Below are 257,925 nucleotides of genomic sequence, written 5' to 3'. Positions count from 1 at the left end.
TCCTCAAGCAAACAAAAGCAAAAAGCAGGTGAATGAGAATCCAGTTAGTGAAGTAAACTGAAAGAAACTGCATATAGTCCCTGTAGGTTTACAGGAATGGTGAAGGTTGGTGTAGGGTAGGGAAGAGCCAGATGTGACTGGCCTGTGCTGCAGACCTGTGCTTTTCCTGATTTGTGCAGTGAAAGGCCCTTGGGCATCGGGAAGATGTGACCCATGCTTGCTAAAAAGTGTCCAACAAGTCTTGGCTGCAAAGTCCAGGGCCAAGTCTTCTGAACTCAGAGGTAAACTTTGTAGCCTGCTTCGATACATGGTTCCCCTGTTTATGGAAAAACATGTAATTATTTGGTAAGACGCTATTAAATCAGGTTGAAAGTTTGATGGGTATGTGCTTGTCCTTTGATCTGATGCCTCTGCTTGCTGTGGGAAGCTCAGCTAAATACTGGAGAGTTCCTCAGCCAAGGCTGCCAGAGTAGATGGCTCTCTTAGAGGAGCTGTGGTACAGTTACAGTTGTAGGTAGGTTTTCTGCTTCCAGCTGCCAACCAAACAGTCAACTGCCCATTAGTCACCAATACTGGAACCCTCATTATCCCTGTTCCTTTGAGATGCAACATCCTCCTAGGTTGCCACCTTCCCTCTCGTGAGCACTGGGGTTTTGACCTGGGAAAGAAGCTGCTAAATTTCATCCCATCTATGATTCCCACAGCCCCAGGACCTGCAGAAGTTTAGGGCAGGGATAGGGCTGCAAGTGCTGTTCCCATGTGGGCAGCACACCAATAGACAATGCGGTAATTAAAAGTGCTTTCTGTAAACTGAGGATTTTCTTGATTCAGGGAGTGAGCAGTTGATCCAAGTATTTATATAAATAATACTTTAAAATGAGGCAAGCAGGATGTTAGTTGAGTTTCCTATACTACGACTTGGGCTCAGTCTCTGTATGCCCCTGCTCTGTATCACATTGCCTCACGTAAGGTGTTTGTCACTTCAGCATCCACACACAAGTCTGTCACAGATACATTTCACTTGTGCCTCGGTAACCTCAGATCTCAGCACGGGTACTTCTGCTGCAGCTTTCATGACAGGTGTAAGGGCTGCTCGTTGAGTGAATTAAATCAAAGGGAGTGGAGGGGAGCCAACAAAAAAGGTCCTCTTGAAGAAAATTCCTAGTTGTGCAATCTACTCTTACTGGTACTGTATGACCCTGTATAAGAACATTTAAATATCTTTTCCTCTCTTCATGTATGTTAATACTAGGTAAAAGACACAAGAATGATGAAAACTCTAGAACCAGGAGGGAAGGTTGGAAAGACTGTTATTTTGCCTATGAGGTAGACTGAGGAAGACATGAGTCTTTAAATGTATTAAAAGTGGATGCTGTTCTCTGCTCTAGGTATGACTGGAAGAAGTGGCAGTGAGCTTGAATTCCAGCAAATAAGGCTTATATTAGAAGAAACTTGCTGAAGTGAATTGGGAAAGGTTATTATCTGGGGCATTGGTGGAACCTCTGCTGGGAGACTTCTGAAGGCATGCTAATATCCGTTGAGACTGTGCAGGAAGGACAGCTGGTCCTGCTTGGGGAGGGTGCAGATGAATGAAAGGGTAGCTGCTTTCAAGGCAGCTGGAATGGGCCTTGACAGCTGTAGAACCAGAGAAGTCCTGATCTGACCAAGTCTGTCTTGCTGCTGGTGTTCCTGACACATGTCACCTGTGTGCATCATCTGGCAGACCTGACCAGCTTACCTTTCCTTTGCTAAATAGCAGTGCTTAAAATCCCTGGGGTAACGATACAGCTCCACCTTATTTCGGGACACCTTAATGATTATTTACAATAATATTCCATTTTATTACAAAACTCATTCATTGTCCCATATTTCCCAAGAAGAGGATTATTTTTCATGATTAACAGATGCTTAATTGGTGGGAGGGAAGGAGAGGGGAAAAGAGCATAATTGATAATACTGAGTCAGCTGCTCATTGCTGGCAGGTAACTGATGGGGAACCATGGGTTTATCAGGTATTACTAATAGCTTGGCTAGAATATGCACGGAAAGCTGTTCAGCTTCACCCTAGCATATGTTGTGCTTCACAGTCGAGAATTGTTTTCTCCCCCCTCACCCTTTCTGCCTTCATTCTGGAAACATATTTCTTCTTTTACCAGGATGGGGAGAAAGCGGAACCTGAAAATAATCCATGCCACACTTTGTACAGGGCACCACCAGCACTACTGAATAAATCACCTTTTTTAGGGAGTGGCTTCCCATCATCCCGTGGGATGCGTCCTTACTCCCCAAAGTGGAAGGCCGTGCTTTGGTCTTTCTTGCTGCCTCCACCACCTGGGTGCCAGGGGCTGGTGTTGCCTGGTGCTGTGGCCTTTGTGGCTGGGCTCTAAGGAGGGTCACAGTATTCAATTTAATTAATTGAAATTAATTGAACTGAAAATAACTTATAATACACCTCATTAGTGAGCTGGTTTATGACAGTTTATGGTTTATGTTTTCATCCTATCTAGCATCTTCAGCATTCGACCAACCAACCCGAAGCTGCTTTAGTCTCCTTTCTCTTTTCCTTGCAGGTTTTTGCAGTTCTGTTCATTCCCCTCCCACTTTCTTGTTGTGGTGCATAGGGACCTTATTAGAGATCACCAAGCAAATTTTGATGAATCACTTGCTCGCATACCGCAACAGTTCACACCTTACCCCTGAATATCCCTTCCAGCCCACCCGTTAACTCCCTTGCATCTCATAGACCATGCATCAGGAAGGGAGGTAGAAATGTGTCTGGTTAAATGGTTGAATTCCTCAGGTCGCAAGCTGAAGAAGACAGTTCAGTATATGTGTGTGGTTCTGTGCACCCTGGGTCTGCTGCCTTTCCCCAAGAAGGATGAGGGACCAGGAACCTTTTGGCTTATGCCTGTAACTTCCCTCAGCAATGCCTCCTGGTTTGGTAACTGCAAGTGGAGAATGAAGACCAGAAGAATCATGGCATCAAAGCAGACCTCCAGTTAGGCAGGGCTGTATTTGTGCCTGGGAGGCTGGAGAAGAGCCCATGTATGGAGGAGCTATTGCATACAGTTTCAGTCGTGTCTGGAGAGACTGGTTTTCTCTGTCACTGAGGTTGTCAGGTGCAAGTCTTTTCTTGATGAAAAACGTGGCACTGCTTTGAAAATCATCTCTGTGGTGTTACCCTTTATTTTCATACAGGTATTTTGAGCCCCTGGGGTTCTTGTTCTCTCTCTTTTTTTTTTTTTTTACAGCTCCCACAAGCAAAGATTGTCTCAATATAAAAAGAAAAAGAGAGAACTCGCTAATCATATTGCAACTGCAAGGGACCTAGAGGGGGAAAAATAACCCCACACCACCATGTAAGACACGTGATTAAAACCACAAGGACTGGCAACGTAGTGTCAGCAAAGCTGCTTCTCTGGAAATCCCTCAACTTCCCGTCCTGGACTGCTAGGCAAACCCTTTCCTGGACTCAGATCTTCGCTGCGGATTCGTTTCACCTTGCTCAGAAGAAACAGGCCATCGATAGCAGTAATCTTAGACATTAGATCAGCAGCAGCAGTCGCCACACTAGCCCACTACACGCTGCTCTGCGGTGGGCTGCTGCCCCCACTGAATGCCTCGCTAACTCGGAATCGCACTGCAGATCCCACAGTAGATCTGGGGCAGAGGGGCACTGGGAACAGCTGAAACATCTCCTCACAAGCGAGGAGACTGGTGGTGTTGCATTGCCAGGAACAGGAACAGAAAGCAGGCAGATCTTCACCCTCTGGAGGAGAGAGGGGAACAGAGGGAGCCAGGGCAGCACCTGCCTGCTGGGAAATGCCTGAAGGAATGGCCCCCAGCGAGGTACACTGCCTTGCAAAGGGCGGTGGGATCAGATCCTGACAGGGGCCTCTGTTGATCCCACGAGGAACGGGAGGCAGCGTCCCAGTGCTGGCTGGCAGCCCGGCGGAGGGGAGCTACAGCAAGGCAAGCCTGCCCCGCCGCACCTCGGTGCTGCAGAGCAGCTTCACCCCACGCCAGAAGGGCAAGGCCATCCCTGGGGCCAGGGCTGAGCTGGAGGTGGCAGCTGGCCCAGCACCCTTGGTAGCCAGTCAGGTTGTTAGGAGGGTGGGTCTTGTCCCACTGGGCCCCTTGTTGTGGCTGCAGGGCCCTCCAGCTTTTTTGAGGGCCACTTGGCTTCTCGGGGTGTCTGTTGCTGCCTTTATTTTGGCAGCTGCAGGCAGAGTGACCTGAGCCCAGCGGGAATTAATTAGTTGCACACTCTTCACAAAGGAGCATAGCAGCAGCTTGCTTCTGTCCTTGCTTTGGCCAGGAGAGTGACTCCTGGGTAGTGTTGTTCCCAGTAAAGATGGTGGCAGGTGAGCAGAGGCTGCATGGCCCAAACTGTCCTGCTGTTATGGGGAGTTTCATGAATAGACCCAGGATGGATGGGCTCCTCAGCATAGTGAGCCTCATCTTGGTGTCTCGTCTGATTCCTCATAGGCATTTGCCATAGTTTCTTTTGCAATCTGCTCTTTCTGTGCATTTTCCTGAAGTATTTATGCTTTCTGGGAGGGACCGTCCCCTATGATCTGCGTTGCCTTTGCTTTTACTATAAACTTGGGATTTGCTCCTATATATAAGCAGTATTGGGGTACTGCCTGAAAGCCAACCACTTGTCCTTATAGCATGTGAAAAATCACAACAGGTAGACTCTAAATGGTTAAATTTTATTAAGTACTGAAATCTAGTGAAAATAACATAATCCGAATGGGAAAGGGGAATCAACTTGGGGATTAGTCATTACTGAGTAGGATTTACAGAGGAGTAAAACTAGCGTAAAAATGTAAACTAGCTTTGCATCCACCCACCATACCATGTTTGCTTGCTAAGAAACACCAAGAACCAGTAGGCACATCATCTGATTTACTGCAGCAAAGGTCTATGGGTCAAAATAACCTAGCAAAAGAACGACATCTCAGACAGCAGATGTACATGCCTGAGCTGGGAAAGACCTGCTTACAAATGCAGCACCCACTGGTCTATCGGGCACTGAGACGTCCTGCAACCTTTGCCCAGAGCTCTCTCTGCAGATCTTGGTATTGCCCATTTCACAGGGACTGTTGCAATCAAAAATATTCTCCACTTTCCACCCAAAGCTGTACTCGGTTCCTTCCTGTTGGCACAAGGCAGATCAGATACTTGCCTATGGACAGTGGCACAGCATTGATGAGGTTTACTTTCTCTCTCATACAGCCCTTTGCAGTAAGGATGCAGATTAAACCCCCTGTGTCACAACAGCATTCTAATGTCCTCTTCTAACAGCTGCCTCCCACCACGCCCCAGCCACCTCCCAACAGATGGCAGCAGCCTTGCACGTTGCCAGTGCACAAGGCTTGACGCTGTGCACAAGTATGACGCTTGCACCTGGCAATTTTGGGGATGTTTTCCATCCCTAGTCATTCAAAGGCCTTTTGTTTCCCAGGCAAATGTAGTCTGATAAAGACATTTCAGTACCTTGGCTGCTCTTGTCCTATCCTGTATCTCTTCCCATGGCCTTAATAACAGCCTCTTCCTTTCTTCTGACAGCATCAGCATTGCTAAGTCAAACCAAGCTGGCAGCTAGCTTACAGCCCCGGCTTTAGGAGCCACACGAGCATGGGAAAGTCCTCATTTACATTAACCCTCCTCCCCACCAAGTCTCATATTTCCTGAGAAAAAATTGATAGCGGAGATCCAGTGCCTACAGCCTTATATACCAAAAGAGGAACAAGAAGAAACCAACTGTTGAACTCATGTTTTGCTAAGTTTTCTATTTCTGAAGCATGCTTATGCTTTTGTAGGACTTGAATCCGATTAGCTTTTGAAGATAGGGTTTGTCAGCACTAACGCTTCTCTTCTTCCTCTCCCCTCCTACTACAGCCCTTAAGTCTGCTTCTTCTCCCTTTTGTCTTCCGTGCTTCAGAGCTGCCTTTTCCTCTCCCCCTTGCATGATTGGGAGAGTTTCTGCTTGTTTACTGCTGTCCTCCCTACCTTCATCTCTAGTGTGACACCTCTTCACAGAAGGCGATGGAAGGGTGAGGGAGGTCATTTTGCCAGAGACCTCAGCATTGGTGCTGTAAAAGTAAAAAACATAGTCTCCAGAATATGTGTGAAGTTTTAGATACATTTTCCCCCTAATTTTAAAAAAAATAATTATGCCAAGCCATCTGTTGCTAATGTAAAAAAAGATGTAAATAGATGATACATAGTGTCACATGAGTGCTCCATCTGCTGTGGGGAAAGTCACCATTCCCCAGCAACAACACTGGTTACTGAAGTGCAAGCCAAGGTTTGGAGCAGCCTTAGGCTTTCCGAAGGCTTAACCAGCTCCAAAGGCCACCCTGAAAGGAAAACAACTCAAACAGGAGTGGATAGGGTAGATCTCTGCATAGCAATCCTTTTTCTCTGTTTTTCTGACAAGTAGTAATAGTGGCTGCGTTGGGACAGGGTAAGTTGTACCTTTATGCTCTTACTTCAGATCCTTTGCAAACTCAGGGAACCTGCTCCCTTACTTATCCTGGCAGCCAGGAGTCTAGCAAGCTGTATCTCTTTACTTAATGGCTGTGCTCAGTAGGGTTAGAAAGGAAATAAAAGGTTGAGAATTATAAGGAAGGGAGTAAAGGTAGTTTATTAATTCTCTGGTGTCTCTATCATGAGCCCTCTGCCCAGTTCTGGTCAACCCATCTTAAGATGGGTGCAGTGACAGGACAGGACAGAGACTCTGAGGAGCTGGAAGTACAGAGCAGCTCTGTGCCAGGACACAGCAAAGTTACTAGGACTCTCAACCTGCAAAACAGAGAAGGTATAGTAGAGGTCTAAGAAACCAGGACTCAGATGGGAAATGTGAATAGGGGAACTACTATTCATTGCTTCTCCTGTCACCAGGTCTAGGTGACACCCCATGGAGTTAGTAGAGAATAACTCCTAAACACAGCAAAAGGACAAACTCCTTCACAAGCTGCACAGTTCTGCTGCCAAGGCTGATGATGCCAGGAATTTTTGCAGTTTCCAAAATCTTCTGAACAAAACTGTGGCACGAGTTCCACGAGAATTGTTAAAGGTAGAGGCCCCAGAGCAACCTCTCCCTCTAAAAGTTCCCAGATGCTCATTGGCAGTAGATGGACAATGATCTTTTATCCCACCTTACTCTTTTCGGAAGTGCCTGCTGCTGTCAGCCAGGGAGCTCACCCTGGTGCCACAGGCTCACCTGCTTTGGACCAGCAGCTTCCCAGAACCCAGTATCATGTTCTCAGCTTGCAACAGATTTGACACAACAAGGGAGTAGAGAGCAACACAGGTAAAAATCCTTTGCATTACTCTGTAGGAAGCAATGCTTGGTTGAGAAAACTGTCTCCTTGCCCACAGCACCAACAGCCCATCCTCCCCCAGGTGCTCGCTGGGAGGTGTGGGGTGGGTGCCTGCAAAGGGCTGGCTTTTCCCCTGGGAGCGGAGCCCCTGGCCTGCATGCAGCCCAGAGGTGGGGAGAAAGGCAACAACAACGCAGGGAGCAGAGCAGGTCACGGTGGCTGGACCTCACATGGGGCTCCGCACGCCATGGTCTCATACACCCAGCAGTTACTGCAGGAAGGAAACATCACCCATTCCAGGGAAGGAGGGTGAGCCATCCCCCAGGAACTCTAGTGAGCTTTCTCTTTCTGTTCAGGTGTTGGCATATGTCATCCAGCCCCTATTTATTTCCAGAAGGGCCAGGAGGCTTCCCAGCAGGGGTACAGCTGTACATCAACAGCTTTTCACCCCTGAGCATGAAGATGGTGTCTAAGTCAATGTGGATTTTCACAGCAAAAGGATGACTGGGAGAAAACTGAGGAGAAACTGAAATCTTTTTGAGAGAGGGGCAGTTTGAAACACAAGGAGCTCCCTGCTTGGCCTGGAGCCAGGGCTCCTTGCTCCAATGGTTCCTAGTGCTGGGGAGGACACAGTCACATCAAGACACCCACTTCTGGGGCCAAGACAGCTGTTACTGCCAATATGAGGCCTGCCCTGTGCTACCAAATCTGTCTGAGGCAGCAGGATACACACGTTTTGTAAACAGTAAAATCAGGTACAAAAGAAGAAGGTGGTCACCCCCTTCATCCCAACATGAACATTGTTGATCCAGACAGAGCCTGAGTTTTGCTATTGCTCAGAAAAAGGCACCACAAAATACTATTTTCTGCCTTTTTTAATATTATCCCTTGAACATAAAGGGGGTCTGATTCTGCCTATCCCAATGGTTTTTGGGAAGAGGGGGGCAAGCGGGGTTGCAGCAAGGGCTAGTGCAACAAGGGTTTCTGCCCTTGCACCTTATCAGGTAGCAGAAAGGTTCCCAGCTGGGTGGATCATGAAACACACAATGCCACAAACCCAGCAGGACTGAAATGCAGTTGTTTGACCATGCAGTAAGCAAACAGTGAGTCTGGAGGCTCAAGACGGGTTCAGGAGCTGGTGCCAGCTGTGCTGCTCCTGCCCCGTTCTCTCAAGCCAGAGAGAGCAATGGGCAGCTCCTGCTGTAGATGTGAAGAGAGGTGGCACAGGAAAGTCTTTTTGCTCCCTCTCCCTGCCTAGAAAAGCGCTGGTTCTCAGAGGTACAAGCCAGCACATCAGAGGCAGGTGAGCCGCCTCTTGACGTGATGCTCATACTTGCGCTTGGAGGGCATTTAGGCACGTGTAGGCTGGCTGTGACTGGCCCACTCCTGTTTTTCACCTTTTACTGCTGCTTGAGAAGCCTGAATGGCTCTAGGTTTGCATTTATGTCCTTTGCATGGCTGAGCAAACAAGCAGTGCCTTGTCTCCACTGGACTTCTCCACCCTTTGCTGGCTGCCTTTCAGTTATCTGCCAAAGTGCATTGCAGGCAAATATTTGCTCTGTGGTCTCAGACGCTACCTCACTCCTGTTTGCCCAGGTTCTCACTTCAATGGCTTGAACATTGTGCTTACTCCACCCACACCCTGGGGTGTTCAAATAGATACCAAATCACAAAGGCATGGGCTTGGTGCACATTGCTCTTCTGTGTGCTTTCCTTCCCTGGCACTGGCAAACAGGGAGGAAGAAGAAATGACACAGAGACAGAGATGTCCAGGCTGTCAAACTCACCTGGAGTCCTTGCAACAACTGTGTTCTTGCTGGGGAGCATGCCCAGCACAGCAGTAGGAGGGAAAGAGAAAGAGAGCCTGCTTTCCACGGACCTTTCTGTAAATGCTGAGACCCTGATTCTCAGTTTGCTGGGACTCTGGTCTGCTGCAAGCCTAGACGAGTGGAGGCATGGGGTTGCACCTTTTTCACCTACCTGCAGGTCCCTTGTATGCAGAGCTATTGCTTGGGAGAGCTGTATTTAATTATGTGTGTAGTTTTAGTCCATTGGACTGTGCTTCCATGAAGAGATGCAAGCTAGGTGAAATTATTAGCTGTGGACCATGAGGAGTGCTGCACCTGAAACAGTCTGGAAGGTTGTCTGGGTCTCCTCATCTTGGCAAAATTGTCTGATTAATGCAGCTACAGGTCCATCCTTCCCGGGACTGTCTCAGCAAGGTGCACAGTTTGGCTGGGTACCCCGTACTCCTCCTGGAACAGCCCTGGTGTAGTGCTCAAGGAGCAAGAGGAAATTGAAGTTCCCTGTTCTCTCTTTTTTTTTTCTTTTTTTTTTTTTTTTTTCCCCTCTCCTGACCTCAAAAGGTCAGAAGTGCAGCCAGACCCTTCCCATTACATAACATCAGGACAAAGAACCCCAGACTGCTCTCCTTATGTGCCCTGATGGTAAAGATGGCCCTGATGCACCTGGGGAAGTTTAGGCAGGACTAACACAGATGCTAATGCAGATCCTAAGGACTGTCAGAGTGAAGCAGAAGCTTTGCAGAAGACCCCACATGGTTGTGATTTGGAAGGTACCAGGGAACAACAGCACATCAAAAGGTCAGGCTACAGCTGTTGTAACAGTTTCTGGCCAGATGGACACCGTCTGCTGCTGGATGCCTGCTCTGGGGAGGCAATGTGGCTACTGCAGTGGCATGAAGCAGTAAGAAGCAGTACAAAGGGGTAAATATCATGCACTAGCCCGGCTGCCAGCACGACAGTGCTTAGCTGTAACAGCCATGGATCTGTCCGAGAAGGAGGGACTCACCCTCCCACAGCTTCTTGCAAAGCTGGTGTGTGGTTTTTATAAAGCAACGCCAGCACACAGTTTGACATGTAGCAAATGCTTCTCTTCAAGCAATTTCTTTTTCTAGCCCAGCACATTCTCTTCACCTAAAGGCAACAGAGGACCCTAGAAAGTCTCTCCTGAGTTTGGCTGTCAAAAGGAAGAAGTGATGCTAACTTTGAAAGCAGAAGGGAAAGTAGGCGAGGGCAGGAGGCACCGATCCCAGCTGTGTGGCACAAGGCGGACACTCCCCTGGGCCATGCTTTGCAAATCTGTAATTTCCCAAAAGTGACAATGAGTCACATTTGCCCTGTGTCTCATTTAAAGAAACTGAAAGGATTAACTGGTAAGGCGTTGGGAAAGGCTTGTCATGAGTCATGCTGCCAGAGCCATAGCTACGCAGGCACTGGAAAGCCCACACGGCTGTTCCCAAACAGAGGCCCCTGCCTTAAAATCTCCAGAATTGGCATCCGTAGGACTCCGGCACCTCCAGAAAGGCACGGTGTGATCCAAGGGGGATATTGGGGGTTGAAGATGTTCAGAGATTTAATGAGATGGCCAGCCATTTGCACAGCTGAGTTTTGGCTCTGGTCTGTCTTTTACCCACAGTGCGTGCTTTCAGGTGATCTGGTGACAGGCTTCAGAACAGTCCGTACGGAAGCATTTTGTCCACCACTCACTAAAAATAGCCCCACTGTGAAAGAGAAATTATAGGTGAGGACGGAGAGTTGCTAATCTCCTGAAACTGACCCAGCTGGCCAGCACCTGTAGTTAAATCTCCATCTCTCCCCAAAAGATTACAGTGAGGAGAGAAAGCGACTGGGATATATTCCCCCACAGTCAGCTCTACTTAATCTCCATCTGGAGAAGCTGGAGAGCCTTGCCCTGTGGCAAAACAGCAGAGGTAATCTGGCACCTCTGTTGTGCTTTCTTAATTACCTTCAAGCTGCTGATTTTCTAAAGTGTGTTTTGGGGAATAGTTACAAGTCTCCCCATGCTGGTGTTTTTACAAAGTATTTACATTAGTCTCAATTTTGTGTAATTTACCTCTGCCATTTTCCTTCATTTTCTCCTCCATTTAAGCATGCTGAACACAAACGCCAAAGAGAACTGAGATCCAAGAGCTCCTTGGAGCCGAGGGGCAAATCCACAAAGCCCACCCAGTTTTTAGGGCCATGTTCTTGCTGTGGCTTTGCCCGCATCCTGCCCAGCACAGGGCAGCAAGGGCGTGCTGACCCTGTGGGCACACCGCACGTGTCAGGCGCTGCCGGCCGGTTTGCGAGCTCACCGAGCTGAGATTTCCCTTTTCTGTACACCAACAAGTGAAACCGTGGAGGGGCACGCTCCTGCTGGTATGCACCCTCTCTACCCTTCTTTCTTCAGGAGGGTGTACTCAGCGAGCTGCAGAGCAGAGAATTGCCCCCACACACCTGGGCGAGGACGGCAAGGACAGAGGGAGGGGAGCCGGGGAGGCTCCCAGCTGCAGCCGGAGGGAGCAGATGGAGATGCAGCGTTAGGGTTAGGGAAAAGCAGTGAGTGGGAGGCACTGAAGGAGAGCTCAGGCATACAGAAAGGGAGGGAACGGGTTGGAGAGGAAGGCAGAGAGCTTCTCTTTGCACTGTGTATAAGCGTTAGGACTTGCAGAGCATGGGGAGGCCCAGCTGCCTGCTGAGGAAGAGGGTAATGCAGGGGCATGGCTATTCCACCATAAAGCACAGGCCACGGGTTGCTGGAAACCTCCTTCAGGGGCAAGATTTGCTTAAGGCCCCTCCCTGAGGCTGCTAAGCAGATGCAATAGTTGCAGCCAAGGACACATTTCGTATTCTTTTCCTCTGGGCCCACAGCTCAGAGCCATAGACGACGGAATTGTCCTCTGTCCTGCCTGCCAGTCACCAGCAGCAGCAAGCTCCCTAAGGAAACTGCAGAGAGACAGCTCTACCAGGTCCAAAGCAAAAAAAACTTGCTTGATTAAAGGAGAAGAAAAATAACCAACAAGCTGACCAAAGGATGGACATTTAATCCCAGACTTATTTAGCTGAGGTAGTGCAGTGTTCAGAGCTGCTGTGTTGTGGCTTATGAGACTCTGTGGATACAGGTGCACAGGAGCTGCCAGGTCCGAGCAGAACAGGAGTCCATTTAACACAACAGTATGGCTTAGAGGGCATCTGACTTGGGGTGCACCCAAAAATTAGTAAAAGCTGCAAGGGGATGGTCAGAAATTATGTGATCTGGCTGCCCTGCTGGTCTCCTCCTGCACTTCCTGGTCCGGGTTACTTTAGTCCTCAAGAATGAGCTTTGAGATACCCTCCAAAACCTAGTCATTAGGATGCACTACCCAAAGCAGTAAAATCATGGGACATGACACATAGCCAGAGAGCTGTGACTGGCCTTTGCAACTTGGCCTCTCAGAATCAGGCCTCCAGTCCTACCCAACCTGCACACCGAAGGCTGACAGTAGGGAACAGCCTCCATCCATCCAACCACCTCTCTGGACCGATGGGTTCAGTTTCAGAGCTGGCCATCGGTTACAGTCACTGGCTCCCCACCTCCCCTGCAGCAGGGTCTTTCTGGAACTGACATTTGAGAGCTGTAGCAAGAAAGACAAAGGCATGAATTTCAGATTTGACAGGATGGCTCAGATGATGAGACATCTGCCCAAATGTGCTGAAATGTTGTCCTTTACACTTCCTGACCTCATTTACAGTTGGTGGGGGGAAACCCAACGCAACTTGTGTGTCATAATCTTACACGTTGCTATGTCACACCAGAGAAAGGGAAAACTTCTAAAAATTACTTTAGTGCAGCCAGCTGCAGGTGAAACAGAAAGTAACCAGCCCACATCAGAACAAGTGAGAGAGGTTCACAGCTTTTGTATGTGATGTGCTATTTGACTTCTCGCAACTGATGCAATTGCCAGATCCACCTGAAGAGCATATGCCAGAACCTGAGTCACCCAGGCTGAAGGAAAAGAGATGGCAGGCTGCAAAAGCACCGTTGGGCCTTTGTTTCCCTTAGTCTAGAACATGGGCAGTGCCCAGGAATAAGTGATGACCCATTGAATTGTTTACCTTTGGACACCGCTTTTGGAAGCTGTGCAAGGGCCACGCCTGTTCCACTCTTGCAAGGACACCAGAGACGGAGGGGGAGGAGAAAGGGACCATCTCAGAAGCAAAAAAATGAACACAATCCTGCAGGTTATTCAAGAAATGCAAAGCACCCAGCTTTCAATCTACACCCTGTCGATAATAGAGCACAGTCAGTCTAAATTATCTCCTCACTGAGCACTTCTGAAGGCACCAGTATGAGACACTGAAGGCCAGAAGTACTGAATTGTTGAAGAGAGCAAGTACATTGGGGTTCCTACACCATACCTTCAAAGCACTATTCTATAGAACTAGGCTCTGAAGCTCAAATGGACACGCAAAATCACCAACAATACTTTCAAGCATCTGTCAAAGCATCTACCAAGGCTCTCAGCATCTTGTTGTTCTGCCTCCCATCTGTATTTAATTTGGAAAGCATCAAGATTATTGCAAGAGTGCTACAGACTGTCCCAGAAATTAAACTGTATTAGAATGGAGTGGAAATCTCCAAAGAGTGGTCTGGCTAGCATGTGTGAAACAGCCTGCAGCCATGTACAACATGGAAATTAAAAGCATTAAGTAACTCCCAGAGCGCTGAAGGAGGCATGGCTCACATTTAGAAGTCACAGTAATCCCACACCAAACTGATTATGCGGTCATAAACCCCTAAGTGCCAACGTACAACAGCTTGAACTACAGTGTGCTCACAGCTTCCTCGGTTTGCTTCCCCCCCTAGCTTCTGCATGCTTCTGAAATCTTAGTATTCATATATGAAACTAGAAGAAACCAGCCCTTCTACCATTTCTCAGTGTCAGATCTGGAACCCATGCATCTGTAGAGAACAAGCCAGGGTCCAGCCGTGTGCCGGGGTGTGAGCTGGCCCAGCCAATGCCACCGGCGCTGCCGCACTGCTCGGCTCTTTCTTGAACTTGGCATCCTCAGAGCATTCTTGGTGGGGCTTGGCACCCAGTCCTTCCCCTCATCACTTGGTTTGGAAGGATGTATCCGGAAGGCAGGGCTGCCTTCCCAGAGCAGGGGAGCTTTCAACTGGGACTTCAGAAGTGTTTTTAGCACATGGCGATGTTTACTGAGTAGCTCTCCTTTGGGAGTATGTCAAGACGTAGCAACAGGCATAAGAACGATCACGGGAAAGAAAAAGAGTTGCCTTATTTAACAGTTTTGCTCCAGATGTGGCTTCAGAACAGTTTAAATGGCAGAAAGTTTTTACCATCCCTTGTTCTGCTGAAACAGAAGAGTCAAGACATGGGCAACTGGAGTCCTGTCCCACAGTGCTGACAACTCCAGCTTTTCTTAGTAATGGCCTGAAATCTGATGTCACCAGAGCTGGACTTGCTCTTCAACTCTTTTCTTTTTAAAAGTTTACTTTTTGAGTTGCATCTGCTTTAGCACATATGGAAATTAATCTGAAGAGCAGCATTTTTACTAGAAGAAATCTTTCCTTCCTTCCACTTCAAAATTTTGATACAACTGAAAGAAGCAGCATATTAAGCGTGATTTTAAAACCTTTTTTTAAGATTCCAGATCAACAAATTTTTCTTGGATTTTCCAACAAAATGACAACTATGCCTTAAGCTGACTTTTAGATTTCTTGCTGAAATAATGAAGAACACACCCAAAAATATGAATATAAAGCAATTTTAATTTTCCTCTAGATATTTATATCAAAGAAATAATACTCATGTCCAAGTACTGTACATACGATATCTTCCTTATAAACTCTTTTGTTTAAAACACATGTACAAAATTGCACATTGCAGTTTGCAAAAAATCATAAATACCTTTTGCATATAAACAATTCCAGCACAAGGATCAATGTTATACATTCCAAAATGTCTGTCTGATCACAAACAAAAACCCCACTGTGATCTCCATAAAGGTCCTAGTGTTACAACTCAATCATTAACAGATTTCTAGCTGATGTACTACACACAGTGATACAAAAATGAGCGCAAGGCAAGTCGCCTTTTAGTTGTAAGTACTTAAGACAGAGGCTTGGAATACAATTCGGCTGCCATTTAAACCCATGGTATCCATCCCACAGTATTTAGTGGTAGCAGCATTGAGCTAATTTTTTCCAAGATTGCCAATCGCAGTATGCCTTACTTCTAACTCTTGAACAAGTTGGCTACCACTGAACAGTAGGAATTGGAAAATTATTGTAAACACAGTTATCACCATTGTATATTCAGTAAGTTACAGTATTCTCCTAAACACATCACTAAATTAAGAAAATGTTTTACAATTAATTTAAGTGCAAGATGCCAACTAGTATCATCCACTTTGTCTCAGAAATAAGTATTTTAAATATAATACTACACAGTTTGTAAAAGTAACGTAAAAAAATTACAATGGACATAATCCTCAGTTGTATATTATTAAGCCCTGTAGCTTCTGTTTACATTTAAAAAAAAATCACCGCATCAGAAAAAAAGCTGTCAGGAGTGTCCTTGATAAACCTCTCCCGACCAAATCCAGCAAATGAGTAGCTACTGAATTTTGTTTCACTATTATTACCTCCATCTGTGTGCAATGTCCTTGCCAGCACACCTGTTGGAAGAGTTCCCCAAAATTATCAGCTTTAAAAAAAAGGGGGAAGTACTTCTGTATCCATACAAATCTGTTTTGTTGTTTCTTTGGGTTTGTTTGTTTGTTTTTTAATCTATTCAAATACTGCAATTTTTTAAAATTCTTCCTGCAGCAGAGATTTTGAAAGGGTTTCTCAGAGGCTTCCTCTGTGCCAGCTAATTTAATAAGGCAGAATAAGAAGGTACACAAAAACCCAACTTACAAGAACCCAGGAAAGGATGTAGGCAGACAACCACCCACCAACTAGTTGCATGTAAACTGCTGGAACAGCAAAGCCAAATCTGAACTGCTCTGTCTCCACCTTTTGTTCTGAACAGCTCTCCTGAATGAGGAAGTTCCAGTGCTATGCCCGAAGGCCTAGGGAGAATCTGTTTGGATTCGAGAGCCGTAGGAAGCAGTAGTTTGCTCACACTTCTGCTTTTGGACAAAAAGAGAGCCTGGGGATGCTGGCAGCTACCCAGCAGGGAGGGGCTGCTTCTCCTTTTCAGGAGATCCCTTTGGTCTGTTGATCAGCACCTGGCACGACTGTAATCCCAATGAGAGCCACAGGACTTTCACGATCCTAGCAGCAACCCCAGCCCATGATAATGCAAGGTATTTCAATGATGGTACTGCAGAGCATGAAGCATTTTCTGCATCATGGAAGTTCAGCAAGAACCAGGCACCAGAAACCACCAAACACTTTCAAAGTCGGGTCCTATTGTCCAAGAGCTCTCTCCTTTTTAGCTGATGGGAGTTAGCTGCTCTACTCAACCGATGAAAAGACGCACTGCTCAAAGAACGATGGATTTAATCTTTCCCAGTCTGCACCTATCCAGAGCTGCTCCCTTCTCGGGAGTCTGTTTTGGGTGATACGACAGTAGCCATCATGAACACCACACAGCAAGGACACATGTGTGGTCTCCTAAACCTCAGAAAGATTTTCAGTCTAGGCAAAAACTGCAGGAAGAACAAGCCAGCCTTAGATGAGCCACTCCAAGAAAAAGAAACTACCCTGGAATAATGTCCTACAATTCCACAGGCTGAGAAACATGGAAAGCTGAAAGGCTACTTCACCGACGAGACCTACTCAGGAATACAGTCCCGGCTGCCCTTTCTGTCAGACCCTGCACAGGGAGTTGAGGATTACCTTCGGACATCCTAACTAGAGGCAATCTAGCAGATTGACTTGACTCTTAAGGTTCAGGAGGCTCAGGGCCTTTCACAGCAGAACAGGCCTGATACTGCCCTCTTAAGATCTCTACCCTTCTCTCCTTTTAACCTTAAGAAGCCAGTAGACGCGTTCCTAATTAGGAAGAGTGGGAGTGGTAAAGAACAGTGGCCAAATTTTGGTGGGTGAGAGGCCTATGCAGACTTGCTCATCATTTTCTATTTGCAAGCCAGGAATTGCACAACACTATATTGCAACACTTAACTCCCTTCCCTCCATCCCCTACAAAGCAGCTAAGCACAACCCAAGCAAAATCACCAGTGAAAGTAAATGTTTATATTGATGGTTCACATGTCAGAACTGTGCTAAGTGTCCCTGTAATTAACAAGTGGTGTTTTGCAACAAAGTGAAACAATTCTCCAAGATTTGCTTGTGTTGGGTCCTTTGCTCCAGGTTTGGGGTTGCGTTTGGTTTGGTTTGGGGTTTTTTTTGGGGGGTGGGGGGGGGTGGGGAGAGGGAGGAAAAAATTAACAAAGCCTGAGTATCTAATCTGTTACATACGGAGGAATGCTCAAGGGGCTCGCAAGAACTTGTTTTGCTACATGTTGAGCAACACCACCACATGGGAAAGCCTTGAAATCAGAGCAAATGCTTGAAGACAGGGCGTAGCTGCCTCTTGGAGTTCATCCTTCACGGGCTGCATTTTATTAGAGAGCAGACCTTTGCATCATCAGTCAGCAGTCGGACCTGGACTTCACTTAATGACATTTCAGTATGGTGGTTGCCATGGCTTTAAATAAATATGGGTAAGTGTGAAATTACCAGTCATCAGGCCAAACAGGGAGGAGCACAGTTTCCAAAGAAAAGAAGTTTAGTAGACACTTGGGCAATAATAAGAAAACAAAATAAGCTAAAAAGCAATCTGAAGAGCAATCTTAATTCTTTGCCAGTTCATCATACAATAAATACTACCATTAAATACTGTATCTGAGATAAATTTTATTTCTTCCTTGGTTGTTTTTCTTACTGTTGCTGATTCCTCCAACTATAATCTCTAACTATAAGCACAGAGAAAGGAATAAAGAAGTAGGCTTTATTACACACTTTTGGCCTGCTTGGAAAGTGATATCATACCACAAAGATACCACAGACATACCAGTTTGTGCTGTGATTTCAGTTCCAGTATGCCCAGAAACACTTTCAAACATCGCAAGGATGTACACACCATATTAGTAACTTTTACTAATTTAAACACAAAATGGTTTGGACTGATAATGACACTTAGGTAGCATTTTAGGAATCCCTGTTCTGAAGATGTCATCCGTCAGACTGTAAACAGAATAGGTGTCCTAGGTACTTACGGCCATAGCTTATGTGACTTATTATATATAAGACTATTTAACTTTGCAGTAGTCAGTATTTTCCCACTATTCCTGTCACTCTTCCACAAAGGATATTAAAAGAGAGAACAGTAAAAGCTGGAAAATACAAGAGCTCAACCTCTAGCTCTATTCTACCAAGAAGCACAAGTTTTATACTGGTATCTTCTACTGGTATCTTTCCCTAGCAGTCACTAGGGAAAAAGGAGGAGGGTATTCTAGATATGCTCTCTGGAGCAGTCCGTTTAGTCTATGCCACCACACTGCTTGTGTCCTGCATTACAAGAAAAAAGTGGAGATGTATGAAACAGAGGTGCAGGGAAGGTTCTCAAGCTCAGCATGTTACCTTTCAAAAGGTTCAGCATGAACCATGAGGCTATCTCCATAAGCCTTTTTTTTTTTTTTTATAAGACTGTTCATGCTTAAAGGTCAATTTTCCATATCAGGCAGGAAGGCCACACACTCCTCTGGGCAGCGGGAAGCTTTCTGGAAAGGACAAGAAAATGGTCTCAAACACTTCCACAGAGTTCCAGCTACTGGTTATGATTTTTTGAATGTTCAGTCTGTGGTCTAAGAACAGGGATGCAGTGAGAAGCCAGACTTTTAACAGCTTCAGCTTTCTCCATCTATGACAGAAGTAATACCAAAATCTCACCAACTGCGACTAAACAGTTGCAAAAGATGTTTCAAGGTAGTTAGCAGAAAGGTTTTCAGATTTAAATAAATTTCAAGGGTAGGGTAAAATAGGACTTAATCTAGAAAAGTAACAAAACTCACAAGACCAAAACCAAAACCAACAAAGACTGCAACCAAAGATATTTTTTTTTCTGGGATGGGATTCAAGTTCTGTTACTGATCTCCTGTGACACAGCTCTCCAGTCTGTGTGGACCTTATTTAGGTGGCTTACAATTCCACTCACAACTAGTTCTTAACCAATAACTAATAATAGTAGTAAATATTATCAGCAGTGTGCTAAATATCACAATCTAGCATATTAGTGCACAGTGAACTGGTCTTATCTATCATCTCCGTGTGTTAGCAAGGCTTCACAGTCAAGTCAACCATCACTCCAAAGCATTCCTTAAAGAAATCATAACTCTTCCAGAAAAGCCATTTCACCAGCACACATACTCCTTAAAGTATTGCAGTCCTAGAAATTCAGAGCAAAGCTCATTTTACAACTAGCTGCGCTATGGATACAGACCTTTTGATAGCAGAAAAAAAGCAAACAGCAGGTAGATAATTATTTAGGGTGACTCCCTTGCAAACATTACTGATAATAACCTCCCCTTCACAGCAAATCACTACATATGAACTGCATCACTTTAGATTACATTAAGGCTACATGTGATTTTAAAATAAATGGTCTTTTTGCATGAATTTAGCGTTGCAGGATTTAACAGTCCTCCAATTTGACTGGGAATCTAAAAAAAATCACCTTGCAATCACACACAGAACTGCAGCTTAGTTTTCTTCTGTGAGAACTTGACCACAACAAAGAATAAGACGATGCCCCATTGTGTACTGCGGCAGCTAAGAAAATCACAGTTCCTCCATTTGGCCATGCCCTTCTTCATGCATGCTAGTGTCTGTGCACAACACCTTGACATGTCTTTGGGGGTATCTGTGTGCTTCAGAAGGCTAGATTTGCTGGCTTTTCCTGTATCAGTGGCTGGTACGGGTTGAGAGGGTACCACCTCAAGCAGAACTCCAGCCCAAGAAGCAACTGATGTCTCAGAAACATCAGCCCAAGAACTCAGACACTCTGCAGGCACAGGACCAAGACTCGGTGATTTTACATCAGTGACATGCTTTTGTCAAGACAGAAAGTTGCATTTCTTTGCAACATGGCGTTGGTGTGAAGATACAGATCCTAGACTGGTTTCCTTCCTCTCCCCACTACTGTTTCCTCAGCAGGACCCTGTGAAGACAGCTTAAGTGTGGCATTCTGGTTGACCTACACGTACTGGACTGTTTCAACACCCAAGCAGAGATGCGGTTTGTGATTATACTCATGCAGAAAGTAAACCTTCCGGTATGCAACAGCTTAGGAAAACTGCTTCCAGACTAAAGCAAGCAGCAAGGATCAATGCCTGTAGCAAGTCAACAGGATGATGTCTCAGCTGCCCCCTATACATAGATGTACATGTTTCTAAACTTTTAGCAACACATGGACAACAGCAGGTTCTCCACTGTGCAACTCACTGTTGCAATGTCTTTCAGAAACCTACATTTAGTTTGTCACACATGACCACTTTGTGGGGAAGTTGCTTCTGTCCCGACTTTTGAGTTACTACCAGCCATTATGAAGAAAAGTTTCACAACACAAACAGCTAGCTGAAAGCCACTTTACAGGCACATTAAAAAGAGAGAGATCTTTGAAAGACAGGAGAGGAATAAGAGAATTAGCAAGACTTCTTGTCCTCCATAACATACCATAAGGGCCTAAGTCTCCATAAATTCAGATGTAATTCATCACCTTCACAGTGAAGTTTCACCATGTACAAGATTAACAAGTCTGTAAGAATCTTTAGCTTCTGCAATTTGTCACAGCAACATTTATCATAGTGCATCAAGTACAGTAAACCCTGCTGCAGTCCCACAACAAGGGACTGTGGCATTAGAAAAATCAGTCAACATTTGCAGGATTATTATGCACTGTGAAAACTTCCTGTTCAAGGCTTTTTCTGCTGATACAGGTCTTGCCAAATGTTAAAAAATGTGAATCCCTGTCAGATTTTACTGTCCACCTCTGCTGAAAGATGCACGGACACTGCACACAATACTAATCAGATGAAGAGACCAAAGAGTGTCAGAATAGCCTAGGAACTCTTCAAGACTCATTCTTAGTTATGGGAAAATAGCAAACAAAATGCTTGGAAAATGGAAGTGGTTTTGTACAAATCAAGTATGTACACAGATATGTCATACTCCAATTTGCCTACTTACTATACATAGAAACTCAGAGAATCAAGTAAGGGAAGAGCAAAATTATCCAGCAGCAGTTACAGCTGCACATAAGAATAATGAAAATGTAACTCATTGCTTTTCTTTTTTAACTTACACTCCAGAAGAGGAAGGACACATAAAATGCATTGAAGAATGACTTGCGTTACAAGTAGACAGTTGGATGGGGTTTTTTTCTTGCATGTTAATTTCAGCTATAGAGACATTTTCTCTAAGAAGCTACTGGATTCAAATGGCCAAGACTCAAGTAATGGCAGCCAAGTCACTGTTTCCAGCACAACTTGTAATTCAGACATAGCATGCATCTGTACTTCAGACACCACCAAACAACACCATATAGTTGTTCATATAGTTTATATAGATGTTTATATAGATGATGTAAGTATCATCAAGCTATGTAACTGATTAGAAATTAGTTGCCAAATAAAAATTCCACTTTAACAGCTGCAGAATGCCTCAGGACTTAACTTTGGGAGATCACTCCTTTGTCAAAGGTGAACAGACACAGTCAATCAGATACTTACATGAAAAAAAAATGGATGCCTTATGACTCTTCCTTCAGTCATGACATAAACAGGAACCAAGGTAACGAAGAACTGTAGTAGGGCCACCCTTAGATCTCGAACAGTGCGTGATAGTCCACAGTGATTTATGACATGCAGCGAAGAGTCCAAATCCTTTGAGGTATCTACCTCTTGCAAGACCATCAAAGGCTTATAACAAAATGTCACCACCACCATCAGAATCACCCCGCTCAGCAATCAGGACCTATCACCCCCAAACACCTACATTTCTCAAAGTATGCAAAGTAGTTGCATTTTGGGAATTGCTCTCTAAGCCTGCCAAATGGGCTCGACCCGGAGTCACAGTGAAAGTTCTAAGAACCACTCAGCAACCACCTGGTCCTGTCTGGACACCCTGTGATATTGACAAATTTCACTACCCGTTCTGCACTGGGGAGCAAACCAGCCAACTTTTCTAGTAACGACATCATCTGAATCAGTCCTAGCTGAGTACCTTCCCTGACTCACAGCAAGCAGGGGCAGATCTGGTGGGAGCTCCTCCCTCTGCCCAAGGAAGGAGTGAACAAGACCTCCCTCACCACAAACCCTCCTCCTTCTACTCCTTAAGACAGAAAAGATCTGATAAAAATTCAAAGAAATGAAAGTAATTTATGAATCAAACTATTTTGCTGTAGCACCTAAATAGGAAGGCACTTCACATATAGATCAAGACATCAGTTCAAGCACATTCGGAATCCAATGATAAACTGCAAGTGAGATGTGCACAGAAGCAAGCATCCCTCAGTCAAAACAGACAAAGGAAGGGACTGCACAATCTCCAGAACAGAGACTACACCTAGGGCACAGAAACAAAAAGGGATGTTTATTTGTCATGGGTTCACACCTGGAATGCAAAACCAGATCAGAAGGGCATGAGGCTAGCCTGCAAATCAAGTCATGCAGTGAGAATCTTTGTAAGAACTAGCAAACAGTGTGCACAAGTACACCTGGCAAGCATGGCACAGTTTTGAAGGGCAAAGGAAAATTCTATGAAGTGCTGAGTCCACTGAACATAAAATGGTTTTTTATTTCTTCTGAATTTTTTTTTCAATGACACACAGCCAACTTGCCTGCAGTTACTGGAAAGGAGCTACGTTGATGCAAATTACATAAAGAGTCTGGAAAAATTTTACCTAGTGTCTATCTTTTAGCATCTTACAGTAACCAAAGTTCCAATACCTAGAAGAAACAGACATGAAAAATGCTGCAACAAACCGAAGAGGGGGGGTGGGGGTGGGGTGGGGGGAAGGCAGGACAAACCAAAGAAGCCAAGATTTGGGAACACTTCAGGGGTAAAGTCAGAGTACTGATACATGTTAGAAGACAGTAACAATCAAACCTGATGGCTGCTGCAGCAGGCAAGCAGTCCTGAGTCTTGTTATATTAGTTTAAACTATTAGGTGCTTAGGCTATTCACACTTCTTTCCACTGTAGGTGCGGCAACCTCTAGCAGAATCAACAGGTAAAAAAAACCCCAACCATAGACACACACTATTCTCAGATTTGGTCATGTCGGTGTTAGATCCTGTGTCTTAGCCTAAATACCAGATAAAAGAAGGCATTTATGAAGGTAATCTGTCACTCTACAGAAGACATTTCTTTCCGACAACTCTACTACAAGAATAGTAGTGTCTGGCAGAGAGCTGGAGCCGCCAGCCTCACTAGTAACCTCTCATCAGTCATCATGGTAACTGAGCTGGCCTGTCAGCACTTCTACCACGAACAGATGTCCACTAGAACATCAAGCAGAGAGAGGCTGGACACAAGGCTGCTCTTGCAGAAAGTTCAAATGGGAGAGAGGTAACGTGTGGTGGTTTCCAGCTTTAACACCACCATGCTGAAAAGGGCAAGCTTGTTATAACCCTGCTGGGTTATAGCCCATTATAGCCCTGCCCTTAGCTGGGAAGGGGAATTGCAGTGATCTCTTGTGCCTTACAGATCCCCCCCACTTCTCCTTGGACGTTGTTAACTTATTCTAACCAGAAATGGTAAAATAAGTAAAGAACAAGTACTGCATTTATCACTGTCTTGTGTTCTACTGCAAGATCTTTACCTAGCCCTGTACTCATTTGCAAGTACAAGAACTGAAACAGCAGCATTCACGCATACGATTTTTACTAATTTTTCCAAGACACCCCCACCTCACTACACATACAGCAAAGCTAAGCATCTCACATCAACGTATCTACCAGGCAGCATTACCTCTCTCACTAGGGGAAGCAGGGCTGGGGGGGAAGTCTTTAGCAGTTCCTCCAGTCTTGCAGCATCTTTGCAGATAGGTGATGCCTGCCACATAGTAAAAGCCAGCTATTTTTCACCCAGTTATTATGTAACAGGCAGTGCTACAGATTGCATGCAGTCTGGTTCAGAATGCCTTTAAGAAGTCTTTACACCTGTGTTAAGGTCAAAATAATTTTTTATCTGTTCATTAGTATTTCCAACAGCAGAAAGTACTGTTACAGGCAATCATTTTAACCACTGAAAAAGGCTCTGGTGACATGATTAAACAGTTATACAATGATTAATATGGCTTCTACCTAATTTGCATATGCATTAAGAAAAGAAATATCCTCAGACCATCTCAGCTACAATAACATAATTACTACACGTTGTCATGACATTTCACATGTGCCAGGAATGACTATGCACGCTAAAAGAAAAAGCTCACACACTTGACTGCTGCAGCTCAACTTTCTGATTAGATAGCACTCATGTATCCCCAATAAAAGCAAGAAAAACTGTGAGTCTATCCCATTCTCCTTGAATTTCAAAGCATCAAGTGTAGCTTTCAGAAGAAGTACAGGATGTTTAACAGCTCCTGAGCAGCTTTAACAGATCTGAGCAACGGCTTGTACACATAAAGGATGTCTATGCCTCCTTGGCTCCTCGTAGAATCCCCCATTTTCACCAGCTGGCACAGACGCATATCCCCATTTAAGTTTTGCCTCTGAGTTCAAGCAGAGTTTTTAGCACAGTTTCACATAGGGGAGCGGGCCCCCCTCTGCAGCTGGATCTGCTCAGGAGAAGTCCTTCCCTCCCCCAGCGGTGGGCCGCCCGCGGCCTCGCGCCGAGGGGCTTCTGGTGGGGTGAACCTCACACTCTGACAGACCCTTCCCACGGCACCCTGCCACAGGGCTGGACAGCGCTGTGCTAGCGGCTATGCTCAAAACACACAGGTGCAGCAGAAGCAGGTAGGCAGTAGTACCGAGCAAGGGATCTAAAGCTTTCAGAAACTTATTGAGGATTATGTCTATCAGAGGAAATAGTTCCTTTGCTATTCTCTTCTACTAGTAAAAACTTGACAAAGAAATAAACCACACCAATTCTTCCCAACCAGAAAAACATTTCACATTCTAGCGCTGACTCTTTCTGTCTCTAGAGTATTGCAGAAAGCTTCTTCAGAACAAAGTAGACCAAGAAGCAAGATACACAGATTTCTACTGAAAAATAAATCTACTTCTCTGTAATATTTCTGCGATTTATTCAAACAGTATACAATGGAATTACCACTTTGATAGCTAACCCACCCCAAATCTGAGCCCTTTTCTGTATAGCACTGAACTGTTACTATACTACATAAAGAGCAAACACTACTGGAATGTACACAGTGAAGGAAAAAAAAGTAACGCCATTCTTGCCAAAGTAACCATTCCCTACTAACGTGTTATCTAGAAAAATAAGGTCTAAGCAACGTCCAAAAGTGTTCAAGTTTCAATAAATAACTATCAATGCCCCAAGTTTGCACTGGCACAAGAAATATGGAGCATACAGTTTAGAAAAGTATTTTCATATGACTGAGTCAGCAATGCATTTCATCTTGCTTAAGATTTACAACAAAAAACATTTTCCTCCAGGGTTCGATTTTAAAACCGAAACTGTGCAAGTGCAAGAGCACCCCACATAGCAGTCTTAACTCTCAAAGGCAAATTAAAGCTCTAGAGAAAGGACGGTATTTTAAAAAAAGTTCTTTATCAATACCAAGAAAATATACATAGCCATATTATGTTTTAAATATATATATACACGCACATCTTTTCAAAAGGGTACGATTCTGGCTTTTTTTTTCTTTTTTTCTTTTTTTTTTTTTTAAGTGTGAAAAGCTTATCCATTGCTATACAGTTCAGTAAGGTGTATTAGGAAACACACTTTTTATATCCCCCATGAAAATAAAGTTGAATCTTTCTGTAAACAGGAATTTCCTTAATTTCCGAAATCTCTGCAGACCTCAAGTACTTCACTGAAAAAAAAACCAAACCGACCACCTGCCCCGAAACCACCCACAGAGACCCTCACCGTTAACCGCAACGTCGACAGACCTCGGGAAACGCTTAGCAACACCCGGCTCCTGCAACCGCCTTCTCCGGGCGCGAATAAATAATAATAATAATTAATAATAATAACAACAGGCGACCGGCGGCGGGCGAGCACCGCGGCCCGCGGTGGCTCCCGGCGGCGCCGGCGGCGGGCGGGGGGCAGCGGCCGGCTGGCGGCGGGGGTCCCTCCTCAGCAGGCGCTGGTCTCCGGCGCGGCGGCCGCCTCGGGGGGCGCCTCCCGGGGCTGGGCGGCGGCGGCGTTGGGAGGCGGGTGCCCGGCGGCGTTGATGTGGCAGCCGGAGGAGAGGTGGCTGCGGACGCGGCCCTGCAGCTGAGTGACCTGGGCGCGGAGGAGGTTGGCGGTGGCGGCCAGCTCGGCGTTCTGCCCCTTGAGCGCCTTCACCTTCTCCTCCAGCCGGGCGATGCGCTCCAGCTTCCGCCGGCGGCACTTGGAGGCGGCGATGCGGTTCCGCAGCCGCTTGCGCTCCGCCTTCAGCCGCTCCTGGCTCTCTGCGTCCAGAGGCGACAGCGACGGCGGCGTCGGCGCGCTGCTGCCGCCCTCCCCGCCCGCCGACGGCGGCACCTCGGGCACCGTCTGCGGCTCCTCCAGGGACCGCGCCGGCGGCAGCCGACCGCTCCCCAGACCCGCCGCCCCGAAGGCCAGGCCCGGCGGCGGCGGCGGCGGCGGCGGCGGGGCTGAGGCGGCGGGGTAGGCGCTGCCCGAGGGGCTCAGCGGCCCCGCGGGGCTGAAGCCGCTCAAGTTGGTGTAGACGGCCGGCGGCTCGGCGGCGGCGGGGGCTCCCGGCGGCCCCGGGCGGGCGGTGCAGCAGGGTCCCGGCGTGGAGAGCGGCGGCGGCGGCGGCGCCGCCAGGAGCTGGTTTTGCTTGTGCAGGTCGGCCAGGGCCTTAACGAAACCGTCGGCGAAACCCTCCTGCTCCTGCGTCACCGGCTGCCGGTAGAGAAACGGCCCCGCCGCCGCCGCCCCGCCGCTCCCCGCCCCGGGCGCCGCCGGCCCCGGGCTGCCGGCCCCCAGCCCCGCGCCCCCCTGGATCAGCAGCTGCTCCAGATCGGCGGCCGGCGGCAGTTTCAGCAGCGGCAGCTCCGCGGCCGAGCCCAGCGCGGCCTCCGGGCCGCCGCGGGCCGCCGCCGCCGCCCCGCCGCCGCCCGCCGGCTCGGCGGAGCCAGCGGGCGGCGGCGGGGCGGCGGCGGCGGCGGGCGGCGGCGGGGGCAGCAAGCGCAGAGCCGCCGCGCTGCCGCGGGCGCCGGCGGGCGAGCGAAGGGCGAAGGGCCCCGGGAGCGGCGCGGGGGCGGCGGCCGCCAGGTCCCGCTTCTTCCCGGCGCCCAGCAGCAGCTTCTGCCCCGCCGCCGCCGCATCGGCTCCGGGTCCGCCGGCGGTACCGAAACTCGGCAGCGGCACGAAGTCGGGCAGCAGCTCCAGTCCTTCCTCGGGGTAAAACGGCGCCTCCATCTTCACGGCGGATCGCCCGCTACGCCCGCCGCTCATACTGCCGCCCTCGCCGGCCGGCGGCGGCGGCGGCGGCTCCGGCGCGGGGCGGGCCGGGCTGGGCGCCTGCTCCGCGGGGCCGGCCGCCCTCGGCTGGCAGCGGGGACTGAGTCGCCTCCCGGAGCCACCGGCCCCACGCCACGCCCCGGGCCCGCCGACTGCCCGCCCCGCCGCCACCTCCCCGCCGCCGCCGCTGGTCCCCGCGCTCCTTCCCCCGCCCGCCGGGCTTGCGCGAAAGGGCCTCCCGCCGCAGCCCCGGTGCCGCCGCGGTGCAGCGCCCGAGGTGAGCCCCCGCTGCGCTCCCCCGAACGCTCGCCCGGCGGCTGCGGCGCAGGAGAGGCGGCTGCGGCCGGGACGAGGGGTTTCCCGTGGGCATTACCCGGGGATGCTTCGGCCACGGCACGCATCCTGCGAGGGGAGAGGGAGCAGAGCGCACGCGTGGCGGGGGCTCCCGCGTCGGGTCCGTGACGGACGGGTGCAGGGTAGTGGTGCAGGTGTCGAGGGTTAACGCTTCCCGACAGCGAGGGGCTGAGGAGTCTGTCGGGGAGACGCTGGGCCGTCGGGAAGCGTGCCGACTCGTCAAAACAAAAGCCTCTCGCAAGAAGGAGATGGATCTGACGTGGCCTTTCTTCTGGGGGAGAAAAAAAAAAAGTTTAAAGAAGAGTTTGAAACGGCTTAGACGTCTTTTCAACTTTCTTGAAACGTTAAAGTATTCCTTTTCAGTTTGGATGTGTTACTTGTTATCTTTCCCTTGAGGCAATTCCCCCTGGCCCTCTCCAAGTCTCTCAAATTCTTACACAATGAGGAAATTGCTTTCCACCCAGCCTTTTAAAAATCCTTTCTGCTGGGGATACCAACGCGATCTTGACAGAGCTGCTGAAAGCTCTCTTCTAAGTGGACTTGCTGACCCAGGGCCTGGGTGGCTCATCTACACATACATCTGCTCTCCCCATACGTGGTGGGATCCACCAGCATCCCCTCAGTTAGGTGTCACCCTGCCGCAATCTGCTCATGCTTTCTCCCTGGACATTTCCTCTCTGCACACTGAGACCAAATGCCTCTTCTCCCAAGGTCTGTTGACACTGCTGTGCTCTGCTGTAGTCCCACCATGTACACAACCACGCTGAGCCTCCACTGTGCCTAGGTTTGCTCCAAAACTGGGAGCAGGGGGGGAGGCAGAGAGACCAGTGTCAAGTCAGGAAGGACTTTGCCCCAGACACACCACTTCAGATCCATAGGAGATCCGGAGTCTAAGCACACTAGCTAAGGCCTTGGTGACCTTGACTCACATACCTCGGGGCCCCCAACTACACACCCTGCCCGTGGGACAGGAGCTCTATTTCAGCTTGGCCCACAGCCTTCAGTCCCTGCCCAGCTACGTCACAGGTGCTCCTCTCTCCAGCCCCATCTCCTGGGTGGACCTCGGACCTGTGTTTGCAGTTTTGCTCCTGGCACCGTTTCCCACTGCTCCTGCCTGGACTCCCTGGGTGGACTTCGTACCTGGTTCACACCTCACTTCATTTGGGTGTGTCAGTGGGTCCAGCCAACACTGCCTGCCCTGCCCACCCGGCTCAGGTGCTGCAGGGCACGCCCAGGCTGGTGAGGGCCACCACCTTGGCTCCAGCTACCCCCAGCTCATCTTCCCCCATGGAAGATGCCCTTCCTGCTGCTCCCGGAGGCTGTGGCAGAATCGGTGCCCAGAAAACTGGTGGCAGCAAGACTCCAGTGAGAAGAAAGCCATCAGGCAAAAGCAGAAACAGAGGCATTTGCATGGATAGGGGAAGACTAAGCACATCTTTCTTGGTGAGGAAGGTGGTGCTAGAAAGAGATTATTTTTATTTCCTTGTCTTTTTGCTGACCTAGCAGCAGAGGGGCAGAGCTAGCAGTGCTCAAGCCAACACAGAGTACTGAAAGCAGCTGATGCGAGTGGCTTTGTGGAAGGGTTGCTGTGGCTGCTGGCTGTGTGGGCTTTTCGTGTCATACTCCTGGGCAAGCAAATGGCAGCGACTGGTACCTTCTCTGCAGCTGGGAAAACAGGGCTGTCAAAGCGGAGGAGCCGTAGCCTCCAAGCTAAAGTTAGTAAAGCTTCTCTTTTTTCTGTTACGAAGCAAGTACAGAGAGGAAAAGTAGACTGCAGAGAAAATGAGGTCCTGGGTGGGGACAGAGAAAAAGCTGAGGAGGTTCACTTGACTTGGGGGTCATTGTCAGTGAAATTCTAGCTATGATGTGATATATGACAGAAACAACACTAAAGCTAGGTCCCTTCATCAGTCTTCTGACAACTTGTCGGTCAGTTATATAGGACCATTTCAGTCGCTGATCTAATGCAGCGCTGGAAGGTGAGCCTACAGAACAGAAAGATGGAGAAGCTGCTTGAAATAAACTTAAATGTAGCAACACATCGATGTACTTAGATTGCTGTCATATACTTGCTGATACACCTGCAAGCCAAGTTTTGGTGGGTGAAATAGAGTTGTTTTACACATCCTTAATGCAACTGTGCGTTACGGCAACGCTGCCTTTCGGCTCTTTTCTGCTTCCCACCCACCCCTCGCTTTTTGTGAAGAGTGTCTGGAAACCCTCCAGGGCTCACAGAACCAGCTTCCTCCCCTGTGACAACGGCGTCGTGCACGCCCGCCCGTCCGCCCGCAGCGCCGCCTGCCGGGTGGGACGAGCATACTCCACCAGAGACCCGGGCACCGCCGGGGCCCAAGAGCCCCCGGACGGGCCTCCCTCCCCGCAGGCAGGGCCGCAGCGCAGGCACGGCTCCCGCCGGCCTCGGTAGGCCTCGGCCCGCGGTGGGCCCCGGCCCCCTCCGCCGCGGCCCGCGGGGGCGCGGGTCTCCGCAGGCCCGTCCGTCCCTCGCCTCAGCCCCGCGGGCGCTCCCCGGCGGACAGCGGAGGCCAGGGCAGGCGGGGGTGGGCGGCGGGGGGGTGCCGCGTCCGCCGCTGCCCAGATGTGCCAGGGACTGGGGGGGCAGGGAGGGGGGGAGAGGGCAGGGCACAGGCGGGGGGCGGAGCGGGTGGAACTTCACCTCGCGCTCGCACGCAGCGGTCTGATTGGAGGGCCTGCTGAGGAAGCTCCGCCCCCTCGCGGAGGCCCGCCAATGGGCGACCGCGGGGTTGCGCTGAAGTTGGCGCCGCCATCTTGGAATTGGGAGAGGCCGCGTAACGTTCCTGTCGCTCTCGGAGGGTCACGGGCGCGGGGGGGGGAGGAGGAGGAGGAGGACGGGCGCCCGGCGGTGAATTAACGGCGGCCGCCAACTCGCCTCCCTGCCGCCGGGCCGCGGCGGGCGCGGGGGAGGAAGGATGGTGCAGTCCTGTTCCGCCTACCGCTGCCGGAACCGATACGACAAAGAGAAGCCCATCTCCTTCCATAAGTGAGTGCGGGCGTGGCCGGGCGTGGCCGGGGCGGGGCCGGGCGGGGGCGTGGCCGGGGCCGCAGCGCGCCCGCCAGGAGCGCAGGGGGCGTGCCGGTGGGGGGCGGGGCGTAGCGGTCGCCTGCGGCCGCCGAGAGGGAGCCCCGCCGGGCCCCCGAGCGCCGCTCCTTCCCAGCCCCGGGGGTCTGCCCGAGGAGAGCCGAGCGGCGGCGCGCTGTGCTGCTCTTCCCAGGGCGATGGGGAGCGCCCCCCGCCCCGTTCTCAGGCAGCGGAGACGCCGTCCCGCCCCGCCTGCGCCGTCCGGGCCGGCAGGAGGGGTTTGGCTCCCGAATGAGCCCGTCGGAGGAAGAAGCGAGCGATCGTGCAGTCAGTTACAGCGGTGCTTGGCAGTAACCCGACCCCGTGTTAAAAAGCTTTCCAGAAAAGCTGAAAGTACTTCTTGCTTACAGGTTTCCTCTTACAAGACCTGATCTTTGCAAGAAATGGGAAGCCGCTGTTAAAAGGAAAAACTTCAAGCCAACCAAGTACAGCAGCATTTGTTCAGAACACTTTACTCCCGATTGCTTTAAAAGGGAATGCAACAACAAGCTTCTGAAAGAAAATGCTGTGCCCACAATATTTTGTTATACTGAACCCAATGAAAAGGTAAAGTCAAAGCACTCGCGGTTTGAGATGGTGGAACGTGTGTGTGTTGCTTGCGTTAGCCTGGCAGGGCTTGGTGTAGCACAGCAGTGGGGAGAAGATGCAGGCTGAAGGATACTGGCTGAGCGTGTACACCTGGAGGCATGTGGAGGGCTGTAGTGGCTGAACTGTGTTGGACAGTTGGTCTCATTTGCTTTGACAAGAGCAGAAATGTAGGCTGTCCGAGGCTCTGGAGCACGTAGAGCGTTGTGCAGATGTGCAGTAGCTCTGATCTGCTCTTGTGTGCATACGCAGAAGCTTTGTGCAGTGAGATGCAGAGGGGCAGAACAGTAGCTGCACCTGCTGCCTGTCTGGGCTGAGAACATCTCTGTCTTGCCTTCACAGTTACCCTCTGCTCATAAGCCAGACTGGTCCCTAACTGGTCTCTGAACTTATCATGGTAGACCCCTGTGAGGTGCATGGTTCCCTTCACTGTACTGCTAAAAGCAGCTTACCATGAGTTGCAAATCAGTTATGAGTTCTTCCTTCTCAGTGTAGTAACTGCAAGACAAGAATGCGAAGGATTGATTCCTAACTCCTATAAAGAATATAAAATATTAAGTCTCTTGCCACTCTGCTGTAGAGGAAGTGGCAAAGGAGAGAACGGATAGAATAGGTCTGGGGAGTGAAAGGCTCAAATGGGATGAAGTGCACAGAGGAAAACTGGGGCTTTTGTGTTTTGTTTTTTTCTTTATATACAATATTGGTTTTGATGAAGAAATAAAAGGGAAATGTATTTGAAAAATGAAAAGTGGCTAATAACAGAGAAGGGAATATAAGCAGAAGGTTTATAAGACAATTTCCAGGTAAGTACGACTGTGTTTTTTGTTTGACTATGCTTCCCTGCTATCAGTATGACATGTTTTCCTTGTCACGTGTAAAATAGTTGCAAAATTTTTCACAGTCTGATAGTTGAGTGGGTGTACAGGGTAATCTGCAAAAGTGGGATTGGTACAGCAGGATTAGTGGTAAGCCACATTCCCCATTTCATTATCATGCCTAGATCTACAAAACCACAAAATGTGCCTTTTAATTATGGAGAAGGATTTAATGCTATTCTTGTTTATCTCATGGCACATTTAGATGAACTGCCACATATGCTCAAGAAGTAACATAGTAATGAAGAATACTAGTGGTTGTTTTGGAATTGAATCCACACTGATTTTGAAATACAGGTTTTTACCTTTTGTACTATGTAATTTGAAATACTTCCTTTTCTTTACTTATGTCTTAGGAGAACCATTTATTGGCTGTAAGAACTAATTAGAATTCTCTTACGGTGTGTCAGTGATACCAATGATCTGTTCTCCATGATACGTTGTGGCGATGGAAACATATTTATAGAGGTAGCGTGTATTGGATAAGCTGCAAATGAAGTCTGCATGAATTCAGCTGTCCAGCAATGATATGGGTTTTGTGTGCTTCCAACAAGGGTGAATTTCTCTGCCAATTACATCTTTGCCTTGTAGATTTTTTTAGTAGAAAGATTGAAAGTGGTAGCTGATAGGGTCAGACTGTTAGCAGCAATTTCTTATAACTGAGAAATAAGACTGGTAGTTGGCTGGTTTTGTACAAGTGGTCAGTAATATTTGGCTGCGCATGGAACTTCCCTTCAACACCAATCACAAAACTGCCTTCTTAGTTACTGTCTGTCAAGTGTTGTAGTTTTTACAAGAGGCATATCTAGACACCCCCCCCCCCCCCCCAGTATTGAGTATTAGGCTGTTTGCATGTTAAGTCAAGGAAGTTAATGATGTGACCTTCAGATCTGATGAGCTTGATGTTCAGATGATGAGTATTGCCAGTTGCTTTTATACTGAGCATTGTCCCCGTCCTTATGCTTTTATGTGTAGTAATAATGGCAACAGGTGGATAGTTAAAAAATTGGTTCAGTACCTCTTTCACTGACAATGTCTTAAGCTTTCTTTTTCACAGGCAATAAGCAAGCTCTTTTGTTTAAACAGTCCTGGTTTTTTTTTATCATCATGTGTAGGGAAGCATTTCTGAGTTACACTGCATTCCTGTGGGACAGAAAGAATCTGATTCTCTGCTCTGGCCTGTACTCAGGTGGTGTGGGATCTGTGTTGTCCTGAACGGTACAAGTGAACCTATTGAGAGCAGTACAGTGAGGACTGCAGTTCCATGTGGAGTTGAGCCAGTTGATGTTCTGCTGCTGCCAAAAGGGAGGATCATGCTTCTCCCTTCTCCGTCCCATCTGCCAGCTGTGCAGTCTTGTTTCTTGCTCCTTCCACACACCAGTGCAGGTGTAGTTCATACCTCCTGCTTCATTGCTTTGACTTTTAATAAAGGACAGGAGTTCTCATCAGTGATGGTTGGAGAGCAAATAGCCTTCTGTCATCTTAGCAACTTGCTATGTTTGAGCAAAGAGTAAATATGAGGGCTGGGAGGGCTGCTCTGCTCTTGAGAAGCTGTTTATTTTGGCTCATCATGTCTCTTGAAACCAAGCCCTTACACTACAGCCCAAAACCAGTGACACGGTCCCTTCCAGTTGTTGAGAGGCAGGTCTTGGTGTGTCTGACTCCTCTGCCAGCTTTATCATCCCTCTCAGTAGGTGACCCTTACTCTATCTGAGCAGGTGGTTATCTGCTTCTGCTGTGTTTTTGATTTAAGTTAGCTGGTAGGTTCAAAGCAGATAATGGTAAGACGCAGCAGAAAGGAGGAGGGATAAAGAGGAATGGGGTGGCAGTGATGAGTTATCAGGTCAGCTGAACTCAGTTTTGCGGAACTGTAGCCTGTGTTCTTCCTTCTTAGCTAATTGTGGGTATGTATTTGACTTGTCTTCAGGTGAGAGTAATTACTATGTTACTAAGTTTTTTATTTATTTGAGACATCAAGAACTTGAGTTTCAAAGAGCTCTGAAAATGAAGCTGCTTAAAAATGGCTCCATTTTGAGAAGCCAGACAAAACAGACCCGGAACTGTTTGTCAGTTTTGAAAATGAAGGCTTTGAAACTTGTTTTATTAATTTCAGTCATGGTTGTTTATGTTATTCTGGGACTGTAGTAAGGAAGTTGTGTGGTAAACAATGTTAAATGTGAAAATGTACTTTTTTTTTTCTTGCTGTTTCTAGGCTGATGAATTTGCAGAACAGACAGAAGATCCACTACCACCTCCTCCACTGCCATCGCCGCCACCACCACCACCACCAGCAACTCCAGTACTGCTGCAGTCTCCATCAACTCCTTTTCATTTGTCTCAAATAGATGCCAGATTTGTAGATCCAAGTATTGGATTATTGATGCCTCCCCTCCAGACCCCTAGCAATCTTGCTGTTTTTTGTGATCACAACTATACTGTGGAGGATACAGTTCATCAGCGGAAAAGAATTCAGCAGCTGGAGGAACAAGTTGAAAAACTGCGGAAGAAGCTCAAGACAGCACAACAGCGATGCCGGCGTCAGGAAAGACAGATTGAAAAACTGAGAGAGATCGTTCAGTTTCAGAAAGAAAAAGACATATTGACAGGAAAAGGCTATGTGATTCTGCCCAATGACTATTTTGAAGTTGTAGAAGTACCTGCCTAGAAGTCATGAACATCAGTTTTCACTTTGCTAGGCCAAAAAATTTAGTTTAAAAATGAAATGCTCCTTACTTCTGTGTATAAGACTCTTCAGAATTCTAAAATAATAAATAAGTCATACAAATGAGATCACGTTTTCTTCGTTGTTGTTTGTTTCATACACTTTTAATATATTGAAAATGCCAGCATCTGAGAATTAGACTATGTGTTTAGTTTACAAAATCTGCTTTGCAGAAGAAAAGGATACAAGGTTGAATACTTTTAAAATCTATTAATTTTTTTTCTTTTTCAATGCAAAGCTTTGTCAAGACATTTAATGTCAGCTTTGGTGATCTGCAGGAAGTGTAGTTTTCACTGATTTCAGATGGAGCAGAATTAGGCCAGCTAAGAACACATGCAAGTGCTGCAGAAACATAAAGATAAGATACATGTTTCCACCTGGGAAAACTTCCAACCTCACTTTGCTATGCCTTCAAAGCCCTGCAAAATGTCTAAATTCCTGGATCTCTTTGGTGAATTATGTAAATTAACTTCTTTCAGATTAACCTTTCACCACATCTGTGTTGTGAGTGAGATGAGGAGAATTCATTAGCATAGCTGATGAGAGCTCTAGAAGAGGCATTTGTTTTGAAGGCACTTAAATGTACTGAAGAGCAGTGCTGCACTGAACAGGTATGTTATTGGACTGTTGGCAGGATCAAGAAGGCAGTGTACTGTTTAGGGTGACTACTTTTCAAAAGTACCCTAATAATATACAGTCCCCAGTATCTTGGAGTGTGACATTTGCATAACACTAACGGGTAGAAGGTTTTCCTCTTCTTTGTTGGTCTTAACTCATATCTCAACCATGTGTAGCTTCAGGAAATGAAGGTGGGTTTTTTTGGTGGGTTTTTTTTTTTTTTTTACTTACCCAGAACATCAGCATTTTGACTTTCATTGCAGTATACTGTGATTTTTTCTTTCTGCCTCTCCCCAGCTCCCCAAAAAAGCATCCACCAAAGGGCAGGTATGGAATTAGACTTTCGAAGTTGCTGGGTGCTAGACTGATATCTCAAATGCTGCTGCCTCTCCTTCAGCCTTACTAAGACTCTTCCTAAAAATTAATTTAGCGTGACAAAGTAGTGCAGCAGTTTGCACTTGCTGTCTGATAATTTGTTTAGTCAATGAGCTAATTTAAAAATCAGAGAAAATAGCATCATGCTAATGCTGTTGTAACTTTCACAGCAGAAATTCCTGGATGTATTAGACAGGAGAAAAATTACTTTTCTTAGTCCGTGTCAAACTTGTGTGTGGTATGAATTCTAGCTCTGATATTAATCGAGCCCTGTTTGTGATGGCTTTAAAAGCTTCCCTTAATATCCTGTTAGCATGACAATTTGAAATGTTTTGAACCTGTCTTGATAGTTCTGCATTTACTTCCTCTACGGTGCATTAGATTTTTACCTACTCTTTCTCCTCTTTTCCCAGGGCTTAGCCAAAACTAGCCTGACATTTTGTATCTTTTGTTCTAAAGTAGTTCCCTGGTTTAGATACTGTGTTTTTCTCACAGTGTTTTTTAGTCTTGTTGCTGTTAATGTTTCATGCTTAAACTTGAAAATGCTCAAATTCAAAAAAATGACAGGGAAAAGACGTTTAAACAACTGTTGCTATGCTGTTGGCATGTGTGACCACTTAGCAGATTGTTTTAGTTTTCTCTGCAAAATACCTTCTCCCCTTACTCTCTGGGAATTTAAAGCGTGGCTTCCCAATGCATGTTGGGTTGCTGCATTACCACGCCCCTGTGGTTGGGGTGCTCCTGCCAATCATCCTCTTTCCCCCGCCACTTGGCTGTGTACTCCCATTACCATCCTCCTTATTTCATGGGTGTTGTCTGGCTTGCAGTGGAGAGGCAGAGGAAGACCAACAATATCAGGTCTGATACAAGGGAAAGGCAAGGCCAGAAGCTGGGAATAGGGAGAAGTAAGTCCTTTCCTCTGGCTGCAATGAGCTGGTGCGTTACATGAGATGCTTCTGAAAATGTAAGGATAACTTAGTGCCCTTAATGTTCAGCACTGTTTCCTTCCACCCTGGCCGAAGATCCCTGTCTCCCCTGACCTTAAACTCTGGCTGCTGTGCTTGTTGGGCCCTTCCTGCTGGTATTTTAGCTTCATAACCCTCCAGAAAACTGCCCAACAAAAGTAAGTCAGCAAGGTAAATTTAAGGCATGCTGATAGATGGCTGTGTGTGGTGTTCTTACGTGTTTAAGATTTTCATGTTGGTGAAGTTGGTGTAATGGCTGATACAAGTAAATGTTCCTTCCATTGAGGGGGGTGGCTTGTCTTAAGGGTTTCAGTAGTACTGGGTTGAAGAGGGGACTGCTGCCCAATTGCTGACACTTCCTTTCCTATTATCAAAGGATTTTTTTTTTAAGAGATGCAGTCCGTTCTGACAACAGGCTTGAATTTCTCCTGCAGCAACTTCCCCTGGCCACCACCCCCTCTTAAAAAAAAAAAAAGCTTGCTAACCCCTGATGCAGTGATGTTAGGGCTAGGTGTGGACTCTGCTAGGTCCAGGAGGACTGTTAGTATTGTAGAGCTTTGAAGTGGCGAAAAAAGGCTGGCATGGAAACAACAGATAGTTTTTCAGCGGTTGACTTTTCCTGCACTGTGTCATACCCTGCACTGCAGTCTCTCTGATAGCCTTCATCTTCTCTTTCTATATTGTTATCTGCTACTGGTGAGTCTAGGAAAGGAATTCTAGCTTTTCATTTTAAATTAAGCACAATACATTCCCCAAGCCTTTTTTTAAATTTTTGTCTTTTCTTAAAGTGGGATCTGTTACATGCACACAATCAGTTATTAAAAAAAGGCTGCATCACTTACTGTTTGTATTGGCCGCAACTGGTACCAGCACATAGCAGCGATTTTGTAAACATCTATGAAAAGAGTGATTGGGAGTTAAAAAGCGGAGGTAGGACTGCAGAGTGGCATGTGGTTATCCAGTTGTGCATAAAGTAGCTGACATTTGTTTAAATGCATGTAACTGCACTTCACTGAAGCCTATTTTATAAAGCAAACAATTAAAGGAAGTTACAAAGCAGCAAAATTGGCAGAAATGTTCCATCCTTAAAATCTGGACGGAGAGATCTGTTTTGAAATGGGCTGATCCTTCAACAGGCAGAAATTAGAGCTGCTTCTTTAAAGAGAAGTATTCACTTACTTGTCCCTGTTGTCCCAATTTCCCTTTTGCTGTGGTAGGGTATCAGATCCGTGTTTACTTTTTTCTCCTTGCATCTCTGCAGAGTATTTGATTTGCCTTTCTGACTAGGACAGTTGAAACCCAGAGGTATGTTTCCCAGAGGGGAAAAATGAATAGCTAAATAGCTAGATTACTGATTGTCACACTAAGGGAGTACATCACTGCCCTTTTTTCTCCTCTGCTTCCAGTTGCCATCTTGTCTATATTGTTACTAGTGTGGTCTTAATAACGCAACAAATTAGTGCAACAAATTTCCAAGAGATCTCCTGTCTTGCTGAGATTTCATTTTCCTTCAGCTCTACATAGGGTTTAGGGTGTGGGTCCTCTGTGTGAATTTTGAAGGAGTTCTTGCAGCTGAAGAAAGTGCAAAGCAAATCCCAATTTGAATGTAGGAAGGAGGCAAGAAGAAATTTGCTTGGGTAAACTGGAACCACAACAGTTTCTAAGTCTGTTTCAAAAGACTTCTATTACATGCTTCTCTGGAACCAGGCAGTTATACCTAGTTGCCCTTTTGCTTTTTTTCTCTCTTGAGAACTACTTTAGGTTTTAGTCTATAGGCTTATCTGTTTCCTGTCAGCTTACACCTTCATCAGGTGGCTTTGGCAGGGTGGAAGGTGGTATTTTGAGCTATTGTGTAATTGTAACAACCAAAACACAATCTGCCAAAGTGCATTGATGCTTGTGGTCTGTCATGACTGCAAGTTGAGGTCTGTAACTCCTGCTGTTTTAGACACAGCAGGTTATCTGCCATACTTTAGCCATGATAATGATTTATTAATAAATGAGAGCAAAACAGGATACCTGATCCAAAAATATGATAATGACAGTAATTGTGATTACAGGTTTCTCTTTGTGCCTGTTCAATGATTTAAATGGAACATTTATCTTCTTACAGAGATCTTTTGATGGAACTGCAACATTTAATTGTGCAAATGGGGCAGAAGGCCTTACAGTGTTTTACAGACTGAAGGAGTTTAAAAGTATGCAAAAAAATGTGTTGCAAAGTTGTTGTGTAATCCACTATGAATAACTTGAAACAGTTCCCAAAGGAAGGTAATCTTAAATAAGTCAAAGAAAACATTTAAATCAGTTACTTGGAAGGAAATTCTTAAGAACCTCTCTTGAGAACAGATACATTACATTGTCATAATTAAATCACTGCAATAATTAAATATCTTCACCGTCCTGCCACTGTTAGTTCATGTAGCATTGAGTGTCAAGCCTTTGATTGCCTGTTGTGCAAAATGGTACAGGGATACACCTGTAGCTGCTTTCTCCCATTGTACAGGGAAAATAGATTGTAAGGCCTGAGCACACACATTCCTGGAACCCCTGAAAAAGTGATTCTCCTTTGCATCTTAATTGGGTTCTAATGGGCTATTAAAAGGTCTTTTAGTTAGGGAGGAGTATGGAGAATACTGTGAGGCTAGTAATTTGGTTTGGTTTCATTTGGTTTTAAACACAGGGAAGACATGAACAAATTAGGCAGGCTTCTCATCTCCTTTCAGGTATTGCTGGGTGTGACTGTTAAAGGTTCGGGGTCTGTGGCTATACTAGTCATCTGTTGATGAACCAACTCTTTAGTATTTGAGTCTCTGAAAGAAGTGTGATTTCTCACTGGGAGATCTTCAATTCAGTGACCTGGGACAGGTAATCCAGAAAAAGGAGGAGGTCTTGCCTTCATAATGATTTCGTCTGTTGTCTTGGGCTCATTAATCAGCCCCCAGCCAGAGATCAATACACTTTGATCAGGTTCTCGTGGATGTACCCAGGACTTTGATTTAGCAGAGCAATACAGCAATATACCGAAATTGCAGCACAAGCATGGTAGAGCGATTGCAATATACAGCAGAATCACAATACAAATGTACTGTACAAATTCCCATTACTGGTCTCTAAATGTTCACTGTCATGACACTGTGTGTCCCCAGTTGCCAGGAAGAAATACATGGTGTAAACCCACCTAGCTCACACCAGTTGCTCTCTTTCAAGCTCATTTTGTGAGTTGTTCAGTTTTTATACTTTATATTGGGCTGAGTCACATACAGACACCTCTCCCATGCTGGCCTGGCTAGCTCAGGAAAACATTACTCTCAACTAATTATTTCAGGGAAGGCTGTTTATGCAGTCCGATGACTGATACAGCTGTGAACGTAAAACAAAGGTTAGCACTCAGTCCCCCTTGTGCTAAGACAATTTCAGCTTTCTTTATGACAATTTGTCATTATTCCTTCCATTCTTCCCCCAGCTCTTCATTCTTGCCCATCTCCTCTGGGTCTTCTTCCATTGCAGGGCTTAGTCACACATCCCCATCTCTTTTTCAGGTTTGTCCTCACACGTCTCTTGCAGGAGGAAGTGAACTTTTCTGGCTTCAGGTACTTTGTAGTCTGGACCCATGGCTGAGAAAGGAAGAAATTTTCAGGAGTAGTACTTTTTTTTATGTTAAGAGGAAAAGATCTTGTTCTGGGCTTAAGAAATCCCAAGACTTCCACTTGCACTTTTAGGTTTAGGATAATAACCACATTAGCTGGCATGTAGAGAAGGAAGATTCAGGGTACCCCGCTTTCACAGCTCAGTCCAAAGTTCTTGCTCTTTTTTTATGCTGCTGTTTTGTGGGGTTTTTTGCTTTTCTTCTTCTTTTCTGGTATTGCTATGATCAAACCTTTATTCATCAGTTCACTGATGTCAACACCAGTTGGTGCTGTCAGGTCCAAAGAAGTAGTACCTGCATGCAAAGAAAATCTCAATGAAGAGAGACTTGTTCCCAAGCTGGCTGTGAGACACAAAGGTGGAGTCCTCAGCTCTTGCTAGAGCACATGCCATGTGAGCTCAGGCCACAGGGGCTGGCCTTACTGATAAGTGTTTCCATTTCTAGTATGTTAAGCTTGATCTACACTTGCAGGCTTGTCTCGTAGGTGTCCTGAGCTGATATGTTTTTTTTATCAAGTGATTTTGTGGTAGCAGTTCATGTGAGGGACTGCAGGAGTCACTGCCAGATAAATGAATATTTGTGGTGTTATGTCCAAGGACTGAAAAAATGTATTTATCAATAACCTCATATTCTATAGCCTGTATGTACGTTCATTTCTTATCTTCAGATCTCTCTGAGTCCAGGCATGAAAATATTTTTATTAGTTTTCTTTTCTTTCACTGTCAAGGGACTGAAATTGCTCAGAGTTTATGTGTCCAGTGCCGTGAGGAAGGTTTGCACTAAGGTACTACACCATGGAAATCTGGTCATGGATAATAGAAAGCACATCTGTCCCCCTAAGTGAATGTGCATGTGGCTATTTCAGCTTGAAGAACTCTAGTTATTTGGAAGTAATCTCTTTAAAATATACACACACACAAACCACAGTTATAGTATCAGTGGAGTTTTCTTTGATACTGCTATCAGCTGACGAAATCAGATTTCCTTTCGTAACTTTCCATAAAACTAATATATATATATATATATAAAAAATAACTTTTACACTTAAATATTCAAGCAAGCTTATGATGACATTATAATTAACAGTATCACTCTGTTGATAACTGTTCTTCCATCAATATTGACATTTACTTCTTGGCCTGTCTACTAAGGTTGTTATGACTTACCTTTTTTGCTTCATGGTATATCAGCTTAGTAGCTGCCAGGTAATTGACATGTCTATAACTTCAGTGATAAGATGTAATTAAATTAAACTAATATCTGCAAGTGGTGCTTTTCTGTGTTGTTCCCAATGCTGCCTGACAGACTTGATTCCTATAACAAATCAAAAATCAGCCTCCTTCAACACCTCTTACTCCTTCAGTCACAGAAGTAGTCATAAACTTACACATGCCCTTACATGTAAGTTGTCCCTGCTCGTGGGAGGAGGGTTGGAAGTAAAGGGATCTTCAACATCCCTTCCAACACAAACCATTCTATGCGATACATGACATTGGCTTGCTTGTTTTTCACAGTATGATCATCACAAAGTCTTGTGAGTATGGTGTCTACTGAACCTCTCATCTCTGTGATGAGATTTGACTGTAGAAGACTTCTGTCTACTAGAATTTTTTTCTGATCTTGAACGTTATCTCATGTTCTCCAACTTTTTCTTGTGTGCTTTGCCTTGCTTCTCTACAGCATCGCTCTTCCCTCTTACCAAAGATTAATTTGAGCTTTTCTATTAATACTTGCAGAATTTGAACATCTATGTTTCTTACCACTTTTGCCTTTTCTAATCTTCTATATGCAGGAATGAGACACTGACCTGCTCAGTTGTCAGCATTGAGCACTGCGGTATTTGGAACATGGGGCAGCAAGCTTTTATTATGGACTGGTAGCATTTTACCGTTTCATACCATAAAATGTGCCACAGAGATGAAAATGCGGAACACTGCTGGAAATAGCATTGGAATGAAAAGCATGTCTCAGCTGAAGACTGCTTCTGGTTAATGGATGAGTTCAGCCTGAGGAAAGGGGAGGCTTGCTTATTGTTTCAATGGGTTTCACTCTGTGCTTTCAAGATGAGTTTTTCCTTTTATTCTACTTGCCTCTTGATTCCTATATATAAGACAATCTATTTAAGAGGTATAAAAATGAGCTCAGCAGTTCTCAGGGGAGATGAGAGCTTTCTGAGCAGTGTCTTCACCACTGGTGTAACTTTCCTCCCACAGAAATCAGCAGTAAAAGTCCTGCCTGTGCTGAAATGCTGAAAGCCTAACTGAACATTTTGGGCAAAGCCTTGCTGAGTCCCAAGGGGCTTTATATTGCTGGAAATGTTATTGTTGTATCCTTGGGAAGTCCATCATGTTTTTTTATCATCAGCCTTGTGGAAAAGAGGGGACACTGGGGCAGTGTCCTTCTCTCAGACAAGACTAAGCAGCATTTTTCTTTGGCAACATGATGTCACAATGGGAGATGGGCTCCGCAGCAGTCTGCTGTGCTGCTGTGAGATTGTGGTAAGGTAAAATCCAGCTGCAATGATAAATGGTTATTTACCTGACTGAATAAAGGTGTCTGGTAGTATTCCTAGCCAAATGGTCATTCCCCTTTACCCATAGAGGAATTAAACTCTGAAGTGTTCCTGTGGTCTTTTATTTTCTTTTCCTTTTTTTTTTTTCTCTCTCTCCTTCTGATTATGCTTGATTATCTGATGCATCTGGAGTTAATGCGTCATGCTCTCTGGGCTTGCTGAGAGCCTCAAAACATTGCAAACCTTATGAAACCAGTCTGTTGGCTGACTGAAACATTGTTTGAGGCAGGCACATTGCACTGGAAGTGAATGTGAAGAGTTGCCCCAGTGTGAACAAATAAATCCGAAGAAGGGTGACAGTAGCCCAGTTTGTTTTACTAGGGCCTGAGGCTGCTAAAAGGTATTTTTGGGCCTTTGTGGCATTTAGCGAGGATGGCATTTGTTCTGCAAGCTCTGCAGGAGCCATGGCAAGTTGTCTCCTGGCACTCTTCCCCATCATCTGTTGACCTGCTAGGGCCTGGCCCTGTGCCTATCAGCCTTCCTACGGAGAGATGGACTTCTTCCCAGCCCCAGGTTCCCTGTGCCACAGGAGAAATTTGCAGAGTATTTTTGCTGTGCCTTTGGCTGTAAGGGCCTCCTCATACCACTACAAACTGTTGGACTGTGCTCCCAGTTCAGGGAGTTACTTCAACCCAGCCTTTTTTTGCTATTGGATGAAGTTACCTAAATAACTTTAATTAGGTTGATTCTTCTGATTAGACAGAGACAGACCATTAAAACTAGTCATAGGAAATAGGATATTCTGGCATGGCGCAAAAGGGAAATCTAGTTTTTACGTATTTTTGTAAGTAACATAAATTATGCTTTTTAGTGAGATGAAGCTGCAAACATCTGGGTTTTGTACTCAACTTCTCTGGCTTGTCAGAAGTGAGACAAATGACAGATATCAAAGATGTCATCCAGTAGAGGTAGCTTTTTGGGTGTCAAAACCTCTCAGTTTGCTGTTTTAAAACTAAATTATTCAATGAACTTACAGTTTTAAGACATATCCATTGATTACATATGCCACCAAATAATTACAGGATGTACTAAGCTAACATTACCTTCACATTCCTTCTGTTATGATCATACGTTTCCCAAAATTTGATTTTTGTTCGTTACATATAAAATATACTTCACTCAGAAACCATGAAGGCATCCAATATGTGGCGCTTTGTTTACACTCATGTTTACCATCAAGTGTTCCCATAGTCCCAGGCTAATTGGTATTACTTGGCACCATTCATGTCCAAGGCCTTTATTTCTTCTGTACTCAGTCCTCTTAGACATCTGGTGTGAAAACTGAAGAACCACAAAAACATCACCTAATATCCATAGTTTCATTTGTGCTACTTAGAAGTCCAAGTGGGTTTTGTTTGTACATATTCATGAGCACAACTGTGAAAAACTTTAATGTAACAAGCAAATACCTGGAGGTGGGTATTCAGGAGACTGAATTTTAAGCACACAGGTAGACATTTAAGGGACTGTAATGGCTTCATAAAATAAGTTATGGTTAGGAAATTCCAGAAGTTATTGCATATGAAAGCTGGTTTCTGGGTCTACATTTAAGTGTACTCTCTGTTCATAAGCCAGTGAAAATGGAAGTCCAAATTATGCCACAGACTTTCAAAAGGACGGTCCTACATATGTGCTTTAGTTCCTACCTTTGTACATTTCTATCTAATCTTAACAAACTTCCAGAAGGAATAAATCTTATTCTTTATAAATTATTTTACATTAACCCAAACAACACAGACTCAGCATGGTGAGTGGGCATCTCTGGCTAGAAGGCTCATATCCCAGCTCAAACCATCAGTAGGTAGTGTTCAGAACACCAGCGGGGCTGGCCTGAGCCCTGTGTGGTATGACTAGAGGAGGGCAGAAGCGAGTTAGTGGGAAGTATTACATGAAGAACCTCCTGCAACCCCCCCCCACATTGTTTTCCCATGGAGAAGTTGGCTTTGTGATGCTGGTTAGGGTGACCACTGTGACAGAGGTGGGCTATGATCTGCTGACTGGCTGCTGCCAGAGCAGTTTCTGCTTTTTAACCAGGGATGATCCAAAGTAAAATGCATGAACTTCATGGGAGCTGCCCTCTTCAGCTGAGTGTCCTGACTGCTGTGTTGAAATTCCCACATTGTACAATTCTTGGCTGTAATGTAGCTGAGTCAGTGGACTTTGCTTTTCACATGCCACAGGCTCTAAAATAGGAGACTAGGCTGGGTCCAGCCCAGGGCCCAAACCTTCTTCTTCCTGGTCAAGACTTGCAGTCCTTTGTCATCATGAAAAAAGATGGATGCATGTCAAACATCAGCGGTCTTGTTCACAGGAGGACTAAACAGCCTGGATCCTGGGTTGCTGAAGATGCTTGGCATTGCCAGTGGTTCCTAACTTAAGTGAACCCAGCAACCATTTGGAGAGGGACCATTTCTAAGCAGAGCAGGCTCAGTTTCCCGTTGCAGCACTTCAGCATCTTCTCATGTAAGACCTCAGCAAAGCAGTGCCTGAATGGGGTGGCCATAATCTGTCAGCCAGACAGGGAGCCTTTTAACATTTCTGGCTCTGATTTTTAGAGGGAGGGCATGTAAGGGGTGACAAGACGTCATGCTGATGAACAGTTGGCAGGGGAGTTTCTGAAGAGCTCTCAAGATGAAGAGAAATGGTCAGAACAAGTTTGAATCAGCCGGAGAGTGGCCCCCTTGGCGCCCAAACAAGGATTTAACACTTGTTTGGGGTTTTTTTCCCCCTCCTGTCCTCTTCCAATCTATATCTGAAAGCTAAAGATGAGGACACAGGCTTCTGTCCTGTAGCCCATGGTGAGGAGCTGTTTCTCATCCCCTGAGTTTTGTGAGGCTGAATGTGGCTGAGGCAATTGGTGCTGCTGCTGCATTTTCTGTAAAAATAGTAGCTTAAAAAAAAGTATGTAGAACAACTCACAAGGTACAAAAATTTGAGTACGAGGGTTATGTTCATGAAACACAACCTGGTAAGGCTATTGTGTACTTACAGATTTGTGAGTGTAATATATAGACATAATACATAACATATACAATAATATATAACATTTTCCCACAGAAACGCAACTCCTAATACACAGGCTGAATGTGCACATGATGTGGAACTTATTAACTGTGGAAATAATTGCTTTTCTATAATCCAAGCAGGTAGCAAGAGACATAGAGCAGCAGAAGAAAATGCACAAGAGCAATTGCTTTTCTTTTTATTGAAATATCGTGAAAAAAGCCACAAGCACCACATCCAGTAGCATGATGATGAAGGATACAACAGAATATGGGCCTCCAAGCATTCCTAGAAAATATATTTTCATCTTTTGGGCAGTAGAGAATAATCTGTGCCATATTTCTAAAGCTGCAAAGAAATCTCCTTGTGAATTGTGTGTGGATGATGTGGACCTACAAAACAACCACCTCTGCTAACTCAGGCAAAGATTATAAAGAGAAAATGCCCTCAGACACAGGCAGGAACAGAGCTTATAGACCTCATCCAATTTCTGAGAAAGCATTTCATTTTGCTGCGGTATCTCCAAGGCAGTCCCCCACCCTCCCATGCTAGGTACAGTGGCTCCTAAAAGGAAGTCTGTCAGCTACCACCATTCAGGCTATATGGCGGAGCTATTGCATCTGAGGAGAAGTGGATGAAATGAACAAAGCTGCCACCAGGATTCAGGCAGCTTATCGAGGCCATAGGATGGGGCAGGAATTGTCCTTTGAGTTATACGATTACCTTGAGGATAAAAAGCCTGTGTTAATGCAGAAAGAGAAAGCAGAAAATAGGACAATGGCACTCCCTCTTGTCATGGGGTGCTGTGTGTTGGGATAAAGGCTCCCAGGCACCTGGTGTTACCACTGAAATGAGAGGCTGAGAAGTTGATGCAGAGATAGAGGTGAACCAGGCATTTCTGTCACTGCCAGAGCACCTGTCTTCAAAACAGTGTTTTCTCTCACACCCTGCAAAGTCTTGACCCTCGCTAACAGTTTGCCTGCCCCTGCAGCCTGCCAAGCCTTGACATCTGAACAGCAAGTCCATGATGCTGCAGATAAAATCTGGTCTGCCAGGAGCATTTACCAAAGCAGAGATGAGCTTGACAAAATGGAAGGACAAGCTGAGAAAACAGCAGAGCCAAGCCATGTCTTTGTTTACAGTTACCAATTCAGACAAGCAGTTGTGAAAATTACCATATTTCAGAGCTAGCTAGTGTCCCCAAAATGCAGGAACTGACCACAGAGCCCCAGGACCTGGTGCCACACCCTGAACAAGACCACACTATAAAGTTAGAACTGAAGAAGGAAAACAAAAAGTCTAAAGGCAGAGGGCAATGCACTATCTGTCAGAAATGCTAATGTGCATACAGTGGTTAAGAGCCTGTGTGCCTCCAAAAGGCCCATCTCCCCATGTGCCTCCAGTCCCAATGGAGCAGTGGAAGGTTCTTACAGGGAAATGGGCAGTGGGCAACTGCATGGACTGTACGCTGCCAGAAGGCACAGGGACTCAAAGCCGTCTCAAGTCTGCATTCATGTAAATGTGGTGGAAATGGGAAGAAGGGCTGGAGTTTGTCGTGGTAGGAAGGCGCCAAGGAAACCCAGAGCTGGAACAGCTCTTGTTCTGCAAAACCTTGTCGCTGTAGTTGCACAGCCTGGTCACCACTGAAACAACTGTCCGAAAGCAGCTTGAAAGTGTGTGCAGTTCTGGCAGCCTCTTTCAAGGGTTCCTGTCAGCCCTTTCCCAGCTTGCTGTGCTAAGTGGCTGTTCATTCCCTAGCTGACGCAAAGACCTTTTTTTTCCTTGCCTACTGTGTGAAAGAGGTTAAAACTCTTGAGCCAAGCTGTAACTGCTGCCACGAACAGGTCCATGCACAAGGGCAAAATTCTTACGTATTTTTAGAGCTTGCCATCTAGCTCGAATTAACATTATGCAGAGCTCCAGCTACAAATGCATCATTCAAACCGTGAGTGTCCAAACCCGCGCACGTTACGGTGGGCTCCCAAATAAAGCTCACACAGCGTGTAATCGGCGCTGTAGCCCAAACAAGTCCGACGGACTGAAGACATCCACAGAACTTCAGCGAGCAGGGCCCTGGCTGCTCCCGCGAAAGCGCTGCCTGCCCTGCGCGGGCGCTGCCTGCCCTGCGCGGGCGCTGCCTGCCCTGCGCGGGCGCTGCCTGCACTGCGCGGGCGCTGCCTGCACTGCGCGGGCGCTGCCAGGGAGCGGTGCTGGAACAGCGCGGGAGAGGCGGCGGGGGCGCCGGCAGCAGCTGCTGGGAAGGGAAAAGGCCAGGAAAAGGGGAAAGTACCTTCTCTCGGCGGGAGGGAAGGAGATCAAGGAGGAGGAGGAAAGTGGCGGCAGTCCAGCTTTCTCCTGCTCTGGTCCCCAACCAGCTCTGCCACCTCTCACTGGAAAATGCGTTTTCCACACTCTAGCTGTGGGATGCCTTTGGGTAGCATGGCCTGGCACCCTCCAGCATAACCTCAGGTTTTCAGTTGCTCCTGGTAATAACCATGTGGGCTCATACTAATGGATATTTCCCCCTAGATGGATTTATCTTTTTTTTTTCCCCGGGAGTCTGAGCTGCCTAGAGAGGGAGGCCCAGTTTCAGCATTGCTTGTGCTCAGGCAGCTTGTACTTGGCCCTTTACAGCCTGAAATTGCAGCCTCACGTCAGTTACAAATCCCATGAAACCAGTGGAAAAGCAAAGGCAGGTTTCAAGATTCAAGTTTTACCCAGGAATTCATTTGCTATCTCAGCATGGATGATCCCCATGCTTCATGGCTCAGCTGGTAAAATGGAGTATTCATGCATACCTCTTTTCCCAAAATGCTGGAGAGCATGGCTGAATAAAGACTTGTAAACAGAAGGCATCATCATCAAGCAAGCAGAATTTACCTTTCCAGTACCCTCCTCTTGTTGCCTGATAACTCTGGAAGCCAAAGACCAGGCAAGCTAGGTCCTTACCTCTTGTCACAACCTAGGCAGTGAGCGGAGGCAACGGTAAAATGAGCATACATCGTATCTCCCTTCAAGCAAGTACCACGTAGCAAAAAACCTGCTGTTATAGGCAGCTAATAGATTAACCTCATTACCTCAAGGCAGCAGGTTAAAGCCTTATGAAAACAAGTTTCTCTCCAGTCTGTGATACAGCATTGTCTAACAGGCAATGCCTGGATGCAGCCTCAGGCAGCGGTTACAATCAGGTGTCAATGGGCAGGGGCTGGGGCTTGCAGTCATGAAGGTCTGGTTCAGCAAAAGTGATGGATGATGGCTGAAGGTGCTGAGCCCTGTCCAGGGCCAGAAACATGCTGGAAAGTGTGGGGTAGTCTGCACAGAGCATTTTTAAGGGGTAGCTTTGTTGCAGAAAAATGTGCATCAGGCAGGATAATTGTGTTTAATCCATGCTCAACTTTATGGCACGTTGTGGCGGTGCCTGTCTGTACCACTCCAGCCAAACAACCATTCTTCTCTTGATACCAACACGAAAAAAGGACCCTTACTGTGTACCTCGATGGGTCGTGTGCTTGTGCCTGGTCTGGGTCTAACAGATAAACTGAGCAGTCTGGTAGTGACAGAGCAGCTGCTCATAACAAGGCACTTCATTCAAGGCAGTCTCTTGGTAACACTGTTGGTTTTGAGTTCCTTTCTGCAGCTGGGATGAGGAAAGGTGCAGAGGAAACCAGTTACTCCTCCAGTCCCACCAGGCAAGCACTGGCAGAGCCGAGGAGCCAGCGAGGGCCCTATCCAGTTTCCCGTGTGTAGCACAGTAGTGGGAAAGGCAAACCACTGAGTCAGCGGCCTGCCCGAGAGCTGTGGATGAGGCAAGCTGCAAGCCCACAGTGGCATGAGTAAGGTGGTAGAATGCTACAAGGAGGCTACTTGTAGCAGCAACGTGACTTCAAACCATGCTGAAATTAGATCTTTTTCATTACAGGAAGCTGAATAATCTGACAAGGTTACAGCTGCCAGTTGTCAGTCCTCTGTGAGGACCTGAGATAAGGCAAATCTCAATCACATTGCTTATGACTGTACCAAAATCTGGGTCACTGCAAGAAATGCTGTTGATTAAAAAAACAGGCTTCCTATATAAAAGTCAGCATGCAATTAATTAGCCAGAAAGAATAAATCAATGCAAGAAGACTTTTAGGTCTGGGTTCAAAACTAAAAGAATTTTGCAACACTTTTCCTTGAACTTGAAAAGTTCAGGGTGAAAGCTCCTCTTTGGAGAGAGGTGGCAAAGTGACTTTCATTTGGGAAGAAAATGGAGAAGATCCTGAGATCCCTTGGCAGAGGAGTCACAGGAAGACAGGAAAAGAGGAACCTGTGTCCCTTTTGATATCAGCAATTTCTAGCAGCTTCTGAAAGGAGCCCTGTCCAAGTGTCCGAGTGACACCTACAGAGGAACTGGCTAAATAATCAAGGGCCCCATCATTCTCTTTCCTTGACACAAGGCCCCTGGAGCAACATACTCTGTTAAACAGTGTCAATAGATAGTACTGTACAAGTATTTCTGTGCTGTCGTCTGTGATGTTTTGTGTGAAACAGAGTCTTAAAAAGATTAGTCAGGATGAGTTTGGTGCAAATCTCTGGGTGATGGTCTGTGTTGAGAAAGGAATGTACTCTGAATAATAAGAAAAGGTTCCACTGAGGACATTAAAGTAAAGGAATGTACCACTGATGATGTTAAAAGAATGTACTCTGAATAATTAGAAAAGATAAAGTGGGCATCTGAAGCAGATAAGGAGACCATGAGTCAGGAAATCGTTGAACAAAGAAAGTTGAAAGTTTACTCCACCTAGATCCCACCTATTATGAATAGAATGATTAGGTGTCAAAATCAAATGAATATGTATGGAAAGATGTTGTAACCTCTTATGAAAACTGTATGAATTATCTGACTTTTCACTGAAAACTTGGGAGCTAGTTTGTCTGGTGGGAATCAGCTAGCTCCCCAGTGTTGCATGAAATAAATACCTTTGCTGCTTAAAGACAAAATTCATCTCTGAGCAGTTACTCTATGCCATTTTGGCATCATATGCATGAGTGATGAGATATAAATTTAGAAATGAGCCCTGTTTTCCCAACTATATTTTACTGGTTTTTTTCCTCCCCAAATCCATTTTATAGCTATAAAACAGCAAGTGTCGTATGAAAAATGAATAAGCTAAGTTAGGTCTGTAGGGAGGCTGCCTCTTTCATTAGACCAACTGATACAGCTGGAGCAAACAGACAACCTTTCAGGTATGTGATCTATCTTTGGGTCTGATCTGCAGCTTGTTTTTTTCCCTAGCTGTAACTGGCAGCATAATAAAATACCTTTCTCCTCATTAAAAACCTTGCTTAGCTTCTACTCCTAGACCACAGTGGATATAGCCAGCAAATACCACCGCAAACAAATCAGTCAGAGTTTAGGACCCAGAGCCCTGTTTTAGGCTTACGGGATGTGACAGCTGACTGAAAATCAATGAACTGTGATTTACAGAGTGGAGCATCATAATGAGGCAAGATAAGGCTCAAAGGTGCTGTCTTGCCTTGCAGACTCAATCGTCTGCCTTGATTTTTAAATAGATCGGTTTAGTACCCTTCTAAGATGAGACAAAAGATCAGATTTAAAGAAAAAGCAACCGTGGTGCCCATGCTTTGCCTAGTGCTTTTTGTGCTGTGTCTGAGCCACTCAGGTAAGTGCAATTTCTTTTTCTTCCATGCCGAGCTGCAGATGTTCAAGATTTCTTTTCTGCTGGCCAGTTAGCTGCTGCTTGCAGAGACAGGGGAGATACCAGCCTCCCTCAGTCCTCTTAACACCGTCTGACTAGGAAAAGAGGGTTGTATCAGCTGCTGCCTTTGTATTGCAACCACGAGCAGTTTGGCAACAAGGTTTTATTAACTGGGGTGGTGGGGTGGTCACCGGGTAGAAGTTAATGAAAACCCCTAAACTCAATCTTCACTGCTAAAGGAAGTTGTGGGAGAATCTCCATCACCAGGAGGAAAACTGAAATGCCTCAGGTGAGCTGATGAAAGGCTGAATGTCCGGTTTATTTCTCGGGGTGTTTTACACATTTGTTTAGCAGACTCCTTGCCCTGCACTCCTGCCCCTGTGCCGGGGGAGGAACTGCTGGCGGCATGGACTGCAGCGAGAAGCAGGAACCCGGGGGAGAGAGGAGATGGCAAATAGTGCTCAGTTACTGGCACACACAGTAACCTGCGAGGGAGCTCTCCAACTTTTGTCTTCTCTGTGCACCATATGGTAAATTCAGGGTTGCATCTGTCCTACAGCTGCTTCTCTATTTTGCTTAGTATTTTCTTCATGACTTTATCTAACTTAGTCATCAGATGGGGCTTGATCAAAGGAGCTGTTTAGGCTATTTTCTCCTCTTGATATGTCTTCCTTCTCACTAAAAAACTTCTGCTTTTAAACTGTCCTAAGGCTGTCTTACAAGGGCACCGATCTTGTTCCTTCTGGCTTTCTTCTTTGTGAGACTTCTCAAGTCTTTCCCACTCTTTTCTGTGGCTTCCCTGGCAGCTGAGAATCAACACATCCAGCCCCCAAACCAGCTTTACCACCTCTCTGCTATATCCTCTTGGAGTATTAGGGCCCTGGAGTTCATGTGAAGTATGGGCTGTGAAAAGGCGCCGTTTTCCTAGCAGGAGCTCCATACACAGCCACGGACACCGTGCCCATGGGGTGTGTGGCTGAGTGTGTGTGTGATGCTATACTCAAATAAACCCAGTGCAATGTATTCCAGCATTAAGACAAAGATGGGTTTGATCCTGCAAGTTTTCGGGCTGTGGATTTTTCCTATTCAATGGCTTTCCCATTAAATTTCCTGTGTTTAACAACACCACACCCCTGTGAACCTCCTAAAGGGAAATCAAAAGGGCTGGGAGCCAGGGTCTCTGCAGAGAGTCATGGGACTGGACTGCTGAGGTTGTGGGTAGTGAGTGGGGAAAATATGCTCTTTTTCTTCCTTTTGTTGCAGATGCAATGCTGGTCCAGCATGTTTGGGCAGGCAATCCATTTTCCTAGGACAGACCCCAGACTCTGTCCTCCATTTGCTGTGGTAGAGCTAGGCTATCTTTGGCATGAGAAATAAACCCTGAAGCAAGCAGAAGGGGCATTTATGGTTTCCTGGTTGGTAACAGCAGACTTCAAAGGCTTATGACAAAGCAGCAAGACAAAGGGTGGCCACAGAAGCTGCACAGCAGGTGGAAAGGAGTGCTGAAAGCTCCCTCTGACCAGCGGGCTTCCACCTCCCCAGGGTTTGGTAATGCCACCACCAGTGCACATCCACAACAGAGGATGAGCACAGCCTGTGCTATAACACCTGACAGTAAAATCATTGTTACCCTGTGAGTAGGAACTGCTAGGCTTCAGAGTTTACAGATTCTCCAAGAAAAGCGGGCATTTGCTATGGCTGGAAGTGGGGGGTGACAGTGCTGCTTGAAGCCTGTGCTTTCCTGAGAAAATCTAGACTAAGTCAGGGCAGGATTTTGTCCAACAGAAAGCTCTGGTGTGGGAGCAGGTTTTTGCTTCAGGCAGTCCTTCAGCTGTGCCGCTTCCTGCTGGGTCACTCCCTGCCCACAGCCTCACACAGACTGACGGGGGAGAGGAGGCTGCACGGGGGAGAGGAGGCTGCACCGGGGAGAGGAGGCTGCGCCGGGGAGAGGAGGCTGCACGGGGGAGAGGAGGCTGCACGGGGGAGAGGAGGCTGCACCGGGGAGAGGAGGCTGCACGGGGGAGAGGAGGCTGCACCGGGGAGAGGAGGCTGCGCCGGGGAGAGGAGGCTGCACGGGGGAGAGGAGGCTGCGCGGGGGAGAGGAGGCTGCGCGGGGGAGAGGAGGCTGCACCGCGGAGAGGAGGCTGCACGGGGGAGAGGAGGCTGCACGGGGGAGAGGAGGCTGCACGGGGGAGAGGAGGCTGCACCGGGGAGAGGAGGCTGCACGGGGGAGAGGAGGCTGCACCGGGGAGAGGAGGCTGCACCGGGGAGAGGAGGCTGCACGGGGGAGAGGAGGCTGCACCGGGGAGAGGAGGCTGCACGGGGGAGAGGAGGCTGCACGGGGGAGAGGAGGCTGCACCGGGGAGAGGAGGCTGCACGGGGGAGAGGAGGCTGGACCGGGGAGAGGAGGCTGCGCCGGGGAGAGGAGGCTGCACGGGGGAGAGGAGGCTGCGCGGGGGAGAGGAGGCTGCACGGGGGAGAGGAGGCTGGACCGGGGAGAGGAGGCTGCACGGGGGAGAGGAGGCTGGACCGGGGAGAGGAGGCTGCGCCGGGGAGAGGAGGCTGCACGGGGGAGAGGAGGCTGCGCGGGGGAGAGGAGGCTGCGCGGGGGAGAGGAGGCTGCACGGGGGAGAGGAGGCTGCGCGGGGGAGAGGAGGCTGCACGGGGGAGAGGAGGCTGCACCGCGGAGAGGAGGCTGCACGGGGGAGAGGAGGCTGGACCGGGGAGAGGAGGCTGCGCCGGGGAGAGGAGGCTGCACGGGGGAGAGGAGGCTGCGCGGGGGAGAGGAGGCTGCGCGGGGGAGAGGAGGCTGCACCGCGGAGAGGAGGCTGCACGGGGGAGAGGAGGCTGCACGGGGGAGAGGAGGCTGCACGGGGGAGGGGAGGCTGCGCGGGGGAGGGGAGGCTGCGCGGCCTCTCTCTCCCAGGAGAAGGGCAGCAGCTGCCGGGGGAAGAAGGCATGGACAGGGACCAGGGACGGTGGTCTGTGGTCATGCCCTCTCCTCCGTGCATGTGGCAGAGCGTTACCCTCTGCCTCTGGTTTTCTCTCTGGAGGGGCTGCTGGGCTCAGATGCCCTTTTGTCTCTCTCCGTGGCAGAGGGACCCTGCTGGGGGCCCCCTTGCCTCTGATGTGTGCTGCCCCTGAGCTGTGCCCCCCTGCCCAGGCTTTCCCATCACCCACCTCACACCGTCGTGTCTCTCAGCCATGACCCTCTGCCTGCAGGCACCTCCTGCACCTCATGGCTGGCAGTTTAGGCACAGGTGTCCTGCTCACACTGGGGCTGGCAGGGCACGGGGGGTGAGGGGACAAGGTGGGCCCTGGGCATCACCCTGTGGGGTCCCCTTTGACTGCTGGCACGGCAATATTGACTGTTACCCCCATGGCGCAGGGCTGATCAGCACAAGCTCCTTTTCCCTGCATGGTGCCTTTGGCAAGAGGTGAGATCCTTCTCAAGGTGGAGTCCTTCTCATCCTTGGGTGCTCTGTGTGTGTGCACAAGGGAAGAGGTGGATGTCACGTCAGGACCTCAGCATTACAGAGAGTGGGGCTGGCACTTGGGAAAGGATGGAGGGTCTGAACTGCCCTTCCCCTTTCGTGGTAGCAGGGGCAAGGGGGAATGTGGTGGCAGGGACTGGGGGAGTCCCAAGTCTTGCAGGTGTAGACCTGCATCGTCCTGTACTGAGGACCTACCAGCTGCATTATCCAGCTCCTCCTGCTGATGGATGACCTCCTTTTGCTTTTCGCTCTGCTAGAGCAACAGCCCACCAAACACAGTCTCCCCACCTGAGAGAATTCAGCTTTCTCAATGATTTCCTGCTACCCCCTGCTTAGCCCCAGAAGGAGGATTAATTTCCTCTGTTATGAGGCTCCCTCAGATCTGACTTATAGGCCCTGCAGCTTCCACCACCCTGAATCCTTGTGCAGGGCAGCCTCCTGTCTCAGAGAGGCCATAGAACCCAACCAAGTGCAAGTGAAATCCCGGGGCCCTGAAATGCCCACCGTGTGTTGCTGCTGTTCCTAGCTGCAAGCCAGCTAGCCAGGGTTTACCCCACAGGTTTGCCCCTCAGTGACCAGATCTACCCTGTGGCCCCAGCTCTCTGTGGTACACCACAGGTTTCTGAGAAAACAGAACTCTTCCTCAGGGTGGCATTTACCAGGCTGGATATTTACTACTCAAGAGTGAAAGGGAGCACCTGGTGCTCAAAGCCTGCAGATCTCCCAAAGAATAATAAACAAGAAAGACTGAAGACCAAGAGGCCACAGAAAACAGAAACCTAGTACAAAGTCAGCACTGCTGTGGTCTGACGGTCGTTTTGTGTGTGTCAGTTGGTCTTGGGGTGCCTTGCCTTCCCCTCCCCTTGCCCTGGCTCTGCTGAAAGTCTGTGCATCTGAATTCCTGCAGATTTTATTGTACCAGACAAGAGCTGCCTAGAGGTAAATTAGTCTCACATCATTGCTCTGCCTTACTTCTTCAGCTTGTGCTGCTCTCCACGTCTGCTTTCCAGCATGCCCCCACTCTCTTTCAGATGTGGCTGCCTTCAGTTCAATTGCTGAAAATGAGGACGCACTCCTCAAGCACTTATTTCAAGGCTATCAGAAATGGGTCCGCCCTGTGGAAAACTCCAATGACACCATTAAAGTCCTTTTTGGATTAAAGATATCACAACTTGTGGATGTGGTAAGTGTCGTGCTGGGCTTGGTAAAACATCCCTTCTTTTGTAGACAGTTGTGCATCCACCTGGAAGGGTTGGTGATGCTGTTGGCTTTTGTCTCCTGACATGTGAAATGCAAAGTGATGATCAGGCAACAAAACGCCGAGTGTGATGTGGTGCTGGCGATACGACCTCCTGCCTGACATGCTGTACAGGCTGTAAGACTTGTTTGTTTTGCAGCAAACCTGAAGGTCCTTTTTTCCCTGCTCTTCTCAGGGAATAAGGCCTCATTGCATCAGGTGTTAATCAAATAGTCCATACCACTGTCCCTGATGACTAAATTTGCAATTTAATGACAAGGCAGCTACAGGACAGGGGTGAAGAAGGCTAGAGATGGTTGGACATTGTTCATTCTAAGCAAGCTTGTATCCAGGCCAAAGGCAGCTTGTATCTTGACCCAGCTGGCCACTCAGAAAAGACACTAGAGGCATAACAGACAATTCCATGTTCTTGCCCACTTGGAATGTTTCTTTTCCCTTTCCTCTCCATCACTGCAACACACAGTGAAATTTGCACAGGGACCAGAGGTACCCACACAACAGTGTTCTTCCATTCCCTGGCCCCTGGCAGCATCCCTTGTGCCATGGAAGGCAGACTAATTTTGTGCTTTACATGTTCAGGACAATATTTCAGATTGTATCTTCCCAAAGTGACTCCAGGCTGAGCAGTGTGGGGAGACCAGCTATTCTGGGACCCCACAGACATGTCTGTCCTGACCCCACCTGCTGGCTAAGCCCTGCTGCCTCCCTGCTCTTTGGCATCTGGCTCCTTTGGGCTGCTGTGAAATGCCTGGCCTCGGTTTTCCAGCCTCAGGAGCTCCCAGCAAGAGCAGGGACTGGATTTAGAAAGTCAGTTCACTTCTCCCAATAGTGAAAGAGCCCAGGCCTGTGGGTAAACAGGATGATAGTGATCTCCTCTGCTCAGTGCAGGCTTAGACTTAGCAGGCACAGGGTCCATTTCTGCTGGCTGTTTTGAAATTGCAATCCTCTCTACCTTGTGTCACCCTAGGATGAGAAGAATCAGCTGATGACAACCAATGTGTGGCTGAAGCAGGTAAGTTAGACCAAATCAGACCTCCCCTGCCAGTGTGGCGTTGCTGAGCTGAGTGGCCTGCCCAGCCTGCTGCCCACCACGTCATCCATCCCCTTTCGTGATCTCGAGTGGCCAGACAAAAGCAGCACCAGGTCACCTCACCTGAAGTTTTTACTTTACTCCTCTCACTTTTGCAAATGCATAAAGGGGCAGAAAGGCAGGCAGAAAGGCCTCTTCTCCTGGCTTGCACTCCAGCAGTGTACTCAAGCCAGCTACTTCAGAGAAGAAACATCTCCTGATACTGCAAGGGCTGTCCCTGGGATGCTGTGTGTGCCCTGAGGGACTGTCCTGTCCCAGACCTGGAGTTCAAGCAAATACTGTCTCTCTTGCCCGAGCTAAGGGTGGTGTTTCAGATGGATTTCTTCTTCAGCATAACTAAAGAGAAGGATAAGACCAGCATGTTACAACCCCCGCACCCTCCCACCCACCCTCAATTAAAATCTGTGGCAATTAAAATCTGAGACCTCTCTAACATAACTGCTTCTGGAAGTGATGATAATTTATACAAATGGGGGAAAGGTGCAAGTCAGACTGTTAAGTCTCCTTTCTTGTTCACTCCTGAAGAACACTGCATTTGGTATAGATTACATTGCACCAGTTTAGTGACCTTGTGGCAATTATTTTAAGTCTCTCAGCCACGTGAGTATAAACATGTCAGCTGATCTTAGGCAGAGGACATAAAACCCAAACTGTACTTGAAATGATGCTATGGGAAATGGTTCCCAGGGGTCACTGGGCTGGTGGAGGAGAAATGCAGCTCAGTTTTTGTTCTCAGTGTGGTACCTGTAGCGCTGCAGTGAGTGTGAGCTTCTGGGTGGAGCAGGACCGTATGGACATTATATGTAAAGACAGTCTCTCCCTTGAAGAAGAAGCTCAGACTTCCCTTGGCTGCAGGGAGGACAGGAATTTCCCCTTTTGCTGGAGAAATTTGCTGCTGATCCAAATCCAGCTGCTAAGACCCTACCCTGAAAATCTGCAGCATTACATTTTTCTCACCTTCAGCTGCAATTGCAGAGCCCCTCAGGTGCACGGGGCCAGATCTTGACTTCCTTACTTTGAGTAGCCACTTGGCCAGACAGAGGTTACAAAGGTAACCCCTCACCTCCCATCTGTCCTCTCCCAATTCCCACCCTCTCTCCTTGCAGGCTGCTGCACCCACCTGCCCCTGCACACCCAAGCCCTGCCATCTGCAGGTATGAAATCCACCCACTCACCCTCCTCATCTCCCTTTTCCTGCAAGTATCCCCAGAAAGATTTTATAGCCTTTTGCAGCCTTTGACAGAATATTTCAGCCTGATCATTTCCTTCTTAGGGAAGGGTTGGCTGCTTGCTTCATCCAGGACAGCAAAGTTTCCTATGTCCTGGGGCTGCCTTCATCCCTCTGGCTGGGTGACATCTTCACTCAGGTTACAGTGACTGCAGAAGAGAAGGACCTGAAGTATTGACTCACATTAACAGACCAAATCCAAGTCCAGGCTGCCCAAGGGCATCAGGGCTGAGACACTAATGCAGACAGACACCTACCCATCCTCTCCATTGCTGCATGAACCTGTGTGGGGACGTTTCAGGTTAGCCCATCCAGGATGACCACCCTGTTTGTACTGCAGCACTGACCTCCCCAGAGGTATAGCCTGGAGCCTGTTTCACCACTCTTGCTGTGGGAAATCAGGTTCTGCTGCAGGGTACTCCAAACATGCTGCAGGAGGTAGGGATACGCCACCATCTGCTCATTGCCTCTTGGGTGTCAGGGAGGATGAAGATAAGGTGGAAACCACTTTATCTGATCCTCATGCTGTGACTACCCAGGAGTCTGCACTGTAGACATGCTGAGTTCTCTGGAGGCCTTCGGAGACTGTGCCCTACCCAGGGCAGTTCCCCAGGATAACTCAGCACTGTGATTTTCAGAATTGCTGAGCGGGGCTGTGGCTAGTTGCTGCCATTTCTAATACTCCTTCTCCGTCCGAGGGACTGGGAACATCAAGGCCCAAATGAAATGCAAAGGCAGCAGAATATAAGTGAGAGACAGGTTCTGATTGTCACACATGCAGATTCTCCTAGGAAGTCAGGATGAGCGCTACATATCTGTGGCCTCACCTAGGTGTCCTGCTTTGGGAATCATGCATTCACTTGGGCTTGGTGTGAACTGGTCTCATGTGCAATCCAGTCCTTGGGGGATTATTAGAGTGTATAAGCGCAACAGCTAGGAAAAGGTCCATAAAACTAAGTACAACTAAAATATTTTTTTTTCTTTTGGGTAGGGAAAAGTAAAAAACACTAAAGCAAACCACAACTCTCTAATGACACAGACCCTGACCTTCTGCAGGACCTGGGAAGGTCAGGGAAGTCTGATTTTCACACTGAGTGCGTGAGGTTGAGAAGGAATCACAGTCATCATCTCTCTACATGACTCTGGCTTTTCTTAGGTGAGCATAGCTTAAATCCAAGGGGTTTCTTTTTTACCTTAGACATCCAGGTGCTCAAGATGGTGGGACTTGATGATGTGCATGCAGGCAGACACACAAGTTGCAAAGGAGCTTTTAGTGGTTGCTAAGAAAGTATCTGGGTTCAGGAAAGCTATGGAGTATACTAGCAAGGGTTGAGAATCTGGGTCCAGTGTTTCTTGGTCCACTTGGTGTGGGTTAAGCACTGATGTGACATCCCAGAGATGGGAATTTGGCAGACCTGGAGGAAGGGGAGAGCAATGGGAGGGTCTGGAGCAGCTTGGAAGAAAGGGATAAGAGAGGAAAGGGCCCTTTGAATCCACTGCTATGGTTTGTGCCAGCATAGCCCATAGGGAGATTCCCATTTTAAACTGCTCTTCAAATTCCGCATACAATCTATTTTCTGCTCTAGTAAGATGGCACGCAACAATTTGCCTTGCAGACATGAAAGAGCACTTTAGCTGGGAGAGAAATCAATGCAGGGCAGGGGGGGTGGAGGAGTATTGCAGATGCCAAGGGGCTGCTCCAATTCAGGTCCAGAGGGATGATTGTATCTCTAGGTGGCTGACTGGGTATTTGCTTCTGTTGTGTTAGTGCAGGCTGTGAGGTGACTCTGTTGGCTGCTGCTGTCAGCTCTGACTATCCCCTTGCGTAACAGGTCTGTTTCCAGCCTAAGCCCCCTTGGACCTCTTGCAGGAGATGTCCAGGATACATACTTGGGAGTCTGTGCCCACCTAACAGCCCAGGCTGCTGGAAACATCTGGTAGATGCCCATTCACAGAGAACAGTTCACACTAGAAGTTGTGTGCTCTGTCGCTGAGGCTAAATCAGCAATGACCCCTCTTCTCTTTCCACATGTGAACAGCTGCCACCTCTCCTTCAGCAGCAGCAGGAGTCAGGGGTGGAGGGCTGTGCCTGGCAGCTGATGCCAGCCCTATGAACAGTTTGGAGAGTGGGTCCATGTCTCTTCTGGCACAGGTAGTGGGGCCATTAATCCTGCCATGGTGCCATCCTGGGCAGCTGCCTCCTTTGCTTGTGCTTTCGGCAAGGTTTTAGGACAGGTCTACCAGCCACCTGCCCAGGACCTTGGCCCCATCCCTTCCCTGCACCTGGGAGGAGGAAGACTCTTGTTCTCACTGTCTGTGTTTAGGACTCTATGGAGGGTCTGGGTTGCTGTCACACTGTAAAGGACTGCAATAACAAGTTTCTGTAGGTATAGCTGTGAAACACATGTGGAATTGAAGAAGAGGGGAACAATATAGTTGGAGAAGAAGCAGAGAATTTCACTTTTGGCTCATCCTTAAATCATGGAGGAAATTGCCCAGAGAAGGCTGAGGCCCCCACATCCCTGGGGACCTCTCAGTGTTGGAGCTTAATGGAAAGTCGTTCATCTTGTGCTTCTTGATATTGACCACAGTCTACAGCTCTTGCCTCCTCTCACTGCTGCTCTTGTGGGCAAGTGAAAACCCCCATCAACAATGAACGGGGATCAAAAAGCTGCTTTTCCACTGCACCTCTGTGGAAATCTCCAGGTTGTGAGAGCCACTTTGCTAGGATCTCCCCATCTGAAAAACAAAAGAGGAGAGAAAAACTATTCTGGAGTTCAGCATGATGAAAATGGCCAGGAATCCCTCTGCTTTTGCCTTGTTAGTGTTATCTCTTCAGGAATGTGTACCAAATGCTTTATCATAATGTCATATTATTTTTCCCACAATATTGTGCAGGTCTTTCTGATGAGAGAACAATGATTTGGTTTGCAAGGACAGTGTACAGGTATCAGGTGTTGTATTCCACTCACTGAAAACAGCCAGGTCTCCACTGAAAAGTAATTAAAGGCCACCTCTCTGTCACTTGGGTAGTAGGTGCCATGCCAGCTGGCTTTTCTATGGGGTCATCAAGAGCCAAAACCACCATGGGCTGGCTGTCAGAGGGAAGAAGATGTACCACACCCAAGGGAAGTGTCTCCTCCTTCTGGACTACCCTCAGGTGGGCTGGGCAGGGTGGTGAATGTCAAGTGTTCCCCAGAAGTGCCTGCCTTGAGGTTGCCTGCAAAAGGGTGAGTTACTAAGACCCACCTGTGGCTGGAGGGGCAATGCTTATAGGGATTAACATCTCCCAGCCATGCCTGCCTAGCATCCTCCCTGCAGCTGAGCAGTCTTTCACCAAGCTCTGCCCATTGTGCTGTGCGACGCAGTCCCTCTGAGGTGGGTGGTGGGAGAAGGAATGAGGTTGTTGTGTATGACTGGGCAGAGGACTCTGCTGGCTTGTTACAGGAATGGATCGACCACAAGCTTTCCTGGAATCCCGAGGAATATGGTGGGATCACCGCCATCCGTGTTCCTTCTGAGTCCCTGTGGCTTCCCGACATTGTTTTATTTGAAAAGTGAGTAGCATGGGTCCTTGCTCCCGACTTAGACCAGAGCTTGGACAAGGCATGTCAGCCACTGCGAAGCTTGCATGTGCTGTCAGAAGGCTGCTTCTTTAGGTAGTATGAATGTTGGCTTCCCTTGTCCTCCAGGTGATGGGTAGGAAGCAGAGCTGTGAGGGGGTAGGACTGGGGCAAACGTAATCCTGAACTTGGTACTGTTTCTTCCTGTCCAACTCCCAGTGCTGATGGACGTTTTGAAGGATCCCTGATGACCAAAGTCATAGTGAAGTACAATGGAGTGGTAACCTGGACACCACCAGCCAGTTATAAGAGCTCCTGCACAATGGATGTGACCTTCTTCCCCTTCGACAGGCAGAACTGCTCCATGAAGTTTGGGTCATGGACATATGATGGCAGTATGGTGGACTTAATTTTAGTGGATGAAAATGTAGACAGGAAAGATTTCTTTGATAATGGAGAGTGGGAGATCTTAAATGCCAAGGGTATGAAAGGCAACAGGAAGGATGGGCTGTACTCTTACCCATTTGTCACTTACTCCTTTGTGTTGAGACGCCTTCCACTGTTTTACACTCTTTTCTTAATAATCCCTTGCCTGGGACTGTCTTTTCTAACTGTCCTGGTGTTTTACCTACCATCAGATGAAGGAGAAAAGCTTTCACTGTCTACATCAGTTCTAGTCTCCCTCACTGTTTTCCTTTTAGTGATTGAGGAAATAATCCCTTCTTCTTCCAAAGTCATCCCTCTGATTGGTGAGTACCTGCTGTTCATCATGATTTTTGTGACCCTCTCTATCATCGTGACTGTGTTTGTTATCAACGTCCACCACCGCTCCTCAGCAACCTACCATCCCATGGCTCCCTGGGTCAAAAGACTCTTCCTCCAGAAGTTGCCTCGGCTGCTGTGCATGAAGGGCCATGTGGATCGTTACTCCTTCTCAGACACTGAAGAAAAGGAAACCACCTTGAAATCAAAGTTTCTGGGGAAGCAGAAACACAAGCAAGCAAAAGACGGAGAGAAAATTGTTATTGCCTTTCTGGAAAAGGCAGCTGACTCCATTCGATACATTTCCAGGCATGTTAAAAAGGAACATTTCATCAGACAGGTAAGGAGGGCAAGGGCGGATCACAGTTTCCTTGACTGTGATGACTTCCAAGCTCTTACCCTTTCTGCATGCCTTTCCCTCTGCCTCTTCCTCCTGCTCTCATCTCAAACATGTCCTGGGAGCTTCACCTGCTTGATAAATAATATGATTTTGGGGGAAACACATTGCTTCAAGGAGAACTGTATTGTGCTGTGAGAGTCCCTGTTCTTCACACATGCAAGAGGCCACAACAGCCTCTCCTGGAGGAATTCCTGCTTTTGGATTATTTGAATAACCTTGTCCTGCTTAAGCTGGGGATAGAATGAATCTGGAAAACCTCTGAACCGTCACACACTCTGAAAGTGTATCTTTCACAAAACTTACAGGCACGGTCCATGGCAGTTGCTAGGTCTCATTCCCTGCCTCCCAGTGACTATACACAGTGTGGCTGCCCTGTTTTGAGTGGAGGTCTTCTAGTTTTTCACCAACACCAGTTCAGATTAGCCCCTAACCACCATTTTTCTCCCCTTTCTGAAAATCCATCTATTAAAATGGCAAATTACTGTGTGCATAAACTATGCATCTCATGAGAGGGTAGGACAGCAGAGCAATGCACCTAGCAGCATACGGAAAGAGAAAAACTTCTGTTAGCACCCTCCTAGTAGCAAAACCAGGGCTTAGTTCATAATGTGTTGAGAGGACTTCAGCAGAAAGATGAACAGTAAATTTATGTTTAAAAGTAAACCCTGTAGTATGTCAACATAGAATCTCCATGAATGAAGCCCTCTGAAGCTGAAACAATTTTTAATTAAAAAAGTCCTTCGAATCACTTTTATAAGTAGCTTTTTTGTGTGTGCTGGGTTGTGCCAGTACTCACAATGCAAAATCGCCGCCCTGAAGGTGCACAATCCGAGCCAACAGAACACTTAATCAAACACGAGCCCATGGTACCACCTGCACTGGAATCAATGCCTGTGTCAAAGTGCTGCGCTAGGGCCAAGTCCTGGCACTTTAAGGGAAATGCAGTTCTGTGAAAAGAAACCCAGTTCATCATAAAGCCATCTTCAAGCTTGAGACTGTAAATTTTCACATACGCACTCATCTAAAAACTTTTGCACATGCTGAAAAAGGTCTGATTGCCATGTGCTTAAAGGAAGGAATTGTTTGGGGGTTTTGAGCAGCTCATGGTTATGAGTGCTAAAAAGTTGATCTATGTCCGTTCTAGGATAAAGCATACCACAAACTTCTAATTTTAAAAACAGATTTTTGGAGCTGAAATATATGTAGCAATATCAACAAAGTACCAGGCTCATTACAGTTTCTGTTTGCTCTCCTTTTCTCCTTCCTAGGTTGTCCAAGACTGGAAATTTGTAGCTCAAGTCCTGGATCGGATCTTCCTGTGGTTATTTCTGGTGGTGTCAGTGATGGGTTCAGTTCTTATCTTTACCCCTGCATTACAGATGTGGCTGAACAGCACTTTGTAGAAAATGCTCCCACAGTAGCATACAAGTACAATGCCAAGGGATGGTGGTGCCTTCGAGCTTGGTCTCTGGTATAAAGGATGGGAAGCAACAGCAAGTATGAGGGAAGGTGCTGGTAACGGCAGGCTTTGAATAGTGCTTTCTGTCTTCATACAACTCTACCAGTTACAGATTTGGCTGAGATCAGGGAAGGGCTTGGTGTGCAGCTGAGTCCTGAAGTGAATTGGGGCTGCACAATTAGGTTATACGTATTGTACTAGTAGCTTGGTTTCATTACAATAAAAGCCAAGATTATTAGTTGAAGTTGGAAATAGTACTTCCAGCACAATGATTATACTTAAAAGGCAGATCTGTCAGTTGAAATGCTACTTTATAAAACAAGTTATAATAGGAACACAAATCAGTACTTAATTTATTTGCATTTCCAAGTAAAAACCACAAAGTCTATACAGATCGCTTTGTGCATGTGTCAGAACTGGCAGTTGCACAGCATGTGCATCAAGAAAAGCACAAATACCTTTTAGATGGGTTGATTGAAATTTTGACTCTGTGGCCTCACCTTGCTGCAGGATTAGCTCAACAGTGGCTGAACTTACCACTCTGCCCACCTGCTGCCACCCTTTACGGCATGCACACCTCATCTTTCTTCTTGCCCATCAGGAAGCGACAAGGTGTTACCCACTTTTCAGTATTATTTGCAATTCTGCCTGCTACTCTGTAATGTACCAAAAAGGCTGAACAAGTAGGGATTTTCCCTGTGCTCTTCATTTAGAAACTATGATTCCTGCACCTGCTAGCTGACAAGTGGAAGTGGAAGATCACCTGAAGTGTATTGCATTGAAAAGGGTGGCTATGCTACTCCATAAGGCAACAGTGATCTTCCTAAACAGTTCAGTTGGAGGGAAGCTGCAGACATTGTTTTCAGCAAGTTCTGGTTGGTGCCGAAGTGGAGTTTCTCCTGGGAGCTGTGGGGTGGGCTGGCTGCTGGGAAGGTATAACTTTGGGTGTTGGCTTGTTCATGTTTCCTAGGTAATTCATAATTTCATTCCTTTTATTCATTTAAATGGAATCCTTCTGCATGATTAGAAACACAACTTAAAAGTGTAAATGAGATCTGACAGAAAATGCACAGGTGAAGCTCTCATCACTTTTGCTGGGACAGTGTTTCATTGCACGGAGTGCTAGAAAATCCCATTCAGAACTTGCAGATGTTTTCAAGGCTAGCAAGGGGCTTGGAGATCCAATTTTTAACAATCTAAATGTGAATCTGGTGTTAAAGCTTTAGCTAGCCTTGAAATTTCTCCGTAGGTATAGGAGTTAGAAGGTGGTAAAAATAGATAGAGGTATTCTTGCACTTGGATTATGAGTGCGCACCAGACCTCTGTGAGTTAATACCATCCCATCTTGTTGCGTCACTGCAGAAAGTCCTGCTCACTTGTGCAATCATTATTAATAAAGACATATTTAGTAAATGATTCCTGGGGTGCAAGTGCTCATATTCTGGTCTTTGCTGTTGTTTTGTTGTCAATAAAGTTTAGATTGTAGCCCATTTTAAAAGCCTTGTCTCAAATCTATTCACAGGGGCTGTCTCGTTCTTGGAAAGTCCTTGAAACTTTTTAGCTCTGTGTGTGCGTTTGAGGAGGGAGCGTTCAGATATTGGAGGAACTTAGAACAGACCTGTTTAGTTTAGCATATACTGATACATGTCTTAACATAAGACACTGGTACAAAACTTACACATTGACTTTACTGCTAGCTGTTCCTCTCTTACATTGTCGAAGTCGGTTTGTTTCTCTGGCCAGTACTGTGAAATATCCATAGGAAAACAGCCAGGAAGCTCTTCTTTCCAGCATTTACAGACTCTTGAAATGAATAAGAGAGAGGTTTTCCCTCGGAGCACCACTGCCAGAGGGCTGCCTGTTAGCCATGACAGATGATGGATGACAAAATCCTCTCCTGGGCAAGTGCTTCAGCTGTTCAGCTGGCAGATGGTTCTGTCCTCACCTTGTGACATTTTTGGTTGCCCACAGCAGTCAATGCATGGCTGTGTCTCATGTGGCTGTGTCTGGTATCAAGCTGCTTTTTCTGGCTTGTTCTGGTTCCTGGCTTATCCTTTGGAGTGGGAGATGTATGACCACTGCACAGGTATGGCTTTTGGCCTCTGCTTTTCTGAGCATTTCATCTGGGACTGCTACATCTGTAGTCTCACTATTCATCCTTTCCTTGTATAACTGTTTTTTGAGCTTCCCTGAATCTTTTTCCCACTGGCCCACAAATGCATTCAGCATGTCCCATGGCCTGGCCTGTCACTATAAAACACAACTAGGGAGGACATTTGGGCAGACAGTCCTCTGATGGGCTCCTTCCCTCTGCTCCACGTGCTCTGCCCATGGATGAGATCACTGCAAACTGCAAATCTCAAAAAAATCCCAGCAACCCTCTGCCTTAGTACTGCTGCAACATGTGCTACCTTGATTTCTGGGCACGGGTTTGCAAGGGCCTTGGCACTGCTTGGCAGGACCATATGCATCATCCATTCACCAAAAGACAAATATGACATAATGCTCTGGATCTTTTAGGGGGGGTAAAGTGGAAAGATGGTCTCCCTTGGGAATAGAATGTAATGAGCTGGTTGAGCTTTCAAATTGCTTCTGTGCTTTTAAAAGTAATTCATAGATGCCATCACTCTCAAGGAAAAGAGTTTTCTTGCTGCCAGTGCTCCACTTACCACCGGGACATATAATAAGGGGTATTGCTGATGTAGCTTTGGAGCTGATGGGGCAAATATAGACAGACCACTCCATGTGCCCTGCAATGAACATGGGTACTTTTCCTGTGGCTGTTGTGTGGTGTGCCACCCAACTCAGCCAACCCAGTGCCTTGAAATGCCAGATTTTCTTGCTATTTCAGTTAGAACATTTGCCAACAAGAGCTGGGGCAAGAGAAAATGTCACCGTGGTTTAAATTCTTTCTGCAGCTTTCTCTAAGGTGAGATGCTTATCGTGTCCTGTCCCCCTACACCCTATCTAATCAGCCGACTACTTTCATAATGCTGACAGGAGTATGCCAGGATCCCAGTCTTGAATGTGCTAAACACAGCTGAAAATGGCAAAACAAGGATCCAGAAGTTATTGGGTGGGAGAAAGGAAGGGGAAATACTACACTTGGAAAGAGACAGAACATGACTTTGTAAATCTTACTTTCTTAGGATACCAGGCTGATGAGCTAAACTGTCCAGACCCTATTTTTGAGGTCCAGAGGCAAGACAGAGAGATGTGTGTTGCTGTAAATGACAGCTGTACAATTGTGAATGTTTTGACAAAAAGTCAGGGATTTTGCCAAAGTCAGCTTACTGGCTGTGGGGTAGTAGCTGTCATGCCTAAACCACCAATGCAGTACATCTTCAGCTGCACTATTTTCATTGTGTGGTCACGAACTGAAAACAGCAAATGCTGGCAATCAGATGTCTTTCCTGTAGAAATGAAACTTTTGAGTTCAGAATGCAGCTCTCCTCTTCAAATTCCCCTTCTTTCCCTGCCCCTCCTTCCTGATTAAAGAGCCAGCATAGCAAATGTCATTCCGTAGCACCTCTGAACACATTTGTACAGCAGGGAGTTTTTAACAAAATACAAATCCTTTGAGGAGGTATATCCCAGAAGTGATATTTAATTGACAGGCTGACAAAACAAACCATGCTTGTTCATACATCTGTCTGTCAGTTGCTGCATAATTATGCAACATTCATGCGGACTACAGAAAATACAGTTTTTTTCTAGAAAATCATGACTTTACATATTTCAGCTACTGGATTAAGACAGTTATATTCTTGTCATTCCATCTTTATCTCTGACATACACATTTATTCAGTTCTATTTTCTTTATTATGGAGCATCAAAAAAGAGCAAAAGGCCAGTCAGGGACTTCAGAAACAGGGACTCATATTTTCCAGGGATTGGTGATGTTCAAAGCAGACACTGAAAACACTGCACTGACACTGTACAGTTAAATTTAGAGCCTCCGGTGAGAGAAAAGAAGTTTTTACTCTTGAAACCATTGGCTTTAATTGAAATGGTGCCTTTTAGGGAAGAATCCTTCACCACAAAACCAGCAGGAATCTAAACAGACAAGGGACCATAGGGTAAACTGTCCACGTCGTATAGAAACCACATCAGGTACACATCTACAGAGTGTTTCAGGATTAAGTGCACTAGGACTGGGCACTGATTATATAGCAGCAGCCTCAGCCCTGAAGGAAGTGTCCCTACAGGTACAGGTCTGCACACACAGCCCTGATCTATGAGGAGCCAGCAAACAGAAACCACTGCAGAGCTGTTCAGACCAAGGTGCCCAGCTTTGCATGGGATTCATGATAGCCAGCCTTCTTCTGCTGGTCTTGGGTTTTAAAAACATGGGAAAACTCAGATCAATCAAATGTTGTCAAGCCAATTCTGTCTGTGATGAGTACCTACTCAGGGACAAAACCTTCCCCGCTGGGCTTATGTCTCAGCCCGAGAAAGCAAGAGTTTTAACAGGGACCGCTGTTAACCTGACAAAAGACACGCAACTTGGAAATTCTACTGGAGCTCACCAAACTCTTCATACTCAGTATCAGGAAGTAAAGAGGACTTTAGTCACATGCAAAGTTAAATGGCAGATGAACTAGTTTTTAAAGGTCTTAGAAGCATGGTAGGTTTCAAATGTGGATGCCTTGCATGGTAACCAAAAATACTTCAGGTCTTTTTCATAGTGCATCCAGGTTATTCCTCTCTGGTGACTCTAGGATGCTTCAAATACTGTCAGCAAGGCTACATGCAGTGCAAAATATTGCCAGTTTGTCTTCAGCTATGATTAAGTGCTTAAGACCTGTCTGACTTCAAACATAAATGTAAATGCTTTGTTGATCTGGGACCCTCATTTGTGTACATATATTGCAGAAGATGGGGACCCCTTATTTTAGATTGTATTGAAAATGTCACAGGTCAAGGGATTGGTTTAATTGTACTTTTATTTTGATTATTGGCTGTCCTGATACAAAAACACAATGAAGAGCATTGATTCAGTCAGTAGGACTGTGGTATCTCATCTAAGCACCATACCAAACGCTAACTGTTGTACAAGGAGAGAAATAGAGGAAATGTAAATTAATTCAAAGCTGAGGAAAAGTTATGATCAGGAAAGAAAGATGAAGCCAGGTAGAGTCCTCTTTGGGCAATGCACTCAAAAGTGCCTGAACTGTCCTAGTATCTCCCTGTACTGAAACCAAGGGAAAAGCTCAATAACTTCAATCTGCTCCTATGATCCTCAGTGTGATTGTTATTGCAGATCTCACTGAGTAAAGACAGACAGGCACTCTAAAAATCCCAGGCATTCTGCTGTAGAAAGACCACACACTCATTTCCCATTTTCAGTCCTCTTCTCATTCTGTTTTGGGTCGTTTGCTTTCCCAGAGGACCTTTCCCTCTCTTTTCCCTTTCCTCTGTGGTTGGGTGCTGAGGAGGTGATGAGCAGAGAGGTTATGCAAGCAGAGGGAAACATAGGGGACAGCTCCGAACCAAAACCGAAACAACAGAAGTGGATAAAAAGCCGTGGATCAAGTTATGTATCTGCTATTAGCGGCTGGATAAAGAGCCCTGCAGTCCCAAATGCACAAAGAATTATAAATACCCATAGAAATACTCTGTCTATTACCATAGCTACGTATTTCCAATCATCTTCCACCTGCAAGAGAAAAAAAAAAGGAAAAGGATAAACTATATGTGATGTAACATGAAATTGCAAGCTGACATTATGCAGCAGAAATGTCCCTTATGCTTTTGAGTGTGAGGAGAAACATACAGTCAGGAATGCTGCTTGTCATGCTTATACTGGTTGCAGTTTTCAAGCATTTTTAAAGGGGCCTGATTTTCTACCACTTTTGGCTGAGAACATTTAACACTGTCTTAGTCTGCTGAATTTTTCTAAATATTCAAGTAAGCTACGGCTGTGATGCTGACATTAACAAATAGGACCTGATTACGACGTGGGTGCAGAGTGGGGTGGTTTAACAGGAGGTAGAATTGCCATAGCTGCACATCCCTAGACGTTGTCTAAGGATTTGGCCTGACAGCCCACACAAGAGGCAGTTTTCTGTTCTGGCCTGGCTTGTCACACTGTCACTCCAGTCAAGCCCCACTTATTCAGCAAACTGGAGAGCTGGACACATGGACTATAGCAAAGCGAGGGTCCTGACTGAGCAAACCACAGCGCTATGTGCTAAGCAGGCCAGAACGGATTTTGTACATCTGAGAGATATACCTTAGAATCACATGCAGTGAAGTTGCTGTCCTTTAAACTGTACCTACATACAGGGACCACCGCATCAGAAGAACATTCACTCATATAAAACTAGTGACTGGTTAAGAGCTCTCTATTGTGGGATCTTCTACTTGTTTTCACAGTTTATTGATGTTTCCCTGCAAGAGGCTGCTGTTGCGCTTCTTGTGGAACAAAACACAGCAAGAACTCCAGCTGTTGTAAATGTAGCCACAGTTTTTAAGGGACTTTTATTTATACAGAACTAGTACATGATATCACCCATATAGTTTTTCAAGTCTGGCTGAAGCAGAAGCAGCCTGCAGAATCAGTTTCTCAGTGCTTGCCTGAGAACAACTCCCTTTTTTTCCCCAAAGAGAGGGTTTTTCTCAAATGAAAAATCCTGCTTCCTAGTATGTTTTGAAAGGTAAGGTACAGAGCTGCTGATGCACTCACCAGACTAAGAATACAATTTCATGCGGCAGGAGAGATTTGAAAAATGCAAATCAGCAAAACTGGCAATGGAAGACTTATCATGAGCTGTATAATCAAAGTGGCATGTTATTCAGATTGCTTCACACAAAGCCTCTTCCTTTTTGGAGTACATCAGAGAAATCAGCTAATACAGTACATGGATATGTTTTATGCACCTGGTGTGGCACTAAGAGCAGGGCTAAGATGTTGGGGTCAACCAAAACATTAAAGCTATAGGTACTAAGCAAGGCTTAACTCAATTGCCATCCTACTCTCTGCTGATAGACTTCTGTCCTTTGCTTTGGGCTGGCATGTATTACCCACACAGCCTATAAATTCAATCACCAGGCCTTAACTGTAGCCTTTTATTCAGAACATTATGGACTTTGTTTTCAGACGAAATTTCTTCTGCGGGACATAAAAAAGGGGCAAAAAAGTAATTTTGGGGTTGCACAGAAGATGCATGAATTTGTGCTGATTTCAACAAAATATTCTGATATAAAGAATACCTCTCAACATTTCCCTCACAAGATACTGTGTTTTTCAATATAAACACAGCAGCAGTATTTAATTTTGAAATGGATTTTGCCATCATAAAGCATCTAAAAAACTTCAAAACCAAAAGCCAACATTTCAAAACAGATCAAAAATAAATGTTTCATTAGGTTCTAAACACTTTTTAAAAACATCTCGAGATGTCAGAGAATTCCTATTCCTTGTGAGTCCTGGGTGTGTGGGATGTCAGATAATCTTTCTTGGAGCTGCTTTTAGTTGCTTGTGTTTACATCTGAGAAAGTGGTCCCAGAACTCTCTAAATTCCAACATGCATTATTTTCTATGACAGTAATCCCAGCTAGGATGAAAGATTCATAACCTCACACAAGAAAATCCATTAATTCAAATGCCAAGTCTCATTTTTAGACCTCTCTCTTGCCTTCTTTAAAAGTCTTTATTAATATCTGTTGTCTATTTTTATTCAGCTGTCTTCCCCAAAACAACTTTTATTTCCACTTATGTTTTTTTTTATGGCTGAAAATACTGTATTGCTAAAGTCACAGTTAGTCAAATCACTGTAAAAATATCAAAAAGCCAGACTGAAACTAAGTACAGACAACAGCATTCTGAAAGGAGTATCTTTACCAGATTTATCACTGGCTGAGAATAGCTCTTTTCCAGATCAAGTAGTGTGCTGCTAGACAAGCCCTGCTCTTTAAAAAGCAGTTCCCAGATTGGCTTGTTCCATTACTAACCCAGAAAAGCACCCTGCCTGGCAAACAGCATGCTCAGTATTGAGATGTCACTGCTTACCAGGGCGGAGAATTTGGTGAGCAGTGGAAGAGGGTTCCTTCTGAGGATCTACAGAAGTTGGGTTGGAAGAGACCTTGAAAGGTCCCATCTACTCTATTCCCTGCCCTATGGCAGGATCAGCTCTGCCTGATCAAAGTTCACTCCTCATGGCTGCAACAGGCTGATACTTTTCCTTTGAAGGGTGAGCCTCATGTCTAATCCAGAACTCTCTTGCTGCTTAAATTATCCAGTGGGGATAGAGGAAGAACAGGTGAGATCACTTTTCCTGTTCCATCCCCAATGGATGATTTACCTCCTCCCTTTCTGTAGGAAACCTGGATGTATTCATAGGTCTCAAAATTCTCTTCTCTAGACCCAACAACTCGGCTTCCTCTGGGCTGCCCTCCCAGATCATGTTTTCTCTTGCTGGAAGTGTGACCCCATGCCCAGCTGGGTAGTTACCTCTCTTACCTCTTTGGTTTCGTTTTGAGACCTCATGTTTTCTGCGATGAACTGAACGCTGCTAATCACGTCCTTCACTTCTGGGGAGTACTCCATGTGCTCTGCCACCCATTTCAGTGACTGATGGCTCAGTCGTTTTCTTTTGGCAGTAGTGAGTTCAGTTGCCTTGTCACAGTGACTGCATTGCTGCTCCTTGTGTATTTTGGCATCTTTGTGTTTGCTCTGCTTTGACTTGCCTGATGTATTAGCTGATCCTTTCTTGTTTTTCCTGGAGATGTTTTTTTTCTGCTGTTCTAGTGGTCTCTGCATCAACAGGACTTTAGGAAGTAGGCTAAGAAAGATGGTTTTAACCCATTTGGGCATTGTGTGTGTGGTTGGAGTCCTGTAATGTATATTCAGGACAAACACCGTGATGACAATTGACAGAGTCACGAATATCATAGTGAAAAGTAAATATTCACCTACAAGAGGAATTACTAAGGAGGTGGATGGGATTGTTTCTGTGATCACCAGTAAAAATACAGTCAAAGAAAGGAGCACAGAGATGCAAAGGGTCACTTTCTCACCACAGTCAGATGGCAGGTAAAAAACTAACACGGTCAGGAATGAGATGAAGAGACAAGGAATGATCAGGTTTATGGTGTAAAACATGGGCAGCCTTCGAATATAAAAGGAATATGTTATGTCAGTGTAAATCTCTTCACAGCAGTTATATTTGATGTCATGTTTGTAGCCAGAAGCATCAACTATTTCCCATTCACTGTTTTCCCAAAAGTCATTCATATCTACTTTGGATCCAATGATCAGAAGGTCAATTTTGGCTTTGTCATAGGTCCATGAGCCAAATTTCAGTGAACAGTTCTGATGATCAAATGGAAAAAAGGTAATATCCATAGGACAGGAGCTTTTAAAAATAGCTGGTGGTGTCCAGGTAATCATTCCATCATAGCGAAGGTGGGCTTTGGTCTTGCCTTCAACTTGAAAATCTCCCACAGCACTAGAAAGACAAATGAGGCAAAGAAAAGAAAATTACCATGAAAGTAAAATGTCTTTCATGGACACTGCAAGAGGATGCTTTTGAGAGAAAGGGTAAAATGGAAAAGTGTTCATCATACTTATTATACAAGACAATATCTGGTTTCCAAATTTTGTCTGCTGGTACCCGAACAAATTCAATGCCATCGTATTCTCTGGGATCCCATTGCAATTTGTAGTCATTCCAGATCTGAAAGAAGAATGGACAAGGATTTTAAAACCTTGTATTATCAGCAAATACCTGCTTTTCTGATCTTCCTAGGAGTAAAATGACAGGCTATGATAAAGGCTGAAAGTGTAGCACATGCAGAAGGGTACAACGGTGCAAAAGACAACAAGGCCATGTCCTGGAGAAACACTGGACTATATGAATGTTGCTCACTTTGATTTGCTACTCCCTCCTCTGTGAGAGGATTGGATGCCAATTGTTATCCACTGCTGACATGCTGAGATGTCTCCTCTGTCTTGCTACATCAGTATAGAGCCTTACTTGTGCCAGCTTACCTCCCCACTGCAGAGAGGACATACAGGCCTTGCTGCTGCTGTCATGAGAGTGCATCCTGCAGGTTAAAGAAGGCCAGCACCACAGCAGACCAGCACCGTAATGAGAGAGCACACTAACAAGCAGTTGCTGCCAGGGGACATTATTGGTTCCACAGGGACAGCAAATTTCCAAGTCAGGGGCAGTGAGGGATGCCGAGCAGCTCTCTTGTGTTGCTGTCCAGTGTCCTATCGTGGGACCATGCTCCATGCCCTCACAGCCTACCCCAAAGCTCCTGGTCATACGTACAGTGTCTTTTACAGAAAACTTTGTGGGACAGCAATCAATGCCTGAACAAAACTGGTTTTGGTGGAAACTGGCGTGTTTTCTCATCAGCTTAGGTTCTCTAAGGATCTTTGCCTATGTATAAATGCTAAAACCTTAAGGAAAAATGGAAGCATGTTCCTTTTGCTAATAAATGTTGGCATCTTCAATATGGAGATGACCTAGGACTGCATATTTTGTCACACTTAATGGGTACATCCAGCTAGGTTTACCAGATAAACAAATGATCATGAAATTGAGGGAGAATATACCAAACAGGAAAGATGGGAGATGTAACCTCATGGAGATCAGAATAAAGAAATTACTTTTTCAAATGGGGCTTTGGTTAATGGAGCTTCTCCTTTTTCACACCTTTAAAATCCTTGTTACAAAACAAGCCTTATTGTATAGATGTAGTTTACAAGGTAAGACACATTTCATCTTATCAACGAGAAATGCATGGGAAATGCACTGCAGTCACTTACGTGTCTTAGCCACAAATTTGTTTCCATAATCTGATTGACTTCATCCTAGAAAGAAACACAGGCATGCACATCTTCACTCCATACATCAGTTACAGCATCCTAAGATGGCCACAAGCTTACTTGATAAAACTGGAAACTAGAATTCCACATTAACTGATACCAGATTTTTCCTGGCTATTTTCAGAGGGCTTACGTATTGTGCAGTGTCACATGCAGCTCAACTGAAACATTTTTAAAGCTCTACTGAAAAATTATGCCCCACAAATACCAGACATACAAAGAGCTGCACTGTTTTGCTGGGGGCCTGCCTGCGGACCTGGAGGGCACAAAACTTATAATTGCTCTGACAAGTACCAGAGGGATAAGGTTCTGCTGGTTGTTCTGTGTTTTGTTGGGTTCAGTGTTTAAAAAACTCTGTTTACACAGTACTGCAGTGGTTAAGATTCAAGGAAAAAGGCATCTGTACCACAGTGCTCCTGCATCTCTATGCAAACCTTTAGAGCAGATGCACTCAACCAGCACCAGATTAGCTCAGTGTTGTCCTTCTTTCTAGAGTCAAATTATTGCTATTGCAACTCAGCGATGAATCAGGAAGGTGCTGCAAGAGACACAAAAATAAAATATTGCATCTTGTTCTAATGAGCCTTCAGCCTAAAAGTATTCAGAATGACTCATATTACATGTATTTATGAATGCAGGCTGGCATTCACAATGAAAACATCTGCAAGATTATTGCTTTGGGTAGTTCTTAGTTTTTAAGCATGTGGACTCAAAAAATCTAAGATATTTACAAGCCAAAGGTAGAAAATGCTGATGGATCTTCAACATTGCATACTGAAGATTAAGCACAAAGATAATTTTAAAAGCCTGCAGGGTTCCTGTCTCTGGGGTAAACTAAGTTCTTGTAAAAATCATGACTATTTTATAAGAAAATCCAACTGATTTACTTACAACGTTCCTTTTTTCCTCCAGAGACAGCACTAGGAGCCAGGGGCTACAATGTGAGACAGAACTGCTGAAACCTGCCAAGCTATGTGCAACATGGAAAGAAAATATTTTGACAAAGGAACTCTTCTAACGGGTGACATCTACCTTCACCAGGAGGAAAGAAAACACTTTGTCAAAGGAAACCCAGCAGGTGACACCTGCCTTCACCTTGAGGACTTCCAATGCCTTCACTTATACTCTCAGGTAACTCAGTTCCCTGGTTGCTGTTGAATGTCGCTCTTCACTGTCTGCCGTATCTCAGAATCAAAACTCTGTCTCTGGTCTGTGGATGATTTGCTTCACAGAGCAGACTTCAGCAAGGATTAAGGTCAGGTTTTACTTCTTCCACAGTCCCTCTCCCCTGCCCTGCCTGTCTACCAGTTCAGACACGCTCACCCTTGTATACAGCGCACCCCAGAACACACAACATTCATCCCCAGCTCCATGCTTTAAAACATCACATTTTATTTTGAAACAGACTGAAAAACCATGCATCTCTCAGGACCACTGGGAAATGACACTGGCCCCACAAAAGAACTAGGCCATGTGCCACACGATGTGGGCACAGCCAGGTGTCTCTGGAATGGGCTAGCCCTATGGAGAGTGGACATTTGGTACTGCTGCTCTGGGTGCCAGAGGCTGCTGCCTGGAGCAAAGGTGTTTGGCACTGCAGAGTAAGCAAATGAATCTGTGTAGCTCGAACCACTCATTTGAGTACTTGGAGCAACTCGGCTGACAGAATGAACAGCAAAGGTATCGGCACGTACACGTATGCACACATGACAATGTCAGCGATGAGGTTTGCAGGTGCAACCATCACAATTACATCTGCTGCATTAGCAATTTGCATGTGTTTGTAGCCATCCCCAAATCTCAGCAGTATTCTGTAACGAGTCTTACCACATTTGTAAGCTGAGTAATGGCCACTTCAAAATACACTGTGACAGGATCAGACACATTTTCCACTGGCCTGATGAACTGGTTGTACTGGGAGAAGAGTTTGTGAAATAACCGTTCCTCTGATTCGCAAGCTGTGGTACCTGTGTTGGCAAAGACAAAGAACTGCTATGTCAGAGGTAAGGAAAAGGGAAAAAGGGTGCTGGATAACATACTAGTCCATGCTGTATTTCTGGATCCTGTTCTTGTGACCATGTATCAAGACACAGGAGCACAGGGAGAAGAGGGCTACCAGTAGGCTGTCTGTTGAAGGCATTTTCCTTCAACATGAACAATTCCTTCAAATGAAGGACATTGCCCACTGCTCCCTGTATCCTCAAAGTGTAAGGTGAATGGCCTGAATGGAAACGTGTCCTAGGCTGGATCCAGCCTATGGGCCTCCATTTGGCCCACCCTGATATCAGACCCAGGCAGAGTAGGTGGTGTGAAGCAGAAACCAAAGAAATGTGGTGGATTTAATCTTTGGGAGTTTTTATAGTAAAACTGAGAGCTCATGAAAAGCATAGCTACTTAGAAATTAAGAGCTTGAGGCTGCAACTACTGGATCAAAATCTGTCAGGGACTCTGATTAGGTGATTATAATGACTCCTCCTAGCCTTAAAAACTATGACTACATTTTATCCTCATGCTTTCTATTTCAGCTCTTTAGATGGCACAATTTTTGTTCTAAAGGAAGTTCATTTATTAAGTTCTATGAGAAAAAAAATGTGAAAATACTAAAATAGCTTATAAAATAGCATGCATCTTCGTAATACAGAGCCGCTCTTTGGGAAAAAGGAGATCATAGCTGTAATCCCCAGTCAGTGCAGGACAGAGTGTATGGCTTAGTGAGAATAAGGTATACAACAGGCACTGAGCTGCCTCACTGCAAAGTCAAGAAGAATGCTTTTAATCTTTTACATACAGACAAAATTTGAAATAGTTATTTTCACTGTGCTAAGGGCTACAGCCTTAGATTTCAAAACAAAAGATTAAATTGTGTAGACTGACAACATCAGCTCAGAAAAACAATTTTCTTTAATAACTTTGCTATTTCAATGCACTACTATAATTCAGCACTTAAATTTAAAATACTTCGTATAGCAGAGATTTAGAATATGCTCCTTGTATTGAGCACAGCTGCATTATCAAAGCTACATGATGACACCAAAGATATTACTGATACAAATGAGGAAAAAATAGTTTTTCAGATACATGATCAGAAGTCCCAGACTGTGCTAGAACACATCAGGAAAGCAATCATAGGAAGCATTTATGACTGCAAATGTTAAACGTAGAAGGGGTTTGTCTATGGCAGGGTGGTCTATGGCACAGCACAGGATATAAATTTGCAATTTACAATTCCTTCAGTGAAAACAAGGGTCTGTGGTTGCACAGATGTCCTACAGGGAGATGCTTAGTCTCAGCATACTGCACTGTTTTCATGCTTACGTTTTCCTTCCCCTGCATTTGAAAAAAAATGACACCTCTGTCTCTAAGATGATACAAAGCATGCTCATATTCAGAGGATTATCACAATTAAAAACTGAAATGGTTGCTGGTGACTTACATGTATGGAAAGAAAATTCCAGTAAAACTTCCATGACCTGGTGTTTTGTTTCATCCTTTTAGCACCATCCAGAGAAGACACATGAATGTCTGTAAAGTTTGGATGTTTCCATATCATGTATTTTGCCATTAAAAAAGGAAATTGTAATTTCATTTTTGGATTTTCCTCATCATTATCCATCACACTGTGACTAGAAGTACCCTACTATGGGAACATGAGTTTCTTACCAAAGTCTCATGACTGAAGCTGGTGAGTCTAAAATCATGTTTAATTTGAAAATTTCCTACTGGCTTCTTAAGAGATATATGCTTTAAAATAAAGTAACAGAAACAGACAAGTATTTAGGCCTTTCATTTTTATATCTCGGTTACAGATACTCAGCCCATTGGTGCTGATTTCAGACAATGCCTTATGCCTTACTAACACAAGCAGTATGTGTCATAAATGTCTTGGTCCTCAGCAGAAGTGAGACTAAAAAAAGATGTAGTGTCTTAAAAGCAAAAATTCTGCTGAACCTCAGTGAGACTTGTGGATGGAAATCACTTCAGCATATTTAACCATAGATCACAAACAACAGTGAACAAATATCAAGTTCTCACTTTTGAAGGTGTGAGTACGGAACATGCATATCTTCAGCCTGCATTATTTAAGCTATTGCAAAATTCAAGCACAAATGAAATTACTAGAACTCCTATGTAATTTTCATTCTTTGCTAGAAACAGTTTCTGTTATCAAACAAAAATGAAGAGTTTTATGTGTGCAAACTAGTATTGCTTTAGCTCTCTTAAAATACTGTTCAAATGTTACAGATTTCAGGTTAGAAATAGCTGGTAGAAGCTTTACATTGAATTCACTCCAGGAAAACAGAAGCAGAAACAATGACTAGAGAATATTTTAGAGACTAGTATCAAAGAAAGCCTACCTTTAATCAAGGATGTGAACACGAATACCCATACACAGAAAGCAGGGTAACACCAACATTGCCACCCCTCAGGATGCATTGCTAGCAGCAGAATAGAGCTTCCTTTTGACAAGAGAGGTTTGGGGAAAGAAACAGAAGGCAAGAAGACATACAAGCCCCCTGGATGGTAAGTAGGCGGTACAAAGGTGGATTTCAGTTTTGCATTTGCAGCAAACTCTGGAGTCTGCTGAGCAGAGCACAGCCTTGCAGATTTGATTCCACTATCACCAGGCGAGGATTGCTCATGCTGTGCGGAGAGAAGGGAGTTGGGCAGCATCCTAGTTGGGCAGCATCTTGCCTCTGGGGGAATGTATGAGTGCAGGAGAGAGAAGGGAGGCAAGACACACAGGGTGGCCAGCATGGCGTAGAGCTGGGGGAGGAATTCCCTCCGCCCTCCACCCACTGATTAAATAACACACATACAAAAGCAGCTGCATTAGCTATTGCCTGATGCTCACCTGAGTGAGTCTGTCAGAATGTGCAGAGATGAAACAACTTCAGTTTCTAGGCTAAAGACTAATTCTGCAGCAGGAGAAATGGATGCTGTATAGTTTTAACACTTCTACCAGAAACCATCCAGACCCTGAAATAAGCGCAGCATCATGTGATAGACATGCTTGACAGTATTCTGAGTGAATAAAACTAAGGCAAGTATATTTATTATTGCCATCTGACAGGAACAGCTAAGCATGCTAAGTTCTTCCCTGACAGGCAAGTCAGCCCACAACATCAATTTTTCTATCTTTTTTTTTTTTTTTTTTTTTTGGGGGTGTGTGTGTGCAGTGATTCCTGTGTCAGTATCCTGCTAGGGTGGAAATGGAGCAGTTGAATAAGGGAAAAACATCAGGTGCTGTTACAGAAGTACCTAATAGGCTGAGTTCACTGGGACAGAATGTTACTCTTAATCACAGAAGTTAAAAAAACAGAGATCATGATCCTGTAGAGACTAATGTGTGTTCACTACTCAAGCATTCAGTAAGCATGTCCTTGCAATAGGAATGCCTGAAAAGAATCTGTAGGCAAAGGGTCTGAAAAACTCAGGACTTTGTTTAACTGCAGAAGGGAGGAAGGCACCACAGGTTACGTGGTGCAGTCCAGTCTCATGGAAAGCAGCTTGGACAGGGCATCTCCTTTATGTGTGCTTAATCCAGCATGAACCAGTCTGAGTGACTGGATGAATGACTTGACCAAAACGGAAATGCTGCTGATTTCCAGGCAGTTTCATTGTTGTGTGAGTGTGGAGAAAAAAGAAAAGCCATAAACAGGAAAAGGATGCCCTTAATACTGCAGAGCACAGAGGCAATGTTGCAGCTCAGCATAAGAAAATGATTTTTTTTCTACAGAAGTTGTTAAAATACGGATAGAAGGAAAGAGGTCTGCCTGGAAGAAAGAGACTTAGGAATGGTTTGCCTGCATAGAGAAGATACCCGAAGTGGACAAAGTTGCCCATAGCAAATTTTGGTGGGTGAAAAGGCAGTCTTGGAGGATTACTAACAGCAACCCTACTCCAGAGCTCCCTGGTTTCAGGGAGCCTTGAGCAAAGAGATGAGAAACAAAAAAAATCAAACCACAAGGGTGTCTGGGGGGCTGGGAGTAATCTTGTACTTTCAAAAGCAACAGCAAACTAAACATGGTTGTAAGTAGAGACCACAAGGCATGGCTATGAGACTATGAGGCATAACTATGAGCTGAAGTTATAAATTCTCCTTTCAAATTATTTGAAGATGAAAATGTGGGTTTCAGCATAATGATTTTTCTTGTAAATTTCCATTTTCCCAACATTTTTCAAGGAAAAAAAGTAAAAACCAAAAAACATTTTGCCTTGTGTCTGGTTTTCGCAAGTCGCAATGTTTATTAGAATGATGTTAACAGTTCAGGTCCATAACCTTCCAGTTCCCTCACTTTATCCAATGAAGCTCATACTTCCTTCTTGGATTTATGCTGCTCATGGTGCACTGTGGCTAATAGAATTATGCAGCTGTGCAGTATCACAGGATGCCTGTGGCTGGCTGTAGTCATGGCATATGCACTCTTGTTAAAGTCCAGTGCTTGTAGAAAGATGACATATGGTAACATAGTCAGATGCAATTTGAAAACAAACTGACCCTAAATTAAAATGTTTTGACATTTCCAAACTCTTTGTCCTTCCAAAAGACTGACAGGCCAGGGAACTGGGTGTGAGAAGTTAACATACCTGCGAATGCATACCTGGGTTAAACTGAAGGGTCTTCAGAGGTGAGGGTAATGAGTGTATTTTCCCTCTGGAGAGAAAGATCAATGGCAGGCCAGCTGGCAAGGTGATCCCTACTGCTACACGAGGTAAAGAGCTGCTCTTTTATGGGGAGGAAGAGACTGGGGAAGCAGGCCGAGTTAGGAGGCAATACCAATCACTCAGTGAGCAGATGGCAGGAGGGATTGTGCCACACTTGCCCTGCTGTTAGGACCCTGCTGGAGTGGGTGCTGCCTTTGGGAAAGGTTGAAGAAGAAGGCAGAGTTCAAACTGGGCTATGACAAGCAGCTACTGAGGCATCCAGATGGAGAGTCCAGAGAGAAAAGCTGAGGTACTGCCTCAGCGACAAGGAAGCCAGCTGGAAGTGGAGCAAAAAGTTTGTGCATCATTGCCTAATTGAATCTAACATGAACTGGCCAAGGGAGGTGTCAACATGCCAGGCTCAAACAGCAAGCACATACTGACAGGCTTTCACTCTTACTTTGCCCTCCATGTGTAAAAGAGGCTGATTTAGTCTCTTCACATGTGCTTTTACTCTCTAAGAACATACTGACTCAGAGAAAAATCTCTGGCCTCCTTTCTTCAGGTGGGGTGCCTCAGGCACAAGAGGGAAAGCAGCTTGCAGGGATGCACAAAATCTGCCCAGTATAAAGGTTTCCAGCACATGGATGCACTTCACCACTGGAGCTTGACTTTGTAAAAGTTGCATGTTGCTAACTGTGAAAAAACATCAGGCCCTATTTGGAAGGTTGTCTGTGTGCCCTGCAGCTCTGGCTGAAGGCACACACCTCAGTGCTATTGGCAAGCCTAATAACAGATTCTGATTTTTGGAGTTAGGTCCAGGTTTGAATGGCTGATTTTTCCCTCTAGACCAAGTAGTTCACTGCTGGACAGCAATATCTGAATTGTTTGTAGGCTTTGACAATGCAATGGATTCATCTGCAGTGGGGCTGTGACACCTTTTCCATGGTGACTCACTCATGCCCTGCCCACCCGCTGACAAGTCACCGAACCCAGTGTAGAAGTTCACTTCCCAGCTCTTCCAGCTGCTAACTACCACTAGGCAAGTGAGTTTGCACCTAGGGCCACCTGTTCCCCTTTCCATTGCTGGTCTAAAAGCACTGTGGGGGGATGAGCTGCTTCTCATTGTTTTCTTGCTTAGGGCTACCTGTACATTTGCTTGTTGTGGCTGTGCTGAAATAGCTGTGAAGATGCCTGGGATCTCAGCAGCACTGCATTGTTATGTCTACTTTCCCACTTACTGCGTTTGCAAGCAGACAGCTGTTCAGGAAGCAACCAACTCGGCCGCAGCTCACTCCTACCTGAGTATTCACACACATCAATTCTCTGTGCACGGGACACCTGCTGCTAATAAAAATGATGCTAAAGGAAGGAAACTGTAATGGGATAGTGAAAGTATCAGACAAATCCAATCATCTTACTGGCAATTCTTTAGTCAGCCTTGGATAGCTTGTGCATTAGCTAAGTTAAGGTAAAGAGGGGACCTTGGTAAAGCTCACAGACAGAGGGGAAATTTCTGAGAGTGAGAGACACTTCAGTCAAGCAGGCAAATGGAGGACAAGCTCGCAGGCTGAGATCTGAAGCTGCAGCGCAGGCTATGAGTGATAAAAGAATAGTTTAGCTTGCAGAGGTTGTTGGCACCAGAGCATTTTCTGTGCCTATGGACATGGAAAATATCCTGCATGGACAGCTCAGCTGCTTGTGAACAGTAATATTTTACCTTAAAATGCTCTGCTCTGATCCATGGCAGTTGGAGACCAACACCTTCCAGGTCTTTCAAGCTAAGCTGCCATCCCTTGTCAGTCATAACTCCAGTTCACAGCAGAAATAAAGCAGGCTTTTTGACCATTGTTGTGGCTTAACCCTAGCTGGCAATCAAGCCCCACACAGCCGCTTGCTCACTCCCCCTCACCGAGAGGGGTGGGGAGGAGAATTGGAAAGAAATGTAAAACTCGAGGTCTGAGATAACAACAATTTAATAGGTAAAACAAAAGCTGCACATGCAAGCAAAGCGAAATAGGGCATTCATTCACTACTTCCCATGGGCAGGCAGGTCCTCAGCCATCCCCAGGAAAGCAGGGCTCCAGCACACGTAACTGTTACTCGGGAAGACAAATGCCATAATGCCAGATGTCTCCCCCTTCCTTCCTCTTCCCCCAGTTTATATACTCAGCATGACATTCTATGGTATGGAATATCCCTTTGGCTAGTTCAGGTCACCTGTCCTGGCTGTGTCCCCTCCCAGTCTCTTGTGCCCTCCAGCCCTCTCGCTGGCACGGCCCAAGAACCCGAGAAGTCCTTGTCTTAGTATAAACATCACCTAGCAACAACTAAAAATGTCAGTGTGCTGCCAGTGTTGTTCTCACAGCAAATCCAAAACCCAACACTGCACCAGCTACTAGAAGAAAAAACCAACTGTATCCCAGCTGAAACCAGGGCAATCAATTGAGACACGGCAGATGTTAGGCAGGGAGACAGAGGCCAGCTCTGGGACAGCCCTCTGAGAGAAGTGATCTGATCCAGTGAGCACTGGGCTGAAAGTGGAAATCACCAAGAGGCATTTTTTGCCCAAGTAGTTGGGCGAAATGGTCACAAAGATTTACACTTTCTGGAAGCAAAACTTCAGAATCTACTAATTGTGTTGTCAGAGTTACCCTTTGCTGACAGGTGATCATCTGTTACTATGGCAGAGCAAATCATTGCTCCCTACATTCTCCTTTCCGACATTATCCAGGAGGTGTTTTGTCTCAGCTGTTTTTCTTGGTTACTCCTGCTCTTTGTTTCTGACCTGCGTTCCTCCATCTGCCCATGTTGAAAACACTCCAATTACCACAAATCCTTCCACTCCCAACCTACTACTCTCCTCCAAACATGTTTCCTTACATCTTTTTTCTCTGCGCTCTACCCTCCCTGCTGCACCCCACCCCCCACCCCCCCCCCCCCCCTATTCTTCTCTATCTGCCCATCTTCCTGCCTTTTTTCCTCTTGTGGACAAAGCACCAGAGGATCAAGAGGGGATGAGAAAGACAGGGGACAGAGAGAAAAGTGGTAAATTTTCTCTTGCTTCTTCTACTCCTTTTTGTTTCTGTTACTTATTCTTTTTCCTCTCTTTATGCCTGCTACAACCTCCATCTTTCTAGTCCTTTTTTCTTTTCCTCTTTACCCCAGTATCTGAGATCACTTTGTCTCTTCTTCTCTCTGTGCTCCTATAGTGGGTTTGCATGGCAAGGTTTTGGTATCGGGGTGCTACAGGAACGGCTTCTGTGAGAAGATGCCAGAAGCTTCCCTCATGTCCAGTGGAGCCAATGCCAGCTGGCCCCAAGATGAACCCACCGCTGGCCAAGGCTGAGCCCATCAGCGGTGGAAGTAGCACCTCTGTGATAGTAATATTAAGAAGGAAAAAAGAAAAAAAATCCACGGAGCCAGCAAGAGAAAGGAGTGAGACAATGTGAGACTCTGCAGACACCCAGGTCAGTGCAGAAGGAGAGGCAGGAGGTGCTCCAGGCATCAGGGCAGAGATTCCCCTGCAGCCTGTGGTGAAGCCCACGGTGAGGCAGGCTGTGCCCCTGCAGCCCATGGAGGTCCACAGTGGAGCAGATATCAATATGCAGCCCATGGAGGAACCCACACTGTACCAGGTGGGTGCCTGAAGGAGGCTGTGACCCATGGGAAGCCTCTGCTGAAGCAGGTTTGCTGGCAGGACCTGTGGACCCATGGAGAGAGAAGCCCACGCTGACACAGGTTTGCTGGCAGGACTTGTGACCCTGTGGGAGACCCACACTGGAGCAGTCTGCTCGTGAAGGGCTGCACCCCGTGGGAGGGACCCACAATGGAGCAGTATGTGAAGAACTGGAGCCCTGGGGAAGGACTCATGTTGGAGAAGTTCATGGAGAACTGTCTTCTGTGGGAGGGACCCCGTGCTGCAGCAGGGGAAGAGTGTGAGGAGAAAGAAGTGTTAGAAACAACCTGTGATGAACTGACTGTAACCGCCACTCCCTGTTCCCCTGTGCTGCTCATGGGGAGGAAGTGGAGAAATCAGAATTATATTAAGCCCAGGAAGAAGGAGGCGGGGGGGGGGGGGGGAAGGTGTTTTTCTGATTTGAATGGTAATAAACTAATTTTCCACAAGTAGAATCTGTTTTGCCTGGACAGTAATTTCTGAGTGATCTCCCTGCCCTTATCTCAACCCATGAGCCTTTTGTTACATTTTGTCTCCTGTGTCCAGTTGGGTGGGGGAGTGATAGAGCACTTTTAGTGGGCACCTGGCATCCAGCACAACAGCACAACTCCCCTTTCTCTTCCTCCTCTGCCTGCCACAGCTTAGTGTTCCGACAACAAAATGCACAGCACAAAGCACAAACGTGTATCCGCCTCCACAGGTGCTGAAGCAGCACCTCTCACACTGAATCTTGTGCACAAACACCCTCACTCTCAGACAGCTCTGAAGATATTATGTTGTCCTCTCTCCTGTATGAACATACACCTGCAGAACCTGTGTGAAATGTGGCATATCTTCTCCAGAGACACTCAACATGGAAATCCATCTGGTCGACACCAGCCTGCCAAACCCTAAATTCTTTAGAGCCCCAGTATCATTTCCTACAGCTCCACAGAAGCAATATCAACAGTGGCATGTCTGCATTTCTTTTTTTATTCTTCTTCTGTGGAGTGAGGGCCATAGGGAAGCAGAGGAACACAGTTCTTCCAAGGGCACTGAAGAACAGAGGATTGCGTTGCTGTTTGCTCTGACTTTTCACACACTGTACCTGCCTTGTCTGTGCTGATTACAGTCTCACCAGGGCAGAAGGTTTCTATTCACTTGTGTTTGTGCTGATTGCGTTGGGATGCCTTGTTTTGTTTGACTCCTGGATATCACTACAACAAACCATGCTAATAAAGCATTTACCAGAAGAATACTAGGAATCTGGTTTTCACTGCCTCATTGGCAGACATTCAACTATCACAGAAGCACTTCTAGGTCATTACCCTTTGCTTAAGTGTTAGTACAGTCCAGCTTCTCAAGTCTCACACCCTGAGCAGTGCACTTACACAGCTGGTTCAAGTCCTGCACCCCCTGCAGCAAGGCCTGGATCTCACCCACAGTAAGCCCTGGGCTTTGGACTCTCTCCTGCTCTGGGAACCTTATGTGCCAACAGCATTTGCCCTTTGATCAGTGCACTGATCAGTGGCTGCTGGTGTGCAGGAGGTAAAAACGTATGAGTGAGCATGGAACTTCAACAGCTACTGCGTGCAAATGTGCATAGTAATGTGCTCATGCTTCAGGATTATTTATATTAAAGCATTTTTTTGTTAGTCAGATTTTAAATGATGAGTGGGAAGAGGCCTTGTACCTTGCATTGATTAGGGCATTTCCATATATTGAGGACAGAATTTCTTCAGCTCAGTAGCTTCCTCTGTGATACAGTCCTTTCTTCCTTTTTCTTTTGTTTTAAAGAGATTGAACCATAATACCTCTGTCAGACTCCCCTGCTGCCCCACCTATAAAGTCTGGTAAGTCAGGCAATCATTACCCATTGAGTAGCCAAGTAAATTAATGGGGATGCCTATTTCTGTGATGCTGTGTGCTAAGCAGCTGGAGTACCCGGAGTACAATACAAAGATCCATCTTTTATAAGCTAAAGCATTACCGATGGCAACATCCTCAAAGCACCTTCCATTGTACATATACGGTCAAATAGCATTGCTTTTGTTAGTTACAATGACCTCCAGCTTGCACCAACATGATGGAGACTTGTATAGGTTGATAAAACCTGGTTTGTTTCAAGGAACTAAACCCCAACTCAGTCATCTGTTTGGCTTTCTAACTAAAGGAAGAAGTCTTGGGAGTATGTTTTCAACACTACTTACATGTTTACACACTTCACTAATGTGAAGTGCACTTTCCTTTGGTGCATGCATATTTTTACACTGTAAGGAGGGGTCGATTGGATATTTCTGTAACTTTTTTTGACCTCTTTGCCATAGATATTGTTTGTCCTTGATCCTAAAATGAAAATCAAGACATATTTTGAAGCAACTATAAAGGGATATGACGGAGACAGACCAGCAGACAACATCTTAGTCTATGCACATAGTTGTGATAACATAAATAATTAAAGACCACGCAAGCTTGAGCAGGATCTCTTGGAAGCCACCTAATTCTACACTGACATCTGCAGTGCCTCAAGGGATACTAGTACAGCCAACATTTTACTTCTAAGAAATTTAGAACCTCGTAAGTATGGAAAAAAACAAATCAAGCAGAAGTGTAAATGGAAATGTTAAAAGGGATGCTATAACATAATATCCTGAAATGGTAGATTGTTGGATTAAGTGAGTGCAGGGGACTCTCCTAATGTCCTCTTCCTGTATTGAGGATAATGGGTGTAGTAGCAATATAGTTAAGGAAAATAAGACAGCAATGACTATGATGACTGGAAAGGGTGGCCGTCTGGGAATGAAGGGTACAGGGTCAGATTGAGCAAGAGGGTGATAGGAATGTGACTGCAGTAAGGAGTCCCAGGCTGAAGGTCTGAAATTTCCTAGCCTAAAAGGGATGTAGGAAAAAAAGAATATTAGAGGGTTTAGCACAACAGGGAATGTTGCTTGGAAATGAGGAGGAGTATGATGGCCTTTGAAAAGAATTATTAAGGGATAATTTGGCTTTATCATGTGCATAGGCATCAAGCCAGATTTCCTCTTCATCCACATTTCTTTCTTGGAAGAATGAACTGAAGTTTAGTCTGCTCAAAATGACAATGCAAATGCCCAGTTTTAGCCCTTAGGAGTCCATTAAATACTAGATCATTGCAAAGAGCAATGGTAACTCAAGCATGATGTGAACACAGCCATGCAGGTGAAGCACACCAAGCAGTGCTCTTGCTGATCTGACAATCCATGAATACACTCATATGCTGGCTGAATAACTTCTCTGAGGACATAGTCTAGTGGACTGAGATTTCAAACTTAAGTTTTTTGGCAAATTCATGGGTGTGTTCCAAAGAAACAATAAAATCCATGGGAAGCTTTGTGGCTGGGAACTGAAAAATAAATTAAAAATAAAAAAAAAGTCTAAACCATTCAGTGTGGAAAAAATACTAAAAATTGAAACCAGTAATCATAGTTATTATAAGGGAAATGGGCTCGTCAGTGAGCTGGAAGACTAATGAAACCTTTTCTTGTGCATGCATCTTTTGTCTCTAAATTTCCCCATACCTCAACAGCTTTAACCATTCCTCCTGCTCTGTTTTAGATCCCTAATGGGTACAAAGCAGCAGTGTAGAAGCTAGGCAGGAGCTATGTGTACGTTGATTAGCAGATTAATGTATATGTGCTGACTATCCATGTGTCTGCTTCCGTATGGGATATATAATCTGTCTGTTCCTCCTTCAGATAGGACAAGGTGGAAATCTCATTTGGATTCTTCCCTTTGTGCAGTTTTTGATTCACATGAAATTTACAGAAATTTAATTATCTTTAAAATTCATTATAAATTGGCCTTTGGAGGGATCAGTGAGTAGACAGAGAGAAATATGTGGCGATATAAATATTGTTCCAACAGGATGCTGGGCTGACAGTTTTTCTATTCTTGCTTTAACCATTAGCAACATACATAGGAAATAAACCCCTCAGACAGGAAATAAGTAAAATACAGTAGCTCTCACAGTTTTTATCCCAAAATTTGGAGCAGGAAGAACACTTGGACAAGCAGAAGAGAGAGATGTAGGATAAATCTTCTCAGAACAGGTGTACCTCCTGGAAGCTTCCTGCACAAGTGCAGCAGAGGTAACAAATGCTTGACTATATGGCAATAAACACTGTACCCATTCATGCCTTATCAAATGTCACATGATTCCACCTGGGATAGAAACCTCAGAAATGCATCATATCTAGACCAGGCTGCTTGACATTCCTCTGTCACTAATTTTCTGTCAGAGGACAGAAAGTGAGGATAAGCTAAGTGAGGAAAAAGTTTTCATCAGGTTAGACACCTGAGTAAACCCTTGTACCTAGCTGATGTTGGAGGAAAGCCTTAACAATGTACTGGGTACTCTGAAAGTCTAGCTGCTAGCTGGCACCCCAGCTGGTATCAAAAATAGTGCTACTTGAGAGAACATGTAAACACGTGCGGTAAAAAATCTGTGTCAGCAGGAATTCTGACATTCAGCTCTCAGATTTTTTGTGTAATAAACCTAAACTAATGCTCTTTAAAAATACCTATGGTACCTGTGCCTGAAATTTGAAACACTTTCCCAGGTGATGAAAATGTTGAAGGACACAGCTTCTCCAGGGATCATAAAGAGGACATAAACTCTATTTGAAAGTTGTTTAGACTTCAGTTGTTATTCCTTATTCTGGAATGCTGGAATGATTTACAAGTATTTATCTTTAAAAAATCTTCATTTCTAGCCCCCCAACATCTCTGAGGGCATTACAACATTTTTATGGACACTGCAAGGGTGTTTGCACCTGGCAAAGGGGAGTCTTGAAGACAGAGAGGGATAGCATTCTGGAAGCACGGTAGGTGCTGCACTGTTTTCTAAGGGCTCATTTAAGACATACCTCTAAAACTTTGTGTGGGAATTTGCCATACTCAGTGTAAATGAATGGAAAACAGCTGAGCAAAAATACAAAAAAATTATGAACTCCACTCTCCCATCTTTGTTAAAACAAGCCAGGGAACTGTGAAGGTTAAGTAATCCTGTTAATTTCAGAGTCTGTGAGATGCTCTCACCCTCAGTGTCCTGTGGCTTTTGAAGAAACTATCTTGCTTGGCATTATCTGTGCTCAGTTTTGTAAGTAGTTTTGATCCCTTCTGATTAGTGAGAATTAATGTTATTTTTTTAACCTGGCTTATTCCCTTTCTGCTCCTAAAGACCATATCCTCACTCTGGAATAACAAAACAAACAATAGAAACGTTTCGATCTGAAAGAACCCAATATTTCTCTCTCCAGCTATTTTCCCAACCCATCACTAAAGATTTCTGGAGTTTCTCAAAGCCAGTGGGCAGTGAAAGTGTGGTTCTGTAATGTGGGGGCAGCCAAATATTCCAGTGTCAAAAAGATCAACTTTGCGTGAGCTCTGCACTAACACAGAGAGACAGCTCATCTTCAAAGGAGTCAATATCTAAACTGGGATAGGGAACAAGTCATGGAGGAAAAAAACCTCAGTGGTCACATGAACACTGGAACAGCCAAAGCACTGAGCAATCATGGGAGTCAACAAAAATTGGCCAGGAAAATGTGGGCTTCAGGGCACTAGCCACAAGGGGACACTTCCTGGACAATCAGGCATACTCACAATCATAATTTCACCTGAACCTAAGCCCCTGTTTTGGTTTTTCATCAGATTTCACTGGAAATTGGTCAGCAGGAGCCCTTCTGGCAAAAAACGACACAAAATCTTGAGACATTTTGGAGCAAAATGAATAATGGAAACAGGCAAGAATTTAGTCAGTCGGACCTCAGGAGTCCTGTTAAAATTCTACGTGGAACTAAGAAATTGTGTACATGTTTTTCTTTTGACTCCATGAAAACCTATCAAACTATACAGGTTTAGAGCAGCACTGATGTCATACGCTGCTCTGTAGAGTATGTTTTATATATATATATATATATATATATATATGCATATATATGCTCTGTAGAGTATGTAGTTAGACATACACTAAAGCACAATAAGTGTGCTTGGATTTCCCATCACCCGAGAACTTTTGTCAGAATTCTTCTCAGGGCACCGGTTTCTTCTCCAGAAGGAACCGGTGCAAGTCTCTGTTTTGTCCTCTTTGAAAGACAAAATTGTTATCTCAGTGCTAAAACTGAGTCTGCACTGTGCCACAGAACATGTATTCACATCATGCCAACATGTCTTAGCATTGCTGTTTTAAATAGCCTGGAGCGATTTTTTTGAGCCATTTCTACAATTGGTCAGAAAATCATACACATTTTCACAGGACATTTTAATTTCCTTTTAGGTAAAAAATGAAAAATGAGGAAAAGAAGTACTTGACCAAACCTCAGCTCCCTGACAGAGCTCCTGGCAAGAAGAGGCACATGCTCTGACTGTAGTGACATGAGCGGCCTCAGAAGAGCAAGCAGCCAAGTGACATCTCCCATGAAATCTCTCCATGACACACCTCCTATGTGAAATATTTCAATTTTCAGTTGATTTATATGAAGGACAGGGAAAGGACTGTTTTACCCTTAAAAAATGGTGCTATCCTCCTGCAAAAAATTAGCCAAAAATTGATGTTTCAGCTGAAAATATTTTTAATCCACTTTATTCATTACTTAATTGCTGGCCCTCAAACAAAGTGTACTGAGAATGACAGCTGTGGGACTGACAGAATTTTAATCAATCACCATCTGCAAAGGCACAAAGGACAAAGACTACTGTATAAGTGACCAAAGCTCCAGTGGTCCTGAAACATGCTACTTTGGGATCTCTGAGTTTTGATTTTTTAATATTTTGGGGCTGACCTAAGTTTGCATCTGGAAGAGGAGCACTTCAAGGCTGCCAAAGGAGACTAGCTGCCCATTCCCATTTAAATGGATGGCAAATTAAGACTCAAATCTTCTGGTAATTCAGAAAGAAAGAAAGAAAGAAAGAAAAAATCTATCCTTTGCTATGTGAGGAGCAATCCTCCTAAGAAAACAGTAACTCTGTAACTGAAAGCACAAATGGGTGCATTCAGGTTAACAAGAGCCAAGTGGCAGGATCTTGCTTTTGGTAGGTTGGTGGACTTGTCCATCTCTCCTATGGACATCTTCATATTGGTGAGGGAGGCATGGAGGCCATCAGCAAAGTTGAATGACTTTCTTCTTTATGTAGCAATGCTTTATTTTTGTTAAATGACTGACAGTTACAGAGATCTGTACACTTCATTTAATGCATGGTTTTGTGAACCTTATGAGTTCAGACATTTCTAGGACAGGCTGAGCCATCAATACCTCTTGTGCCTCTGGCCAAAAAGTGTAAGGAGAAAGCCTGATGTCATTATGGTCAGAAACCATCTTTTTGCATTTGGAAGGAAGAAAGAAGAATAACAGCAACCTCAAAATGAGCATTGTGACTGAGAGAGGGAGGAAGTGGAAAAGTTAAAAACATCATTTGCTTTACCTACATAAGTGTTGCCACTGACTTAACTATGGGCAAGGCAATGTCTGAAGGGGACTGGCTCCAGGTTTTGTGCATAGGCTTGGGGTTAGGCAGAAGTGTTTGGTGATCAGTTGACATGCCACAGTCTTTGTGATGAGGTTTTAGGTTTAGGGAGAGCTGAGATATTCCTACCTTTGCTTAAGGCAAGAATAGATAATCTGCTTAATGAGGAATTAATTCCATCAAAGTCTAGCTGTCCAGAAATGAGGTGTCCATTTCAACACTTCTTCTGCTATCAGTGGAAGATTTGCTGCTGCAGAGCTTGACTTAAAACAGGGACATCTCTGAGCCTGTTCTGCAGTGATTAGCTAATCCTGCTTTCTGGGTAGCTTAGGTTAGGTCAGACAGATCCCATCCTTTTTCCTCCTCTTGTTCCATCTGGCTGTTGTGGTTTAACACCAACTGCCAACTAAGTACCACAGAGCCATTCACTCATCCCCTGCCTCTGCTCCCAGCAGAATGGGGAGGAGAATCAGGAAAAAGGTAAAACTCATGGGCTGAGATAAGAACAGTTTAATAATTGAAATTAATAATAACAACAGTTGTAACAAAGAGGTGAGACAAGGAGAGAGGAATAATAACCAAAAGGAAAAAAACAAGTGACCACAACACATCTACTCACCCACCACCTGCTGACTGATGCCCAGCCAGTCCCTGAGCAGTGACTGGCAGGCCCCAGCCCGCTCCTCCCAGACTATATACTCAGCATGACATTCTGTGGTATGGAATATCCCTTTGCCCAGTTTGGGTCAGCTGTCCTGGCTGTGCTCCCTCCTGTCTTCTTGTGTCTGGCTTCTTGTGCACCTCCTCATTGGCAGAACATGGGAAACTTGAAAAGTCCTCAATTTACAGTAAGCACTACTGAGCAACAGTTAAACATCAGTGTATTAACAACATTATTCTCATGCTAACTCCAAATCGCAGCACTGTACCAGCTACTAAGAGTCACAGAATCATACAATCATACAATGGTTTGGGTTGGAAGGGACCTTAAAGATCATCTAGTTCCACCCCCTTGTAATGGGCAGGGACACCTTCCACTGGACCAGGTTGCTCAAAGCTCCATCCAGCCTGGCCTCAAACACTTCCAGGGATGGGGCATCCATAACTTCTTTGGGCAACTTTGCCCAGTGTCTCACCACCCTCACAGTAAAGAATTTATTCCTAATATCTAATCTAAATTTACCTCTTTTAGTTTAAAACCATTACCCCTTGTCCTATTGCTACAGGCCCTACTAAAAAGTCTGTCCCCATCTTTCTTATAAGCCCCCTTTAAGTATTGAAAGGCCACGCTAAGGTCTCCCCAGAGCCTTTCCTTCTTCAGGTTGACCAACCCCAACTTTCTCAGGGTGTCTTAATATAAGAGGTGTTCCAGCCCTCTGATCATCTTTGTGGTCCTTCTCTGGACTCATTCCAACATTTCCAGGTCCTTGTTAAGTTGGGGGCTTCAGAGCTGAATGCAGTGCTCCAGGTGGGGTCTATGCATGCATACTTTTCAGAACTTGTTTCTCTCATTCTGTATCAGGCTAAACATGAACAAAAGTCTGAGGTGCAAATCCCAAGCTTTTCACATGAGCGTACTCTGTGTTTTAGCAGGCTCCTCCTGCCATTACTAAAAGCCTCTACAGACCACTGCATAAAATGTTGGAACAGCTAGCAAGAGGCTGTTGCCCTGGGACTGGTCATTGCTCTTTCAGAAGAAGGATGGGCTTCAGGATGGGCTTCCCAGGGAAGCTGTATGAAATGCTGGCATGTATAACCCACACTATCATTTGGAATGGCAATGAAATGGGAATTTTACCACAAACTGTTACCATTTATTTATGGCTTGTGTACAAACCACTGTGACCACAGGTAAATCTGTCAAGAAGCAAGTTCTGTTATGAGTCTAAGCCAGATAGTGCAGGGGAGGGGATATGCCTAAGAATTGTATGTAAGTACCTGAAGAGACCTTTGGGCAGCATAGAGGAGAGGCACAGCCATTTCACAGACAACTAGAGACTGTCCAGCCCTGGAGGGGTAAGGGCACAGACCTGCCCTTCTTTAGCAAGGCAATGTACCTGCAGAGCTGCCCAACAGCTGAAGCTGTTGACACATCTTCCCTTCTCACCTGCTGTTGCCCTACCAGATGATGCCCTAACACCTGAAGAATGCAAAAAGGCTTTTACCAGCCTTCCACAGTTCACTGTCAAGTCAACACTAAGACAGCACAGGTGTGTGTCATCCCCTACCTAGTTTCAGAGAAGTGGCAGTTAGTGCTGCTACTTGATGGAAAGAACTGTGTAAACCCATAACGCAAAAATATTGCCAACCCTGCACTGCTGAGGAGGTATCTCCAAAGCACAGTTCCTCTTCTAATGCACTAGCATTAGCCTTTGCAAAACAAAGTAAAACAAATTAATAAATCATTAGGCAAAGTATTTCCAGTGGCTTTTCTGAACTTTATTCCTTCAGTTTCTAAGCATTACTCAGTGGGCTGTTCCTCTGCTCTGTTCTGCAGTTCATAACTAAAATAGAAAGGCTGTAAAGCTACGGGGAAGATACTGATGGACAGCTCTGCAGATTGTTCCAACTGAACCATAAAACTGTCAAACAAATGATACATGTTAGTTGTGATGGCCCTATGCCTCCCAGAAATAAAGTGAATCCCTAATGGAAGACTTTGGTAAGGAATTAAACATTAATAAGGGCTTATACAAGATAGATATAAAAGGGGTTAGAGACAAACCATATGTTTGCTGTAGCAATGGTGGAATGAAAGCCAGAGTATTTATTTCTGAACTTCAGTTTCTTGACTGATTATGAGAAACACAGACCTACAGCTGAGAAGATCATGTTACAGAGGAAAACATCTTTCTTCCTTGTTTTGAATGGGGTAGTGGCCCAATGCTTCATGAGCACAGTGCTGGGAGAGTACTTATGTTCTCAATTGTTGTCATAGTTCCTAACTGGAAGAGTTTCTATGTATTGCCTCGTGAGCTCATGTGATGGCCACAGGTCTAATATGGAAATTAAGGCTATACTCAGTGCCAAAATGGCAACTAGATTTATCATGGAGATACATTTTTAATCCAGTGCAGTTGGGTTGGCTTGTTTAGACAAAATGAGCCACCAAAAGTTTTTGAAAGATTCAGAGCAGCCATTCTGATTTTTCTACAGGACTTTGTGATTTGTTATTATTTTTGCCTCCACCTTTCCACAGCCCACACAAAATGTCAGCTACAATCCATGTCCTGTGGAACAAATTAGTGGCAATGTGTAAACCCTGTGCCTTTCCATTTTTGGGGCAGGCTTCCAAAGCCTTATCAATTAACATGTTGACTGGCATCTAACCTGAACTTAGAGTTCAAACCACGAACCATCACTGATAATAACGCAACCGGCATCACAGATTTCCAAAACTTGCTGTCAGACTGAATACAGGCAATTTTAATTCTAATTCACAAAAAGAATGTGTCTGTTGGATTCTGGTTACCAAGTATTATTACAAATTACAAGTTAAATGATCCATTAAGAACAGATACATAAATAATAAATATTCCTTCCTGGATTATCAGCAAAACAGAAGCTGACACAAATCCTGTAGGAACCAGGAGCATCTGGAAACTAACCATAGCTGAAGAATTTGCTCTTGCCCAGCAAGAAGTGATTGGACTCAACCTCCACTTGTTTAGTACCATGAAGTGCAGTTCAGTGCTCTGAAAGGTCCACTGGTTAATGTTCTTTGAATGGTAGCACACAGTACTCCCACTGTTGAACTGTAGAATTTGAAAGTTTCCCTCCTGGTCTTTAGTTATTCCCACTCATGCAGAAGAAAGGTGCTGACAGAGGATAAAACAGATTCACTACCCTTTCCTGTTCAGATCCAATGCACATAAGGAATCAGAGAGTTGCAGACAGTGTAGTTTCCTCCTACAACTAGACTTAAAACTTCTGATGGGCACTTCTGCACGGCACATCTGAGGGCATGCAGCTTCTGCTGCACTGCTACCAAAATTATCCTGTTCCCTAGCCTGAGGTTTCCAGTGAAAGCTAAATCAACAGGGTTCTGCCTGCTCGTTACACAGGTATGAATCCTTTCTCTTTCATCCTGGTAGGCACATTTTCCTCCCCATATTCAGAACCAAGCTCCTGACAGTTGTGGTTTTCTGAAGCCACATGGTCCTCTATCTGCCTTTGGACATTGACACTTTTGCCTATCCAAAAGTATAGGTGATGGTTAGAGAGAGTAGTGTTTTTCCCCTGCTAACTTCAAGGTTACTCTGCATGAACATTTGTGCAAAAGTACAGAGCAAGCTTTGTTGAGCAGAGCAGAAAAGTGAAGTAAAAAGAATAAGTCAGAGCCCTGCTTTCAGCTGCATCCTTGTGGCACCCAGAAGAGACAGTTTCAAAAAAGACCACGTTGCCCAGAAAGCCTCCCAGGAAATTGTCATGTCTGACACAGGAGGAAACCATCTATACATGTTCACAAGCTGCCTGAGATGTGCTAGACCATCACAAATTCCAGCATAAGCCTTATAGCTGTTCCCAGTCAAGGAGAACATGAGTAAGGAACAGGAGCTGACATTGAATGCGCTCTTCTAAGGAAGCCCTGTAAATAGTTTGCAACAAAAGATAAATCTTCTACCTCTGCTTGAGGCTTGGCGAAGTTCACTGAACACTTCACCAATGTTTCAGCTCTTTTTGTACTCTCCTGGCAGAGCAAGCTGTGGAAATCAGCTCCCCACCCCCTGTCCACTCTGTGTGCTGATGCCAGTTCTAGGAGCAATGATAATACCAAAACCTGTCAGAGGTTTGAGGGATAACTGTTCTTTCCTCCACACTCAGCCTTCCTCCTTCAAATCAAGAGGTGGAACATACTCTGACTGTAGGTAAGTACACACAAACCCTCATTCCCCCAGAGGACCTAAAGGAGCTGAAAGATAACTATGTGGGGTGCCACACAAATAAATGGTAATTTTTGCCCTGAGGAGCTGATGAAGCCAAAGAGGAAACTGAGGAGATAAGGTGGCTTTCGAGGAGGATGCAGGGCCCAGTATCACCCTCAGATAGCCAACAGAGTGCTATCTCTCCTACACATGACCACAGTCGTAATGTATGTATACAAGGTGACTGCTATGTAACATCAAAGCCATTCTTTCTGGTACTTGTGCAACATTCTCCCTACATTATAAACCAAATTTTGCTACGGGCAAAAGGGAACACAGGTTATATGCAGAACTCAGAATTTATTAATCTAGTTAAGGTCTTCACAATCTAACTAAAATACAGGATATCACTATCGTTAGTTCAGTTTCAGTAATATAAATACACTGAAAATAAGATTAAGACTGATATATATGAAATTCCTACTATCTATACTTTTCTCTGCCCTTATGTTTAGCCCATCATTGTCCTTCTCAGTCCTAAGACTCAGGGATGGCATAAGCACTCCCTAAGCAGAAAGTGGATATCACACTGAGTCCTTGGCATGCCAATTTCTTCCCCAAGTGTAGGCTAGTGGTGGTTGTAGGGTGATTGCCTGAGCCCTGCTTGGGGCTATTTTTGTATATTTTCTTAATGAAGTCTGCTTTGATTTTATTAGTTCCCAGCTAAACTTCGACACCTGGACACAGGATAGCTCTTTGCTCAGGGACAGTGGAGTAAACCCAGAACTTTACCACCAGCAGCAGAAAAATGTTGTAAAAAACCCCTTGCTAATCCCAATGTGGTGACCATGCAACTCCAGGATGATATGCCCCAGGTACCTTCAAGCTTTTAAGTGCCTCTCAGGAGAGCACCAGCATACCTGCACCACATCCCACTTCTACCTGGGTACTGCTGCTTTGGCGAAAAGCAAGCACCAGCAAAGGGCGTCACCACCAGGGAGCAGATATTATGTCTGCCTGTGATCTGCACAGCCTGTTGGCAGAAACGTAGTGCTAGAGGTACTGCAGATCTTGAAGCAGTGTAAGACTGTCCCATTGTGGGAAAGGCCACAGGCAGCTGGAGGCCACATTCAGTTCAAGTACTCATCCCAAGGGCGGGGGATGAATCAATGAAGAGGAGGAAGAAAACCCCAGGACTCACAAAGCCCAGCAGGTCCTGGGGGAAACCTGCAATATTGTCATAAACTAAGGTTTATAAACAAGCCCTGCATAAAAAAAGCAGCACTAAGATCTATGCTGCATTGCTGGTAAGACTCCTGATGTGAAATATATATGTCTGATCAACAGATACCTTTAGCATGTTGCAGGCAATTACGAGCCGAGGACCAAGTAGGTGGTGGAGATGGGTGCATACAGCTTGCTGGACTCCTGCAAACAACAGGATCACTTCAGAGGTAACTTTTTACAAAGGCTGCCCCATGATATGGAAGCCATAGAGATGCACGAGCTGGAGTGCAGTTTCATACTGTGCCTTCTCCAGCCTAACTGCATGCAGCTGAGTCAAGGCTGGTCTCATTCTCTCACACCCCGGTCCCTGTGCTTCCTCTGTTGTGAACTATGAGGCACCAGAGCCACACTACGCCATGTCTCTGCAGTTTGGCAGTCCACAAGAAAACAAACTGATGCAAAAACGGTTGCTTCCCACCCAGTCAGTTAATTGAATTATCCTCCCTTCAGCTGCCTAGCTGTCAGACCTGACACACAGGAAACAGCAGGAGCAGGCAAGCAGTGGCAGGGAAGAAAAGCAGGACCAGCCCTTTTGGCTGGAGCCCTGTTTAGGCTGGATTAGATGTGACATGAAACTGGAGACCACTCAGCTGAGTCCATCCTTTCAAAGTCCAGCTACTACCATGTAGGAATGTGAAGTTATCCAAGAAGCAAAGACTGTCTTAAGCCCTGGAATGCCTCACCATTATTAGCGCTTAGTTATTACAAAAAGTATCCAGATATCTGTCCATCATTTCCTTCCAGGACCAAGAGCTGAACTCATGCTCTGGATGATTTTCTAAGCTTTAGGTTCCATGTGTTATAGCAAAATTCTTGTTCCTGCCATGTGGCAGGATTAGATGGCTATGTGACAACATGATCCTGGTATTTCCAGGGATGCTTTTTGAAGCCAAGTTTATAAACAAATTAAGTGCTGAAGGAGCTGGAGGCATCTGAATAGAACACACACACACACCCCTGCCCCCCCACAAAATTTGCTGTGCACTGGTTTCCTCTGTATTGTGCAGGTACCTCCTGACAGAGAAAGCAAACAGAGGAGGAAGAGCTAACTGCTCCCTGATATGCCTGAAGGAGCCTGGTACGTGTCTGTTCCCAAAATATCTGCAGGGACGCTTCAGGGAAAGCAGCTGGGGCCAAATGCTTCGCACAGCTTTTCTGCTGTGAGGAGTGACTCAGCTCAGGAGTAACAGGTTTTACATCTCTCATCTGCCCAGCTTGAGACACTGGAGGATTTTACACCGGCCAGATAGCTTGGAAGGATCAGCTTCAGCTTACTGGAAAGGACCAGTGTACAGTGCTGCTTTCCTACTACTTCCCTTCCATTCTCCCACTTTCCTGTGCCTGTGTGCCTCCTCATGAATGCCTCAGGACAGGAGGTGCTCCCAGTCTGTGCAGGCACACAGGAGGAGGCTGCTATCCAATGTCCTTTGCTGGGGAGTGTCAGCTATAGGAAGCCTCCCTGGGAAATTGCTCCACAAAAAACCTCCTGCTGGGCACTTCCCAGCCCCTGGGTGAGCAGAAAGTCAAAGGCAACAGGGGAGCTTCCCTTTGGCTAGCGTCCTCATCAGGGCTCTGCCCAACAGTCTCTACTGCTATAAGACTATGCTTATAGCAAGTTGGACGTAGGTATTCAGCTCTGAATCAAACATTTGCACCTGGGAAACTGCTTGCTGGAGGTCATCTGTGGTAAACCTGGCATCTTCCCTACCCCTGGGAAAGTTGCAGATCAGGCTGGGTTTTACCAGTTTGGCCTGCAAATGCTTCCAGCAACACATTGGTCCACTTGGCTACCTTGGTTGGGAAAAAGCCCCAACCTCCATGCAGCATCCCTGCAGATGTTTTGGGAACAGAGACATTATCAGCCCCCTTCACAGGGAGCAGGTAACTCCTGCTGAATTTTCTTTCTCTGGCAGAAGGCACCAGGGCAGCAGTGGTGAGCAGGAAAGATTTTGTGCTGGGAACTGCAGTTCTTCAGAAGTATGTTGACAAATCTTGTTAGCCGCTTTCTCAGACATGGGAAGAGAAACCTCAGAGTGATGCACAGATGCCTCCAGTTCTCCATCTCTCCTCTGGCAGGGGTTTTGTCTTATCGTCTGCCTTCCAGCTCCTGGTTGGATGTGGTTGATGTGCTAGATGTAGCACTTCCCCATGCCTTGGGGGAAGTTGTAGAAAACAAGGGATCATCTCTTAACCACCACCTCAGTCTCTGAGAAGGACTGTGGTGGTTTGACCATGGCTGAATGCCAGGTGCCCACTAAACTGTTCTATCACTCCCCTCAACTGGACAGGGGAGACAAAATACAATGAAAGGCACATGGGCCAAGATAAGGACAGGAGGATCACTCAGCAATTACTGTCCAGGCAAAACAGATTTGACCTGGGGAAAATTAGTTTAATTTATTACCATTCAAATCAGAAAATACTTTCTCCTCACCCCTCCCTTCTTCCCAGGCTTAACATAATTCTGATTTCTTCACCTCCTCCCCATGACAGCACAGGAGAACAGGGAATGCGGGTTACAGTCAGTTCATCACAGGTTGTTTCTAACACTTCTTTTCCCTCACACTCTTCCCCTGCTCCAGCATGAGGTCCCTCCCACAGGAGACAGTTCTCCATGAACTTCTCCAACATAAGTCCATCCCTCTGGCTGCAGTTCTTCACACACTGCTCCATCATGGGTCCCTCCCACAGGTCCACAGCAAACGGTGCCAGCAAACCTGCTTCAGCAGAGGCTTCCCATGGGTCACAGCCTCCTTCAGGCATCCACCTGCTCTGGAATGGGGTCTTCCATGGGCTGCAGGTGGACACCTGTTCCACTGTGGAACTCCAAGGGCTGCAGGGGCACAGCTTGCCTCACCATGGTCTTCACCATGGACTGCAAGGGGAATCTCTGCCCTGATGCCTGGAGCACCTCCTGCCTCTCCTTCTGCACTGACCTGGGTGTCTGCAGAGTCTCACATTGTCTCACTCCTTTCTCTTGCTGGCTCCGTGGGTTTTTTTTCTTTTTTCCTTCTTAATATTACTATCACAGAGGTGCTACTTCCACCTCTGATGGGCTCAGCCTTGGCCAGCGGTGGGTTCATCTTGGGGCCAGCTGGCATTGGCTCCACTGGACATGAGGGAAGCTTCTGGCATCTTCTCACAGAAGCCGTTCCTGTAGCACCCCTGATACCAAAACCTTGCCACACAAACCCGCTCGCTACAAGGACCTTCTTGGAAATGCTCTGAACATCATGGTCCTGTCAGGCTCTTGGGGAAGAATCTTCCCTTGAGCTCCGGCAGACACTTTAAAATGCCAAAACAGTGTCCTCTGTATCCATGGCTCTTATGTTTCAGGACTTTCTACAAACACACCTGATACCATGTCTAAGAAGGGCCAAGGTTTCCTGGCCAAATGAACATCATTTTGCTTTGACACCTTGTCTTCCAGATTGTCTTTGAAATCAGCCAAGCTGAAACACAACAACTTTGTTTTGCCTGTCTCTGGGGGAAAGTCAGGGTTGTTTCCAGGGCTCAAGCATTCCTGATGCCAACAGGGATAGCCTGTGGTAGGAAACCATGGGCTTCATGAAATTTCTTCCTTGTATATACCTTTTTGCTCGAATTTGCTGGTAGGTCTTTGGCTGGGGGCTGCGCTTTTGGCTCCTCTGCAAGGGATAGCTTCCAGGTCCATTGCAGCTAGGTGCTGCAAGGGCTGCTATCAGTGCCTTCCCTGCAATGAACCCTCCACACTTAAGACAGCAAGGTGCAGTGTCACTGTTAATAAGCAACAAACCACAGTATGTCAAAAAGGTGTTCATCTCCTCCAGCCTATCCCTCTGGAGGGGAAGCCAACAAAAGAGGCAATGTCAGTGATATCCTTCCCCCCATGCACCATCCTTTCCAGCTGGCAAAATGCCTGTAGCCCTCAATGAAGCCCAGGCAGCAGTACTCACCCCAGCAGCAGTTGTTGCTCCAGCTCAGGGTGCAGCTAGCAGGATAGGGCTGATTTGCCAGCCTATTCACCCCCAGGCTGTCAGATCCCACCTGAGTTTGCACTTCCACTGCCTGTTTAACACCTTCCTCAGGACTCTTCAGAAAACAACAGAGTTCGGAGGAAACAGGTTATCCCCCTGCAGAAGCCTGGCTGCCAAACTGGCATTTCCTATAAAAATAAAGGCAATCTCTTAAACATCCTGCATGGCAACCTCACTGGAGTCTGACTGGGCCTTGCTGCTCTTCAAAGACATTGGAGTACTAGATCTGAGCCACAACATGAGCAGCCCTGGGGAATTCAGGGAATTCCCCCTCACTAGTCAAGTCACAATGCCATATCACCATTCCTACCTGAGCCTCTGGGCTGTAATACTGTTTGCCTGAATTCTGGCTGTGAGCCTTGTAAGCTCACACGTCCCACAGGGACTGAAGGCCTGGAAAGGCAGATGAAGCTGCAAACAGAGGATTAACAGCAACCAGAACCAAGACGCTTTGCAATTTGTTAGAGATGGGTCTCAAGTTTGCCACTCCTTTGAGACAGGCAACGTCCTGGCTCAAGCAGGATTACACGTGGCATAAACTTTCTCATGCTGAGTCTTTTCCTAGTGACGTGCGTAATTAAACTCTATAATGCAGGAGAAGTTACAAAGCAGGTATGTTTATTGCGGTGCTGGGTGCAAGGGGGATCGCTCCTCCTAACTTGCACACCTAGTTAATTTTAAATTTACTGGGCATGCTTCTCGAGCGGGGGATTCACTCTCTTCAGGGGGTCATTTGAGTAGGTGGTAGTGATGTCCCACTACCACAGTTATTTTGTCCTAGTGTCTTGAGTCTTACCACTTCAGTAGGTTTTTTTTTTTTTAGCAATTAGCACATCCTTGTCAGAAGGCTACTGATTTACGCTCTTGTGGAGCTCATCTACATCTGTACTTACTGTCCTTTCTGAAGTGCTGAGTGGGCTGAGCTCCAGACCTTCTCTCCAGACAGTGAGGCTCCTGCCTGCCTGTTGATGGTTCCTGTTACCTATGCAACTCCTGCCTGCAGAGTTTTAGGTTTTTCACTGTATTTTCTCGCATCACCCACCTCCTCTGCCCCCTCTGGGTGATGCCGGGGACGGGGGCTCTGCTCAGCTCATGGCAGCTCCTCTCTCCGCGCCTTCCTGCTCATGCTTCTCCCCTGCCTGCGGTCCCTCATGGTGAACAGGCCTCCCCTCTGGGGGCTGCAGGGCAATCCCACGCCTGCAGCTGCCTCCTTCCCTGCCCTCCGTGCTCCCAGGGCCCTTCCTCACATTCTTTCCCTCACACCTCATTGTCTCCGTGGTGTTTCACCCTTCCTTAAGCAGGTTTTCCTCAGGGTGCTGCAGCCGAGGGGCTGGGGCGGGCCCTGCGGCTGCGAGTGGCTGCTGGGCAGGCCTGGCCTCACAGGATCCCCTCACAGGGACCTCTCGCAGGATCCCCTCACAGGATCCCCTCGCAGGATCCCCTCACAGGGGCCCCTCGCAGGATCCCCTCACAGGGGCCGCTCGCAGGATCCCCTCACAGGGGCCCCTCGCAGGATCCCCTCACAGGGGCCCCTCGCAGGATCCCCTCACAGGGGCCCCTCGCAGGATCCCCTCAAAGGGACCCCTTGCTAAGACCTGCATCACTAGCTACAATATTCTTGAGCTGAGGAATAAACATCTCTTTGACTTCCCCCTGCTGGCTCTTGCACAACTGCTTCAGGGAGAGCTTTGGTGAAAGGGGCTGAAATACTAAAGCTTTTGAAGTAGTGAGTGTTGGTTGCTCCACCAGGACTGATAGCCTTGATTTCCATGAACACAGCTCTCACTTCACTCTCTTGTTGGAGATCACCTGCACCCCAGCCGTCTGCCTGGCAGCTCTGCAGTTTCCCTGGCGTGTGCACTGTTACAGGGGCCTGTGGTTACCCCTGCTAAATCCAAAGCCTGTATTGCAAACTAGACAGCAGTACCCTGCCTACCCAATTGATCAGAACTAATGAACACAGAATGAGATGCTACCACAGTACTGGGGGATGTGGAAGGGAGGCCTGACTCCACATTTTTCTACTAGTCGGCAGGGCTTGATGAGATTCCTGAGGGCAGTACTGTTACCGAAATCTTGGAATGAAAAACTTACCAACACCAATGTGATGTAGATAAGCAGACCCTTCTTTATTGATGGTGCGTGAGTCCTCTCACGATCAACGATCAATGCACACCATGGTTCAAAATCATACACCTTATATAGAACTTATTCATACATATTCATTAAGTATTCATGCATAAACATAGTATTTTCCCAAAATCATTAACATACTCTCGCTTCATATGTTAATTAGCTTATCAGTCCTTCACACTTGCGCGCTTGCGCAAATTCTTCCAAGAATTGTGGGCAGGGGTCTCCGGGATGTGGGCAGTGGTCTTTGGGAGGAAGGCTGTAGGTCTTCCTCAGAGTGTACTTTTCACCTTTTGCCTGGAATGTGATGGTCTTGCAAGTCTGCAGTGTCCTTATCGGTCTGAGCTATTTTATGTCCTTGTCGACCATCTGTTTCTTCTCCTTGTTTCTTGTAGTTGCTCCCTCTATATAACTTATAAACAGGCCCCTTGTTAGAGAAAGTTAAAGAAAGAGAAACAGACTCCTCCTTTCATCAGTTATTTCATTAATTATTTATACAAACTTATATACAACTTATATAAACTTACATAAAACCAAACTATGGTTACATGACCTCATTACTATACCTACATTCTTTGTGTAAATATAAGTTCTTAGCCTTGGTACAGGGCTGTACAGAGGATTTCATAGCAGCTTTTCTTGTGCAACTACTAGTTTCATTAGAATATATTTCTTATTCCTCTATATTTCTATTAAAATGATTTTAGCAAATCTGTAACAGTACTATGGTTTCAGGACACGGATCCTACGAAAGAGTCCCGATGGAAACCCCAGTCTTCTGATACACGTTGTAGGAAAGCAACATTTAGAAAGTCCATCGGTAGCCTTGCTATTACACAGCGCACTCAAACCTACGTGCCATACAGCGGCCAGGAAACACGTTCAGACGGAAGGACCGGCACAGCTCCAGCCCCACTGACAGGCCCTGCGGGGAACGGCCGCTCCGTCCGCCCGCGCAGCCGCTGCCGCAGAGCCATAGCACAGGCGCGTAGGCCCCTCGTGCGGCCCGCAGGAGAAACGCACCGGTGCCGCACTTCCCCGGCCTGGCGCAGACGAGAACGGCGGCGGCCGCGGCGGCTCCTTCCGGCCGCGCGGGCGGCGGGCGGCGACGTCACCGGCCTGGCGCCGCGCCAGCGGTACGTCAGCGGAGGGCGGCGGTGCTCCATGGCCGCGCTGCCGTGGCTGGCCGTGCAGCTGGGCGCGGGCCGCGCCGCCATGGCCGCGCTGCCGTGGCTGGCCGTGCAGCTGGGCGCGGGCCGCGCCGCCATGGCCGCGCTGCCGTGGCTGGCCGTGCAGCTGGGCGCGGGCTGCGCCGCCATGGCCGCGCTGCCGTGGCTGGCCGTGCAGCTGGGCGCGGGCTGCGCCGCCTGCGTGGTGCGCGTGGACGTGGGGCGCGCGGCGCGGCCCCTGCCGCACTTCTGGAGGAGCACGGGCTTCTGGTAAGCGCGCGGGGCTGGCGGGACGCGGCCGCTGCCCCCGCCGGCTGCCCCCGGCCCGTGGCCGCGGCCCTTCTGGAGCGGCCTGGGCGCTGCCAGCCCGCTGCGGAGGCGTCGGAGGGCCCAGCCCCTTGCTGCTGGTCATGGGACGTGGCCAGCGAATGTAAACAAAGCGGATCAGGAGATGAGGCCATAGACGCCCCGGCTGTGACACGCTCCCTTGCCACCAGGGCCCTCGGACACCTTCCCCTTCCCCAGCACTGCACATGTGTTGACGCTCGGAGCTCATTCACTCTCCTTTCCCGAGTTCCTTTGGTCACGGTCCTGCAAGAGGCCCGGGCGCAGCTTCCCAGCCTGTTAGCTCTAGGGAGTTTATTCTTGCAAGGCGCTTTCAACATATGCCATCTTCCTGATGTGGCCAGTGAGGCCGGTTGATCCGAGTCAGTGGGATGTGTGGGAGCACGTGTAAATCCCAGCCCCACCACTTCACATCTTGGTAGTGCTTTGCTTCTCAGAGAAAGCCCAGTCTTGCTGAGCTAACGGGGGTCAAACAGTCTTCAACTTTTGTGAGATACATGAAGGCTTCTAGCAGGCTTAAAAGCGAGAGACAGTACCTCCCTCAGCCATGTTTGTATCTTACTCTAAACCGCTTATGGCCTCCTTCATTTAGACATACAGTGGATTAAGTAGCAGTTGTAGGAAAAAAGAGTTGCAACAGGGATGGAATCAGCAGTGTGTACTTTGGACAAAAAGGAATTTGTGCACTTTTTTTGTGTAATGCATAAAGGTAGTCTAAGACAAAACTTGAAAAAATTCCCATTAGTTTTCCATCTTGGGGGGGGGGGGGGGGGAACAAAACAGGGCATCAAACACATTCTGGTGAAGAGAAGTGTTTGGGCTTTTTGGATTATTTTTCTTTTGCTGTTTCATGTCTTGTTTTAATTTTTGCTTGCAATGTTAGGAAATATTAATGAAAAGCTGCCTTAAAAATATATCTTTTGCCCATTTAAACTTTAGCCCAAGAAACAACCGTTATTTTAATTGTGTAAAAGTAACTTTGGAAAGCTGCAAACATGAAAAGCGTGTGAGGGAAGAGCAGAGGAGCCGCAGCAGAGGCAGAGGCTCTCCAAGGGTCAGCATCTATTCAGTTATAACGCTTGGCCAACACTGGTATTTCTTATGATGTGGGATCCCAGCTCCCTTGAAAGCTCACGCTAAGACAGAACTGGGTTCCAGTTGTTAAAGCTTCTTTTCTGCACCACAGTTTCAGACAGCTGGGCAAATGCACAGCTGTGGATCAGCAGTTGACAAAGCCTGGGAGCAAGGCTTGATTTTTTCTTGGATGGGTGCTTTTCGCTCTGAACAGGAAAGGACAGATACTGATACTACCAATAACAAAACCTACTGCCAGCTTTCTTTAGTATCTTGTCATGGTTTTTGCTAGAATTCTCTCTAGCAGAGTGTGAATTTCAGAGTATTTATTCAGTGTGGATAGAGCAAAAAATGTGTCAGTGCTTCACGCCTTGATTCCCAGCTTTGCCACTGCTTGAACTGAAGCAGGTTTGAATCATGAAGTAGTAGAGCACTCCTTCAGAAACTGACAGTTAACATTGTCCTTATCCACTGGGGCAAGAAAAAAGACCCAGATGGCTGGTAAGAATGGAATTGGTGACTTCAGTCTCACTTGTGTGACTTGAAGCATCTCAGGGAGATGATTTTTAAGTGCCTTGTATGCTGGTGAAGTTGCAAAGAGGAGCTCATTTGTGCTGGCTGATATGTATGGATCACTACAAGGATGTAATCTGTGTAAAGACTTGCACTTTCAGATGAGGATGCAGGACATGGGGTAATAGATAGGCACTGTCTTAGCTAGGACAAAAGCTGTTGTCCAGGTGGGGTCAGGTTTTTCCCCCCTTTGCGTACAGATAGTTATACGGTAGCAGGTGCATTTGGGGGGCCTTTGGAGATGGGATAAATATGTGCAGGGGGACAGAGGAGCAGAGGATGACAGTGTGAGTCTTCCCAGCATAGTTATAGTCACCACAGAGCCAATCCACCCATCAGAGGAGACATATCACAGTAGTCAAAGCATAAACTGTATTAGTTTTTTACTTGTACAGTTAATATAAAAGTCTGTAGTTAGAGCACAAGTCATCTCTCTTTGCAATGTGAAGACACGTGGAAGTATTTTACTGAACCTTGGGGAACAGTGTTGGTTTATCTTTCTTGTAATACAAATACTTTAATGCTCAGAATTTGCACGTTAACAGGAAGCTTAATGAGAGTCTCTAAGGATGCCCAAATCCAGTGAACTGGGCAGCATTCTAAGTTTCTGACTTGTGGAGGGTGGTGTGAAATCTTTCTCCATCTCGCAGCTATTTATCTGCAGAGATAGAGGCAGCAGAAATTTGCCCCAGTGTTATGTTAATTTCAGTGGAATAAGTAGACACCAAAGTCATAGTGAGATGATCATTGCTGTATAGCTGTGAGCAGGTAAAACTGCTTGCAGCATCAAGCATAGAAACCTCATACTCCTGTGCTTCCTTGTGCTTAGAGGTGAGTTGAATATAGCCAAAGAACGTGGAGGCTCTGAGTGTCTAATTCTGCTTGTAACAAGTGCAGCTTCCACAGCAGAGCAAGAATTGGTATCATTGCATGGACTGCAGCAGGAAGATCAAACCTGCATTTGTTTACTACAGACCTCAGCAAGTCTGACTTCCACTCCAAAGCCTAAAAGACACTGAGCTGCCTGAGACAAGGTGCCTACCATTGTATGGCCTCTGCTGCCAGAGGTTACTATCTGTGCTGCAGTGACTTCTTGTAATGCTTTCTTTTGAGCATGGCAATGAAATGCACCCAAGTTTTGCCAAACTATGTGTGTAGCCAGTTAGCCCCAAATAACCTGCAACTCCATTTTGCTTTCATTTCATCTTAGATAGTAGTCCTCATGCCGGGGAGGATCTTGTAGGTGTTATAGGGACTTAGCACAAGGATCTTTGGATACCCAGTGGAGCAGCCAGTTAATGTTGCAATGTGGTTTTTCTTTTCTGTCCCTCCTTTTCTGAAGCCCTCCTTTACCTCACAGCCGTGCTGACCTATTTGACCTGAGCAAAGACCAAGAGATGAACCTTGCCTATATTTCTTCTGTTCCGCATGGTGGCATTGAACAAGTTCGAATTCACTGGTTATTGGAATTAGTTGCTCTCAGGTAAGCAAACTCCTCGAGCCAAAATACAAAAAAATTTGGCACATTAAAATATCCAACAGGTGCTCGCTTTGATACTTATTGTAGTATGATTGCAAGCTGGGCATGTCTTTGCTTCCTTGGAAGTCAGGTAAGTGCCAGTGGTGGAGAGTCAATTTAAGAGTGCATGAGATTAAGAAAGAGAGCTTGTATTGAGAAAGATGGGGCTAACCTGCATGCATTACATCCTGACAACAGGTTAAGGAGCCCTTTAAGGTTCCTTTCATCTGAAGAGTCTTGTGGGTGTGCAAGTCAAGTTTTACCAAGAGTGTCTCAGGTCATATGCTACAGTCATTCCATGTCTTCCCTGCTGCCATGCCTGGCCACAGCATCTTGATTCCCAGTTTTACCATGACTCCCAGACAGGCCTCAAGCTAGCAGAAATGGATTTCATGGATCCTTAGCATGTACAAAGTTCTAGTGCAGCTTTTTGTGACTGGCTGCATTCTTTCTAAAGTACTGCTTGGCACAACTTTCAAGAGAGCTCTAGAGGAGTCTCCAGTTGTTCCTTGAAGAAGGAACAGTTCTGCTGTGCAGTCAAGGCATCTGTGCCCAACGTTACAGAGAGAGCTGTCGGCAGGGTTCCAGACAGTGTTCATTCCAGCTGTTTTCAAGACTCATACTGGGTGATATCACTGCCAGGATTTCGGTCTTAGTGCAGGAACACCAGCATCTACTCACTACTGAGAAGAACTGCTGGGAGAAGCGAGACTGAGAGTTCAGGTCCCGTGCACTTCCCGGCTGTCCACACGTGTACATAGAGCTCCCCCTAGCCGTAGTTCTGCTTTTAATATTCAGATCACAGTGTTAACGCTCCCTTTACAGGTTAGATGAGTCTTTGGCAAAAGCTAGGAATAGGATAGAATAGAGTGATAGGCATAAATTCAGTCCATTCCTTACCAAAGCATTTCAGGTGGCAATACTGTCTGAAACAAGACTTCTCACCCATCCTGTTCTGGGCTTTGCTAACCATTAGCCATTCTAAGAACAGTGCTGAGGGACTAGAAAGATGGCTTGCTTTTCTGTCCTTTAATTTAGGAGACATGATACAGCAAAAAAAGTCCCACAAAGATTAAAACAAGCTTGATTTACTGACATGTCTAAATGAAAGCTGCCATTATTTTGTTACTATTTCTGTCTTCCTTCCACTTAACTTGGGAGTTTCATTTTGCATCCTAAACCTACTTGTGCACTGCAACAAGTGATAGATAGTGACAACTGAAACAGGGCAACTTTAGTTAATACTGTCTTTCAAAAGGATTCAAATGCATAATAGCATTTATAGCTCTAGGGAAGTACCTGTCAGACTTTTATGAGGACAACACTGGAATTCTTTGCCTTTTGGGTCCCATTTAACTCAGCTTAAAACATCTTCATACCAATATGTCCAGTGGAAAGAACCAAATATAGATGCCTAGAGCAAGAATGATTGGTCTGTCAGGAAGGACAAACCATAAAACCCCATCAAAAGTTGTAATAGCTCTTAAAGTTCTGCCTGGCTCAGCGTGTTGCTGGGCAAAGCATGTTTACAATCCACTCCATTACTCTGTCTGCTGTCCAAGACATGAGGATGGGAACTTACCAGCTGTAAGTTGTGGAAACAACAAGGAGAAGGAGAGCTCAGATTCTGGAAATGGAATATGAGCAGAGAAGTAGTGGGTTTCAGAGTGTCCATTAGGAGCACCTTCCCCTTCTCAGTTTTAAAGTGTTTTTTCTCATTATGTCTTCTAATCCCACAATGCCAAGTGCATCCCTGTATTTTAACCCTTTTCTAGGACAGCAAACCCACCTCTTACCTTTTTCTTTATTCCAAGTTATCCTATTATTTCACCACCCATGAAAGGATATCACAAGGAAAACTTTTCAAATATCTATTCATTTTATTTTCCAACCAAAAGTATGCGTTTGTCTCTAGGTCATGTGACACAGGAATACTTATAGTTGCAGGGAAACCCAAGGTGTCTTTCATGGACTGGACAGATCCCTGGTTGATAGTTACCAGTGCCAATAAATGCAGCCATTTTGACAGCTAGACTGCACATTCTGGCCTGTTGCACTAGTCAACAGGGAAGTTTGAGGTTCGCAGCTCTTTTCCAGCTCCATGGGACCCACACAGTCTGCAAGTTAAGAATCCTTTCCTATTCTTGTGTAGCAGTACTAAAGGTTGTTGGATACATGATTTATACAAGGTGCCACAGCAAAAAAAAAAAAATACAGTCTAGATACATGATGGATATAACATTTCCTAAAAGGCATATAATGATTTTATTTCAGCATTAGTATTAACTTAGTTGGAATTACAAGCCAGTCCCCAGCTCCTCTCCAAGTCATTCCTGATAGAATAGGAAAGAAGAAGATCATCAGGTTTTAACATTTTCAATTGTGATACCCTTAATCTTGGTATAACGTGGTATAGCAAACATAAATGTGCCAGGGAAAGGCTTGCTTTTTCAGTTACTTTTTATATACTACTTAGAAATAATTTACAGTCTTCCAGCATCCTTACATCATAGCACTGAAAGTTTCCCGGCTGCATTTGACACTGTCCAACACAATTGTGAGCCAGCTGTGCGAATGAAACTGAAACAAATTGTTCTTGTGTTTTTTTCTGGTCAATAGTTTCTTCCTAGTAAAAGTCTTAAAGCCTACCCACCCTCTTATGCATAGCCAAGTTTCTTTGCTGAGGTATCTTTTGGTGCCATTCTTGCAACAAATATGAAAAAGAGACTTCTGACTCTTAATTTCTTAGCCTGCTGGATAAGAGAAGGACAGCCTTTCTTCATTTTTCTCCAGAGACTGTTGCAAGGATACACCTTCCATTGGAATCTCTCTTGCTTTTTGTTCTCTTTTAAAATGAGATTCATCTAGAGTTAAGGGTATTTTTGCTTTTTTTGCCTTATGTTCTAGGTTGGTAGTTTGACCCATACAGACAGATGAAGTCTAAATTGCTAGAATGTGTGTTCTTTTGCACTGAAACAATTACATTTTCTTCCAATGAGAGCTTGCTTTGGCACAACAGCCTTAGAGTGTCTGTATTTATATTGTCTGGCAGTGACTTCTGTAAATTCACTTCTTTGTGCTAGGCCCTGGTAGGTCCTTAAAAGAGATATTCCCTGGTCAAAGAATGGTTACAAACAGAAGCAGACACAAAGCAATACTTTGTCCTTGGGCTGTGCCCATTTGCTTTTATGACAGAAGCTAGTCATACCAAGTCAGCAGTTTGAAAGATAATGTAATTAAATTGTTTTATGGCAGGAAAATGCTGCCAATGGTCAATCCTTTAATCTCTTGACAGACATTTCTGTCAGGTTTTACTGCTTTGGCAGTACTAACAGTGTGCAGCTGATAACACTTTTATAATGAGTGCAGGAAAATATCTGCATTGAATCACTTAGCTAATACTGTGTTACTCTCAACCTCTGTGAAGACATTTTTTATTTTATCTTTTGGGAATGCACTGCTTTTCCTTTAATAAAATATTTGTTCTTGAGAGCCTGACAGGCTCTGGGGCACCTGAAGAACCTCAGTTTGGGTGTTCTTTCATTTAAGACCTGAAAAGCTTAAATAAACAAGTCACCTGATGTGTTGACCTCACTTTTCTGGTTTTTGAATGGCACAGCAGAGAAATGGCTTCTGCATACATGGAACCTTTTTCTACAGTCTGCTAATTGTAAGAGGCACAGCTGTGAGAGAATTTCCTTCCATGCTTGGTGCTGTCTGTGAGCCAGCCATGAATAAGGAGAGAAAGATGGAGCAGCTCTCCTATCTTTCATGCAGGTAATGATAAACTTGAGTATGAGAGAGGATATTCTGCCCGTAGGCCAGAGTACTAACTCTGTTACAATGAAAATCTAAATCTATACATATTTGTAAAGAGAGAACATGTATATAATAACACAACTGACTCTGGGGGTATCATTTGACACAAAGCAGAATGAACAGCAGTTAATGCAAATTATTATAGAAAGCAACCCAGCCTTGGAAAACATGGTTTAGTAGACCTCAAATCAAAGAATAACATGACAGGAAAAAAATAACAAACAACAAACCAACACCAAACATCTGTAGTATGTACAAACAGTGGTGGAGTTTTTCCAGCATATGGGGATGCACAACTTAAAAAGCATTGCTCCCTTTACTTGGCCCAGGTGTGCTACTGTAAAGCTTCATTAGTGTTGCATCAGAGACCAGCCAGCCAGTTCAGACTGACTGATCACTCCCCTTCTAGGCAGATCACAGATTTACCTTCCCACCCTACCCTCTTTTCTCCTGTTTCTCTTTGCACCCAGGCAGGCAGTTGTTGGAACAACATGTTGTGCTGCATCACAGTTATGAGGTTTCATGATTGATCATCCCTATGTATCCCTGAATTTGAATTGCATCTGCGCACCAGAAGCAACTTTTATTTTTACAGGATGGTACAACTACTTGGGTAACTGTGTGACTGCCTGTTAAAGCCATTCATTTTTCTTAATTCTGTTTATCCTCTTACTAGTTACAAAATTGCGTGTCAGAGTCATATTTCTTGCAGCATCATTAAGGGTATCACAGCCTTCAGTAACTAATTACCACAGATTGAAGCCAATAACACAGGTGCCTCCAGCAGTAATTTTTGGAAGTGATAGTTTTGAGAGGAACCTGTGATGGATCATGGGCAGTTCGTGTTATTAAGGCTGTGTAATTGAGGTGGAGAGACATACTAAATTGTACAATATTTTATACAATTATTTGTATACAAATAGTGGGAGTTGTTTAGGAGCAACTAGAATGATGGAAGGGGCAGGAAACTGCAAGCCAGAATTTAAACCAATGTGTCCCCAAGATGCTAGATTGATTGCATTTTCATGGCTTAGCCCTCTTAACGGAAACCAGCCATTAAACCACTGGGAGAGTCAGCTGACACTGGGCAGACCTTCTAGTGCAGCAGTCTTATGATGTATACGTGGTCACACATGATCATGACACAAGAGAGAAGTCAATCACAATCTGCCCTATTGCACATCACCTGGATTTTAAAGTGAAGGTGCAGGTAATAATCCAACCTGTTCCATCCTGGTCCTGAAGTGTATCCCCAGTGGCTGTTATATGTGGCATCTCACAAACAGCCAAGCTCTTCAGGGGAGGATGGCTTGTAGGCCCATTGCTGTACACAGTCAACAGTGTGTCTGATAATGTAATTATTGCAAACTGCCCCTTCCGTCTGTCACTTTTGTAGTGAATCATCAAGGAAGGAACAGGATTAAACTGAGCAATCTGCTGGAAGCTTTTGGTCTTTTGCAAATTGCACAGCATTATGTATACTGTAAAACAGCATTTCCTGCGTACTTCCAAAATCTTTCCCAAAGTAACCTCCTCTTTTCAGAGAGTCTATCACTGAGGGATTGCAGCAAGCCAGGAGAACAGAAACATTTAAGTTCTTGTAGTCTTTCAGGATTTCCTTTAGAGTATTAACTCCAGTGGTGTCCAAAAATGAGATGGAAGAGCAATCTAGAACTAAGGCTTGGAAATCAATTTGCTTAGGAACTAGTTGCAGAGTGGTTTCTCTGGTGCCCAATCCATTAGCAGTTGTGTGATCTCCCTTTTTCAGATGCTGCTTTTCCTTTTTCTCATATTTCTTCCTTCTAGCAGCTTCTAGGTTAGGATCAAAGTTAGTCAGTCTGTACAGAGACTTCAGGAAGTAGTTTCTATTTGCATAGTAAAGTGGGGCCTCAAAACGGAATATTTTGACCTTTGGAACAGAAGAGAGATTTTCATATTCTAAGTCATCCTCGTAAAAGTCGGTGTCTTGGATCTGACCAAGCAGGGTTGTCCGTGGCCGCTGTGTCCGAACAATGATGCATAGCATGGAGAAAACAATGCCAACCAACAGCCCTATTTCTGTGCTGATCAAGGCAGAGGCAGACATGGTAACAACCCAAACAAGCGTGTCCACCTTATTCACATGATACCGTGCTGGCACATCTCGGAACTTCCTCAGGGCTCCTCGGAGGCTGACAATGATGATACAAGCCAAAACACACTTCTGCAGGGAGTAGAAAAGAGGTGCCAAGAAAAGCAGCACCAGTAAAACCACCATTGCACTAATTACTCCAGAGACCTGAGTCTGGCAGCCTGTAGATGTTTTGACGAGTGTTTTTGCCAGAGCTGCACTGGTTGCAAAACAGTGAAAGAAAGAAGGAATGATGTTGCAGAAGCCCACAGCAAACATTTCCTGATTGGCTCGGATGGTGTAAGCGTATTTCTTTGCACACATTTCAGAAAGGGATACAGTGAAGACAAAGCTGACTATGGCGAGAGGCAAAGCATCTATAGCAACTCGGAGCATTAAGCTGAAATGTGGTACCTTGGGGGGAATAAATCCTGTTGGAATAGCTCCAGAAACACTGGATGCATATACTTCATTTAACTTTGCATAGTGTGACACTAGTGTTGCCACAACGATAACTACCAGCTCTGTGGGCAGAGGAAATTTCAGCTTATGCTTATACCGATCTCCCAGTTCCTTAGCAGTGACCAGCACCACGATACAAATGGCACTTGTGATGACATCACAAAGATTAGCCTGAGAAATGTTCCGGAAAATGTTAATCCAGGTAATAACAAGCATCCCATGCCCTTGGCTACGTGGGATTTTTATTCCAATCAGATACTTCACTTGAGCTGTTAAAATGGTTAAGGAAGCACCAGTTGCAAAGCCATCTAGTACAGACTCAGATAGGTACATAGATATGAAACCCAGACGAAAGATTCCCATTAGAACCTGAGGAGACAGAAAAAAAAAAGTTTAAAAAAACACTTGAGCCTTGAATGGTGCTGCAAATAAAGTACAGATGGGAGAGGACTAGCTGGAGGCAGATAGCATTTGGCTATTTGAATCTTAGAGCAGGAATTACCCTTTCATGTTTCCAGTCTGCTTTTAAAACATAGGATTCCTTTTACTGTTGTGGGATGCTACAAAACCAGGAGGTGAATGAGGAGTTTGAGACAGGGTCAATCAAACCTTCATCTGAAGTGATTCCACTGAAGTGGCTTGTCTGCCTTTTATTTCCAATGCAAAAGAGCAATGGATCCAAAAAAGGCATCTGTTACACTAAAGCAAATTTTCTATTTTTCATGTCTTAAAGTGAATAAAGTTAAAACTTATGACCATTGCTTTGTAAACAGAATTTGAACAGCTAAGATCCCTGCTTTAGTGGCACTGTTACATTAAGCAGCTTTTGAGCCCTGTGAACAGAAGGAAGAATGGAGCACAGGCAGCCTTTGTGGCATGCCTAAGGTCAGAAATGCCAGAAGTGCTCACAAACTTTCCCAAATCCCAGGATACTGTCCTTAACTAGTTGCTTTTCCTTCCTTCCATGACTTTGGGAAGAATAGCTTCACAAGGACATTTTGTTGTTCATAAATGTGATCTGAAATTTCATAGTAAACTGGAAGATAGCTAGCTCTGTCATAATTCATAAATATGTATATATATACACACACACACAATTAATAGGTCAGTATGTTCATCTTGCTTCCTTTTGCATTCTCTTGGTATCCTTGTAACAAGCAGCACATTTGTAAGTCTCAAAGAGTCAGCACAGCTATGGTCTGAGACATAGGTTAGTCAATCTATTTCCCCTCTTGTCCTTTCTGCTTCTGAAATATCTTTGGGCAGCCGTTTGGTAGAGCATAGTACGCACTAGCAAAACACGGAGCTGCACATTCTGAACCTGTGCAGAAGTAGATGAGTGGGTCTGCACCTTCATTAAAGTATCGAGGGGATGAGAACTCTTTTTTTCGCTGTTAAAGTACACAGCTACCTGAGAATTTCCCTCATGGTAAGATCTGTATTGGATTCATGGTCCCATGAAAACAACAAGGCTCAGAGACAGTAGAGTGTCAAAACAATGTTAATGGTCTCACAGAAGACTCTTGTTTTACCTGTGCTTACTAGTAGCTAAGAAAACTGCCTACCTCTTGCTTTCTCTGTGTTGTCTGCAGTTAGGCTTCCTGGAGAAAACAGTCCAAGGTCATTCAAGTGAACTGATGCTCTATCTCTTATTGAAATGAGAGTCAAACGAAAGCTTAGGTCGTGCAAAGAAGATTTAGGAACTTCATACCTTGCCTCTGGATGTCAGCAACCACTTACCTGATACACTCCAGCCACAAATGTCAAAGCTGTAGCAATGCCAATAGCATAGCATTCTTTCCCACACTCAGCATTCATCCCTGCAATTGTAAGGTTGAAGGCAGTTGTGCTGGACTGAGTGTCATTCTGCTCAGAGCCACCACTCGGGGCTGGTGGGACATCATCATTTAAGTCAAACCCAGCCAAGAGAAGTTCTCGATCCACAACTTGTCCTACCATTAAGCTTATCAAGCTGAAAATGCCAACTGAGACGTGACGGGATGTGCCCATTAAGAAATAGATGATGTTGGCAAAGAATGATGTGTAAAGACTATAAATGGGCTTCAGACCTGCCAGCAGTGAGTATGCAATTGCTTGGGGCACCAAAATGATCCCAATCACTAACCCGGACATAACATCCCCCCAGATATAGTCTTTGCACTGGTACTTGGGAAGCCATCGTAAAACAGGAAGGAAGTTCATGACAAAGTTCTTCATCTTCTTTGGGGTGCAGGAGCAGCTCTTCCTCAGCTTAGCTAGCATGACTTCTTTCCTGTTAATCTTGGCATGAGTCTTTCTTTCCATGAGAAAGCAGGGAGAGGCATGCTTTTCTATCCTGGTAGCCTCAAGTCCTGTTTCCATTATCTCGGTGTTTACTTCATGTATGTGTTCCTGCAGTGTGAAGAAAACTGCTATTAGGTTGCCATTCGTGAAGGTTTCTTTTTAGCATAGATGCTTAATTCTAAAAGTTTGTCACGGTTGTGCTTTTAAGGAAGCATTATCCCAGCAAGAACACCACCACAAGGCTTCAGTGACACAAATTTCAGTGACACTAAAAAATAAGTCTGCAGATTGAGCCCTTTCTTGCAGACATTTAAGAGTATATTTGATTAAATCTGGTTTGTTTTACTAAGGAAAAATGGAGTTAAATTAGTAAATTCTTTGTACAGGTATTTTCATCAGCTCTTCCGATGCTCCATCATAGAGGTGTCTTTGATCAGGGGCAGCACTTGGTAGTGTGAAATAAACATATATTAACGAGGTAGGCTGTGGTATTTCTAATAGCACATCTTGTAGTCATTGATGTGGAAGTCACATGTGGTGTAGTGACCTGTCACTGCAGCTCTCCTCAATGCACAGGAGAAAAATTTTGCTAGTAGAACCTGTAAAGCAGTTTTCTGGAGAGCAACAGTTTAGTCTTATGCAAAACTTTGTACACAAACCATTGGTGGACTCTTAGAGGCTGCTACATAACATGGACCTGTTGAACTGTAGATTATTTTGATATGCAGCTTCCATTAATTAATAAGCATCTCCTCACAGATACCACTTAGGCATCATATGGACCATACGTCATGATGGAATCTATTACCATCTCAGAAGAGTGCTACTTGTTAGTATTTTCAAGTTTAAACCCATAGTTACTCTAACTTTGTTCTCCGGGGAATAAGATACAATAAATAATTATGTGGGCAGCAGAACAAACATGTAGTTCTCCTGCATGTCAGTTTTCTCATTCATAAAGACTGGGAAAAATTGTATTCTCCAGATGGAAGTGCTTTTGGTGTCTCTTGCCTCTATGAGCACAACTGTTTTCACCAAACTCAATTTCTGCATTTTTACTCAATTGTCAAGTTGAAATTAACTTAGTGCCTTCATAAATCATTTCAGGGTAGGTAGGGACATGACTGAGAGGCAAAACAGTGTAACATGCAAGAGCCCTACCTGAAACAATTTAAAAATAAAAATAAGAGCAGGAAGGTGGACAATGTGAAATAGATTATGCCAGGTGGCAAATCCTGGCTTCTGGTTTGCCATGGAAATAAGTGACTTCCAAGAGTGGATGCCTATATGTAAGTACTGGGAGATAAGGAATGACTTGTATTGACTTAGAAGGAGAGTATATGTACTAGTACAACAGTATGCAGAATCTTGATGAAAGAAGAATTTCTTAAGCCTAGCCTCTCACACTGTCATAAACAGCCAGGATCTCTGCAACAAAGCTTTTTGGTGCCAGATGTGACACGCAGTATAATTTCAAAGCTTGTCTTCACTTACAAGTTAAAGCTGTTTCTTTCCTCTTTTAGCATCTAGAGGCAGAAGCCATCAATTTCCTAAAACTTGGAAGTACGCTCACTGGCACAGTATTCTGTTGGTATATTTTGATGCTTTTATCAGTTGATAGTAAGCTTAGACTCTAGTGACAGAAGTAATCACTCTCTGTGTAAATATCATATGTAATTTTTTTTTGTTAGTAAGAGTACTTTGATTTGTTAATGTTTGGTAACACCCAGTAAAGTGTAGAATTCCAAGCTGAAAAAACCCAAAAGGATTATGAGACCAACTGGAAGCATAATGAATAAGCAAAAGAATAGATTACCAACAGCTTTTAATCTGTAGCACTCCAAATAGAGAGTGGTTTATTACAAAGTGTTCTATCATGCTTAGTGATTTTGTCAAGATTTTAACAAATACCTTTTGCCAGCAAATTGAAAACACTAAGATACGTGTTTGTAACTAGAGCAGAAGTCTTGAACAAGTTCCTAGGTATTATTTTAAATGACACAGTGTGATTTCTAAGGCCATGCAAAATTTAACCACAACTTGAAACAGGATGTTTTAAGTGTTGCAGATAGGTAATTCATAATTTGGTAGAAGGCAGAAAAGAGATTCTTATTAGATGTATGTGGACTCATTGCCCAACTTGAAAATGACTTGCATAGTAGACTAAATATGTTTTTAAAAATCAGTAAATGTCTATGCATCTCGATTACATTAAACAGTTTTTAGCTCCCACTGTATAATTTTCTTTATGTTTGTAAGTAAGGTTTATTTCCATCATAAGGGAAAGCTAATTACAATTTAATGTAATTATTTGGAAAGATTGATGGGTATTTTTATCAGTAATGCCAAATTTACTTTAGACTTTAATGTACTGTGTGGTTATGCTAGGCAAGATCTACTTGGACAAGGCAAGAAATAGGTTGGATCTGGTGTTTGTTAGAATGCAAAGGTGAGAGAAAAGATAAAAGTTACACCACCACGAGAAATATGTAAGAGCATACACTTAAAGCTTACGAAGTACACAATGCTATCAATGGTAATGAAGACTCATTTTTCCGATACAAAACCCCAAAATGTCCTGTCTTACCTAAATTAGTTTGGAGAATGAGAGGCTTGTGTGTGAGGACAGCAAGTCGTATTCAAAAGCCACCTGCTTCTTACAGCCAAGTGAATTCAGACAGCCAGGAAATAAATACGGTGCCCTTATTCTACATACTTAAAAGCTAGTGGGCAGTTCAATATCCAATGAGTGTTTTTGGTAGGCTACATAAAAAAGATTGCATCAGCTTCTGTACACTAGGCTCATATATTTTAATTGTACAGTTGCTGTCTGTCTCTCTTTAAACTCACACAATTCACTTGCAAGTAAATTTGTATTTTCAAAATCCCCCATTAAAAGTCACACATATGCAGTTTGTGCAGCTTCCTGAGGGATGATAATATTTTTTAATATATCAGATTATTGGAATATAATTACTCTGGAAATCTATTAAGACATCTTGTGTATGAATGATAATTTAGTAATGCATCTCAGCTGTACTACTTTAATGGATAATCAAAATAATCGCTTTTTGAAAAAAAACCAAAAAAGCTAGTATGATGAAGCGTATATCTTTTCAGCAGTTTTGATGCATTTTAGACAAAGATCAAATAACTCTTCATGGTGGAATAAATGCATTTGAGCTAAAAGACAGCCAAATACTGACAGAAAGTAATTTTCTTCAGTTTTTTTTCTTCTGAAAATAAAAGTTTCCTTCCTGTAAATAGCCATTTATTCTGCTAGATGCATTTTCAGAAGCCAAGTCAAATGAACGTGCTAGCTGTGAAACAGCTCTACAATGAGATGGTTTCGGTTTCCAGAAACTGTTAGTATTTATAGTTAAATGTTGCTTTTAGAACATAGTAAAGCTGCAGTGATGTTGTTACCAGTGAAACATTTTTCAGCTGTGTAACCCAAGAATTCTCAGGCTCTGATGCCTGTAGCTCAGTAATAACTCAGTTGCTTCACCTGAAGAAAACAGGATTCCACCATGGCTGCATACTATCCCCTGCACATTTGTGCAGCCCAGCAGAGAGCTGGGAGCTTCCAGTGCTCTTGCCATCTCCAAAGACAGGAGGGTGAAGAGCAGATCTGTCTATGCCTGTGCACATGAGTATACTCCAGCCTTCTGATTCTGGCACTGAGATACAACACTGTTATTCCAAAGTAGTAATACTTGAGAACATTCAGGACCCTTAGGGGTGCCAGTAAATAGATTCCTCTACTGGTTCACCAAACTGACCTATTTTCAGTTTAGTCCGTACTAACTGGTTTATAAGAAAAGGGACAACCCCTACTTCAGGCTCCCCCTTGCCCCCCCGAGCTTCACAGAACATAATGCTTGTATTTTATTCAAGGGGAGGCTTCCCATCACTTGCTGTTCTTAGCTGTGTTGTGCAGATGAAGCAGCATGTAACACAGAACATGCCTGTCCATTGACTTTGGTATCAGAACATTCTCAGCTGTTTAATACAAATGAAAGTTACTCGCATACACATTCATATACATATGTATCATCCATATCGTTACAATGAAAAGTAGCCTTGGTTATTTTTAATTGTATTTTGATGTTTGGAATCTTCACAGTTAAGTTTTTTCAAGTTGTCCTTGACCATATAAGCAAAACCAAAAAGCTTTTAATTTTTTTTCCCCTGCTTGAGCAGAACCAGTGCCTGAACCACCCATTCTTTCACATTAAATGCAGTGACTTTCTCTTGTGAAAAGGAGAAACAGAGCAAAGAACCATTCAAGTCAAACAAACTGCTAACTTTCCAGCTGGCCCTAGTCCCACCTTTCTGTCTTTTCACCATGCCACTGACCTGACGGGATCTCTCTGAAGGGGAGGAAACATCCATCACAACATGGTGAGTGGGATTTCTCTTTGCAGATTCCTTGGCAAGGAGTTTCTGCTGGTACACATATAACCATTCTGGCTAGTTGAGTTGTTCTTGTTGTGAAACGGCACAGCCCCAAAAAACTTTATTCTGATGCATCCTTTTGTCTTCCCATTATGATTGTCCACCAGAAAATCTGAAGCTGTATCTCTAGGAAGTCCAAGAGCGAGTAGGCAGGGTGAGCCTGCTTCTTTATGCTAAGGTCTCTTAAATGCTGTATTCAGGACAGAAGTCTGACTATATCACAACTGTATGCTAGAATCACTCACTCTTGCAGAAATAGTGATTGCGAGTGTTAATTTAGGATAGAGCCCTTTAGTTTGAGCCAGGTGATGCAATTTTCTTTATGTTCGAACTATGGAAAATCAGCTAAAAATCTAATGTGGTAGAGCAGGTTTTGTATTTATCACCTGAAGTTCCACTGTATTTTTGTTGCATAAATACAGAAAAAACATGAGAGACAGTTTGGCTAAGCATTTGATTTAAAACACATATAGATGTTGATTAAACTGTTCATGTTACTCATCTTTCATACTAGCAACATTTTCTGCCTATAAGAAACCTCTCTTGGTCTCTCATGGCTATGACTACATTACTATTCTGGTTTTGAGCATAACACAGTTTTGAAAAAAATCCCTGGTTAGCCTCGTTTACAGTGCATAGATTCAATGTACAGAGACATGTTAGACTTGCAAACCAGACACTTTTTCAGTGGAAAGTAACCCAGAAGCTCTGCCCCAGTGCACTCGACCCTTTATGGTAGCATAAAGTCCTGAGCCAGCAATTGGTTCTTTGGGTAAATTTGAACAGATGTGGTGAGGACATTTAGTCTGTGCAACCTGACTGGTCTGAAATAAAATCCCCTGAAATGCATACCATACGGTACAATGCTGCTTTAGCACCTACTACTTTGATTTATTAATCTGTTTTGTTGTGCAGAATTACTTAGAAATGTCAACATAACCTATGATTTTTAGAAGGATCAAGTGACAGAACAAGTGAAATGGTATTTCTCTTTGTCTTGCATAAGCTATTGTATTTTCAGCTTTAGAGCATCAAGACCTAGATGTACTTGGAAGCAGGCTTCAGCAACGTGCCAGCAACCAAACCCCTTTATTTAACTGACTGACCTGAGCACTGACCTCGCAAGCTTTCAGGCTATAGGCAAAGAATGTTGCAGTGCTTTTTAGAAATATCATGTGAAACTTCATGAGCTTAGTTTTTTACTAAATTTGGGAAAAGGACTGTGGCTTCAAAGCATTTTCCCATTAAGTTTCAATGTTGTGCTAATGCAAAATTGAAAGAGGAAAAAATATTACAGTTTATTGGTCTCTGTGAGTCAGAAAAGGCAGAACATTAGTCTTAAATCCTCTACAAATTAACACTGCTATACTAAGAAGTTACTCTAAGAGTCAAGCAGTCTTTTAGATTTGTGTGTTTCTAATTAAAATCTCCAATTCACAACTTCTACGTACAGCTATAGATTGATCTAGGATTTCCAAGCCAAGTTAGGCTCCTTTTCAAATGCCTGCATTTGCCAGCAGCTGTGGTTCAATTCATATTTTCCCAAGGACTCTCAGTGCAGTGTCCCACTGGGTAAGATGACAACCATGACATGTAACAGTCCCAGAGGTGACGAGCAGGCTACAGCAGAACTCACACAGCCAGCCAGCAGCTGTTGTTAAAGGCTGGCCCATCAGATCATTGTTGGGAATGATCAGACCTTGGAAATAAATGATCAAGCAGTTTCACTGTTCCTCCAGGGGCTGGTTTTTTTCAGGGGTTCCAGAACGTGCTCGTCAAAATATTGGCGTGCACTTGAAGGCAAGGCAGCGTTACTCTTCTGGAGAGTCCTAGGGCATGACCACTAAAAAGATATTTTCTGTGGGGTCAAAGAATATTCCTAAATATCAGACTTCTTGCTTTGGGAAAGGTAGCTGGTCCAAAGTGAAGGTCTGATTTTTAAAAAAATCTTCCAAGACAGCTTTCCAAGACCTTAGTCACCAGCCACAGAGCTAAACACTATGCTGTTTTCTGCCCTGTGGTTTTGCTGGAGTTTGTTGAGTCACATTCTCATGTTTTTTCCTGTTGCCTTCTGTGATATCTTGGGTTTACAACAGGCAATGAGGACAATACTTTGGAAACATTCTTTCATATTTAATTACTAAGAACATGCTCAGTTTTAATAATAATTTATACTTTGAGAACCAGACAAGCATCATATAGGCCACTTTTCTTAACTACAAATAAAAACTAACCAAATGGCTGGTCTTGAACTCCCAAATCAGGGTTTGCAGGAAAGATTATTTTCATACCAATTGCAGCTGGCTATGTGTTTTACAAACCTTTGCCCAGTATCTACCTTATAATTAATATTTATGAGAAACAGAATAATGACAGAATTTAAAAAGCATCACCAGTTTGCAAACTGACTGAAAAGAGACAGTTTTGCACCTTTGCAAACAGGCAAAGAATGAATAAAACCTGAGCTCAGAGGTGTGGGAGGGCAGGCAAATCTCTTACCTGGATAGCTTTTTGACAGGAACGTTCGGCTCTGTTTTTGCACGTTGGAATGAATGAACGTCTTCAGTCAGGCTTTGCTCTATTTGCATAAAGGATAATTATTAGCTAAGTATTCCTCAAGGGAAGAATGGGTAATTATGGAATCTTGAGCTTGCTGCTTGGTAGTGTGTTGCCACTTGTACCGCTCTGAAAACTTGATATATGTGCAGCACTCACTGAGGATTTGAGTTTAAATAATGTGTAAGATTATTAATTAACTAACGCTGATCCAAAAATTATGCTGAGTTCAGGCTAGTACATCTCTGACCTTTGAAGCTGCTTCTCATCTGAGATTTGACCTGGTTTATGCATCCTCATATAGCACTAGCTTTTGATTTTGCGTTTTCAAGGTATAAGAATGGAACTGCAATGTTGCCTGAGATTTGAGCATTTTGTGGGCTGGAATAAGTACTGTGCTGCTCAGCACATAGGATGGGACTGTTGGAGGTCAGAGTTCCATTTCTACACGTCAGCACGTTCAGATCACAAGATCTGTTGTTGCTTCTGTAAACAGAAGACTGTAAAATGTAGGCAGATCAGCAGAACAAAGACTGACTGTCTGTTCATTCTTGTGAGGTATGTAAGTGACTGAGTCCCCTCTCAGCTCTTTGGATAGGTGCAGACCTGTCCAAATGATAAATAATCATCCATTTCTTCTTCTTGACAAAGGTGATAGTTTATGTTTAATGGTTACTAAGCGGTGTAGATTAACAGTTGGAGCAGAAGGCCAGGTCTCCCAGGAACTGTGTTCAGTTGGCCTAGAAGTTAAGGGATGAGGAAGTATGTTTCTCAGCCAAGGAAGAACATGAACATGCATGCAATAAGAATCTGAGGTGGGAAGTGCAAGGTCTGAAAAAGACTGTGTTGCTGGATAGACAAACATGGTGCCTCCTTTCCTGCCAGCAGGAGTGCTTGCAGGGGGGTGCTGTGCACAAGCATGTCTACAGAGGGCCAGGTTACAACATTGTCTTTTATCCCAGCACAAAAAGTTGTTTGCTGCTTTTTAAAAATAAAAAGAAAAGTTGACAATTACGGAAGTGAAAAGTCAAAACACCAACACGAAGGTGGAACAGAAGAGGAAGCACATATCACCTCTGTGCTCAACTAGTCATAGATTCGTAAAACTACTGGCTGTTATCAAGAACTCAAACTTGGTGACAGTAGTTGTGACATTCTAATCCCAAAAATTAAAGGTGGTCATTTAATTCTTAGTAACATCCTCTTTCTTGCCCCTTCCCTGTAGAAAGTCTTGTCAAGCATTCCTGTTCTTTTGCCATTCCCAAGGTAGCTCTAAGAATAAAAGGGAAGCAGTTGCACTTAATTTGCATAATGAATTTTGTACACTGGTGGCAGTAAAATAGTGTGTCTGTTTAGTCTTGTGCACCACAGAATAGAAAATGGCTTTATTGCTTCTGTTGATTTCTTTTCAGGCCTGTAAGATAAAGTGACTTGAACTCAGTCTCTCAAATTTGTTCTTTCATCCATTTTACTACATAATTAGAACCAAGAGTCATCTTCTCTAATGACCTCTTAAAATGTTCAAGCCATCTGCTTCAAGACCAAAGTAAGGTTGGCTACTCTGTCCTCCTTTAGAACATGTTTCCAGTATTTGCAAACTGTGCAACTTCTGTCTAGTATTTGCAGTCCTGGAATTTGCAAAATAATTGGGTTTTGCCCCACTTACCTTGTTGGGGTTTTTGTTTTTTTTTTTCCCCCCAAAGAAACCTCTGCATTTCTCTCCACAGCATTTTTCCTAATATCAGGCTCGTAAAGGTACTACAGGATGTTTGCATTATAACTTGACCCCTACCATATAGAGTCGGTTTTAACTTTGTTGTGGCTCAGGCTAGCCTAAAAATAGTGCTTTCTGAAATCTAAAAAAAAAATTCAAATCATAATTTTGAGATACATGAACACTGTTTAGGCACAGCACCATTCAAGTGGGGCTGAATATGTCTGGACAGGACAATTCCACATGGGAAAAAAACCTGACAAAATGAAGCAGTCTCTTATTCTGTCTCTAGGAGTTGTGAAAATAATCTAATTTTGGAGAAACTACATTTTATGATGAATAAGCTTTACTTAACATACAAAAGTATTGATAGCAGAAGGTTCATCACTGCTTTAATTATAGGGATCCTAATCCACACTACATAGCATGAAGCAATTCATCAAGGCTTCAGGCCAGCAATAATTCTGAGTGTGCAGCCCCTGGCATCCTGGTTGAGTTCCACTGACACTAACAAGGCAGGACTTAGTTCTAGAAGAACTGTGTTTCCATGTCACATGCTCAGTTGTGTATTTAACAAACAATGGTAATTGGCCAAAATAACCAAAAGACATGCTACAATGAAACACCTATCATCAACAATAGAAACTACATTAAAAAAGAAAAGACCATTGACCAATAATTGAGAGTTTACAGATGATTTTCCTTTGTGTGACTTACTATTTATCCTTATAAACAGATGCCTAGTATTAACTGGATTAAGAACTGCAAAAGGTTAAAAGCAAAATCTACCTGGTGGTATTTGTGAAGTAAATGCTGTAAACATATGAAACATATTTGGCTTTGTTGACACACTTACTTGAGAATTTCAAAGATCTCAGAATAATTCACAACATTACTACATACAATTCATATCCAGTAACCTAATTATATGCTTAAAGAAATAACACTGAATTAATATTACAGGGAATATTAATCATACAGGGAAAATTAATCATAGAATCACAGAACCATAGTTAAAAGTGTTTGTTTACAGGGCTACTATCAATAACATCAAATATTCAAAAGTACATACGACAAATAGCCTTGTTCTTCCTTCTGTGCAAGTGTTTGAAGTTCATAAATTCAGCGAATCATAAAAAACACTTAAGACTGATGTCTGAATTATTTGAAATGCCCTCAAGCCTCAATTAGTCTACAGTTTGTCTTTATACCATAGTGACCAGGTGATGTGCTTAAAAGGCATACATTATATTGCTATTTAATAGGAAAGATGAGAGAACTAAAAATAAGCACCTACTCTTTTAAAAACCTCTATGTGCTATCCCTGACAGTCCTTCTCTAGCTGTTGCAAGTGTCCAGCACAGCTGAAAATTATGTGTATGTGGGAGGGGAGCGACATGTTATTGATTAGCTTTTTTTTTAAAAAAAAAAATCTTCTGTAGTCCCTGCTGCAGGAGAAACCTTTGAAATCTGCAGGTTCAGTGCAAATGCATCTATTCAAAACAGAGTAAGACCATCCTTTACTATGCATCCCTCGTTCTGTTTCCCATTACAAACAGAAACAATTGATCAGCACTTACCAGAGGCACAAAGTAGCTGCAGTAGCTCCACAACTGATTTCTTATCAGCACACAGTAGCACAGTTCCCCAGGAGCACAGCTTTCTACAAGAGTAGATTAGAAATTCTGTATTTATGGTTTGTGTCTGTCCAATGCTATTACTCCAATGGTGTTTACAGTGAGATAACATATATAAACAGTAGCTCTGGAAAAAAATCTTTGTCCTGTAGAGTGTAATCACAGGTGGAAGATAAGCTTAAAATCATTATATTGCAGGGGCTGGTGGTAATCTCTGCCTTCTTACTCATCCCTGCTATTTTATTTAATAGAGCAGTTGCAGTGCATGGGGATCAACTAGAAGTGCAGTTCTGACTTAGCTTTATCAGTTTCACTTTTTTTGTGAAGGGTTTTGTATACTTAACTTGAATTAAACAAAAAAATAATGTATTAAATGGGATTTAATGTGTGGAACTGTCCTTACACACAGTGTTGAGCTGTCTATGGTTATTAATGGAGTTGTGTCCTCTGAAAAAAGTATTTTTATTAAAATACATCATGGAGGGAATCTTAATGTCTAGGAAGACTTTACATACCTTCCACTGCCATTGAGTGTGAAATGCATGAGCTTGTTTGCCTGGTAAACAAAACTGCCTGTTGTTTCATCCCTGAACAGCCAGAACTGTGGTACCAAAGCCTGCTTATTGATTGGTTTAGGATGAACATTACCACTGATATTTGTAAATCTTAAGTGGTGAATTTACTGTAGCAAGGATTGTCTCTCAGGAATACTGAAGCTTCTTTGCCCATTCCTTGCATTCATGCGTAATCCTAACTGGATATTCAAAACCCATTTCTGTGTACAAATAAAATAGTGTTTCTTACTGCATTGTGAGGTAAATTTTCCTGTTTCATAAGAACAGAATGTAATGCACTTTTATGCTGAAAAGGGAGGTATTTTTCATATTAGTGGAAACTGTTTGGGATGGGGGAAGAAAGAAGAAAAAAGGATTATAGATGACATGAAGACTCATGGAGTGGAAGAGCTGTCACTGCTGTATTTAATAATACATCACTAGCCTGAATTGTAATGCCAAAACCAGGTTTGGAATAGATCAGCTTTCAGTTTATAGACATGCAGGTTTGCATCTCATTGAAAACTCCCTATAGATGCTATTAATTGGTTTTACCTCCTTAATTGTAAGAGGTTTTGCTATGTTTTACATTCAAGAGCAAAAAACAGACACTGGGATGCCATTTGAAGTGCTGCTCTTTCCAGTATTGGGTTATAGCGCTCTTTTGTTAGTTCTGAAGTATTCAGAAACCGCTCATCCCAAAAATTCTGCAAGATAGGAGCAAGACAGTGGATGACACATTCATTGTGCTTTTTCACCATCAATTAAACATCAGTAAAATATTAGGAAATTAACGCGGTATCATTTAGTGAAGCTCTTCTAATTTTTGTTTTGCAAATAAGTGATATATTCAAGTTAGACATACAGTTGCCTGTGGGCAGGCAATGATTAATATAGAAAGACACACCTGAAAGTACATCTGCCATGCAAATATATCCAGGAGCAGCTGGACTTCGTCAGACACCATGTGCTATCTGTACTTTTTAGAGAAGTACATCAGCTGAGAAGTCTGGCTGCAAATCACTACACCTGCAGTGCTTGGCTCCATGTCTTTCTCTTCTTAGACCATTCGTTAGTTGTCCTGTTAGATGCCTCTCAATACAGATCTCACCAAGTGGAAACAAGTTTTGAGAATGTAAGATGGAAAAAGTTAGACACCTCATGAAAGTAACACAGCGTGCATTAATGCAACATTTCAGGTCCAGTTGCAGTATGTTTGTGGAATCTATGATGATCCTGGGTGCTTGCAAGATGTACAGAGCAGACTAAGTAGAGCATTGTTGAATTTGGTTCTTCTTGCATATTTGGCAGCAGGAAGGGCAACCATTCCAACTCCTTGTTGTTATAATACAACAGTAAATAAGCCATGTCCTGTGCTATAATTGGATTCACTTACTTTTGGACTATATTTCCACATAGGACTAACAGGCAAAAGAATAGAATGAGCATAAACAGAAAATAAAGATGTGAAAATGAAGGAGTGACAGTAACAGTACTGTGAAATGAAGCCACGTACCATGGAGACTTGTTACTGAAGGTGCGGTATTAGGCTGGGTGCTTGAATTAGAATGCTGGATGCATACAGAGAACAGTTCTGTTGCTGCTTGGAAAGAAAAGTTCAGTGACAGCTCTCCCAGGCAGTGCCGAAAAGAGTTATGTGCTTGAAGCAAGTAAGTTTTAGCACTTGGTTATCATTCCTTTTCCTTGTGCATCTCAAAAGTCACCCTTTAATCTTCATTTTGGATTTAGTCTCCCTATCCTCTCTTTCTAAAACTTTTCCTGATAGATGACATTATTTGGAGTTGCATCATCAAGAACAGTATAAAACTACAATGAATATTATACATAGAGCCATGTGTTATGCAGGAGGAAATCACTTCCATACATCAAACTCAATCAGAAAGAAAGGTGTCCTGTAGCAGCCCAGCTCACATACAGTGAGCCTACTCACTATATAGACTGAGCCTGCTTTTCAGGCACTGACTGAGCCTTTGAATTTGTAGTGAACAATTAGTGAAAAAGCATTTTCTACTACTGGATTTGCCTTATTGTTATTTCATTACTTCTCTTTGTGAATGAGTGTAGATACAACGGATCTCAACAAGCGATCACAACAAGATCTCACAACAGTCAAAATTATCCATGCCTAGATGATCTGATTGGATGTGTTTGCGTGTTCGGAGAGGCAAGACACTGAAATACCTTATAGCTTTTGCCTAGATTGCTATGCTTTTGTAGCCTGTTTCCCCTTTTACATCTTGAATTTGTTTTAAAAGGGAGGGAGTGAGGGGAGGGGGGAGACAAGACACAACAGTCTAACAATATTCCTAGCAAGCTAACTCACCTTGGCACAGGAAGCTGTTGATGCTTTGTCTGCCTCTCGTCCCCCCACACACAGCACGCTCATTGCTGAAAGGACTGAGGCTGTGCTCACAAAAGCAGGCTGAGTAAGAAATGGAAAATCATAGGCCGTGATTAGCATCAGCTTGAAAGCATTCATTGTTTGCTTGCACTTCTATGCATGTGAGTTTTAGCCAGATCACAACAAAGATTTTGTGAGTTGCTTTGCAAGGTGAAGCTCAAATAACGCTGATTTCAAAAAGGAAAGAAGGTAATTAAGATGCTGTATAAATCAAAGTCAATTCTATTTTTATGTATTTAAAAAAAGAAAAAGATTCAGCTGAATGCACAGCCTCCTCGCCAGCTTGTGGAAGAGGCAGTGATTTCCAATAAATAACAGAGGATGCATTTTGCATTTTTGAAGCCAGTTTATTCCTAAACCACAAAGATTCATACCCGTCCTTCTTTTTGCGCATGTGTCATGCTGGCTGGTTGTATGGATGGATTAACTGTGACAAGCTGTGACATCAGCAAGGGCTGGATGCTGCCTGGCTATGTGGATTTGTAATGCATCCTCCCATTATTGCTGGGCTGACTCATGCACACTTTAGGGTGAGTGAATTATGCATGTTATGGGCCCGGGCAGCACGGACTGAATGAAGTCTTCAGTATTGTGCTCCTGTGCAGAAGCTGTGCCATAATTGTAAAGCAAGCAGATTTTCAGTCCCTGCTTATACAAACAATATAGCTGAGAAGCAAATGCAGGCAAGTATTAATGCTAACAAATAAATGAAGAAGTAATAAAGTATGCCAGTTCTTTAGCATGGATGCAGTAGTCTTTGGCCTTGTAACTTTGAAAAAGCCTCTGAATGAAGTTTTAGATCTGCAAAGCACATGTGAAAAGCACAGGTTGTGTTTTGCCTGAGGACTGCCAAGGAGGAAGAATCGGTGTTCATGAACCTGAAAAGGTCAAGTGATCATGGTTATTTTGGGATATGGGGATTTCATGGAAGGCAGCCAATTTACCATATCATAATGATCACAGGAAGCCAGAGCACATGGAGCAAGAACATGGTAGAAGCAGCTCTGCTGTAAATGAGTGCTGTATTGTCAACTTCCACTGCATTCAGAAGAGGGAAGTGTTTATTAATAACCCAGGAGCCTGCTGATTTAATAGTTACTTATTAATGATCTTGTGATCAAACCTGAAGTACCAGTCTAGTAGGGATTTTTTGGTTGACATTGAGGAAATGTGGAGCAGTAAGTGCTGAGAAGGCAGCCTCTGGAAAGGTGAATGCTAATGATGGCTATCCTACCCTTCATATACTCTGAAGTATCATTTCTGTAGTGCTCATTCTCCCTTAGTATCTGCTTTTACAGTCCAGAGGTTTTCAGAACAAGAAACTTATGTAGAGTTGGTGGTTTTGGAGCAAACAAGGTCTTAGTTACAACCTGAACTTTAAACAGGCTTCATTTAATTCCTCAGAGCTGGAAAAGTAAGTAAAGAACAAGGAGGCAGGATCCTTTTGTGTCGTAACAGGGATGTGGAGGGCAACAAGTTGCCTTCTTGGAAAAGGAAAACTTGCTGACATTTCCTATCTGGAGCTTTTGACCTTCATCTTGAAGATGCTGTGCTCACAGCTTGCATGCTTCACTGTCACTTCAACAGTCTGCTTCTCTGGCTAAAGCAGTAAGTTACTTCTGGAGAACCTGGTAGCAGCAAGAGTTTGAACTGGCATAGTTTATCACTGTTTGTTCCTACTTCTTTCCAGTGAACATTTTGGCTGCGGACACTGAGCTTCTCTCCAGGTTAGACAGGCTTGTATGTCTGTATGGTCCCTAAAATGGTGTCATGGACTCTAGAAAATCAATTTTTTGGGACACTGTATCTAAGGATGCTCCTGATAGTAGTCACCTGCTGCAACTGTTGACCCTTAGTTGACTCATGAGAGGGGGAATTTAATTATCATGAATATTTACACTTATCAGAACAATGATGACTGTGCTACCATTGGTCCACATCTGGGCACCATGGCCAAGGGAGTGTATGCTTGCAGGAAACAGCTTACAAGGCCAAAGATGGTCTGGCACACAGCTAAGCATCTCTATCAAATGAATAATGGTGTGTAATATGTTCATTCTCTGAACAGACACCATAGCAGGGTAGTGGCTTAGACTGCTCTTTCACTTCTTTCTAAGACTTTAACACAGAAAACCTATGGAACAGTGTCTTTTTTTAGGTGGCTCCCTCATGGAGTGCACCTTTCAAATCTGAGGTCAGCCAATACCCTGCTGAATAATCTTGTTTACTGTTAAGATGTCATTTGCACCTCTCCTTTGCCAAAAGCTTGTGCCAGTGTTCTGTGTGCTAGTTCTTGGCAGCATTTGCCACTAGGCAAGCAGTCTTTTCCAGCAGAAGCTCCCAGTGAGGCTGTAAGCAGACTCCGCTGCCTTGGGAGTGGTGCTAGCCAGCCACTGTGGCCAGTCTACCAGAAGAGAGGCTGTTCTCAGACATTGGTGAAAGCAAGCCAGATTATGGTAGCTTCTGATGTGCATGGTAACTGTCCACCAGAAATGTAGAGGGAGGCCACATCAGCTGAGTGAGAATGTCAGGATGAGAAAGTGTATAGATATTTCCCAATCGTATCAATCCTAGGTCAGACAAAGCTCTCTTCAAAGCTCTGTTGATGGTTACCTTACTTGTTACCTTAGAGTTCCTAAACAGGCTGTGAGCTACTGACAGAGGTCAGCCACAAGGCTTCCTATCCCAGGAAATTTGTTCAGTACATTACAGTAAAGTTTGATAAAGTTAGCTTGACGTGTAATCAGAGATTCAGTACTTGACTGAAGATTACCTGGAATGGAAACACTCCCTGCCTGTGTTTTTCTTGCTCTCTTCTCTGTAGATAAGATACTTGGTCCAATGTCTGCGTGTGCACTTGCTTCCGAGGGCATGCAACGATGTTCCTGAGCAGGATCAACCCAGGGCAGAACAGAAGCAGCAGATTACTGGACACAAGAGGGAAGCTGTAGCTGTAGGCTAAGGAGCAGTATCCACAGCTGTACTAACCAGGGCAGACCTGGCTGTGATGCAGGGTGTTCACAGCCAAAGCTAGCTTACCCCTGCCCTCCCGAGAGGTTAAGTTTGTTGATGGGAGTAGGCTGAAAGTGGTGTGAATAAGAAGCACAATATGATTATCTTACAACACTTCGGCAGCCTATCCAGCCTGTGCACCTGAAAAGGATTTCCTTCCATACTGGAAAAACCTTACTCCAGTAAAGGGAGGCAAGCGGACAGATGTTAACCTGGGCCTGTAACCTTTGACTCAGCAAAGGATGTCCCACAAAGCAAGCCTCTCCAAGGATGTGAGCACCAAGATTTTATGACAGCCAGCAGACTCTGCTCCATACTTATCATTACTCTTCATGTTCACAACACCATTGTTGCTCTTAGGAGCAGGCATGTACAAATGGGTCTTGAACTGACACCATGACAAAGACTGGAAAGACATCTCACCAGCGGGCAGGAGTGTCTGCAGTATAGCAGTCTGAGGCCTGGGTCTTATATTGGTGCCAGGAAGCCAGTAAGCATGTTTTAGGGTCATTGCTTGTTATGACTGAAGATGATGAAGGCCTTATCTGGCAGGTCTCCCAGAAAAAGCCTAGTTGAGGAACATTTGAGAGGCAGACATAGACAAGACAGTGATCGCTGTTCCACATCGAAATGCCCAACGGCAAACCATGAACAATCCCAGTCTGGCAAGCACTCACATGACATGACAAGGACATAACCTTCTGCATGTTCGTAAGTGAAGATAGTGGTGTCTAGAAACCATAACTTAAGGGTAGAGAGATCAGAAGATGAGCAGGCCAAAAAAAAAGAAGACTGTAAAAGTCTGTGAGCCTGCTACCAAGGACCCAGTCATAGGTCTGCGGTGCTGCACCAGCAGGTCCTAGGTCAGATATACCAAGCTGTTTTGAACAACTTTGACAATGTTAAGTGAATTTATCCTGGGTCTGGGACTTACCTTGTCACATGCCTGTGACAGTTTTGATATGGTCTTCAGTGTCCTAAAATTATATTTATAGGACTCCTGGTAACAGCCTGATAGTTGAGCCAATCTTCCCCCTGCAGAATGTTTGTAAATAATACCAGCTTGTGAGATTCCTGCTGTGCCCCATGCATGGCAGTCAGCACAGCTTCCAGACACCTCATGGCATGCAACCATGCAACCCAAATTCTAGTGGTACTGTATAGGTTATGTAAAAAAAAAAAAAATAATAAAAAAAATCAACCATCAACTGCACATCAGAAAAGTAGTATGGGTGCGGATAAGATCAAGATCTGAGAAAGCTGCAATCCTAGCAGTTAAGTAATAGTTTCACTAATAGGAGCATACTGCCTTAATCCAATTGCAAGCAAGAAAAGATTCCCATGAAGTGACAGATCAGCCCAAGGATATAAGAAGTACCTCTACATCTACACATATAACACAGGATCTCATGTACTGTCACTTCAGTCATGGCTAGCAATGGCATTCTGTTTTACATGTTTTACTTAATTGATACAGGAGGAGAAATGTGCTGGGTCCTTAAGTGTACATGCATCACATCGAAGGCCTTATTTTCCTGTATGTTTTCACATAGTACTGTGTAGACCTTAGACTGGAGTCAGGAAGACAATAGCTCTTTTGCTATTATCTAAATGGTGTTATTAAGTTTTTACAAGACAGTACAGTTAATCATTCTTATGCTCACTGACTGTAAGTGTGCATGTAAGCAAATATTTCAATAGAACACAGGGTACAACTGGAAATAGTTAATGGATCTGAGGGAGTAGAGCTACCTTTTGCAACAGAATATTTGTCTTTGAACTTTGGAATAGGACTGTCAGACTTTTTTTTTTTAACCTCTGTCTAAGCAAAAAAAAAACCCCAAGTTCCAAATGGCTGTTCTTTCATTCAGCAGTAATTTCTAAAATGCTCTTATGGCTACTAAAGTAAATAAATATCTTTCTGCTCCATTTGACTCTGGCAGGAGCTGCAAGCCCATCAATGGCTGCAGACATGACAATTTCTGTCCTGGTGGTAGGGCATACTTTAAAAGAGAAAAGCCAGCTGCAGGTCTTTGGTAGAGGAGTGTGACCATGCATGGGCTGAGATTGTGTGCTTGGTTACATCACAGATGGAGCTGGTACAGTGGATATAGCTTATGTTACATCTGTTTTGCCTGTCCTATTTTCATCTTCCATATCATAGTCGGAGATGCTGATGGCACTTTGTCCTCTTCAGGTTGTACACTTCCCTTCTTTATTCCCTAGGCAATTTTGTCTGCCTTTCTTAATTCTCTGGGAACTTTGGGATTGCTAATACAGGTTCTTCACTGAAACCTTCCCTTGGCAAGAAAGCACAGAGGAAAAGCCCAGTCTAAGAGGCTCACAAATGCATGGGAAGGCACAGAAGGAAGTTGTGAATCTCAGCACAGAGCCTATCATTGATTTAAGAGATCTGCCAACTGCCCCATTCACACTTTTTATCCTTTGTGTCCAGCTGGCACTGATCTGTTATAGAAACTGTGTGTGATTGTGTCTCCCCCTTCCATCACATCTAGAACATTGCATCAGCAGTTCACTTGTACAGATTTCCACCCAAGCAGAAGCAGTGTGCCTGGGAAAGAGTAGGCAAGGCAGCAGAGGCAGGGCTCAGGCTGCACTGTACCAGAGAAATTAGGTGTAGTGCTCTGGCAAGGATGGAGAAATCAGCTTTGAGAGCTGCTGGCAAGACCCTGATCATCCCTCTTATATGACCAGGGCTGGACCTACCTCAGGGGTGCTTACAAAGCCTTTTGCTTAGGGCATACTGAAGTCAGAATTTGGCTTGGGCCAAATGGCTGCAAGTCACACTACCGGAATGTTGTCAACAGAACTTCATTTTTAATTCCTATTTGACACTTCATACTGGCAAAACTTCTGTCTTGTCAGATTTCAGTTAAATCAGGCCACAGATTCAGAAGTTACAGGAAATCATACATTGACCCACATACTACATTATTTTTGTTTTCACTGGATACCAGGCAAGAAAAGCCTTTCAGGAGTTTAAAGGGTATCTTCAAATGTGTCATAGATAAATTTCAAATGCCAGTTTTCATCCCCTGGGTAAAAGAACTCCAGTGTTCCTATACAGGTGCATGCCCAAATTTTACTACCTGTGCTCCTGCAAGATTCATTGGCACAAAGGGGTGCATCATGGGGCTACTCCTAAGTATTTGAACACAGATATTCAAGGCTGGATAAAAGGGTTGCAGCCTGAGGTCCTGGGAATACAGGAGAAGTAGTGAGCAAATGCTAACAATGAAGTAAAAATCACATCGTGTGCATAAATGCAGCATTCTTCGAAAGATGCAAAGTTGTTTCTCAGCTGGACCTAAGCCCCTAAGAAGCACTACTAAGAAAGCTGTATTATATATTGCAAATTAAGAGAACATTAAGAGAGACTGCATATGAGACAAGGTGGAAACCAGCTGGCCTAGCAGTAGGTAATCAAATGGAAACGGAAAAAAACAGCTTAGCTGAAAGAAGTCTAGGTAAATTTCAGTTCAGCAAAGATGCAGAAATCTTAATATCCTGTTAAAAACTCAAAATCCAGCAAGCAAGTTCATTATATTGCTTCTGTTGCTGCTGCTGCTGGAATAGCAAGGGGCATGGGTTGGACAAGAAGCATGACTTGCTTATGGTGAGCACCCATTACTTTAGAGGAGGAAAGTTTGTGTATAATTCTGAGAACATTAGTTACATGTAAATTTAGAGAGCCAGAAGAAGGCAGCCATCTGACCCATTATCTGCAACTAAGTGCCACCTTTGCTATAATATTTATGTTTTTCCTTTTTATTACCTGTATTCTTCAGAGTGATGAATGGGAAACTTCACTACAATTTTACTGCCTTGGATAACCTTATGGATCGCCTGTGGGAAAATAAGCTAATTCCAGGTGAGGGCAGCTCCCTACCTCCACAACGTGCTACATCTGTTTGCCTATGTTGTGCAATCATCAGAGAATTCTTAGCTTTGCCAAAGCTGATTTTGATAAAAATCCATTCTTCTCCTTTTTGCCTTTACCTTATATCCATATAAACACAAAGTGTGAGCAAAACACATTTACAACAATTAAGACAACATGAATAGTTTCACATTGCTTTCAACAACAGTTAGAGATGTATAAATTCGGAAATTACATTAACATGTACCTAAAAGGGCCAGTGAAGCATCTACTCAAAGGTATAGTTTCCACTGAATTTTGGCAAATATCCAGGTTCCCTCTGAGACCTGAATTTATGATGGTAAGTATTAGTATTGATTACTGTAGTCATTGACAAGTAACAAGTTTGAGCAACCTCAAATCTGAAATATTCCCGGTGGGAACATGTTAAAACAGGAAAGCCCATTTAATGATGCTTCTTCATTAACAAGTTTGTTACAGATAATGCAATAATCCCTTTGTTAATCAAAAGTCAATACCATTCACAAAAAAAGAAAACCAATCTTTGATGCCTTTTTTAGGATTTGAATTGATGGGGAATCCATCAGGATATTTTTTTGATTTTGAAGATAAAGAACAGGTAGTAAGGTGGAGAAACTTAATTACACTTCTGGCCAACAGATACATAGGTAAGTTTTGAAAAAAGCCCTTTTATTTGTTCTGTTGTAATCCCTTCTAACTACCTCAAAAAGTTCTGTGTATTGTGATCAATTTCAAGACCCTAGATGTCAGCACAGAACTGGAAAAACGGCATGCCGGAGCAGACAGTGGGATAATAGCTAGTTTTTTTGCTGATCTGTGACTAACATCCTGAATGAGTAGTGTGTTCTGGGTAGCACATTTGGCCTGCCTCTGAGGACTGACTTTTTAACTTTGTTATGTTGTTGTGGTTGTAAACCACCAGCTTGCACTAGGACATGGTAATCTGAATACTTCCCACATGCCAGCTTCAAATATCTCTAATGAGACAGAAGCTGCAACCTGCATTAAGGCGAGGTGAGTTCCCTAACCACAAGGCTGTAATGCACATCACCTCCCTCTCATCTTTCATCTTTTTCAAATATTGCTGTGCTTCATCAAAAATGAGAGATCATTTTGAAACTACCAACACCACATTTCCCTCATTATTAAAAAAGGTAATATATATACCCTGTTATAGCTCTGGGTGCTATTGGATTGTCTGGATCAGTGAGTTACTAACTGATAGGATTGTCTGAATATATAGCTCACTAGTAAATGAGGCCTTCTGCAGATAGGTATGGATTGGAACATGTTGCTAAATGGAATTTTGAAACATGGAATGAACCAGACCACCATGACTTCGACAATGTCTCTATGACAGTGAAAGGTAAGCATGTTTTGGAGCACTTACTAGTGTAGTAAAGCGAGACAGGTATGTTGGGTGGGTGGAGGGTTGACAGTGGGAAAGGAGAGATGCTGGCAAAGAAATACGGTAGATAAGAAAGATAAGGAATGTGAAAGTTATATCTAGTCTGTTTTGCTAAGGTCATGTTGCTGATTGATAACACTTTGTTCCCTGCTTGGACATCAGTATAAATACAGGGATAGCAGAACAGGGAAAACAGAAGAGAAGTTACACGAAGAAGATGCAGTTCATTATTTCAATATAAAGTAAGGTTACTGGGGTTAAGTGGGTAAAGGGTGCAAAACTGTTCGTTGATAGATGCATGCTTTGGGAACTTGTCCTCACAAGACCTTTGGAAGAACCTTGTGAATGCAGCTGAGGTTGGATGTCTTCTCATGCTGTCAGTGTATAGGGAAGGGTAGCCTCAGTTTGTGAGGTTCTGCCAATAAATGCAATAATAGAGTTATGACATCTCCCAGTAGTTTTAGATCAAAACTCTGTTTTGAGTTATCGTCTTTGATACATGCATCTGCTCGGACTTCAGGGTTTCTCAACTATTATGATGCCTGCTCAGAAGGATTAAGAGCAGCCAGTCCTCTACTAAAATTTGGAGGGCCTGGGGATTCCTTCCACCCCTTACCAAAGTCACCCATATGCTGGAGTCTTCTGGGTCATTGCTACAATGGAACCAACTTCTTCACAGGGGAAACTGGTGTAAGGCTGGACTACATCTCTCTCCATAAGAAGGTCAGCCCAAGATTTGAATTTAAGGCTATTTTGTTAATCAGCTCAATCCAAGTTACATTTTATTCTGATTTATGAAGTTGATTTCCAGATGAGTGTCCAGCCTGTGGCAGGAAGCATGGCTACCTATTCTAATGAAACTTTGAAGATGTTCAGTTGCAAGACTTGAACTCAAAGGAAATTTGCCTTTGCCTAATTCCCAGGGGGAAACAACTCCTCTACCTCTTTTCCATTTTATATTCTAGGAGGAACAGCACATGCTGTAGTGGATTAAGTAAAAATACTAATACTGTCTGACCCATGGCTCTTTAGGGACCCCATAAACAAGATTTTAGAATATGTTGATGTTTATGTGTTTACTACTGTTTTCTCACTTCCACTAAGGAGGTATGAAATATTGTTGCAGGGAGGTGGGAGTTCTCTCTACATCTTGCAACAAGAAATAGAAGCAGTTGAACAAATTCAGAAGCTGTTCCCAAATTTTGCTTCTATTGCCATATACAATGATGAAGCAGATCCAATGGTTGGATGGTCCATTCCACAGCTGTGGCGAGCTGATGTGACCTATGCAGCTATGGTTGTAAAGGTAAGTGTTTATTGACAGTCTTGTCACAGTAGGGTCTCCTGATGGGTTAATGCATTTACAAAAGTAGACTGACAGTCAATTTTTAAGCAGCTACTCAGAATAATAGATCCAACAAAAGGACAGCTCACTATTGATACAGCTGGGGTTTCCCTTAGTAGTCTGGTTTCAGTAGCTTTATTTAGTTTGTATTCGTTTTCTTTATCTTCCCTTTCAAAAAAAACCAAACAACTGAGGGCTAGCATTCCATGTGCTGGATAATGTGTCATATATTGTATACAGCCCCCCAATTAGATCCACCTGCTAAGACTATACCCACACATCTTCTCTCCATGTAATACTACTGCTATCATCTCACTACTGCTAGCTGTCACCTGACTTATGTGAGACGTTATTTCCCAGCTCCTTCATAAGTTTATCTCATCAAGAGACAGCAGGTACAATTAATAAGTCCATTGAGCTCTCTGCATAAGCCCATTCTTTGGTTTTGGATAATGACTGTACATGTGGTGTTATTGATTACTGTTAGTAATGATGACTGTTGCATCAGAAAAGCAGAAGAAGAGAATGGTCAGCATTCCTGCCCCTGCAAAAATTGTAGCCTGGCACCAGAGCAAGCACAACTGTTTCCCCTGCATAGCAATAGTTCCCACTGCAGGCCTGTTGCTTTGTGAGCCACTACCTTACACAGCATCCAAAGTCCAAGTACTCCTGTGCAAAGTAGTAATTCCCAAACCTGGGAGCATGTATGTCACCCAGAAACAAGATACGTCTTATCAGCTGCTCCTGTGGAGACAGAGGCTCCCAGTTTGTTTAGGCTGCGTACAAGAGCAGTCTTCTTCAAAGCAACAAGTTACTGACTGTATTGCAGTGAGTTTGTGAGAGCAAACAACAGTGTTTATAATGACTTGACAATATGAAGGGATTAAAAAACCCACATCCAATGGAAAATTAGCACCTGGGTGGATGGGATCTGGAGCCCTGTGTTCCTTCAGGGGTACAATTATGAGACCTTTTCAGTTGTCAGCCTTCTGAAGTTCTATTTGATTCTGATACTTTGGCACAGTCTGGTAAACAGAGAGCTTGGGACTGCTGACATTTTGCAGGGAAGCAGCATAGCAACCAGTGAAATGTCAGAACTAATTCTGTGTTAGCACCAAGCGGGTAAAGTGACTCATTGAGTTACAAGAATCCAGGACCAGCTCCCAGACATACGTATAATGGTTGCAAAGTAACTCCAGAATTGAATAAGCGTTTAGACTTAATTCAGATGGTAAATCTGGATTACTAATTTAATATTCAAGACAGAGGAACATGGTTTGTAGTGCAGTAGCCAAGGAAATGTATTCATAATTTATGCAGAGTACTAGTGGATACTTCAGATTTTCCAGTGATTAATGTATCACCTAATGAGTATTTTCTCCAAGAGTTGTGAGGAACAGTTTAGTTCTTCAAACTTTTCTAAATGGTAGAGTGGCAGCTCTTTTCAATATGCTGAAAAAAATTAAAAGAAACAACAACATTGTGTGTTTGTTAGATTTTCTCCACGGTGAAGTTCTCTATGACTTCGCAGGTAATCATCCAGCATCAAAATCTGCTCATTTCCAAAGCCAACAACAGCATCAACTACACACTGCTGAGTAATGACAATGCCTTCTTGAGCTACTACCCCCATTACTTCACACAGCGGACTCTGACAGCCCGTTTTCAGATGAACAATACAAATCCACCTCATGTCCAGATGGTGCGGAAACCAGTGCTGACTGTCATGGGGTTGCTGGCCCTGCTAGGTATAGTAACCACTGATTAAAGAGCATATCAATAACCTTTTCTGCCTAGAAGCTTCCTGCCTAAGAGAGATTATTCCAGCCATTTCACTACTGACAAAAGCAGGATTTCTCCTACCCTTTGTTTACCAGCTGTGTTAAGAAAATGAAAATTCATTTCCTCTGAGAGATTCATAGCTCAGGAGATGTTCCTGACAGTCTGTTATCCGTTTGATTTATTTTACTGCTTTGTTTAGACCCTGTGCATGCCAACCACTCCTTTTTTGTTCACTGGTACTTCCCTCTTGTGGCATCTCATCAGGCTGCAAATGTCTTTAAAAATTCCTACAGCTGGAAGACCCATAGAGCATGCTAAAGGAAGATCCTAATCACTGTTACATGCTTATTGTCGCTAGCTGAACTGCTAAGCATAAGAACTGCTGTAGTATGTGCATGCTCTGCTGTTGTAAAAGAAGCCTGACTGAATGCTATACATGGTAAAATAAGCTAGAAGATAACTCAACTTATAGATCCCCATGTTTTGACCATTCCTCTATCAGAAGATGATATAGGACTGACTAGCAGTGATGCTTACAGTGTTGTCACATTTTTTAAAGGAGAGAAACAGATTTTTGCAGAAGTGAACAACAGTGAAGGCGAAAGCACTGAAAATGGTACAATTGGTGTCTTGGCATCTGTACACACCCCAATTGAGATGCAGCCCTCAGACAGTTGGCAAGCTGCTCTGCTGATGTATTCAAGTGAAGATAACAGAACTTCATCCAACATCAGCACCATCACGGTGAATGCCACCCACTTCCCCAAACTTAAAGGTAGCCAAACATTAAGTAGTCACCTCACATAATTTATCTTTAGGATAGAACATCTGTTGAAACATTTCTGCTGAGTTGCTTTCATTGCATGAGTGAGTTTCATTTGCTGTCTTTCTTCTGGACACTCCCAGATTTTCTGTGATACGATGCTGCTTTTCTAGGAAATGTTTTTTCTGAATGCCTGCACTTTCACCCTGTCTTTAATGGCAGCTCTAAGTGCTACCTTTTTGGGAAGTTACTAACCTCAGTGTCCTTGGCTGTATATTGCCAAGCAACAATTTTCTTACTGGGATGACTCCGAGACAGCCAACATGACCTCATGATTACATAGCTGATGCAGTTGTCAAACAAATGTGTGCAGCATCTGTGCGAAAAATAAGAGGGTTTCAGTTCTGGTTATGAAAGTAAGAGTTTGAAATTTAAACTTGGCAAACATGAATTGTAGAGCCTTGTAAGAGTGCTAGCCTCATGGCTTTCCTGTGGAAGTCAGGCTCTGAAGTGCTGATATCACTTTTGAGCAAGTAGACGTAAACAACTTCTGCTGAATTTATTCTTGTTAATCTTTAAATCCAAGTAGAGTTTACTTACTTTCATTTGTGTTTCTAAAGAGCTGGTGTATGTAACATATTACCTGGATAACAACCAAACCAATCCCTACCTGAAGTGGAAAAACCTGGGAAGCCCTGACTTTCCTTTTCCAGAACAGTTCCAGCAAATAAGGGATGCTGAGGTATGACCATGTGTTTGCCTGAAGTGTGGCATGGCTAAAGTGCTTGTGAATTGGTTAACTACAGCTAGAGAGACAAGAAATAAGCTCAAGTAGTCAAAATTTTCTTATCTCACTGTCATCTTACATACATATAAAAATGCACTTGCAGGCATGCAGAGAAATGTAGCTGATACACAACTGATACCTTTGCATTTATGTTATACAAGAGTCTAAATGTAGATCACCAGCTTCTTTGCTACTGGCCTACCCTTAACTAAGGAGATGGAGTTGCTCCAGAGCAAGTTCCACCTTCTCTCTGAAACTTCAATAAGCTTTGAGACCCTTTCTGTTCTGTCTCACCAAATAAGTCACATGGCCCGGTGTATATTAAAGAAGGGCCATATTGCTGCATTAGAGAGTTGAAATGAACCCCATTCAATAACAGAAAACAAAATACCAAACAGCTCTCTGAGGTGGAAACTACCCAGTGCAAGTTCAGAAGACACATCTCCCAGGGGCTCACAGGTAGGCCTGCAGTTTACCTTCGTCCTTACCAGTTCTGAATGCACCCCAGAGGAGACTGAGGAATAAGTCCTTTGTGAGGACTTCTCTCCTCTCTAATGAGAAAAGTCGTGGCCAGATTACTTACTGTATCTGAGAATATGTGAGCACTCTGTCACTTCAGCTCCCTCTCCTGTAGTCTCCTTATGCATTCAGATCCACAGGTTAAAATAAAGGAGACCACCTCTATCACCTTAGGGGCTTACAGACAGTAACTGCCTTCTGAATTTAGTGTGCAGTACTGTGTCTTCTCTTCCCAGTCACCATAACCCACTATTGCTAAGGCCTGTGAGATACTACAGGAGCCATCAGCTCTTCCTTCAACAGGGCAGCAGCAAGGTTTTAGATACTCTTGGCCATCTGGTGAAATCTCATCCTCAGAGACCAGCTGAGGGGGCTGTTGTAGCTAGCAATAGCTTTCACTGCACACTGGGAGTCCACAGCTAAGAGACAAGGGTGTGGTTTGTAAAGATCGCTAGCCTGAAAGAAACCATCCATGGGAAGTTATTAAAAATGACAGGTTGCACCTAAAGGGCATTTGTGATCAGCCCAGTCTGAGAGATGGACAAACCCTCTTGCTTCCTGAAGACCTGGAAAACAGGCAAGACAGAAAAGCCTCTCAGCTTGAAGAACTTTGATGGCTGTAAGCCATTTACCAGCACCAACACTACTGGAAATTTACAGTCCCAAAGTAAACACACAGTCACTTCACAGTGATGTAACAGTTGGTCTTCAGGTGCTGTACTGAAAGACTGTTCATAACGCTTCTCTTTGGCTCAACAGGACCCGGTGGCAACAGGCCCATTCCCATTTCCTGAAGATGGCATCCTGACACTGAAGCAAGACCTTCCCATTCCCTCAGTCTTTCTGATCCACATCTGTGCAAGACCCAGATCTTTTCCTGGTCAAGTATGTGTTGTATTCTACTGTCAGACTCACCGAATTAGTAACTGTGTCCTGCTTTAAGTCTCACTATGAAGAGCTAGACTAGTATTTGGACCTATTACATGATAAAGGTACCATCTAAGACTTAGTAAATAAACAATTCTTCTCTCCTTTGATGAGAAGGCTCTCCAAGCGTAATTCAAGATAAAGCATTCCACAGCAAGTAATAGGAGCCATTGCTGAGATGAATACAAGTTTATCCTCGATGGGGAAATAACAATGCAGTACTGGAAAGGGCAGTATCTTTTTTAAAATCACACGTACTACCAGGCTTGACAGTAGCCCTCCAGTTAGTAACTGATAGCTGAAAATAAAATGGAATCGTGGCTGCCATAGATTAGACATCCGTATCTGCTCATTTAGTCCTGCCCATGTTCATAGTGGTACCCAGAGCCTCTGAAGGTCCTCTGCAAGGTTGACAGGTTGGAGACATAGGCTACAAAGCTATGGAGCCAGAAATTCTGTTTTTTCCCTTAGTTTCTATGGAAAGAATCAAGGCAAGTAATTAATAAGGAAGGATGCACACAGAAGTCTGTCCTGGCTGCTTCGTTTGTAAAGTTTTCTTACATGGACCTGTGTCTTTGGACAGGTGACCGGTGTTCGTTTGATCCCTCTCACAAAAGGGCAGGTCATTGTGTTGTGGGACGATGGTTGTGTAAATTCAAAGTAAGTAGCATTCAAAATAAAATTGATATAACTGAGTTACCAGCACATTTCTCCCTAAGTTGCCACCAGTCCTACAAAGTGAAACGAGTGCACAAATTAATGACTGCTTGCTCTTTGAGAGATGCTATGGTGCATTTGTCTGACAAAATGAACTGTAGAACCTACATGGAGTAACTTGACAGCAACCCTGACTAATTTGCAGTCCGAGCAAGGGAATCTGCCTGTTGCTCACCAGCATCCAATGGCATTTTTCACAGAATCACAGGGTTGAAAGGGACCTCTGGAGATCTTCTAGTCTAACCCACTGCTAAAGCAGGTTCACTTAGAGCGTGTTGCACAGAGTCATATCCAGGCAGATTTTGAATATCCTCAGAAAAGAAGACTCCACAGCCTGTCTAGGCAGCCTGTTCCAGTGCTCTGTCACCCTCAAGTGAAGAAGTTCTTCCTCATATTCAGATGGAACTTCCTGTGTTGCAGTTTTTGCCCATTGTCCCTTGTCTGATCACTTGGCATCACTGAAAAGAGCCTGGCCCCATCTTCCTGACACTCAGCCTTCAGATATTTGTAGACATTGATAAGATCCCCTCGCAGTTTTCTCTTCTCCAGGCTAAACAGGCCCAGCTGTCTCAGTCTTTCCTCGTAAAGGAGATGCTCCAGTCCCCACTGCAGCCCTCTGGTGGACCCTCTCCAGCAGTTCCCTGTCTCTCTCGAACTGGGGAGCCCAGCACTGGACACAGCACTCCCGATGTGGCCTCACCAGGGCAGAGCAAGGGGGAGGATCACCTCCCTCTGCCTGCTGGCCGCGGTCCTCCTAATGCCCCCCAGGATCCCACTGGCCTTCTTGGCCACCAGGGCACAGCGCTGGCTCATTGGCAACTTGCTGTCCACCAGCACTCCCAGGTCCTTCCCCGCAGAGCTGCCTTCCAGCAGGTCACCCCCAGCCTGTACTGGTGCGTGGGGTTGTCCCTCCTCAGGTGCAGGACCTTAACCTGCCTTTGTTGAGCTTTATTAGGTTCCTCTCTGCCCAACTCTCTGGCCTGTCCATGTCATCCTGAATGGCATTGCAGCCTTCTGGTGTATTTTTGAGGGACTTGCCTTAAGCACAGCAGACAGGAGCATCTATGTTAAAAGTTACATTAGCAGCAGGTGCCTAGGAGGAATGTTGTACATCCCTGTAAGGGATGTGAACTCAAAGAGAAAACCTCCAGTTCCTTGCTCCAGCAAGCTGTACTAGACTGGAAGCCCTCTGTAGGTGAACTGTCAGAGGCATTCCAGTGTATGTCCAGTTTCCTGCAGGAAGCACAGAATTAGTTCCTTTTCAAACCAGTCTCCCTAGACTCTTCAACCTTGATAACCCTGTTTTGAGAGTAAAAGATGCATAACGTTTTGTGATGTTGCAAGTACCTAGCTATAGCAAGTCAGTCTGGGTGTTGTTCTGTGGGCTGTTGGAGCTGTGGTTCTTCGTGGTAATGACAATTCATGCCAGTCCCGCATTTGGTAGGAATGAGTCAACTGAGTATTTCCTGGTTTTGGCCTTCTTTGTTGAAATGGCCCTGACATTAAGATTTGATTGCTTGATGCATTATCGGTTGTATTTAATGAGCTGTCTTTTTTTTTTTTTTTTCTAGATGTATAAAGACATTTGAAGTGGAGTTCTCACCAGATGGAAAAGCGTACCAGCGGATTAATGCCAAAGACACAATATTCACTCTCTGGGTCTACAGTCCAGGTACATGTATTATGTAATCCGTCATGTTAATAGTGCCACTCATGAATGTGTGAAATATCATTTAGTAACTACTGAAGGCACATAGCTTGCTAGTGACATACACTCCATCACAAATAAGAGCACGTCCTTTTAGGACCATGTTCTTGGTGAAAGCCTTATTCTCAAGGACAAACACTAATTGACAAGTAGTCATGGGGACATTGTTAGTTGTATTGTCGTGAGTAAATTCCCTGTCACAGAAACCAAGGTCACCCAGCTGCAGGCCTGGCAAGCTGCCTGAGAGGCCACACAGCACTTTGTCTCTATTCGTAGCTGGTATAGAAGCATGCAAAAATAAGAACAAAAAAAAATTGCTCCATGTGACCAGACCTTGGTGTTGTGCTCTTGGTGGTAGACTCACAGCAAGGCAAGTCTGAGGTTTGGGCTCAGTCCCACATGTATTGGCCATGCCTTTGCCTAAATTTGTGCAGTGTTTTTGGGGTGGGGCAGTAGGAGCAAACTGCCTTAGTAACTCTTGTTCTGTACTGCTGAGCCTTGAGGTATTAGACTGCCTAAGGATACGGCATCAACACAGAAATAAGTGGGAGGTCATGTCCACCTTTCATGGAGTGGTTGGTTGCCTGGCATTTATTATGTTCTGAGCTGCTCCAAGGGAAGGCTGCAATTTTGTTTTCGTCATGGCTACCTGTCCCTGTTTCCGTATGTTTTTTATGGCTTGGCAATCTTAAACTAGTGAGAAGCTCCCTTACAAGAGCAGAAGAGGTGCTCCTGTAGGACAGTTAGTCCTGGCTGTCTGAACACCTAGCCGAGAAACCACTCCTCTCTGCTGTTTCTTAGAGCTTTCTCTTTAGCCCTGATTAGCTGCCTAAGTTTTAGATGTTTCACATTAGAGGGTAGTGAATTTCATCTTTGACAACGGGCAAAGCTTCTCCCAGAGCCTGTGGTCATTTCTCCTCAAGTACAGCCTAGTTGCAACAGAAACATAGCCAGATGAAAAATACTGAAAGAAGGTAGTGATGTTTTCTTTGGGTATTTTTTTGTTGGTCTGGGGGCTTTGTTAACAAAGTGTGGTTTAATCCACAATGTGACTGTCCAGCAAGTGTTACTAATAAGCACTGATCAGAGCTGTGTGAAACACAGACAGACCTTGCCTCAAAGTTACTCTAATAAGAGCAATTCAGAGAGGTTTTTGCCAAGAAAAAATGAGCCCATCTTAGCCTGAGAAAGGCTAAGCATCAGCAGTGGGTGCATGATAATATTCAGAGCTCCTATTGCAATGTAAAGGCTACACAGGTAAGCAAAGACTGTAAATCATGGCTAGGGCAAATCGCTGAAATTAGGATTCATTATCATCTCATGCTGTACATCTGAAGAACCTACCAGATTTAACTGTTTGTTTCTAAAACAAAAAAAAGACTGCTTGAAAAAATCTCACATCTCAGCAGCCTTTGTTGCTAGGTACTTCCTTTTCACTCACTATTGCTATCATTCTTTAAAAAAATAAAATGAATAGATTACAAAAAAACATTTATATTGCTTGTGAGGTTAAAGACTGCTAATGAAGGCTGTGTCCTTTGAACTGGATCAAGGATGAAAACCAGCAGAGCCACAGAACATTAGTTCACATACCTTTGGAGCAACTGGTGTTGCTTCCTGAGATGAGCAGAGGGCTTTCAGTCAGCCTTTATGCTTCTTGTTCTGCTTCTTTGTTGATTCTGTCCCCACATAACCTGTTCCAAAGGCACAATTCAGGCAGAAAAGTAAGTCAGAAAAAAGGAAATTACTAGTTGTGGGTTGCAGAAGATGTCATATCCTTCTTCCAAAGGGACGGCTGGGACAGCAGTCCTCTAGCTGTACTCGCAGATCCTAATGAGGAGAGGAAAGGTCCTTGGTGCAACAAAGAAAAAAAGCCAGTACTTGGCCCTGAGTAATTTATAATCAGTTTTAGTTAGACAGGCACAGGTACACTTACATAGGGTGCAGAATTGATTTCACCACTTCTCCAGCCCATTCCACAAACCTACGTTTTATAGGAGTAGTGCCTGCTCCACATACTGCAAGCACCACAGGCGTCAGCCTTTCACAGTGACCATTTCTAACCTTTTCATTTGCAGGAAGGTCAGTCTCCGGCTTTTACAGAGTGCGTGCCATTGACTACTGGGGGAAGGCAGGCCCGTCTTCCCTTCCTGTGGAGTATGTTGAAGCTTTCAAGTGACCCTGAAGAGTGGTGCCTGGCTTGGTGACTGAGTGGTGTATGCTTCCAGCAAATGATAACTCCCCAGAAAAATAAACTCCTCCCAGGCTGAGGAGGGAGTATGGAAAGGACCTGATGAAGCAGGTTAGGAATGCAAGTTAGAGGCAACTGCCCCTGTTAACTCTTCAGAGCTCAAAAAACAAACAGCCACCACCGGCAACCCAACTGGTACAATTGTAAGAGGCTGCCGTAGGACTGGGATTCAGCTTCATAACTACGAATTGTGGGAATATTATTCCCTATATACACCGAGGTAATGGCCAGGAAACCAAAGATTTATGGAGGTCACAAACTGCAGCAGGAACGGGACCATCAGTTCACGGTACAGGTGAGGATGGCAGTGAAGCACAAGGAGGACCTGTCTGAGAGTGAACTGCCTGCCTCAGGCGCCAGGCTGTCTTGATGTAATAGTTTGATGGAGAAGTGCACAGCAACCAGATGCATCCAGAGCATGAAGTGAAGGATCCCTGCTTCCCTGCTGGTTAGTTACACATGCTCCAGTGGCTTATTTCAGAGCACTTGTCATGTCTTCAGATGTATGAGGTTCTTTACCCTCTCACAGAGGGTTTTGCACCCAGCTCTCTGCATTTGTGGCTGTTACTTGGATGCCAGAGCTATTCTCTTCATGCAGGCAGAGGAAGGGGTAGCAGCTCATCTTCAGAGGGGAAGAAGACACAGGAGGCTCTAGCCTCCAGACTTCCCTGCATTTTCTGCTTTCTGCTTTTGCCCAAGTCACCTCTTTGCACTGTGGCCGTCAGCTGCTGGTTCTTTGTGGTGGCAGCTCTGACCCTGAAAACCCCTTTCTCTCCATTGCGGTCACCTAGCCTGGCCTTCTACTGCACTTGCAGCTAATGTCTCTCTCAGCACACCTACCCTCTCAGACTGTCAGTGAGCTGAGGCTTGGCTTTAGGTGGCCAGGAGAAAGCTGAAATGCTTGTTAGAGCCTTTTGTGTTTTTCATATTATGAGACCATATTCTTGAATATAACAGGGCTGCTATTGACAGCCAGTTAGGAAGTCAGTGAAGAACAATTTGAGCTTCTGTGCTTTGCAGAGCGTATCACAAGTGTGTGATAGCCCCAGATCATGCTACAGGGCACCTCTGGCAGTCCTTGGAGCTGCCAGAAACTTTTATGTAACAGCAAAGTTCCCTGACATTGCAGGGGTGTTTTTTAATTCTCCTCTTTTCACAACTGACACAGTTTGAACTGTGCCTTTAAAATGCTTGTAGAGGGAGGCATAATGCCAGTGAAAACAACTGGTGTGTTTTCCGTAAGAGAAGCAACTTTGTCGCACAAACAAATCCCCTACTGCTTTCTTTGCTGACATCAGCTATCTCACCAACGTAACAACAAAGACTGCATATTTGATGAAACATTCAGGCCTCAGACAAAAAAACCCAAGCTTGGGCAGTAGGAGGGAGCTGAACTACCTCAGATGGCCTCACTTTTACAGCACAGAAAGAAACATATATGCAAAGTCAGTACATGTGAGACAAGACCTCATATCTCCTTACCTTGTGCTTCCTTATTCATGTGCTTGTGCTGGAAGTTAGCCTTAAAAGATTCATTTTATTGCAGAATTCAGACAAAATAGCTCTTGCGTCACTGAAGTTTGAATAAGGAGCACTTTGTTACCTCCTAATCTGCCAATTCCTTGCCCATAAAGGCTTGTGCAGAACAGAAAATGGCTATTGGAACCTACTTAATAACTTTCTCAGTTTCAGAAAAGTTAGTGAGAAGTTCTACTTGGATGGAGATAGAAAAAATACATTTCAAGTATGTTATAACTGTCCCTAAGTGAAGAACCAGAAACGCAGTTAAATAAAATAGCAGTTAAGACATATTGTTTTGCCAGTATGAAGTGGAACCACATAAAAAATGACTTTTAGAAATGTTCAAATGTAGGTCCTTAAGAGATTTTAGTACATCTGAAGCAAGGGAAGATACAGCACCTAGAGTGGACAGTTTACCCTGTTAGGCTGTCCTATTAGAGTAGCCAAATTTTCCCACACTGGCAATTGAATATAGCAGTCTTTATCAAACCAAGGACCATGCAGTAGTTACAGGTCTGTGAAAAAGACTGAAGCATAGCTGTTATGAAGAGTTTTGATTTTGCCATGCAGTGATGTAACAGAAAATGTATAGGTGTGCAAATCATGAAAAATGGAAGACCAAAAATCACTGCTCCGCTTTATTTAGCCGACAAACTCAAATTATACCTCACATAGTGAGGTCAGTAATGGCATATATGAGGCAAATCTTGCAAAGCTGATGAGTCCTTGTGGAGTGTTTGGCTTTTGCAAAGGAGCAGAACAGAGAATGGCAGTTCTCTTACTCATTCACTGTATTGAAGTCTGGCCCTATGGCAAGTGATTTCCTTTAGGGCAAGTTACCACCTTTTAGAAGATTTTAGGGGGAGAGTTCTGATGGCCCAGGGTTTCTGCTTCTCAGCGGTGACAGACATGAGACTTGCAGCTGCCTCTTCAGAGTGGTTTGTAATTCTCATGCTTACTTCTTTTGCCTTATTAAAAAGCAGGGAAGAGCGCTGTGTTCTTTAAAGTTTTAAGGTAAAATTTCATACATTACTATCTTGCTTATTGAAGCAACAAAAAAAGGAGAAATTTTACATGCAAGGGCAGAGCTTAACATGTTGTAGATGCAAGTAAAATTGAGTTTCTTAGGGGCAAGTCCAGCCACTTTGAAAATCTGTCACTAGGTCCCTGTTCTAGGGCTTTTAGATTAAACATCATTCCATATGTGGAAGGCACGGTAATTTTTCAGGTATTTTCCTGGCAGTGGCAAATACTCATGGAAAGCAGAGCTGACCAAAAATGATGCACTGTCTGTTCAGAAACAAGTTTTGAATATTCAGTAAGATATTTTTTTTCTTCTTCTTTACTGCTTTGGTATAAACTTATGCCTTTAAGCAATAAGCAAGTCTCAACAATTGTAGCAGAGATGAATTCGGTATTTCCAGGTTTGAATTTATTTCTAACAAAGTTTAGAAGTTTCGGGCTGCCCTTGTCTTTATTGTAATTTCATGTCTACAGAAAAACGCTATTTAATACTCGAAACTTGAGTTTTATTTAGCCATCTGTCACTGACTCTGTCTAATAGGGCTTCCAAAATTGCATGGTTAACTCTGCCATCTTCTCCATTACTGGGTAGTCATCAGCTCCCCCTCACAGTCTCATTTTTCAGAAGTACCAGAGGTGCATAGCACTGAGTGGGAGTAGCAGCTGCTTAGTAGTTCTGTACCATCAGAACCAAAGTAAGACTGCAGAGCACTTGGGTATGTCTCTTGCTGGCCATAAATCCAAATAGGAAAATTTAACTGCAACTGCACAATGAGATTTTTTGCCTGGTCTTTAAGCAAAAGCATCTGAGGCTGTGTAACAGTTTTGCAATTGTTTGTTAAAATGAATGCTAGGGAAGAACCTTTCAAAGGATAGCTTTATATTGTCTAATTGTGTATATACTATATTAATTACTATCTTTTGTGCTACCCAATAAAACCAGGTTTTAATCTTTCACGTGAACCCTCTAAAACCAGGATGTGATCACTGTGTTCTGAAAAATTCTCAAAACTCTCGTGTCAACAACTTAATCTTGGGACGTAAAGCCTGTTCTCAAGGTATAAAAGATAACTTGATTGGTACAAGTTCCAGTATTACACAAAAACGAAGCATGAAGGGAGTGTGACCGTAAGCAATTTCAAGGCTGAAGTAGGAGCTTGAGTTGCTGCAGTTACCACAGCCCAGGGAAAAGTGGTCTAACACAACATGGTATTGGACTGAACATGGACAATGTGGACTGGACATATCTCAGGACTTGCAGTGTCCTTGCTGGGAGGAGGTTCACTGGTGTGTGAAGGACAATATCTTTGCAGGGTTCCTCCTGCTGTTGCACAGTTGTAGCCTTTCTGCCAGCACTAAAGGACCTTCTGAGGATAAAACAACAGTCCTTTTCATTTGTAAACAGCTTTTTCTTTTTTCTTGTTAGTGGAAAGTTTGTGCAGGACAGAGATTATGACTTGTGACCTATACACACAGTTAAACCCAGGAATAATAGACTGGTTCTCATCAGCCAGTTCAACTGCAGACCGAAGTGTGTCTGCCTCTAGACATACCCCAGATATTTTATGTTTAACTCAATGGAATAACAGGAGAAGTGTAAATCGGACAGCTGCCTGCCCTACCCTACCTCATCTTTAGCATTTTCTGCAGTCAGTGGAGAGGAGTGGATATCAGCTAACTCCCATCTGTTTATTAATTCACGAGATTTGTATGATGAGGGTCTGCATGTGGTCCTGATGGGACCATGTTCCCACAATTCCTGCAAGTACAAAGCAGATGCCAAGGGCATGTGTAAATCCATGGTATATTCTCCCAGAATCACCGCTATCCTACAAACCTAAAGGCACAACCTTGTGTGGCAGAGGAGGGAATTCACTGCCTAGCTCATCTGGACAGACTATATCAAGCACAATAAGGATGCACTTGGTCCTGCATGTAGATCTTTCTCCCGTCTGCTCTGGTCATACAGTTATTATAATGATAGACATGAAAAATTCCACTTCTCTAGGACGGGTAATACTGGTCTGAATGTCCTGGCCAAAGGCCAGGCTCCTTCAGTTAAGGTCTGGCGTTGTCTGATCACCTGCGATGCAAGTCCCAAGTTCACCAATCTCCACCCCAATACTTCCTTATGGGAGAGGCGGGCAAGTGGTGAACACTCAGTCAATGCACTGACCTTGCACTTAGTCCAGCACAAAAGGCTGATATTTTTTCAGCACTCAGTAGTCTGTATCTGTGTGATTTTTTGTTTGTACTGCCTGCTGCTGCTCTTCAGTTTCTGTCCTTAGCTTTAGATGGTAGTTCACCATCTTGTTCCCCATCAGGGTAACTTTCCCTAGACCACAAGAGCAAGGAACACTTTTTTTTTTTATGCTGGCTGAGATTCTTAGGAGTCCTGCCTGGAAATCCTGGGAAACGCAAGCTTGAGAGACTTCTCTGCATATCTGGGGTAAGGCCTCCGGCCTTGGAGAAGAGTCTTCAGTCACTGATTTTTATGTGCCTTCCAAGAGAGGCAGTAGATAATCGTTGGATGCTGTTGATTGTGTATGCATCTTGCAGAAGCTGTTTTGTAGTGCAGTGCTCTGAAGGTCTTCACTCGATGTCAGCCTTGTGCCACATACCTTTTGAAAGCCTCAGGAGTGGGGGCTGTTCAGCTTGGTCTTCCCTCTGTGCTTGGTAATCATGACTTGTAAAAATGAGTGTTGCTGACAAATTGCAGGGTTCAGCAGGTTGCTGGGGGTGTTCTGGACTGGTAGTTTTGTTCATAGGAAACATTCGAAGTGAACGTGCTTTTACTAAGGGCAGTGGGAGATACATATAAACAATGCTGACTTGGGTTACTTTTTCTACATGGAATTATCTAGATACTATTCTTTTGGTTCCCTCTATGTGTGAAATTCTTGGCCATAAAACCTATCAGTTCTGTATTTTTCAGTTCTGTACCTCAGATACTGGAGGCTGGATTACAAAGGCAGTGGGGAGTAGATTACTGCTTATGCCGTTAGAAATGGAAGTAACTGCTCATTTAAAGCAATGTCCTGGTGTTACTGACAGGAACATCTGCTTTATTGCATTTGTGATTCAGGTGCTAGTTAGAAATACTCTGTGCAGACTTTGGAGTATTCCCGTGTACCAGAAATAACCATATTACCAGGCAGCAAGGATCACACTATCAGCCTCATCTCAGGTTGTTGTTCAAAAGGATTTCGTAGCTTCAGAATTTAAATAGAAATGTTCGTGGGAGAGCTACATTGTGTATGCCAGGGCCCTGCAGGCACCCACAGCCCTTCGTTGCTTTGTGCAGCCTCACCTGGGACCGCCACCCCCATACTGCTTGTATGCAGACCCCTTGGGACCCCTCTGTGGTCCACAAACCCTTTTCAGCTCAGCCTGGGCCTCTGCCCCCTGGGAGCCTTGCCGGAGGTAGCTCTGCCTCTGACCCACTCTCCAGTCCTGTCTCTGGCCGAAGACACCACGCAGGCACGCCTGTGCCCTGTCCTGTGCCTTGCTGCCCTCGCTCTCTGGTTGGACTTCCCAGGCAAACCCCAGGCCTGTCCTGTCCCTGTGCACTTGTCTGACAATCAGCACTGTCAAGGGGCCTGTCCCTGTCACCACTGCTGCCCTGCTTCCCCTGCTTGGTGCTGGGGAGGGACAGAGCCCTCCCTGCCTGTGCTGGGGCCACCCCCAGCTGCTGCCTCACCTCCCCTCGGCAAGCAGCCCCACTCTTCCTGCTCCTCAAGAGCACAGCGGGTAACAAAAAACAGTTCCAGAGGTGTGTTTTTAAAAAACATTTATTGACAAATGCCACATTAGGTATCCCCTTGAAAATCCAAATATCAGTACTGTATTGCACACAGTTTACAAAAACACTAACATTTTCATGTGTTTTTCAGGAAAAACACACTAGTCCATACTATGATTTTATTTTTTTTATTAGCTGAGTGGCAACTTCTAGGAGGTCTGGTTTCTGTGCTTAAGGATAGGATCAGAAGTGTACTTTTAGCAGGCCCCTGGAAAGAAAGAAAAGCAAACTTTAGTCCCAGTAAGTAATTTGCAAAGAGCTCTAACAATCTTTCAGTCTTCAGTGAAGCTGTAGCTACAGCCTTCCTAGGGTACTTCTGAATCACAGTACAAGATTAGAGTGGGGGTTGCAAAAGCTGCTGTTTGCATTGCTCTGTGTCTGTTGGCATGGCATTTGCGCAGCCTTTGGTAATCCCAGCTAGCCATCAGTTTGCAGCTAGGTCAGCACCTAGACATGAGCTCACAAACCAGCTGCCCTCCCTCTGATACAGTAAGCAATGTGGAGGGCATGGGGCAGGGGTGCCCATACCAGGCCCATAAACTCGGATGATGCCAGCACCTGGCACCTGCTCTGTAGTGGACTCGTTCACACAATGGTGTGCTGTTCAGAAGGTTTTAGCTGCTAATTCTTGTCCAGAAGTGCAGCAACACGTCTGTTACTGTGGCAATCCCCCAGTCCAGGTCCCCATGCCTGGGCTGGGAAGGGGCCAGTGTCCAGGCAAGGCAGTGGGTAGGTGAAGGGTGTTGGCACTCAGCTGCCAAGAAAGAGGAGTTTCTGCCTCCAGCATATCCCTCAAAAATTATCTGCCTATCTTGTGGACTAGCACAGGAGCTATAGATCATCTGCCATGCCTCCCCAAAAAAAGTTATCTCAAAATAGGCTTTGGACATGTTCTGTCTGCATCTATGTGGCACAACTGCTGACTCCCACTGCCAGCAGACACAGTCAGAACCACTGCTCAGAGCCCCTCGTCTCTGCTACTCAGGCCACCCAGGACACAAATCACGGTGGAGCTAAGAGCGAGGGTGCTTCTTCTTGGAGGCAGCTTATCCTCCCCTCCTGAAGGACAGTACACAGACATAAGGTAAGATGCTGTTACCCAGATGGCCAAGACAAGCATTTCTAAGTGCAGAAACACCAGGTTGTTACACCCGTCCATACCCTATCTATTACAGTAACAGAGCTGATCTTCCTTTCGTAGTGTGCCAGTTTCAGCACAGAGGATTCCTATAAGGGCAAACTTAAGGTCTCCCTTGTATGGGTTTCCCTTTGCAACTATTTTCCTATTAGATAGAATTTTTTTTTTAAAGTTGCTAAAAGACTACAACTTAGTTCGCTGTGGTTCTTGTTGTATTTACAGCAAATGTTATCACCTACCCTACAAGCTGCTAGCGCAGCCATATCAGTGAGTTTGCTAATTAGCCCGAAGTACCTGACTGAAGCACTGGCTGGAACTGGCCAGACATGCATATTTCTTCCTGCTTCTGACGGACAATGCGCTGGATGGCTGGGGGGAGGCCACGGGGGTTGCGTGAAAAGATCAGGGAGTAGCCATCGTCACAGGAGCCATCCTCCTTTAGACTGCGGCAGGCATAGGTAATGGCATAGTTATCGTAGTCAGTATCAATCACCCAGTAGTTGTCCCCTGAAACATCAGAACACAATTGTTTGTCACAGCAGGCAAAACAAAGCAGAGGTGGACATAGTCATCCCACAGGTAGACACTTCACTTCAGCACATGGCAGAGATAGCATCCCAAAGTATGTGAAGTCATCTCCCACATCCATCTTATGCCCACACCATGAAGTGAAGAACTGGGACAAGCATGGGGCATCCTGAGGCTGTGTTACTCCCCACGATGCTCAGTACATTTTCACCTTTGGTTTCTTAGGCAAGAAGTATTAGGAGGACTAGGACTTTCCAGGTTTTCAATGACAAAAAATGGCTTGATTTTTCTCGCTCAAGCATGGTGGGTGGAGCATACAGATTAAATTTTGGCTGTACAGATTACATTTCCTATAGAAGAAGCTTCAGTTAAAAAAAAAACATTCCTCCTGTTTTCCAGGCTCGCTCAACTAAGTGCATTTTGGTGTGGCTTATCTGCCTGTACTAAATGAATGTACTTCTTTCTTATGCATTAGCAGGCCAAGCACAGCCCGACTCCACAGCTGGAGTCCCACAGCTGTGGGAGACTGGCACGAAGTATGGGATGTGAAGGCTGCGTAAGTGAGGTTCAGCATGAGCAGTTTCTACAAGGGGGACTTCAGTTAAGAGCTCCATTTTGTTGAGTCCAGCTATGTCTGTCTGAGGAGAACTGCGTCTTGCTGCTGGAATGCAGATGTGGGTCTGGGTCCACATGTCACCTCCCATTAGTTATGAGGAGTACAAGGATGACTGGCCCTCAGCACCTCTGTAATGCCCACTGCAGGGCCCAGGAAATACTGCCTCCCTAGGTGCAGCGCCCCACTTGGCTGTATAAAATCTGTGTAGCCCATTGTCTCTAAGCTGCATATGCCCTGTTAACATATATGGTGTGTAGGTGGGGTGTCTAGGGAGTCTCTGTACCCTGCCCCTTCTGTGGAGATAAAAAGCATTTCTTGGTTAAAGCGTCCTCTCAAAAAAGGATGCTTTGTCTCCACTTGAAGCAATCTAAACTCAACTGTTTTTCCTGCTCGTACACTGAAACACACAAATCTGGGCAGCTCTGAGCTATTGACCAGCACTGGGGGGCTGGAGCAGTTCACTTACCACCGCTGGAGAGGTAGCTGGCCAGGCCCTGGTAGGTCATGTACATTTTTGCTGGAGTGGTTGGGTCAGGTACTGTATACTGAGCAGCCATGTCAGCACAGATCACCCAGAACCTGCAACGAGATCCATGAGACTGAAGGTAAAACCTTGTGCCCTCTGAGCTTTGAATGGGTGTCCCTCACTCAGGGCTCAGGCAAGAACCAGGCTACAGTTCAGCTGAGCATTGGGTATGGCCTTTCTTAATGCAAAGTCGCTGTTTGTTGTTAAGTAAGCAAATCTGTGACACCCTCCCCACCACTGGCAGTGCACTGCTGGTGTCTGGTCTGTCTGGTCTCTGCCCTGCTGTACAACTACGCCGCTGCAGCTGGGGCAGTGCCCTGACCCTCCTTCAGCTCAGCAGGCTTTTTACCACCCATTTCTGTACAAGCAGATAGCTACCAAGCAAAATGATGGACATTGTTTCTTGGCTCCCTGCTAGCAGTTTGCAGAGTGAGCTGACCTGCATTTGGGCTCTTTTGCTGTGTCCCCAGGCAGAGGCAGGGAGTTGGCTCTCCTCTCTCTAACCCTTCCTAGCTCTGTTGCCACAGGGATGTCTGTTACAAGCACAAAAATAATTACAGACACTTTGCTGTCCAAGCTAGTTAAAGGACTTTATACAGGCTGTGGGAACCCAGTAGGTGCCCAGACAGCCTGTCTTCATTGTCCATTTCTTCTAATGTCCTTCTCTGGTTGGCATCTGTTTGCTTTGAATACCACCTGCGTCTTAGCACACTTTGTCAAGCATTACTTGGATTTGTGAAACAATGGAAGGTCCTTCACTCCCTTCATTGCACAGGCTGCACTTCCCCTTTACTCTGCTGTTGTAGAAATAAATTCCCAGCAGCCTTGAGACCCCAGTTGGTTTCCAGAGGGTCTTTTCAGGAATCTTCCCACCCACATTGCATAGTGTGCCTGCAAAGCTTCATTTGCCCCATTCCAAAATATCCTGGAGTGCTCTGCTCTAAGACTTACAAGGTTCATAGTCACCTGCTCTACTCTACTGTTGATGCAGTTAGACAGTTTTTGGTAGTTAATGCACAGCAGGACTAGGGCTGGTCTGTGGAAGCCCCAGGTTTTCTTTTCTACACCCAGAAAGCTGTTTGGTCCCCTTAAGTGCTGTAATTCCTTATAGTAACCGTGACCAACTGGCAAAACTCTTAAGCATCCTTCCATCTGTCTGTTCAGGCATTGCAATGGCATCGAAGAGTTAACTACGTTTTCCTCAGAAGTCTGTCCAACAATGTGTGGAAAGATCTGTGAAAGTAATGCTCACTTACACTCCTTCCCCTGAACCACTCAGTGAAATAAGATTGCTCCTGCCCTCACAGCCCCACAGACTTTGCTAGCTCCTCTCACCTGGTTGCAGTTCATTTACCTGATCACTCCATAATTCAAGATTTGGCTTTATAATTTACTTTATGCAGTAGTTTTGTGATGGACCCATACCAGAGACAGGCTGAGAAGTAATCCAGGACTCAGAAGTGTCTAACCTCTGGCTTTGAATGTGTTACCTTGATTGAGCTTCCCTTTCTGGTGGAGACAACAGGTTGTGTTGTGTGCTCAGGATAGATCACCTATTGTAGTACCTCATGGCAGCAGCTAGAGCTTAAAGTCAGGAGAGCTCACCCAAAAAGCTTCACTCGGCCTTTGGAAGATGCTGTCATTGTGCCATCTTCCTCCACAGTGTATTCAGCAGAGATGTTGTCCTGAAGGAAAAGGCCTTCTGGATCCTTCTTGGCCAGGGCATACCATTTCCCTGCATACTGACATGAAATACTGTTAGTATCTGGATTAATCACCATGGCAAGATTAGCACAAAAGCATTTCTGTAAACATGATGCCCTTCTGGCTACCCATTTCCTGGCCTATGGAGACAGTCTTCGTTCAGGTGGGTGTGTAGCACACACCTCTGCACTGCTGAGTGCTTGTACTCATTGTCATGTGGAATGTTCCTGTCACAGTGACCCCACACCAGAAGCTTCTCCCATCCTGAGATGCCTGCTGGGAGTCAGATAGTTCTTCCCTGTTTCAGTCCTCTGCTTTTCTGTGGAAGCTGCCGTCAGTGATACTGAACTGCAGCCACAAAGACCTTAGCAAGCTGCTGGAGACATTTTGTGGCTGCCGGGGGCCACAATCTCCAATGGTGACAAGGGTCTACCCAGGGAAACAGAAGGCGATGGCTCTGTGAACTACGAAGAGGAAAGAGCGTGCTGGGGAAGCTAGCAGCAGGAGGAGGTGAAATGAGGTTAGGGGAAGGAAAATGTCTAGGAAAAAATGAGTCCCTGAAAATGTACAAGCAGTATCTAGTAAAATGAAAACAAGACCTAAACAGGTGACTGACAGACAGGAAGGCCCTCAAAAAATAATATTAGTAGTAGAAGTATTGAGGAAAGCAGAACCTAGCTGTGTTAAATTTGATTCTTCATTGAAGCTAATGAGATCTGTTTGGCAAGCTATACGGTGAAGTCTAAAACAGAGTCCATAATTCTCAAATACAGGAGCCTGAGAAAATCTTTGCCTTTATAAAACTGGGATATTCCCAAAGATCTCTCCAGACATGGGTTTGTTTCCAGCAAAGCCAATTTTGTATAGAGGAAGTGCTGGTGCCAGCCCAGCTGCAGCTGGAGGGGATGTTTGCTGAGGGATGGTGGCAATCTGGCACACCTGTCTGGACCTTTTCATCACCGAGATAGCCCTGATTTCCTTCTCAGAGGCAGGCAGATTAAATGCTGTGTCTAAGCAAGAGTGAGTCTGTGTTCAGGATACCCAGCTAGGTGAATTTTCACTTGGCTATGACTCCCAAGAATGGCTGGTGGTGGATGCAAGTCCCCTAGGGCATGTGTTTGGGCTTTCTGATGGGGATCTAAATTGTTTCATTCTTGGGACCACTCAAAGCTGAAGTCTGTACTGAGCTTTGAGCTAGCAGAAGGTGACATCCTACAGAATCACATCCATGACTTTCAAGGCCTGTTTTACCATAATGCTCAGAAGGTTAATCACTAGTGAGAAAAGCAAACTCCAGGAACAGTGTCTGAGAGACAGAATACAAAAGGACTTAACCTCTTACTGATGAACCTCTTTAGTTAACACAACCCATAACCTGGAAAGACAGTTTATATGTGAAGCTTCTTCACATATACTGCTGAAGTAGCCATAATTACCCTTTTTGGATCAAAATTGTCTTTCACAGAGAAAGACTCCACTGCACAGGTCTGAGCTAGGCTGTATTCAACAGTGGAGAAGATCGAGGCCAGGAAAACATAGTGTGTGTATTTCATTCTGCAAGAAAAAAGCAAACATGGAGTTTTATTTAATGCAGTAGACATGGGTAGCCTGCATTGCGTGCCTACAGATACATTCCCCTCATTTTAAGACTAGTTTCATGCTGAGTAGATTATAAATCCTCCACTGAAAAACCACTGGGTCATTGTGGTTCCCAAACCCAGCCAAAACTGAGCACTGATGGGCATTACTTTGCAATAGTATTTTGCTTGCCAGTAGGAGTATTTTGGCTCATTATATTTTTACATTATAAATCAAGCCTGACTGTATAAGGTTCGTAAGAACTGATAAAATTTTGATATTTTTTTAAATTTTTGTTTTCACAAGAAGAATAATATTCTGATGAACTCTGGTAAAGCACTGTAGGTTGTAAGGATATTGTTCCCAATTATTTCATGGTGAGTGTCCACTTTGCTTTCAAGCCAGCAAAACTGTGTTCTTTAAGACCAGTTCTCATGACCAAAACAGGCTCTTCCTAGCTGCCTACTTTATTAGGAAAGTATGTCTTGATATTGTCTGCCCTCAGACCATTCTCTCGACAAACACGATAAATAATATTCAGTTCCTAGAGGCTTGATCTGCCATGGCAGCACAGCCACCAGATGGCCATGGCTTTATTTGTCCCCTTGGGTATCCCAGCATATTTGTTTCTCCCACTTCAGGAAGAAAGCACCTGCATTGACCATTCTTGCAGAGCATTTGACTCTGAATACCTGTTCTGATGCCAAGAAAAAACACAGTTACCTGAAATTTGCCTACAGCATCCAAGCTGAACTACTAACCCAGAAGTTCTAAACACCCAAGTAGCTATTCTATTCCTAGCTGCTGCAGTGCAAGCTGCACTTCCCTGCTGTAAGAGATGCTAATCTGGTCTGCCTCTGCTGAAGAGAGACCTACCTGTTGGGTTAGAGATGCTGGAGATTCCTGAGACTTCTTTGCTTCAGTCTTCGGGCTGCAGTCAGCAGAAGAGTCTTGTGTCAGTTGCCCTCCAGCTGCCTTTAAATAATGGATCTGCAAAGTCACTAATTGGTTATTTTTGCTCGTGTGCCTGAATAAAACACTTAATCTTGGATAATCCATTATGTAAAAACCAACTGTAATCCTCACACTGGTGGGTCTAACTGCTATACTAATACAAACACAGCTTTTACATCATGGAAAAAGCTGCCCAGAAAGCTAATAAGTCTACTGATGTGATTGTATCACACCTTTGTCTCACTGAAGTCTTTCTGCTTCTAACACGTGTTAGGAGAATAAGCACAGAGCATTAACCAGAGAAACGCATGGACTATACATACCTCTCTGCATAGGCACGTGTTCATATTTGATAATGTGCATGGGTTGGATATATAATAAGTTCTTCCAATATCTGCATCATCAAAATAAGGTGATTCTTGCAAGAGCAGGAAACATTGCCTTCAAGTTCACATTAAAGTCTCAGAGTCCCTACTTCTCCTGCGCACTGAAAGATCTTTATACACATTATTCCCAGTTCATCTTATCAACATTTCCAGTTACATGAATGCTATAGCTCTGTCCTTTCCAAGATGTTCTTCCTAGAAGACCTCCATGGGAATGCAATAAAGCACAAAAAGATGAAAAGGCAGAAATGGCTAGAAAAACATTTTTGGTAGCAAACCATGCCTGCTGTTTTTACAGTTTCCCCAAGTGCCCAAAGAATTCCCGCAACTACAAAGGCTGCCCATGTATTCTTTCTAGCCACTTTCACCTGGGAGATTTAAGACTTCACACATTCATCTAGGAGTTACCAGCACTAGCAGTTACTTCTCCCATTGGGCTTCCGGGTGCTGAAGAGCCTTGGACATACCTATTAGAGACAACTGTGTAGTTCCTACAGAGTAAGCCCAGGGAGTCCTGAACCTCCTGGTACTCATCCAACAACCTGGACATTTCAGAGTAATGCTAGAACCTTCTGGATGTGTTGGTCTTGCTGCAGTGACTTGCAGTCACTTGCCCAGGAATTCCTCAACAGAAGCACACAACCTTGCCCTGTAGCTGGTGTGAACTGTGTTGCTTTCCAAGCAGCTTGTTTAGGGTTGCCATTATCTGGGAAAGACAGTCCTTGCTTCCTGCCAGAGGAAACTTTGATACGGCCTCTGTGCAACTTCCACTTACACTTTAGAGGGAGGCAATCATACTTTACATGTGCATGTCTGGCGGAGGGGCTGAGCGTACCCTCTTCTTGCCACCTGCATGGCTTCAAAGGCAACCTGGGTAATCACTGTTAGCTGTTAGCTGGGACAGGAAGGTGAGACCGCCCATCCCAGGCCAGGGGCGATCAGGAGCAAGCACCACATGGTGGGGCCATGCCATCACACCCTATGCTCTTGGCTCTTCATAAGTGGCTTTCTTTGGGGCAGGTAGAGAACTCTGGGGCTGGCCAGTTATGCACAATGGCTCCTTCTTCTCCCTGGGCATTCTGGCTGGGTTCATTCAGGGACGCCAAAATCTAGAGGTGTGGGGAGATAGCACATATACAGCTGCTGCGACAAGGTACTGGCCAGTTTGGTCCTGGGCAATGTGGGTCTATCTCCTCCTGCCTGGATTCATTGGCCTGATTTTCTACAAAGACGCCAAACAGCCGTTTGCTGAACTAATCCTTTAGCTACAGCTGTCTGCTCACCATATGTACCATGCTCCAGGGTTGAGCAGAGTCCCTGAAAGGATTGTACAGGGCTGGCAGCCTCCAGCACTGAGTGTGACGATAACCAGCTTTGTTAATTCAGGCACAGCTCGTTACCTATGGTCTTGCAAACACACCGTGCTCCTGAGAACACACTCACCTCCCCTGGCACATGCTCCTTGTACTTGTCTCTTCTTCAGCGGCAGCATTTACTTCATTTAGAAAGGCCCAGAAAGCCCAAGTAATGCTTGGCCACTTAAAGAATGACATAAAAAGTAACTTCTTAAACTCCTTTTTGCCGACTGGAGGGCGGATGCCCACTAGATGCCAACTAGATTTTCAAAGGACTTTCCCCTGACACTGAATCTGAGTGCAGAAGTATGCTTTTCCACCCTGACACAGAAATTTGAACGGCAGTGTTTTCTGTAAATTAGAAGGGCTTTGAAACATTTATCACTTCATCTGTTTCCAATAAAACAGATTAGTTTATGTCCATGTGAGACATGGGTGACACTCGAAGCCATGCTTAGGTGACCACTTAATCCAACGGGGATTAGAGACATGCTAATAATAGCTAATCACAGCATAAGATTTTGGTTAGTGACTGTAACATCTGCCACTGCATTATTTGCTGTTTAGAGCACTAGGAAAACAAAATCAAACTAATCTTCATTTTCACAGTATTATGGAGGTTTGTGCTGGGCATAGAAAGAAAAGGGAGGCTTCAAAACCCTGAGGCATATTCCAGGGATGGTTAAATTTTATGTAATATGGAATAGATTTTATAAAAACAAAGTTGCACTGCAGGGTTTGGTTGTCAAAGAAGACATCCAAGGGTCTGTTCCAGACCTGATTATCAAAACTAGGTTGTATTTAATAGAGAAGATGGCCTGAACAAATAAAACATATACTCAGTGTACTAGACTCAGCACAAGAGTAACTGGTAGTTTTAATGGCCTGCAGTAAAACAGGTATGCAGACAAGATGATTAGTTTTATCTCCTGCCCTATCCTATGAAGCACAGCAGCAGCAGTTTTGGATTTCCTACCCGTAGCAGCCCCCCTCCTTCTGCCTTATTATTGGAATAAGCATTGGGTAAACTGCTCTGGGAATTACTGCAATTGCACTGCCGACTCAGATTTACAAACATGTGCTAGCTCAGCAGCCAATGGTACAGTGTGAGATCTCTAAATAGCCTCCTACATCAGGCATTAAGTTCCCTTAAGGTGTGGGCTTGTTTACCAGGGTGGTGGAGAACTACATGTAGGTGCATTTTGAGTCACCCCTTACAGCTATCGTCATGGTTATTGCACTGTAAGTTGCCAGGATTTCCTGCTCTAGCTTTAGATCTAGTTTATGCTGCTGAGGATGGAGGGCTTCCTTCTGGGGTGTCACACACATGTGCTTGCATTGCTGGAGGACCTGCGTCCCAAGCCCAGGTCTTCCAAGGACACAGAGAACAGTGATAGTCTGCTCTACTCCCTCACTGGGGTGGGAGGCAGGAGAAATATGGCCTTCCCATAGTGGCACATCACATGAAGGCTGTTGCCTGAGGTTCTCAGTTTCTGTGACTTCTGCTCAGAAATGCTGATCTTTCCCAATACAGAGAGTGATGCAATACAGATGAAGAGGAAATAATCTGAAGTTTGTTCCTCTGTGGTTCAGGGTAAGGTTCCTGGGTGTGTCACATCATTAGATAAAAAAGCATCATAAATCACTGCTTTATGACTTTCAAGGTGCCATTCAAATATCTGATGGCTTTAAATGACATGAACTGAAAGGCACCTTTCCCTTCTGAAGTAAGATAGTGTCATTCTTGCTGAACATATTGACTGACAATTGGTAGAGCAGGGGCTCCCATGCTGCCATGCATACAACACGTCTCAGACACAGACACACAGGTCTCACCAGTTTGCAAGTGAAAACAGGAGACTGCTCAAAGCACAAGAAGCGTCAAGGAGCCTCAGCACCTCTGCTGTCATGGGTAGCCAGCCCCAGAGGGAATGGCTTTATCAGGGCCATTTCAAGGACTTGCCAGCAAAACTAAGTTACAGCGTGTATTCCAAACCCTTCAGTATCTTGCTGCTTTGGCAGCACAGGGTTGAATGCAGAGCTGCCTAAAATCTCTCCTGAAGTGCGATTTTGACATACAGGGATCTGCTGGCCAAAGAGACATCAGGCTTTGTGCCATCTCCTGGTTTCTGCACAACTGTATGGATGATGGTTGCAGCTTGGTCAGTGAGCTGCTGGATTTCACTCTCCAAGCCGTGACAGTTTCCCTAATGACCTGTTGCTACTCTGTACCAAAAGACCACCCAGGCCTGAGGCAACCTGATGAAAAAGACCATTTTTGACCATCAAATAAAGAGGTGGATGTTTTCGTGGTTGTTTTCTAGTAATTACCACTGGGCATACTGTTGCCATATTCATATACATACCTAGTATTTGCAACTGAACCGGTCCATTTGCAGACCAGTTTTGTTCGTTTCAGTTGCAACATTTCTTTAAAGATGCAATATTTGTCTTTTCATAATAGAATCATAGAATCATTTAGGTTGGAAAAGACCTTTAAGATCATCAAGTCCAACCATTAACCCAGGACTGCAAAGTCCACCACTTAACCATGCCCCTAAGTACCACATCTATGGAAAAAGAACTGTGAGTTTTTTTCTAAGCTGTGAAAGATGATCAAATTTTTTTTTTCATGGAGGATTTTGTTTGTTTTATGCTTTCAACAGCTGATTTTCTTTGAAAGTGCAAGACCTGAGAGGTTAAATATTCCATGGATAGGAAACTTCACCGTTTTCATCATGACATGCTTCTCATCAGCTGAGGGCACTTACATAGCAAAGCAATTTATTTTACAGAAGGACCCAGAGGTTCCAGTCAATTCGAAGGTTCCAACGTGTTACCACTGCTGTAAGCTTTCAACTGGAATACACTTCACCCAAAGGCTAAGCTTACATCCACTTCAGCCTGAGCAACAAGCTGGAAACACTGAAAATTGCAGTGTTGCCTCAAAGAGATAGTTACTAATGCCCACTAGAAATAACATCACTACAGCAACTTCTGCTGCAGGAAATGGACCTTAAGTGTCCCTCTGCCCAGAAGGAGTGAAGGAGGAGGAGACACGCTGCAGTCTGCTCAGATACCATCAAAACCTCTTCAGGACCCGCTGCTCCCCACCACAGGGAGCTACAGCCACTCCTGCTATGACCAGTGAAACACCTGTATGGCCAGCCCTGTTGCTGGTCTCTGGACTATCAGTACTTGCTGCTTCTTTGCGGCAGCCTTATACCTGCCAGTGTTGTGTTCCTCTTTGCGCTGTTCTGCTGTGTGCACTGAGACTACACAGTCTTTTCCAGCTTCTCGTGATTTCTTGGCTTGACCTCCTACCCATGGTGGCCATGCTGTGTCCCACATTTTCTGGTTCCCTGATTGTTCATAGTCCTTTGAGTTAAAGCCACTTCCTGTGATTGCATCCCTGTGCACACCACTGTCACCCCATCCTGGCAAGGCCTGTCCCTGAGCCATCTCCACCTTCATTATCTCAGTGTGCCACCAGCCTCTTTCTAAACTCACCTGAACGTGTATCTCTCTGAACACCTTCCCAGCCTGGTTTAGTTGTCCTGCAGCAGGTGTGTGGAGAATCACTCAGCTTCACGTGATCTGAATATCCAAAAGCAAACTTTGAAATACTCCCTGTGGGACCCTTTCAGCCTTGATTTCCTCCTACCCAACAGCCCCCCTGGCTTGCAGAAATGCTTCTGTACCCTGGATCTTCCCTGATAAGGGGCCCAAGGTTATTCCACAATAACCAATTCCAGATGTATGGATGGGCATTTTCTGTTGGCTTTTGCCGTGTGGCCCTCCTGGCTCATCACCACTCTCTAATCACCATACTCTCCATGTTGTCCGTACTCCTTCCCAGATTTCAGTCCGTGGCTGTTTCCACAGCTTCATATGGACCCTAGCCCTTTTCTTCTTCTTCATTACTTCATCATCTCTTGTGCTCTTTCTTTACTCGTGAAATTAGAGTCAGTTTCTTTGCTCCACTTATTTCCTGCTAAACAATCCTATTCTCTGTCTTCCCCCCACCCCCTCCTTGTGTCCATGTTTCCTACAAATCAATTCAGTCATCTGGGATGCTGCCCTCTTGTTCTGCAGACATCTGTAAACCTTTTCTTAGAGCCTCTTCTCTCTTCTTTATCATTTCCCCCTGACATTGCACAAGCAAACCTACTTCGGGGTAGATCTGAGCACCTATAGAATGTTATTAATGTTCCTTATTAAAGTTTCATGTGACCTACCATTGTGTTTTCCTTAATTCCATGCCTAGAGTATTTGGGGAAGATGGTTGCAGAAGGAGTGCAAATGATAAGAGTTTGGAAGAGTTTAATGAGCTTTTTTGTTCCTCCGTTTCACAGGACATTTGATCAACTAAGTAATCTTCTTATTCAAGGTTCAGTGATTTGCTCTAAGAGCTTTGAATACAATCTGTCAATTGAAAGATAAACTCATGTAGTCTTATTGCAGAAATTGCCATTGCTACTGTACTGTGATAATTTTTTTAACTGATCCATCTCTCCATAAAAATTAAGAGAATCTGTGTATGTTTACAAGGTATACAAGGAGGACATACAAGGCACATCACCATGCTAGGTCTGGTGGACTTACTCAAGGCTCAGGTGCATTTCCAGTCTTCTGGCATGGCAAAGATACTTTTTGTCATAGATGTCTCTGAAAAAACAACAGCCAGACTTGCCACATTCCAAACTGACATGGACAAGAGTGCAAGGGAAGGGCTGCCACTTTCAGAAACCCAGGACATCCTAGAGCACTGGACAGTGTAAAGTTCAGCCTCTTACACACCACCATTCCCTTGAGTGAGGTAAGTCCAGTATAGCAGGTGTTCTTATACCTCCTCTAAACACTAGGCTATTTAATAATAATAATAATAATTATAAGAAGAAGAAGAAGAAGAAGAAGAAGAAGAAGAATGAGAATAATAAGAATAATAATAATGAAAATAATAATAATAACATTTATTTTAAGAGTCTGCAAGATTTTGCATTTAAGGAGAGGTTTGGTGGGTTTTTTTCAGAAATAAAATGAAACAATTAACTGAGAACTAGCCTCACATTAACCTGAAGATGTACTTTCTGTGTCTTATCCTTTTATGGGGGTTGAAAGCATTTTGGCAAGCTAATCAAGCATGCCTACTGATTGTTGTGTACTCAGAACACACTATCTAAAGTAAAACTTTGTATTTATGTGCATGTCCATAGCATCACCTCCTTTCTGTGAGAACCATTCAGATTCAAATATCTATTTCCTGCAATCCACCAGTACAATACTTAAATTAGTGTGCTAATTATAAAGTAATTCTCCAATTATATAAGAATAAGGGGATGGCTCATGTTTCCTGGCTCTACCCCCGACAAGATGGAGCCAACATTCTGGCCAAAATGCAAGCAAAAAATTTCTGAGGGGTGTCCAGGTCCTAACTTTGACACTAGAACACATTACTCACCCTTTGCAATTGAGCAGCGGGCAACACACTTTTCACAGTATGCATGGGATTTATACTTCATTATAAACATTTAATGATCCTGACAATTCAGGTATCACCTATCCAGCCAGCAAGAAAACAGAGCTCTAGCATAACCAGCTACTGCTCAAGGTGCGTGTTCTACAGACCTAGGATCATCACTAATCAGTGTTCCTGTGCTCCATTGCTGTATTTCTGTGTAACAGCCAACTACATTAAAACAAGCGTGCAGCTCAGGCTGTGCTTATGCACACCTCACAGCTGACACACGTCCCCGTTGCCACCATCCTGCACCTCTGCTGGGTTTCTGCCAGCCAGGGGCAGGACCCTGCTCCTGGTACCCATGTCTCCAGCCCCTGAGGTCCCTCTGCAGGGCAGCCCTGCCCTCTGCTCCCCCATTTCGGTACTGTCCCAAGACTTGTCTGACTGTTGTCCGCCCCTCTTCCAGCTCCCACCGCCTCGCCCACGGGGCCGCAGGGAGGCTGCGCAGTGGCTGTGCCAGCTGGGGCTGGAGGCAGGAATGGGGCCCAGCAGTGCCTGGCACAGGGTGGGGGCAAGAGCCCAGGTGGCATGGTTATGTTGTGATGCCATCTAAAGGTCCCTGGCCATGCAGAGGAGAAGGGAAGGCCAGGGGATGATGCTGAGCAGGAGTCCTGAGGTTTTTCCTGCTAGGTCTCCATGCAGCAAAAGACAATCCGTGTGCGGCTGCAGGAGTGGGCCAGACTTCAGCAACAGAAGACCATGGCCCAGGAGGGGTGAGGGACACAACTCTGATCCTCACTGGGCTCCTGTGGCTCCAGGCAGGAAAGCTTATTCTTGGATACAAGCAGGTGGCCTGAGAATATTACTTGGTAAATCAGATAAGCTGCAATCTTGTTATGCCAACGGATGAGTGAGCCAGAAAGGTTTGAATGTAGCTGTCAATACAGCGTCCTGTAAAGATAATGCCTAAGCAAATTAGTCACTTGCGGCTCCCCTCCCCACAGCCTCTTGGTTAGGATGAAAACATTGTTCCCATGAAGAAGGGGCAAAAGCATCTTCAGACCTAATATCCCCAACACTTGCCATCACCCTTTCTGCTTTTCAGGTAGTATCTGCCCTGTCTGCTTTGGACACAATCCGATAAATGGCTCTAACAATACTGCTTCTCTTGGGCAGCACATTTTGCACCACATCACCTGGATGATTTTATTTTGCAGTTGGAGTTTTTAGTAGTGTCCATCTTAGAACTGGGGAGAGACTGTTGATATGAGTTGTTGGGAGGGAAGGAATTTTATCCCCAGAGACTCTAGCTCATTTTCCCAGCCACCAGCCAAGCCTTCAGGGCAGCCTAAGCATTTGAGGTTTCCATTTGAAACACTGTGTAAAGCACATCCACCAACACCCAACAAGGCAGAAGTGTTATGCCAACTCTGCAATTCAGTTTTAAAACTATTAAAAACAAATGTGTGCAGCCACACGTGCTCAGATATTATTATGCTGTGTGACAGTCTAGTGCAAGTTTCCTAAAATAGCAGCTTCATCCTCCTCCAAAATCCTCCATTGTCTACCTAAGTCCAATCAAACAGCATTATCCTGCTGCAAGCTTAGACTGTATCCACCTCAGTTACCACTGGTGTGCCAGCAATGGCTTTCATGGTGCCACCTAAGTTTCCCTGAAGGCCTCAGGAACACCCGCAGCCTTTGAACCACACTTTAAATTCTGGGTACATCTGGCCACCAGCCTTCTCCAGTGGGTTCGCTCTGGCACTGCTGGCTCCCTCTGCAGGGGCGATTTAGTGCTCCACCCACCGTTCCTACATGGTTTCAATTGCACTGCAGTTATACAGCCCTGGCTTGGCTGAACTGATACTGCCTCAGCTTCTCTGCCTCTTCAGCTATAAACTTCAATACTTTAGGACCTTTATTCTTTCCCCTTGCTATCGGGAAATCTTGTTGAGTTTCAAATCGTGCATGCAGAGGAAGGAACTGGGCTTGGATCATTTATATTTTGAGCCTGGAGCGTCACTGTTGGACAGTGCTTGTTTTTCTTACAAGTGTTTCAAAACAAAAACATTTATCTTGAACTGAACAGAACATTTCATACTAAACGCAGTCCAAGTATCTGGGAGGTTTGGATCCCAAAGAGAGCCAGCTTTGATTTAATATTAATAGTTCACCCATTTGCAATTTTTCAGCTCCCAAATCACAACCCAAAAGCACATACAATGATTTGCATACACCTTAATACAGCCACCAAACCTGTTTATGTCAACTTGTACATAAAGGTTGAAGCCGTACAGCCTGCAAAACACTATGTTACCAAGCCCAAAGGACCTCATGTTTAGACATAGGGCATCCTGAGTGTGTCCTCTGACTGCATAGCTCTGCACTGTGATACTCATTTCATACACAGACTGATTCTTGGATATTGAAATAATTTAGGGATGTGGCTATGAGGTCCCAGAAGACCTTCCCTCCTTCCACAAATCTGAGCTGGTACAAGGCAATTCCACTAGATCAGAAAAATTGCTAGACTGTAAAAGGAGCTACAACTTCACTTCAGACCTTCTTCAAAGTCCAGGTGATAGGAAAATTCATTTCTTTGATTTCTGGTTTTGGCTGGAATAGAGTTAATTTTCGTCTTAGTAGCTGGTACAGTGCTGTGTTTTGCATTTAGTGTGGGAATAATGTTGATTACACACTGACGGGTTTAGTTGTTGCCAAGTAGTGTTTATATTAAGTTAGTAAGTTTATACTTTCAAGTCTCTCAGGCCCTGCCAGTGAGAGGGCTGAGTGGCACAAGAAATCGGGAGGGGGCACAGCCAGGCAGCTGACCCACACTAATCAAAGGGGTATTCCATACCATGGGACATCGTTCTCAGTATATAAATTGAAGAGAGTTGGCTGGGGCTGGCCAGTCACTGCTTGGGGACTGGCTGGGCATCGGTCAGTGGGTGGTAAGCAATTGTGTTGTGCATCACTTCATTTTTTTCCCTTTTGGATTTTATTTCTCTCTCCCTCTCTCTCCTTCTCATTACAATTGCTGTTGTTGTTATTATTCTGTTTTATTTTAATTATTAAATTGTTCTTATCTCAACCCATGAGTTTTACCTTTTTCCTGCATCTCCTCCCCATGCCTCTGAGTGGTGGGAGTGAGTGAGCGGTTCTGTGGTACTTAGTTGCTGGCTGGGGCTTAACCATGACACTTTGGGATACCAGAATCCAAAGTTCATTAGTGCCCCTGCAAGTTGTTTAATTGGTTTTACTTTACCCAGTCCTTTTCCTCCCCATCACTGTGGGATGAAACAAGGCTTATACTTTACAGCATACTGGAAGTGGCCAGGTTGATCTGGTCTGGAGGCCCTGGAAGGCAGAAGGATGCCTCTGGCTTTCATCATGCTTTGATCATCATTAAAATTACTCCCATCTGGCAGGTTTACACTTATGCAAATGAAGTTTTTCCTGGTGTGCAAGCACTGGTTTCCTCACATATAACTGGCCTGAGAGGCCATGGAGTGTGGAGGACTGGACCCACAGAAAAATGTGTTCCCCTCCAGCTATAAGAAGTTTGTCCATACCACTCCCAGCAGGGTGGTGCCATTATGTGCGCATCGCTTCTGACAAGGGGCGTTCACTGGGAAAAAGAATGGCATCTTTGTTTCTAGGGGTACCTGAAATAAGGTGAGAGCCATCTCTTCGCACTGTTGTGGAAGCCCTTCCAGTGCAGATCTGAAATCTCCTGTCCTACATGACTATGGAGAATAGACTGTTCGCTTTTTCTTAGCAGTAGCCCTCTATACAATTGAGGACAGTTCTGTTTAGAAAAGAGATGACTCAGAAGAGACAAAAAATCTCAGTTCCTCATGTCACATTTTCCCATTGTCTTCCAGGTGACACATCTGTTTAGTACAACTTGGCATAGCCTGTTATACAATAGAACGATCATCCTGATGGATGTAGACCTCCTACTTGGTAGTGTTGACACATGTTCAGCCTGTGATAAGCTCGGATAGTGACTCATCCACATGAATTCACCAGGTGACTGTTCTCCACATAATCAGGGCTTTCTGTGCACCCTCGGTGAGTTCTAGTCCTCCTGCACATAGGTGTCCGCAACGTAGTTTTAAGATGGTGCTCAAACACATTTACAGACATGTGACTGCAGCTCATACGCTGGCTTAATATGCATTTTCCCATTCATCAGTGGAAATACTGAGATGCTCTACACCTAAGACAGCCTCTGTGGGGAATCCTACTCAAGAAGTTCTTACATTTCATAGTGAGCTGCTAACAATGTTTCTTCCTCTTCCAAACAGATATGCTACCACTTTTTAACTGTTTCATCTAAGCCCTCACCTTAAGAGATAGAGTACTTTTGTGTCATTTCCTCATGACTTAAGATCTGTGACAGTTATTACTTTCCTTCTGTCCACAGACTTCTTACTCTGGCATAGAGGAAATTATGCAGGCATGACACAGTTTACTCTTAACAAAATCACACTGGCTGTTATGTATGTCCTCTAGTTACTTACAGAACACGTTTGTTCTTGTATTTTCTTAGAAGCTAGATTTAAAGCAGTCTGTTGTGGAATTATCCAGTTCTTCCTTTTCCCTGTTTTGCTGAAAGAATCATTGCATCTCCCTTTTCCCAGCACTTCAGAACTTCAGAAGATCCTCCATTAATTGCCAGAAAAAGCCATTAAGAGCTTAGACATTACTTCATATAACACTCTAAGCACTCCTGTCCTTCACTACTTTCCTTGATATTCCTACTCTTCCCATTCTATCCGATGTTCATTGCCCTTCATATTCCTAATTTAATCTCACTTTGGATCCTGACCTTTCTGACTTCCCATTTTTCTTTTTTCATGGTATTTTTGTACTAATCATCAATAATTTTGACATGCTTGCTCACTTTCTGTCTGTTTTTCTCTTGCTTAAGATAAGAACACACAATTTACAAAATAGCCTATTTTTTCCAGTTTCAAACTCTTATTTCATGGTCTAACTCACCTAAACTGTCTCCCCACCTTCAAGTTCTCAGCTAGTTATTTCCCTTGCCTCCAGTCAAAACCAAAGAAAATTTCTTTTTGCTCTTTCTGCCACCCTTTTTACCCAGAAAACAGCTGCAACATGCAAGACCTTGCTAAACAGCCTGTAACCTGGAGCGCTGCCATCCATACAGATATCAGGCAATTAAAATTCCCCACTGACCAAGTTCTGTGCTTGGGACAGTCCTGCTTGTTACTCACAAGAAGGCCTCATGTACCCCCATTCTGGATATCTGGTGTAGACCTCCACCATGATAGTGCTGAACAGGTCCTTGTCCCTCCATTAGAACATGTGTATGCACCCCTGGCACACATCAGCTTCTCCAAGTCTTCTTAAGCAATAAGTCTATTTTAATATCCTGACCAGAGCAAGTCTCTGCCATGTTCACAATAAGACATAAGACATTCAACCAGTTGACCCAACAACTGCATCCTACTGCATCTCCTGTGATCCAGGGAGCTGAAAGAGGGAAAGGAGAAAATGGAACTATAAATAGTAGATTTCTAGAACTTTGTCTCAGTTTCCACTGGTTTACCTGCAATCTTCTGAAATGAATTCTCTCTCAACTCCCTTCCACTATACTCCCATGCCTTTGTGAGATGGTGCTCATCTCCTGTTTGAGGAGTGCACATGGATGCTCAGAAGCTGTCTCTTCTGTCTTCCCTCCTGAGCTCCAGACCCACCTGTATAAACATTTCTAACCCTGCCACCACAGCTTCTTCTCTTGTCACTGTCCTCCCAGGCACCCACATTTTCATTTGGTCTGGTTTGCACCACTGCTGGCAGTAGTGCCAGTGCTCAAAGGGATGGGCAGCCTGGACCTTTACTCCTTGAGCAGATGAGCCTTGGCTATCTCCCATCAGTGTGGAGGATGGGACTTAGCCTTGTCCCCCCCCGATGAAAACACTTGTATATTGTTTAATTTCCCTGAAAAGTAGTAGCCTCCATCGCATTTTGCCTCTCTGTGTGATGCTGACCCTCACCTGCTGTTTGCACAGCACAGTGGCCTCACTGATGTGAAACAACTTCTGTCCCTCACAAGTCATAATTCCCACCCTTTCTCCACTAACAGCAATGAGGGATTTTTTTCTGCCTTCCTGGGTGGTGGGGTTTTGGTGTTTGGTTTGTTTTTTTTTCTTTTTCTGCAGGTGTTCCTATGATTCCTCAGAGTGTTTCAACCCAGCTGCCCCACCTGAAGCTCTCCAGATTTCTTCCTAAAGGGATGCAACTAAGAGGCATGTTTTCCTCTCCTGGTTCTTGCTAGCAAGAAGAAAATGCCACAGACCTTGCAAATTTGGTTCAAATCCTGGATTAAAGCATTCAGGATTGGTGCTTCCATTTAAGAACAGCCCTTACAGCAGCAAAGAACCATGTAATAGTAGAGGGAACCCTGAAAGAGTAGCATTACCTCACTATTTCTGTTCTGACCACCGTGCACTTTCGTGAAGGATGGATGCACTTGCTACTACTGCACGGAGCTGGGAGAGCAGAAATAATAAGATGCTCACCTTGTTAGCCAAGGATTAGGCCCAAGCAGTATATATTTAATTGGACTTTAAAGAGCTTATTTCAATGTTAGGAGATGCAGTTCTTGCCTGTTGCTGCTGCCTGAATATAATTGTTTCAGTAAGTGTCCTGCTTCTCAAGAGAAAGAAGTGTTTTCAGATATTGTGAATACTCAGTTTTTGTTTGCATTTAGATTAAGAAGAAGGAAGTTCACCCAAAGCTCTTGCAGAGGTCATCTAATCTGTTTGGTTGAGAAGATCTGTCCTCCCACAGACTCACCTTCGGCACTATAAAGGAATACCTCTTCCTGATGACAAGCTCTCTTTGCAGTGTTACCTCACCCTTGGTCCTTCTAGAAGCAACATCTTCGATTGCGAAAACTTAGGAACTACATCGGAAACTAGAGTGCTGTTTGCACAGACCACATTTTTGGAGTACTACCTACCACAAGACCCAGGGCATTCACAATGAGCATTAGTGAAGACGACGTGGAGAAGTTTCTTGATGGCAACCCTGCTTTTGCTAAGCAGTACTTTGAGAAGAAACTAAAAACAGAGTCCTGGGATAACAATGAGAATGAAATCCTTTTTGAGTTGATCCAAGACATGCAAGAAAGCATCAACATGGAGAAAGTTGTTTTCAAGACCTTGAGAAGAATCAGGTCCCTTATTCACGCTGACCGCTGTAGTCTTTTCATGTACAGGCAGAGAAATGGCACACCTGAACTGGCAACAAGGCTTTTCAACATCCAAGAGGGAAGCACCCTGGAGGAATGCCTGGTTTCCCCAGACTGTGAGATTGTCTATCCGTTGGACATAGGCATTGTGGGCTACGTTGCGCAAACCAAGAAAACCATGAACATCAAGGATGTCAGTGAGGTAGGTTTGCCATTTGTTCATTCACTCGGTAGAAGAAAAGCTCACATGTTTACTAGTACAAAAGGGTCAAGAGGTAGCAGGGCATCTCAGTGCTGGTCAAACCTCTTGCAGTGTAAAGGCTGTGTGGTGGAAATGAAAGCACCAGTAGCAAGTCTGTAAGTTGCTTCCAGTTTCATTTATGGAGTGAGGTAAAGCTAAGCACGTTAATTACACTAGGTGTTAATGCTGGAAAACAAGTGCATTGTCACACCTTGCCTGTCTAATTAAAAAGAAAAAAATAAAATCATATCTTGTCCAGCAGAGAAGAGAGGCTGAGGTACAGTCCGATCTGCACTGAATACACATGGAATTTTCCACACATATTTATATTCCATAAATAACTGGCAAAGAGAAATAAATCCTTTACAGTGGATTTTCCACCACAAATGACATTTGAAAATGTCTGCTGTCTGATGAAGCTTGGGCCAAGGGCATTTAGAGGTATTTTTGTCAATTGGAGGGAGCAGACTTCAGAGCAGGTGGGTTAACTGCAACCTGTCTATGGGTGATCTACATCAGAAGCAGCAAATGATAAACTTTGACCAAAAAATCTCTTTCAGAAAGCACTGCACGCTGCAATACCAGGAGGGATTCAAGGAATTTTAAAGTTTTATTTTAATGCCTTCATAACAGTATTTACCCCCCATACTCCTGGGTTGAAACATGTAAACCTGAATGGCAGCAACAGCAATCTGTTTGTTCTAATCATAGACACAAAACTAAAATCCATGTGACCCAAATATAGCATTTGGGATTACTCCATCTATTGTTTGCTAGTTACAAAGAGACCATCTGTTTGTCATCCATTTGTCACTCAATACAAGCATATGCAAACGCTTCAGCAAAAATTTCCTTGCTGTCCACAGAACATCCTGACACGCTGATTTTTCAGGGAAGGAGTGGAGGAAAAGCATCACAATGTGACTTAAACTTTTCAGAGCTCTCTGTCTTCAAGCATTTCTCCAAGAGCATGGAAGAATTTCAGTGCTATGAGCCAAGCGCTGCCCTCCATCTCCAGTGTTTTCAGGCACTGTCATAAGGCAATGCCTTTGTAGGAGACCCACAGACTAAGTGCTTGGTCTACCCCAATTGGCAGGGAAGGCCAGTAGTGGGGAAAGTATGGGGAAAAGGTGCTTTAGAGTCGATTAGTCTTTCTAGTGCAGCCTTCTGAATATGATCAGAGATGAAGGGCTTTTGCTAACCCAGTTAGAGGGACCTGTAGCTGACAAGTTATTCAGCTGAGCAGGGAGAAGATCTTGGGTCAGCAAGACTATCCCTGCACTCCCTATTCTCAGGTGATGAGGGTGGTGGGCCATCTGCTTTCCCCTTACTACCCTTTCTCGGCTTTGTTTTCTTTTGGGCTGGGGAGACAATGATATTCACATAAGGAACTACTGGGCGAGTTCTCTCTGCGCTGCCCCTGCAGCATGACCTAGCACCCTCCCCGTGGTCCGAATGGTGATGCCCTCATGGGCAGCTCCCTGGGCAGCCCAGTCCACAGCAGTGCTATCCGCACGTTGCAACAGCTGCCACAATGCTCCTGGGGCAGAAGGGAGTGGGTGACTCCCAGGGGCAAGGGGAGAGTGCCAGGAACCATACACCGCCGGTGCCAGCTGCACCTTCCATTGGAATGCCTTCCCTACCATCTACCTTCCCATGCACAACATGGGAGGGAATGCCTGGGACAACACTTTCAAGAGAAACGAGGGATAGACAGCTTCATGGTGGCGGCAAGCTGACAGCAGCTTCAGGGCCTAGGCAAAAGCAAAAGCAAAATGAGGATCAGTGAACTTCCCAGTGGCTGTACCAGATAGTACTGGTTTATAAACTGTGGCTACACAGTGCTGCGTGGTAACTGGCTGTACCCACACTGCAGTGTTAACGAGAAGCTGGAGGAAAGGATGGAGGAGGTACTATGAAGAATGTCAGTGATCTGAAAACGACCAGTGGAGAGCCTCCTTGTTCTGAGAGAGTCTGATATGTTAAATCTTACGATTTGCAAGATCTCTGCAAAAAGTGAAAGAGTGCCTTTGTTGCAGTCAAAAACCACAGCCAGTTCTCTTGATACTAGCTTTATCACCTGTATATTGTCCAACTATCTGCTAATTCATTTCTCTCCCACAGTATTTTTTTAAGCAAAACTTTGTTTAGGCAGCTTACTTCAAGAGGTTGTGCTTTAACTTGATTTTAAGACTACAGGTGTTGTGGAAAATGCTTAATTTATAAATTCTCTGTTGAACAGTGTGCCCAGTTCAGTCCATTTGTTGATGAGCTCACCGACTACACTACAAAAAGCATCCTTGCAACACCCATCTTGAATGGCAAAGATTTAGTTGCTGTCATTGTGGCTATTAATAAGCTGAACGGCCCACACTTCACCAGCTCTGATGAAACAGTAAGTGGTCAGTAGCTCAGCTTCTGTCAAGCAGTTGTCGCTTTTGCCAAGTAACAGACTTTTCTACACTAGGGATGTCTGCTTTAGTGAAGCTCCACTGGTGTGAATTTCCCTAGAGGGGACTTAGTCTTTAACAGAAGAGGCTTATTATGAGGATGCTTATCTCAGAAATCTTTCAGGGAAGTTACTGCGGGATAAGCCTCATCTCACACCAATGCAAAGCAAAGCAAAGCAAAGCATTTATCCAGGTGAATTACCATGATGTTGCTGAAGGGGTGTTATGAAATCCAGTATACACGAGGCTGCTACTGCCTTTGACTCAATCTCATTGTTTGCCTTCTCAGCTTTTTCTGAAGTACCTGAATTTTGCCTCCTTGAACTTGAAAATTTATCACTTGAGTTATCTTCACAATTGCGAGACTCGGAGAGGCCAGGTAAGAGTGAAAATGCAGCTTGGGCTGTATCTTAAAATCAAATGAGTGCATTCTTCTGAGTTCAGAGATGTAGCTGGTCTGCTTCAAGCTTTGTGCCTGAAGAGCAGAAAGAAAAAAGTGCCCTTATCTGCTTTTGGGTACTGTTCATTCCCCAGAGTCCTGCAGTCTCTTCCTCCTGCTCTTGGCAGAACTGCAGGAACTGACACCGTGGCACCAGCTTCAGCAGGAGTGAGCTCCAGACATTTTGTTGAACTGACACTATGAAATGCTCTTAGGGCATTTAACCACTTCAGCCAGCAGCACCAAGAGACTTCCCGAAACAAGAATGTAGCATTTTTTCCTTATCTGCTATTAAAATTGCTGTTGAATTTCTTCTTAGTGCCAGTAAAATGATTCTCATATGCCTGTTGTATTGGCCTTGGTAGAACTGAACATAGATGAGGGGTTTAGGGTATTCTAAATTGAAACAATTCAGCTACCATTCTTTTCCATGACTTGAGTTATGAAAATAATCTCAAATTTATTGGGATGGATGTGAATCCATGAAATTACTTTCTGCAGCAGTCCACTGGATGTCATTGAAGAGGACATGAAATTGCATCTATGTTTCATGGGCAGCCATGCTCTTGTCTCAGTGGGTGTTCCTGTGGGGGATAAACACCTGTTTCAGCAAAATGGATGCAGAATTAAAGTTTATTTTAGAAGGTTTGGGACAGCAGTTATACTTATTAATTCATTATGTTATGTGTTTCATCTGATTTTTTCAGTTATCAAAAACATGAATGATGGTCAACTAATATAGCTATCTAGCAATGCTGAGTAGTTCAACCAAAGTAGAACTAGTGAAGGTTTATTCCTGTTGAGGCCTTAGCAGTAGGACTGGGGGAAGTAAGGAAGGGGCTAGAAGACAAAGTGGAGACCCCAAGAGGTAGAAGATCTAATGTCTCCCACAAGGTGCTCTGATCTGGGGCAGAACCCAAGAGTCATGTGTTCATATTTCACTGCTGCATCCACAGATCCCACAGAAAGGGAAGCATGCGAGAATGAGATGCAAGACACACTTCTAATTGTACCAACAGTTCAATTGGCAGACCTTTGGCCATCAGGGTCTAAAGGTCTGTGCAAGGGTTAATAGGGTTCATCGTGTTAGACTTAAAAGTACCAAAGTACAAAGTGAGCAAATGACCTTCTCAAAGGTGGTCTAGGATTTTGCAAATCCCAAGTGCAAAGACTGGGGGATACTGAAGTAAAATGGCTTGTGCAAAGACAGTTCAGTCTGCTTGTGCTTAGGTACTGCTTAAGAGTCTTACCAGAAGGCTATATAGCACATTTTGCCTGGCTCCTTTACATTTCTATGATTTGGCCATTCTTCCTCCTGTCTGGACTTGTGGCTTTCAGCACTGATTATTGCATGCTGTCAAATGTCAAAATAAACCATTGCTCATTTTCCTCTAATGGTTTGTATGGCAAAACCAGTATCATATCTGAGTGATGCTCAGAGGCCAGTGACACTTGAAAACCTCAGAATCTATAGAAGTGGCAGAGTTGTCACAATTTATGGATTAGAAACAGACTGATGCAGCTCAGAATTGTTAAAAATATCTACTAGTGGCCAGTGAAGAGGTGAGACACACTTTTTCTGATTCTGGCTCTTTAACGGTACTTCTTGTTCAAAGCACAGGTCCAGTCATCGTCAGGTAGCAGCTCTCAGTGCTTCTGAAGCACTGTGCCTCATGTTCCCTGGGCTCAGAAAACAAAGCACACACACTCAGATACAGGCACACATGCACCAGCTAAGCTAGGCAATTGCACAGATGGCTTCCTTACCTTTTCAGAAAAAGATTAAGTTCTCCATTAAGCCTACAAAGACCCTCCTTGTGCCATGAGAAATACTTGCCTAATTTGCTGCATATCCTCCATTTTTACAAATTAAAGAGACTAATAGCAACAGCTTTCTTAAGGGTACATCTGTGGGGCACAGGATGAGGAAGAGGATCCTAGGCTGACGCTCACAAAAAGCAGCTGTGCAAAGGCTTTGAGGAAAGTGTTAATTCGGATACTTCCAACTCCAGCCTCTGGAGTTTGCAACACTTTTAGTGTTAACTGGTTTTGGATGCAAGATTTTACTTATGTGTATAAAATGTAAGTGGGGCCATCTTTTTACCTGGCAATACTACTTTTTCATGCTATATTTTTAAAAATGGACTTTTAAATAGCACTCCATGATGATCTGACTCTTCCTCAGAGTGCACCTTTCCCTAGTAATTCCCAGTGTGAATAAGCAATGGTTTTGCACTTTGCAGTATAGGTTGCTATTACTCTTTTCAGGAACTGTTGCCTCGTTACTCCAAACACATTTGGGAAGCCCAGCTTTCAAGGAGAGGATATGCTTACACTTATTTGGATGTTATCTTGCAGGTGCTGTTGTGGTCAGCTAATAAGGTTTTTGAGGAACTGACAGACATTGAGAGACAGTTTCACAAGGCTTTTTACACAGTGAGAGCATACCTGAACTGTGACCGGTACTCAGTAGGTCTCCTGGACATGACGAAGCAGAAGGTGAGTGTTCACCTGTGTGTTGTACATCTTTCTGCTTTGCTGCTATCTACTAAGGGGTGATGTGTGGACGTGAGTTTTACTGGGTCAGCCAAAGTGCAAACTAGCTTTTAAGACATTATTCATGCTTTGGTTGGCATTGTTTTATTCAGCTGTGCAAATGAAGTGTTAAAGGTCAGGCTGGGTGGGGCTTTGAGCAGCTGTTGAAGGAGCCAGAGGCTGGGAAGACTAAGGAAGGGCAAACATGTCCTTGGCAATCCTGGTCAAAGCCTGCAACATAAGCATAGCCTCACAAAGTCTGTGGATATCAGAAATATAGTGAGATACCTGTGGAAAGCCACAGCAACAAAGCAGCCACCGTCCTCAAGGACTCATCTGTGTGCATGTTATCCAGGCTTTTAGGTGAAATTTGGCTTCATGAAAGTAAGCTGACAGAAGCTAAGTTACTTCTGCAGCTCTGATTTGGTCTGATTGCTTGCACCTCGGGTAAGCTCTACGTGGGGGTTACACAGCATCCTTGTCACAGGAGCCTGTTTATTCCATGGTCAGGCTGACTGGGGCTACCATGAACATTGATCTCCACCGTGTTGTCAGAGCCTTTATAGCATGTTGTCTTGTGGAGAGGTGTATTAACAGACCATTAGTGTGCTGAAGGCACTTTACTTTGATCAGCATTATAATGCCATCTAAAGAGAAAAAAAATATTCCACTTTAGCAAGATAGCAAGTAGTACATCAGCCCTATATCACTCCAGAAAATGAAGAACACATAAAATGTTGACATAGCCATTTGCTCTGTGAGTACAGCCTGTGCTGTTCACCGAATGAAGCAGCATCCTGTATATAGGCAGTATATGACCTATATACAGCCATATAATACACCTGACACTTTCTGATTTAGATATACCATTCTGCTGCCTAATATTGAACTGGGCTTATTATGTCCGGCCTTGTTTACACAGTACCAAAACCAGCGTGGTTACTCTGAGGCTCAAGGCAGGATATGCTTTTCTACTCTAAAAGTACTTCTTTCATTTTAAAACCAGGAATTTTTTGACCTGTGGCCAGTCCTCCTGGGAGAAGTCCCCCCCTACTCAGGACCTCGCACCCCAGATGGCAGGGTACGTGAAGAACCAGATTTCTTAAACTCTCTCCTGTCTGACTGGATTGCCTCACCACTAATTTTAACACCACTCTTCTTTTTATTTGTAGGAAATAGTCTTCTACAAGGTCATTGATTACATATTACATGGAAAAGAAGACATTAAAGTCATCCCGTAAGTTCCCAGTTTCTGAGTGCTAGGTACTGACACAGAGTGTAGCTAAAACCGAAGTTCCCCATGATTTTTCAAGACATTGATGAGGAGATATGCAAAGGACTCATAGAGGAATAAGAGAGCCAGAATGTAAGTTGGTACTTTGACTCACATTTCTGTGGGACAGATTTCCTCCAGGCATTAGGATCCTGGATTGCAAATCAGACTCCAGAAGTCATGGCAACCAGTGCTTATTTTTAGATGCAGAAGTGAACTACCTTGACTGCCTGCAGTTTTGCCACTCTCCTTGCCAGGCTGAGGCATCACTTGGTGCCTTCCCTGTGTCAGTGGGTAAGCCCGTCCAGGCTGCCCTTGAGTTGAGGCACTCACTGTTCCAGCCCTGCCCCTCACCCCTCTGCTACCCTTCTGGCCTCTCATGGTCACTCCTGTTTCCTGCTTGTCTTCCAGCTTCCTTGCTGCTCTCTTATCCTCCAGTCACTGACCCCTCTTTCTGTACCTCTGGACTTGCCTCCTCTCTTGACACCCACTGACTGCCTCTTTCTGAAAACCACCCTCTCTTCTTGGCACTGAATTTTTCAGAGGAGTCTTGTACAAATCTGATGTTAAGGAGTTTTGCCCAGTTCTGGTCATTCTGCTTTGCATCAGTGTAAAGTGTTATGAGAAAGGCCTCCATTGCTTAGGTACAGCATTGTTCAAAAGTTCAGGCTGGTAGACACTCTTAGCCAGGATCTAACTTTATTTTCCCCTGTGCTGAAGGTCTGAAATATGGCACTCACCTCCAGGAACAACTTTTTCTTAAATCTCTGCAGACTATGATATTTTGTGAATTACTCTGTACCGAATCCTTGAAAGAGAAGTATTTACTTATGTGAAAAATTTTTGCTTGCACACGTGGGTTCTTTGAAAGAAACAGGACTGTTCAGTAGCTGAGGGTGAAATACCTGGATTGCATAATCAGCTAGGTACATTTCAGTGCCATGATAATTTTTGAGTAAATATATAAATATATATCCTTAATTCCCCTTATGATGTGTTTTTCTTTCATTCAGAAATCCTGCACCAGATCACTGGGCACTAGTTACTGGACTGCCAACCTATGTGGCTGAAAGTGGATTTGTAAGTACTTAGGCTTCATTAAAGCTTTCTGAGATGAAGTCATGCTAATTCTGCTGTGTTCTCAATTCAGGTTTTTTGTTTTGGCATTTAAACTGCTCATTGCCCATATTGTAAAACTTCTCCTTTTGTGCAATCCCCTAGATCTGCAACATTATGAATGCTGCTGCAGATGAGATGTTTAACTTTCAGGTACTGTGAAAACTTCCAGTCCCATCAAGGATCCTACTTAGTTTGCAGAAGTGTAATTTAGAGTCGATATTAAGCACATAAATATTGCTTTAGCCTGTAGTCTTGATGTAAAATGGAAGTGCTTATGTATTTAGAAAACACATTAAGTACATGGTGTCTTTCTGCTTGCTATTGCTTCAAGGAAGGTCCTCTAGATGAATCAGGATGGACTATCAAAAATGTTCTCTCCATGCCAATAGTCAACAAAAAGGAAGAAATAGTTGGCGTTGTCACATTTTACAACAGAAAAGATGGGAAGCCATTTGATGAACAAGATGAGACCCTCATGGAGGTACAGTTCCTTGCTGCAGTTAGAAGTAGTTCATATGGTTGAGGAGGTTACTATTGCTCATTGTACACCTGCAAAGCAGCCACCAGTGTTTTGCGGCTAAGTTTCTTCATTGCTTATAGAAGTGTTATGCATCAGCTTGAAATCAACTTTGCTTTTGAAAGCAACTATACAAAATACAAGGTTTTTTTCAGTCTTGGAAGCCCAGCTGTGTTTGCCTCATTTTGTTGCAGTATTCTTGGATTAGACACCTAGCCATGAGCAGCTACTATGTACTAACACGATGATTCTGACTTGTATTCACATACATGACAGCTGGTTCATGATGCCTGGGCAACTCCCTCGAGAAATTACACGGAAATTGTCTGTGTAGCTAAGATACAAAGGGTGGCCAGCTATTGAATCTGGTAACAGCAGCTGTAATTACAGACCTTGCTTCTTAGAAATGCTGCTATGCTAGTTTCAGTCCAACATAGGCATTCAGCTCCTGGCATCTGTTACCAATCAGAGCATTTCCTGAAAAAGATTTTTCTTATCAAACAAAAAGATTGTGGGGAAAAAATATCGGTTTGAATAGGCCACTGGATGGCAAACAAGTTGAGAGCAAACACAGGGTGTGGGTGAACATATGTGAAAGATGATGAGACAACTTTGCTCTCCCCTGATACAAGGATTCCTGAACTGCTGTCACCATTGTGACACCAGCTTTTCCACATGCATGGAGACACTTGCAACAACAGAGAAACAGCCTTCCATATGCTGAATTGGACTGAGGGTCCATGAATCTCCACACAATGGATGCCCTGGAAGCCTAGGCAGATTCAATGTCTGGGAAGCTGCTCTGCAGAGGAGCAAGTAGCAGCTGGGTGCTTTTGTGTTTTTCTAAATATATATATCACGCAGTGTTATATTTCTGTGTCTTTGAAGAATGGATGTTTTGGTTATTTCACCATTTCCTTCTTTTCCCCTCACCAAGTCCTTGACACAGTTCCTGGGTTGGTCTGTACTCAACACAGACACATACGATAAGATGAACAAGCTGGAGAACCGGAAGGACATTGCTCAGGACATGGTGCTCTACCATGTGAAATGTGACAAGGATGAAATCCAAGAAATTCTGGTAATGCCTCACAACATACAGCACACCCCCAAGCGTGATGGGTGTCTGGCCCATCACTTCGGGCACAGACACAGGCCTCACATCCCTCAGAAATGCTCACAGTCATCATGCCTGAGGCATGAGATGAGGCAGCACCCGGAGCCCCAGCTATTGCACAGTAGCAGAACAAGTTTTTGTGCACTGTGTGCTTTCCAATTTCATCAGCAAAGGCAGCCCTGGAGGTGGGCTTATGCAGGTGCTGCTCAGGGCAGGGCTGTGGGAGTGGAAGAGGAGCCAATTTATTCCCCAAAACCTCCTTAGTGCAGAGGATATGGAGGTAAGAGGACCCAGCTGGGACACTGTCTCTAGGAGGACATTTGCAAGTGGGGGAAACACAAACCAAAGTCAAGGATAAGGAGAACATTTTGCCTGGAAGAATGGGTTGAGAGACCAGAAATAGAAGAAAGGTCCAAGAGAAAAACAGCTTCCATATGGGAGCTGCCCTAGATTGCCCCAAAGCTGCACAGTGCAAAGTCCAGTGCGGTTCGGTCATCAGTTTAACATGTCTGTGCTCTTTGCAGCCAACACGAGAAAAGCTGGGGAAGGAGCCAAGTGAGTGTGAGGAAGAAGAGCTGGCAAGCATCCTGGTAAGAGCAATGTACCACTGGAATGGGCAGCCCTGGCAAACAAATATTGCCTGGGTGGACGCAGGAAAGAGTTTCCTGTGCTGGCACAGTGGTACACATCGACAAGGCACCTGGTGAAGGGTGAAGGCAAAGCATACCCTGCCCTCCTCTGCCATGCGAGTTTGACATTAGTATCAGGTGGCAGCGAATGCCTTCCCCAGCTCCCAGGGAGTACCTGCTCTCTGCCACTTTATCTCAAGAGTTTCAAAGTCCATCTGGAAACATGTCAGTCACCTTGACTTGTCACGCATTTTGTTCTCCAGAGTAAATATGGAGAGCTGTAAGTCTTCTCCTGTAAGACCTGTCAAGTTTGGAGTCTCCAAACTATATCATATCAACAAGAAAAGTGCTTAAGAGAAAACAAGCAATATATCTGGCACTTGACCAAAAATGCCCCTCCCTCTTGCCCTGCTAACAGGGTTATCATGAGAAGCTGCATTTCAGTCTATTTATGTGTTATATTCTAAAAAGAAAAGCTTCCAGCAGTACCAAACTGTAAAATTTTTATTAAGCAAAACCCGTTCTAGGTGTTTCTAGGGATGGCATAAGTAGTGCAGCAACAAACTATCCCACCTCTCTTACAGAAAGAAGAACTCCCAGGACCCACCAAGTTCGAAATCTATGAGTTCAGGTTTTCTGATTTTGACTGCACCGAGCTAGAGCTGGTGAAGTGCGGCATTCAGATGTACTATGAACTCGGTGTGGTGAAAAAGTTCCAGATCCCGCAGGAGGTAGGAGTTGACAACACCGAGGGACTCCTGTCCTGGATGGCCAGCAGACTTGCCACATGGCTGAGGTCCCCATGCATGCCCTGTGCAGCTCACGGAGGGGCTGGAGGCCTGGGTTCATGGGAGCTTGCAGGGAGAGGGGTGTGTGTTCTGAGCCCCTAGCCCTGCCGAGGGCAGGGAACACCCCTCTCAAAGCCCCTGGTCGCTGTTTGTGGGTTTGGAGTGTGAAGCTGGCCTCTTCTGCTCTGCACTGTCTGCTACAGGTGTGGGTTTGCTATCAGGTCTATATAGATGGAGGCTACACCATGCAAAAAATTGCTTGCACTTCGTGTGTCTAATGCCACTCACAGCCGGAGTGTAATAGTACAGTTTCCAGGTGCAACACGGGACAGTGCATAATTGTGCGCGTGTTTCATTTGTATAGTATGTACCCAATAGCTTTCAGCCAACATATGCTGCAACCCACAGTGGCAGGTCACTCTGCTTTTCTTTGCTCTGTGAAGACGTATGTGCCTTCATTTGGTGCAGCTGGTACCAGTTTCCTGACTGCTGGTGACAGGAGTGGTGTGACCCTGCGGGAACAAGGACCCCGTAGCACCTGATGTGCAAGTTCACGGGTTTTGCCACAGTCTAAGCCCCTGTAGGAATTGTGAATCTGGCACTTCAGCAGCTTTGCTGCTCCCCAGGGGATTTCTCAGCACATCATGTGAGGTTTGTTCCCATCTAGTGGGATCTGGAGGAAACTGCAGGAAGAGTTTTCACTCCGGGGAGGCGGGTTGGGCGGTAGAAGGGAGTAAAGGGCTCTGAACGGGAATTATTTCTGTGCTTCTTACTTATAGCAAGTCAATGTCAAAAAGTACTCAAAACATCTACTCTGGAACAACTAACCCCTGATACAGGTGTGAAAAGTAGTCATTCTTTGCTGCCACTCTGAGAAGCTGAGATTTTTAAAAATGAATACTCGTCCATGATTAATTTGCTCTCTAATGAGAAAACCTACATAGCTACAAGAGGTAGTACACATGGAGAAGTAGAATACTTTCCTATTTTTGACTAGGATAGAGTAAAACAGTTGGTTATTTAATGCCCTATATTGTAACTGTTTAGGTGATATAAACATCACCTATCTCTACAACTATGGAGCCATACCCCTTGAAGAAAAGTATCAGTATTACTAAATCACAAGACGTGGGAGGGACAAATCTTACTAGTGACAACATAAAGAAGTACAAAAATTCCATAAATTCATAAACACTAGGATGAAAACTCCTTTCCTGTAGACATTGGTTTTTCTTGTTTCCCTCACAGACATCTCTGTGTTTTTATTTTTCTTTCAAAAAGAAAAGAAAAGAGAAAGATATTAATTTTAGTGTCCCTGTTAGCTGTCCACTAGGCTTTACTATAAAAACACTGTCAGGGAAGCCTGATGATATTAAAGCTTCTGATTCCTTTTTGGGGCCATGTCTGTAGAACTGGTCAGAACTTCATCCATGAGTTCTCTGTGGTCTTTATTGCAGCCTCATCACACAAACTGACTTTCTCTTCCCCTCTTTGCAGGTTCTGGTAAGGTTTGTGTACTCTGTCAGCAAAGGCTACCGGAAGATAACTTATCACAACTGGCGCCATGGCTTCAACGTCGCACAGACCATGTTCACGCTCCTGATGGTAAGGTAACACCACCCCAGTTAATTCTGTGGCTTGGCTTTATTTACAGAACATCTTCTGTTGCACCCTGGAGATATGCAGCGTTCCCTTTGAATCCTGGTGTAGGATAAAAGTTTGCCACTCCTCGCACAGGTCTTGCTAAACGAGCTCTCCATTTCTCTGAAGGGGCAGTCCTTGCCTTACACTTAAAGCCATGGCCAACACTGCACAGTGTATGGAGTGCTTTAATTCTCATAGGTACAGACATGTACGGTGTTGAATAGCCTCCAGATTATATCCTTCTGCAGGGTAGGGGAGACACACTACAGGACTTTCCTTCCTCCAGTAGTTTCTGGCAGTAAGAGCCAGACTGAAGTCAGCTGGCTGGGCTGGAGGCAACCTCACACTTTCCATTTCCAGCCAGAACAGGCACCAGTGTGATTCTACTGCTACTGTGGATGTGGCAAGTGCCATTTCTCACAGGCTGTCAGGGCAACAGGTGGCTCAACAAGAAAAAATGGTGTCAGACCACTGCTCCACACCAGGGATGGACCAGCACCAGGACCCGGTGCAGGCAGTATGGCCCACACAGCTGGCAGCAGAATTAAGCCTCCCACCCCCAGACAATCCTTTGGGCAATTCAGCTTTGAGAACCCATTGCCCAGAAAGATGCAGAGCCGCTTTGCAAAGTACTTTGTGTTCAGTGACTGGAGGGGTGCTTATGAGGACCTGGGTGTCCCTAGGGCACCACTATAGCAGTGGGTAGCCAGCATCAGAGGTGGGAATCAAGCACATATGCATGACATGCATGCCCACCTGAGTCTGAAACCTTTTGTTTCCAACTGCTTCCCCATTTTAACCTAAGTGTACTGTGTATTGCATTCAGCTTCACAAGTGTTTTCAGTTCTCCTGGACTGTTCCAGCGAGGAGATGCCCAGCACAGAGCCGCCACAACTCACTACCCTTTCCTGTAAGAGATACTGACAGATGACATGCAAATTCTTACCCTCCAGACTGGCAAACTGAAGCGTTACTACACAGACCTCGAAGCCCTTGCAATGGTAACTGCTGCTTTGTGCCATGACATTGACCACAGGGGAACCAACAACCTTTACCAAATGAAGTAAGCACTTTCCGATCACTCCAAACTATTTACTGTTGCTCTTACATGGAGTGCAATCAAGCTGTGATCACACCAAACCCCTGTACAGGTCTGGTTTATACACAGATGTAACAACCTTCCTTTTGCAAATAGCCTTGCTTTTCAGCTTGCTACAACACTTGGGCTTACACTTTGGCCAGAGGGGAAGCTGAAATTTTGCGGTGCTCTCTGGGGTTTTCTTTATGTCCTGGCAAACGTCCTTTGGTTAAAACAACACTCTACATTACCGTTACAGGGTGGAACAAGTACAGAGCAGGCATTTAGTAGCCTGAGCATCATAGGAGGCTCAGGATGCCACCAGGAGCATCCTGGACATAAGAAACCTACTTTTTGCTGGAAGGTGTCTATGAAGATACTGGTATCTATGGTATCATGGCACTGCCCTCACCACCTGCAGAAACAAAGCACCTGTGAGTGCGAGGGTCCTGCTCTCAATAGGTAGCTACTCGTTACAGAAAAACAATTGCATGATTTCACTGACCAGTCAAGACTCTGTCTCACTTAAAGTAGTGTCAGATCACAGTTCTTCTGCAATGCTTGCTGGCTATACAGTCTTGCTGTTTTCTGAAGCTTTGGGAAAATATAAATGAAGGTGGTTGGTGTTTTGAATATAAAAATGGTCTTGCTTTTCAGCTAGGACAGTGTCCAAGGACCACTGTTTTTTCTGTTCCTGTTACTAGGTATCAACATGTGGTTATTCAGGAATGAAACAAGCTTGCTATGCTGAGTAGTAAGAGTCCAGTAATAAACAACTTTTTGGGTGAAGTCTGTAGTTGTAAGACTGTTTTATAAAGTGTTATTAGCAGTGTCACAGAAGTCTTTTACTAGACTGAAGTCATTAGCTATTAAAAGCATTACTCCTAGGCCTTCTAATATGTGTTGAACTTGTGTGTGTGACAAAAGTAAATACAAAATGAGGCACTTATCTATATTTTTAAGTGTTGCACTAACATCTTTAATTTTTCCTTTATGCAACCAGATCTCAAAATCCTCTAGCTAAGCTTCATGGATCCTCAATTTTAGAGAGACATCACTTGGAATTTGGAAAATTCTTGCTCTCTGAAGAGGTTGGTAATGAACTGTAATGTAAGGACATGAATAATTTACTTTCAAGGAAGTTTTTCAGCAACAACAGAGCTGTCAGCTTAGCACAAGACCTTTCTCTGGTTTGAACACCTGAGGAACTGCAGCTGCCTCACTCCCCAACTACTCTATGCTCACCCAGGGTCAAAACACATGGGTTTCCTAAATGCATGACTTGATTTCTTCAGAAGTCATATCATTGTCTCTACAGAAATATGTTACATACAGGATTGTCCTCCTGTGAGCATCTCTGACAGGGTCAAGGGTGGCACCACTCCCCCAGCCAACTTTCAATTTCAGGCAAATTTGCCCTGGGGCTGGGGGCCAGGGTTTGGGCACACACTGTGTAACAAGCTTCAGGACCCTGACCCTCTTCAATGAACAAAAGGGGAGACTAGGCACCAACACAGTGGTCAGGGCTCACAACACTTGAGCCTTAGGGGCTCAAGCTGAAGCTATTAAAAAAAACAAACAAGCACATTTGAGAAAGGGAGATGGTGATGGCCAGGAACTCACATTACAGTGCTTGGATTTTGCAGCTCCCTTTGCTTTGCTTTTCAGTCGCTGAATATATGTCAGAACCTCAACCGCAGGCAGCATGAGCACGTGATTCACTTGATGGACATTGCCATTATAGCAACAGACCTGGCACTCTACTTCAAGTAAGTTGGTCACATTACTCGATATGTGAAGGGCAGAAAGCAGCTAGTACTTTACAAAGGCAAAACGTGGAGCTTTGCTCTCAGAGCTCCCCCATGCAGCAATCCTTTCCACAGACGCTGCCTCTGGGAGGCTGCCTTTAATAATGACATTAGAGCTGGTGGAGAGAACTCAAATTGCTCAAAAGAATTTTGAACATTTACTCATTAGATCACATATGTGACTTTTTAACCCTCTTTCCAACAAGGCAGTGCTATATGACCCCCCAATAGAAAGAGATGTTTCATTTTTATCTTACCTAGGACTTCAGCGCTAAAAATACTCATGAATGGCAAAATGGCCTGGCCAGGGCTACATTAATTTTTCTGGGAGAGCAGCACAACCCAAATAACAACCGGTCCTTTGTAGGTGAATCTCCAGTTCATAGTCTATTGCACATCCAAAAGCCAAAAATGCCGAATGTTGGAGCAGCATGCACTGAGTTCCTGAGACCTAAGTCTGGAATTCAACAATGTATGGCTTCCTAATTAGCAAGGAGCTTTCAAAATGTGCTTCGAAGTACAGTGCTGAGACCAGAGACTGCTTCTGTGTTTTGCACTGAAGAGTGATTACGCAAAATATAAACAGTCCACAATAGAGGAATATGAGGGAGGGTGAAATAGCTGGTCCTCTTACTCCAAAGGTAGGGTGGCTATATGGGAGCAGATACCACCACTTCCTTACCAGATGAGAACAAACTGGTCTTTGCCCTCCTTGGTCCATGGTCTGAAAGCAAAAGCTTGGTTGAGATCAGACCCAGGCAAAATCATAGAGACAGAACATGTATGAAAGTCACTTTGTGAATCTGTCCTAAATGTCTTCTCTGCTACCATGGAAACAGCAGATTTTTCCAGATTTCACACCACGCAACACATGAGTATGTTGTGTATAAACCCTTCCCCAGAATTTGCTGCATATATTTAGGTATATAAACAAGGTTAACAAGGTCAGATTAAATATGTAAACTCAGGTAGCTTTACAAATCCAGCCAGCTCTAGGTTTCTGCAGTTTGCTCAACATTTATGGGAAAAGCTGCCTTGTGCTGGCAGCAAAGGTGAAAGAATTTCTTAGCTGATACGTTGCAGTAGCTCATACTTCCAAGTTCCTGCTCATGTCTCACCATGATACATATTTTTAAGGCATTTACAATAGTCTTCCCTACTTAAGAGAAGCAGGTGACTACTAAGTTTTGCTGGGGGCTTCCTTGAGGACATAAATGCCAGGATAGCAACTACTGGAAACCCTCCTGGAAGGGTTGTCAATACCAGCATCAGCCATCTGTTTTTAACACATTTGTTTCCTTGTTTTGGAGCTTTTTCTTTTTTTTTCCCTCCCCCAAAGAAAGAGAACAATGTTTCAAAAGATCGTTGATGAGTCCAAGACCTACGATAGCACAACTGCCTGGACTGAATACCTGTCTCTGGAGACAACAAAGAAAGAGGTTGTCATGTGAGTAATCAGCTCGGGAAAGGTTAGTGACCTGGTCCCCTGGTGAGAGCTCCAGAACATGCCTTGTGCTGCACTTAGTGCAAAATCAGCACGGGATACACTGCTACCCACTCAAATCTGATGTTCTGGAGAAGCAGGGAAACAGGGAATAAAGCTTAAAGTGGTTCTTCATCCAGGTAAGTGACTGATTTTGGAGTGTCCTTCTGTCCATATACCCCTAACAAGATGCAGGATACCTTCTGGCCATATAGTCCTAGAAGACTGCCCTGTAGGCCGCAAACAGGGGAAGGCTGCAATGGCAGATCTGCCATAGATCTACAGGAATACAATCCATTAGTTGTTCTTCCCAGCAGCAACCAATCTGGATTGCACAATGCTGCTGTTGTGACCGGACAGATGCTTTGCAGGACGCTTTGCACTGGTGATGAAGTGTACCCACAGCTTCGCTGCGGTCTGCATTGCTACACGTCCGTGAGGGAGCCAGAAGTGTTACTCCAGAGTCAAGAAGTTCAGCCCAGCAATGACTAAAGCAGCAAACATCTTAGTGCCAGAAGCAAAAAATTCCCTAGCATAAATCCATTTTAATCAGGAGAGCAATCCTTGATGGTGTCCCAGCCAGAGCCAAGGATGTTAGAGCAACCTATCATTCCCTCTTTCAGCAGGGCCTGGGGGATACCTGCCACAGTACTGGGGGGTGAGCATCCTGAGCCTGCAAGAAGTAGGGTGCAGGCTCTAGAAAAGAACTGTTTTCTTTCCTGTTTCTAGGGCCATGATGATGACTGCCTGTGATTTGTCAGCAATCACAAAGCCTTGGGAAGTCCAGAGTAAGGTCAGGTGCTTGATATACTGTTAGATTTCTCTAGCTTATATTTCAAAGTAGTGCAGTTTCTCAAGCTGCCTGGAAGCTGAATCAGAGCCTTCTACCAAAACTACAAAAAGGACTTTAGAATAACTATGGTTTTGATGGATAAACCAATCTTTAAAGATTGTAGTTGGGAATTCTGTAGAAAAGTCATGTTTACCAAAAAAGAAAAGACACCCACCACCCCACCCCAAGTATTTAGCTTCTTGGGTTACAGTGAGGGTTTTTTTGCACATAACATATGGGTTGATGTTTGCTCAGTTGTTTGATTTCCTTTAGGAGTTCCCTCCAGAACTGTACTTGAGCAATTGCTATGTAAGAAACATTAACTTAAAGGAGGATAAAAGAAATAAAACCCACCTTCCTGTTCAGCATGGAGAAAGGACAACTGAGAAAATCGTAATAGGCAGCCACAACTGTGACCGAGAGGCAAATCCTTGAGGGGGACACAATGGAAATAATTCTTCATAGATGAGCAGTGGACTAATGAGCTCCCGTGCAATAAGGTTGTCGAGCTGTCACTACATGGGTGCAATCCCATTGCCACTGCTGCCCTTCCCAGGAGAAAGGCTGGTGCTGGGGTTGGGCACAAAGCAACAGTGGGGCTAGATGATTTACTTCATGGTGGAGACCTGAAGTGCATGAAGTTATAAAGTCGAAGTTAGTGCTAACTTTTCTTTTTCCCTCCTTGGCAATGTAGGTAGCTCTCCTGGTAGCAGCTGAGTTCTGGGAGCAAGGAGACTTAGAAATCAGTGTCCTTCAGCAGCAGCCTATTGTAAGTACCATGCAAGAACCAGACAGTTCAGTTCAGACAGCAAGTCTTGGCAGAGACTTACCACAAGCAATGCTGCTCTCAGAGCACTGGGAGTCTTTCTGAAATCACTCTGCCTGCCAAAATCCATGGGAAAAGTAGGTACCCGGCTAGGGAAGACCCTCTGTGACAGACCCTCTTGTCCAGTTCTCCATATAGTTAGAGGGGTCTCAGTGGCTGTGAACCAGTGAGGAGTGACTGTCCCCCTGGAGACTTTGTGCTGGTCCCTTATAGAAAAATTGAAGATGAAATACATTGTAGAGAAAAGCTGAGTTTCTGATAAAAACTACAAACACAAGCTTTGTAGCATCCAGAAATTATTTCTGGTAATTGGAAGTGCGTTAAAGCAGTGTTTCTTTAAATGTCTTTTCTGCTATGATAACAAATTTGGCATTGAAAGAGCCAGGAGTTGTCACAGCACTCTCAAAACTATCAAGCTGCAACAAGGTCTTTTACCATCTCATACCAACACACTCTTAATGCCAGTCCCTCTGCTGCCTTCTCCTAGTCTCTCCTCATTCAGGGCACGTGTTCTCTCTCTGCTTCTTCCTCCTCTCTCTTCCTTGGCTGCTCCCTTTTCCTTGGCTGCCCAACTGCTTAACAGAACCAGCCACAGCTGCACCTTATCCACATCAGCCAACCCACCACCCCTGAAGCCAGCCCACAGCTGTATTTTATCGATGATAATTAACCCAGCTTCATTCCTCTACAATTCCCCCTTTTTTTTCTTAACATTTCATACCTTATGTTTTTAACAATCATTACAACCTTTTTACAAATAAATTTTTCATACAGTCCTCTATAATTCCTCTACAAGGAGTCATTCCTTGATGTGGTCTCCAGCTGTGTGGTTTGGGGTTTTTTTAAGTAGACTTTCACACACACACTCTATCCACAGAGGCATCACAAATGATATACTAAGCAACAAGGCCTTATAAGCATGTAATTTCATGCTCAGCTACACTTTAGAGAATTGAAAACCTTTTCAGTACTTTATAACACAAACCTGCCCTCAGGCATCTGGTTGACAGGCACAAGGGAAAATCTCTCTGTCCTCCTCCCTATCCATAAACATTGAAAGAGCTGTCTAAAATTTCTGCTAAAATGGCAAAGGAGGTGAGCTCATGTCACTGTCCCGCAGTGGAGGAAGAGGGCTGTGACAGACAGCCTTTATGGACAGCATGGCAGCACTGCCAGACTGACACCACAAGGCAGTTTTGGGGAGAAAGCAGAGGTGTGTTTTTCAATGAACAGTTCTCATAAATCATGGTCAACTTGTGTCCTCCCACAGCCCATGATGGACCGGAGGAAAGCTGCTGAGCTTCCAAAACTTCAAGTGGGTTTCATTGACTTTGTGTGTACGTTTGTCTATAAGGTAAGCAAAGCACGCCCTTGCACACCCCAACCTTCTTGGCAGGGGTTCAGATCCCAGATGAGTAAGTCCTGGTAAAGCAGAACTCATGGGGGAGGGACAGGCAGAGGAAACAACAGCTGCCCCTCTCCAGAGCATTGCAGCATGGTCCCTGTTAATGCCATTAATGCTTTCCCTGCATGAGCCAGGCTGGGAGGCCAGAAGTCAGGGTCCGTCCTCAGGTGTGATGGACAAGTACTGCCTCTGTGTTGCATTGCACTGATGGATGTGTTTTGGCTAGGAATTCTCCCGTTTCCATGAGGAAATTCAGCCTATGCTTGATGGGCTGCTGAACAACAGAAATGAGTGGAAGACCCGTGCTGATGAGTACGATGAAAAAATGAAAGCTCTGGAGGAAGAGAAGAAAAAAGAGGAAGAGAAGATGGCTGCAAGGAAAGGTCAGAAACAATGCTTAGCTTTTCTTCCTCATTCAAAAACACATTCATGTGATACTCTCCCAGATCTGCAGCAGGCTTTGCTGACATGGAACATAGTCAGATGCCCAGAACAGGTTTCCACAGTCTTGCTCCACTGGCAAAGCTGAAGACACCTTGTCTTCAAACCTGACACCATGACAGGCTGCCAAAAAGGCCACCTGTTCAAATGACCAGGAACTAGTGCCTGAGAAACTAGTGAGACTACTTGCAGCATGAGCACTCGTGCAGCTGGGGGCCATAGAAAGTCCTTTGCAGTATATATATATATGTATATGTCCCTGGAAAACAGCAGGGAGACATCCCCTTGTATGCAGGGGCTGTGGCTGATGTGTTGTTCCACAGGTCATGATGCAGAAGTTAAGAAAAACTAACACACTCCTAGGGAGAACACTTAAGGAATTACAGTTCATCCTGTTCCTAGCTTTTTTTTTTTTTTTTGCCTTTTTTTTTTAATATATATTAGGGGTACTACCTAATCTACTACTACCAGATTAGATTTTTAGATTAGGTACTACCTAGAAGCACACAGCAGTAGTAGTACCTAGTAGCGATTTATTTTGGTCAAATCCATTTTTCTTCTTCTGTGGGCCCAGACTGGGTAGCACTGAAATTTATCAGCTGCAGTGGGCATTTAATGAAAGCTTGTTTGATAGCCTTGGGAACCATTTGACTTGCAAGCAGGTGGAAGCAGAAGGCTCTCCTGGCCTCTCCCAAGTGTCTGAGCAAAGAACTGTTAGAATTTGGTGCCTCTACTCCACAGCAACTGCATCTGAAGTCTCCTTTGGTCCCCTTTTTGGGCCCAAAATCCCAACAGCCCATGGGGTGGGCCTTCCTCAGATACAGTTTAGAACATATTAGAGCCATCTAGATGTCTTATCTCTGTTTAATTAATAGCAATTAACTTCAAATATCAAAAGTAAGTGCTTTAGCTATGATTTGGAAAATTTCTGAAGAATTATTTCTTGACTGAGTAATAGGTAGTTAAATGAGGAAAGTATCTACTAACTCTAAAACACTTTTTCCAAGCAGCCTTACGTGTATGATTACTTTGCACAGCAGCCAGCCTTAGATATGGGTACTATAGGTATGACCTACATTGATCACTGGATAACTTAATAGTGCTAAAGTCTCCTCTAATGACTGAGAAGGACATTTATGACTGTGCCTCTAATTCTGTGTTTCTTTTTATATGGCAGATGGAATAACCTGTAATGGAGGAACAGCTCCAGCTTCCAAAACCTGTAGCATACTTTAGACCTATTATCGATGCAATATATGCCACCCAAAATGAGAATGCCCATTTTTTTTAAAAAAACCCAATAATCATGTCAATACAGATATATTCCTGATTGGACTGTTCTGCTACTTTAATTAGGCTTACAACCAACCAGGGAAGGGCTACATCTCGTTTGCCTTAATTGCATCTCTTCCTGATGGTGAGGAGCCCGTTCTGTGTTCTCTCTTGCTCCATTTAATGCACCTGATGTCAGATGGCATATGGCAAGTCAGAACAACATTTGGCCCAATAAATCAGGCTGCATGACAATGGAAGAGCATTTCTCCTGCACTGAAACACTTCTTCCCCCAAAAGCTGTTGGACCCAGTTGAACTCATATCCAGCTCCACACAACCCTGTGTGATTGACAGTGCATGCAATCAGAGCCTGCAGAGTAGCAAAAAAGAGACAATTTTATCATATCTAAGCCTTCATCTGTCAGGATATCAGAAAGAAATCTGTGGGTAGGAACAAAGATAAAGCATGAAATCTGGCCATAGTAAACCTTCAAACTGCTCTTAAAAAGTTACAATTCCATGTAAATCCAAGAAACACTGACTGAGAGAATAGTTCTGCTCTCAGTTCAAGAATTTGAATAGGTTGCTGCTCTAAGGCGTGGAGCCATTTGTGCAACACTCAGTAGCTGCTGTCTGCACAAGCAGGATCCACGCTGGGCGCTAACCAAGGCTTTGCTCTGTAACACGTGACTGTAAGAAGACAGTGTTATCTTTACTCATCACAGTTCCATTTACAGTTACCCAAGCAACCTGAATTGTGGCATCTCCTAAATTTGTTCTGTTTTGCCTCATAATGCCAATGTTATTTAACATTATTTAATCCCCTTTCAATCAGTACCAGCCCTCCTTCCTTTACTTTTCCTGTTCTGAGATGTCTGGTTTTTAGATTCCCCTCCAGACTTTGAAAGACTGATGACTTGTACTCTTTTATTTGAGATGAAAGTTAGTTTTCATGTTTATTTATGTGACCATATTAGAACACACAATTACACTCTTGTAGCAGTAGAGACACCCTTCTCTACTCCTCTCTCTCTCTCTCTCTCTCTCTCTCTCTCTTATTTTTTTAAGTGTTTGGAGATCTGTTTTGCTGGGGATTTTCTTCTTCTGTTACTCCCACTACCTTCAGTACTTTTACCCTTCAGTATCTTGTTTTGCATCACAAAAATACTGCAAGTAAAAGGAAAACTAGAGCTGTGGTGATACCTGGTGATCATTTATCCGTGTCTCAGCGTGGTACGCACAATGCAGTCCTCTGTCACTATGCAGCAGTTCTGCGAGCAGCAAGTTGTCTTTCAGGAAAACACCGAGACCCGTCTGCTTGCACGAAAGCTAAACCTGCCACTAGTAACGGCTTCGTGCTTTGTGTCAGTTTCATCAAGAGCTACGTAGGAGGCTTTCCTCATACAGCATTTGAAGTCAAGTATTTTTTCAGCGCGAAAAACGCCACAAGGTCAACATATTGCAAGGGGCTTTCACAGACCACGGCGGGCGCTACACCGCAATGCTGACAAAAGCTCCCTGCGCCCTCAAGCACCGTCCGGGAGATAAAGCCAGGGGGCTAGTGGTCCTGCGCGGGGTGGCCCACGCGGCGCGCTCCAGCCGCGGTGCTGGGCCGGGGCGCTCCAGCCGGGCTGCGGGGCTGTGCCGCCCGCCCTGCGCCCCCGCCTCCCGCATCGGGGCGGGTGTGCTGCGTGCTGCCGCGCGGCCCCAGGGCCACCACGCGCCGTGCGGAGCGGAGCGGTGCCCCCGGCCCTGCGGGGTGCTGCGCCAGGGGACGGGGTGTCTCTCAAGGACGGACCTCTCCCGTGGGAGCCGGAGGGTCCTGCAGCGGGGACCTCGCCCGTGCGTGCCGCGCGCAGGACGCTGTGCCCCGCCGGGGGGACGGGCCAGCCGCGCCCCTGTCCCTCCCCACCGGGTCCTGCCTCCCCGTTCCATGGCGGCAGCTGCGCCGCCCGGCAGCGCAGGATGCGCGGCCGCCCCCGGCTGTCCTGCGGCGAGGCGCCTGTCGGGCGGCGGTCACAGGTCGCAGCTGCCCGCGTCCCACTTCGCGCTGGGAAGCCACACGCAGCAATCAGAAGGCAGCAGCAGAAACAACATGCCAACACCTTTCATTTTCCTTTTATTTTCCTCCTGCACTCTGTTTCTGGTAGGATACAGCCTGTGGGTAAAACTTTTCCGTGCAGCTTCCTCGCAGTGGCTGCAGAGTTCCTGCCTGTCTTCTGCGCAGGAATTGCGCCCCTGCTGCACAGCCATCGGCAGCCTCTACGCCGAGGGGACAGATGGGCGGCAGGAGGCAGAGGTGATCCACAGGTCTGTAGCCAAGCAGCACGTCTGCACTGGTGGGTGCAGGGTGGGGTGACAACATGCCGCTGCCGTCTGAGGTTACCCAACAGTTAAGTGGCAGGTAGCACTTGTCACTCACCCATGGGACCCTAGGACAGGCCACGGCCCCTCACGTCCCAGGCTCTAACGGCACAATGCAGTGCCCCAGAGTGGGGCAGCTGCTGGGAGGGAAACCTTCCCTGCCCGCAGCTGGGGAGGTGCTCCGATGAGATGCTTCATCTGCTGCTCCCGCTGTCTTCTCATCTGACACAAAAGTCGTGCCCAGCCACGGCACATACAGCCCTGAGCTGCAGGCAGCCTGCCCTTACCTTTTGCCCCTCACTGTGTCTCTCGGTCCTACTGCCTAACACGCTGAGTGTCTTGAGGGAAAAACTGACTTCCTTGTACTATGTAGACCAGGTGATGAAATTATTTTTTTTTTTCTTTTCTTTTTTTCAAAATGGTACCATCAGCCCACAAAGCCACTCTGCCAAAAGACTGGGACCACTGTGATTTCTGGTCAGCAATCCCTTACTAACAGATGTTTCTACAGCTTGTTGCATGCCACAGCCACACCACCTGTGGTTTGCTTCCCACCAGAGGTATTAGCCCGTTAGATGCAGGTAGGGCCTGGCATAGTTCGTACCTGCAGTGCATATGGTTCATTCACAGGTGACAGCTGGCCAGACTGGCTGGGCATGGAGAAGGGTAGAAATAGATTTTTCCAGGATTTTCCCAGGCCTGCAAGACAATTTCAGAAGTCTCCTGACCAATCAACGCCCTGTTGAGTGCTGCAGGGTATCTGCAGCTTCTGGTATACTGGTATGATATATGTCTGGTCAGGTAGCTGGGCTTCTAGTATATTTGCCTATACGCCAGGAAGTATTTTTACCTCTGGCTCTCAAGTCCAGAGGGCGGTGAGAGGAGGCCTGTTTTGTAAGTGCCTCGCTGAAGGAAGTAATGTATACAGACCTCCAGTCTTAGTTTTGAAGGCAGTGGGGCAAGGAAATGAATATCCCTCTGAGACTTGTAGGGGAGGTTTCTCAAGAGAGGGGCTCAGGGGCAGAGAGGAAATTTCCCCTCCATGCAGAAGGGGCTTGCCTCGAGTTGGGAGCTGCCAAGGGATTTTTAATGCTGCATCTTGGCCATCATCTGTTGTCTCAGATGGAAGGGGTAAGACAAAGTGACTCAAAAGCACGTAGGTGACCTTCAGCTGTTCCCTCTGCTGGAGCCTAGCCTGCTGCTACTCGTGAGTTGTGAGTGGAGGTGCCTGACCTGGTACTGCCAGAAATGTGGGAGCACGTATGAAGTCTCTGCTGCTGGCAGAGCTGTGAGGATAGCAGTTCCTGCAGAGAGGGGAAAAACCTGCCAGGGAGACTGGAGCCCGTGGTCCCGTCTTCAGCTGCCCCTTGTGGTTCTGGGAAAAGTGCTGTCTTTTCCCAGCTGGCCATGGTCTGACCCCAGCTAAGGCTGGGAAGTGCTGCTTCCCTCCCAGAGAGGCTGAACACAAGCAAATCAACCTTCACTCTTCAAAGGAAGAGACAGTATTTAAACGCACAGGTGGGGTATGGATCCCAGTTCCACCCTCCAGGCAGATGGGTTGCATTCCTTGGCACTCGGCTGGATGGCTTTGTCCTTCCAGCAGCTCCAGCTCCTGCATAAGAAAACCTCCACAAGACCCCAGAGACTACTGGATCCAGTTAAGGCTTTATTGCTGTCTGGGCTGAATGTGGCTTGCATCATCCATCACAAATGCTTGCAAGAGAAAAATCTCTTTTCTCTGTACCTCTTCACCTGCTCCTTCCACAAAATCTTAAGGTGGGGTATGGGGAAGATTAGGAAAAACATTCAGAGAGAGAGAGAAACTCCTTTTCAAGCAGCAACAGAGGAGCGAGACAAACCTAGTTCCAGCAGACAAAAAGGTGGCTGCTGTGTTTTACAGACCACAAAACAAACATGAGGATCTTTCCCCTCATAACATGAAAGGAAAGGTATTTTCTTGCTGCCTCCTTCCTCATCTTTGCATTTTCAAGCAACAGGTTTCAAGTTAACTTTCTGCTTCATTTTTTACCTCTTTCCAAGAAAAAATTGTCCGTTGACTGAGCTATCCGTCTCTTTTTCTCCCTGCTTTCTTCCTTGGCACCTTACACTTGTGTAATGCCACCTGGGGTTGGATACTCTTGTCTTTACTGCTTTCTCCTCTACACCTTTCATCAAGTTGTGGTTGCTCTTGCTGCTGGGGGTTGCAGCAGCCTCAGGCTCAAATAACACAGCTCTTTCTCCAATTATCTCAAAATCTATTGCCAAACACAACTTTCATCAAGTTTGCAGGCAAATACTTGGCTTGGTGTGCAGTCATGTGGCCAAGTGAGTGGCCTCACTTATTTCTCAGTGACAGCAGATACTTATCAAAGGGTTATTTAATACATCCACCCCATTTTTTGTCTTGTTGCTAGCAGTCTGGAAAAGAATTTATGCCCATCATTTTCACAGCAGTCTTTAGATGTATGTGCAATCTGTTCCCACATTCCCCACTTCCTCAAGAGGCAATTCCATCAGCTTCCTCAGGATTGCAGGGGCTAAACACTGGGACTGAACTTCAACCACAAGCAGACTGATCATACACCCCCTAGCACCACCACCTGACCTCGTAAGTGCTCTTAGTCTGGCACAGGTGCAAAGCCTAATGGTTTCCTTCAGCACCTTTGGATGACTGCTTCCAAAACTGCATGTACAGTCAGATGGATCACCTCTACTTTCCATAGGCTTGCCCCTCTCTTCCATGTGTTTTATAAATGAAAAAAGGAAGCCTTGGACCCAAACACCTGCACAAATTCTATTCATAGGACATGTGTATGAAATGGAGCACCCAAGCCTGCCACAGAAGCAAAGAAAAAAAATTGTGTCTGGACTGTTATTAAAATGAAGTCTGACCACATTGTCAGAATTTTCCCTGTACTTCTGCAACGCATGCCTGCAGCACCTTCCTTTTGCTGTGCACCTCTGAGTATGAGGCTGTATTTCCCAGAATTTCCCTCAGCTGAGGACAACGGTTCACCCCTTGATCTTCACAGGTACCTTAGTCTTGCTGTAAATAGTGTTAAAACTTACTATAGCTGTTTAGCATTGGCTTTTTTTGTCTCAAACCTGGTAATTATCTATTGCCTGGCCAGAATGGGGTGGCAGAGGAGTAACTTGGTCACCATGGGGCAGCTGTAGTGAGGCTTGTGGCACCTTTCCCACCCACATGGGAATTCAACCCAATGTAAAAGGACATATAAATATAATGTGTATAATCACATTGTGCTCAAGCACAGTCACAGGTGAATCCCAAGTGTTGAGTTTCAGAGGTTTTTCAGAAGCCCTTATTTCACATACCACCATTTGACAGCTTACAGGCTAGCACCACAGACATGAATTCAGTGCCCGTGTTTTAAAAACATTAGGTTTTCTGACAAATCAGATCTGATTTACAGCTCCTGAAATTACTGGAAAAATATTGGCTTTTAAGTGTGCAACACATCCTGTTAACCTGAGAGTTCAGGATATGATGCATTATTTCTGTATTGCAGAAAGAGGATTTGAAACTAACTGCCAGTCTGTATCCTTACTTTCATAAGCATTACCTTGTAATTTCAATACCACGAGATATACATTCAAGTAAAAAAACCAAAAGCCTAATCATGACATGTAGCTGATTTTCCTATTCCTCTTTTTTCCTTGAAAACACCCCATTTTAACCCCTTTTCCCTGCAGTTACTGGATACGCTACACTTCCAATTCAAATTCAATTTTGTTATACTTCATTCCCGTATACTCCGTAGGACTGCTTTATTAGTTCAGAACGTGCACTGGCAGTTAAAGGATTTATTTCTTTCAAAGTATAATCTAGAAGAGGCTGTGTATTTATCAACAGCAATTATAATAAAACATATGATGACGCTTCCTGAAAGACTGCCATCACTGGGGAGAGATTTAGACCTGAAATCACCGCTTCCGCTGTCTGATCTGCAATGTCAGAAGGAAGCTAGCCATCGTCCAAGTTAGAAACAAGGCCCCCTGAATGTCCGAGTTATTTGTATTACTTACAGTGACAAAACCCAAGACCACCACTACAATCTACCAGGATAGGCTTTTTACCTTCTGGGGTATCCAAGGTCCGTACAGCTGAGGAGGTACCTTAGCAGCTTACATGCTAATGGCAGACTTAATTTCACGTTAAAGGCCACTACTTTTTAAAATCTCAGTCCCCTGCATTGCCAGTCACTTCCTATAAAAGCGGCAGATTACAATTTAACGGTAACTTGTTCATAGTTTTGGGGAACATTTGACCCTCTGTTAAATCTGAAAAGATACGTTTAAAAATACCCGACTAGTGAGCCAGCACCAATTCTTCAGATCTCCTCAGCATAACTTAACAAATCACCATCAAGTTTGACTGCACTGTCAAATGCAAGAATCGTGCAATAATCTACTGTGATAACAACGCTGAAAATAGATGGCAGCAACTCCCCAGTCAAGCCATTTAATAAGCTGGTTCAGGCAGCCAGTGCCATGTCAGCCTCCCCCACATGTCCATATACATTAAATTGTATGTATTTTCTGATCACAAATATTACTTACGAGTAGTAGGTGTAGTGATTGGCTGTTGCTGGAGGAATACAACAGGGTGTTTCAGCTGCAGCAATGGCCAGCTTGTGACAAATGCTTCCTGTCACATTCTGTAAGTTATTTTTGCAGCTGTTCTGTGCAATTCTCTCAAAAGATACCAATTGAAGTGTTGCAAGACCTTTATTGATAGAATAACATGCAGAGCCCACCAAACACCGAACAATTCAGGGCCTAGCCATGTATCTCCATGTGGGAAATTAATATCCAATCCTTTGTTCATTTCAATATGGAATCTTCACTTGCTATAAGGGAAGAAAAAACCAAACATAGTTAGGACTACTAGTCACTCCCATGCAGTACTAAAATATGCAAAGCACTAGTGGGATCAAAGGCTTCCTTTAAGTATGCCATTTCTTTCTAGCCAGTTTTTAATGATTCCCACTTCTGCTTATTCAACAGAACTGTTATTTCATTGCTTTGGGGTAGAGGCACTTTTTTGGCTTACTCATTAGTAAATGACAGTTTTCTGAACTGGTAATTCAAATAAGCCCAGAAAAAGCTATCATTACAGGTATGTCCAATTATTCATTTCTAAAGAACAATCTTCAACAACTGCACTGCACTGAATGAAGTTTTAACAGTTGCTTTTCTAACTGGAAAACCACAACAAACCCACTGTTCGGAATGCAGAACAGTCATCTGTGTGCTACTTTTAAACAGATTAAACATTCTAAAGAAATAATCATGTAATTCCATTAAGCAGAGTAACACTGCACTACAGCCTCTATCTCCAAAAAATGTGAAGTTTCAGCTAAACCAGAGAATATCTAAAAGACCCATTGGTTATGGAACAAATAAATGGGGACCACGTATTTTAAGATGGTACAACAGCTGCGCAAAATAGCTTTATCTCTAGTAAGCAATATAATTCACCTACTTACATATTTGATTTTATATATGTGCAGTTAATTTAATTACGGGGTCTTGTTCAACATTAGTCTTCTTTAGGACAATGCAAATGTCACTATTTCCCAGCGAAATAGTTACTAAGTGTGTAGCTGCATCAAGAACAGCTTGAGTCATTAATCAATTTTCTTAAAGTTCTCAACTGTAAGTCCACCTAAAAAAGCCTAGGTGAATTCAAGCTACAGAACACACTTTTCTAAGGTGGGGGAAGGAACCCTCCCTTAGAAACACACAGGGGTCCCAAGAAATAATCCTAAGGATGAGAGAAAGCATGCTGCAGCAGAACTACTAGAGGGTGGAAGGCATTGAGAAAAAAGCAGCAATACTAATACCAACTGATCACCTTCAGTATATTCTCCTCACAAGAAATATAACAAATTAAGTTGATCTCTTAACACTGTGTTACTACCACCACTTAAAAGCTTTGAGTTGCAACTACAAGCAGCTGCCTATGTACTCTGGTTTAGGCTATCGGTCACATTTGTGAGATTTCTGTATTGCATGGAGAAAAGGGATCACAGATTTGCTGTGTCCAGCTGAATAAGGCAAATCCAAGTACAGTTAATATACAGTCCCAATTACTCCTCACAGAAAAACCTGCAGCTTTTAGCAATTTATTTTCCTAGTGGAAATTCAAATAGTCATTTAACAAATCCCGTTTGGTTGCAAAAGTGTTTTTAACTCTTCCTCTACTGATGTTTATGTTTTGCAGGGCTTGTCAAACAGCAGCACTATTTACCCTTCACATAACTCTAACCACTGCTCCATGAATCCACAAGAGTCTGCAGCCCACTGGCCGTGAGCCTCAATTCCTCCTAAAAACACTGCAGCAAAACGGCTGCCCACTTGCAAACCACTGTGTGCACTTTGGCAAGAGATGCGTAAATTAAACCAAGGGACTACCTTCTGCAAGCTCTTTTGCAATCCGCTGAAGTTCTTCCTGTTTCTTTTTCTCTTCAGCCTCTATTCTTCTCTCTTCTTCAGCAATAGGCTTTAGGTAGTCTGTCATTAACACATTTGATTTAAAACACAATTTCTAGAACCCGGCACAAAGCTCTGAGCCTGCTAGCTTACTCAAAAAGGAAGAAAGAGAGTTTCGCTGGCACACTGGCACATTCCACACGGATCTGTGGCTTCTAACCAGTTAAGAGCCCCTCTCCGAGGGCCTGCTCGGCAAGGCCCAGGCAGCTCCCGCTGCGGCGGGGAAGGGGAAATGGCGGCCAGGCCGCGCCGGCCGCCTCAAGGTGCCCTTGCGGGCCGTGAGGGGGAGGGGACAGGCCGCCCGGAGCGCCGCACTCACCGTATCGCTTCTTGCCGTAGATCATCCCCACCAGCAGCGCCGAGTACCGGGTGAACTGCGGGAGGCAGAGACAAGGACGCGGCCTGCACTCAGCTCACACGCACCGCCAGGCCCGGCCCGGCTCGGCCCGGCGCTGCCCGCCCGCCCGCCCGCCCGCCGACAGGCCGCCCCCCCGCCCCGCAGTACGGCGGGACGCCCCTGCGGCGCCGGGGCACCGGCCCGCCGCCCTCACCTTGATGAGCGGCGAGACCTGCACCGGCGGGATCATCCTGGCGGCAGCGGCGCGGCGGCCGGAAGTGACGGCGCGGAGCGGCGGCGGGGCGGAAGGGGCGGGGGGGTGCCCGGGGTGGGGGTTTGGTGAGGTGAGGCCGTCGTTTTGTGCGTGTTGTGACATTTCAGTGACCGGTCACACGCCGCCCAGGGGCGGGGAGCTATCTCGCCACAAAACGGCCGTGCTCGCTTCCCTTACGACAGAAGATAGAGGCGCCGTCCCGGCCGGGCGTCCCTCGGCCGCCGCGGGGGGGCGCGCTCGCAGCTCCCCCCGCCTGGGAAGGGCGTGGCGGGCGGCGGGGGCGGCGGCGGGAGCCCCCCGGGCTGCCACCCCGCCGCGGGGAGCGGGGCGACGCATCTGCCCGTGGCACGGCAGGCTGCGGCCGGGCCGGGGGCCTCACCGCCTGTGCCCCGCGGGCAGTGACCCCCGCGGAACCGCACCGACAGCGCCTTGATGTTGGATCCAGAGGGCAGAGGACCCATTGGCAAAGACTACGACGTGCGCTTCTGTGTTTGGCTCTTGAACCTTGACATAACCTTGTTGTTACGTGCCGGGCAACAAGAAATCTGGATGATGTTTCACATTCTCTCACAAAACTAATTAATCTTAACCTCAGCTGACTGCTCAGTAGTGCCATCATTTTTCAAATCCTTGCCTAAAGTTAAACATACACAGTGGAAGGGTAAGGACATGATTATTAAACTCCTTGGAACCTAATTACCTGTGCTTTTTTCTGCTCATCAAACCACAGGTAATTTAAATTCCTTCATTAAGAGAGGTCTGAAATGTTTTTAGGGAGCTGACTGGAAGATTTTTAGTGTTCCATTCATTTGTAGTATCATGAAGTTTTTTCAATTATTGTATGTGCTGCATCAGTAAGACCAGAAAGTACTTTCTTTCATGGATGGAAAGCTATCCTATCCCTCTACACCTCCACCACCACCATTCCACCATCTATTTATTTACTTTGAATAGCAAGAACTATGAAAGACACTTGGGAGCATTACAGATGAGACTGGTCAGTGCTGGGTGGATATCACTTTAGTTCCAGACACCAATATCAGTTGTTAATGCCACAGTAATTCACCACAAAGTTCAGTGCCAAGTCAGTAACAAACCGGTGAAGCTTCTAGTGGGACAATTGCTTACTCAACCCCTTTTGTCTAATGCATATCCACATGACAGTTTTAAAATCCTTAGGTACTCGACAGTGGCATGATTTTAATGAAATGTTATAAATCTCCCAAACACAAAGCAGCTGTATTTTAACTAGGAGTCTTTATGCTGGTCTGTGAAGAGAACACATAGTGACTTGGAGAGGGGCATTTGCAGAACTAGAACCAGTCCAGCATTTCTCCATAGGCTCGTATACCAATTTTAAAAGCAAGCAGTGCAAGTTAGATCATATACTAGCCAGGAGTGTTCTTCAACTTGGTACTAAGAAGAAAAAAGTTGCAAACTGTGATGGTCTTGAATTAACTGAATCACTTACTTTGAAATACAGCTAATGTTAACCAGCCATCTAACAAGACTTTTCTGTGTACCACCAGCCGGAAATGCCTTCTGATGACCCAGGCTAAGAAATTTAGTGCTGTCTTCATTTTGTCATTGACATGGATGTGGGTGCTAAATACAAATTGCTTTTTAAAAAGTAAATAAGTCCCTTAAGTTAAAACTTACAAACTCCTAAGACAGAGTGAGAAAAATGTTACATCTTTCAAGAAAAAAAAAATCCTACAGGAAGTCGTATGTCGGTAACAACCGATTCTGCTCTTTGAGGCAGCATCTTTATAAACTTGCACCAACTCATTTTTTGAGGTTTTGCTTTGAGGAAGTGCTTTACTGAGTTACTGATTGAGCTTGATTTATTCAAAGCAGTGAAGTGCTCCTTTTTAATGATTCGTAACATGATTATGATTTTTATAATTTTGCAGTGTTTTTTAATTAAGCAATTAATTGAATTATATCCCTGTGCTGGATATTTAAACAAAAAGCACTAAAGCTCTGAGGAAAAAATCACCACTGCTCTTCATTTCTTTTGATGATATACAGACAGAACAAATGTTCTGGTCTTCCCCTACTGATGCAGCAGGCGACTTGGCCTACAAGCCATGATGCTATGCCATCAGACATGAAGAAGAAAAGGAGGAGTAGATGGCATCATGCAGATGCCTGCAATAAAATCTCGAATTATAAGCATTAAAAGAGATCTGTGTGTTTTCTTCTCACCACAAACACAATTTATCTGTGTTCCATTCAATAGCAACAAACAAATGGATTGCAGTTGCCTGACACTATCCCGATTAACCCCACAGGTTACCAAGCTGAAGGCTGAAAACCAAGTTCCTACAGTGAATTTAAGCTTTGCACACTACTGTCAAGCACCCTCACACTGGAAAAAATCAAACTGAGCAAGTTCAAAATTCCTGGTGACTGACTTTATTTTACTGAAAAATCCAATTGCAAGAGCTGCTCTTGGTTAATCAGATGCCAAACTATAGCTTTGACTATGTCTGCTCCAAACTTGTATGGAAGTTGAGTCACTGTAAGAAGCATGTTCCTAGTAAGTTGTAAGAGAACTATTTGCACTAACTCAGTTGTTTTCAAATGCAATAGAAAAAAGTCAACTATTTACAATGTTTACAGTGATTAAACGCAAATCCTGTCTCTGCAAATAACTCCAGCTGTTACTGTTACTCTTTTAAGCTCCCTATGTTTATCATTAGTCTGAAGGCTCCAAGCTGAAACTGCATCCTTCAGCAGTCTTTTTTTCAGCTAGCACCATTTGTAATGGAAGGCAAAGATGACGGTGTTGCAAGTGGCAGTTACCACCTTTTAAAGTCTTGAATGGATTAATCTTGAACATGAACCCATTAACAAGGCCAACCAGTCTGAGCAAACAAAACAGCTGTTATTATGGAATCACAGTTGTGAACTAAGAAACAACAGACTTCTCAAGTACCCTACCATGCATAACCACATTTTGTCCAACCTGACCTCTTCAGTTCAGGAGGCAGTTGTTCCTGACTGGCAGTACCAGTACCATAGGCAAAAAATTTCAGTGTCATTAGAAGAGAAGTTTTACTGCAACATTTTACTGCAATTTTACTTCCTTGCTTCCAGGAGATTTTATGTAATTAAAACTATTGTTCTGGCAAAGGTGGCCAGCAACCTCCTGGACTTAGGAAAACTGTCATTGTCACTGGCAGGTCAGGTCAAGGGAGGTGACTAGTTAAAAGCATATCCAGCGTGCTGTCTCCAGCTCTCCCCTCCTAAGCACAGGAAGGGCATGGACATTCAAAGGCCAGTCCACCAAAAGGCAATGGAGATGACACAGGCACTGGAGCATGCTCATACAAGGAGAGACAGAGCTGGGACAATGCAGCCTGCAAGAGAAGCATCGGGGGGGATCTTGACAACATTTATGAATCCCTGATGGGGAAGAGCAGTGACTGAGCCAGACTCCTCTCAGTGGCACCCAATGGCAGGGTGAGAAGTGATGGCCACAAACTGAAATAAAGGGAATTTCTTTTATGTGGGGAAAAAAAGGGGAAAAAAACCCCTTCTTTTTACCCTAATGACAACTGGGCATTCTAACAGGTTGACCTGTTGAATGGTTGTGGTGTCACCATCTGTGCAGATGCTCAAAGTCTGACTGGACTCATCTCTATTTTAAACAGGAAGGTTGGACTAGACAGTCCCCAGAGGTCCCTTCCAACCTCATCCATTCTGTGATTCTGGGATTATCATAATCACTACAAGTGTTTCACTTTAATTTTTCTGGAGACAAAAACCTGTGGGGTCATTAGTAATTCTGTAAAGAACAGCTAGGTACAGTTAAATTTGGGAATGTTCTTTCTACCTGTGAATCACACAATTCAGATTAAGGCCTCATTCTGAAATGTGGTTTGTTTCTGCAGTTTGGTAAATTATTACCGAAATTATCAGAATGATCCTAAGCCAACCCTGTTTATACAAAACCACAGGTCAAGTTTGCCCTGAAGTTTAGGTTCTGAGATACTACCAAATTTGATTTGAATAATGGTATCTTGACTACATGCCAAAAAAATTATATAATTGTTCTTTCTGCAGAACAGATTACTCACTTGCAAGTGGGGTAAAAAAAAGAAGGAAAAATGCACACCAGTACAGTATCTTGTAGTATTTTTATGTTGCAATTCACTGCTCTTTAAAGCACCCCTGTGTGAAACTCCTTGGTCAGACTCAATTTCAGATCTCATTTCCTTCAAGTACCACAGAAGTAGAATCAACATATTTTGCATACCATTAAAAGTGTCTGGGTGTTTCACACAAAATCACAGAATAGAAGAGGTTGGCAGGGATGATTTTGAAGACAAAAAAATAAAAAGATCTCCAACATAATTTTAATTGTAGACATCAGATCTAAGTTTCATCTGCAGAGCAGAAATAAAGGACTAGAAGCTTTGTTTTTTCACTGATTGAAATTTATTACAAATACACATATTCACTGTTTATTATGTGCCCACTGCATATGAGAAACAAAACCATATAGAACTAAAAGTGCTTTTAATAAATATCAGGAAAACTCTGTGATACACAACACAGTGCAGAATTCTACTGCAAGTTATTTAACTTCAACCAGGTATAAAACCCCTTGAATATGTGAACATACTTTTTTCACAAGAAGTACGTAATGCTAACAATTACATACTAGTACCAAAGTACTTCAAACCAAAAAGCACAAGCGCTTTCAAGACTGATCTCAACTGAAATGAGATATTTGAATTTGTTTTCACTAACAATCACTCCAGGCATACTTTGCAACAGCATTTTTAAGTTTTTCTTTTAGAGGAACAACGAAATCCCTCAAATGCCTTTAAATACAGCATTAAAGTTATCAGGCACTAAGACAGTTCAAGACACAAACTAATGGCTCTGCAAAAAGAAATGCAAAGGCTTCCAAAGCAGCCAGAGGCTAGATCACTTTGCCCACTTCTTCTGTACAGTTCTCTGCAGGGTAAGTGTGAAAAAACTGCACATAAAAAAATTCAACATGTCATAGACGGGAACTTCTACAGGGTTAGTTTCTTTTGCTGTCTTGCTGAGTCTCAGAAATCTGTGGGATCCCTTAGTTAGACTCTGCTTAGGGAAAAACTCATCTCCCTTACCTGATGGGTAACTCTTAGGCAAGGCAGGAACATCTCATATGCTCTCTGAATGTGACATCATGCCTTCAGAATAACAGAAGGATGCTGCTTTTAGCAGGCATGAAAACCGACACAAAAAGCTTGAGAAATCAAAACCTTTCATTTCAGATAAGCAGCTGCTTCAAAACTGAAAATAAATTTACCTCTAATCCCACAGCTCTTTGAATCTCTTCCCTGGGAGATATTAAAGCTAGTTCAGACCTTGGATACATAGCCACAAGAATCCTCATTTATTAAATACCATCTTTTTTTAAAAGAACAGATGTGCCTTAAGAACTCGTGTTCAAGTAGCCTGGAAGACTCCATATGGGTCACAATTGCAACTCCCTTCTAAACTCACACTCAGAGCCATTCAACAAAAGTTTTCAAAAAGCTATCACAAGTTTGTGACTATGCAGAAGACATTGTAATCGTTAAACAAATAGTAAAAAAAAAAAAAAAACCACCAAAAAAACCCCCCGCACCAGCAACCTGTATGCACGAGTGTTTTAACACCATGCACCATCCAGAAATCCAGAGGTCTCCATGTCTCCCAGATCTCACTCCCTATGTTACATTAGCACAATCAGCTTCTATACCTGTTTTTGGCTGCCATGATGTGGCCACATGTCAGAAAAGTGCATTTTGCTGGGCAACTGTCTGTGCAGTTCTTAATCAATCACCACTGCAGTTACATGTCAAGCAGCAATTTTTCCAAAAGGGTAACTCTAAAGGAAGGGCAACATGCTTTTCTTTGTATCCCCTATTCACCCAGTGTTTCCAGTTATGGGTTTTGGAAAAAGGGTCTCAAGCACGACCAGCTAAAAATTAAATATCCCCCAGTTATGCCCAATGCAGGCATTAGTTTAGATCAACATAATCCACACATGAAGATAATGTGAAGAACCGAAGTTAATGCCACAACTTCACATGCACTACATGGAAATTTAGGACAATGTTTCAGTAGGAGACAAACATGCCTCCTCTTCTTCTGACAGTACAGCCTTCCGTCTGGAGAGGGACACCATGGACTTTATAACAGCTAAAGAAATTCTAACAAAAATGCGCAAGGCAAGAAAAGCAAATGGGATTACAATCTGCATAAGATGGAAAATTGCTGTGCTAAATTCACTTAACAAGCACGTTAGAAAGAAGGCCCCAAGGCTTACACAAGGGTAGAGAGCCAGCTTGGCAAACATGAAGGCATGCTCGTTGCCACCATATTGAGCAAAAGGATGCAAAGTTTCCCTTTCATGGAGGAGAGCTGTAGTCCATATTGCAAACTGAAATATGCTGGCAAAGAAAGTGATAACACAGCTGACCTGAATGGCTTCTAGTTCGTTGTGAGACTTCTCTGCAAATTCACTGGTCAGTTGGTAAGCTAGTGGAAGCCCACCAATGAAAGCCAGTGAAAGTATGTTAAGCAGTTCCATTAATCGTGTAGCTTTTGTTACATAGAGGAAAAGTGAGTGATGGACAAACCACAGGAGACCAATTGTTACAAATGAGCCAAAGTAGGCAAGGTAGTTTGGCCCATATTCACTCAAAGCTTCAAGAAGGCTTCCATGGAACTTCTCCCTTACTTCTCTGGGATCAGGGACGTTGTCTTCACTGTGGAGAGAACACTTTCTTTGCATATTACTGTTATAAAAACACACCTGCAGCAACACTGAACTGTATTTCTTTACTGTGAGCAAGCAGGAACAACAGAGGCCCACTCCATAGCTCTCTAATTTGTAACTTAAAAATAGCATTTCAAATAACAGCTCTGCAAATAAATCAGATCTGAAAGGAAATCTGAAAATAAGTTGGCATTCTTTAGGTTAATGCAATAAAGTTGCCACAGTGACTAAACAGCTTTTGTTGATAAAAGCCCTTTATCTGAAAACACAACTAAGCAAAAAGGACACTTTCTTCTTCAAGACTCCCCACCCCAATATACATTACAGGGATGATCACTTCTGCTGAAATATGGGCATTAGAAGTGTCTTTTGTTTGTGTTCTGTATCTTTCCAGAAAATCATACTTAAAGTAACCACTGCAGGTTTTAGAAGTCAATGTTTGGTTAATTTTATTTCCTCAAATATTGCATACAGACAAATGTTAGTATTGTATTTAACAACACAAAGTGTAAGAAGTAACACAAAGCCTTACCATATATCCAAAATGAGCAGGGTTGCTACTATAGCATAGACTCCATCACTGAATGCTTCTACCCGTTCCTTACTCAGAGGCTCACTGAGGTAAAAAGTGAAGGTTTCTAAGCTATGGTGTTCCTCTTCTTCCTCTCTCTGACCTGGAAACAAATTCAGACGCTTACTAATGAAAGACAAAATCAGGTGGTATAAAACAAAGTAGTTAAACAACCTACTGTGACCTCCCTTTGTCTTTCTTCCCACCTGCCAAAAGTATTTCTGTAGAAGGGAGGGTGCCATTCATTCACACAGCTGTCACTCCACTTTTTTCAGCAGCTGTGCCTCTCCCTTAAGCTCATGTTGCATTCAGGACAAGTGCTTCAGGGACAAAAAAGCCCTGTCCTTTAAACTGTATGGCAGACTGTTTCCACCAAGTGAATAATGACTCAAAGGTCTAATTGAACAAAATGTTTGAGCTAAACAGATCAGATGCTGTGCCAAAGACATGATCTGTCCAAAGACATGATCTGTTCAGCAGTTCTGTGGTCAGTTTATATTGCTATCAAAGAGGAACACTCCACCTTTTGGCCAAGTAGGTTGCATGTTACCACCTTTTCCTTTATTTTGGCACTGGCAACTTCCTTCTCAGCAGAGTTTAAGAGCAGCTCTGGCTGTTGGTGTCGTTGTGCAACTGTTAGTGCTGACACAAGGAGGGCAGAAGAACATAAGCAATGAGCATGAGGGAAGGAAGCATCGATTTAGGCTGATGTAAGCAATGTGTGAGGACCTTTAGACCATAGCAGTTAGATTAATGAGATGTAACACCCTAAACAGTTAATTACCCTGAAGAAGTTTGATTTATAGGTGCTCTTCTTGCCAGTTTGAACATGTGGGAACATACAGTATTGCTGGGAAGAAAGCGATACAGGCATAGAGCTTGCTTCCTATATTCTTCAGTACCCACCTTCCCTTTTTAAGAGGGAAAAGGAATGGATGGCCTGCAGCCATCATTCATGTACTTGTGTGTGTGGGCACGCATGTGCATGTTCAGGACAAACCAGAGAAGTTTCGCACTCAGAAATCATCTTTGAATGTGTTCTGCCTTACACAAATCTTGTCACAAATTAAGGGAAACCAAGGAGCAAAGGAGAAACTGTTTGGAAGCACAGCGATAAACCCCAAAATTATGTTCCAAGCCTGAAAATGGAAGTAGAACTAAAATTACTTCATAGCAGGCCATTTGGATAACATGTTGACAACCTAGTAACATACCTGAACATACATACAATGAATATTGTTACTCACCAACAATCCTGGTTTTACACCATGCAATGAATCGAGTGAGATGTGGAAAAACAATTACGAGCCCAAGAAGTACATAAGACTATGGAGAGAAAAATGAACACAGTTTAAATTTAGTTATCAAAATATAAATTACCTTCCAAGTCTCATATGAAAATACTACTTCAATCTTTAGGTATAATCACATTGAGAAAAACAAATCTTGACTTTATGACATGGAAACTGCTCACCTGAAATGCACATGCACCTCCTGAATATTGCATGTGCAAACTAATACTGCTTTTTGATAGCTAATTTAGTACCAGTAATGAAGCAAGCTAAAACAGGAAGGGAAATAATTCAGCTAACAAAAATTCAGTAACGCCTTCTCTTTAGAAGCTGGAGAACGATCCCATGTGATCCTTATGAGACCCCTCCGACTTGAGATATTCTATGATTCTACTACTTGTGTCCCAAAGACATCACAGTGGTTCACAGGCTTTGTACAGGTCTAAGCACAACAGCAACTTGGAGACAATCGTCACTGTTATTAATATTAAAATATAATACACTAATAAACAAGGTGAGGGAGAAAAGGGAAGTCATGGTGTAAGAGGAGAACATATTTTCAGTTAAAATTAGGCCTTTTCACATTTGGACTTGTAAATGTCCCTTTTATCAACAGCAACCCAATTCCTCCTAAATCAGGGGATTATTTAAATACTGTTAATTCCCATGGAATCTTTCTCAAAGTTCAGTTCAATCCACCTTTTTCTAAAGAACAAGAGAGAGGAAAGGAAGCTCAGGATACATCCAAAAAACTAGATTTCAGTTCCAAGTGAGGGTTCTGAGAAAGATAAAAGCTGTTAAGTAGGAGCAACTCACTGCCATTTAATAAAGGTGGCAGAGAAAAAGGCTGTGTAAGAGCAGGCCTTAGGCGAAAACATTTGGTTTAAGATGCAGGCTGGTTAACTTTGCTCTGCTTATTCTGTTTGCTCTTACATCCTGAATTAGTGCAGCAATTACATTCACTTGTCTTCAATTTGTGCACACTGGTGCAATGTAATGAGTATTTCATATAACCTTTCACATTACCTCACTGACTTCTAATAAGCAAGGTGCTAAGTTACAGCTTAGAAGACCTGCTTCTAATGAAGAGAAGCAGTAAAAAAAATCAGGCGAAGCAAGTAAGGCTAATACTGTAGCAGAATATTCTTTCAAAACTATCCAAACTCATGGATCAAATTATGGATTGGTATCTGTGATTTCAACACCTTCAAAGCAAAACAGCAGCCATGATCACAACCCCACAGAGATGGCAACTGATAAAGTCTGTGTTATTTAGCATGGAACTCACTGTTTTAATACACAGTCCTAAATAATACAACTGTTATAAACTGCTGCATCAAGGTTTTCAGTTAGCTGGGAGAACTTACCAAAGGAATAAAGAAAAAAGAAAAGATGGCTGCTAAAAAGCATAAAACTGGTCCTCTTAGGATAATCTTTAAGATACGACGTTTATAGAAATTCTGATTTTCAGACACCTGTATCTCATGATTCAGTAAATGTGGGTGATAGAATCCATATACTACTATCACAGCCTGCAAGAAGAAGATAATTACTGAAGTTATTACATACCAATATATGCAGTAATGAAAATATAAAACTGTAAAACTATCAATCAACAAATTCCAAAACACTTTCAACCTTATCCACTCCTACATGGAGGGCTGGTCTTAGAAACTCTGAAATTTCAAAATACACTGCATGTCAAGATTTTGGTCTCCTCTGCAGAGCCTGTCATGACCATGTATCTTATATGAAAAGGAATTAAGACCTCCACAATAAGGAACAGAAAGCAACAAGGCACTGCACCAGGAGAAAACCAGTGCCATTGGACTGAGGCTAAAAGCCCATGTTCACTCAGCCATTGCTGCATGGCTCAGTAAGAACCTCAGCATAAATCAGTTGCTGTTTCCCCAAGGCATACTTAAAGAGTGGGAAAGGAATTACTATTCAGTGGATGTTAAGGCCCTGCCACTTCACAAGACAGTGGCAATGCGAATTTTCATCTTACGTACAGATATTGTATTATCACAACAGGCACAACTTTGAAAAAGAATGCTAAACAAACAAAAAGACATTTAGCAGTTTATATCCATAGTTGAAAAATGCTATTGTAGCTCTACTCAAGAAAATCTATTTAAAAGTGAAAACATAAATGGATAGCTCCAATACCTGTATAAGGCCAATGACAACAGCACAGACACTGAACAGGAAAATGCCAAAAGGTACCTCTGGAAAGGAGGCCATTAAGGAAAACTAGAAAAAAATGAAACTAGGTGAAATATTTAATTAAGAAGCTATGTAGGAATAACAGTAGAGAAAGGGAAGCACTTTTCATTCAATATAGAAGCTCAAAAACTTAAATAAGACTTTGCATTTCAATATAATTCCATGAAATGTAATTTCTAACCACAAATACATGCAGGCATCACAACCAAAGGCATCTGGAGAGGTGGCTTTGCTCTCATGTTGATACACCAAAACTCTCCGATGCTGTGTCTCCATACTAACTACAGACTGGCTTGCAGCTCAGCACAAAGTTTAACAGTGTTTTCAGTGGACAAGATGTTCATAGCTGTGAAAATTAATACGCAGACACCTTTTTGAATGTTTTAATTTCTCTGTCTCCATGGCCTCCTGTTATATTAATTTCTGCAGCTTCATTAGAGGAGGGGAGAAAAAGCGGGAAGTAGTATTAGGGTAACATTGACAACTTTAAAAAATTATTTCAGCTTCAAGGCAAAGTAGAAAGTATGTGCTCTTGCTAATAAAGGTAATTTCATTGACCACAGCCTTATCCTTTGCAGACTAATATATAATGCAGATATATCCACAGAGAAACAGGTGCCTGTCATATATATATATATATATATATATATGTTCTACACACAATAAAAGTCAAGATGCATTTTTGCTGGTTTGTTCTGTGAATATGGTGTTCAGCTGCAAATATTCTTGCAAGGTCTAAAGGTCATCTGACCAGAAATTATGCAAAACATCAAATTCACAGATTTCAAAAATGAATGTTTGGCTGCCAGAATGAACTTTACTGAATTAAGTCAAAAGTTAATCCAAAACCTGTCTAGATTACAAAAGGAAAATGTTCTGTCATCTAAAGAGGAGCTTGAAACACAGCTAGTTCCCTTACAAAATGCAAAATTCTCATCAGGCAACTTTGACATTTTTCAGTATGGCTACTTTTTTATAAGAAATCATGGGAAACGATAACTTTCCATGTTTATAAGTTCTCTTTTAGCATACCAGTTTTCTGCCAGGTCTATAACATGCAGTGACTGAAGGTTATAACATGTCCTCGTGAATTTTTAAAAAGTAAAGCTTAACGATTACAATGGATTCAGGGTTTATATTGTAACAACACTTTCTGGGTTTCTGAATATTTTGATAAAAGTCTTTCCAATTAAAGAAAGAAAAAAACTTTCTAATTTAAAAATATATTTTAGAAAAGTACTTACTGTGTATGGCAAGAAAGTTATGATCATCATACAAGCCTAAAAAAGAAAGAAGTGTACTGAAGCACTAAAGACAAAGCAGAGAATTCCCTCATTAAAGACATGTCCAGGTAATGGAACACAAACAGCTCAAATACTTGTGCTGTATCATGAAAAAACCCCACATTTCTGAGGTTGCTGAGCTTTGACTGTAACAAATGGCTAGTTCTGTACACATCTTCCATGTTTGCTATCCAAACTGTACAGGTTTATTTTAGTAAACACTACAGTTTTGTTAGCAATACCATGGGTAGAAGTTTGGTATGGTTCTTAACAGACTTCTTTCTACAGTAGCAATGCCAAAAGTACCACACCTCCTAAAGAGCTGTTTCTGATTGGTCACAAACATTAATTTCTGATGACAAATATTTCATATATAAAAAATCCAATTAAAAAAAAAAGAACAAAAAAACCACATCAAGCACAAAGAAATGCATTGCTTTAAAAGCTACATTACATAAGAATTACATGCCTTAAGCTAGTCTCCTAGCATTATTTCCTGTAGCGTTATCCCATGGAGTTTAAATGCAGTATCTTTATTACCAAAATTAAATTAACTGTGTAGTTGCACCGTCAGAGAACAGAATTTTAAACCATATCGCAAAAAAAAAAAAAGCTGAGAGCAAGAATATGTTCACCATTGCAGCATCCCATTACAACTATTAGTAACCAAGATATTACAGGGTTAAAAAACTTACTCAAATAAATGAAGAGTTTTTAAGAGATAAGATTTAGGCAAGTGTAAAGCTCAGAACACTGATTCAGGATTGGTCCCTCAGTGGCAGTTTTTGAAAGATCATATAATCCTCTGTTTCAAATAAGCTTCAGAATGACTTTCTAAGCAACTTAAACAAAGAAATGACTGAAAACGTAACTGTAAATCAAACCTACACTTAAGATATTTTTGCCGCAAAAGACATAGCATTTCATTTTCTTAAGCCTGGAGGACAGATAGTTCAGCTGGACAGAGATAAACAGAGGTAAAAAGCTTTTGCCATAGGTGCCTCTTCAGTTCCCTCAGATGACCTTCACTTCAACCTGTTGCAGAGCTTCTTTTGACTTATAGTAAACCATGCAGAAGTTAAAAGCAAGTTAGTTATCAATCATCCACTTTGGCAAGGAGTAATTCAAGCTCTCTGTATCTTCCTGACTTGGAAATCTGGTAGAGTTATGCTATGTAATTTAGAAACTTTTGGACATGTACATACAGACTTAAGAAAAAGTGACCTGTATTTGCTCATCAAACATCCAGCGTGTCTGACAAGACTCACCAGATTTAGAAGAGCGAGGACATCATCTATAAGCTTTATCACCTGAAACAACCTGGCAAGGCAAGGCAAGATATCATGAACAAGCCATCTCCCAAAATGTTTTACAACACTGTATAAAAATTGCACTTTTATAATATTATAGGGGAATGTGATTTAATTTCCTCCAGAATTTATGCAAGTAGTGCAGGTCTACCAAAACTCATTGGCTCAAACATGGCAGTAATTTGCTAGAAAAATTTGAAAAACGAGATACAAACAGTCAAGTTCAATTACGGAGTAGTTATTAAGAACCTCACTTCTATCTGAAGGACAAGTGGCATATGGTGTAGCAAACTGGCTTCCCCCTACCCCCACTCTATCCTTCCTCTACACCTGACTTTATATATAAACTTTGATGTAAACTTCACTGTTGTTAACAGCCAATTAATCTGTGAAGAAGTGATCCAGATGTTAGTTCTGATTGAGTCACACACCAAAAACCTAACAAGGCAGTGAGCTACAAATTGATATATTTCCTTGGAAAATGGAAGATACGGGGATGATTTGAGAGCAGGAGTTGATGACGATTCTCTGCAGGACTTGCCACTTCACTACAGGATTAAATGCAGCCAAGTCACAGGGTTTGGTTTGCCTTCTTCCATGGCAGTTTTGTTCCAGAACAACTCTTATCTTTTGCCACCTGGCAAACTGGGGACCGGACAGCCAGCAAACTGCTAGTGAGCTGCACAAGGCTTGGAGTCACATGAAAACTATCATTAACTGACAATTAATCGCCTATTTACTTAAACACAGGCAAGGCCCAGAACTAACTGGAGACTCACAGCCTGTGCTCGCTGCTCAAGCAAACGCTTCTGAAGCATGAACAAAGGCAGACTTTCACCAGCAGTCACTGTTCACTGCTCACACGAGAACATCAACAAGTTCATTTCATACTCTGATGCCAAAATAAACACACTGGCACCAGCTAAAAGGCTGACTTTTAGCTTGTCATGGGAAGCAATATTGTGTAGGGATCTGAGCCCTGCAGTAGCACTGCACAGATCTTCCAGAGCAGATGCAGATGTTCAGAGTCTCAGATTTTTCTTTGTCTCATATGCCATTGTAAAGAGCTATTAATTCTGATTTTCTCTAAGTTTTACTTGAGAGAACAGAGACAAGTTCACGCTGTTAGGGCCACAGTATTTTCAGAATTTTAAGGCTTAAAATTATTTCTACTGAAGATATAATGTAGTTCTTATTATGCAAAGAAAAATTAGCTTTTCTTCCAAACTGCCCCACACCTTGTTATTGAAACTCCAGAACCACAGAAGTGTCTCTTAGAAACGATAGAACCAATCGCCCTCCACCAAACCCTAAACTATTCAAAGGCTATATGCCTTAGTATTTACTTATGCAAAGAAAAGCAATGCAGTAAGAGCACTAGATGTGAAGTACCAGCTTCAAGTATCAAATTACAGGTTGCACACCTCTATTAGAATGCTGTCAATCCACTTAATTAAGGAAAGAATATAGTAACATTTGTAAATTTCGTAATTCACACAAAAACTGCCCTAATTCCACTGTGATGCCTGCATGTCAATTTCTTAACTACCACAACAGGGGCAGGTGACAGTGACCACAGCTCTATAAAATGCAGCATCTGCAACATCACTATTGATTTTGTGAGAAGCACTGCTGAGGACTAAGACAAGCTTTAGGCCAGCTGTACTACATCAGCTACGCAAATATTCCCCTATTTGTGTAGCATACAAAGTCATGCTTTTGCAGCATAATCAGAAGCTCAATTTCATCTAGAATATGAAGTAAAATGAAGAGTAACTCTCATTTAAAATATACAAAATGCTTGGTTTTCATTGTATCACTGTGTCAGTGGTGTAAGCATACAGTTATTCACTGCTTAGAGTAGCACTTCGTTACAATGAATTTTTGGTATTACCCAACAAAAGGCAATTCAGAAATACATCAGCAAGACAGAAATGTTACCTCCTGTCCTTTTAAACAATACTTTTAACTTTGGAGTTAAATACTGTGTTCCTACCTTACATGAGCTGCCCATGCCACTGTGACTATTAAGAAGGTCATCAAGTAGACTGCAATTTTTGCGAGAAGAAGTTGCTGAATACTTTCACCGAGTTTCTGAAACAGAAAGTGACACCCAGTGACAGAGAAATGAAAGGTAAATGTTACATTGTGAAATTATTAGCAACATCTGCAAATGACGAAGGGCATGCAGTCATGTAGCAGACTTTCTGAAAATGCCTGCCAAAAATGCTGTTCTTTTCCAACAATCTTTTCACTGCCATGCAGAGGAACTGGTTTATTAGACACCTGTGAGTATGCTGAAGTGTGTAGTTAGTGGCCTATGATGAACCAACATCTCTCTTTAATCTATAAAAGGGCTTCCCAATGTGATCCATTTACACACACTCTCTATCACACAGGTAACGTGACAATGCATTTCAGAGCAGGGCTGGCCACAAAATGGTCCTTTTTTTTCTTAGCACTGACTTCTGCGGTAGAAGCATCACACAGGTTTTCGTGTGATGATTGTTAACAAGGAACAGGAAGGCTTAACCACAACAGATTTTGCATGTACCACCACAATGGCTTAAACAGACTCATGTGGCTATTTGCTGTGTTAGGGATCATACTTGAGTTTCCTGTACTAAATGAGAAGAGATATTTGCATCTATATGTGTTTATAACAGCAGAAAAATAAATCCTGATTAAACAAAATCTTGTACTTTCTCAATTTATTAATTTACGTTTCCTAACATTCCTGGCTTTTTCAGATTTAATTTATTTTCTCTAGTCTTCTATTTCCACCTTTGCTTACTCTGATTGCATTTATTATTAACCCAATCTTAAAACCAGCATTTAGATTGCACTATGTAAGTGGTTTCTCTATGTGAGGATGTATTACCAAAACGAGCAGAGGCTTTCTGAAAGGTGTTTTAGTCAGACAGGCAATTCATTTCGCATTCAAAAGTGACTAGATAAATCTGTGGCCTACATTATACACCTCATTCAGGCTTTACACCACAACTTCTGCAGATTACACAGATCTTCAGTATTTAAGTTCTTCACGTCAAGTTCCACAGCTCCTCCCCCTATGGGAAGTTTCTGTTGGCTTTAGCGTTGCAAATCTGGAACTTGAAGTGGGGGTGCAAAAGTAGGATGTTACACGTAGTTGCAAAGACAGGGGAAACAGCAAAACAGAAGACGTACGGTACCTGATCAGGATGTATTTTTGTGTGAGCCACAGGCAAAATCTGAAAAAACAAAACCTCGTCAGTACAGGGCATTCTTTTCCTTACGGAGAGCTTTATTAAAATCCGGAAAACTTCAGGTGGCCGCTGATACTCCCGGGCCGGGCCGCTCCCACAGCCCGCGGTGCGGCCGGCAGCGCCGCTCGGCCGCCGCACGGGGCCCGCGCCCCCGCCCCGCCCCGCCGAGCGCTGCGGCCCGGGGGCGGCCAGCCGCGACCGCCGGCACCGGGCTCCCAGGCGCCCCGCGGGGCCGGGGGAACGGGCGAACACGGCCCCTCGAAAGCGCCGGGTAGACAGGCCCACGGCCCGCGCACGGGCTCGGTCCGGAGGGCCCGGTCCAAGCTGCGGCTGCTCGGGGGCCTTTTCCCTCACGACGCCTAACGGCGGGCCCCGCGCCTCCCCGCGGAGCCAGCCCGCCCCGGCCCCGCCACCCCGCCGGCGCCGCCGCCCGCCCGGGTCCCGCGGCAGGGCCAGACCCGGGCCGGGCAGGCCCCGCTCCGCGGCAGGGCCGGGCGCTCACCATCACCGTGGCGATGATAGAGAGCAGCGCATCGCTGTAGGCCAGCAGCCGGTGCGACGTCGGCGTGCTGCTTCCCTCCAGCTCCAGTCCCCGGCCGCGCAGCGGCACCGGCTCCGGTTCCCCCGCCCCGCCGCCGGGGCCCGGCGCCGCGGCTCGCGAGGCCGACATGGCCCCGGTGCGCTGCGCCCGCGGCGGCGGCCGGTGGGCGGGGCGGGAGCGGCGCGGCCCCTCCTCGGGCGCCGTGAGGCGGCCCCCGCCGGCCTGGCCTGGCCTGGGGGGCAGCGGCCTCCGGCCCCCCGCGGGGCCACGGCTGCCGGCCGGCACTCGGGCTTCTGCTGCCGGAATGCCGAAATCCCCACGAACCGAGGGTGCTTTCCCCTGGGTCTGGGAATGTCTGCCGTGACCTCTTGAAATCTGGAAGCCCAGGGCTGGTGCGGGTGACATGGGTGGGTGGGCACCGGGGGGAGCAACCGCGTTACAAATGGCGTGTCGGTGTGTTACCCGCCACCGGAGGTCTTCATAGCACATGTATGCACACCAAAGATTGCGCTCACTGGATGCTGTAGCGTCTGGAGATTCTCAGCTTTGTTTACAAATTGTATGTTAAAATCTGTAATCTGAATTCCAGCGTAACTTGTCCCCACCTGGGTTGGGTTTGGTTTGGTTTTTTTACCCGCCTAACCAACCTTGTCCCACCGCTTCAAACCATTTGGCATTTGCTCTGTCTGTCACCTGTCCTCTGGGGCTGTGAACTGGAGACTTTTGTTTTACGTTCAGGTGTTTATTCCATTGGCACATTTAGACCATGCCATAATGATAGTTTATTTGGCCCATGTAGGCCTTATTGTAGTTTCCAGCTGTGCTTTAACAAGTGATTCCAGCGCTGCTGCAAGGTGGTTTTGTTGCAGAGGAACAGCTGTGTTTTTTAAGTCTTCTGCTGTAACTGAAACGGAATTGAGGTCTTAAAGGAAACATGCCTGGATTTGTGAGAGGTTTTTGTCTGGCAGTGTCTTTGTCATCCTGAAAGTTGTATTTTCGGTTTCAAGAAAGCCTATTCACTGAATAATGGACTTCATAAGAGAAAACCAGAGAAAAGGCCGAGATTTAAATATCATGTAAAGAACGCAAATTACAGGGAGCAAAACCACAGTCTGATGGGGCGAAAATCCTCTAGGTTTGCACAAATTCTGATCTGAAAATACACTGAAGATACAGTTTAATTCATAAACAGTTGCCTCAGCTTACTGATGGGAGTTAGAAATCCAAGATGTTCTAGACTGAAAAGCTTCATGATACTGTGTTCTTGTAGTATAGGATGCTGCCTCCCGTAAATGGTAACTGGTTTTCCTCAGTTCCTGTATTAACTGAAGCTAAGGGTACAATAGCCAGATCAGAAATACACAGCTAAGTACGTACTGTAAATCGGAATGAGTTTGTTGTAGACTTTTGGGAAGGAAGAGCCCAGCAGATGTGCTAGAACTGCTGTGGAAATCTCTAAAATTCGTAACTAGGAGTTGGAAATACAATCTAGTAAATAGTTGGAAGAACCTGTGGAGACCACTCAGCTGTGCCCCAGTCTCTGCTCAAGAGAGATGTTTCTGCCTCTGGTGCAAGTCAGCTCTTAAACCAGTTAGGGTATGCAAGAAAGTGGGTGGATGTTGTAGACCTGCCTATATGCCAGAACTGATCAGCCTGAGAGTGTGATATGCTTGAAACTTCAGGTGGTCTTCCTGGAAAGAAGAATGTGAGAAAAACCAGGAGTCATGGCTGCACTCAGAAGCAGGAAGAGGCTGGAGGAAAGAGCTGAAAAGCTGGGATGTCTCATCTGGGAAAAAAGGAGCAGCCAAACAGCTTTTGACTAAGTGTATGAGGAGACTCTCATCAGGCATTAGCAGCTGGCCTTAGGAGAGAACGGGCTGGAAATCACCTTGGAACAGCTTGTTGGAGTGCCAGGAACAGTCCGGAGAGAACGACCTGAATACATTTGCCCATAAGAACAGCATTTCTTCCACAAAAGTTTCCTGAGGCAGGTAATGTGAATGAATGGCATTTTCATTTGGGGCTGACCTGAGTGGTCTGAGCTGGAACATACATTGTTCTAATAGAACCAATTACAGAAGACTTCAGCTGTAAGATCTCAGAAGTCAACCTCTTTTCATTAGCAAGTTGAACTGAAGTATTGTATAGATGATGAGAGAAAACAGCAGAACTGTGGCAAAAATAAATTGGTAAAACAAAAAGGGGCAAGACTGGCTGAAATACTGAATGGGTGTGCCAAATATAAGTAGAATATGCATGGACTTCAGCTGGGACAGGTACAGTTCTGTGGCTCCAACAGTAAATTTTTGTGAGGCCCTGGGATGCGGAGCAATACTGAAAGTTCAGCTGCTGAAGTGATCCTGCTTTTAAAAGGTCTTACAGTTCATCTCACTATTTTCCATAGCAGCTTTCTGAATCTGGTGACACTGATGGCTTTTTTTTACACTTGGTCAAGAAACATCAGCAGAAGAGGCAAAAGAAAACATGGCTCTGACAGATATTCCTTGAACAAATTCACTAGTGATAGATAAATCTTGGCTGGGACTGCTGCCTTGTAAAACACAACCCCACTGCCACAGGCAACAGAACAGCTTGTTTTTAACTGAATTTATTGCCAATTAATGAACTTTTAATTACTGATTCTAGTATTGAAAAGAAGACAAAAGATCACTCAGGGAGAAGTGACCTGACTTCACTCTGGACACCTCTCCTCCCCGCTTCCTGACTTCAGTCCCTTGAGTGAGGTGATGGGGAGCACGAGATTGGGTTCAGTGTGTTGTCATTGCTTTTCTTTTGCTCCTCCATGTTTCTGTCTCCGCTCCTCTGACATGGGCTTCTCCACCATGTGCAGACCCCTTGGAGGCCTACCAACCCTGGGTCTTCTTTTGTGTGTCTGCCCCGCTGTGGATGTCTCTGTTGTTGTCCTGCTCAAGCAACTTCTCTTGTGCCTGCTTTTTCTCCAGCATCCTCCTTCCTTCATGTCTCTTCTGCCCTGGCACCCCTTCCCTATGCTCTAGTGTCTCTTGCCTCCATTTTTTGGGGTTCTCGCTTACAAAGGTTGACTCTATTTTCTTTTTTTTTTTTTCTTTTTTTCTTTTACATTCAAGGCTAGGGTTGGGTATATGTATACCCCACATTATAAAACATGCTGAGAAGAACTTATTTTATATTTATATTTTATATTTATAAGAATTGTGTATAAGACACAACGAAAGCACAAGTATTTTAGAATGGAGCATAATTCATGCAGCATAATGAATTCAAGGTACAGGACACAGAAGTTCTTCATGTGAGTGGTTCTCTATACTTTATATTAAGTGTTTTATGGAATGTTTAACTTGAGCTCAAAGTGTATTTATTACACAGAATTGAAGTACCTCCAGGCACAGAGATCTCTGTATTACTAGTTTAGTTTTGTATTGTATCATAATAAATTCTGAAGCTAAAGAAAAGCAAATAAATAGATGATTTAATGGATTTCATAGGGCACTTCTGGCAATCATTAACTGTGGTTTAAAGTCTTTCTCTTTATTGCTCTCCTTCACAAACACTTAAGCAATCATTGTCCTCTGAGAATTGGTGTGTTTTTTGGTGTTAGGCGCCAAAAACTTTTGTTCCTGAGATACAAGTAAAAGGGGCAAAATCAAAAGATGTGCAGATGGTCTCCTTTCTCCAACCAGATCACCTCTTTCACCTCTTTGTGTATCGCTCTGTAGAGCAGTGGTTTTCACCGAGGTTGACTGGCCTGTTGCAGCACACTAGCAGCCACTTGAGTTACCACAGCTAGCCAGTGCCTCCTCTAGTCATTCATACAGCTGAGCTATAATTTTGCTTTGGTTATTTTAAGGGTTGGCTTTGACTCATTTGTCTTAAGCGCTTTGCCTTCATTGCTGCTTTCATTCCCTCATACCCCTCACTCCCTGAAGTAAAGGGATGATACTTCTTAGCAGTGAAGACTTCTTTGCAGAATGAACACGCATCTCTTGTGAGAAGTTTGTTGGTGTCCTGGTAGGGGATGTGGTTTGCTTGTGATGGTCAGCTGTAAAGCCTTCAGTTGTAGCTGAAGTTGTACCTGATCTCTGTACCACTCTTGTTACTGTTTAACATGCTTAGTTTATGGAGCAACATTTTCAGAAACAACTACTGATTTAGAGAAGCTGAGCTCAACAGGATGTATTGCAGCAGTGTAGAGCTGCTCAGCAGAACAAGTGTTGTTATGACCAGATAACCTGTTGTCATTCCTAGGTAGCTTTGCAACACTGTGCTGTACTCAGGTGCTCCGGTGTGCTTGTTGCACTGCGTTCTGAAATAAGCCAAAGCAAACAATGCTTCCAAAGGGGCAGTGCCTCTTTTCTTAGTTTAGATACTTGAGTCCAGTTGTTTCCTGCTAGTATCTCTTCATCAAGGCAAACAGTGGGAGAAAAGGGGTCTGTAAAATGAATTGCGAGAGCCTGACCATTGACAAGTTTAAGATTTATTAAGCTAGGACATATATTTTAGTCTCAAAATCCAAGGTAACTTATCAACCCACTGTCTTCATAATTGTTTCTACAAGGTGTGCTGTTGGTTGCTCTGCAGCTCCTCACATAGCCACTGACACAAACAGAATTTGGGGGAAAGAGCACAGTTCACCACCTGGAGCTGTTAGGAACATTTGTCTCACATAGACATTTCTCCGCACAGTTCACTGCTGCAGCTGAGTACAATGTATAGATATTATACCTAGGAGAAAGTGTTATTTGACCTTACAAATTCAGATAAGATCTCTGTGCTGGGTTACTATCTTGAGTAGTTTGCACTTAGAAGAAACAGTAAGAATGGAGGCTTGGGGAAGTGTGTGAAAGTATTGAACTCTGGCTTAGCTGTGTTCACCTTTCACATCATGACAATGCTTCTGCAGAGTTTAGCGGGACCACTATTAACCAAACACAAAAGTCTTATGAAAGGAGTTTCTGTAGCAATGCATTGTAAAATCCACACAGAGCAGTCTTAATCTATTGAACTTCTGAGGAACAAACATGCAGAAGTGATTACCTCAGCTGTTTGCATAGATATTAACCTTTCCACGTCACCTTCTGCCTGTGCTTGTTCTGTAGCCCAGTTACTTTGGGTCTTTCTCATTTGCAGGCTTGCTGAAGGTACCAAGTCATGTCAATTCATACCTCAAAAAGGGAAAAACGTTTTCTTTTTACCTCAGAATCTGTTGCTGAAGGACATTCTGGTAAGTAAAAATGGTGACTGAATCTTTGCTTTTATTAATGTTTGCACTGAAGAATGGTATCTAATGAAAGTTCATTCATATCTCCTCCAAAAGAGGAAACGAAGGACCCGATTAGTTATTTTGAATAGACTTCAGATTAGTGTCTTGGTTTACTTGACAAGAATTTGTTTTGTTCAGAATGCAACATCATCTGGAACAGACAAAATTAAATCCTTGTTTGAGAGAAAAAAGCACGGAGAGGACTTCTACAGGTAGACTTGGAGCTGCCACATGTACTGGAATTACAATTTAATTTTTAATTCTGTAATGAAAAAATACTACTCTATGCATGTGTTTATTATAGGTGATCACTGAACTCTGAATGTCTGAAATGTTTGGAATACTAAGTATGGATTTTTGTCCAGCTGCATTTCAGATACAGCTGTAATACTGCTTATGCCTCTTTGCCATATTGCTCTCCCTACCACAAGTTTACCGGTGCTGTAGGCTGTACAAAGCCATTGTATTTTTCAGGTTTGGGACTGCACGACTGCTTCAGCTGTAATTGCTATTTATTAAATTTAGCTATTTTCCACACAGTTTTGTTTATACAAATACTTATCTAGAAGCTGTGTTAACTGATAGACGGGAGGAGGTTTGGACCTCCAGCACACATACTAGTAGCTCAAATTTACAGTAAAGGTAGCAACAGTTCCTTTTATGGTGGAACATTCAAATGGAGTGTTTTTTAATGTTAAGACTACCTCTTACCTTTTCCATAGTAGAAGGAAAGACAAAAGACCCAATAGTGAAAAATGAGTGTGGTGTCAAACACTGAAGGTTTGCAGCAGAGTTTTTCTTGTGTATCTGTGTTCTCAGGTTTCTTATTCGTTAGGTGGGAGTGGCACAGTGTGAGACCAGTTACATTATGCTGTGTGCCCAGCCCCTAGTGAACAGTCCCAACAGCTGCAAGACCACTGGAGCATGTAGCATCACATCTCGAACCGCTGCAACCACTTGTTTGCTACAAAACACTGTGCAGGATGTTGTAATGGTGCAAGTAACTGAAGGCAATAAAACTTACCAGTTTTTCCAGGTTACGCCTTTCCTGCTTGAGCATTGGACCTTCTGATGTGATTCAGGACTGTTTGCCTCTGGGTTGTTGACGAATTTAGCCCGATGACAGACTTTGGAACTTGACATTACTGATTCCATAGTTGATTGCACAAACGATTTCTGGGTCTGAAATTATGACCACATGATGTCTCTGTCTTTCATCTTACATCCTTGTGTCTTGAAACTGTGGTTAATTTTTGTCAGTGAAGGTACCATACAACTTTAGTAACTGACCAGGATTCTGATTCTCTTAAGTAATATGCTAGCAAGAAATTTCAGTAAGATAGGGCTTGAGCTGAGGATCAGTGCAGCACAAATAGCTGAAGACAGGCTTTACAGCTATCAAGTTGGCTTTTTTGTGTGTTTTCTTTTGATGTTTTTCAAGCCTCTAATTTGTTTCATTTACTTTGCAAGTACTTATAAAATGCAGAGTTAAATGTTTTCAGCTTGTTTGGGGAAAGCACTAGAAATAAAACATAAAGCTATGGAAATTGCTGCTTCAGATTGTGAAAATTATGCCAGTGAAGGAGAGAGCTGTGCACCTCCATAAGCAAATCTCATGCTGACACTGAGATCACTGTAGCCTGTGTGAATAAAAGGGGCACATATATTTTTAGCACTACTGCTTTGCTTTTAGCCTGTTTTTAGTTTGTATTTGCGTGAGATAGCATTGATGGCACTATGGCTGATCCATTCAAAGCTACAGGCTAGCATGTTTCACTTCACTTTTACATTGTGCTGGAAAATACTACTCTACAGTTTCATACTAAAATGCAGTTTTCACTTACACTTTGCATTGAATTACACATCCTTTGGGGTACAGAATAACTCAACTCTTACCTAATAATTTCATTCTAATGTTTGTTTGCTTCCAGACCAGATTATCTTTAAAAGTAAGTAAGTAGTTTAAACTGGACATTCACTTATGCTTCTTCATCAACTTCCTCTTCGGACCCTCAAGAGAAGTTATTTTAGATTGGCAATTAATGGATAATTACATAGGCTGTTTAAAGCAATATAGGCACCTGGATCATTGATACAGTGTTGTAAATCCAGCTGTGTAGTTGTGTGGCTGAACATATTTTGGTTACCTTTTTTTGTAATAATGGTGGGTGAAAATTAGTTCACATGTCTTATGTTTGATCTGCAGATGCCTTTCAAACCTGTACTTTTGAATAAATAATCTGAATTGCTTTTACCTGGTTCAGTTACCCTGATGGGAGAAAGAAACTCAATTTGTCCCCTAAATTGTTCATTAACTTTTAACAAACCAAATGTGTTTGACATACTCAGGTCTTACTTGGACAGTAAGTCACAGGTGCTAAAGACAGAATAGGTATAATTTTTTTCTCCAGTGCTTTTGTCCTAAAAAAAAAAAAAAGACCAAACCTCAGATATATAACTGGAAACTTATAAGTGGCCAATGCTTGTCTGTGAGATAATATTTGCAGATGCTTTTCTAAATTCAGTTGAGCCAAATAGTTGTGGGTAATTGCAGCAGTGGCTTAAATCTAATGCAGCTGTTTATAGGGCAAACAATGCTTCTTGGCATCCAAAAAAGAGATCTTAGAGGTCCCCACTGGTGTACTGAAGGGATAAACACTGCCTTAAGCACAGACCTCTGACAGTTAAAAGATGTAGATCAAAATAGGCAATTCACACAGAAAATGCAATACAAGGTTAAAATAAAGAGGGGAAGAATGCAAAACCCCTACAGAAAGTTCTTAGCTTAAATACTTCTTCCAGAGTTACTACTTGTATCTTCTATTCCCATAAAACTAATATTTCAAGATGCCCTCACAGGCCTTTTTCATTGTTCCCCCACGTGGGAGGCTGCTGGCCTGTGCAGATGACAGTAAAATATCAGAGGAGTGAAAACAGGGTAAAACACACCTTTCAGAATATACATTGCTAAAGTTGCCTCTTGGCAGATGGTCTATAAACAGAAGTCTCTTACCCACTGGAAATTAAATTTTATTGAGAAATCACTTTTTTGTTTTCATCACAGAAAGAAATGTCTCTCTTATTTTTGTCTTCCAGATAAGATGTGTGATCAGATAAGTGATGCTGTTCTAGACGCTCATCTCAGTATTGATCCAGATGCCAAGGTTGCCTGTGGTGAGTACAACACAAATAGAAAAACAGATTGATGAAGTACAACAACTGATCCATGTTGATATATATCCTGTGATCCAAAAATTTTTTCAGGAGCTGACTGGCAGTCAACACTTCTACAGTCAGTCAAGAGGCCAGCTCTGGCACACTGACTGAGAGGAGAAGAGAAGGCAGGAAAAAAGCTGCAAAAAATAAGCAGAACAGAGGAAATACACAGTACTCCAATACAAATTAAAAATGCTGACATGTAAGAAATAGATGAGAAAAAAACAGCTGTATCAGGGAAAGCAATGGTTGACAGAGCTAATGATAATGAGGAATCTCATAAAATTAAGGAAAAAAAGAACTGAGGAAAGATGTATGTCAAGATATATTTCTTCACAGAGTGAGTAAAAGCTGTTAATAAAACTCAAAATTCAGAAATGCTAAATAGATATTTACCATGCCTTTACAGTAGCAGAGTGATGCCCTTGGTTCACAGGAAAGTAAGTGCACAGTGGTTTAAATTTTATTGTGATTTAAGTGTGATTCTGATCAAAGTGGCTTGCCTTGTTCATGGGACTTTATATTATGACTACCCTTTATGCTGCATGGATGTCACTATCAACATAACCTCTTCCAGAGGCTAAGAACATATCATCAAATTGGAATGATCTGGGTTGTCAAAGGCAAATGAACACAGAAAGGGAATATGTCTAAAGAGCTCTTTGAATGCAGTCATTTTTTTCTTAGAACAAGCCATCAAGGCTGTAGTTTCATCTCAGAGGACTAGCTGCATCCCACAAATACAGTGATCTAATATGATGCATCATCTGAAAAATTTCATGTGATCCTTGATGCGTAGATGTGAGCATTGAGGAGGCATGGGGGAGACGGTTTAGCTTTATGTGTTAGACTTGATGAAGCATGGATTTCAGTACTGCAAACAGTTATTCTTCCAAAACTGCTAAAAAGCTAGAGATGGTAGCATCGAAATGCTGCAAAAATGACAAGGACTGAAACATATGTCATAAGAAATGTGAGAAAAATGATCACTTTGTCTTACCAAAAAAGAAGACTGAGATGTGACATGATTACATAGATAAATTCTGTGTAATCTGTAGGGTAACGTATCAAAAATGCTGACTGGAGTCAGAGAACTTGAGTATAACATTAAAGTGTAAGTCTGGAAAAGATAAATTGGCTAAGCAGACACAGTTTGCTAAAAAAAAAATAGTGGACTGGAGAACAGAAAGCAATTATGGCACTGAATACAGGGTTTACCAGGTGAAAAACAGAATTTCTGTTAAGTTGTACAGGCCTTGCCTCAAAGTTTCAGAAAAAATCTCAAAGCATTGTGTAAGTAGCAAGTCACTGTAACACTGTATTTTACAAAGCTATGAAATGTAGTTTATAAAGATGTTTAAACTAGGTTATCTATACCAGTAAGAAAATGTGTCTGTGGTTCTATGAGTTTTGTTTGCTGTGGATAACTGGCTAGCTGAAAAAGTTCACATAAACATAGTCCAGCTGGCTGGACAACAATGCACATCCCTCTCAGCTTACCTGAAGTAAAGCAAAAATACACTATCCTTGGCTGTTCTTGTTACACAGTAACAGGAAGATCGCGGTGGGAAAAGAATGTTACAGGTGGGAACCGATAACTACAGAAGAGAAACTAGGGGCGGGCTTGGTATTTAGGCAACTAACCAATAATGAGCTTAACTTTTGTAATACGTATGAGCTAATTGTAACGAGGCATAAAAGGTGACTGTAAGGGACAATAAATGAAGTCTGCTGATCACTCATATTGAGTGACTGTGTCTTCCCTCCGTCGCGACAGTTTGCTGCTTGGACTTGTGAGTATCAACAACTTTTGCATGCAATGTTCTGAATTATTACACTGGCGCTACCTCATTTCAGCAGACCAGAGCTGGTGTCTGTGCTGCCAACAAACTAGGTAGCAGTAAAATCAAGCAAGAAAACACTGGCTGCAAATAGCATAAAGCAGAAGCAAAAAGAATTATTTTACTTCCTCTCTGATTAAGTGAAGCCAAATGCTTTCTTAAAAAAAAAATCCTTCCCAGTGTGCCCAACAAATGAGAGTCAAGAGAAAAAAATAACTAACCATAAATCAAGACAGTACAAAAGAGAAGGTGGCAGTTTCTAACTACTAATGGTGTCCAAAATATTCTTTCTGGGGGACTTAAACATGTAAGAAGTCACCCCCCAGTGAAAAGCCCAAAACTTTATACAGTAACTTTCTCTTGGATAGAGCAGGTGGGGGTGTTGCTTGGGCTCACTTGTAAGTTGCAGCTGTAGTGCAGCTACTGAGATGTATTTTCTTTTGGTTGGATTGACTTTCAGTCAGGATGGAAAGCAATGAAAGGTAGGAAAATGAATCTATCTTACCCTGTTACTAAGAAAAGATCATCATGCCATGAAGTGTATCACCATCAAGCTTTGCCTGGTTGTAAGAGGCCAGGGAGAGTTTCTAGGGACTGTTGGTGCTGATTGCAGCCTTGTTCTTCCATCTTTTTAAGGCCCAGTTCCCCTACTTTGTGTTCTTCCAGAGAGGCTTCCCCTTTTTATAATAACCAGCATCTTGTAATGACCACCCAGCACAGGATTCACAGCACCATACATGTCTCGCACACATAGGTGGTCTGTAGCAGACAGGAAGAGCACTGCTCATCATTAGAGCAGGGACACAAGACTGAGTATGAAAATAATGGTACCAGGACACCCTGCACTGTAGTGGTATCGCTGCTGGCGTTGATATGCTGTATATATTTAGGACTATGATATTATTATGTACTCTCACTGTGTCCACAGTGCAATTCAGGCATGCCAGTTAGGATGTAGCTTAACAGTTAAGTCTAGACTAATTGCCCCTACAGACAGAGAACATTTCCCTGTGCTAAATTCTCAACTGCTTGTCTAGATTATCTAAGCTAAGCTGCCAGTTAAATCTTGTTTGATGATCTTTACGTGATGCTACAGTCTGTAGTTGTGCAATTTTATAGCATATTCCTACCTTAATCTTGAAATCAAATAAAATTCAAATGAGATGGTGACTGGATGATGGAAGTGATGGATGAAATTTAGTGTAGGCTAATATGCAAGGGGGAAGGGAGCAATCTAATCCCCATGTATAGAAAGTAAGTCTGCAGTTCACTGCAAACATTCAGAAGAGAGATTTTGGGGTTGTAATAGACATACATTTCTGTGAAAAGAATTGGTGTTCAGTAGTAGTAAAAGCCAAAGCTGACTATTAGGGCTTGCTGAGAAAGGAATAAGCAGTGCAGCTGAGAACATCATTAAGTCATATAAATCCATGGTTGCCTGTCTTGAGTACTGTGTGCAATCTGTTTCTCTTTCCCCATCCCACAAAAGGCTATAGTAAGATTATATGTCAAGAGTATCAAATACGATCATAGCCTTATAGTGTCATAGCCTAGGCCTTCTCAGTCTGGAAAAGAGGATTGAATGGGTTATGAAATAGAGCTATACAGTTGTAGGTTGTGTTACTGTGATGAATTTTTAAAGATTATTTTCTCTATGTTTTTACATAAAATGGAAAAGTTTAGAAGCCAGGTGGATGCTTGAAAGGAGCAATGAGATAAAATATGAAATGACTCTGCATAGAATTTGTAATGAAGTTGCATATCTTCTTGCTCCAGGATCCTGTAGATGCTAAAAGTTTTTGTTGTTGCCAAGGGCAACTGGCCAAATTACTGTAACAAAAATCTATTACTGGTAATGCCCTCTATTATAAAATTATGTCCATTTAGCTTTAGGAAGACCCTGAGCTGAAATCATAGGGAGACCAGGGAAGTGTTTGAAGAAATAGCACTATATACTTGACCTGGTCTTAGAGATGTTTGCTGCTGTCCTGGAGATAGGATAATTTGGTAAGATGGATCCCCCACCCCCTGCAAGCATTTTAACGTTCATATCAGCTGAAGAGCGGTTGCACACAGACCTGTGTATAGATAGTAAGGCTTTACACTGTTTCCCCTATACCTAATCCTTTGTTATAGCACCATCTTCTGGATCTCTCTGTGTAAGTGTAAACAGTGGTGAAAAGTTTCATGTTTCATCTTTTTTCTGCAGAGTGTTTAGCAAAAACTGGAATGATTTTGCTTTGTGGAGAGATCACATCCAAGGCTATAGTAGATTACCAACAAATTGTAAGAGAGACTATTAAGAGGATAGGGTATGATGACTCTTCCAAAGGTGAGTAGTGAGATCTTTCATGTGTTCAGTCTTGGGTCTGTTCTGCATGTGACCAAAGCTGTGGTTTTATGATCTTATGGAAAATAAAATGACATGTGTATCTAGGCCTAGGAGGAAACTGCACGGGTGTTGATATGCATTTTTCAGTGCCTGGTACTGATGAAGCTATTTTAAGGTGGCATACTTAGAAAAGACTTATTCTTGAAAGTGCCAGGTTGCTCTTGCTCTTCTGATGCAGGAGAACTGATGGTTGCACAAGTGTCAGAAGGTGGTTACGTCTTCAGGTTTGTACAGTGAAAGCATTAACGCTGATGTTCCTTGTCTCTGGGGTGCATAAGCATATGACAGTTGAAGTTCACACCCAAGTGAATTCTTTATTTATTCTTAACATATTATCCAAAGTAGCTTCCTTTCAGCAGTTGAACCCCTTAGATGACTATTCCCCTTCAGTCTTCCTTTTTCATGCACGATATATATAGCTTTTCTCTAAACCTACTGAACTCTAGAACCTACAAGAAAAACTGAATACCAGTGGCCAGTAACATTTTCTACGCTCCTCTCCCAGCTTAAATACGTAAATATTTTCAACTCTAGCCATCATAAGCAGTGTAACAAGCTTTGGTGGGGCAGCTTGTAGGATTACACATATCCTCTCGGTTTCAAGAGCTCAAGTTTGAACCAATACCACTAACTTGCCCACATCCTGAGACAATTATATAAATGTGCTGATTGTCTGCTTCTATTAGCAACAAAAAATGTAGTTTAGGAGGCTTAGAGTTTTAAAAGTTTTAGCCAACTAGATAATTCCTAAAAGCTGCTCCAGCGATTTGTGAACTCTCAAGAATATATGACCTAATTTTACAAAATTCCCTTCACTAGGACTGGACTACAAGACTTGCACAGTTTTAGTGTCCTTAGAACAGCAGTGTAAAGAGATCAAGCATGCTGTCTGCCATGGCAAGACCGATGATGACATTGGAGCAGGTGATCAGGTAATGGTGCTTAATTAACTTACTCAAATTTAGTTTATGTGCAAGCAATTGGAACTGCATTGGACCAGAGCCTTTCCTTAAAAGCTATCGTGCAAAATGTAAAAATTAGCAGCTAAACACCGTGCACTCTCTTAATCACCCAAAGTGCAAAAAGAGTAACATAGGATTCACTATTTTTCAGTGAAAGTGGCTTTTCCTATATCCAGCGGCCTTGCGGGACAGAGCTACAATTAAGCTTTTTATCATGTTCTGGTCTTTCAAGTCCTTTGGGTAGCCTGGTTTCACCTCTTAGGCATCAAATGCTGTGTTATTTTAGTTGTCATGTGTAGGGAGAAGTCTGAGCAGTCTTTATGAGCTATATGTTTATTAAGCCTTTGCAGTGGATTCTTATGGATGCTTAAGGCAGAGTCGTTCTTGGGAACCAGACCCTGCTGTGGCTCTGATTCTTGTGCATGCAGATACATAAACGTTATTTCAGGCTGGTTATATGTCAAAGTGTAGTCACTCTGCTTGTTACTGTGGTTTCTTTCTAGGTTTTGGGTGGTTTTAAAGTACTATGTGGCAAAGACAGGTGCAGAAATGGAAAGAGAACACAGAAATGAGTGGCTTATTTCCCTGTTTTTCAATGCAGGGTTTGATGTTTGGCTATGCCACCGATGAAACTGAGGAATGTATGCCCTTAACAGTCCTCCTGGCACACAAATTGGCTGCAAGGATAAAGACTTTGGAACGAAATGGAACATGGCCCTGGGTTAGACCAGATGGGAAAACACAGGTTTGTAATACAGATGCATAAACCATAAGGGTGAGAAACAATAGAAATCATTTACCCTGTCGGCTAGCAAATCAGAACTGATGTTTGTCAAAAATGGTGATGTCATATTCAAGGTGGTGTGAGTTTCATAAGGTACATTTGTAGGCAGCACACATGGTTTGTTTAAACTGTTCTATCAGTCTTTTAGCAGGTTTCTTCAAATAACTCTTGTATTTTGCTTCTTTTACTCTGGAGATTAAGAAAATTAACAAACTACTGATAATCAGATGGGTTTTATCTGAGTAAATATCGTAATTCCAGAAGCATGGACTGGGATATTGCTTTGGTTTCCCAGTCAGAACTGTTATTGATTCAGCCTCAAATGATCAGTAGTCACAGCCACTGACATCTGTGTTGCAGAGCTGAGTGGATGAGTCACTGAGCCTACTGTAAGATTGATGCACCTTGGCAGTCTCAAAGGCAGTAAATTCTCTGTCTTCCAGGCTGTGAAATCTGCAGGAGAGAAAATGCATACATGTGGCATTTCCAAGACAGCAAGTGTTTAAAATAGTCCTAATTTATGTTGTTTAGTGAGGAAGAACCACATTGATTTATACTGCTGCTGTTGTTGCAGTGCAGCATGGATTGTGTCCCTAGCTTTTGTCAGCAGTGCATAGAACATGTGAATACATCAATTTCTGTGTGATGTATCTAGCCAAGCATTTTTTAAGGGTAGCAAAGTAGAAAGGCCTTCTTAGTCTGTAAGAAAACCTATACCAAGGATGGAGCAATGCCTGCATATATTTGCATGTACATAAAAGCTTTGCAGTAGGTAGCGAAGAATACACCCTATCATATTATAATCAACAGCTGCTCATTTTAGCAGGGTCCCCCAAAAGTTATTTGGGCTTTACTTTTGTTGTTCACTATTTAAAGTTATGTTAACAAGCCAAACCATGAATGCTTTTAAATCTGCCAGTAAAATCTTAGGCTTCTGCGGCTTTCTTGTTGTTATTTTGCTTCTCTGTAATGATACATGTTGTCGCGGATAATACCAGCTGGAAACTAAGTACCATGCAGCCGCTTGCTCACTCCTCCCCGCCCCCTCCATCGGGATGGGAAGTATATTTGGAAAAAAGATGAAAACTTGTGGGTTGAGATAAGAAGAATTTAATAACTGAAATAAAATAATGTATAATAATAACGACAACAATTGTCATGAAAAGGATAGAGCAGGAGAGAGGAATAAAAAAGGACAAAAACCCCAAGTGATGCACAACATAACTGCTTACCACCCACTGACCAATGCCCAGCCAGTCCCTGAGCAGTGACCTGTGGGCCCTGGCTACCCCCCACCCCCTAGTTTATATACTGAGCATGATGTTCTATGGTATGGAATATCCCTTTGGCTAGTTTGGGTCAGACGTGCTAGCTATGCTCCCTCCTGGCTTCTTGTGCAGCTGCTCACTCGCAGAGCATGGGAAATGGAAAAGTCTTTGATTTTAAGTAAGAATTACTTAGCAACAGCTAAAACACCAGTGCATTACCAACATTATTCTCATACTAAATCGAAAACACAGCGTTGTACCAGCTACTAAGAAGAAAGCTAACTCAATCACATCCAAAACCAGGACACGTGTAATATCCTTTAGTTAATTCTTTTGGTAGTGGTACTTTAGTACTTCTGGTTTGAGTGGTTGTTTTTTTTTTCTTTACAGTGATTTTAAGCACTAGCATCAATCCATCAATTTTCATCCCATTTCACTTCATCTATTTGTTTTTTGCTGCAGAAAGTAACTGTGAGGTGCATTTTAAGTTTTCAAACATGCTCTTGGCCTTCAGTGTTCACCGTCCTTTTTTCTTCTCTTTAGGTCACAATGGAATACAAGGAGAGTAATGGTGCAGTGGAGCCCATCCGAGTGCACACACTTGTTATTTCAGTTCATCATGCCCCAGACATACCTCTACAACAAATACAGAAGGAGCTAATGGAGAAAGTTGTTAAAGAAGTAATTCCACAGAAGTATCTTGATGAGGGCACAATTTATCATCTCCTTCCAAGTGAAAAGTTTATAGAAGGTGGTCCTAAGGTATGGTACTTTGAAAGAAGATAGCTTATACAGAGCCTATACAGACTTGGATTCTACTTTGCCGCTTATACAGAGCCTATACAGACTTGGATTCTACTTTGCCACATGCTTCTAAACATTCTCTTGAACAGAAGTGCAAAAACCTGGTATACCTTTAAGAATAAGGGTTAAGAATAAGAAAGGGGTTGTTTTGTTTTGTTTCAAGGAAGCTTCAATCATTTCTATTGGATTTTTCCTAATGGACAGCTGGCATTTAAACTGAAGCTGTACCTGCTTGGACAGCCAAATGTAAAGATTCTTGATTTTTCTCTTTCTCCCAGAAAATATTTTAAATTACCAAAAGCCAGCCCTTAAGTTATATGCTAAAAAGCCTGAATGAAGTGTTTCTTCACTTTCACAGTAAAAATCAAAACAAGAAATAACAACAGATCTGATTTTCTACATTGAAATTAGTCAGAAAACTGAACAAATTTCAAGGGAGGCCTTAATGGGCTAAGTCTCAATAGTCATTAGAATTTGACATGTATTCTGCTTTCCAGGTACTGGTACTATGTAAGCAGGTCATTGCTGTGAAATTGTAAAAAGTTTTGTTTCACAAAACTGTCTAGTTTTGTATAAAGACTTCAGTGAAGGATTAAAACTACAAGGTGTGCTTATGATCACACTAGGATGATGTAAAGATACTGCTTTCATTGTGAAATAAATGTCAGCTTTACTCCCATATTACTTATTCGGGGATTTTAAATTAGTGGCTTAATGCAGTTTATCCTCTTTCAGGATGGAGTTTCTCAACACCCTGGAGTTCATTTATCAGCTTGCAGTCAGCAGCTTTGCTAATCTGGCAGAAAGGCAGTAATTCTCTGCTGGTTGAACAAGTTGGATCAGTTTATCATGTTGCAGGCAGACAAAAGTCCATGCAAAAGGGTGGGTTCCATTATCAGGGAGGCACAGGCAGGGAGGAAGAAGAAAGAAGAGTAGTACCAAATGGCCCTTGTGCCACTAGTGAAGGCTTAGGTGAATGCAGCTAGAATTTCTTAGTACTCTCATGCTGGTAGCACTAAACTGCATCTCTATAAGCCCCCACTTCCCAGTTAGTATGTGTATCCAAGTGAAGCTTGTTAACCTTTTAGGTTACACGTGATCTGTTTTTCAGGAAGGCTTTTGTCTAAATTCTTGGCCTCCATCAAGTGTCACTGAATGGAGTCATTGGCCGGTAATCCAGAGACAGTACTTCATGATCGGTGATTTGAAGGCAGCACACATTGTGTGATCTTTACAGTTGTGCCATATTCTTAGCAGTCTTCAGAAGTGACTGCAGCACAGACACCTTAGTATGTCTGAAAAATACTTCAGTCACGTAGACCTCATTCATTATGTGAATGTAGCATGTGAAGGTGAACAATGAGTCGTATCTATGGCAAATACAAAACAAAACTGTACCCGATAACCTAGTGTGGGATTGGGTAAACTGTTGTGTCTCATGAATATATTCACTTGTTTGTCCTGTAGAGTGATGCTGGACTGACTGGCAGGAAGATCATTGTTGATACCTATGGAGGCTGGGGAGCCCATGGTGGAGGTGCGTTCTCTGGAAAAGATCCCTCCAAAGTTGATCGTTCTGCAGCATATGCAGCTCGCTGGATTGCAAAATCTCTGGTGAAAGCTGGTCTCTGTAAAAGAGTATTAATCCAGGTAAAAGCAACCATGAAAGTAATATACCATAACAGAAATTCTGTCTCATGTGTGGTTACCCTGTCAGAATCTGTACTGCCACCACAGCCCTGCTCCAGTTTCAGAAAAGCATTCCTCATACTAGAATGGGGCTCCAGGAAGTTCCTCTTGGGGGTGTGTTATTAAGGGGTCCTATGAGGGAAGCCAAAGACACAGGGCAGGACAGTCCTCACAAGGATTTTGTTCTCAGTAGTATTCTTTCTCCAGCTCTTGTTGGTATCCCTGGTCCAGGTACATCTTTGCATCATCCTTGCTTTTACTTCCAGTAACTCCAGTGATCCTCTGCACACACATGCATGCCAAGCAGCCCAACCTGGGCTGCAGAGCATGTTACAGACAGCTATGCTAGCAGTGTCTGGATGTAGTTGTACAACTTGCTGTACTATGTGGTCATGCTAGTTGTAACTTAACCATTTTAAGATGTATTTGAAAATACCTAAAAGTTAAAATGAGTGCTCTGCTGTGTGTTCCTAGTATAGTACTACAGTGTGAGGTGTGACTAAAAGCAAAATTCAATTGTTTTTAAGTTTAAAACAAGAACAATTATCATCAGTCTTACATGTTCAGAAGAAATACTCTTCCTTCCTTGTGCACGAATTTTTGGGACTACTAAATCTAAGAAGCTGAAAGAGGTGTTTTATTGACCCCTGGACAGTTTCACCATTAAACATGAACCCAAGTGGATGCTAAACAATTGAGGTTTATCAAGGGAGTCTGCAATACTAGTTTATACACATACTTATTCTAAGTAGCTGCTATGTAATAACTTTATCCTAATATAACAAATTACTACAGTAAAAAGCAGCAGTGATCTGGCTGATGTTTTGCTGCAGCAGTGTGTTTAAAACCTTTTATTTTCTCCATGGACCAGAGAGGCCCACTGGATGTGGTTATGATCAATGACATTGTATCCAGACATCCCAATTAGGAACAAGGGCTCTTGCTTTAGATGTTGTGCATGCGTTCAATAGCTGATTAAAATTATAGTTTTGAATTAGTCAAGGAAAGGGGAGATTGTGAATAAGCCAAGCACAAATAGTGATGGTTAGCAAATTGTTGATAATTTTTTTCTCTGAATGGACAGAAGATAAACTTCTGACTTCTTGGTATGCACACTTTGAGCACATTTCGCATTTTTGAGCATACACATCACTGTCTTAATTCTTGAGTTAGTTGGGAATGTTGTACTTCCAGTAATTCCCAGAGGTTCTCCTTAATACCTGAACCTGACTCTAGATGGGGCAAGATTGATTTTGTTAACAGCAAACTATGGAGATGTCAGATACTAGTAAAGAAGGTGAGATGGGGGAGGAGAGAGGAGGATGGGAAAGCAGAAAAGCAAATGTCCTGTGAAGTCATTGAAGGCTGGATTAAAGATTAAGAAAAGGAAAAAAGGTCTCTAGTGGAAATGCAAATGTGTTTTCAAACCATTAGTGTCTGTGTGTTATAGTAAGGTCTTGCCAGCCTCCACTGAGGCTGACAGTTGAGCTGGCTCTGCTATGGATATTGTTTCCATGCTAACCACCTTTTCATACTGAAAGGGCAAAATGGATAATGGAGGGAACTGCAGACTAATTAGCTGTATATTACCACAAATACCATGTACGCTTTATTTAGTGTGATATAGAACTGTCATCTTATTGGTTAATGAAAAACAGACTTAGCTCAATCTCAGAATTAGCTAAGGGGAAGATAGTCGTGATTAGGGCAGTTTTTAACAATAATCAGTTCTTGGTTACTAAGAAGTATATAGGTAGAACTGAGCCATTGGACTATTACTAATTGAAATCTGTAGGAAGCAAACACAACGAGGAAGACCAGTTAAAGCAACAGAAAGGTTTGTGTTGCTAAGTGATATTCAAGCAAAACATATTTTCATCCAAATACACTACGACGGAAGAAAATGAAGTGCATGTTGGCCTATACTGCAGCAGGGCTGTGTTTTTGGAGGGGGGCTGAATGATAAAACCAAATATATTTCAGGAGAACCTGTCAGTGCTATGCTGTTCAGTGCTGTGGTGAAAAGAAACTAATGTGTTTCTTCTGTCAGAAGGGAACTATAGAGTGCCTCTGTCTTCCTTTGTATGAGGTGAAATTACAACAAATATTTCCTGGGTTACTTTGTCTACTTCTGATAACTGTGTTTGTAAAAGTAGGTGGAAATACTGAATGAAGTTCAAGGGAGTACATGGAAATAACTCACTCTGGGAAAACAAGTCTGAGAGTGCTTTAGGAACATGGAGCTTTCCCTCATCTTGTCCTACATGATCTTTCCTCAGCCAAAAAAAAAACCCAAACCAACCCCAGAAATACTTGTAGATCTCAGAGTCTCCAGTCTCAAATGCATGAAATCCTTGTGGGCTAGTTGAGGCTGAAGGACGCAGAATGGTAGTGTCTGAGGATGATTAGAAAGTGCCCCTTCTGCTTTTAAGGAATGTCACTTAGGTTTGATATTTGCCTAGGCTGAGTATTCTCTGAGGAAAACAGATAATTTTCTAACATAAAAGACAAATACCCAAAACGTATCTCCTAGCTTTCTTTATGCAGAAAAGATGTATATAAAATCTTCCTGATACATAAAATAAGCTTTTCGTTTCTTTTAAGCAAAATGTAGGAAGGACTGGTTTAACTGTGTTTGGGTTGTATGCCTGTTTCTACAGCTGTCATATGCTATTGGTCTGAGTCATCCTCTTGCGATCTCAGTGTTTCATTACGGAACGTCAGACAGATCTGAAGAAGAATTGCTTGAGATTGTGCAGAAAAACTTTGATCTACGCCTTGGAGCTATCATAAGGTTTGTGTGTTATTAGTATTTGCTGAAGAGAATAATTTTTAATGCTGTCTTTAACAGTTTAATGTTAGAGTTTCTGGCTCCTAACTTCACAAAATTCACCTTCATCATAAATCTATAATTGCCGTCATTTCTGCTCTTCCCTCACCCATGCACCCAGTACAACATACAAGGGTCAATTCATAAATTTGGTCACAAGATGTACTGAATAAGTAAGACTGGTCTAAACCACACCATGTTATATCTCCCAGTAGCCCTGGTAGTGTGCTGCATTGCAGCTCATTAGCCAGATGGTAATGTGCTTGGTAAAGTAGAATTAGAATTTAACATTAAATGTAGTTAGGTTTTCCAGTCTCTTTACAGGATATGTAAGGCTCCTAATCCCTGCCTTATCTGGAAGGCACCAGAAATACTGGGTCTTCCTTTTGCCCAGAGAAGCTGTGGATGCCCCATCCCTGGGAGTGTTGGAGGCCAGGCTGGATGGAGCTTTGAGCAACCTGGTCCAGTGGAAGGTGTCCCTGCGCATGGCAGGGGGGTTGGAACTAGATGGTCTTTAAGGTCCCTTCCAACCCAAACCATTCTGTGATTCTTTGAAAGGAGTACCGGTGTAAGTATGGTCTCCTGCCTTTGATCTTTAGGTGGCAACAACTTGTGAGACACCTGCCACAAGACAGAAAGGTTCTGGTGCTCTCATTTCACAAGCAAGCCCATTGAAATGAGTGGGATGTTATGTGCTGTAATCTTTCCTTGCTCACACACAGAATTTGAGTGTCACGGTACCACAATCCTGGCAGTATGGTGTTCCATTGGCCATTAGCCCAGAAGAGAAAAGAACACTATTAAGTGACTAGCTTCTTCATTAGGTGTTAAGTGTAATCTACCTTCTGCATCAGAAAAGCTGAACACTGAGAGCCTGTCTCTGGTCATCATGCAGTCTTGTGCAGCCTGTTTGAAGGCGACTAAACTTAATTAAAAGGAATCTGAGTTTCTCAAATGCTCTTTTAAGATTTGGCAAGCCATTGAATTATTGTATTCACTTAAAAACCAGAACAAGAATAAAAATCCCACTATGAGATGGGCTGTCTTGAAGTGAAAATTCAGTTGTATTCAAAAGTGTCATTGAGGCTACCATGCAGTCAGAGAGGACAAGAAAAATCAAACCTACTTACATTGCCTCTTGCAGCAAATCCAGCTATATTCCTTTATGGAATATTGCTGGACCCAAAAAAGCAGGTCTTTTAGACAAACATCATCCTTAGACATAAAAAAGCATGGGAATTACCCTTTTCTTTGAGAGAAGAAAAGGCTAGAGGACAGAAGCAGATCAGCACCTGCCCCTACCAGCAGTTACCCACCTATATTTCAGGGAGCTGTAATTTGACCCTCATATTTTTCCTTCTTCTTCTCCCTTTTGTGACTCATATGATTCCTTATGTGTACTTTTAGGAGGTAGAGCTTCTTGCCTATTTGTAGTACAGCTTCCTAAGACCTAATGGTACAGGCTCATCTTCTCAGTCCTGAAAAACTTTTGAACCTCTTGGATGATTTTTACCAAACTTTACAGGCTGAACTTCTTGGAAGTTCCATGAATTTGGAACTAATGGAGAGAAACACTATCTCTGTCCACTCTTAATGGAGCAGCCATACTATGAGTTCACCCCTTATTCAACTCTGTGAAATTAACATCGGAGCTTAAGCCTGAGACAGATAACAGCAAGAATCTGACTACATGCACAGAGGAGTCACTTGGTCAGTTTGAGCAACGCAGGTTTTAAAACCTCTGTTCTAAATGCTAAAACATACATGTTAGCTATCTCATTATTTGAGGAAAATTCTTTTAATGATTCACTTCTCTCTTAAATCTAGAGCTGTTAATATCATTCTAGTCTCTATATTCCAAAGGAAACTTGAGCATATTTAACTCTGAGGGGAGAAATGTCAACTTTTCAGTGAATAGGAAGTCTCTTTTGTCCGTTGAAAAATGTAAGACATTTCTGACAAGCTCTGTCAACATTTCTCTGGTGTAGCCAGCCTTTTGCACTCCTTTGTATAATGTTTCCTGAACATACACACTGAGAATAGAGTGGACTTATTTTCAATAGTATGACATAAGGCAAGGCATTATGGCAACCTCTGTGGCTAAGTAATGTTTTCCAAGTGTTATAAGTTCACAAGTATAATCAAAACTCTTCTTTGCATTTGTCATTATGGCAGTTCAACACCATGAGAAATTTGTGTGGTGTTTCCCAGACACACTCCTCAATTTGGTGCGCTCAGAAATGCTTCATTTTTAAACTATGTCATCATAGCCCTGGAAGTGGTAGGGCAGTAAGAAGGGAAGAAAGCAGGTGAAAACATGAACATTGTTTAGAAAATATTTCCTTGTTAAACATTACCTCATTTAAACTCCTGTAAATGGTGCTGGCTATCTATTCTAATCAACTATGCACCAAAGTACTTCATGATGTCTTAATTTTCATTTAGTCAGCACTCACATTTTGATGGCTTCTGTGTTATGGTCAAGCACAAATGATTGTAGTAGCCCTTGGAACACATGATCATGTTGGAACAAAATATTACTTGAAACAAGACTAAGCTGCTGTACATCATAAATGACTCCATAAGTGTGAGAATGTGTAATCTCTTCACTGTCTGAAATGTGTTCATTATCCTGTTAGTATTTGTGCTTCTTTCCTCGCTTTACCATTTCTCCACCAATTTTCTCTCCAGCAGTTTATGATATGAATCATCTGTTTTAAATGTGCTTTCAAAGGTAATTAAACAACATAATACCAAATAGAAGAAAGCTCAAGCAGAAAAAAAGTGTTTCAGGCCTTTCAAGAAATGAAGAGAAACTTCTGTGTAGATACTTGCGCCTAATCATTTAGCACAGCTGCATTCTGCTATATTGTGCAGGCCAAAAAGCAATAAACATGACTTGCATCTTCATTATTTATCTAGTAATAATCAGCGTTAAGCCCTATTCTAAACAGTGAATTTGTGCATCTGTATGAGCCGTTAACCCTCCACAGTTACTCAGTCTACTAAATCATCTTTGGCTGCTTCTTTTGAGATTGCTGTTGTCTTTCTGGCACAGTAGTATTAGAAAATATTCTATATTACACTTGCAATAACAGGAAACACATTGATGCTTGGATGCTTGCACAGATATAGTTTAACTTTATTCCAATTGTAATGCTTCTGCTTTGTAAGGCTTATAAAACCTAACTGCATACTTTTGATACATTTGCATGTATGATACATTTGAAGAAAGCTGACTGTTTCTAGTCACCTTAAAATTGAAACCATCAGCTCTTACCTTTCCTTAAACCAACCATTACCTTTCCTGCTGTAAATCTGAGTGACTGGGAAAGGGAACAACTCCTAAGTTTTATCGTCTTTCTTCTGATGATCCCTCTCATGTGTCTAATTCTTAGTATATGTTGGAGTTAAGTGTAAGACTTGGTTGTTTTGGGTTTTTTTTTCTTTCCATTAAGGGAGCTGGATTTGAAGAAGCCAATCTATCAAAAAACAGCATGCTATGGGCACTTTGGGAGAGAAGAATTTACATGGGAAATACCCAAAAAGCTTGTGTATTAAGCTTTTCAGAATGTGTTATGTAATAGACAGGTGGTTTAATAATCAGGTAAAATTTCAAGCTGTTTAAGGAAAGACTATCTACTCTTTTTTAAATGACATTCTAATTATCTGAGCCAACTTCCACAACTACAGCGTTAATTATGGTCCTTCTAGTCCAAGCAAATCAGTCAAAATACCCATTTTGGAACACTGTTCATTGTAACCCCAAATATACTTAGCTACGAGATAGTGTTGTCTGTTTGCTTTTAACTTTACAGTTTTGTAGGCATATCTGTGAAAAATAATCAACTGTTATGTTGCAAATCTTTTACTAATTTATAGTTACTCCTTTGCAAACTGAAATTGTCTATGTCTGCGTGAATTGCAATTGGCTGTATAAAGTTTCAATTAAGTTTCATTTGGCCACTTCTAAAATGTAAAACAATTTGTAAAAAAAACATGTAGGATATTACCTTCCTTTGACTTCTCTGACTGAAAGCACTATATATATATATATATATATAGAATTCAAAATCATTTAGCTTCTCTTCAAGGACTAGAGAGCATGAAAAGGCTTGTATACAGAAAGTAGCAATTCTGGCAAGCAAATTTATCATAAAATTTTGAAGTATAACAATGTTAAACGCTGTAACTGCATTACTTAGCTGCAATTACTCAATATCAGGGAATTTTAATAGACAAACAATATGGCTACTCTGTCCTCAATAAGGGAAAAATACAGGCTTCAGGGGTAAGTCTGATCAAATGGAAGTAGTTGAATATAGCATTAGTCTTGAGCAAGTTTTAAAAAGCTGCTTCCTTTCACGTAAAGACTGATTGATCCACTGCTCCTTTGACAGACCCGAGCTGAAATGAAGTAATTGTACAGCTGTACCTGCACCTTTTGTGGCCTGGTACAGTTAACCCAACAGTGGTCTGCAGTCAGTCTTGTGACCTACAAAAAAGGTGCTTTTTTGCTTCCATAAGAAAACCAAATTTGTTCCTGGAATAAAAGCTGAAATTCTTTTGTGGGCTTTTTTTGAGTTTTTTATTTAATGAAAACTTGTTTTTATCATAGGATCCTGGACACTTGTCTTTGCCTGAAACTAATCCAGTTTAATATGCATATGGCCATGTAGGTGTAAAATATGTCTTTAAACTTCATTAAAATTTGTTCAAACTGGTATTGTCTAGGAAATAGTAATGTAACTTGCTAAAAATTTTTAAATGCTTTTAGTAATACAGGGGTACAATATTTAATTGGCAAGAGATTGCAGAGATCACTATATAGTAAACTGACTATAATGACCTTCTGAAAGAGATTTCGCTAAATGGGCATGTAGTCTCAATTTTACTAGCTGTTCAATTAGAGCTAGTATGAATTTTACTGTCATGATGCTTCACACTTCCAGAATTGAATAGTGCTTTGGTAAGAAGCTGTGATGCTTTGTTTCTCACAGGATAAGACCATTTTGATAATGAAAAAGTCTCTTATTAAATTCAACAAGGAAATTATTTGTTCAATGGAGGTGTCTTTTAATCACTGCTTATTGTGAAAAAGAAAAAGCAGAGCTTAGGCTTTTCTGTTAGAAAGCTGGAGCCTACAGGAGCCGAATTGGACCACGGTGAGTTTCAGACAGTAAGAACACATTTCTGTTACACTTCTTTCACCTTGCTCTCTGGTTTCCTATAAAAGACTTGAGGTCAAAGTGACAGAGCTTTTCTTTAAGGAGTTGGATAGTCCCTGTCTCCAGACTACAAACCTTTCTTTCCCTTTGTTGTTGATTTGTGTTTCAAAGTAGCCAGGAGCATGTTTTGCTGATTGACTGGATACCAAGCGAAAATGAACTCTAAAACAAATATAAGAATAAATGCAGTTTAATGTATTACAGTATAATAAAGGAAAATATGCAATATGATAAAATGAAACAGTTATTATACACAATATGATAAGAGAGCAATAGGAGTGAAGCATCAAACCATTACTGCAAAGTGTTACAAAGAAAAGGATGCATCACCGATTACCACCTTAATAACATCACCCAGGCCCACACCTCAGCTGTGAAGCCATGTTGCAGCTGGTGCCAGGAGTCTTCCTGTAACTGGGAAATTCCTATGCAGTGCATCCAACCTGTACATGAGGCTTCTGGCCCAGTCCTGGGGCTTGCCTGCCTTTGTACTCAGTGGAAAACAAAAACAACTTTTTATAAGTTATAATTAACAAAAATAACAAAAAAACCTTTTAAGTTATGCTAAGTGCAGATGTGTACTATCTCATGATTCACAAGGTTCAAACATGCCAGGGATGTTGGCCAGAGCGGCATGCAGTATTTATTGTCTGGATGTTCCTGCTTATATCTTGCTTGTTCAGGGGCCTCAGGACAAACCCTACCTGCCCATTAAAGTTGTCCTTGAGCTTCTGAGCTCCCTGTCCAAGTTAAACAATTCCAAATGAAATACAAAGACTTTTTCATAATCAGTAATTGATTTAATACATTTTCACCACATTTGGTCCTTTGATTATTGCTCATGAAAAACATAGAATAAAGGTATCATCATAGGATCTTGTGTTATCTTACAAATTTTATATCGTATATGAAAATTCCACAATGTTAACAATGTAATAGAAATAAAAATTGCAATTATAGGATGAAGTAAAATATTTAACACTTCAGTTGCAGAAGGTGAATATCCAATAACTATATCCCACCAGTGACGGGCAGTTTCATGCTCTATTTGATGCCCAAAATTGACTAGCTGTTGACCCACTATCACAGTCTGTATTTGACTATCAGTCAAGGTTTTATTTCTTGTAGCCAAATGTTTCCTCATGTGTTCAGTGTCCTTCAAAATGTGCTTTAAAGGTTCCAAAGATATACTCGATTTACTTTGGGGTAAGATATCAGGATGCTAGTACAAAGTTACTTGTTGCTCTCGATCTAGGATAAAAGTGAGGATTCTCCCTTTCCAATATAAATGAGTCACATTTTCTAAACAGCCTGAAAAGGGAGTGGTCAAATGGTAGAGAACACCAGCTGCAGAAGAGACCCCGAACCACAGTTTGGAACAGCTATGTTATACAACCAATCTCCAGAGATCCTGTATACAAATTTTAGCAAGTTTTCTAATAACTAGTGAATTAATTTTATTTAGTGTAGCTTATTTGCCCTATGTAAAATTTTTCCAAAGAACAGAAAAAGACACACGTCTTGTTTGAAACAAGCAGAGAAAAGCTACCTCTGCTAAATTTGTAGTGTCTAGTCCGAAGTCAGAGATAAAACTATTGCTCCATAAAATCAGTGATTATTTTTTAATGATTGGCATGTTTTACCATTCTTATTCTAGAAATTAATCACTTAAATTGGAACCTCAAAAAATGAAAAAGGGTTCCCAAATCAGGCATAAGCATTAAGATGGCAGTTATTGCTGACAGTTTAGCTAAACTGTAATGTAGCCTACATACAGGGATCAATCAAAATATTTGTATTTCCAAATGTTGCAACTGTTGCTTTATTAAACTTGCTATTTTAATACGAAATGAACAGGCCCTTCTTTGAAATATGTGGTTACAATATGTTGTAAAAATCACCCAAAGTACAGTAGCTCATAATCTGTTTAAGAAAAAAAAAATTGTAACTGCACATCAGAAGAACACAATTGTTTATGAATTGTGTTTTGCAACTTCATCCAAAGTAGCAGGCTGCACAGATATTCAGTTAATACAATAAAGCCACATGAATGAAAAATCTATTACACAAAATTACTTGGGTGTAACATGTAGAGGTAGTGGCTGTTCTAGAATTTTTTTTTTTCAAATAGTTTATTTGGATGCGTGCTTTCAAAAGCTGATGATTCTTACTGGATGGTGTGAGGCAAAATTAAACCCAAATCTTTCAAAAGGGCATGGTTTCACATAAACCTAGACTAGCGAATTAAGGAAGAAAATGACTGAAACGGAAATGTCATCTTGGTTCTGAAAGTGACGTTCCCATCTTCCTGGCAACAGAAGGGAGGAAGGGTCTCAGCATGCAAAATGAGGACACTAAATAAGACAGGTCAAACCTGTTCTGTGTGCTTTGTGACAGGATTAGCTTTGTGACACATGCTTTCAAAGTACATCACAAGAGCAGCTGCATTAAAAAATACAAACCTTGGAGATGTATTTAATCTTCCTTCCAAGATGTACTTCTGAAAAAGATTTTCAGCTGTGCTGAACCTAATAAAGCCTATTTAGAGCCATGCAGACATTATCATATATAACATTTTCCTAGCTATATCTCAATTAAATGCTATATAAAGAAATGCAAGGTAGAATGCTAATTTTTTACTATTTAATTCATCTAATTCCTAAGGAGCTGAATGCAGTTACTGGAATGGAAATTAAAGTGCATATCTTTACTTCATGGTAATAGACAGAATGAACTTTTAATTTAATAATTTTCCAGTTTATAGCTCTGTCCTGCCTTGACCTTATGATACAAAAAGAAATTCCTTCTTTACCACCGTCCCTACCCAGGAGTTTTGGCCAGAAGGACTCTTGGCTCATTCTGGGTGAGGCTGTAGAAGGAAGAGGAGACT

The 257,925-nt window shown here is 43.9% G+C and overlaps 10 protein-coding genes and 2 long non-coding RNA genes across 22 annotated transcripts; 5 read left to right on the top strand and 7 right to left on the bottom strand.

Moving 5' to 3' along the window:
• Positions 1-14,886: 14,886 nt before the first annotated feature.
• On the bottom strand, positions 14,887-27,730 carry LOC130142732 (transcription factor JunD-like). The gene is made up of 2 exons (XM_056325090.1): positions 27,440-27,730; positions 14,887-27,397 (listed from the first exon to the last, which is right to left on the bottom strand). The coding sequence occupies exons 1-2, from the start codon at positions 27,728-27,730 to the stop codon at positions 26,417-26,419; spliced, it is 1,272 nt and encodes a 423-aa protein (XP_056181065.1). The 3' UTR covers positions 14,887-26,416.
• A 3,125-nt stretch (positions 27,731-30,855) lies between these two features.
• On the top strand, positions 30,856-35,458 carry THAP1 (THAP domain containing 1). The gene is made up of 3 exons (XM_056325552.1): positions 30,856-31,109; positions 31,559-31,754; positions 34,881-35,458. The coding sequence occupies exons 1-3, from the start codon at positions 31,039-31,041 to the stop codon at positions 35,331-35,333; spliced, it is 720 nt and encodes a 239-aa protein (XP_056181527.1). The 5' UTR covers positions 30,856-31,038; the 3' UTR covers positions 35,334-35,458.
• Positions 35,459-51,859: 16,401 nt separating this feature from the next.
• On the top strand, positions 51,860-66,941 carry CHRNB3 (cholinergic receptor nicotinic beta 3 subunit). Its single transcript, XM_056325582.1, has 6 exons — positions 51,860-52,235; positions 56,797-56,948; positions 57,991-58,035; positions 62,789-62,898; positions 63,124-64,006; positions 65,335-66,941. The coding sequence occupies exons 1-6, from the start codon at positions 52,148-52,150 to the stop codon at positions 65,467-65,469; spliced, it is 1,413 nt and encodes a 470-aa protein (XP_056181557.1). The 5' UTR covers positions 51,860-52,147; the 3' UTR covers positions 65,470-66,941.
• A 3,059-nt stretch (positions 66,942-70,000) lies between these two features.
• On the bottom strand, positions 70,001-81,083 carry CHRNA6 (cholinergic receptor nicotinic alpha 6 subunit). Its single transcript, XM_056325581.1, has 6 exons — positions 80,721-81,083; positions 78,193-78,332; positions 76,306-76,350; positions 75,096-75,205; positions 73,990-74,977; positions 70,001-71,184 (listed from the first exon to the last, which is right to left on the bottom strand). Exons 1-6 carry the CDS (start codon positions 81,034-81,036, stop codon positions 71,062-71,064), a joined length of 1,722 nt encoding a protein of 573 aa, XP_056181556.1. The 5' UTR covers positions 81,037-81,083; the 3' UTR covers positions 70,001-71,061.
• A 26,535-nt stretch (positions 81,084-107,618) lies between these two features.
• Positions 107,619-155,809, top strand: IDUA (alpha-L-iduronidase). Of its 4 annotated transcripts, none has more exons than XM_056324153.1 (14): positions 107,619-107,911; positions 110,994-111,116; positions 139,989-140,071; positions 140,641-140,748; positions 141,372-141,467; positions 142,030-142,232; positions 142,636-142,815; positions 144,386-144,602; positions 145,196-145,411; positions 146,020-146,141; positions 147,465-147,590; positions 148,216-148,292; positions 149,921-150,021; positions 152,136-155,809. In XM_056324153.1, the coding sequence occupies exons 1-14, from the start codon at positions 107,637-107,639 to the stop codon at positions 152,234-152,236; spliced, it is 2,028 nt and encodes a 675-aa protein (XP_056180128.1). In that variant the 5' UTR covers positions 107,619-107,636; the 3' UTR covers positions 152,237-155,809. The 4 variants fall into 4 exon arrangements, 3 of the variants coding, with proteins under 3 accessions (XP_056180128.1, XP_056180127.1, XP_056180129.1); XM_056324152.1 differs by having other exon boundaries at positions 110,976-111,116; XM_056324154.1 differs by lacking the exon at positions 107,619-107,911 and adding an exon at positions 114,772-114,929 and having other exon boundaries at positions 110,993-111,116.
• Positions 114,936-152,233, bottom strand: SLC26A1 (solute carrier family 26 member 1). 5 transcript variants are annotated; one of them, XM_056324147.1, is made up of 7 exons: positions 152,122-152,233; positions 151,651-151,751; positions 133,090-133,188; positions 130,135-130,217; positions 126,784-126,862; positions 119,284-119,934; positions 114,936-117,912 (listed from the first exon to the last, which is right to left on the bottom strand). In XM_056324147.1, the coding sequence occupies exons 6-7, from the start codon at positions 119,902-119,904 to the stop codon at positions 116,392-116,394; spliced, it is 2,142 nt and encodes a 713-aa protein (XP_056180122.1). In that variant the 5' UTR covers positions 119,905-119,934; positions 126,784-126,862; positions 130,135-130,217; positions 133,090-133,188; positions 151,651-151,751; positions 152,122-152,233; the 3' UTR covers positions 114,936-116,391. The 5 variants fall into 5 exon arrangements, with proteins under 5 accessions (XP_056180122.1, XP_056180124.1, XP_056180125.1 ...); XM_056324149.1 differs by lacking the exon at positions 126,784-126,862 and having other exon boundaries at positions 130,135-133,188; XM_056324150.1 differs by lacking the exons at positions 126,784-126,862; positions 152,122-152,233 and having other exon boundaries at positions 151,651-151,661.
• A 2,816-nt stretch (positions 155,810-158,625) lies between the features above and the next one.
• Positions 158,626-165,752, bottom strand: LOC130142379 (purpurin). The gene is made up of 6 exons (XM_056324155.1): positions 165,621-165,752; positions 164,603-164,720; positions 163,068-163,204; positions 161,403-161,515; positions 160,087-160,299; positions 158,626-158,862 (listed from the first exon to the last, which is right to left on the bottom strand). Exons 2-6 carry the CDS (start codon positions 164,717-164,719, stop codon positions 158,852-158,854), a joined length of 591 nt encoding a protein of 196 aa, XP_056180130.1. The 5' UTR covers position 164,720; positions 165,621-165,752; the 3' UTR covers positions 158,626-158,851.
• Positions 165,753-179,507: 13,755 nt separating this feature from the next.
• On the top strand, positions 179,508-203,230 carry PDE6B (phosphodiesterase 6B). The gene is made up of 22 exons (XM_056325573.1): positions 179,508-180,336; positions 182,618-182,770; positions 183,115-183,204; positions 185,623-185,763; positions 186,806-186,880; positions 186,972-187,036; positions 188,086-188,152; positions 188,294-188,341; positions 188,523-188,672; positions 189,646-189,789; positions 190,350-190,415; positions 191,039-191,185; positions 192,740-192,847; positions 193,840-193,949; positions 194,968-195,055; positions 195,633-195,733; positions 197,112-197,219; positions 197,985-198,048; positions 198,782-198,856; positions 200,184-200,267; positions 200,545-200,701; positions 201,937-203,230. Exons 1-22 carry the CDS (start codon positions 179,926-179,928, stop codon positions 201,993-201,995), a joined length of 2,511 nt encoding a protein of 836 aa, XP_056181548.1. The 5' UTR covers positions 179,508-179,925; the 3' UTR covers positions 201,996-203,230.
• LOC130143030 (uncharacterized) lies at positions 202,053-203,614 on the bottom strand. Its single transcript, XR_008819615.1, has 2 exons — positions 203,237-203,614; positions 202,053-202,403 (listed from the first exon to the last, which is right to left on the bottom strand). It is a non-coding gene; the product is annotated as an uncharacterized LOC130143030 (long non-coding RNA).
• Positions 203,615-204,535: 921 nt separating this feature from the next.
• Positions 204,536-211,608, bottom strand: LOC130142972 (uncharacterized). Of its 2 annotated transcripts, none has more exons than XR_008819595.1 (5): positions 211,465-211,608; positions 211,233-211,287; positions 210,836-210,934; positions 206,300-209,268; positions 204,536-204,550 (listed from the first exon to the last, which is right to left on the bottom strand). It is a non-coding gene; the product is annotated as an uncharacterized LOC130142972 (long non-coding RNA). The 2 variants fall into 2 exon arrangements; XR_008819596.1 differs by lacking the exon at positions 204,536-204,550 and having other exon boundaries at positions 208,162-208,798; positions 208,979-209,268; positions 211,465-211,607.
• A 2,707-nt stretch (positions 211,609-214,315) lies between these two features.
• Positions 214,316-228,942, bottom strand: TMEM175 (transmembrane protein 175). Of its 2 annotated transcripts, XM_056325041.1 has the most exons (10): positions 228,723-228,942; positions 228,167-228,205; positions 226,972-227,069; positions 224,934-224,985; positions 223,627-223,662; positions 222,326-222,409; positions 221,524-221,688; positions 220,112-220,190; positions 218,826-218,967; positions 214,316-218,282 (listed from the first exon to the last, which is right to left on the bottom strand). In XM_056325041.1, exons 1-10 carry the CDS (start codon positions 228,888-228,890, stop codon positions 217,619-217,621), a joined length of 1,527 nt encoding a protein of 508 aa, XP_056181016.1. In that variant the 5' UTR covers positions 228,891-228,942; the 3' UTR covers positions 214,316-217,618. The 2 variants fall into 2 exon arrangements, with proteins under 2 accessions (XP_056181016.1, XP_056181017.1); XM_056325042.1 differs by lacking the exon at positions 224,934-224,985 and having other exon boundaries at positions 228,723-228,821.
• Positions 228,943-233,870: 4,928 nt separating this feature from the next.
• Positions 233,871-255,910, top strand: LOC130143018 (S-adenosylmethionine synthase-like). Of its 2 annotated transcripts, XM_056325556.1 has the most exons (9): positions 233,871-233,982; positions 237,118-237,195; positions 241,288-241,410; positions 242,290-242,402; positions 243,034-243,177; positions 245,028-245,246; positions 246,756-246,938; positions 249,638-249,771; positions 253,266-255,910. In XM_056325556.1, the coding sequence occupies exons 1-9, from the start codon at positions 233,910-233,912 to the stop codon at positions 253,366-253,368; spliced, it is 1,170 nt and encodes a 389-aa protein (XP_056181531.1). In that variant the 5' UTR covers positions 233,871-233,909; the 3' UTR covers positions 253,369-255,910. The 2 variants fall into 2 exon arrangements, with proteins under 2 accessions (XP_056181531.1, XP_056181532.1); XM_056325557.1 differs by lacking the exons at positions 233,871-233,982; positions 237,118-237,195 and adding an exon at positions 238,928-239,030.
• Positions 255,911-257,925: the final 2,015 nt, after the last annotated feature.

The sequence above is a fragment of the Falco biarmicus genome, chromosome Z (assembly GCF_023638135.1).
Source record: "Falco biarmicus isolate bFalBia1 chromosome Z, bFalBia1.pri, whole genome shotgun sequence".
Taxonomy (NCBI): domain Eukaryota; kingdom Metazoa; phylum Chordata; class Aves; order Falconiformes; family Falconidae; genus Falco; species Falco biarmicus.
The sequence above is the reverse complement of the archived record's forward strand: the minus strand, read 5'-3'. Positions and strand labels throughout refer to the sequence as shown.

Bases quoted from the DNA above. Each gene is read 5' to 3' on its own strand.
- CHRNA6 (XM_056325581.1), bottom strand. From the start codon at position 81,036: ATGCTGCCCAACTCCCTTCTCTCCGCACAGCATGAGCAATCCTCGCCT. The intron at 76,351-78,192 runs GTAAGACTCGTT...GTTTCTTTCTAG, and splicing joins TTACTCAGCTTACAAATGTG to GATGAAGTCAATCAGATTAT. The intron at 74,978-75,095 runs GTATGATGAACA...TTGTCTTTCTAG, and splicing joins GATATTGTCTTGTATAATAA to TGCTGTGGGAGATTTTCAAG.
- CHRNB3 (XM_056325582.1), top strand. From the start codon at position 52,148: ATGAGACAAAAGATCAGATTTAAAGAAAAAGCAACCGTGGTGCCCATG. The intron at 56,949-57,990 runs GTAAGTGTCGTG...GTGTCACCCTAG, and splicing joins TATCACAACTTGTGGATGTG to GATGAGAAGAATCAGCTGAT. The intron at 62,899-63,123 runs GTGAGTAGCATG...TCCAACTCCCAG, and splicing joins GACATTGTTTTATTTGAAAA to TGCTGATGGACGTTTTGAAG.
- LOC130142379 (XM_056324155.1), bottom strand. From the start codon at position 164,719: ATGAAATACACACACTATGTTTTCCTGGCCTCGATCTTCTCCACTGTT. The intron at 163,205-164,602 runs GTAATTATGGCT...ATTTCATGTCAG, and splicing joins ACAATTTTGATCCAAAAAGG to TATGCAGGGAAATGGTATGC. The intron at 160,300-161,402 runs GTAAGTGAACTG...CTGATGTTTCAG, and splicing joins CAGCTACCTCTCCAGCGGTG to GGGACAACTACTGGGTGATT.
- TMEM175 (XM_056325041.1), bottom strand. From the start codon at position 228,890: ATGTCGGCCTCGCGAGCCGCGGCGCCGGGCCCCGGCGGCGGGGCGGGG. The intron at 220,191-221,523 runs GTAAGTTCTCCC...TTCTCTCCATAG, and splicing joins CTTTTTTCTTTATTCCTTTG to TCTTATGTACTTCTTGGGCT. The intron at 218,968-220,111 runs GTGAGTAACAAT...ATTTGTTTCCAG, and splicing joins GTGTAAAACCAGGATTGTTG to GTCAGAGAGAGGAAGAAGAG.
- LOC130143018 (XM_056325556.1), top strand. From the start codon at position 233,910: ATGTCAATTCATACCTCAAAAAGGGAAAAACGTTTTCTTTTTACCTCA. The intron at 242,403-243,033 runs GTAATGGTGCTT...TTTTCAATGCAG, and splicing joins ACATTGGAGCAGGTGATCAG to GGTTTGATGTTTGGCTATGC. The intron at 243,178-245,027 runs GTTTGTAATACA...TCTTCTCTTTAG, and splicing joins GACCAGATGGGAAAACACAG to GTCACAATGGAATACAAGGA.
- IDUA (XM_056324152.1), top strand. From the start codon at position 107,637: ATGGCCGCGCTGCCGTGGCTGGCCGTGCAGCTGGGCGCGGGCCGCGCC. The intron at 107,912-110,975 runs GTAAGCGCGCGG...CCTTTTCTGAAG, and splicing joins TGGAGGAGCACGGGCTTCTG to CCCTCCTTTACCTCACAGCC. The intron at 146,142-147,464 runs GTATGACCATGT...TTGGCTCAACAG, and splicing joins AGCAAATAAGGGATGCTGAG to GACCCGGTGGCAACAGGCCC.
- SLC26A1 (XM_056324151.1), bottom strand. From the start codon at position 126,872: ATGCAAATAGAGCAAAGCCTGACTGAAGACGTTCATTCATTCCAACGT. The intron at 117,913-119,283 runs GTAAGTGGTTGC...CTGTCTCCTCAG, and splicing joins TTGTGGCTGGAGTGTATCAG to GTTCTAATGGGAATCTTTCG.
- THAP1 (XM_056325552.1), top strand. From the start codon at position 31,039: ATGGTGCAGTCCTGTTCCGCCTACCGCTGCCGGAACCGATACGACAAA. The intron at 31,110-31,558 runs GTGAGTGCGGGC...TCTTGCTTACAG, and splicing joins AAGCCCATCTCCTTCCATAA to GTTTCCTCTTACAAGACCTG. The intron at 31,755-34,880 runs GTAAAGTCAAAG...TGCTGTTTCTAG, and splicing joins ATACTGAACCCAATGAAAAG to GCTGATGAATTTGCAGAACA.
- LOC130142732 (XM_056325090.1), bottom strand. From the start codon at position 27,730: ATGAGCGGCGGGCGTAGCGGGCGATCCGCCGTGAAGATGGAGGCGCCG. The intron at 27,398-27,439 runs GCCGCCGCCGCC...GGCTCCGCCGAG, and splicing joins TGCTGCCCCCGCCGCCGCCC to CCGGCGGGCGGCGGCGGGGC.
- PDE6B (XM_056325573.1), top strand. From the start codon at position 179,926: ATGAGCATTAGTGAAGACGACGTGGAGAAGTTTCTTGATGGCAACCCT. The intron at 185,764-186,805 runs GTGAGTGTTCAC...TTTTAAAACCAG, and splicing joins TGGACATGACGAAGCAGAAG to GAATTTTTTGACCTGTGGCC. The intron at 200,702-201,936 runs GTCAGAAACAAT...TTTATATGGCAG, and splicing joins GAAGATGGCTGCAAGGAAAG to ATGGAATAACCTGTAATGGA.